Source organism: Hypanus sabinus, chromosome 12 (genome assembly GCF_030144855.1).
Source record: "Hypanus sabinus isolate sHypSab1 chromosome 12, sHypSab1.hap1, whole genome shotgun sequence".
NCBI lineage: Eukaryota > Metazoa > Chordata > Chondrichthyes > Myliobatiformes > Dasyatidae > Hypanus > Hypanus sabinus.
In genome coordinates this window covers 63,864,077-64,152,434 of record NC_082717.1, presented here as the reverse complement: position 1 = coordinate 64,152,434, position 288,358 = coordinate 63,864,077, and the positions used below count along the sequence as shown (strand labels likewise).

At 40.9% G+C, this 288,358-nt stretch overlaps 1 protein-coding gene and 1 pseudogene across 1 annotated transcript; one reads left to right on the top strand and one right to left on the bottom strand.

Annotated features, from left to right (window-relative positions):
- The first annotated feature begins 71,289 nt into the window (after positions 1-71,289).
- Positions 71,290-254,947, top strand: fndc1 (fibronectin type III domain containing 1). Its single transcript, XM_059986090.1, has 22 exons — positions 71,290-71,417; positions 104,865-105,056; positions 105,234-105,320; positions 169,234-169,422; positions 169,676-169,774; positions 171,802-171,925; positions 182,823-183,013; positions 187,945-188,052; positions 189,460-189,648; positions 192,269-194,047; positions 198,225-198,343; positions 198,483-198,594; positions 198,941-199,360; positions 202,208-202,291; positions 210,929-211,054; positions 214,056-214,286; positions 225,849-225,960; positions 228,816-228,895; positions 234,313-234,342; positions 243,632-243,793; positions 252,968-253,090; positions 253,890-254,947. The coding sequence occupies exons 1-22, from the start codon at positions 71,354-71,356 to the stop codon at positions 254,018-254,020; spliced, it is 4,752 nt and encodes a 1,583-aa protein (XP_059842073.1). The 5' UTR covers positions 71,290-71,353; the 3' UTR covers positions 254,021-254,947.
- LOC132403302 (Y-box-binding protein 1-like) lies at positions 163,282-164,832 on the bottom strand (annotated as a pseudogene).
- Positions 254,948-288,358: the final 33,411 nt, after the last annotated feature.

Genomic DNA, 288,358 nt, shown 5'->3' with positions numbered 1-288,358 from the left:
GTTGCCCAAATGTGTGTTCATATTTTACAGCAAGTGCTGATACAAGCAAAAGAAAGCAGTCTAAATACATTCCCCATCGACTATAATAGACTAACCTTGACTTCCTAGGAAACATTGATACTGCATGATCTTTGTGAGCACTCACTAGCTTATCAATAACTGCCCAGCCCCTCCTGAGGAATCTGCGTTCTGCCCCCCCTTTCTCATCCACAATATGGTCTTTCATTTAAATCATCTGCACCCCTTAGTTCTGTTCCAACCAAGTTTAGTCCATCCACCAGCTTCCATGACTTCTTTCCTGACTCTGTTATCTAGCATCCAGTATTGTTCAAGTGTCACTTCCCTCTCGTTAAGAGCTGTAAAGAATAAACTGCCAACTTTCGCAACTGTAGCCCATGCAGTATTTTTTGTTGAGATCTTGTCAACCTCTCCTTTTAGTGTCCAGATTGTACATAACCTGTGTTTTGTTGGACCTCGATGGATCTTCAAGTCCCAGCTATTCAGATGTGCTGCTGTGACTCCCATTCACACATCTGTCATATTACATCAATATTATATCATACATTCTGATGTTCCCTCTTTACAATCTCATTTCAGTTTATCCAAAATCCTTGCCTATAATCTATTTGAAAATGTCCTAGTCACTACTTGCCTTACCCCTGATATGCCAATGTGTTAAATTTGAATTTCTCGTCCTGTTTAAGCGTATTTGTAGTCACACGCTCTCCTTTCTTGGTAACATTCTCCACATCCAATACACATTCCGTCTTTTTACCCTTGTCCTCTACCTATCGCACTTCCTCCGACAATGATCTTTGATGCATGCACACTTCAATCAAGCACTGAGTTTTCAAATCCTGATCTTCATTTCCCCCATCTACTTGCAATCCACATCTTTCTCCTCTTCCAAGGCCCTTGCTGAAATTCACTCCTTTAATCCTTGCACACATCCGCCCTATTACTGTCTTGTTTGATCAGTCTGCCTTTTATCCTTCAGTTGTGCTTCTGGACCGCAGGAGCAGAATGAGGCCATTTCGCCCATTTTTGCTGCACTGTCGTTTGTTCATGGCCAACTTATCACTGAGTGGAGGTATTTGCACAACTGGGCTTTTCAATTTTTATTTACAGAGCAACCCTGATCTTATTGTGAGTTGGGAGGGAGGAGCTGCTGGGAGCAAGTCTGAGAGGTTAATCTTTGAGCTGAAACACTGATTGATTTACAGTGTAAGATTGTCCTTCATAAAGAAATGGCAAAAAAAGAACTGATGATGTGTGCCCACCCACACTTAACTAAAACTTGCATTTTTATTTTGTCAGTTTGTATTTGGTTATTGTGTGATAAAACAACCTTACCATAACATAACAACATATTTGTATTTGCAAGAAAAATCAAACTGCCTCCTTCATCCTGCAAGAAACCCAATCTTAATGCAAGTGGGATAAGTTACCCATGAACATTTTTCATCAACCTGTCACTGAACAAAGATCCATTTCATTATCAATGTACTAAGCAAATCAATTACCCTAAAGCACTAAAGCCTGCTGCTAGTCTCTGATTGATCATTTCAATCAATATTTCTCTTAGATGGAAATGATTTTCCTTATTATTTTTTATGACCAAATTGCTAATATTTAACAAGTCAATGGTATGAAATGATGTGCTTTCATATTTAGATAATTTCTCATTAACCAGTTAGATTTTATTTTTGCACATTGAGAAGTAAAAGATTTACTATGTTTTGATCCTGAGTGAGCTAATGATGTTGAATGTAATTTGGAAAATTACAGAACGAGAATACTATAGTAGCATGTAAGGACTAAAGATGAGATTAAGCTATTCAAAGGGATAATGAGCTTGCAATGCAGAAGACATTTTATTGAATCATGACTTATGAACACTTAATTTAATTGGCTTTGCAACTGGAAAAAGTCATGATTCTCTTCGATACATATATTAAAAAAGCCGTAAATGCAAGCAAAGAACACAAAAAAAGAAAAAAAGGAATTCGACCATTTTCTCTACTTGCAGTGAGGTTTTCAAATCTGCAGCCTGCAAAGGAACACAATGTATCATTGTTTATTAAGTGCCGGAGCCAGGCATGGATTGTGTAGCCAGTAGCAGTCTTGATGTCCATATGATGGGCAAAGAATAGGTAATAATATTTTTAAACAAAACATTTAATCCAGAAGCATGTGATGCACCATCAATAACTCACACTGAGACGTAGGCGAGATATCGGCTTTTATTGACTGGAAGAAGGAACAGGAGTGAGTGTCTATCATACAAGGTCCTGGAGACTGAGGCCGAGCGTCAGGCCGCAGGTCTCCTTTATACAGGGGCCTGTGGGAGGAGCCACAGGAGCAGTCAGCAGGGGCGTGTCCCGACAGGCACATAGTTCACCACATTCACCCCCCCTTCGTTTGAAAAAGTCCTCATGTAGCGAAGGTTCTTACAAGTCAAGCCGATCAGGCGGTCGAATCTGTCGCTGCGATCTACGTAGCACCGGCTGTGACCCCATAGGTGCCGGCAACATTGGCGATTGCACAGGGGACGGGGGTTGCGCGTGTTCTTGCCCACTAGGCGCCGGTGATCCCTCATGCATGTGCGAGGCGCCTGGTATAAACGCGTACGAAACGCCCGGTATACAAGTGTCGTGAGGAGTCTGTGTAGGGCCTGGTGCGTACGGTGTCACCTCTGGTGCAGGGTTCACAGTTACCGGAGAGCCTTCAGGGTAGTGGTCTGCTGCACCTGCGGGTGCCAGGTCGCGGATGGAGACCGTGTCCTCCCGCCCATCAGGTAAGACCACGTAAGCATACTGGGGGTTCGCATGGAGAAGGTGAATCCTCTCCACCAGCGGGGAGTATTTATTGCTCCTCACATGTTTCCGGAGCAGCACTGGCCCCGGGGACGTCAGCCAAACTGGTAGGGTGGTCCCAGTGACAGACTTCCTGGGAAAAGAGAATAGGCGTTCGTGAGGGGTGGCATTGGTGGACGTACATAACAGAGAGCGGATAGAGTGCAGTGCCTCAGGGAGGACCTCCTGCCATCGAGAGACCGGCAACCCTTTGGACTTAAGGGCTAAAAGTGTGGCCTTCCACACTGTGGCATTCTCCCGCTCTACCTGGCCATTACCCCGGGGATTATAACTCGTGGTCCGACTGGTAGCAATGCCCCTAGCTAGCAAGTACTGGCGCAGCTCCTCACTCATAAAGGAGGACCCTCTATCACTGTGGATATAGCAGGGATACCCGAACAGAGTGAAGAGCTGGCGCAGGGCTTTTATGACGGACGTGGCAGTGGTGTCGGGGCAGGGGATGGCAAAGGGGAACCGTGAGAACTCGTCAATAACACTGAGAAAATAGACATTGCGGTCAGTGGAGGGAAGGGGGCCCTTAAAGTCAACACTCAGGCGTTCAAAAGGGCGGGTGGCCTTGACAAGTTGTGCCGTGTCAGGACAGTAGAAGTGCGGTTTGCACTCGGCACAAATTTGGCAGTCCCTGGTCATCGTCCTGATGTCCTCCAGGGAGTACGGCAGGTTCCGAGCTTTCACAAAATGGTAAAATCGGGTGACCCCCGGATGGCAAAGTTGTGCATGAAGGGCGTACAGCTGGTCGAGCTGTGTGCTAGCACATGTTCCCCGGGATAGGGCATCAGGGGGCTCATTGAGTCTGCCAGGCCGGTACAGGATATCATAGGTGTAGGTGGAGAGTTCTATCCTCCACCGCAAAATCTTATCATTTTTGATCTTGCCCCGCTGTTGGTTGCTGAACAGGAACGCAACCGAGCGCTGGTCGGTCAGCACAGTGAATCTTTTGCCAGCAAGATAGTGCCTCCAGTGCCTAACAGCCTCCACTATGGCCTGGGCTTCTTTCTCCACCGCGGAGTGCCGAATTTCAGAGCCTTGGAGGGTGCGAGAAAAGAATGCTACTGGTCTGCCTTCCTGATTAAGGGTAGCAGCCAGAGCGAAATCGGAGGCATCACACTCCACTTGGAAGGGAGCGGTCTCGTCCACTGCATGCATCGTAGCTTTGGCAATGTCCGCTTTAATGCAGTTGAAGGCCGCGCAGGCCTCAGCAGAGAGGGGAAACGAGGTAGACTTGACCAGGGGGCGAGCCTTGTCTGCGTAATGGGGGACCCATTGGGCGTAATAGGAAAAAAACCCCAGGCACCGTCTGAGGGCCTTGAGAGTGGTGGGAAGAGGGAGCTCTAACAGGGGGCGCATACGTTCGGGATCAGGCCCAATAACCCCGTTTTCCACGACATACCCAAGTATAGCAAGGCGGGTGGTACCAAAAACACACTTGTCCCTGTTATAAGTAAGGTTCAGAGCTGCGGCCACTTGGAGAAACCGTTGGAGGTTGGCGTCGTGATCTGGCCTGTCATGACCACAGATGGTGATGTTATCCAGATAGGGAAATGTGGCCTGCAGTTGGTACTGGTCCACCATCCGGTCCATTTCCCTCTGGAAGACAGAGACACCATTCGTGACACCGAAAGGGACGCGCAGGAAGTGATAGAGCCGGCCGCCCGCCTCGAAGGCGGTGTAGGGGCGGTCCTCTGGGCAGATGGGGAGCTGGTGATAAGCGGATTTCAGATCTATTGTCGAGTACACCTTATACTGAGCAATCTGGTTGACCATATCCGCGATGCGGGGTAGGGGGTATGCGTCAAGCTGCGTAAACCTATTGATGGTTTGACTATAGTCCACCACCATCCTATTTTTCTGCCCAGTCCGAACAACCACCACCTGGGCCCTCCAAGGGCTTGTGCTCGGCTCAATGATCCCCTCCCTGAGCAGCCGCTGCACCTCCGACCGAATGAAGGCCCGGTCCCCCGCGCTGTACCTCCTGCTTTTGGTTGCCACAGGTTTACAGTCGGGGGTCAGGTTGGCGAACAGCGGTGGGGAAGGGATCTTGAGAGTGGAGAGGCTGCAAGTGTCGGTAGCGCAGCTGTTGGCCTGGTTCTGGATGGGATGTGTGTGTCCGTGTGTGTGTGTGGTCAGTAGCGGGGTATGTGAAGAAGTCCCACAAAACTGAGGATTCTTGACAGTGAGTGGTGGGAGGGGCCCGTCGTATACCATAGTCACACTTTCGAGATGGCTCTGGAAGTCCAGCCCCAATAGCACAGGTGCACACAGATTAGGCATGACCAGCAGTTCAAAGTCCCGATATACTGTGCCTTGCACCACCAAAGTCGCTACACAACCCGCCCGGATGTCTGCGGACTGCGACCCAGAGGCCAAATGGAACCTCCGACTGACCGGCCGCGTTGCAAGTCCGCAGCGTTGCACTGTGTCCGGGTGAATAAAACTCCCAGTGCTGCCCGTGTCAAACAGGCATCCAGTCCAGTGCCCCTCCACCTGGATGTCCATCATGGACCTTGCAAGCTGGTGTGGGGCGCTTTGGTCGAGAGTCACAGTGGCCAGAGTTGGATCGCCGTCGGGGTACCCGGTCAGCATCGGAGGGTCGGGGGCGGGGCATGCTGACGCCGACAAAGATGGCCGCTCACATCCGGGGTACCCGGTCAGCATCCGAGGATCGGGGGCGGGGCGTGCTGACGTCGACAAAGATGGCCGCCCACATCCCGGCATGCAAGATGGCGGCCCCCACGTTTCACCCGCAGCGCTGCACTCCGCTCGAGGTTGAGACTTACAGACCTTGGCGAAGTGGCCCCGCTTTCCGCAGCTGGAGCAGGTCGCTTCTCGCGCTGGACAGCGTTGTCGAGGATGTTTCTTTTGGCCACAGAAATAACAAAGCACGAGTTTCTTACGGGCCACAGCCGTGGTCTGGGTCGGGGAGCTCGTGGAATGGCGACTGGCGGCGGCGTTGGCGAATTCGCTCCCGGGAGCCGGCGGTGGCGGGGTCTGAGGCGTCCACGAAACCGGCGGGGAATCGCGCGACTGGACAGCGTCGGCGTTATGCCGCGCAGCTTCTAGAGCGTTGGCCTTCTCTATCGCCGAGCTTAAGGTAAGATCCGAGTTCTCCAGCAGTCGCTGGCGCATGTACACTGACCTCAGTCCCGTCACAAAGGCGTCTCGCACCAGCAGCTCCGCATGCTGTTCTGCCGTGAGCGTCTTGCAGTCACAAGCTCGGACGAGTGTCTGTAGTGCTCGGAGAAACTCAGCGCACGATTCGCCAGGCCGCTGTTGCCGGGTAGCTAAACGATGTCTTGCGTAGACGGTGTTCACCGGCCGCAGGTACTGTCGTTTGAGGGCGTCCAGTGCCCCTTCGTAGGTCGGCAGGTCCCGGATAAAGGAGTAAACTTTGGAGGAGACCCTCGAGAGTAGGATTCTGTGCATAACGGCGGGTTCAGTCGCACGAAGCTCCGCCAAGTACGATTGGAAGCATGCAAGCCAGTGTTCAAAAGCGAGAGCTGCGTCAGGGTCTTGAGGGTCCAAATCCAACCGGTCCGGACGCAAAACGGGTTCCATGTTTTAAAACTTCCAGTCAATAAAATTGATGCACCATCAATAACTCACACTGAGACGTAGGCGAGATATCGGCTTTTATTGACTGGAAGAAGGAACAGGAGTGAGTGTCTATCATACAAGGTCCTGGAGACTGAGGCCGAGCGTCAGGCCGCAGGTCTCCTTTATACAGGGGCCTGTGGGAGGAGCCACAGGAGCAGTCAGCAGGGGCGTGTCCCGACAGGCACATAGTTCACCACAGCATGTCTGCAGCAGTCAGTTAAGCTGCTTTTGTAGAAGGAAAATACATTGCAAGTTTCTTATCCTCTTTACAGGAACAGCATTGAATTAGAAGTCAAGTGCAGTGAATGATTGCTTTTAATTTATCATGCTGTGCAAAGTATGTTCACATTTACTGATGCCTCTTGATCTTCCTTTTACTTCAGAAAGGTAGAGAGTATTCTGTGTAAACCCTACCTACATCAGAAAACCTGTAAGGCTTTAGGTTTGCCTCAAAAGCAATTATCCTCAATTGTACTATTAGAGGGTAAGGAAAACAAGAGACTTATTTCTGCAATTGAGTACAAAGCATTATGTTTTAAGCTTTCCTTGAAGTTATTGTTAAATTCAAGGCAAATTGGCCCACAAGATTAAATGGAAATGTGGATTTCAAGCGAGTTCGTAACAAAAATGTCAGTGAAAAGGAAATGCAAACAGAAAGACATTAAGTGCTTCAAACATTTTCCATTATTCAGTAAGATACTGGAGCCTTTTCTCTCTCTGTTGATACCCTCACTTAACACTAACGTTTCAATCTTCAGATGTATCCCCATCATCAGCAAAAAGTTCCAGATTTTGTGTATACTTGTTGCTGAAGAAATACTGCCATCTAAGACGCTTTGAATCAATTTATGCATTTTTAACCATTATTGTGGATTTTTACCACCATAATAAATTGGTCATCTCTACATCTACCTAATCACTTTATAAATTAAATTGTCTTAAATGGATCATTTCACATCAGGTAAGCTCAAGGTAATTGAAGCTACTGTATTCATCTGTAATCACAATAGTAGGGCAAACTAGGGAGATGTGAAGGCTCAAACGCAGGAAAGCTGCAGATGCTGGAAATCCAAAGCAACACACACACACAAAATGCTGGAGAAACTCAGCAGGTCAGGCAGCATCTCTGGAAAAGAGAAAACAGTTGATGCTTCGGGCCGAGACCCTGCAGCAGGCTGTGTCCCTCCAGCATTTTGTGAGATGCAAAAGCTTCTGGCATGGGAAAGGTTGGCAGCTGGATGGGTTTCCTATTGGATAGTGACCTGACTCTTACTTTTTTCTAAATGATTGAAAGAAATACAGCCTGGATGTGGGAGCAGCATATATCTCCTGATTGAATTTGAACTATAAAGGAGGTTTGGTCTAGCTGACTTATCGGTAAACACCTTTCAATGGATATTAAAGGAAGTGAGGTTACTTGGAAGTGTTTTTTTTAAATCAACAAGTGAGATACAGATCTCACTCGAGGCAAGAGAAGAAATTACACCAAGGACATAACATACGAAGAATGCCTTTGTCTGGAGTTATTGATCCATCCAACATACTCAAGCTAGAAAGACATAGCATTATAGATGCTTGTCTGTGCCATATTGTTTACCTGAGATGAAGGTTAACACTAAGCCCTTGTCTCATTGCAGAGTGGGGTGAGGAAAAAAATACCATCCTCATTTCCTGCTAATCGCTGTATATTCCAAAGTGGTCAGTTTTCACTTGGAAATAGCAGGTACGAGGGTAATCTTACTATCAAAGGGGAGATCAAATGGAAACTTTGGAGGATTTAAAAATTCTGGAAGATTTCAGGTTTCAATGACAAGTTGTTTTCTGGTTGAGGGGTCAGAAATGAAATGTTATCAAGTGAAAATTTAGGCTGATCGATGAGGAAAATATATTTTCATGTAATTCTTGGTCATGGGAAAGGATTGCAATTGATATCATTATATCTTTAGGTAAACTTGACTAAGTAATACAGAATGATGGAGAAATGGAAGAGTACAGCAGTGGGATTTGTTTTGGTAAATAAATCAAGAATAATGAGCCAAATGACTGCCCTCTGTGATGTAAATTTATTTGTCTACTGTAAGTGCTGTGAAAATTACTGTGGCCACCATTATAAATGTTCATGTCATGTTTGAGTGACAACTGTATTAGCTTTGACTTCAAAAGACCCCAAAGAGTTATTGTTTGTAAGGCCTTTGTTCATAGATTGTAAATGTTATTTTCATGTCTTGTTAAAACACAGCATTTTCAAGGAGGGTTCCATTTTTCTTCTATACATTGTCTTTGTTTATTGGAAGGTCAATGAAGCACATACAGAAAAAAACATTATAATTCTATTTGTAAAAATATTCAAATTTTCTAAGAATATCCCATGATCTGTTGTACACATCTGAGCCTGGGACACTGTCACATCTGCTTATTGTCTTCATTATTCCAATATTAATCTGAAGATATGAAGACCTCTTCCATTCTACTTAATATTGCTGCAGGATTTTGGCATTTCTAATCAGGCTCGATTTCTCTGAGGGTACAATTGTTAATGGTACTTAGTCTAGTTACTTACAATATTTAAAAATATAGCAGTGTCCCTTTCTAGTCCTGTAGCACACTCTGCTGGCTCAGTATTTTATGCATGAAATACTTGTTTCCCTACACAGAGATTCATTCGAGATATCTTGTGGCTTGTCAAATGAAACCTGGCTATACTTAGGGTGGGGTATCCACTCAATGCAGGTGATTATCTGGGCTATTTGTGTGCATGTGGGAGGGAGGGGGTCAGTATTATAAATTGATTCATTGCCTCCCATCCAAGGCAATGAGTTTGCATGGATCATTTTTCTCAATAAATAAACAAGTATAATGTTTTTCTGTTACTTATTTAATTATGTTCTCTTTATCTAGTTTTAAGACACATGAAGATCTGATCACATTTTGGGTAACATTTATGCAGAAATAGAGAAAATGCTATAGGGTTCACAAACTTCTAGCACCATTGTACTTTTATGTATAATCCATAATGTAAACAAAGGATGCTTAATCATGATATATTTACAATATTACTCAAATGTTAAATACATATAATCAAGATGTCAGAGAAGGGTCAAATCGAGTGGGCAATATAATCAAGTATTGGTCTCTTGATAAGAATCAGTGGCAAAACAGAAGACAGCTGCAAGAGACCAAAACTGTTTTCACTGAAAAGGTCTTGCTTTTCTTTTCTGGTTTCAGATAGTATGGTCTCCTCTGAGCCATGATCTCAACATCTTTGAGGTTGTCTAGGATTTCCTGGAGACAGAAGTAAGTGAGACAGCCAACATCTGCAAAAGAACTGTGGCAAGTTCACCAAGATGCCTGGAACAACATACCAGCTGATTTTCTCATAAAACTGCCCAGTGTACCAAAGAGAATCGATGTAGTTTTAAAGGTAAAGAGCAGTCACTTTAAATATTAATTTGATTTTGTAGCCTGGGAAAAATACACTTAGGACACAAATACTTCTATGAATCTTTAATTCCTTCATCTGTTTTAGATGTTTTAACATAGAAATAGGGTATCAAAATAAAAACAAAATGAATTTTAAAAAGCACAGTTCCTTCTGTTACAATCTCAGCTTAATTTTGGTCCACACACTCTGGTATCAACCAGTTACATATGAAGTATGAAAATAGCTAACAAAATATACAAAACCAATACAGTTGTGACACTTCTAAAAAAAAAACAAACATTAGAATCCCATCAACCCTGTATCAAAAATATCAATAGATACATCTAATCTTAACTAAGATAACTTTGGCACACATGCGCTTTACTTCTGATGCACCATCAATAACTCTCGGAGATGGGAGGCAAACGATAGGCTTTTATTAGCTGAAAAAGTGACCACAACATCCTGGAGACTGAGGGAGGAGCAGTGCCTCCAATCGCCTTGATACAGGGGTCTGTGGGAGGAGCCACAGGAGCAGTCAGCAGGGGGCGTGTCCAGACAGGTATACACAAAGTTTATCACAACTTCCAAACAAAGACCCCGAAATGACTTCCCCTCGCTCATGTCACATGAACAGAGATTAACACATTCACATTACTCCATTACATTCACATTTAGTCATGCAACAATAAAACGAGACAAAAATAAACCTTTACAAAAACTTTTACAATATTTTGCCTTGTGGTTTAATTGCTAGAAAGACTAACTTACTAGGCTGATAAGAAACTATGCATAACAACGCTATCCAGCACTGATACCTTACTCGCAAAATTCTAAAGCAAACACGCAAAATATGTCAAATTACCAACATTCTAGATTTACAAACAAGTATAAATGAATTTATATTGATATTATGAAATATTATTCACTTTCCCTCACCATACCTGGGAAAAGCAGCTCTCAGCACTCAATGTTCACCTTTCTACTTTGTAACTCTTCTTCCTACTCTGCACATGCAAAATGACGTATCAACACACGTCATTCCAGCATATGCAGATTTTCTCTAGTGTGTGATTGCTTAATGACATCACTGTCTTCTCTTAAAGGCACAAGCTTCTATTTTCGCACTACCAGGGTGAATACTTAAGTGCTCTTTAACAATAAAAAATAATATTCAATGATCACCTGATTACATTGATTTAGTTGTTAACTGTTTACTGCTCTTCATAGTAATTGTTTGATACTAAGAAACTTTTCATTTCATTATATCTTTGCTCAACAGAATTTTTTTCATGTACTTAAGACTTTTGCACAGTATTGTATTTGCTTTTGTTTATTTAAAATATTTTGAGGGTTTTTTTGGAGCATTTAAATGTTTTGGTTTGAAGAAAAAATGTAACATACTTCAATGGCTTAAATTTAACCACCTCAATTTTCAAAGTCTGTTCTCTTTCTCAAGGACAGGAAAAAAAATCCCATATTCCCTATCCAGGGTATGCAAGTTTGTACATGAATGACCCGGCTCAGGCCCATGACTGACCTCTAAGAATAGAACAACTTTTGCCAATAAGGCCCCTTCTGTCTGAATATGGACATTGTACATAAGAACTCATATACATTGTACCTAAGTACATAGGAACAGAAGTTCTGGTGAACCTTCTCTGTGCTCCCTCTATGGCAAGAATGTCTTTCCTCAGATTAGGGGACCAAAACTGCGCACAATATTCTAGGTGCGGTCTCACCAAGGCCTTGTACAACTGCAATAGAACCTCCCTGCTCCTGTACTCAAATCCTTTTGCTATGAATGCCAACATACCATTTGCCTTTTTCACCACCTGCTGTATCTGCATGCCCACCTTCAATGACTGGTGTACAATGACACCCAGGTCTCATTGCATCTCCCCTTTTCCTAACTGGCCACCATTCAGATAATAATCTCTTTTCCTGTTCTTGCAACCAAAGTGGATAACCTCACATTTATCCACATTAAATTGCATCTGCCATGAATTTGCCCACTCACCTAACCTATCCAAGTCACCCTGCATCCTCTTAGCATCCTCCTCACAGCTAACACCGCCGCCCAGCTTTGTGTCATCCGCAAACTTGGAGATGCTGCATTTAATTCCCTCGTCTAAATCATTAATATATATTGTAAACAACTGGGGTCCCAGCACTGAGCCTTGCGGTACCCCACTAGTCACTGCCTGCCATTCTGAAAAGGTCCCGTTTACTCCCGCTCTTTGCTTCCTGTCTGCCAACCAATTCTCTATCCACATCAATACCATACCCCCAATACTGTGTGCTTTAAGTTTGCACACTAATCTCCTGTGTGGGACCTTGTCAAAAACCTTTTGAAAATCTAAATATACCAAATTCATTGGCTCTCCCCTATCCACTCTACTAGTTACATCTTCAAAAAATTCTATAAGATTCGTCAGACATGATTTTCCTTTCACAAATCCATGCTGACTTTGTCCGATGATTTCACCTCTTTCCAAATGTGCTGTTATCACATCTTTGACAAACGACTCTAGCATTTTCCCCACCACTGATGTCAGACTAACTGGTCTATAATTCCCCAGTTTTTCTCTCCCTCCTTTTTTTAAAAAGTGGGGTTACATTAGCCACCCTCCAATCCTCAGGAACTAACCCAGAATCTAAGGTGTTGTAGCGGTGTGCTACAAACAGCGCTAAAATTACGACACGGAGTCGGTAACTGCAGTCGAAGGAAAAACTTTATTCCAAAACTTCAGCCTCACTTTTAAGCCTCTGTCAACCGGCCCCCCATGGCGAAGAGGCTCCAAAGCTCTGTGCTCGCAAACCCCCGTAGGCTATCTAATTGTGAGTCGGTTCGCATACGCTAGGAAATGAGCCGCCACATAACCCCCCCCCAGAACCGGCGATACACCCCCCAATGTCCACAGCCTGGGCCAGAACCTGCTTGGGAGGTCGGCCTCTGCGCCGAGGCGCCGGAAACTCGGCCGGTTGCGCCAGGTCCACATGGGCCGGCTTGAGGCGGTCCACCGTGAAAACCTCCTCCTTCCCCCCAACGTCCAGCACGAACGTGGACCCGTTGTTCCGGAGCACCGTAAACGGCCCCTCGTATGGCCGCTGCAGCGGTGGCCGATGCCCGCCCCTTCGTACAAACACAAACTTACAGTTCCGTAGGTCTTTGGGTACGCAGGTCGGGTGCCGCCCATGCTGTGAAGTGGGTATGGGGGCCAGGTTACCGAGCTTCTCGCGAAGTCTGCCCAGGACTGCAGCGGGTTCTTCCTCTTGCCCCCTCGGGGCTGGTAGGAACTCCCCGGGGACGGCCAGGGGCGCGCCGTATACCAACTCGGCCGACGAGGCGTGCAGGTCGTCCTTGGGCGCTGTGCGGATGCCGAGAAGGACCCAGGGAAGCTCGTCCGCCCAGTTGGCTCCTCGCAGGCGGGCCATGAGGGCCGACTTCAGGTGACGGTGGAAACGCTCCACTAGCCCGTTCGACTGTGGGTGGTAGGCAGTGGTGTGGTGCAGCTGAGTCCCCAAAAGGCTGGCCATAGCTGACCACAGGCTGGAGGTGAACTGGGCGCCTCTGTCGGAGGTAATGTGGGCTGGTACACCAAAGCGGGATATCCAGGTGGCGATCAGGGCTCGGGCGCAAGATTCGGAGGTGGTGTCGGTGAGCGGGACCGCCTCTGGCCATCTTGTGAACCGGTCCACGATAGTCAGGAGGTAACGCGCTCCGCGCGACACTGGCAGGGGGCCCACGATATCCACATGAATGTGGTCGAAACGCCGGTGGGCGGGATGGAACTGCTGCGGTGGGGCTTTGGTGTGCCGCTGAACCTTGGCCGTCTGGCAGTGCATGCACGTCCTGGCCCATTCACTGACCTGTTTGCGGAGTCCGTGCCAAACGAACCTGCTGGAAACCATCCGGACAGTTGTCCGGATGGAGGGATGCGCCAAGTTATGAATGGAGTCGAAAACACGTCGCCGCCAGGCTGCGGGGACGACCGGACGGGGCTGGTTGGTGGCGACGTCACAGAGTAGGGTCCTCTCACCTGGGCCCACGGGGAAGTCCTGGAGCTGCAAACCAGAGACTGCAGTCCTGTAACTCGGAATCTCCTCATCTACCTGCTGTGCCTCTGCCAGTGCCTCAAAGTCTACCCCTTGGGAAAGGGCATGAACGGTAGGGCGAGAGAGCGCATCCGCCACGACATTGTCCTTACCCGAGACGTGCCGGACATCCGTTGTGTATTCAGAGATGTAGGACAGGTGGCGTTGCTGGCGGGATGACCAGGGGTCGGATGCTTTCGTAAACGCAAAGGTAAGCGGTTTGTGGTCCGTGAACGCGGTGAAGGGCCGACCTTCTAGGAAGTACCTGAAATGCCGGATTGCCAGGTAGAGCGCCAACAGTTCCCGGTCAAAAGCACTGTACTTGAGCTCGGGTGGCCGCAGGTGTTTGCTGAAAAACGCCAGGGGTTGCCAGCGACCTGCGATGAGCTGCTCCAGCACCCCACCGACTGCCGTGTTTGATGCGTCCACTGTGAGGGCGGTAGGGGTGTCCATTCTGGGATGTACTAGCATTGCGGCGTCAGCCAAAGCTTCCTTCGTTTGAACGAAAGCGGCGGCGGACTCCTCGTCCCAGGTAATGTCCTTGCTCAGACCCGACATCAGGGCGAACAGGGGGCGCATGATCCGGGCAGCTGAAGGGAGGAAGCGGCGGTAGAAATTGACCATACCTACGAATTCCTGAAGGCCTTTGACCGTGGTGGGTCGGGGGAAGTGGCGGACCGCATCTACCTTAGCGGGCAGAGGGGTTGCCCCGTCTTTAGTAATCCTGTGGCCCAGGAAGTCAATGGTATCAAGTCCGAACTGGCATTTGGCAGGGTTAATTGTAAGACCGTACTCACTCAGTCGGGCGCAGAGTTGACGGAGGTGGGACAGATGCTCCTGACGACTGCCGCTGGCTATGAGGATGTCATCCAAATAGATGAACGCGAAGTCCAGGTCCCGTCCCACCGCGTCCATTAACCGCTGGAACGTCTGTGCGGCATTCTTCAGGCCGAACGGCATGCGGAGGAACTCGAAGAGGCCAAACGGGGTGATGAGAGCCGTCTTGGGGACGTCGTCAGGATGCATCGGGATTTGATGGTACCCTCGGACAAGGTCGACCTTGGAGAAGATCCGGGCGCCGTGCAGGTTTGCCGCAAAGTCCTGAATGTGCGGCACAGGGTAGCGGTCCGGTGTGGTAGCCTCGTTCAGCCTGCGGTAGTCGCCGCACGGTCTCCAGCCCCCCGTCGCTTTGGGCACCATGTGCAGGGGGGAAGCCCAGGGGCTGTCGGACCGCCAGATGATCCCCAATTCCTCCATTCTCTGGAACTCCTCCTTCGCCAGTCGGAGCTTGTCCGGGGGAAGCCGCCGAGCACGGGCATGGAGGGGTGGTCCCTGTGTCGGGATGTGGTGCTGTACGCCATGCCTGGGCATGGCTGCTGTGAACTGCGGTGCCAGAACCGATGGGAACTCCGCCAGGACCCTGGTGAAGTCGTTGTCGGACAGCGTGATGGAGCCGAGGTGAGGGGCTGGCAACTGGGCCGCGCCCAGGGAGAACGTCTGAAAGGTCTCGGCGTGTACCAGTCTCTTCCTGGGCAGGTCAACCAGCAGGCTGTGAGCTCGCAAAAAATCCGCACCCAGAAGCGGTTGGGCTACGGCGGCCAGTGTGAAGTCCCACGTGAACTGGCTGGGGCCGAACTGTAGCTGCACCTGACGGGTGCCATAGGTCCTTACTGTGCTGCCATTCACGGCCCTCAGGGGGGGACCCGGTGCCCTGCTGCGAGTGTCGTAACTTGTCGGAGGTAAAACGCTGACCTCAGCCCCAGTATCGACCAAAAAGCGGCGTCCCGACCTGCTATCCCACACATACAGGAGGCTATCCGGATGGCCAGCCGCCGTAGCCATCAGCGGCGGCTGGCCCTGGCGTTTCCCGGGAACTTGCAGGGCGGGCGGCAACGGCGGGCTTCTGCGCCCCACCGCTGGTGGTAGAAGCACCAGTGGTCATTGGGCCGGGGGTTAGTGGGCTCTGCGGCCGGGCCTGGACTGGTTTGCTGCCGGGAGCGTGGCTGGGTGATCTGTGCGATGGACGCCCCGCTCACCCTTTTGGCGTTCCACAGCAAGTCCGCCCGGGCTGCCACCTTCCGGGGGTCACTGAAATCCGCGTCGGACAGCAGCAGGCGTATGTCCTCGGGCAGCTGCTCCAGGAATGCCTGCTCAAACATGAGGCCTGTGTGTCCCTCGGCCAGAGACAACATCTCGTTCATTAAAGCCGATGGAGGTCTGTCGCCCAAGCCATCCAGGTGCAGTAAACGGGCAGCCCGCTCGCGCCGTGAGAGTCCGAAAATCCTGAGGAGCAGGGCTTTGAATTCCGTGTACTTGCCGTCTGCCGGGGGCGACTGTACGAACTCCGCGACCTGGGCAGCTGTGTCCTGGTCGAGGGAGCCCACCACGTAGTAGTAGCGGGTGTCTTCTGAGGTGATCCGGCGAACGTGGAATTGGGCTTCGGCTTGCTGGAACCATAGGTCCGGGCGCTGTGTCCAGAAACCCGGCAGTTTCAACGAAACCGCATGAACAGAGGCGGCGTCGGTCATTTCTGGTCCAAAAATCGTTTGGACCGTCGGGGTCACCAATTGTAGCGGTGTGCTACAAATAGCGCTAAAATTACGACACGGAGTCGGTAACTGCAGTCGAAGGAAAAACTTTATTCCAAAACTTCAGCCTCACTTTTAAGCCTCTGTCAACCGGCCCCCCATGGCGAAGAGGCTCCAAAGCTCTGTGCTCGCAAACCCCCGTAGGCTATCTAATTGTGAGTCGGTTCGCATACGCTAGGAAATGAGCCGCCACAGTGTTTTGAAAAATTATCACAAATGCATCCACTATTTCTTGGGCTACTTTCTTAAACACTCTGGGATGCAGACCATCTGGCCCTGGGGATTTATGTGCCTTTAATCCCTTCAATTTACCTAACACCACTTCCCTACTAACATGTATTTCCCTCAGTTCCTCCATCTCACTAGACCCTTGGTCCCTTACTATTTCCGGAAGATTATTTATGTCCTCCTTAGTGAAGACAGAACCAAAGTAGTTATTCAATTGGTCTGCCATGTCTTTGTTCCCTATGATCAATTCACCTGTTTCTGACTATAAAGGACCTACATTTGTCTTGACCAATCTTTTTCTTTTCACGTATCTATAAACACTTTTACAGTCAGTTTTTATGTTCCCTGCCAGCTTTCTCTCATAATTTTTTTTTCCCTTTCCTAATTAAGCCCTTTGTCGTCCTCTGCTGGTCTCTGAATTTCTCCCAGTCCTCAGGTATGCAGCTTTTTTTTGCTAATTTATATGTTTCTTCTTTGGACTTGATACTATCCCTAATTTCCCTTGTCAGCTACAGGTGCACTATCTTCCCTAGTTTATTCTTTTGTCTTTTACATAACATCTCTTTTTGGCATGTTAGATGTATCTTCCACCAGGAAGACTGATAAAAAACAGTCCTTCAAAACCTCTGTCATTTCCTCACTACCCAATATCAATTCCCCCTTCTCATCCTCCAAGGGACCTGTGTTCACCTTAGACACCCTTTTCCATTTTACATAATTACAAAAGCTTTTACTACCCATTTTTATATTTTGTGCTAACTTATTTTCATAACCTAGCTTCCCTTTCTTTATTGCCCGCTTATTGGTGCTATGTTGCTTTTTGCAGTTTTCCCAATTTTCTGGTTTCCCACTACTCTTGGCGACTTTGTAAGCATGAGCTTTTAGTTTCATGCCTTCTTTATTTCCTAAGTTATCCGAGGCAGGCTCTCCCCACCCTTACTGTCCTTGCTTTTAACTGGAATATACTTTTATTGAACACCGTGAAAAATCTCTTTGAAAGTCTTCCACTGGACAAAGGACAGTGCCATACATGCATGGGGGTGTTGCTGTCCAAACATTAAAACCAACTGAAGCACAGTGTATTTCTTTCAACACCTTATTTAGGTCATAAGATATAGGGGTAGAATTAGATCATTTGGCCTAGCAAGTCAGCTCCACCATTTCGTCATGGCTGTTCCCATTTTCGTGTCAGCCTCAATCTCCTGCCTTCTCCCCAAATCCCTTCGTGCTCTGGGGTGTATGGAGTGTCAGGGAGGAGTAGCACCTCTGATGGGGGAACACATCGCGTCCTTTTCAGGCGGTTTGTCCACCTTTGGTCCCCACCTGGCACTCAGCTCTCACCTGTGGCTCCCTGTAGCTGTTTGCATGTGACAGCGGCCACACCCCAGGCAATGGCTTCGACAAGCCAGCTAAACCAGGTGCGGGTAGCCGATGGGCCTCAAACCCTCGGTGAGATAGGGTGTTGTCTATCCCAGCAAGTGAAGACAGACTCCGGCAGATTGAGCGGACAAGACCAATGGAAGGTCCAACGGTCAAGAAGGCAGTCTCTGCAAGGGTCATGGAATGCGCAGAGCACAACAAGACACAGAAGATGTCCTGGTCATTCACTGCGCCTCTCGACTTTTGTCTTGCCACTGGATCCAGATGGGACTTAGGAGGAGAGAGTGACGCTGACACCGCACACCTCTCCCTCACTTAAATCCAAATCAAGCGCTAATCTCAACACCATCATCATCATCATAATGGTGTCAAGGTCTTCATCGCCGACAATGGACGAACAACCAATCAAGAATCCATCAACCTCTGCCTTAAATGTACATAAATACTTGGCCTCCACAGCTGCCTGTGGCAAAGAATTCCACAAATTCACCACTCTCTGGCTGAAGAAATTCCTCCTCATCTACAGTCTAACAGGATGCCCCTCTATTTTGAGGCTGTGTCCTCTGGTCTTAGACTCACTCACCATAGGAAACATCCTTTCTGCATCCACTCAATCAAGGCCATTCACCATTTGATAGGATTACTGGATCATGAACCTCTGTTTCCCTCTCCTGAAGTCCACAATAAGTTCCTTGGTCTTATTGATATTGAATGAGAGGTTGTTGTTATGACACCACTCAGCCAAATTTTCATTCTCCCTCCTGTATGTTGATTCATCACCACCTTTGATACAGCTCACAACAGTGGTGTCATCAACAAACTCGAATATGGTGTTGGAGCTGTACTTAACCGCATCGTCATAGGTATAAAGCAAGTAGAGCAGGGGGCTGAGTACACAGCCCTGCGGTGCTCCTGTGCTGACGGAGATTGTGGAGGAGATGATTTTGCCAATCTGAACTGACTGGGGTCTGCAAGTGAGGAAATTGTGGATTCAGTTGCACCAGGGGGAATTAAGGGCCAGGTCTTAGAGCTTGCTGATTAGATTTGAGGGGATTTTGGTGCTAAATGCTGAGCTGCAATCGATAAGGAACATCCTGATGTATGTACCTTTGCTGTCCAGATGTTCCAATGTTGTGTGAAGAGCCAATGAGATGGCATCTGCTGTAGACCTATTGCTTCAGTAGGTGAATTGGAGTGGATCCTAGTTGCGACTCAAAAAAGGAGCTGATATGCTTCAGCACCAGCCTCTTAAAACACTTTATTACCATGGATGTAAGTGCCATGAGGCAGTAGTCATTTAGACAGGTTACCATGCTCTTCTTGGGTACAACTGAAGCCTGCTTGAACCAGGAGGGTACCACACACTGCCAGAGCAAGAGGTTACAGATATCTGTGAATGTACCAGCCAGTTGGTCTGCACAGGTCTTGCCTGTATCTTTCACAGTGAAGACTGATGCAAAATACTTAATCAGTTCATCCTCCATTTCATTGTTCCCCATTTCTACTTCTCCAGCATAATTTTCCAGCAGTTTGATATCCAATCTTGCCTCTCTTTTACACTTAAGTATCTGAGAACAACTTTTGGTATCCTCTTTAATATTATTGGCCAGCTGGCTTTCATATTCCATCTTTACCCTCTTAATGACTTTTTTAGTTACCATCTATTGGTTTTTAAAAGCTTCCCAATCCTTTAACTTCCCTCTAATTTTTGCTCTATTATATGCCCACTCTTTGTCTGTTATGTTGGCTTTGACTTCCCTTGTTAGCCCTGGCTGAGTCATCTTGCCTTTAGAATATTTCTTCCTCTTTGAGATGTAAGTTCTCTAATCAATTCTGATTAATTGCAGAACATGCTACCCAAATAGCTGATCCCCTCATGGGCTCATCCATAAGTTGTTCTAAAACACTATCTCATAGGCACTCCAGAAATTCCTCCTCCTGGAATACAATGCCAACCGGATTTTCCCAATCTTTCTGCATATTGAAATCCCTCATAACTATTGTAACATTACCCTTTTGCATGCATTTTTGATCTCCCACCGTCATTTGTATACCACGTCCTTACTGCTGTTTGGGGGTCTGTATGCAACTTCCATCAGGGTCTTTTCACCCTTGCAGTTCCTTAGCTCTATCCACAATGATTCAGCACCTTCTGCCCCTTTGTCTTTCCTTTCTCTGCTTTCTCTAACTGAATCCCCTCTTCAGTGAAGCTTCGAAAAGCTAAAGATCACCACTCTGAATCTGTCCACTCAGACGATGGCTGCTACGCTTGCCCTTTCCTTCATTTAATTTGCTCTTGCTAATCAATTCCAAATACCAGCTAGCCACTGGTCAAAGCTCTTTCTGGCTGTAGCAACCCACTGCTGCCTTTTGTGCTCGGGCAGTGGACCTGATTGACGTCTCCTCCTCTCAAAACTGCTGATGTCTGGATTGGCCATTCATCAAAGCTCTTTTTCCTCTAATTTACCTCCATTAGATCTCTCAAAAATAGATTCTGTAAAATTTACACTTAGATTTTCTACATAAACTCAAGAGATTCTGCAGATGCTGGATATCTGGAGCAACATACATAAAATGATGGAGGAACTCGGCAAGGAGGCAGCATTTATGGAGGGGAATAAACAGTGAATCTTTGGGTTGAAACCCTTCATCAAGATCTGATGAAAGATTTTGGCCCAAAATTTTTCAGCTTTCTCTGTGAACTAAGATGATTTATCCCGGGACTTAATTAATAGCCCTCATCTATATAAATTGCAAATTCCTAGTGTCACCCACCACAAGATTGAAAACAAGAGTAGACTTTGTGCTTGAAGTAAGAATTAAGTTAAATTTTGATTATTAACAAAATGAGTAATGCGAATAGAGAGAACAATAAGATAGTGAGGTAGTGTTCATGAACTCACTTTCCATTCAGAAACCTGATGGTGGAGGAGAAGAAGCTGTTCCTGAAACATCGAGTGTGTGTCTTCAGGCTCCTGTACCACCTCCACTCTATCCAGAACTTTCAATATTCAATATGTTTCAATGAGATTCCCCCTTATTCTTATGAACTCCAGCAAGTACAAGCCTAGAGCCATCAAATTCTCATCACTCTTCAAAAATTTAATTCCTGGAATCATTTTTGTGAGCCTCCTCTGGACCATTTCCAAATCTAGCACATCTTTTCTTAGCTAACAGTTCCAAAGCTGCTCACAATACGCCAAGTACAGTCTGATTAATGCCTTATTAAGCCTCAGCATACACCCTTGCTCTTCTATCCTAGTCCTTTTGAATTAGAATGCTAACATTGCATTTGCCTTCTTCATCACTGACTCAACCTGCAAATTAACCTTTGGGAATCCTGCACAAGGGCTCCCAAGTCCCCTTGCACCTCAGTTTTTTTGTATTTTCCCTCCATTTAGAAAATAGTCTCTGCCTTTATTCCTTCCATCACAGAGCATGACTACACACTGCCATACGCTGTATTACATCTGCAACTTCTTTGCCCATTCTCTCAATCTGCCCAAGTCCTTCTTCACCCTCCCTGCTTCCTCAACACTATCCAAGACTCCACTTATCTCTGTGTTGACTGCAAACCTGGCCATAAAGCCGTCAATTCCATCATCCAAATTATTGATGTATATTCATGAAAAGAAACAGGCTTAACACTGACCCCTGTGGAATACCACCAATCACTTGCAGCCAACCAGAAAAGGCTCCCTTTATTCCCACCCTTTTGTAACATCTTGTCAAAGGCCTTCTAAAAATCCAAATGAACAACATCAACCAACTCTCCTTTATTTATCCTTTCTGTTATTTCCTCAAAGAATTCCAAGAGATTTGTCAGGCAAGATTTCTCCTTGAGGAAATCATACTGACTTTGGCCTATTTTATCATTTACATTCAAATACCCTGAAACATCAATGTTAATAATGGACTCTAACATCTTGCCAACCACTGAAGTTAGACTAACTGGCTTATAATTTCCTTTCTTCTGCCTACCTCCCTTGTTAAAGAGTGGAATGACATTTGCAATTTTCTAGTTGTCAGGAACTGAATCTAGTGATTCAGAATTTAGTGATTCTTGAAAGATCATTACTAATGCTGCCACAATCTCTTCAGCTACCTCTTTCAGAACCCTGGGCTGTCGTCCATCTGCTCCAGGTTACTTATCTACCTTCAGATCTTTCAATTTCCCACGCACCACCTTCTGTTCCCTGATACTCTCAAAAATCTGGCACACTGCTAGTGTCTTCCACAGTGAAGATTGATACAAAATACATATTAAGTTTGTCCACCATTTATTTGTCCCTCATTACTACCTCTCCACCGCCATTTTCAGTGGTTCAATATCTGCTCTTGCCTCTTCATTACTCTTTACATATGTGAAAAAAAATTGTGTACTGTTTCATATTATCAGCTAGCTGACCTTTATACTTCATCTTTTCTTTCCTTATGGCATTTTTAGTTGCCTTCTGTTGATTTTTAAAAAGCTTCCCAATCTTCTAACTTCTCACTGATTTTTGCTATATTATATGCTCACACTTTTCCTTTTTGACTTCCGTTGTCAGCCGCAGTTGCCTCATCCCCATCCCCACTTTAGAATACTTCTTCATCTTTGGGATGTACTTACCCTGCACCGTCCCCAGGAACTCTAGCCATTGCTGCTCTGCAATCATCCCTGCTTGCGGCCCTTTCCAGACCACTTTGGCCAGCTCCTCTCTCAAAGTTCAAAGTACTTTTTTTTAGTCAAATAAAAAAGCACAATAGAATCCATGAAAAAAACCTCACACAACAAAGACTGTCAAGCATCCAATCAGCAAAACAAGGGGAACAAATCAATCAAACAATATAAAAGTAATGAAATGATGTACAGAACATGAGCCGCAGTGGCCCCAACAGAGTCCACAGCCACGGACCAGTTCAGTGTTGAGGTGAGTGCCAGCGGCTACAGAATAGAATTATAGAGTCAGTTCAGCACTGAGCTGAATAAAGCCTCACGGAGTATTGAGCTGAACATCGGTTCATAATGCCTCTGTAATTTTTTACTCCACTGTAATACTAATCATCTTACTTCATATTATCATCACTGCCTCCTGAGGATCTCTTTACCTTATGCTCCCTAATCAAATCCGGGTCATTACATAACACCCAATCCAGAATTGCCTTTCCCCTAGTGGACTCAGTCACAAGCTGCTCGAAAAAGCCATCTCATAGCAATTCTACAAATTCCCTCTCTTGGGATCCAGCACCAACTTGATTTTCCCAATGTACCTCCATATTGAAATCCCCCATGACTATTGTAACATTACCCTTTTCACACGCCTTTTCTATCTCCTGTTGTAACTTGCAGCCCACATCCTATATAATTCCCATTAGGGTCTTTTTACCATGCAGTTTCTTAACTGTACTACAAGGATCCTGCATCTTCCAGTCCTATGCTACCTCTTTCTAAGGATATTACTCCATTTTTTTATATAAATAGAGCCACCCACCCCTTCTGTCTACCTGCCTGTCCTTTGGATGCTAAGTGTGTTCTTGGACGTAATGCTCCTCAGTCTTTCAGCCACGACTCAGAGATGCCTACTACATCATACCTACTAATCTAACTACAGTACAAGATTGACTACCTTATTGCATACACTGCAATGTAATCAAATATAACATCCTCAGTCCCACTGATGCACCATCAATAACTCTCGGAGATGGGAGGCGAACGATAGGCTTTTATTAGCAGCAAAATGGAGCACGGCATCTCAGAGACTGAGGGGGGGAGCACTGCCTTACCAACCGCCTTTATACAGGGGTCTGTGGGAGGAGCCACAGGAGCAGTCAGCAGAGGGGCGTGTCCAGACAGATATACATAGTTTACCACACCCATTTCATCAGCATTTTTGACTTTGCCCCCATGTTACACTTCACACAATTTTCACTGACTGCAATTTTGTCCTATCATCTGTCTGTTACTTCTGACAGTCTGACTACACATTGCATTGATTTGTATACCAACTGCCCCATCCTCAGCCCTATCACTCTGGCTCCCATCCCGCTGCAAAATTAGTTTAGACCCTCACCAAAAGCTATCACAAACCTGCTCACAAGGATATTGGTTCCCCTCGGGTTCAGGAGTAACTTGCCCTTTTTGGACAGGTCATACCTTCCCCAGAAAAGATCCCAGTCATCCAGAACTTTGAATTCCTAATCCCTGCACAAATTCCTCAGGCATGCATTCATCTGGCAAATCATCCTATTTTTACCCTCAATGGTACGTGACACAGGCAGCAATCCAAAGGTTACCAAGCTGGAGATCCTGCTTTTCAGCTTTCTTTCTAATTCCCTGTATTCTCTCCTCAGGACTTTTATGTCGTTGGTGCAAATATGTAGCATGACTTCTGGCTGCTCACCTTCTCCCTTTAAAGTGCTGTGGAACAGATCTGTGGCATCCAAGACCTTGGCACCTGGGTGGGAAAATACGATCCATGTGTATCTTTCATATCCACAGAATCTTTTGTCTGCTTCTCTGACTATGGAATCCCCTGCTACTTTTCTTCCCTTCCCCTCTGAGCCATAGACCCAGACTCAGTGCCAGAGACCCAGTCGCTGTGACTTCCCACACCCCCCACCCCAATATTATCCAAAGCAGTGTACTTATTACTGACAGGGATACTCTGTCCTGGCTTTCTATTTCCTTTCCCTGCCCTGACATTCATCCAGCTACTGGCCTCCTGCAACTTAGGGGTGACAACGTCCCTGTAGCTCCTACATTCAGTTGCTCCTGATTGATCTCCAGTAAGCTCCAGTTCCTTAACCTGGTCTCTTAAGACCTGAAGCTCAACATAATTAGTGCAGATGTAGTCATCAAGGAGACTGGAAGTCTGCCAGAGTTCCTACATGTCACACAAAGAACATACCAGTAATTCTGGACCGATGCTCAGCGCTCTAGCTACTCCTAGACAAAGAGAAAAAATCTTACTAGAAGCTCACTTAGAACCTCTGCCTCTGCTTGCCAATCCCTGTTGAGCCAAAGCCTCCCATTCTAACACAGGAAATATTTGAAATATTGCAATAATAATCCAATGATATATTGTAAATTTCTAAATTGGCTGGTCGGAGTTGTCTTTTGGACACAATGAATATTCCACCCCCCACCCCCCACCTCAAATGAAATATCCAATGATACTTCATCCCACGTGATGCTCCGTGAAAACTCCTCTCATTGGCTTCAAGGAAAGCCACAGACTATGCAAATGCTCAAAGTTTCACTGACACTGTCAAATCTTGTCAGTGTTGAAGCATATGAAGGTGATAAATCCCTGGGCTCTGAAATGTCTGAATGAGTTGTTTATATCTTAATCTGCAGTCAAAAGCAAGAGAACTGAGTGCTTGGGCCCTGGCAAAGATTTGTGGATCTACATTAGCCACAGATGAGCTGCTGGATATGCCAAAAAGCTCCCTTTATGGCCCAATCTACCTGTGAAAGCACTTTCAAGAAATAATGGATCTGTGTTAGACCTGCTCTGGTTTGTTCTTCCATAATGCTACACCTCACACTTGTCTGCATTAAATTCCATCTGCCAATTTTCAGCCATCTTTTCAAACTGCTCCCGATCTTGCTACCAGCTTTGACTGGTCTTCCTTGCGGTAGGATGCAGAAATGTTTCCCCTCATCAGCTGAGCCACTGAATATAGAAGCTGGGATGTCATGTTACCACTGACCAACACATTGGGAAGGCTGTGCCTGGAGCATTTTGTCTCACCTCACTATCAGAAGGATGTGATTGAACTAAAGAGGGTGCTGAAAAATTAAAAGGAAAGTAGCTTGGACTGGAGAGTTTGAGAAGAGATTGAACAGGCTGGGGTTGTGTTCCCTAGAAGGCAGGAGTCTGAAGGGTACATAAGTTTATGGGAGACATAGATAGGATAGAGAGTGACAGACCCAGCCCCCACCACCCCCAGGAGGGCACGGACTTAAGGTGAGGAAGATACGCTTTAAAATGGGTCTGAAAGGTAAGATTGGACAAATGTGACAAGCTTAGTTAGGAATCTTAATTAGCACAGATGAGTTTGGCTGGAAAGCCTGTTCCTATGCTTCATGATTCTATGTCTCTTTCTTTCTTTTTCAATCTTTTTATTGAATTTTTCAAAGACAGGTATATAGTGGTCATAATAGTACAAAGGGAGTGAGATTACATTGTTGGCAATTAATAATGTGAGTAAAAACTATAGGTAACACCAGTAAAATTGACCTCCCAAACTCCTAATATAGACAAGATACAAGGAAATAAAAAGATGGGAAAAAAACCCAGATTAAAAAATCAGAAACAAAGTAAATTAAACAGAACTAACACTAAACTAAACAAAGCTAGGCTATTCTATTATGTCGGATAAAATCATTAATGTTGTCAACTCCGCTCCTCTACTCAAATTAATAAATAATATTAAGGAATTGGAAAAGATCAAATTACATTTTATGAAAGTATTGGATAATGACCTCCAAGTTTCTTCAAATTTAACTGAGGGATCAAAGGTACCACTTCTAACTTTTTCTAAGTTTAAACAGGATATGGTTTGGGAAAACCATAGAGATGTGGTTGGAGGATTCATCTCATTTTGCTCATTTTTACTCTCATATAAATCCAATCTGCGATAGATGTCATTCTGAGGTAGCCTCTCTGACTCATATGTCCTCTCTTGTCCTCTTTTGGAAAAATATTGGAAAGATATTTTTGATACATTCTCTACCGTTATGCACATTGATTTACAACCTCACCCTATCACTGCAATTTTTGGTTTACCAATGATTGATCTGCCCTCTTCAGCTCGGTGAATGATTGCATTTTCTACTTTAATGGTTAGAAGATCTATTTTATTGAACTGGAAAGAGATTCTATGTCTCTTTAAGCCACCATTATTGTCATCTTCTGAATCTTTCCAAATACAATTAGTTCACCTATTTAGAGCTAATGGTGGTCTGGGTTTATCAACTATAGGTCCATCCATACCCAGTTCATTTGAATTTCTTACCCCTGACATTACTATCAAAGTGCCTTTGCTATCCAGTCACCTGAAGATGGGTGTTCAACTTGGAATATAGTTTTCCTTCGCTTGGTGAAAGTATCAATTCCATTAATGATAACTTAGTCACTACTAGACAATACTCAAATATTTTTACCCTGGTTGTGTATGCTTTAATAAATCCCCCCACTGGTAATTACTGTTATACTGTGAATGTTGACTAAATTCATTGAAGGTTGTCATGGAAATCTGTACAAAACATATTCGATGACAGCTGTTAAATTTCTGGACATTCTAAAGTTCTCAATAGTTTTTCCTCAGAGAGGACGCATAATGACTTGGCAATACTGGTAGAATAGTAACAATTTTCATGATTATAAAATATTTTCATGATTAATTAAGTTGAAACAGCTGTGTTAACTGGCTCATCTGACCAACTGAGGGAGAAGAAATGCAAGTGAAAAATATTGGCAATAAATTGAAAACTCACTGAGTAAAATATTGTAGTCATTAGGCATAACGTATTGTAGAAAATGTTATGCGCAAATGTATTTGAGGCGCCAACAGAGAAATTAAATTCTCACTGGTAAGAGAAAGAAGGATGAGACTGTGGAATGTTTCCACGAAGAAATAGTTCAAGAAATAAAAATAAGAAACTGGAAGTCTGAATTCCTTCCTTCCCAGGCTCACAGATGTTTGCATCATGTCCAATCCCATTTTCAGCTCCTTACAAACATGAGGCAGTTCATGTCTGCGTGCAATAAAACTTAGAGAGTTTTCAGGAGTAGGCTGATAGCAGATAACAATTGTGTCAAACAAGAAATGACCTGCAGCAAATGAGATTATAACCACCCATCTTTGTCATTCAATGTCATCACCATAGACAAGTTGGCAATGGTCAACATCCGAGGGTTGATTAAATTGAGCAGCCACTGATACTTGTGCTGTTATCTATTGGTGGCTGACTCATCTCCCAGCTTCCCAAAGCCTTTTTACCATCTACAGGACACAAGTCAGGAGTGATATGGAATATTATCTGGATGAGTGCAGCTCTAACCACAAAGATTGTATTGTGCAACACTAGGCAGAGTCTTGACTGTTATTCTATATCAATCGTCTTTAAGCATTTATTTCTTTACTACGAATGCATCATGGCTGCCGCGTGTGCCATCACTGGAAATCTCTGGCTGGAGAGATAAACCCATGCACCTGCTCAGGAAGGAAAAAGCCCATCAATGCCTGGAAACACAAACTTTATGGGGCTCTTCTCCAGACCATATACCACCCTTACCTAGAAATACGTTGGCAGTTCTTTGCCTCTGTATCTAAAGCCCAGAAACACCTTGTGGAAGCACCCTTGCTGCAGCAGTTTAGGAAAACAGCTGATGGCCCCCTTTCATAGTACAATGATAGATGAATGATAAATGGCCGTTTCCCTCAAGAACTAACATATGTGTAGGGAAGTAACTGGAGGAGAAATTGATCAACCCATTATTTGAAGGAAAGAAAGGGATCTGAAATAGAGTTAGTGCAAAATTTAACAATTACTTTGAAGAAATTTCTAGGAAGGCAGAATAGAAAGCCTGTATATATTAAAGAAGGCAAAGTAATGCTAAACTAACTTCTGCACTTTTTGAAAGTATTTTGTAGTGAAGTCCAAAGCAGCAGCATTGTGAATATTAGAATTTTCTTTTCCACAGAAGAACTAAAATAGTTTTTAGCAATATACTTGCTTTGATTACCAGTCTTCGTGTCTTTGATTATTATCTGATCGAATAGTATCACCATATCCTTAGGTCCAGAAGCTAAATGGAACTAAGTCCTGCCAAAGGGTTTCGGACCGAAACGTTGACTGTGCTTTTTCCCATTAATGCTGCTCGGCCTGCTGAGTTTCTCCAGCATTTTGTGCGTGTTGCTCGGATTTCCAGCATCTGCAGATTTTCTCTTGTTTATGGAACTAAATTTAACACCTCAGAAAATGTCAGATTAAAACCCACCATGATAACAGCTGGGACGACATTAGTGAATGACCATGATTCTTGTAGGAAATCAAGCTGGTTCATTTACATCTTTTCAAGATGGACAACTTGAATAGTGATTACAGTATCACCAACTTTACATTAGTTACATGGAGGTACATAGAGTAACATTTACTAGATCTACAGGAGGACTATTTATATTCAACTTAACAAATAGATTTGGTCTTGTCGTACAGCACCCAAGCCTGTTCCATCACTCAAAGACTGTACATAGTTGTTGTGATATTTTGCTGATCACCGTAATTCTTGATTCAACTAAAATTTTAAAAGAATCTGTCTCAGGCTTCAGGATAATTAATGACTCAACACCCAGAGATCTTTCAGAGGGAAGAAATATTTGAAAGATCTCTAACTTTCTGAGAAAAGTAATTTCTTTTGCCTTTGTCTTTGAAGGGGAATCTATTTACCTGATACAGTGCCCCCTTGTGCTGACTTCTTCCATGAAATCCACACAGCACAGACAAGCATAAAGAAGTTACAATCCAGAAAGGCAATATCCAAGCGGTTATGGAAAAGTTCGCTAGCCCAATCCTTACATTCAGGAAGAGCTCCATTGTCCTGCAGGCTGTGATTCTTCAGTAGCTCATTCGGGTATCTTTCTTTCCCAAATGTAATGAGTGCTTTTGTCTCAGACATCTTTGCCAACTCACCCCGCCCCCCACCTCCTTTTCTATGAAGTAATACAGATCCTTTTTTGTTTACTCTGTTTGGACTCTTATAATTTATAAACACTTTCATGTGTCAACACCCCTGCTGTCAACTTTACTCCATCACTTCTGTTCCAAAGAGCACAATCAGCCTATTCACTCTTCCCACCTGGTTACAAATTTCTCACCCATTTTCAGAGATTTATGTGTCAAATTTATCATAAATCTTTGAATCCACTGGCAATCACACTTTACCAATACTATGGGTGAACAAAACTGCTTGCATAACTTATGCTGTGGGCTAACTCATGTGGTGCACAGATCAAGTTCAACCTCCCTCCTCTTAACGATAAAGGAAAGCATCTTAAATGCTTTTAAAACTGTTATTTGACATGTCTCATTATCCTTAAGAATTTGCAAACTTGCTTTGAAATTCTTGACCTCACACCTAGTTGTATTCATCTATATTACTGTGCATTTCCTTTGTTTTCTTGCTCTTCTGAATAAATTTTCCAAATGGAGCAGCATTACAGGCTAGAGCTTTCCTTGTAATTTGGATGGTGATGCCTCTATAGGATTTTATGAATAAAGCATGTGAGAGTCGTTTTATGTGCTTAACAAAAGCCGCAGTCCTTTACTTCCATTATGAACAAGTCAAAAGCTGTTGCCTTGCACTGATGTTATTACAACACATATCTTCTCTTAAAGAGAACACAACAACTCAATGACAGTGTTTGTGAATGAGTAGAACAGTTTTTATAAAGAACAAAATGTGTCATCTGTCACCCATTATGTTTCGGTACACATGCCCCCCCCATAATTCACCGAAGCAGGTATTGTGAGACTGTCTGGAGCTCACACAAGCTGCTCAGCTCGGGTGCTAAGTGCCTTGGAGTGAAAGCAGGTGCCCCTGGCTTTCGCAGAAGTGTGCCAACATGCACTGGTAATGCTATGAATCAGGGGGTACGGTACTGGAACGATCCAGGTCTTGGGGGGCCGGTTTAAGGCGATCTACAGAAATACATTCAAGTTTACACTTCCTATGCGCCATAAAAGTCTTTTTGCCTCATTCCAATGTGCATAATGGGCCATTGTAAAGGGCAAAGGGGCTCTTGATGTGCATTATGACGGACAAAAACTAACGAGGTAGAATGTAGGTGAACTAATCCAAGAGTGATGTATGGAGTGGTGAAGTGGTGTAGTGGGAGTAGGTGTTTAAGAATTGAGTTTACAGAGGAGGGTGGAATGCTGTTGAGAGGCCAACCAGGCAGTTGTGGCATCAGGAATGGAATCAGCTGGCATCCATAGCGGCTGCCTGTGCACAATCAGAACGGCGGAGGATTGCAGTTATCCTGGAGCTGTTCTGAGCCCCAGCAGGACCTGCAGCAGATGATCGGGCCAACACTTGTCCATCAGGGAGGCCCTCAGAGCAGCCTTGAAGAAATGGTGAATCTGCTTGTCAGGCCGTTGGACTCTGGGTGATGCAATTTAACACCAAGGTTCTGCTGAGTTGTCTGTTTGCACCATGTAAGTATTTGAACACATGCACACTCTCCCTATTATGTGCGTAGGCACGGGAGAAGGGAGAGAGGAATTGTGGGATGTAAAGGTGGTGGCCCTCAGGTATTAAACAGAGACATTGAAAGTAAAGTTGCTTAAACAAAAGAAAAATGTGTCCTTGTTGTTGGGCGTTAACAGTGTTAGCAGAGGATAGCTTCCAATTATAGGAACCTGCCAGCATTTGATGAGAGCAAGCCTTACAAAAGCTGGAAAAATGAAAATGGAATATGGACTCATGTTACAGAACAGAAGAGGAACAGGCCTTGGCTGTTGTGTTGTTGCTTTTGGGAATAGTGAGAGAGACTGTGTTGAGAGTTTTGGTGCAAGACTTAAACCAAGATAATGGTATTAATATGCTAATAAATGCACTTGACTATTTTTTAAAGGAAGAAAAGGGTCAGATTTATGAGGCATATCCAGACCGACAAAATTTAAAGTCAAAATTCTAAAAATATGGTTGATTATATTTTTGATTTTTAACAAAAGTAGTCACATGCAGAAATACAAAATGGAACTTCCTGATGCTGTATTAGCTTTTAAGTAGTCGGATACTCACTGTCTTTTGACTCTCTTTTGGCCAGACGCACAGTCCTACTTAGGTGGCGAGACGCTGCCCCGCCCACTCATGCTCAATGGCTCAGAGACATTATGCCCTGTTTAGACCTTGAAAAGATTCATTATTCACTTCTTAATTCCAAAGGGTGGGGAGGGGACCTTTCCTTGAATATTTTCATAATTCCCGCTTAGTTTAACGGTCTATTGCTTTTTTTTCTTCTGCATATAAATCCCTTACTTCCAGCTTCTTTCGGTTAAGATTTACAGTATCTGATGTGTAAACATATAGTAGGCAATATACCTTCTTTTTATAAATACAGCTCTGTGGAGATAAAAATTCTGATTAACTTTTCTGTCTATTGTAAGGTTGGCTTGGAGTTGGAAAATTGGAGGGTGGGGCGGTAACTATGAGAGTTTTCCTTTAACTGTTGTGAACTGTACATTCAATATGTTTGTTTTGCACTGTACAAACTTCTTTTTTACTGGTTTTTTTCATTGTAGAAACTAATAAAAAAAATTGTTGATTACTGCGTGTCTAGACATAAAACACAGACAGCTTGATGTTTAACAAGTTGTTACTGATGTTTAACAAAAGTACAGTCACATGTATAAATACAAAATGGAGCTTCCTGACTCTGTATTAGCTTTTAAATTGTTGGATACTACATGTCTGGACATAAAGCAGACAGCTAGCATTAACTGCATGCACAGAGCTATGAAATCAGCACTGAAGAGGAATTTTGGAGAAAAGGCCACTAGGACAACTATTGGAATTAGTTTGAGTTAGGAAACAGCACACTTCACTAAGCAGAGACCTGAGAATAACAAGTGTAGATCCCAGAGGGACCAGACAAGGGTACCAATGCCTGGTACAAATCCAATAAACAAGTATGGTAGGAGATTGAAATGTGCAGTATCTCAAAGAGCTTACCACTAGGCAAGAAACTGTCTGCACAGAACTGAACAAATAAGGCTAACTGAAGAAAATAATAAATCTGAAGATGTAGAAGAGTGCCATATCGCATTGTCTACAAAGTAATCACTTACTAATGCCGAGACAACTGAGGCAGCGATTTTGATGATAGAATCGCTTGTGTGTGGAGAAAAATGGCTTGAAAGCTATGTAAGTGAACTAAACCAGAATGAAGTGCAGAAACTGGTAAAGACAGATCCACTAAGTAACAAAGGATTCAAATTTGGAGATGAAAAGATAGTACATTTCATCAAAAGAGTGAAAATTCCCACAAAAAAAAGGGGGACAAAATGTTACATTGAAATGGAGGTGGTACCAGTGAACATTCCATTACTCTTGAGTAAATCTCCCCTAGAGAAAGCTGGAGCAGTACTGGAAATGGAGAATGACCAAGCTACTTTATTTCAACAGCCAGTGTCTCTTGAGTTCACCAGCTCTGGGCATTACTGTGTGAACATTCTAGATAAAGACTTTATTGAGAACCAGTGTGAGAATGAAGTACTAACTGTCACTCAAAACATTGCTCAAACTTCACAAGCAGTTTGGACACACTTCAATTGATAGACTTCTGCTCAGGAGTTCAAGAAGTAAAGGTCCATATTATTTTTTTCCAAACTAAAGATGGTAATTGACAGCTGTGAGATGTGCCAAAAGTTTGGAAAGCCCAAGCAAGCTGGTGTGCCACTAGCATCTGAATCCATTGAAACAGTAGCGGTGAACCTACGTGAACTGGAACATCAGTGAAGGGTTCACACGATTCAGAACTGGTAACATCGTACATACAAAGAGACCCTGAAGGAGAGTACAAAACTTTATCCATTCCTGAAACAGTGTGCATGGCCCAGCTCGGAAAGTATTCAGTGATAGTGGTGCTGAATTTAATAATGATGAATTCAGAGATTTGGCAGAGAATAACACTGAAACAAAGACAACAGTGGCATAGTCAAACCTGAAGTGTATGGCAGCAATGTCAGGCTGTGAGAGGCAATCAACTGCATCATTATTTTTCTCTTTGATGTGCTGTATGTCGGTCACAAATTCTAAAATATAGGCTGGGTGACGTTGCTGCCATGCAGGCCAAGGGTCTGATGCTTCAGCTATCACATGCACAAGGAGTTTGTGATCAACAAATGCTGTGAAATGCCATCCCTCTAGTAGAAAGTGAAATTGGCAGACAGCCAGATAGAGACAGAGAAGCTCCCAGACAAATGTACAGGTAGAGCAGCTGGCTGAAGAAAGCAAGCAGCTGCCACACACCTCCAACCAGCTCTTCATGCTCAGCATAATCAGAGGTGTCAGTAGTGATGGCTGTAGGTGCGTTGGGGAGCAGGTACACTAGTAGTGTTGCATTCGAAAGAGCTTGCTTGGTGTTGTCAAGTGCTCACATGCCCACTGACCACTCAAGCATTCGATGAGTTATTCTGGCTTTAATGGCACTATCCAAGTTCAGCAGCACACAGAATGACTCAGTGTTTGAAATTCACCATACCTACAAACTCTTGCAGTGCTTTGGTAACGTGGGGCAGTGGAAAATCCACAACAGACAGCAACTTTCGACTGAAGGGTGTCACACCACCTGCAGAGATGCAGTGGCCAAAAAAATCAATAGTAGGCAATCCAAAATGGGTTAATAATCAACCCGTGTTGGCTTAAGTGCTTGGAAAGTATGCAGAAATGTGATAAGTGTGTGGCTTTGGAAGTGCTGGCAACAAGTATGTCATCCAGGTAAATGAAAAAAAATCTAATTCTTTTAACAGAGTCCATTGGTTGAGTCTGTGCTGCAATTTTCAGCCCAAATAACATGCACAGAAACTCAAACAGGTGGCGGGAATGGCTGCGTGATGGTAAATCTGGCTTAGGGGTGAAGCCCAAGGCCTATTTGACTTGTGTACAATACCAAGCATTTCCATGTTATCAAGCCCAGCCTTTGTGCTGGCCAGCTTTTCAGAGTCCAGTCTATGCACGTGGGTGTGGACCAGTGAACCAGTTGTGGAAGTACGGTGCTCGACCCCATACTTGTGACTGTAGTGGAAAATGTGGGCTTGGTGAGGTTTGAGAATTCACCCAGCAGCGAGTGAATTCATGTGTGGTGGTGCATTTGGTAGACAGTGGGGAACTTACTGGGGATACAGAGTAACAACCCAAAGTCCTATGCGTCTGCAGGCCTGATCTACGAACAGTTCTTTGGCACATGGAAAATCTGTGCCAAGCAGAGGTCTAACAGCTTTCGCCAAGACAAAGACCCATGTGGATAGCATTGTCCACTGAAATGAAGTGTCATATGTCATGTCCCATAAGTTTGGACCTGCTGCTGTTGGCAGCCTCCAACGAGGTTTTGTTACTATCTGCCTTATAATCAACAGGTGATGCTGTCAGCAAACTTACCTGAGCCCCTGACTCCCACAGGAAGCATTGTCCTGAAAGGGTGTCCATAATAAACAATAATGACCCTGGCAGCTGGAATCCACAGTATTCACAGACCTCGGATGCCTTGACACGCTGGCACTGTCAAAGTGGCGTGGCAGGTGGCACTTGGCATTTGTGCCGAAGCATGCCTGTGAAAAACATAGACCCAGTGTTGTCTGGTTCAGAGCCATGGGTGTCCATGAATCTGCTGGAGGCTCTGCTGAGGGCTCATTGAGTCAGAGAAAGGAGGAGGAACGATGTACCTTTGCCTGATTTGTGTGAACACTATCAGCCATTTTAGCAAGCTCCCTATAGTCCTTGACAGGTATGCGAGCAAGGTCTCTGTGAACCTAGTCAAGCATTTGTTGCATAAAGAGTTCTTCATAACTAAAACGATGTTGGTGATTGCCCAGGAGAGGTAGCATGTGGTCTATTAGTTCTGAAGGCCCAGGGCCGACCAGGCCGGACAAGGAGAGCAACTATTTTGTGTGCTCAGACTCAGACAATCCAGAAGTCTGCACTAGGTGAGGTTTCAGAGTGACATATTTATCATGAGCAGGTGGGTCTTCTTGTAGACACACCACTCTGGCTGCAGTGGAACTAATTAGCGATGCTATGAAGTAGTAATATTTGTTAATGTCCACAGTGATTTCTCACAGCGTGAACTGGGCTTCCTCCAGTGCAACCGTGTGGTAGCATGTTGCTCCCAAATCTCTGGCAGCTACACAGCGACTGCATTGGTCTACATGTCGTTGAGTAATTCTGGAGTGTTGGGGGTCACCAATGTAGGGTTTTATGAACAATACATGTGAGAGTTGTTTTATGTGCTTAACAAAAACCGCAACTCTTTACTTCCATTACAATCAAACCAAAAGTTGTTGTCTTACACTGACATCATTACATCAGACACTGTCTCTTAAAGTGAACACAACTCAATGTTGGTGTTTGTGAATTATGTAGAACAGTTTCTATTATGAACAATATGTGTCATCTGTCACCTATTACATTACCCTCCATCCTTTACAGAATTGTAATCATTAATGTAAATTGCAAATCATTAATATATGCCACATACAGCAAAGGGCTTGGACTGCACTCTGTGTAGCCAGTGGTAACAATCCTGAGGTCAGATAAATATTGATCAACATTTAGCCATTGCTTCCTGTCACTGATGCAATTTATTCCCCTCCCATGGGTCCCATTGTTTTTTTTACTGGACCACTCTGTGACAATGAACCTTTTCAGAAACTTAGGTTAAAATCCATATCTGTGTTGCCTTCATGAACCACCCTAATTTCCTTTATAACAAAATGAATTTGTTTGCCAGAACAAACTTCCCTCAAAAAAGCAAACTCTCATTGTTCTTGATGAAGTTCTGCTTGACTAAATGAAGGTTTATCTATCCTAAAGATTTATCAGGCATTGATTTACAGTAAATTACCTAGCCTATAATTACTTGATTTGCATTTTAAACAACAATTCAATGCTATCAGTCCTCCAGTACTCTGGAAACAATCCTGTAGCCATGGAGGATTGAACTACATTGATCAAAGCCACTGCACTTCCTTACTCTCTCCTTTCAGCAAATTTGAGTATGGTAGAAATGGCCATATCATTTATAAAGCATTACCTCTCTTCCTCTCTCCACAGATGTCGTATGACCTGTTAAGCACATCCAATGCTTTCTGTTTTTATTTCACATTTACAGGACAAATAGGTTGTTTATGTTTTTGGGAATATCAATGATGACTTAAACAAGATCTAGCAGATTTAAAAAGAAAGGAAGATATGGCTGTTTGGGATTTGCAAAGAAGTTCCAATTTTTGGTTAAGAGGCAAGTTTCAGGCATCTGGGTTGAAGTTCATCAGATTCTGAAAAGGTTAAAATGAGCTGGTAGTTTATCGAATGGAAGTCAGATTAAAGATGAAGAAATTAAAAACATGAGTACACAGTAAAACTTATAAAACCATTCAGAAATTAAGTTGATGGCAGGATGATTTCGGCACCTGTGATCTCCAAGTGCCAATATTGGATGGAGATCAGTTTATTTTGTCGGATTGCCAAAGGCATTCTAGTGTACAATATCTGCAGCAACATCTGGCATTGTGAAACACGGCCAACAGCTGCAGGGCTGTCATCATGGACAATTCATGCTTTCAATGTTAAAGCTCCCTTCCATTGCCTGAGTAACATTGAACACCATGAACACAATTGTATTCCTTACAAATCCATCTTACCAATGTATCAATAAGTTCAAGTTCAAGTTTATCGTTGTTTCAACTGTGTACATGTATACCACCGAATGAAACAATGTTCCCCTGGAGCAAGGTGCATAACACAGTATGTATAACTCTCACTCAACACAGATTACCACAAATAAATTAACACATAATCAGGTGTATTGATGTCACACATCAAAAAGTAAGCAGCCTGACACTACAGGTGCCTCATATGAGGTGATACCTCGTGGTGGCAGAGAGTTCACCACCTGGGGAAATAAGCTGTTTCAAATCCCATTGGTCCTTGTCTTAATGCCATGGTACCTCCTGCCTGATGGTAGGGGTCTAAGAGATTGTTGGATGGTGGGAGGAGGGATCATTGTGTATGTAGTGCTCCTGGTGGGTATCTCTGATGGGTGGAAGAGAGACCCTGAAGATCCAGTCAGCAGTCCTCATAATCCTTCGTGCAGTCTTGAGGTCAGATGCCTTGCAGTTCCCTTACCAGATGGTGATGCAGCTTGCAGCTATCCGAGCACTCTCGATGGTGCTCCTGTAAAAAATCGGTTAGAATGGCAGGAGTGAGGGATGGAGGAGGAGCTTCACTCGCCTCAATTTCCTCAGGAAGTGGGGATGCTGCTGTGCTTTCTTGACATAAGAGGTGGTGTTGAGGGACCAGGTGCGATTGCCTGTTCTGTGCACTCCCAGAAAATTCATTATCCCCATGGAGAAGCCGTGCGTTTGCAGAGAGGAGTGGTCAGCCTAAAGTCCGCAATCGTCTCTTTAGTTCTGTCCACTTCAGGAGCTGTTGTGCTGGCATCATTCTACCAGCCGCTCTACCTCCTCTCCGTATGCTGTTTCATCATTGTTGATGACGCTAACTACTGCTGTGTCATCCGTGAACTTGATAATTTGTTTGGAACAGGATCTGGCAGTACAGTCATGCGTCAGCAGTGTGAACAGCAGCAGGCTGAACATGCAGCCCTGGGGGGACACCAGTGCTCATAGAGATGCACCTAGAGAAGTTGCTGCCAACACAGTCTGACTGTGGTCCTTCTGTCAAGAAGTCAAAGATCCAAATATAGAGAGAGATGTTGAGACCCAATGACTACAGTTTACCCACCGGCATCAAGGGATGATCATACTAAATAAAGGGCTGAAGTAAATTGGAAAGGATCCAATGTAGCAGGAAGAAGGGATTTAATGAAATCCAGAACCAGCCACTTCATTATTATTGAGATCAGTACTGCTGAATGGCAGTCATCGAGACAGGTTACTGTCACCCCCTTAGGCACTGGGATGAAGATGGCTGCCTTGAAATCTTGGGGGACCATGGGCTGTTCCATGTTGAAACATGTCTGTTGACCATGTTGAGGATGTCTGTTAGGGGCTGCACAGTTCATCAGCACACAACCAGGTATGCTATCAGGCTCCGCAGCTGGGTATCCCTCACATCAGCTTCAGTTGTTACCACATTAATAACAAGCATATTGATTTTTTTTATCCAGTTGTCTTCTTGTTACATGACGTGTAAGTCTATGCTGCCTCTTCAGCAACAATGATGGCTTGTATTTAGCTGATCTGTGACACATTTAAAGCTTATGGTTTCAAAAGAAAGTAATAGAAATATGGAAAATATTGCTTCTGGACTCATGGAATAAATTATTATTCATTAATCCATAAAAAAAGCCCTTTATTCGCACAGGGCTTCCCAGGACATTGCAGAGTGGTCTTGAAGTGTTGTCATTGTTTTGATTCAATTTTCTTCAAACAGGCACATTATGTCGATTAACAACACACACAAAATGCTGGTGGAACACAGCAGGCCAGGCAGCAGCTATAGGGAGAAGCACTGTCGACGGTTCGGGTCGAGACCCTTCGTCAAGACTAACCGAAAGGAAAGATAGTAAGAGATTTGAAAGTAGTGGAGGGAGGGGGAAATGCGAAATGCTAGGAGAAGTCTGGAGGGGGTGGGATGAAGCTAAAAGTTGGAAAGGTGATTGGCGAAGGTGATATAGAGCTGGAGAAGGGAAAGGATCATGGGGCGGGAGGCCTCAGGAGAAAGAAAGGGAGAGGGGAAACACCAGAGGGAGATGGAGAACAGGCAAACAACTAAATATATCAGGTATGGGGTAAGAAGGGGAGGAGAGGCATTAATGGAAGTTAGAGAAGTCAATGTTCATGCCATCAGGTTGGAGGCTACCCAGCCGGTATATAAGGTGTTGTTCCTCCAACCTGAGTTTGGATTCATTTTGACAATAGAGAAGGCCATGGATAGACATATCAGAATGGGAATGGGACGTGGAATTAAAATGTGTGGCCATTGGGAGATCCTGCTTTTTCTGGCGGACCGAGCGTAGGTGTTCAGCGAAACGGTCTCCCAGTCTGCGTCGGGTCTCACCAATAATTAAAAGGCCATACCGGGAGCACCGGACGCAGTATACCACACCAGCCGACTCACAGGTGAAGTGTCGCCTAACCTGGAAGGTCTGTCGGGGGCCCTGAATGATGTGAGGGAGGAAGTGTAAGGGCAGGTGTAGCACTTGTTCTGTGTACAAGGATAAGTGCCAGGAGGGAGATCAGTGGGAAGGGATGGGGGGGACGAGTAGACAAGGGAGTCACGTAGGGAGCGATCCCTGTGAAAAGCAGAAAGAGGTGGGGAGGAAAAAATATGCTTGGTAGAGGGATCCTGTTGGAGGTGGTGGAGAATTATACTTTGGACCTGGAGGCTGGTGGGGTGGTAGGTAAGGACAAGGGGAACCCTATCCCGAGTGGTGTGGCAGGTGGATGGGGTGAGGGCAGATGTGTGGGAAATGGGAGAGATGTATTTGAGAGCAGAGTTGATGGTGGACAAAGGGAAGTACCTTTGTTTAAAAAAGGAAGACATTTCCTTCATCCTGGAATGAAAAGCCTCATCCTGAGAGCAGATGCGGTGGAGACGGAGGAATTGTGAGAAGGGGATAGCATTTTTGCAAGAGACAGGGTGGGAAGAGGAATAGTCCAGGTAGCTGTGAGAGTCTGTAGGCTTATAGTAGATATCAGTAGATAAGCCGTCTCCAGAAATGGAGACAGAAAGATCAAGAAAGGGGAGTGAGGTGTCGGAAATGGACCAGGTAAATTTGAGGGCAGGTTGAAAGTTGGAGGCAAAGTTAATGAAGTCGACAAGCTCAGCATGCGTGCAGGAGGCAGTGCCAATGCAGTCATCGATGTAGCGAAGGAAAAGAGGGGGATGGATACCCGTATAGTCTTGGAACATGGACTGTTCCACAAAGGCAACAAAAAGGCAGGCATAACTGGGACCCATACGGGTGCCCCTGGCTACACCCTTGGTTTGGAGGAAGCAGGAGGAGCCAAAGGAGAAATTATTGAGAGTAAGAACTAATTCCACTAGACGGAAGAGAGTGGTGGTAGAGGGGAATTGGTTAGGTCTGGAATCCAAAAAAAAGCAAAGAGCTTTGAGACCATCTCGGTGGGGAATGGAAATATACAGGGACTGGACGTCAATGGTGAAAATAAGATGGTGGGGGCCAGGGAACTTAAAATCATTGAAAAAGTTCAAAGCATGAGAAGTGTCATGAACATAGGTGGGAAGAGATTGAACGGGGGGGGGGGGGGCTAAGACGGTGTCAAGGTATGCAGAAATGAGTTCAGTGGGGCAGGAGCAAGCTGAGACAATAGGTCTACCTGCACAGGCAGGTTTGTGGATCTTGGGTAGAAGGTAGAAATGGGAAGTGCGGGGTGTGGGAACTATGAGGTTGGTGGCAGTGGATGGGAGATCCCCAGAGCTGACAAGGTTGGTGATGATATAGGAGACAATGGCCTGGTGCTCCTTAGTGGGGTCATGATCAAGGGGTAAATAAGAGGAGATATCAGAGAGTTGTCGCTGTGCCTCGGCCAGGTAGAGGTCAGTACACCAGACAACAACAGCTCCCCCCTTAGCAGCAGGTTTTATAGTGAGGTTGGGATTGGTGCAGAGGGAGCGGAGAGCAGAGCGTTTGGAAGGAGTGAGGTTGGAATTGGAACAGGGTGTGGTGAAATCGAGATGGTTGATGTCCCGTCGGCAACTAGCAATAAAGAGATCCAGAGCAGGCAGAAGACCAGAGCGGAGTGTCCATGAAGAGGAGGAGGGTTGAATTATGTCGATTACTAGATGATCCTCTTTTGTTGTGTTAAATTATAATTAACTTTTGATCAGGACGCCAGATTTAACTTCAAAATCATGACATGGGATCTTTTGAGTTCACTTGAGACTGCAGTCTGATGAAATCTCATTGATCTGAAATGTTAATTTTGCTTCTCTCTCCTGGTGAGTATTTCCAATGCAGCATTTCCATCCATGTAACATAAGAAAGACGGGAATTAAAAACATGCAGTGTCACTTCAGTACTGGAGTGTCAAACTGGGCTTTGGGCTGAAGGGTCTGAAGTGGACTTGGATCTGAGAACTTCTGATGCAGCTGTGTCAATTATGGGCGGCAATAACACAAATGATAACAAGATAAACCATGTGTACTTTTTGTGGAACAAATGGGTTGACAGGTTTAATGAGAAGATGTGTAGATATTTTGCCCTTCACTTATTTGTAAATGATCTATTTTTAAAAGATGGCTATCATTTTTGGCTTTCAACCAGGCAGTATATTACATACACTGTCTGTCTATATAAATTCACCTCCTGCTTTCCAAATGAAGAAGCTTATTATACTTTAAATGAACGATGATGCCATTGCAATAAATGATGCATCTGAACTTGCATACACTTCCAAGTTTCCCCAGTTCCATTCATTGTCGCTTGTTGTTATTTCCACCGGGCTCATGTTTTATTAATTCTTGAGGGACAATCTGTTATACTGGCTTGCCCTTATTCGTGAAATAGAAATTACTTTAGTGCAGATTCTGAGTTATTGCAAGCCAGGCTCTCACTCTGAACATCAGTGAAACAAACGTGGAGTACGAGTACTGATCAACTTCTCTTGCACCTAAATTATACATGAGATGGGGGTCACAGTTGTTGAATGCCCTCTGCACTCAAATCATCTGATGTTGAAAGTTAAGTAAGCACCATTATGTTGTTAATATACTGTATGTCCTTCAAAATGACAAATTTATATTCCCATGTATAGTTTTGCTTTGTGCTGTTAAGCTGCACAAGCTGCCAGCTGCACTGACACAGAAAACATCAGTGCAGCCCCGGAAAACAGTAGTAATGCAGGGCTCAGTGCAAATTGGGAAATTAGCAGTGCATGTAATGGAAGTTGTACTGTAATCATGTTCGTCTTTAATGTACATAGAGAGCACGCAAACCAAATTAGTGGTAATTGTAGGAGAGAAAATTCACTGAGTGTATATGAGATAGTATTTTAGCTCATAAAAACCAGGGACCATGCAATTTTATATCTTGTATTAAACCATGAGAAATATCCTTCAGTAACTATAAGACCTTTAGTAAATTGTGATTGTAATATAGGCTTTTATATTAAGAATAAAAGCCTTAATTCAGACAAAGCAAACTGCAAGGATGTGGGCATGTGTTGGCTTTGTTAGGTTAGGAAACCATGATGTAGAGTTCATCTGTAGACAAGCCGCGCAGACAATTCAGGGACTTGTACATATTACATGACAAACAGGAATTATTATCTGTCACTAATACCAGCTGTGTCCAGCTGTGATAACAAGATAAGTTTTAAATTATATTGAATCAAAGGAAAAGGTTTGTAATGTTGCCAAAAGAGCAATAAACCCAGGAATTGGGAAAATTGAACAATTTAGCAAAGGGGAAACAAAACACTGGTAAGGAAAGGGAACATAAAACATTGAGAGCAATGTAGAGAAAAACAAAACAGTGTAGATTTTTTCATACACGAGGAAAAATAAAACTGTTAGCAAAATTTAGACAGAAGAAATAGAAATTATATAATTATTTGACTTGTTTCAATGGAATCAGAAATTGGAAACCAAGTCTAGAAAGAGTCTACAGAAAAAGTTGCACTTTAAAAGATTGGATTTTATAAATTAATGTGGAACTGCAAAATTCCCAGGAGAAAGAAGATACTGCAGTTACTGGAACCTGGAGCAAAAAAAAACCTCTGGAAGAGTTTAATGCGCCAAGGAACATCTGATGTAGTGTCTCAGCCTGAAATATGAAGTACAGAAGTGGGTCAAAACACAAACTAGCCATTTTTTTTTTTGCTCTTGATAAATTCCCAGGATTTGGTAACCTGCATTTTAACATTTTGAAAGAAGTGGTCATGAAGTTACTGTTCATACCTTTCAAAATTCTATAGATAAAATAATTCAGACAAGTTGGAAAGTAACACAATTAAATGCACAACTTAGGAAACCAGAAGGAGTGAAATATCGGTGAGCTAGCCTGATATTGGCAGTCAAGAATCTGCAGGAAATTGGTGTTAATGAAATTGTAACAGGGAATACAGGATATATGAAATAAAAGGAATGGGGTGTGGGCAGAATCAACATGAATGTAGGAAAAGGACATAATTTTGGCAAACTTGTTTTGAGTTTTTGGGGTATCAATTAGCAGAAGAAACCAGGAGATATAGTGAATTTGATAAGATTCTACACAAGAGTCTGTTACACTGAATTAGAGCATACAGGTTTAGAATACTCATTGATGGAGTGAAGCTTAGTTATCCAACAAAACAAACATGAGTTATTTTCAGGTTAATATTGAGTCTTTTTCAGGTTGAGAGGCCATAACTGGTGTTGGGCTGCATAGATCAGTACCCAGCTTTTAACATTCAATATTATTGATTTGAATAGCAGGATCAAATGAAGTCTATGCAGGTCTGCTGATGATAAAAATTCGTGGACAAGTGAGAGCAGTGAAGAAGGCAGAGAAGGTTGAAGAAGATGCAGGTAGGCTCAGCGAATGGCTGAGAACATGGTATATTAAAAGAAATAGAAAAACAGAGTATTCTTTGAGTGAGGGAAGATTGAAAGATGCTGGTGTTCAAAGGAACCTGGATGTCCTTGTGAATGTATCACAAAAGATAAGCTGCAGCTCTAGCATACAACGTCCTGGCCTAGAGTGCAACAATACAAAAATGTGAGTAAAATTTTATGCTGTCTGGATAAGGCTGCACCGAGAATGTTAAGTAAGTGTAGTTCTGGTATCAATTGAAGTATATACTGCTCAAGGAAGACTGCAGCAAAGATTCACTGGATTGATTCCTGGGAAGGAGGGACATTGCTCTATGGAGAGGAAGCACGATAGGTTCTTGCTAATTTGAGTTTGAGACGAGGAGAGGTGATCTCGTCAAAATGTAAAATATTCTTACTGGGATTGACAGGCAACATACAGTGATGGTGTTTCCCCTGGACTTGGTGTGTAGCATCAATGGACAGTTTCAATATAAAGAGCTAACCTTCTGGGACTGAGATAAGAATCATTATTCCCAGTCAGATATGGAAGATGTTTGAAATTCTCAAACCAAGAGGGGTATGAATGTTCGGTTACTGAACATTAAGAGATGTTTGGATTAACATGGAAAGAGGTTATGAGATTAATGCAGCAAAGTAGCTGAGGTATAAGATTAGCTATGACCTTATTGACTGCCTGACTGGGAGAAGCCAAGTAGGTAGGTGGCAGGAAAATTAATGGGCAGGTGAGAGAAAGCAGGTTACAGGAAAATACATGGATAAGTGGGACTGGTGAGAATATTTTGAGAGCTGGTACAGACTCGATAGACTGAATGTCAAAGAATAGCAATGTGGAAGCTGATGGGACAGGTGAGTGGGATGTTTACTCCAGTTGCTTCCACAGAACCATTAAGGATATATTGAGGTTCTCAATATTATCCTGAATCTCCTCCTCCACTTTGGATGGGTGTAGGCCAGAGATTCCCAGTGGTCTGTGGAGGTGTTGCATTTCTTCAAGGTAGTTTGAGGTACCTTGAATCCTTTGGTGATCTTCTCCCTTAATAGACCTTGGACAACCTGCATTAGCACTCCCCCGCTCCCCTACGTCTGTACACATCCTTATTTATACTAAGCATCCTGAGGATTTGACAACAATGAGGCACAGTTTTATTATTTTAGAAAGGGAACTCTTCACATCCTTAAAGTGTCTCAAAGTGCTTTACCATGAAGGAAATCTATCAAAATAATGAGCTAGGAAATAGCAGAAATATAATTGCGAGACATGTCTGTGAACAGAATTGAGTTTTGACATTACCATATATTGTGTAATTTACAGCATTATAAAACAGTTTGATCATTAGAAATAGCACACTGTCAAATAAACTGTGAAATGTACTATGGTAGATAAAAAAAGAAAATTTGGTAGTTTTGCCAATGAACCTGCTGTTAAATTGGTTATTTATAAAATAGTTCAATTAATCAAAATAGTGTCATTAAGTAGGCGCCAACTCTATGACATTTCATAAAGTAATTCAGTATTTTGTTTTGCAAATCCCCTAAAAGCCCAATATAAACTTGTACTAAGCTGCCACATATTACTTCATAGTTGGGGAAAATTCAGATAATACTTCAACTGAATTTTGAGTTCCTTTCCAGTTTATGCATGCTGAATGTTTCCATTACAGTTTATACTACAGGGGAATGCATGAGGTGCACAGCTTTGTCAGACAGAGTAAGAGTTTTCCATTGAATAATGAAAAATTCAGAGTGCATTTTGCACAGTGCCTTGGATTGAGAATGTGCCTCACTTTTTATCATTGAACTGCAAGAAGTTAAGGTTTTAATTTGAAAAGCCATTAACCATTTTGCCTTTAATTCAATCAATGCTGCAACCTTGGCTTTTTGCTTTCTTTCAGAAATTGATGAATATGATTCACGTCTATTAATTTGGAGATTGAGCATGGTAACAGGGCCTTCCAGCCAAGCTGCCCCATTGCACCAATGTGACCAATTAACCAACTAACCCATATGTCTTTGGAAAGCAGAGAACCGGGAAGAAAGCCATGCTGTACAAGCTCCTTCCAGACTGTGGCAAGTTGCTGGCACTGTAACAGTGTTACTAATGTGTTGTTTAGTGAATGTAATCTTTGAAGTTACAAATATAGACCCTAATATAGCCAATCAATTCAAAATTCAAATGTAAAATTAAAAATTAATTTACCTCTGGGCCACTGATACTTCAGTATACTGGACAAGATCAGTGAGGGATATTGAGTCAATATAAGACTTTTACCATTGTGGATGTGTCTGTTGTCATTGAGGCCCTCCATCGGTCAGGGTCAACCATGGATATTGTGTTTTAACTCTCTATGTGATATACAAGCCAGGGCAGTATGATATGGAGAGCAAGCTGTTGCCTGTGCAGCAGGCTCCCCCTTCCACACAGCTGAAGAATCCAAAGGAACGGCAGGAACTGATACAGTTTGGCATCACAGGAGTTGCCAGTCAGGATTGAACGCAACGTAAGACTGCCATAGAGACTCCAGCTCTGCATTTTTCCCTCAAAGTTTACTCCTAAAGTCTTCTGTATGAATGGGTATAAGCACAAGGCAGCGGAGGCTTGTGGTCAGAGTTTTCCTTCTCCTAGATGAGCTGCCAACCATGGCTGATGAGCTCCATCTGCCTGAAGTGACTGGTTTTAAGCCAGCAGTAGCCTTTCTTTGCCCCTTCTCCTGTCAGTAGAAACAGTTCCGCCAGGCTTCGTAGCCAAGCCACAAGTGAAGGCCAGGAGCTGGACATGGGTGTCAGAAGATATTTGAGACACAAGCCATTGGAAGCATTTAATAGATAGTGGGAGCTTAACCTCGTTATCACCCCTAGATACAATAACCTTTGTCAATCAGCCCAGCATTACTGTCACCACAGAGCTTCAGTTTTGTACTTTGAAAATGTGCACTGGGCTAGCACCACCAGCTTTCGTCTGCCTGTGAGAGAGTTACTACAGTTGTGAATATTTAATTGAATAAAAAATTCTAAACAGGTAACTATCACTAAGTTAACGTTAAATATGAATAAACTATTTTAGACATTTAGCTTAAAGACAAATACAGTTTCTTCATGTTTAAAAATAATGTGGAAAGGACCAATTTACAGTGGATGTGGTGAAATTGAAGGGAAAATGTTCTGACTGAAAGAATGAATGTGAAATATAAGAGACTTGACAAATGAGAGATTGCTTCCCTGATGAATATCCAAAGCATAAAAACAACAACAAAATGTTCGTTTGAAATGATTTTGAGCCTTTTCCACCACTGAAAAAAATTCAGACTTGGTTTTGTATTTCAACTCTGTCTTTCTGCAGTATCCAGATCCCTGTGTATTTAAGATCTATCTTGCTCTCTTAGATGAATATATTCTAAGACCTCCTTCCACAACCTATGAGATAGGAATTTCATGATTTTCACTCTCCCCTCTTCCATGCACCTATCACCTGTCACCTGCCAGTTCTTCCCCCCCCCCACTATCTCTTCAGTCAAGATGATGGGTCTTAACCCCAAAATATTGACAGTCCAGTTCCCATCGATGCTGCCTGACGTGCTGAGTTCCTCCAGCATCCTATGTGTTGCCAGAAATTCCTGTAGTTTACAGCTGTGATGAAAGCAGCCCTTGTCTGACCCTTGCTTCTTAATTCCTCAGGCAGCTGAAGCATGCTCCCAGCATCTGATCTGTCAAGCTATGAGAAATCTTATATGTTTCAATTAGGTTACTTTTCTAAACCTCTGAAAAATAGGGTTCAGAAAAAACTCTTAAGAAGTTTTGTACAAATCTAATCAATTATTCCTCATAGGACAATGCTTTCCTGACAGAATCATTTTTGTACTCCACATATGGTAGGTACGGCATATCCTAATTTGAGTAAAGAGACCAAACCTGCACAAGGTACTCAAAGTGTGGTTTCACCAAGGCCCAAAAGTAATTGAAAACATTTCCAATCTTGAAACCTTGAAGATTACATTCCTTCTATATTTTGCTCCAAGGTCAATAAATCCATAGTTCCCCACATTGTATTCCATTTGCCACATTCTTGGCCACTCAATTAATCTGTCCCTAGCCATTTACAAACTTTTACACGTTACTCTAAACTTACTTCTCCTTCTTTCTCAGAAAACCTACAGTACATACATACTATACATATACAAGTCCCTTATTTATCACTTAACCATTAACAGTCTCTATTATAAATGAAGACTGTAAATAAATTAAGGTGACGTACTGATTCTTTGTCACACCTCAGCTGTGAGGAAGAGCCTACTGAGAAAAAATAATTTAATCAGTTCTCAAGTCATGCTGATGATGAATAACAACATGTCTATTTGTGCATCAACACAGCCTTTGGTCAACTGAAGAAAAGAGTGTTTGAAAATCAACATATCACAATAATCTTGTCCTAATGGGCATCAATGATCTCTGTCTCCCAATTGTCTCTGAGACCTGGATTTACATGCAGTAGATTGCACAAGGCACTGGAAAGTTCCTACCAGTGCAAAGTCCATCAGAAAGATAAGCAAACCAACCATGGTATTCTCCCCAAGCTACCCAGCACTGAAGCTGGTTCAGTGTTCTCTTTGGGCCAGGACACAAGCTCCTGGTTTTGATGGGTACTTTTAAGAGAAAGAGTTTGAGCTTGGCTCAGACCACTTGTTGGCCTGAGGGATGGTCACAGAGTCAGGTGAACCTGCTGAGCTCCTCTAGCATTTTGTGTGTGTCGCTTGACAATTTATTTTCATTTTTGTGTATGGAATGCTGCTGTGTGATGTCCACTAACATTATCTGAGCAAGGGTGCCAATTTCTGAGAGATTACCAGACAAAATTCTCATAGATTCCTGAGAATCCTGGTCTATGACAGTGGGGAAAAACCATTCAGGATAGCACTGGAAATCTCATTTCCATGGATCAGGAACACAAAGCCCACTGTAAGTCGAAGACTCATGCCTGCCACCGGCTTGAACCATCATGCACCTCTTGTCTCATTCAAGATTGCATCTGTGGTTTCCACCTTGGCCTTGTCAGTCACCCCTGATCCCACAGAAGTCATCCTCTTTCTAATGGCAGATCCTCAGATGAAGATACCAGTTATCCTTCTGGTTGCTATTTGATGTGATGAGAGTTGAGGTCCAGCTGGAGAGCAGCTCTGTAAAGGTGAGATTGAATGTCCATGGTGGCTGGACAAATGGGAATTTGAGGCAGAGAAAGAGGTTCCTTATTTGCTAGTGGAGTACTGATCAAGAATACTTGCACAACATTTGCGGATGAGTTGTTTGTTGATCTTTCAAGATGTGACAATATCACTAAACTACCTGTTGTACTCAATGCCTACTGCTACCCCATTTACATTTTTGAAAAGTGCCATGTATTTGCACTTCTCCATCCACAAAATGGAAAGCTATGGCCAATACTTCCACAGTTTTGATCCTTACTTAGGTGCATCTTATTTACTTGACATATCTTTTTTTTAATATTTTTTTTATTGAATTTTCAAATAGGTTACAGAAGGAAAAAAGAATTATCAACCCTTCCCCCCTCCCCTTAACCACTCCCCCCTAACATATCCCTATAGAAAAAAAAGAGAAGAAAAAAGAAAGAAAGAAAGAAAAAGAACGAAAGAATGCCTGGTTATCGGAAGATCCCCACATGCTCCATGGAGTTCATAATAGCTTTAATATGTATAATTATTTCTTTCCCCAGATAATCAATAATTTTATCTTCAGAGCACCTATATACTTAATCCTGTGGCGACCCATTTCCTGGCACATCCGAATTGGCTCACAATTAGATAGCCTACGGGGGTTTGCGAGCACAGAGCTTTGGAGCCTCTGCGCCACGGGGGGCAGGTTGAGGGATGCTTAAAAGTGAGGCTGAGGATTTCGAATAAAGTTTTTTCCTTCGACTGCAGTTACCGACTCCGTGTCGTAATTTTAGCGCTGCATGTAGCACACCGCTACAATTGGTGACCCAGACGGTCCAAACGATTTTTGGACCAGAAATGACCGACGCCGCCTCTGTTCATGCGGTTTCGTTGAAACTGCCGGGTTTCTGGACACAGCGACCGAACCTATGGTTCCAGCAAGCCGAAGCCCAATTCCACGTTCGCCAGATCACCTCAGAAGACACCCGCTACTACTATGTGGTGAGCTCCCTCCATCAGGACACAGCGGCCCAGGTCGCGGAGTTCGTACAGTCACCCCCGGCAGACGGCAATTACACGGAATTCAAAGCCCTGCTCCTCAGGACTTTCGGACTCTCACGGCGCGAGCAGGCTGCCCGTTTACTGCACCTGGATGGCTTGGGAGACAGACCTCCATCGGCTTTAATGAATGAGATGTTGTCTCTGGCCGACAGACACACACCCTGTCTCATGTTTGAGCAGGCATTCCTGGAGCAGCTGCCCGAGGACATACGCCTGCTGCTGTCCACGCGGATTTCAGTGACCCCCGGAAGGTGGCAGCCCGGGCGGACTTGCTGTGGAATGCCAAAAAGGTGAGCGGGGCATCCATCGCACAGATCTCCCAGCCACGCTCCCAGCAGCAAACCAATCCAGGCCCGGCCGCAGAGCCCACTAACCTCCGGCCCAAGGAACACTGGTGCTTCTACCACCAGCGGTGGGGCGCAGAAGCCCGCCGTTGTCGCCCACCCTGCAAGTTCCCGGGAAACGCCAGGGCCAGCCGCCGCTGATGGCTACGGCAGCTGGCCATCAGGATAGCCTCCTGTATGTGTGGGATAGAAGGTCGGGACGCTGGTTTTTGGTTGACACTGGTGCCAAGATCAGCGTTTTACCTCCGACAAGTTACGACATCCGCAGCAGGGCACCGGGTCCCCCCCTGAGGGCCGTGAACGGCAGCACAGTAAGGACCTATGGCACCCGTCAGGTGCAGCTACAGTTCGGCTCCAGCCAGTTCACGTGGGACTTTACACTGGCCGCCGTAGCCCAACCGCTTCTGGGTGCGGATTTTTTGCGGGCTCACAGCCTACTGGTCGACCTGCCCAGGAAGAGACTGGTACACACTGAGACCTTTCAGACGTTCTCCCTGGGTGCAGCCCAGTTGCCAGCCCCTCACCTCGGCTCCATCACGCTGTCTGACAACGACTTCACCAGGGTCCTGGCGGATTTCCCATCGGTTCTGGCACCGCAGTTCACAGCGGCCATGCCCCGACACGGCGTACAGCACCACATCCCGACCCAGGGACCACCCCTCCATGCCCGCGCTCGGCGGCTTCCCCCGGACATGCTCTGAAGGAGGAAGGAGGAGTTCCAGAGGATGGAGGAATTGGGGATCATCCGGCGGTCCGACAGCCCATGGGCCTCTCCCCTGCACATGGTGCCCAAAGCAACAGGGGGCTGGAGACCATGCGGCGACTACCGCAGGCTGAACGAGGCTACCACACCGGACCGCTACCCTGTGCCGCACATTCAGGATTTTGCAGCAAACCTGCACGGCGCACAGATCTTCTCCAAGGTAGACCTCGTCCGAGGGTACCATCAAATCCCGATGCATCCTGACGACGTCCCCAAAACGGCTCTCATCACCCCGTTTGGCCTTTTCTAGTTCCTCCGCATGCCGTTCGGCCTGAAGAATGCCGCACAGACGTTCCAGCGGTTAATGGACGCGGTGGGACGGGACCTGGACTTCGCGTTCATCTATTTGGACGACATCCTCATAGCCAGCAGCAGTCGTCAGGAGCATCTGTCCCACCTCTGTCAACTCTGTGCCCGACTGAGTGAGTACGGTCTTACAATCAACGCCGCCAAATGACAGTTCGGACTCGATACCATTGACTTCCTGGGCCACAGGATTACTAAAGATGGGGCAACCCCTCTGCCCGCTAAGGTAGATGCGGTCCGCCTCTTTCCCCGACCCACCATGATCAAAGGCCTTCAGGAATTCGTAGGTATGGTCAATTTCTACCACCGCTTCCTCCCTTCAGCTGCCCGGATCATGCGCCCCCTGTTCGCCCTGATGTCGGGTCTGAGCAAGGACATTACCTGGGATGAGGAGTCCGCCGCCGTTTTCGTTCAAATGAAGGAAGCTTTGGCGAACACCGCAATGCTAGTACATCCCAGAATGGACGCCCCTACCGCCCTCACAGTGGACGCATCTAACACGGCAGTCGGTGGGGTGCTGGAGCAACTCATCGCAGGTCGCTGGCAACCCCTGGCGTTTTTCAGCAGACACCTGCGGCCACCCGAGCTTAAGTACAGTGCTTTTGACCGGGAACTGTTGGCGCTCTACCTGGCAATCCGGCATTTCAGGTACTTCCTAGAAGGTCGGCCCTTCACCGCGTTCACGGACCACAAACCGCTTACCTTTGCGTTTACGAAAGCGTCCGACCCCTGGTCGTCCTGCCAGCAACGCCACCCGTCCTACATCTCTGAATACACGACGGATGTCCGGCACATCTCGGGTAAGGACAATGTCGTGGCGGATGCGCTCTCTTGCCCTACCGTTCATGCCCTTTCCCAAGGGGTAGACTTTGAGGCACTGGCAGAGGCACAGCAGGCAGATGAGGAGATTCCGAGTTACAGAACCGCAGTCTCCGGTTTGCAGCTCCAGGACCTCCCCGTAGGCCCGGGTGAGAGGACCCTACTCTGTGACGTCGCCACCGGCCAGCCCCGTCCCGTCGTCCCGACAGCCTGGCGGCGCCGTGTTTTCGACCCCATTCATAACTTGGCGCATCCCTCCATCCGGACGACTGTCCGGATGGTTTCCAGCAGGTTCGTTTGGCACGGACTCCGCAAACAGGTCAGTGAATGGGCCAAAACGTGCATGCACTGCCAGACGGCCAAGGTGCAGCGGCACACCAAAGCCCCACCGCAGCAGTTCCATCCCGCCCACCGGCGTTTCGACCACATTCATGTGGATATCGTGGGCCCCCTGCCAGTGTCGCGCGGAGCGCGTTACCTCCTGACTATCGTGGACCGGTTCACAAGATGGCCAGAGGCGGTCCCGCTCATCGACACCACCTTCGAATCTTGCGCCCGAGCCCTGATCATCACCTGGATATCTCGCTTTGGTGTACCGGCCCACATTACCTCCAACAGAGGTGCCCAGTTCACCTCCAGCCTGTGGTCAGCTATGGCCAGCCTTTTGGGGACTCAGCTGCACCACACAACTGCCTACCACCCACTGTCGAACGGGCTAGTGGAGCGTTTCCACCGTCACCTGAAGTCGGCCTTCATGGCCAGCCTGCGAGGAGCCAACTGGGCGGACGAGCTTCCCTGGGTCCTACTCGGCATCCGCACAGCGCCCAAGGATGACCTGCACGCCTCGTCGGCCGAGTTGGTATATGGCGCGCCCCTGGTCGTCCCCGGGGAGTTCCTACCAGCCCCACGGGGGCAAGAGGAAGATCCCACAGCAGTCTGGGCAGACTACGCGAGAAGCTCGGTAACCTGGCCCCCATACCCACTTCACAGCACGGGCGGAACCCGACCTGCGTACCCAAAGACCTGCAGAACTGTAAGTTTGTGTTTGTACGAAGGGGCGGGCATCAGCCACCGCTGCAGCAGCCATACGAGGGGCCATTTATGGTGCTCCGGAACAACGGGTCCACGTTCGTGCTGGACGTTGGGGGGAAAGAGGAGGTTTTCACGGTGGACCGCCTCAAACCGGCCCATGTGGACCTGGCGCATCCGGCCGAGTTTCCGGCGCCTCGGCGCAGAGGCCGACCTCCCAAGCAGTTCTGGCCCAGACTGTGGACATTGGGGGGTGTATCGCCGGTTCTCGGGGGGGGGGGGTTATGTGGCGACCCATTTCCTGGCACATCCGAACCGGCTCACAATTAGATAGCCTACGGGGGTTTGCGAGCACAGAGCTTTGGAGCCTCTGCGCCATGGGGGGCAGGTTGAGGGAGGCTTAAAAGTGAGGCTGAGGATTTCAAATAAAGTTTTTTCCTTCGACTGCAGTTAGCAACTCCGTGTCGTAATTTTAGCGCTGCGTGTAGCACACCGCTACAATCCTATCTTTTGTAAATAAGGGCACCGAATTTTCAGAAATATTTCATATTTATCTCTTAAATTATAAGTAATTTTTTCAAGTGGAATGCAACTAAAAATTTCATTCTTCCAACAATCTATACTTAAATATGAATCCGATTTCCAAGTAACTGCAATAGCCTTTTTGGCTACTGCCAATGCAATTTTTATGAATTCTTTCTGATATTTATTCAATTTGGATTTCGATTTTATCCCTTCAATATCGCCCAGTAAAAATAATGTTGGATTATGTGGAAGTTGTATTCCAATAATTTGTTCCAGTAAAACTCTTAAATTTGTCCAAAAAGGTTGAATTTTAAAACAAGACCAAGTAGAGTGTAAAAAAGTACCAATTTCTTGATTACATCGAAAACATTGATCACATAAATTTGCTTTTAATCTATTTATTTTTTGTGGTGTAATATATAATTGATGTAAAAAGTTATATTGTACTAATCTTAGTCGAACATTTATTGTATTTGTCATACTGTCAAGACATAATCTTGACCAACTTGTTTCATCAATTTTAATATTCAAATCAGTTTCCCAGTTTTGTCTTGACTTATGAATTCCTTGTTTAATTGCCTGTTTTTGAATCAAATTATACATACCAGAAATAAATTTTTAAAATTTTCTTTTATGAATTAAAGTTTCTATTTCATTAGGTTTTGGCAATAACATTGTTTGACCCAGTTTATCTCTTAAATAAGCCCTTAATTGGAAATAACAAAAAAGAGTGTTATTTGATATTTTGTATTTATTCTTTAATTGGTCAAATGACATTAATAGACCTCCTTCAAAACAGTCTTCTATATATCTAATCCCTTTGTGAAACCAGTTATATAAAAGTTGATTATCCATTGTAAAAGGAATAAGTTTATTTTGAATTAAAGGTCTCTTTGCTAATAAAGATTTCTTTATCTTGTCATCAACATTTATCTTATTCCATAAATCAATCAAATGTTTTAGTATAGGAGATTCTTTCTTTCCCATATCCATTTAGATTTCCATTTATATATAAAATCTTCTGGTATATTTTCTCCTATTTTATCTAATTCTATTCTAATCCATGCCGGTTTATCTTCATCAAAAAAAGATGCAATAAATCTAAGTTGATTTGCTTTGTAATAATTCTTAAAATTTGGTAATTGTAACCCTCCTAGGTCAAAGTTCCATGTCAATTTTTCCAACGATTTTCTTGACATCTTAACTTTCCAAAGGAACTTCCTCACACATTTATTTAACTCTTGAAAAAACTTCTGTGGTAATTGTACTGGTAGTGTTTGGAATAAATATTGTAATCTCGGGAATATATTCATTTTTACAGCATTGACTCTACCTATTAATGTTATTGGTAACATCATCCATTTGTCAAGATCCTCTTGAATTTTTTTCAGTAATGGCAAATAATTTAATTTATATAAATACTTTATATCATTATCAACTCTTATACCTAAATACTTTATACCATTTATCAGCCATCTAAATTGAGTTATTAATCAACATTGACTATAATCTCCTTTGGTGAGGGGTAGAATTTCACTTTTATCCCAATTTATTTTGTACCCTGATATTTTCCCATATTCTTCCAATCTAGAAATAATTTACGCAACGAATGCAATGGGTTAGTTAGATAAATCAGAACATCATCAGCAAATAAGTTAATCTTATATTCTTCCTGATTAACTTTGAAACCCATAATATCTGAGTCAGTTCTAATTAATTCAGCTAATGGTTCTATCGCCAAAACAAATAAAGCAGGTGATAATGGACAACCTTGTCTAGTTGACCTTGTTAACTGAAATCATGTTGAGATTTGGCCATTTGTCACACTTTAGCTTTGGGGTTAGTATTTAAGGTTTTAATCCATTTTATAAAAGATACTCCTAATCCATATTTTTCTAATACCTTAAATAAAACATCCCATTCCAATCTATCAAATGCTTTGTCTGCATCCAAAGCAACTGCCACACTCATTTCTTCCCTCTTTTGTGCCAAATGAATTATGCTAAGTAACCGAGTTATATTATCTGCCGATTGTCTATTTTTAATAAATCCTGTTTGGTCCATGTGTATTAATTTTGGTAGGTATTTAGATAATCTATTAGATAAAATCTTTCCTATTATTTTATAGTCCGTGTTCAACAAAGAAATCGGTCTATATGGTGTTGGCTTTAAAAGATCTGTCTTTTTTTGGCAATACTATTAAAATAGCTATCAAAAAAGATTCTGGAAGTTTATGCGTTCTTTCCGCTTGGTGTATTAGCTCCATAAAAGGAGGAATTAATAAATCTTTAAACTTTTTGTAAAATTCAGGCGGAAAACCATCTTCTCCTGGAGATTTATTACTCTGAAATGATCCTAGAGCTTCTTCGACCTCTTTTAATGTAAAAGGCATATCCAATCCCTTCTGTTCTTCCGAATTCAATTTTGGGAGAGTTATTTGTGATAAAAACCTTTCTATCTCAACAATATCATTTTGTGATTCTGATTGATACAGCTCAGAATACATTTTTTTTAAAGTTTCATTTATTTCTAAAGGTTTATAAGTAATTTTATTTACACTTGTTCTAATTGCATTTATCGTTTTGGAAGCCAGGTCTGTTTTAACTGCCAAGCAAGAATCTTGTGTGATCTTTCACCTAGTTCATAATATCTCTGTTTAGTTCTCATAATTGCTTTTTCTGTTTGGTATGTCTGAAGTGTATTATATTGTAGCTTCTTATTAACAAGTTGTCTTTGTTTTTTCTTCTGTCATATATCTTTGAGGTTCTTTTTCTAATTTTGTAATCTCTTTTTCCAATTGAATTTTAGAAGTATAACTTATTATCTGGCCTCTCAAATATGCCTTCATCGCTTCCGATAATATAAATTTATCATCAACTGAATGTGAGTTTGTATCTAAAAAAAAATTGAATCTGTTTTTTCATAAAATCACAAAAATCTTGACGTTTTAATAATATTGAATTAATCTCCATCTGTAAATCGATTCCTCCTTATCCATCATTATCATTGTCATTGTCAAGGGGGAATGATCTGACAATATTCTTGCTTTATATTCCATATTTTTCACTCTGTCTTGAATATTCGCTGATAGTAGGAAAAAATCTATCCTTGAATAACTTTTATGTTTATTTGAATAAAATGAATAATCTCTTTCTCTTGGGTTAATTCTTCTCCATATATCAATCAAATTTAAATCTTTCATCAATGATAAAGTTAATTTTGCTACTTTTGGTTTTGTAACAACCTTTGTTGACCTTTCTAAAACTGGGTCTAAACAAAAGTTAAAGTCTCCACCTATTAATATTTTATCATGTGCGTCAACCAAATTCAAAAAAGCCTCTTGTATAAATTTTACATCATTTTAATTTGGTGCATAAATATTCATAAGAGTCCATAGTTCTGAAAAGATTTGACAATGTATAATTACATATCTTCCTGCAGAATCAATTAATACATTTTGTATTTTAATTGGTAAAGTTTTGTTAACCAAACTTGCAACTCCCCTTGCTTTTGAATTAAATGAAGCTGCAATAACATTTCCGACCCAATCTCTCTTTAATTTCTGATGTTCTATCTCTGTTAAATGTGTTTCTTGTATAAAAGCTATATCTATTTTCATTTTCTTAATGTAAGTTAAAATTCTTTTTCTTTTCACCAGTCTATTAAACCCATTAACATTAAAACTTAAAAAATTCATTAAATTAGTCATTATTTTTAATGGGGTTACTCCAATCTATAATAATACATAATATTTCAAATCTTGTAGTACCTTGGGGAATTATTTTAAAATTCTCCATGTTGCTATGTGTCTCCCCTCCGATCATCCAGGCAAAGAAAGAAAGATAAAAGAAAAATAGATTATAAAGAAAAATAAAACAACAAAAAACCCCCCTGCTAATGTTGTGAATGAAAAAAAAACACAACATTACCCCCCTCCGTTGTGCGGGTCATGTTTACACACATGAATCCCATAGCAATTGATCCGAAGTTCCCCCAGCTCCCCCATAGCATGAAAAAAGTGTATGTAAGAGAAGAAAAAATAATATCACTGCTCTCAATTAATATTTCTCAAATTTTTACCTTTCTCCCCGTATCATATAATTAAAAATATATTAAAATATTCTTCTGTCCTTAATGTCCATCAATTCACTTCACTGTCCCCGTCTTCATCTTTAATATGTTTCACTTTTAAATCTTTACTGTGTCTAGCGAATATTTGGGAGTTCTTGTGCAAACTCCTCTGCATCCCGATGATCAGTAAAAAATCTTATTTTTCTGTCATCCAAAAAAATTATCAGTGTTGTCCGTGGCGTAATATAAATTTATAACCCTTTTCCCATAAAACCTTTTTCGCTGGATTAAATTCCTTCTTTCTCTTCAAAAGGTCATAACTAATATCAGGATAGAAAAGAACTGCTTTCCCTTCTATCATCAATGGCTCATTTCTCTTTCTGGCACATTGGGCAGCCGCCTTCAGGATCTTTTCTTTATCTTGATATCTTAAGCATTTTATCAAGATTGGTCGTGGGTTTTGATCAGGTTGAGGTTTTGGTCTTAAGGCTCTGTGGGCCCTTTCGATTTCAATCAACTGGGTTCCCTCTTCCATTTCCAAATTTTCAGGGATCCATTTGTGAAAAAAATTTATTGGATCCTCTCCCTCTATCCCTTCTTTAAGACCAACAATTTTAATATTACTTTGTCTACTAAAATTTTCAAGCACGTCTATTTTTTCCAACAGTCGTTTTCTTTCTGATGTCCAGGCAAGAATATTATCTTCCATTTTATTCACTCTATCAATAGTGTCTTTCGTTATTTCTTCCAACTTTTTAACTTTCTTGTCCATTTTCTCCTGTTTTTTCACCATTTTATCAAACTTAGTCTTCATATTTTAAATATCTTCTTTTATTATTTTTAATGTTTTTAATTCTTTTAATTCATGCATTATTTGCACCAAAGCTTTTCTTATGTCTCCAGAAGATCTTTCACCTCCAACCTCTTCCTGTTGTTCTTCTTTTGCCTCCTCATCTTCATCTGTATGTTCCAGAGAATCCGAATCCACCTCGGATTCATTTTCACTTCCACTTCCAATCGTAGCTGGGATTTGTAGTTCCAATTGCTCATGTTTGCACATGCCCCTTCCTTCGCGCATGCGCAGTTCCTGTTGTTCCTTCTTGGAGACTGTTGATGTTGCCGCCAATTCCTGTTCTGTATTGCCAGAGGTAAGATGCACTTGAGTCCGAGGCTCCTTCATGGTGGCTGGCCCAGCTTGTACTGTCTTCAAAGTAGTAGTTTTCTTCCGTGTCTATTTAGGAGGCATATCTAAGGAAAATCCTGAGTAGTTTAGATGTATTTTTTAGAAAATATTTACTAGAAATATTTTTAGAATATTTACTTCACTTAAACATTAATTTATTAGTTTTTTATGGGAGAGCTGTATTTCCACGTCTCGATCCTACGTCATCACATGACATCCCCCTTACTTGACATATCTTATTTAAATTTGGTAATGTATTTTTGGGTGGCGGGGTGGAGATACGTTGCTACTGAAGGAGGTGTAGGGCTCTCCTTTCCTCTGCTAGGCTGCAGGCCACTCTTGGACAAAGTGCAACACCTGTTTACCCTCCCCCCGTGATTAGGGTCACGTGAAACGGTGGGAGCAGGTGGTGGATGGTCGTATGAGCAGCTGGTGCATATCACGAGTCCTGGTTATGTGACCACTGACACCCGCCAGACAATCTCTGAAGAGTATTGATAATGGCAGTGGTCACCCATCTTGTAAAGACACTGCCCAGAAGAAGACAATGGCAAACTAATTCTGTAGAAAGAATTGCTAAGAACAATCATGGTCATGGATAGGGAAAAGAGTAAGAACAACAGCAGCAAGAAGGTCAAAAGGCAGGTGGAAGACCATGATCACCCACATCATATGACATTGGCACATAATGATGATGATAATGTTTTTGCCTTAAATGCTTACAGTCTTCCTTGGGCTCCCATTTGTCAGATTTTACATGCTTACCTTACGCCAAGTATTTTCAACATGTTCTATTTTTTAGTGCAATTATTTATTTACCATTCAGTGGTCTTTTGCTCCAATGAGTTTGTTTTTAACTTATTGGTAAGTCCTCGAAGGAGATTTTTTGCACGTGTGCAGTGGTTCAATCTTGTCAGCAGGAAATTTCCCATTAGACTGAGATGCACATGAATTTTTGACAAAGGAAAGTGGTTTGCATTTCAAATAGTTTGGTTGATTGTGTATCTTCTGAGGGCACTCCTACTTCTGGAAGGATTCAGAGAGGAATACTCTGTATGGCTCGGTTGATAGGATTTGATTTATGTAATGAAATACTCAGCGGCCACTTTATTAGGTACACCGGCTCGTTAATGCAAATATCTAATCAGCCAATCATGTGGCAGCAACTTGATGCATAAAAGCATGCAGACACACTTAAGGGTTTCAGCTGTTGTTCAGATCCAACGTCAAAAAGGGGAGCAAATGTGATCTGAGTGACTTTGACCGTGGGGTGCCAGACAGTGTGGTTTGAGTGTCTCAGAAACAGCTGATTCCTGGGATTTTCAGGCACAACAGTCTCAGAGAGAGTGAAAAAACATCCAATGAGTGGCAGTTCTGTGGAAAATACCTTGCTAAGAGAGGTGAGAGGAGAAAGGCCAGACAGGTTGAAGCTGACAGAAAGGTGACAGTAACGCAGATAACCACGTGTTACAACAGCAGTGTGCAGAAAAGCATTTCTGAATGCTTAACACATTGAACCTTGAAATGGATGGGCTATAGCAGCCAAAGACCCCAACCATAGACTTGATAGGGGGTGGCTGATAAAGTGACCACTGAGTGTATATTTATGTTTCAATTGCTACATGATATAGAATAAGTGTTCATGATCAAGCCTTTAACTTCAATTATGAAAATAAGAGGAGAGGAAACAATTATTTGCAAGGAAGACTGGAGATCATTCTGTCTCTGTAGCATAGAGTCTTGCCAAAGGAAATCGATAAAAATTTGAATCTAATTAAGCTAGAAAAGTGTATGGTATGACTATACTTTGTAGTGAAAACAAGGATATTGAATCCTGGTTGATCTCTTAGTGTTAGTGTGAAGTCAGAATGCTGTTTCTGGATTTCATTTTGGCATTCAACACTATTGTCCCTCAGGCCTTGGTGAACAATCTCCAACTCCTCAGTCTAAATATGCTACTGTGTAACTGGGTGTTGGACTTTCTAACCAACAGACCTCAGATAGTCAGGATGAATAACTGTTCCTCCCTCCTCTTCATCCTTAGCATGTGTGCCCCCACCCCCAGGGATGTGTGCTGATCCCATTGCTAAAAGGTAAAATCATTTGCCTCAGATAATTGTCTAATGGTAGTTTAAATCGAAACGTACCATTGAAATTATGCTGGTAAGACATAATTGGAAACACTGAAAAGTTTGCATTGGAAATAAATGCCATATATTTGGACTTTCTAATTGACGTTATTCTCTTTTGTTTGAAGTAATTAGGATTTAATTGCATTGCCTCGATATCAACAGTGTAAGTGAGATCATTGTTTGATCTCCAACAAGACATTTGATATTGCATTGTGCAGAAAATCTTGCAAAATTATTCTTTCTGCATCACTCCAGATAGAAATTGACTTATCTTCTTGAACGATCAAGAAATAAAGGATTGTGAAAATATCTCTGTTTCTTTCTAAACTCCTTAGTAATTTTAAAGACAGATGGTGCATAAAGGTATTTAGAAAGTCATTGAAAGTGGACAGTTTCCTATTGGATGGCATGAATAAATATGAAATAATGCAAGGTGATGCCAAAAAATAACATTGCAAATGTTGTATAATGTGGTGTGAATGATTTACAGAGTCTGACTTGTGAATAAATCAATGTGAACTAATGTGGCAGTCTGTTCCTCAGCATGAAAACTGACGTGTTACTCTCTCTCTCTCTCTCTGATTTATCTGTCTCAGATACCACTCAATTTGCCTTAAACATCTGTTTAAAGAATGGTCATATTTGATCATCTGAACCACTTGCTTAAATGTCATATCTGTTTTCATAGGTCAGAGGTTGGCTATTTTATAAATAGCTTACCACCTCATTCCGTAATGCGCCTTCTCTAATTGCAAAGCAGAAGTCTCAGGGTTCAGTCAAAACATTGGATTCTGATGTATTATTACATGGTTCTTTTAGAAGTCAGGAAAAAGGCACAAAACTAGTTGCTTCATGATTGTTTTATTACGCGTTAACAGTCCAAACAGTGATAGCGGTTTATTAAATAAAGGGAGAGACAAAAAACTAAGATACTAAGATGGTGCTGACCTCATTTTGCAGCTCTTTTATACCAACAGATAAGGAAATTCATTCACATTTGTAGATAAGAGCTGTCTCATTGGTTGACTCTTATTCAAAGCTTCCGGAATCAGAACAGTGCAACCACTAGGGCAGGGGTCGGCAACCTTTACCACTGAAAGAGCCATATGGACCCGTTTCCCACAGAAATGAAAACACTGGGAGCCACAAAACCCGTTTGACATTTAAAATGAAATAACACTGCATACAACGTTTTTTTTGCCTTTATGCTATGTATAAAAAAACTATAATGTGTTGAATTTATGAAATCGATGAACTCCCGCAGAGAAAACGAAATTACATTTCTGCATGCAACAAAAACATTTTGAACTCTGAAAAAAAGATGTTGGGTTGAAGGTTACTTTTAAGTAAAATACTCAATGTCTATTTGAGTCCTTCTTGTATTTATGAAAAACGCCGAACTTAAATTATCCATCAGCAGCAAACCAAAAATAACGTCAGCCAGCTGTCAACCTGAAAAATAAAAGGACTATTTCACTGAACCATGAAAAATATGAATATACGTAAAATAATAGGCAATTAAAATATTTATCATACTTGGTTAATGGGATTTCTGCTCCTGGACCTCAGCGCACAGCGTCTGCACATCACGGCTGTATGACGTCACCTTCATCTTTACACAGAATCGCAAGCTGTCATCTGTGAGGCGTGCACGATGTTTGTTTTTAATAAAGTTCATGTTGGAGAACACCTGCACACATACATGTGTGGATCCAAAGATCGACAGGACTCCAAGCGCATACTTTTTAATGTTTACATAAATGTCGGGGGTAGCATTCCATGTTTCGAACACAAGTTTGTCCGTTTGGGGAGGTTTTCAATATCACTCCATCTGAGCAAGAACAGCCTTCTGACGGGCAACATCTTCAAGGTCTGCTGTCAAGCGTCTAAACCTGGACACCCATATGTCTTTGTCGGCTGTGTCGGCCAGTTCCATCTCAAGATCAGATTGACTCACACCTGCCAATGCAGTCGTATTCAGTAGGGATGGATCGATGCTTAGGGGAGTGGCGGGTGTCAGGCATTGGTAGTGGTGACATATTAATAGCGATAAAAAACACATTGTAGCGGTGTGCTACACGCAGCGCTAAAATAAAGACACGGAGTCGGTAAACTGCAGTCAAAGATAACTTTATTCAAACTAAACAGCCTTGCTTTTAAGCCTCCCTTAACCCTCCCCCCCCGTGGGCATGGATGCTCCAAAAGACACGTACTCACAAACCCCCGCAGGCTATCTCCCTTAGCCGGAACGGCGGCTAATTGTGAGCCGGTTCGGATGTGCCAGGAAATGGGTCGTCACAACGTTTTTTTTTTAGATTGTACAAGATCACCATAATCTTCAAATTTAGAATTACATTTCAAAAACTAACAAACTAATATAAAATACATTTTAATTAAATATTCATCATTTATTTTCCAAAGCCACAGGGAGCCGCAGCACAGAGATGAAAGAGCTGCATGCGGCTCCGGAGCCGCGGGTTGCCGACCCCTGCACTAGGGGAACACATTGAACTTGCATAGACATACTTCTACCACTAGGAGGCATACTAGGCAGCTACTTATGTATAAGTAACTAAATGAAATACAAACACACAACTAATTGTTAAACTGTAAAGAAAATTTCAATTGAACAGTTTAATTTAAAATTTAAATAAGTGGATCCTGCAATCTCTCCTTTGATTCTAAATCACATGTTTAGAATCACTACATCTGAAAATTCAGAGGCAGGAAAACTAGTGTTACCTACATTAAGTATAAAATAATCAAAAGCTACTTAAATTATGAAAGAGCAAAAGGCCCAATACTGCACAAAAGTCTCAGGCACATAGATATAGCTAGGGTGTTTAAGATTTTTGCATAGTACTGTATTTGTCAATATGGAGAAGAAAGTGAGTTTATAAATCTGGCAGGAGCAAAGGATGTTAGGAATGGCAAGGGTGAAGTTCCATGGGAGAGCTGTGGGACAGGAGGCAGCGGAGTGCCGGGGTAGATGGTGGTGTGTGTGCAGATACACCCAGCCCTGTGACTCAAGGTAAAGTCATTTGATTCCAATCAATTTGTTAATTGATTATTATAGAATGTCTTTCTGGTGCTTCCTGCTCCCCAGACTCCTCTTCCCTTTTTCCCAGCAATGATTCCCACTCTCAGTCCACAAAAGATTATGTCACAGTTAGGCAGATTAGTATGCTGGCCATTTGTGTGGCATCCGCACTGGATTTTGTGGCAAGTGGTCCGGGGTATGAATCCAGCCAGCTTTTTGCATGCTTTCTGTCCGTGCTGGGTTGAGCGTTGTACTCGCAATTCGGCCTCATAAAAAACAGACAAATGCTAAGGAAATGGCAAAGGTTGCTGCCCAATGCATTACAAGGCATGGAGGGGGAAAATGAGGCGGATTGGCAGGCACACTTACATGAGTTTGAACTATGGCCCTCATACAAGGAAAAATATGTAAATTATGAAAAGGAATATTGGTATGAATATTCATACTCATTGAAAGTAGGGGAAATTAGCAAAAATATAACAACAACTAATATTAGAATAAACTTCATAATGTCCACTAGTTGTCAACTTGCTTGAAGTCTTCTGGCTGGTTAGTGATTTGCTCACTGCAGCTTAGCTGTGCAGCACTGGGTCAAGAGGTTACTAGCACATTCACTACAGTGCTGGTTGTCCACTTTAACTCACTTGCAGTTACTGGTGTGCATCTACTTACTTTCATTTTCTACCTTTTCTGCTGAGTTTTTAATTACAGCACTTGAGAAGGACCTTCCCATCGAGCTCACTGTGGTTCCTTATGCAGTTTCTTAATCAGGACCCACTCACCAGGAATCAGGGTGTTGGAATCACTAACAGCTGCAGAAACCTCTCTGAAATCGAGGGATCCTGGCAGTGGCATGGGGCAACTTGTTACCACCTTGAATGGAGTTAATTTAGTTTTCTTGTTCGGTGGTGCTCTGATGGAGCATAAGTCCATAGAAAGAACAAAGGCTATGCTACATCTCCCTCAAGATACTTAGTCATTCAATGATTCCATTCAATGCTCAACTTGTCCTGATGACTCTGGGTGATGTGGACAGAGAAATGACATTTAAATGTTCATCAATCTACATAATTCCTAACAAACACTCCCTGTGAAATGTGTTCCTTGGTCAGAGTTGATAACGACATGAGAATCCCCATCTAAGAATAGAGATCTTGAACAGAGTTTTTGCTGTGTTTGCGACAGTAACTTTCCTTGATAGAGTTGTTTCCACCCATCTTGAAAACGTGCCCACTATTCCCAGTGTGTCTGAGTATCTTGTCACTTTGGTAAAGAAATGTAGATCTAAGAATGGATCAGGTAGGGCAGGAGCTTTTAGGTGTGGTAGCTTTCTGCAGCTCCATGCATCTTTCAAGTGTTTGCTGAGCTTGTGCCCTGAACTTTGGATTTCAACACCATTGGGAGAATCTGTTGATTATCTTTTGTACTCCAATGTGTCTTAGAGAGTGGATTTGCTGTGCTCAAACAACATAAGTTGTTTGAGCTACCAGTCTACGACTCTTGCCATATGTCCGTACACCATCACTGTCTAACCTCCCACCATTCTCCAACTTTTTCTGGTTAGAGCATTGAGCTCTCATCTCTTGAATATCTTCTATGTTCGTCTGATACAGAGCTCAACTTTGCTTCCATAATTCCAGTTGTTGGGTTCACTGTGTATATTCTTTTACTCCTTCCTATGCTGCTTTTTTGCAATTTCATCAGTAAATGCATTTCCCCAGCTTTCCACTGTAATCATTTTGGAATGGCTTTTACATTCTAATACAGCAACTTCTGACAGCAGTTCTATGAGATCCATAAGTTCTTGCACTAGTTCACCACTCTTGAATGGGGTTCCTACAGTCGTAAGAAATCCTCTTTGTCTCCATACGTTTCCAAAGCCATGAACAACTCTGAAAGCATATTGACGATTAGTGTAGATATTAGGTGATCTTTTTTCTGCCAACCTACAGGCTTCAATCAAAGCTTTTAGTTCTGCCTGTTGCACAGAGGTACCAGGAACCATGCTTTCTGATGGCAGAACTTCTGTTCCAGAAACAAGCATTCAAGTTCATCTCTCAATCATTGAGGAGCCATCAGTGCACAGAATCAGATCTTTGTCAGAGTAATAACTAACGGGATGTTGTTGGTCTCTATGTTCTTGAGTTAACACTACCATTATGTGCTTCTCATGGGCATACAAATGTAACTGGTTTACCTGCATCATGGATACTTAACACACAATGTTGCCTGTAAATTTTGAACCACTTTCAGTTGCTCTTCAATAACAGTCACAGGGTTGTCTGAGCACTTAGTGCCCTTCAGTAGGTCGTTGAGTGTTGATGGGTCTGGCATTAGCTTCTCTACACGTTGATTATCAATGATTTCATCTTCAGTCCTGTGTACCTTCGCTCAGGAACAAGCTGTGACATAGCTGTTAATCTTACGGTTTCATCTCTGTCATTCTCACTTGACTGTATTCACGTTCTAAGCAGTGTAGTTGACATTAAATGGCTCTTCAAGTGAAAAGTTGCTTTGAAACAAAATAGAATGTTTTCTTTTCACACTAACTCTTTGATATTAAGAATAAGTATATGAATCTGACTTGTTAATCTTACATCGCAAGAAGGAAGCCATAGGAATCAATTACCATTGTGTTTTCTAGTGAGGTGTTCTTGCTTGGTCAGAATTTGTACACCAGATGGCAGCACCACCTCAGGTCATGTATGGACCACAAGGCCAAGCCAGGGCTAATTGCCATCAATCGCTAAGGTCAAATACCAATTGTTTCCATACAGTGCAAACATCATTTGATACAGTTAATTCAGAGATTATGCTTGTGATATTTGATATGTTCCATCAAATTATCTTGACTGAATGTTGGTACCTTTTTTGAGTGGTATTAGCAATTATCACAACGGCACAGATTTGAGAAGAGAACTTAAAAAATCTGTGGAAATTTTGATTAAACCTGTTCAGAAGAATCTGAAAAGTCTTTGAATTCTCCTTTTCATTTTTTTTCAATATTCAGTTGTGACATTCTTGTTGTAGAACCAGCGATTGCAAAAGGTGGAATGTCGATAATTTGGAATTATTGACACAAGAGAGTCTGCAGTTGCTGGAACTCCAGAGTAACACACACAAAATGCTGGAGGAACTCAGTGGGCCAGCCAGCATCTATGGAAAGAAGTAAAGAGTTGATGATTTGGGCTGTGATGCACCATCAATAACTCACTCTGAGACGTAAGGCGAGATATCGGCTTTTATTGACTGGAAGAAGGAACCAGGAGTGAGTGACCATCATACTACGTCCTGGAGACTGAGAGGCCGAGCATAGGCCTCAGATCGCCTTTATACCGGGGTCTGTGGGAGGAGCCACAGGAGCAGTCAGCAGGGGGCGTGTCCAGACAGGCACACGTAGTTCACCACAGGCTGAGACCCTTCATTATGACCCATCACCTGCACATTCAAATTGTTAGAAATGTTAGCGAGTTGCTTCAGCTCCTGCAGGGACTGGTTGTGTCCTTGGAGGATGGTGAAGTAAATGATCCTACAGTTGCCTGGCAAAGTTCCACGAGAAGGGGAATGATTGGTGGAGATATAAGAATTTACTGGAGAATTGCGGAGAGAGTGAACATTCATACTATGGCCTGCAGACCATATTAGTCCCGTGGCACATCTTGGCTGAAACCACCAGAAAGGGAAATAATTATGAAGACAATCTCTGATATCCTGCTCTATATAATGTCCAGAATCTTGTATGTGGTAGAATAGGGCCTTTCGCCAATGGAGAACTGAGCAAATGCATTAGATATTAAGGTTGGACGTAAGATAATGAAAAGGATTGAGCAACTGATTACCAGGAGTTTCAAAAGAAAGAAAGATTAGCTTTATTTGTCACACGTATATTGAAACATCGAAACATACAGTGAAATGCATCGTTTGTATCTAATCAAGTCAGCGTGGATTGTGCTAGGAGCAGCCCGCAAGTGTTGCCAGGCTTCTGGTACCAACATAGAAGTATGCCCACATCTTTCTAACCAAATCCTAACCATTAATCTCTGGAATATGTGAGGAAACCGGAAGAAGTCCATATAGTCACGTGGAGAATGTACAGTCATGATATTGGGTTGACTGACCACAAAGCCCTAAACTTGAAAGGAGATTTTAAGCCCTATCTGATATTTTAAGTGCTACCCTCACTATAGAGAAGTTATTTTAGTATTAACCAACTCTTCAAAGAATAGCTTCCTTCCCAGTCTAGGCTCTGCACTGATGTCTAATCTGCCAGTACCCACTATCTAAGTTGTGGGTTCTCCCTCCTTTCCAAGGAGGAGATACTTCCACCTAATGAAGTAGTTTAAACACAGTTTACTTTATGTTTAATTATGCAAATTTAATTTTAGACAGATAGTTCTTAACACACATTTTAATCTCACAGGATTTCTGATTTATAAACGATTGCCAAATTCCAAAAGATTTATAAACTACAAAGGATTTCCCAACACAGGTACGATTCTTACGAACTAAAGAATATACCAATGAGTTGCAGACAAATGAGTTGTTTGTCACAGAAAGCAAAGGTGGAGGAATGAACTCTAGTTCTTCTCTCTGTAACCCTGTATTTAATTACTGAAAAGCCCCAATGCTTTCTAACATTTATACTGTTTTGCTACTTGTTGACATTATTTGCATTTGTTGTTTTTCAGATATTTTTGCTGGGACAAACTAATTCACACAAATGTTCTAAAAGCTTCTGTGACAGAGACCCAAGGCTCTGAAAAGTAATGCTGTGGGGGCTGACTCTCTGAGTACATGAATATTCCAACTATTGATTGATCATACCCGTAACCATATTTGTTGTGCTAAATGACAAAATAAGGCTGGCCTGGAACCTTCTTTGATCTCTAACACAATGATGCAATTAACTTAGCTGTAGTTACTTGGTTTGATGTAGGCAAATTAACAGAGCCCCATTGTCTTTTGTTTGGATGATGCAGATGAGAACATTTCATGGTCACTTCACTTTGCAAGCCCTATCTCTTGAGCGACTAGTGCTGTTTGTTTGCAAAGCTGCCCTTTTAACTTCAAACTATTCCTTGCAACTTACATGAAGAACTGAAGCAAAATACACGAAATGCTGGTGGAACGCAGCATGTCAGGCAGCATCTATAGGAAGAAACACAGTTGATGTTTCGGGCTGAAACCCTTCCTCAGGACTAACAGAAAGAAAAGATGGTAAGAGATTCGAAAGTAGGAGGGGGAGGGGGAAATCCAAAATGATAGGAGAAGACAGGAGGGGGTGGGGTGAAGCTAAGAGCTGGAAAGGTGATTGGCAAAAGGGATACACAGCTGGAGAAGGGAAAGGATCATTGGACGGGAGGCCAAGGAAGAAAGGGGGAGGGGAGCACCAGAGGGAGATTTAGAATAGGCAAAGAGTGATTGTGAGGGGGGCAGAGAGAGAGCAAGGGGAGGGAGGGAGGGAGGGAGAGAGAGAGAGAGAGAGAGAGAAAGAAAGAAATAAGGGATGGGGTAAGAAGGGGAGGAGGGGCATTAACAGAAGTTAGATAAGTCAATGTTCATGCCATCAGGTTGGACGCTACCCAGACGGAACATCAGGTGTTGTTCCTCCAACCTGAGTGTGGCTTCATCTTGACAGTAGAGGAGGCCATGGATTGACATATCAGAATGGGAATGGGACATGGAATTAAAATGTGTGGCCACGGGGAGATCCTGCTTTCTCTGGCGGACCGAGCGTAGGTGCTCAGCGAAACGGTTTCCCAGTCTGCATCGGGGTCTCACCAATAAAGAAGAACTGAAGACTGGTTCTTGTATACAACAAAAAGCTGAACAAGGAATATTGGGAAGAAGTTTAACTTTGTCACAAACAACTCTGACTCTTTGGAAGGGTCATGATGGTGTGCTAAAAAGCTGAGGTTAATAATAAGCCTCTTTGGCTCCAGAAATTGAATATCCATTACAGTAGGAACTCCTTCAGGCAAGGGTGGAAATCCAGTTATTAGAATAACTATATTACCAAATTAGCTTTATATTTTACTTGGAAAAACAAGTTATTAAAAATATGGTATAATTATAGTTTGCAAGAAGAGTTTAAAATAATGAGTATTTAGCCATAGATAGGTATGTCTGGTACTTGCCAATACAGTTCCCTCACTAGTAAACCATTTTATAATCTATCCACGCCCCCAATGTCCAAGGACATTATTTTGTGGACCTTCCTTTCGTCCACAGAGTGGTCAATGCACCGGATGCCATTTGCGCCAAAGCTCCGAGTTACGCGTCGGGGAAGGGGCGTGAGGAGAGCGGCCGGCGCTCCCACGGCCTGTCGGAGGGGGGAGACAGTGGGGTTGGGTTCGCGTGGGACATGTAGGAGCAGCTTCAGGCGGCGAGGACTGCCGTTGCGAGCGAGCCTGCTGCAGCCCGGAGCACCCAGACCCAAAGATGTCCACGGCGGCAACCTGCCTCATCCTCCTGACCATCATCTTCTCTGCAGAACCGCACAAAGGTCAGAGCGACTGCAAATTAAAGCTAAGTAGTTTGAAGGACAATTTGCGAGGAAAGTTTCAAAAACTCGTCATATTACTGAAGCATAAGGGTGGGCAATGGAAAAATCGTTTACTTTATGAATAGCTAAAGTAATTCGCGGCTTATCATCGTTCGTTTTTTTCCCAGCAATTTAAAGATAATTTATTTTCTGTTAATGACACTTTGTCTGTTGTGCTTTTGAGAGTGTGTTAGATCTGTTTTAACAGTCATAATGACACCAGACAAAAGTTTTTTTCCCCAAAAAAACAGTTGATGAGCTTATTTGCCCCATTACATTGTTTCCTGTCTTTCTTTTATATCGTCCGTGTATTCCTGGAAGTGTCAACCTTTTCAGGAGAATTATGGTTCTAGTGGTAATTTGGGATTGTTTCTGATTTTGTAAATCAGGCGGAAAAGAGAGTTGTCAAAACACTTACGTATAAACGTTCATTGTTAGACTTCACATTGTTTTAAAAAAAAAACTATGAGAAACAGTTCTGAGAATAGATTTTACAGGTCCGTAATGTTTAAAGTAACTTCAGTTCTTTTTGATGAATATTGGTTGGTTGGTGAGGTAAGTGCGGCCAAAATGGTGGGTGTCGCACGACTGCTTTTGGTCAGACTTGGGCAATTGTACAATACTGAGTTCACGGTGGTTGACCTTTGGAAAGTGTGCGTAGAAAATTTGCTGGACGCTGTACAAGTTTAATTCAGTTTCTTTTAAAGTTGAATGATCTAGTGGCTGGAGATTTGATTGTCGTGTAGTTTGATTCATAAATTATGGTGGGGTGCGACAATGCTGGAGAATCGATGTTTATATACAAAAGCAATAAAAAACGTTTCCCTAAGGATAATTATAAAAATGATGTTGGGATACATTAATGTTGTTGCATTCATCTAAACTGCTACTTATTGATTTATTTGCCAAACAGAATCTAATAATGTGTAAATTCCTTACACCTGTCTCATTGAAGGTGGCTAATTTGGAATAACAAACTTTAAATTTGATCCAATAATAAGGCTTAATTCCAATTCAAAATTCAAATAAGATGGAGGGCACTTGGGTTTTGTATTACTGCACAGGTCAGATTTTGGGTGATTCAAATTTGTCATAGATGTATAAACAATTGCATTGCTGTTTATTCAAATAATTTGTTAAAATCTGTTTTTGAAATAACTTTATTTTGTACATACTGTACATTCAAGATGCAGATGTTATGATGCTGCATATTTTTATAACTAATTCATGCAAACTTAATAGTTCAATGGGACTTTAGTTTAGAAAGTAATCAATTTGAAACAGTTTTAAAAATTGAATGATTACTGCTGAAGCCTGATCAGATTTGTTTTAAGGATAAGTTTCAAATTACTTGAAAAAGAGATTACAGTACATATTAATATTTTTGAACATGGAAACAGCAGATTGGGTTGGGTCCAGCTTTTTCTCAAAAGGGAGAAAGTGCATGGAAGTCCAGTCCTGTCACATTCAGCTTAGTTGGAGTTGATGATGGGCTAGTTTTTGGTAACATCACAGGCAGGTTGCTGGAAGAGTTGGAGTGCACTAACCCTTAACTCAATCTGACTTGGAGTGAATGTGGATCCTGGAGTAGAACATCTAGGACAACAGAAGTAACCATGTACTTGCCTGGCAGCTGAAGTTCAATTGGCTCACGAGCCACACGGGGAGGAACTCTGGTCAAACTCAGAGATTGACTTGAGTAAACAAAAATTTAGGCTGAAACTCCATTACAGCACTGAGGAATTCACACCTTTTGGGTAAGATGATAAGCAAAGAACTACATGGTCTTTAGGTGGGTGCTGTAGGCCATGTGACACTGCTTTGAGCAGGAGAGTTATCATAGAACACTGGTATTTTTACCTTCATTGCACATTTCCTGAACAAAGTATTAATTACTATCACTTATCAATACTTGATTCATTGAGGTAAATCAGTGTGTTTTTGAGATTATGGAAGGATTTGTTTGTCTTTCTTTATCTGGTGTTATAAATGCAGGAAGATGCACTGAAATACTTTACATTCTAGTTTTCTGACCAAAAAATCCACATCTACTGGATAGATTAAATGCAGATTTAAAATAGCACAGAAACCAGGTCAGTGGAACTCTGTCCTTGTAAAGATTTAAATTAAACTAAAACCAAATCAAACCCAACCAGACTGTGTTCACTCTGAAGTCAAGCCCTTACAATATTCTTTCTTGATGCAAGGATTCATTTCATTTTATTGATGGACACTGATGCAAAATGAGTCCGTATGTTGATGCATGGAAAAAACATTGAAGTCTGGATTGAATTAGCCCTCTGCATCTCCGCCATGAATGCGAGATATTGCTTCGCCGTGGCACTGAGGCAAGAGCCTCACTGTATTAAGTTAAACCTCATCTGCTTCCTGCCTGTGTGCCTGATACAGCTGCTGACACAGAGTTCAATTGACTTGGATAAAATGCAGAGCCAGGTTGTTATGGCATAGTCTAAAGCCTGAAAGTTTTGGCAAACTATCAATCTAATTCAATAGGAATCCATACATATCGTTAGGTCTCTTCTGTCCTGAATTTTGGAACCTGGCTGGAGATTATTTGGAAAGACAACGAACGAGGTTATAGAGGGATTTTAAAATGAAGCATGGGATTTCTTATAAGAAGTGCTCATCTTGAATGGGTGCCAGTTCATGTCAGTGAGCACAAACCATCTGAGTTTGGATCTAAGCAAGTGTTTTTGATGATCTGAAATGGAGAACAGTGCAGTACAATAGCCAGGATTACAGTGGAATTGTTTATTTTTGTTACTGCACTGGCAGCAAAGCCAGCATTTATTGATGATCACAATTGCTGTTGAGAAGCTGGTAATGAATTGATGCCTTGAACTGCTGCAGTACTCCAGTGAAGGTACTAATAGAAAGGCTTTGGTTATCTGCAGGTTAGACACAGCAAAGGATACCCAGTGCTGTTAACATGGCTGGTTCATTTGAGTTCAATAGTGAACCTCAAGATGAGATAGTTATGAGAGTGAATACCAAGTGCAGATGATTAGATTTACCTTGTTGGAGATGGGTTTTTTTTTACCAGCAGTTCTGCAGCATGAATATTACTTGCGACTTCCCTTGGAATGTTGTTCAGGTCTAACAGACATGGTATTTCAGTTGCTTAGTTGTGAATAGAATTATACATTGTACAATGATCAGTGAGCATTCCCTCTGATATTATGATGGAAAGGAATTGTGAATGACTCTTGTTATATTTTGTAACTTTACAACACAAAACTAATTGGAAGAAAAGCAAGGGAGTCTGGAACGCGAGTGTAACCATTTTACTTTAAGTGAGGAGCGTACTTATCACATGCTGGTGTAATGATCTATGCCATTCACATACTTTGTACATATAACGATAATGAATAATGCTTAATCAAACAATGTATTGACAATAGTACTGAAATATTAAATACATAACCAATCCCTGGAATTGAGCTTTTTGGTCTACATTTGGATAAGGCTGTGAACTTTGAAGCAGACAGGTTCTAGCGGGGCCCAAAATGGCCATCATTGAACAGGTTATTTGTGACTGCTGCTTGACAGCACCGACAAAGGCACCTCCTCACTTTGCAAATGATTGACTATAGTGTAGACTGATTGGGCAGTAATTAGCTGGGTTGAATTTGTCTTGCTTACAGGTGATAACTGTGAGCGGAGTATTGGATAGGTTTAGGAAATGGTTCGGAGCTTAAGCAGGTCAGCTATATAATGCATGGATACTTGGCTTGGAGGTAATCCTGAGGCTAAAACTAAACTGTGTGATCTGTTGCAATGTTGCAATGGAGATAGATGGATTTTATGAATGGAGATAAAAATGACAACTTTAGCTGTGCAGTATTCATTTCATTTCTGCTCATCTGGTATTGCATGTCAAGCAAAAAGCTGACAATTTGGATGCAGTAGTGACATTGTGCAAGTTTTGTGTGAAAGCCAAAACTGATGGTAAATTTTTAGATAATTTCAAGCATGAACTGATTAATTGGTTAGTGGTATGGTACAGTATCTTAGTTCATTGCCTGTTCAGGTGACATCACCTCAACAAGAAGCATCGTCCTCCTGGATTTGACATATTACAATAAAAAGGTGCTGAACTTAAAATTTATTTTGTCAGTACAACAAACTCCGCTTTGCTTAGCTCCTTTTTAGATGGACTATAAGTGTAAGTACAGATATCAGTGACCAGCTCCTTGGTGTCAACATCTCTGAAGTCCTATCCTGGACATAAGATATTGATGCAAATACAGAGAAGGCACACCAGTGCTTATCACATTCAAACTGGTTGTATTTGTGAGTAGAATTGAGCGGCCACTGCACAGGGATCAGAAAAAACTGCAGCAAGGTCTGGCTCCATCATTGGCACTAGCCTCCCCACCACCGAGGTCATCTTCTAAAGGTGCTACCTCAGAAAGGTGGCATTCATCATTAAAGACCCCATGACCCAGGATATGCCCTTTTATCATTATAACCGTCAGAGAAGAGTTACAGGAGCATGAAGACGCACACTCAACAACTTAGAAACAGCTTCTTCCACTTTGCCATCAGAATTCTGAATGGTCCATGAACAACAGGAACACTACCTCACTACTTGTTCTCTTTTTGCATTATTTAATTAATTTATGTATACTCTGGCCACCTGTACACCTTGTTAATGCAAAGTTGGGCAAATACACTCAGTGCCCACTTTGTTAGGTACAGGAGGTACCTACTAAAGTTACCACTGAGGATATTTCTGTATGCTTGTAGTAATCTGCTGCTGAAGTCCATCCACTTTGACGTTCAACAGGTTGTGCGTTCAGAAGTGCTCTTCTGCACACCACTGTTATACTGTGTGGTTGTTTGGTTTAGTGCTGCCTTCCTGTCAGTTTGAGCCAGTCTGGCCATTCTCCTCTGACCTCTCTCATCAACAAGGCATCTTTGCCCACAGAACTGCTGCTCACTGAATGTTTATTGTTTTTTTGCACCCATTCTCTCTGTAAACTCTGGAGACTGTTGTGCCTGGTAATCCCAGGAGCAGTTTCTGAGACGCTCAATCCACACCATCTGGCACCAATAATTATTCTGCAGTAAAAATCACTTGGATCACATGTCTTCCCTGTTCTGATGTTTGATCTGAACAAGAACTGAGTCTGTTGACCATGTCTGCTAGTTTTTATGCAGAGTTGTTGCTGCATGATTGGCTGATTAATTGGCTAATAAAGTTGCCACTGAGTGTACGGGCAGTCCCCAGGTTATATAGGAGTTCCATTCCTAAGTCCGTCTTTAAGTCGGATTTGTACATAAGTCGGAACAAGTACATCCGGTATTACTTAGCGTCAGTTAGTCAAACGTTTCTTAGTGTATAGTATATATTTTACCTTTCTATGCATATAAAACTTAAGAAACGTATGTACTCCAATAATTAAACCACTGCATTGCTTAGTAATAATTGTAGCTTTCATCGGGGCAGGGCCTTTCACATGCTCCGTTATTCTCATTTTATCCGTTCAAATTGTTCCAGTGGTTGACTGACTGTAGCCTAACCCTTTTCCAATGACCGATGATGTTTCAACTCTTTCCAAATGCTTTATTATTTCCACTTTATTTCCAATTGTGATTGCTTCCCATCAACGGAACAGAAACACTGTGGGCGGCAGGTCCCGACCTCCGCTGGCTCCCGAGGTCCGTTGGGTCCTAAGGACCACCACACTGAATTCCCCAGGTCTGAAAGTCCACCGCACTGAGACAGGGTAAATGGGACAAGTGGGGGCTGTGCTGAGTTTGGGTATTTGATTCTCCACAATATTCCTTGTGGGAATTTAAACTGGAGGTGGCAGTTTTTTTTGGAGGTTGAGTTGCGCGCTCGACATCAACCTGGCACGGATGGTATGGGAGTCACTGGATCGACATCAACTCAGCACGTGAGCGGTCTGTCACTGGATTGAACTCGGGCAACTCTGTTCTTGAGCCCGGTGCTGATCTCACTGCGCCACCAGCTGACTGGACTGGGTGGCGGGGGGTGCGGGGGTCAGGGTGAATCTTACTAAGAAAAATTTAAGCCAAATACAAAGTTAAACACAGTGTCAACGACAATGACTTAAAATGGCAGACAGTGTTCTCCTTCCTCAGTTCATAAGTACAAGTTGTCTGTAAGTCGGACGTTTGTAACTCGGGGACTACCTGTATTTGAAAACAAGGAAGATACATGTGATGAGGTGGGGACAAGGGTGCTGGGAGAGGACCCACATGCAGGACACAAACACGTCTTTCTTGGGTATAGTAAAATAGTGTTTATTACTCGTTACACAGAAGATCGGGAAATCAAGGACAAAGAGGAACATGAACCTCGGACTAGGGGACTAGGGACCTGGATCACCACCTGGAACTTGGAAACGGAACTGGGACGGCCGCGGGACTTGGACGGGGGGGAGCATGGAAAGCCGCGGGACTTGGACGGGGGGAGCATGGACAGCCGCGGGACTTGGACGGGGGGAGCATGGACGGCCGCGGGACTTGGACGGGGGGAGCATGGACGGCCGTGGGACTTGGACGGGGGGAGCATGGACGGCCGCGGGACTTGGATGGGGGGGGAGCATGGACGGCCGCGGGACTTGGACGGGGGGGAGCATGGACGGCCCCGGGACTTGGACGGGGGGGAGCATGGACAGCCGTGGGACTTGGACGGGGGGAGCATGGACAGCCGCGGACCTTGGACTTGGACCCTGGGGACTGGGACCGCCACGGCCCTTGGGGAGCAATGGGTAGAAAGGGGGGAACCCCCGCCGGGCAGCGGCAGTCCAGCCAGACCTCCCCGATGGAGGCAACGGGTAGGAACATCAAGTCAGGACTCCACCTTCCACTCAGGCACTGAGCTGGGACTCCTTCAAAGGGTAGATACAGACACTGGGCATGACATCGAGCTGGGACTCCGCCTTCAGCTCAGGCACCGAGCCGGGGCTCCTCTTCAGGGGTAGACACAGATGAGGGGCATAAACGTTGAGTCAGGACTCCGTCTTCCACTCACCCCTAGTAGATTGACCTTGCCCGGACCCACTCAGGCGACGGAAGGTGAATTGCTGGTACTCCGATGCGGGCTGAATCACTCTGGCTTGTCGTAGTGGCGGTGACTTGCTAAGGCTTCTTAACACTCTTAACGGCTAAAGCCAGGGGCTTGTAAGTTGCCGGTTCAGGTCGCGGGTAGATTACCTTGATTGCCAAGCTCAAGGGACGCGTGAAACAAAATTAAAAGGGAACAAGGCGTCAATGGTCCGGATCGCAACCTAACTAAATTTAAAGAGGAACCAATCCAGACCATGATAATACAGGGCTGTAGAGAGAAAATGGGGAAACGCGTTGAGTGTAAGACTAATCTGACACAACAGGCAGTAGATTTAATAAACTTGTTCTATGAATGGTATGATTCTAAAAAAAGATTTCAACAGTGAGGATTAGGAGGAATATAAATGAAAGTGAAACAGAGGCCAAAGTTCAGATTAGCTATAATAACGAATGTGAAAGCTGACTTAAAAGTACTTCATTCCACTTAGGTTTCTTATGCAGTTATAGGGCAAATTAAAGTCTATATATGGGAAGGTGGTTTAGTTTGAACTTCTGTGAGAAATTTTAATAAAACCTTGGCTGTTTTCCTTCTGGAGCAATATTATCGTAAGACACTTGAAGGGCACAGGTGTTTATTTTAGAGTTGAACATCAGTCTGTCCCATCTGATTGCTGACTATATGTATTTATCACTGTTTCAAAGCTGCATAAATATTTTTAAAGAAATGTGGATTTTGCATGTAGCTTTAGTAAAATGAGTTCACTCCATTCTGATTTAGATCACCTAAGAGCATTTTAAACTTTTAGAATTATGAAACCCTTTTGGGTTTTTAACCAGTCAAGATTTTTGAAGCTTTGCTTATTTTACTGACTTCTGCAATGTATGAAATAATGTAGCATTTTTACCTGTTTGCAATTCAGTATCATAGCATTTCATAGGATTGTAATTTTTTAATTAAAAATTCTTTTTTTTCATAATTCAGTTGCAGTGATGCTGTGAAAACACATTTCTAGCATTGCGAAGTCTATCATATCCAAGTCCATTTTAGTGCAGTGATCAAAATGATCATGGTGTTGCTAAACTATAGTAATTAGAACTTTGCCAGTTGGTTCAGTAACCAGATGGTTGAAGGGAAGTTTATTGTTCTTGAACCTGTTGGTGTGAGTTTGTTGTTGTGGCACCACACAACCTTGTGTCCTACTTCACTCTGGTAAACCGACTCATCATCGCTTGTAATTTGTCCAACATCATTATTATCGCTGACAAATTTGAAGATGGCATCAGAACTGGGGCTAGCCACAGAGTCATGTGTACAGAGAGTAGAGCAGGGGACTAGGCACACAGCTTTGAGGCAAAGCTGTGCTGATGATCATCAAGAAGGAGATTTTGTTACCAGTCTTCACTGATAGAGGTGTGCTGATGATTAAGTCAAGTATCCTGTTGCAGAGGGAGATACAGAAGCCCGGATATTGGAGGTGTCAATATCTAAATTTACATGTCAGGAAACATGGAAAATAGTCATGTCTGAAATTTAGAGCAACCATCAGTTTCCCTGTGGCTCCATTCTGTATATTTTCATTTCTATCAAGGAGAGGAAAAGTTCTTTATCTTAAAGGAAAGGTACAAAATGTGAGGCACTCCTCATGATTGGTTGTGTTTATTCCTGTTTTCTGTGGTTTTCTCTTCCAAGCAGTTCCTTTCAGATAGAAATTTTAAGAAAACAGATGTGCAAGAACCTGCACAAAGCATGTGTTTCATCCTGTGTGTGGAGGACAGTTGCTTTGTGGGGTTAAGTTTCCAAATGATTCACATAATGGCGAATCAGCTTCATACATCTGATAAACACTAGGTTTTGCAGATACTGGAAATCTTGAGCAACATGCACAAAATACTGAAGGAACTCGGCAAGTCAGGTAGCATGTACAAATGTACGCATATACAGTCGACGTTTTGGAAAGGTCTCAGCTTGAAACATTGACTCTTTTTTTGATTCGTCCCTCCATGCCATAGATGGTGCCAGATTTGCTGAGTTCCTCCAGCATTTTGTGCATCTTGTACATCTAATGTTATATTTGAACAGCCTTGGTTAAGAACATTTCTGTGATGACTAAACTTTTCCATTATTAATTCAATCTTGCTGTATTTAGTTTAGTATCTGAAATTTAGTCAGATTTCATGATAAAGGTGGTAATTCATTATGTCACCACCAGGCATGTTCAGAGCAGTACTGTATTAGAAAATTCATGTCTGTGCTCTTGCCCGATCACTTTAAGTTTGCTGCAGGACAACTGTAAATAAGTTTGTTCTTGTGCAGTGGCAGCTGAGTATCACTTCTCATCTCCGCGGCACTGCTCCAACCCCTTTGTTCTACCACAGAACACTTCTGGCTCAGCTGGTGCATTCTAAAGTTATACAGGAAATCATGAAGAAAGTAAAAGCTCCCTGGATGCAGGATATTTCTAACAAAATATGCTGGAAATACTTAAAAAGGTCATGTACCATTTGTGGAAAGAGAATGGGAATTGATGTTTCGGATCGAAGTCCCATCATCAGAATCCTTGGAAAATCATAACTTCGGCAAAGCTGATCGTTGTGGATGTGACCCTTCAGAATCATCAGGAAGTTTACTTTTGATCTTGTCCAAGTGCTCCTACATCTTGAAAAATAAGCAAATAGGAATGTTTAAAGGGACTTTAAATTGGCCACTGAGAACAAAATCAATGAACTAAGGGCAAAACTGGCCTGCCAAAGAGAAAGTGGTGGTGGGGGGGGGGGGAATGGGGGAACTGCTATGAGCTATATCTCACCAAAATGTGGAATCCACTGGATGGAACATAGTGTCCTTGTGCAAAGTTGGAAGCTGATGGCACTTGGATGTGACATTTCAGAGTACCGAATGGTGAAGTGCTGCCTATGCTACCTGTCACAGCATTCAGTTGCATGATGATAGTCTACATCCCACCGCAGGAGGACCTGAGGCCTTTTCATCATTGCTGGTGACTTTAACCAGGCCAATTGCAAAAAAAAATGTTACCAAAAATCTACCAGCCCGTCTTCTGCCCCATGGGCCCAAGTACCCTCTACCATTGCTGTATCGTCATCAAAGACGCCTACGGAGCCAATAACTCCCCTCCCCCCCATGACACTTTGGTAAATCAGGTCACTGTGGTGAATTTCTACTCACTGCATCCAAACAAAAGCTGAAGTGGGAGGATCCAGTACAGAAGGTCATACAGTGCTTTAGATTAGTGGACTGGTCCATGTTCAGAGACAGAAATGCCAGCCTCAGTGAGTCTGTCTCTACCATTACGGTGTGCAGGGTGTTGAGGACTTTGTACCAAAGAGGACAACACAGATGTTCCCAAAATTGAAACCCCAGATGCACTGGAAATCCAAACCTTACTGAAGCCCAGATCTGCAGCATCCTGATCTCTCCAAGAATTCGAGCTATGACCTCCGTAAAGCTCTCAGAGATGCAAGGAGACAGTACCAGTCCAAAATTGAGTCTGTTATATGGCAGGACTGATGCGTGATAACAGACTTCAAAATGAAGTTGTGCCAGGTTGCTGACAGCAGCACATCCCTTCCCAATGAGCTTAATGCATTCTCTGCACATTTTGAACAGAATGGAATGGATACATTGCACCCACCTTGCCAATCTCCAGTGCACCTGAACCCACAGTCACCATTGGACATAAGATCAGTGTTCTAGAAAGTGAACCCATAGACAGCAGGTGGCTTGGATAGTGTCTTTCACTGTATCCTTAGATCCTGTGCAGATCAGTTGGTGGGGTTATTTGCAGACATTTTTAATCTCTCTGTTGCAATCTATAGGTCCCACCTGGTTTTAGAAGACCATTCTCATGGTAGCCTAAGGAAAGCGAGGTAATACTACCAACCAGTGGCTCTAACATCTGCCATTATGAAGTACTTTGAGAAGCTAGACAGTAAGGATAGACCTGGCACTATTACACTGGTGCTCAACAAGATTGCAACCTCTGTCCCCTACTTGCTGTACGTCCATGACTGCATAGTCAGAGTCTGCTCTAAATCCTTCGTGCAGGTGGCACCACCATAGCTGACAGGATCTCAAATAATGATAAGTCAGAGTACGTGAAGGAGATAGACTGCAAGGTAATATGTTGTCATGACAAACTTTCCCTCAATAACTGAAAAACAAAAGAGCTGGTCATTGACTCCAGGTATGGAGGTGCTGCACATGCTCCTGTCTACATTAATAATCTTGAAGTTGAGAGTGTCAAGTTCTTTGGCATGAACATCACCAATAGCCTGTCTTGGTCCAACCATTTAGACGTTGTGGTCAAGAAAGCTCACTCGTGTCTCTACTTCCTCAGGAGGCTAAGGGAAGTTGACGTGTCTGTCGACCCTTACCAATTTTTATCAAAGCATCATAGAAAGCCTCCAATCTGGATGCATCATGTCTTGATGTGGCAAATGCTCTGCACGTGACTGAAAGAAAATGCAAAGAGTTGTGGATACAGATCAGCACATCACAGATGAACTTCCCCTCAATGAACTCTCAATAGTTTTCCCTACCTTAGTAAAGCAGCCAGCAGAATCTATCCTGAGCATTCCTGCTTCTTCCCTTTACTGTTGGACAGAGACAAAAAGCCTGGAAGCATGCACCAGCAGGCTCAAGGACAGCTTCCACCTCACTGTTATGACTGTTAAATGCTTCCTTAGATCAGATAGATATTCACCTCACAATCTGCTGCACTATGATCTTGCATCTTTTTGTTTGCCGGTACTGGATTTTCATTGCAACTGTAACACTTTGAGTTGTTATTGTTTGACCTTGTTCCACTTCACTGCACTGTGTAATGATTTGATCTTTGTGGACAGTATGCAAAGCAAGCTTTTCACTCAACCAATTCCAATTCTCAATCTAATATATGGAGAATTGGTGCAAATGGGCTTGCCTTCAATATATATCTTTTTGTGGATACTGGCCACAGGCATTCCAAAAGATAAATGTGGGTTTGTTCGACTTGGTGTACAAAAGATTTCTCCCAACCCCCTGGAAAGTGGAAGGCAAGCAAAGGAGATTGAAAGTGCTTTGTTTGAAATGCTGTTTCATAAATGGAACAGTGGCACAGCTGAGAACATTTTATTGTGAATCATATTAAAATTAGGGAGACTAAATGAAGGGGCAAAGGAGGGGGAGGCAGTCTCAAGGCTGGAGGCATGGTATACCTGTGTATACTTTGTATGCATGCATGTTCATACATGTACTTTTTGCTAAGCCTGTGCATAAGTACCCAGCCACCAATTGTCATGGACATCCTTCACAACTGATCAAGGTCTCTCTTTTAAGACTAGTAGCACTAATTGCATTCTGGCAACGATTCAGTCTCTAGGTATTTTAGAGGTTCCATTCATTGTCTCTCCCCACCTGAAAGAAAACTGAAGAAGCAGTTAAAGATTAACCACAGATGGTGGGTCTAGTATCACAAATGGGTTAAGCCATGCTGATTTCTTGATGAGTATTCGTGAACTATATGAGGCTTTCGGACACTATTAATTTCTAGTGTTACTGAAATGGACCTTTTTAAAACCGATTTATATACCAACTTGGATTTAAATTGTCCAATTGCCATTGTAGGATTAAAACTTTCTTTGGAACATTGATGCTTAACTGCAGTTGCCAGTTCAGTAAAATAACCACAGTGCTATTGCACCTGTATTTTATTTTCAGTGTTGGCAAAGGTCACCTTGGCCCCTCCCCAGCTTGTATATGCACATGCCTGCCCAGCTCCCTGTCTTGGCACTTCATGAGCAGGCAGAATCTTCTGTGCTTGATGGATCTCTACGTTTTTACTTTGAGCACATGCAGAGATTGGTGCTTACAGTTTAATGTTGAAGCCCGGAAATTTAGTGGGAGCTGTTAGCTTTGTTTTAGATATATAAGCTGCAGTTGGAGGAGAGATGTTTAGGTTAATGAAAGGCCCAGATGACATTTGTTGGGGGCTGGGGGTGTAGCCAACAGTTAAGATTAGAAAGAAAGTCAGTTCATTTCTGGATTTTTAAAATAACATTCTTACTTACTAATTGGCCAACTTCCATTGTCAGAAATCAATTTACACTGCGTGACTTCAAGGCAAGTAGACTCAAGGGCTCCCATTATATGTAAGACCAGATTTGTGGAGTTGGCAGTACGGCAAATAAATCTGGGACCAAGACTGTGACTGAGTACAACTGAATATGGTGTTTGCTAGCAATGCATATCAAAATATATCCTATTTTTGTTTTTGCTTTTAAACTAAAATGTCAAAATTGTGGGAAAATAAACCGCCTGATGCAAACAGTCATAAAATTAGTCACTGCGTATATTATTGGTGGTATTAATATAATATGCTAACTGAAATGTCCCTAGAATCTGAGACACATACACACAAGAGATGCTGCGGACGCTGGAAATTTAGTGTAACACTGTGCTGGAGGAACTCAGCATGTCAGGCACCGTCAGTGGAAGGGAATAAACAGTTGATGTTTTGTGCCAAAACCCTTTATCAGTACTGGAAAGGAAAGGAACGGGATAGAAGCCAGAATAAGAAGGTGGGTGGGTGAGAGGGGCAGAGACGGGAAAGTAGTATAAGCTGGCAGGTGATAGATAAGGCCAGATGAGTGGGAAGATGGATGGAGGGGGAAGTGCGGGGGGGCTGAAGTGAGAAGTTGGGAGTGATAGGTGGAAGAGTTAGATGGCTGAAGAAGAAGGAGTCTAATAGGAGAGGACAGTGAACCATGGAAGAAAGGAAGGAGGGGAGGAACTGAGGGGAAATGATTGGCAGGAGCGGAGAAGGAGGTGAGAGGATAATCTGAATAAGGAATAGAAAAAGAGGAAGGGGAGAGGGAGAAATGACCAGATGTTATAGAAATTGATTTAAAGGAAAAACAATCATGTATTAAGTTGAAGAGAAAAGAGTGGTGATGGTAGTGGACTAAACAATGGAATGTCTGTGAAGACCAAGAGAATCCAGATGTGTAGGTGATGTTGATGTTAGCTGAGAGTGTGGTAATGGATTATCTTCTGTAGAAGATCTTACGAGAGTTGGTGTCAACAGCGGGCAATAAATGAAAACACAGGAGAGAGAGAATAAAAACAAGCAAAACTCTGCAACTGTAGTTGTAAATTACAAGTGAAAGAATACTGAAAATGAACAGTTGGTTAGGGTGGCATATGGAGAGGCAGAAGCAGAGTTTTGGCTCTAGCATTTTATCAGTGCTGAAAATAGAAAGCCTTTGTATCTTTCAATTACAAAGAAGAGGGATAGGTGGAGAGAATAAAAGCAAGCAGACGATGGGAAAGAGATAAATGAAAATCCCTTTGGAGAAGAAATCAGAAATTCAGATTCAGGGTTAGGTTGGCTTTGGAAAACAAAGTTTTTCGGAGTGACTTACTCATTTTGGATTGGGCCAGGCCTTTTCTTCATAACTCATTGCTCTTGTGACCAAGACTTCATCAATGTTCAATAACAAAGGTATAGTTACACATCAGTGGTGTCAACTGAGGAACAGTTCAATGATTGTTTCAGTGGGCATATGCTGAGTCTGGGATGGCCAGGATCACTTTACAAAGAGTCCCAAGGTATGGGTAGGATTTAGACTGGCTATGGAAAAAAAAAGGGAATAATTGTGAAGAAACAATTTCAGATGAAGAAGTGCTGCAGAGAGTGCTATTGGAACTGACGAAGTTCGTTTTGGAAAGGTGAAGCACCTGTGAGGTTTTCCACAGCATATTATGATCACCTTGTGGACTCTCTAGTATCTTCGCTTCTTGGCTATGTATGTATCTGTTTGCTTGAGGAACCATGCTGAAAGCTATTGTCATTGCCTGGGCTTGCTTCAATGGATGATCAGTCATAGTAAAATTTCTTGGCATTAGTTCTAATATCTCTATGCCCTTTTTAAAGGTTAGGCAACTGCCACTGTGTCCAAACTCTCAAATCTGATGCAAGTACAATAAAACATAGCTGCTTCATAACTCTGTCCTGTGTTGCTATTTTGTAATTTTTTTTGTATTGTTGCACCATATTGTTCCTCTACCCAATTTATGTTTTTAATTTCTAATTACTGAGCTGAGAAAACCATTTGAGTAAAGTCTCACAAAGATAATTCTGCCAGATGAAGTTATGAGCAGTCGTCTTTCTGAAGTGAATGTAAATGACTACTGCAGCAGAGGTACAATGTCTGCTGGATTTGAACTTGGAGCAGATATCACTGCTTTCTTTTCCTTGCTTGTTCATAGTAATTCTCTCTGGGTTTTTCTTTGCCAGTTTCTTAAAGTTTGTAGCTGTTTGGAAAGCATTTAGATGTACGTCAGTCTGTATATATATATTTTAAGAGCATAACATATTCCCTCATGTTAATGGAAAGGTATGACCTTGTAAGAAGCTATTTGTTGCTGTCAATAATGATCTACTGCAGACTACAATAGGTTCCTAAAAAGACTAGAAATGAGTCAATTAATACATTAGGAAAACATATGAAATGCCTGATATGAAACTTAGTTTACAGATTTCCTAATCCTCTTACTTAATTAAAATCGACAGTAGATTTGGAATTGGAATTTGTTTTTGCAACAACTGTTTTCCTTTTACCAGTCTCCTCATTTTATCCAACTATTATCAGATATGAATTGCAGGCTTTTGCACAGAATGTTCCAGTTCCTCAAATAACCCTTCTGGGTTTAATTATTTGAGTAACATTTTGTTCTCTCACTTTGTCTGCAATTTCCTTCTCATTTTCCGCTGATCCACTCATCTTCTCAAACTGTGTGTGAAGCAACGTATATGTGTAATACATCTGAAAATCTTTAACACAGTCCTACAGCATAGATAGTAGAAAACAAAGGCATTCCATCACATTTTTGACAATTATATGAGAAGTATCATTTTTAGTCTTGTTCTTACTAAATCTGCTCATTATCTTGCCATACCACTAGAGGGCTATAGTGTAAAATTACAATACTGAATTTAACATAATTGTTGAATCATCAAATTCCATGTTGTTTTCAAGGTTTGAAATACCTTCTTGACAAAATATCATTTAACTCCCTTCTCTGTCTCCATAAAGCACTTGATTTCACTTTTTAGCTCCCAGGTCTATGCAGCTATTATAGATCCTGTGACAATTACAAATTGAGATTTGGCGATGTTGCTTTATTCATTGGAGTTGTAAAGAAAGCAAGTGGATTTTTTTTCAAAATGATGGAAGGGTATGTTCAGAGTATATTAATGATACCTTATTTCTTCTTCTCCACATCAGGGCAATAATGACTGCATCATGCCTCACTGACTACTGTTTGGTCTGGTAAAGCTTAGATCAACGATAATGAAGAGCTTCATGAGGTTGGTTAAGATATGGATCAACACCTGCCTCAGAGATGAGCTGCTGCTTTGGTTTGCCAGCTGCCACAGCAAGGCAACAGCAAAAGTGATCTCTGGCTCTTCACTCTGGTTCTTGAACAAGAACTTGTACTTCAGGCTGCTGTGTATTAACTACCATGTTCAGTGCAGTCATCCAATCCAATCAGATCCTCACTGACCATCAGCCCAGGTGCACCTCAAGGATGCATGCTTAGCCTCTACCCTGAATACACACACGACTGTATGGCTAAGCACAGCCCCAGTGCCATGTACAGATTCAGCAACAGCCACAACGTTTCTAGATCAATCTTAAGTGATATTAAGTCGGCATTATAGTGAGAAAGGACACCTTGAGAGGTGCCATAACAACAACCTCTCACTTAATGTCAGTAAAATGTAAGAGTTGACTGTTGACTTTTAGGAAGGAGAAGGGCAAATGTGTCTGCTGAGATTGGGAGATTGGAGTTGGGAAGAGTCAGCAGATTGAAATTCCTGAACGTTAGCATATCAGATGATCTGCCCTGGGTCCAGCACAAAGATAACAAGCGCAAGGAAAGTGCTCTAGCATCTTTTCTTTATTTGCAAGGTTAGGGAGTTATAGCTTATCATGGAACACTCTTATAAACTACTCAATTGTACTATTGAAAGTGTCCCTACTGGGGTAGACTTGTGGTTTGTGGTCTCTGGTCTCATATGGCAATTCAGGAAGTCGTAGAGAGTTGTGGACTCTGCCCAATAGATCGTGGTCATATTCTTCCCTGTCATTGGGTGTACGTATTGGAGCCCATGCCTCAAGGAGGCAATATCCAACATCGAAGATTGCCACTCCCTGAGCCATGTCATCTGCTTTCTGTTACCATCAGGCAGAAGATACAAAAGTTCCATATCATCAGGGTCAAGAGCAGCTACTTCCATTCGATCATTTGGTACTTGAACCAACCAGCACGACACTAATCACAAGCACTTAACAACACTGATTACTTTGCACTAAAATGGATTTTTTAAAAAATTGTGTTTTCTTGTAAAAATTGTGTATAATCTATGCTGGGGAGCGGAAAGAAGCTAGCTGGAAGGTGATGGGTGAAGCCAGGTGAGTGGGATTAGTCAAGGGCTGGAGAAGAGAGAATCTGAGGAGAGTGCTGTGAGGACATCCTCAGGGTGGAGGAGCAACACCTTGTACTCCTTCTTGGGTACCTTCAACCTGATGGCATGAATATCAATTTCTCCTTCCAGTGGACAAATTCCACCCCTACTTCCTCGAATCTCCGCTCTGACCTTTCACTTCTCACCTGCCTATTACTTCCCCTGGGTCTCCTCCTCCCCTTTCTCCTATTGTCCACTCCCCTCTCCTAACAGATTATTTCTTCTCCAGCCCTTTCCCTTTCCTACCCACCTGGCTTCACCTTCCAGCTAACTTCCTTCCCCCTCCCCCCAGCTTTTTATTCTGGCAACTTTCCCCTTCCTTCTCAGTCCTGAAGAAATGTTTTGGACCAACATGTCAACGGCTTACTCTTTTTCATATTTGCTGCCTGACCTGCTGAGTCCCTCCAGCATATTGTGTGTGGGACTAGAAGAGTCTACAGATGTGACTTACTTGATTCAATATTGGATATGTTCTAATTGTTGAAGAATGATTCAAAGTCAAGCATTTGGAAATAAAGAACTTGGGAAGAAAGTTTGAGTCTTATCTTTAACTTCTTTAACGTACATTGTCTTTAACTTTTTCCCTTCTCCTCTCTCATAAGATGCTTTCATAAAAGTATCAAAATGATATTGAGGTGCATTATATTTTGTAGTTCATTGCGAGTGGTTTAGTTTCCCCAAAATGAATGGAAATGCATTCATTTTGTTGGTCATTATTACTCAGTCATTTTAGTCTGAAGTGGTTTGGATGAAATCCATCACCTCTGGAACAATTCTGAAAAACCTCTCTACTCTAGCAAGGTCTTTGACACCCTTGGAAAATCTGTTTCTCCAAATTGAACACATTAATCTAGATGAGATTCATTTAATGGTTTGAGTTTCTTTTCCTTTTGTACTTTGTCCTCATACTTAATTGACTGTTCCATGCGCAGCCTTTTCAATTCAGTTGCCTTCAAACGATTGCATCTTTGAATGCACAATTAACTCCCAGTAAGTTCCTCCAAAGTGCAGATATTGTTGGTTTGTAGATATGTATAATCCTTAAAACATTATGAAGATAACAAATTACTGATAAGAAGCTTCAGTTTGGATTGCATTCTGAAACAGAGCCTGTAATCCTTGACTAGAAGTGAGATGTTCTCACTAGGTTAAATGATAAACAGACTGCAACTGTAGCTCATGAGATATGTGTAATTCATTTGTATTAAGTATTGTTGCATGATAAATTTTTACATTTACATCTTTTATAAGACTGTTGAATTTTGTCTGTGTCACAAGATTGTTCAAGGGTCTGAATTTTTGCTGTGCAAGTTTCTACAGGGGCACAATTGAGAGCACCCTGACTGGCTGCATCACTGCCTGGTATGGGAACTGTACTTCTCTCAATTGCACGACTCTGCAGAGAGTGGTGTGGACAGCCCAGTGTATCTGTAGATGAGAACTTCCCACTATTCAGGATACTTACAAAGACAGGTGTGTAAAAATGGCCAAAGGATCACTGAGGGACCCGAGTCAACCCAACCACAAACTGTTCCAGTTGCTACCTTACAGGAAACGGTACTGCAGCATAAAAGCCAGGACCAACAGGTTCCTGGACAGCTTCTTCCACCAGGCCATCAGACTGATTTAATTCCTGCTGATACAATTGCATTTCTATGTTATGAGGGGTGATTGATAAGTTTGTGCCCTAAGGTAGAAGGAGTTAATTTTAGAAAACCTAGCACATTTATTTTTCAACATAGTCCCCTCCTACATTTACACACTTAGTCCAGCGGTCGTGGCGCATACGGATCTTGGACCTCCAGAAAGTGTCCACAGATGGGTGATTGATAAGTTTGTGGCCTAAGGTAGAAGGAGATGAGTTATACAGCTCTTGTTACATGCACATGCAGGTTAACTCTTTGAGTGATTATGCAGAAAGTTTGAAGTTAATGACTCATCTCCTTCTAGCTCCCATGAACTTATCAATCACCCCGGATGTTGACTGTCCTGATGTGCATGCTATTTTTTTTATAAACTACTATACATTTCACATTGCACATTTAGATGGAAATGTATCATAGATTTTTACTCGTGAGTATGAAGGATGTAAGAAATACAGTCAATTCATTTCATCTATACCTTTTATTGTTGAAGTGCAATGTTAAAGGCTATACTATTGCTGCTATCATGTCTGTTTATTTAATAATACAATAAGCTTTCTCAATGCTTCCTTTGACTATCCAACAATGAAACAATTTGAGCTGTTGGAAAGTAAAAATGTAGTGTATTTGTGACTCTCCCCTTTTGCCCACAGTCAGTTCAGCTGATGTATCCTGTGTTCATTTGCAAGAGGTACCTGGCTTCTTGTATCCTCCTCTCAGCAATGATCCCACAGTGCATGGTATGAGCCTGCTTCACTGATATTGTAACACTTATCGGTCCCTATACTGTATTTTAAGATCTTTATCTTGAGTGATTATTGAGTATCATTTGATAGCAACTTCTGGTGACTGTGAATGCAAATTTAAATTCAGCAGCGCTCCAGTTACTGAAATGCATAGTTGCTCTTCCACACGGTACCTTGTAATAAATACTTACTGAATAACATGCATAAACAAAGCAAATTTATAATCAGAGTACACATACGTTGCCACAAAATACCCTGAGATTCATTTTCTTGTGGGCATTCACATGAAACGGGAAGTAACAATAAGTTTAATGAAAAACTTCACATAGCAAAAATGGACAAACAACCAATGTGCAAAAGATAACAATTGTGCAAATACAAAAAGAAGCAGAAGGCAAAAAATAATTAAAAAAAATAAATATTGAGAATTTGAGTTATTGTCTGTGAAAGTGAGTCCATAGGTTGTGGAATCAGTTCAGCAATGGGGTAAGTGAAGTTAATCCACTTTGTTTCAAGAGCCTGATGCTTGAGGGGTAATAACTGTTCCTGAAACTGGTGGTGTGGGACCTAAGGTTCTTGTACCTCCTTCCTGATGGTAAGAGTGAGAAAAGAGCATGGCCTGGATGGATGAGGTCCTTGATGATGGATGCTGCTTTCCTGCCACAATGCTCCTTGTAGATGTGCTCAATGGTGGGGAGTTTTGCCTGTGACAAATGTAGAACATTTGTATGCTAGTTCCCTATTAAGGATGGCACAAAAGATTAAGATACAAAATGCTGGTGGAACTCAGCAGGCCAGACAGCATCTATGGAAAAAAGTACAGTGGACATTTTGGGCCGAGACTCTTCAGCAGGACTGGAGGGAAAAAAAGAAAAGTAGATTTAAAAGATGGAGGGGAGAGAGAAACTCAAAGCGATTGGTGAAACTGGGATGGGGAGGGATGAAGTAAAGAGCTGGGAAGTTGATTGGTGAAAGAGATTCAAGACTGGAGAAGGGGGGAGTCCAACAGGAGAGAACAGAAGGCCATGGAAGAAAGAAAATAGGGGAGAGGAGCATCAGAGGGAGGCAATGGACAGGCAAGGCAACTAAGAAAGACAAGAAGAGGTGAATTATGAAGTTAAGTTAAATAATACAGTCGGCCCTCCTTATCTGTGGGGGATTGGTTCCGGGTCCCCCCGCGGATACCAAAAATCGTGGATGCTCAAGTTCCTTATTTAACCTGTCACAGAGCGGTGGTCTTTAGGACCCAGCGGAACCCCAGACTTTATTTAACCGGTCTCAGTGCGGTGGACATTAGAACCTGGCACAGCTCTGAATCTGCAATGTTTCTGTTCACAAAAATAATCACGATCACCATTGAAAGTAAAGTGGAAGTAATAAAGCGATCGGAAAGAGGTGAAATAACATCAGTCATTGGAAAAGCGTTAGACTACAGTCAGTCAATGATCGGAACAATTTCAATGGAGCATGTGAAAGGCCCTGCCCTTATGAAAGCTACAAGTATTACTAAGCAACGCAGTGACTTAATTATTGAAATACTTATGTTTCTTAAGTTTTATATGCATAGAAAGATAAAGTATATACTATATACTAAGACAAACCTTTTACTAACTGACGTTAAATAATACCAGATGTACCTGTTCTGACTTTAAATCCGACTTAAAGACGGACTCAAGAACGGAACTCGTTCATAACCCGGGGACTGCCTCTACTTTTAACTAATCTCTAGATTATTTATAATACCTAATACAATGTAAATTCTATGTAAATAGTTGTTATACTGTATTGTTCAGGTAATAATGGCAAGAAAAAAGTCTGTACATGCTCAAACAATGAGTGCTGGAGAGAGAACTCCCGGGTTTTCCCGATCCACAGTTGGTTGAATCCGCGCATGCGGAACCCGCGGATAAGGAGGGTCTACTGTAATATAAAAGGGAATACCACAAGTTTTTGCAGCTATGTAAAAGAGAAGTAAGTGTGGATATTGGATCACTGGAAAATGATGTTGGAGAGTTAGTATTGGGGAGCAAAGAAATGGTGGACAAAACGAAGAAATATTTTGCATTAGTCTTCACTGTGAAAGACATTGTCAGTATGTTAGAAATGTGAGAGCATTGGAGCTGAAGTGAGTGTATCAGGGTGTCAAAGGTTATGGGGAGAAGGCAGGAGGATGAGGTTGAGATGGAATGGTGGAGCAGACCCAATGGGTGAAATAGCCAAATTCTGCTCCTATTTATTACAGGTTTCTGGTCTAAGGGATCAGGCATTAGAGCTTGGTTGCTGCAAATGTACGTACACCAACTGACTGTCTGGAGAGTTCAAGGACATCTTCAACTTCTCACTGCTCAGTAAGAGGTTCCTACCTGCTTTAAAAGTGCATCAGTCATACCAGTGCACAAGAAAAGCAAGGTAAGCTGCTTCAATGACTAGCGCTCGATCAACTGTGATGAAGTATTTTGAGATGTCAGTATGGTTGGAAGTAACCCTTGCCTGAATAAGGACCTGAACCTGCTGCAATGTGCCTCTGCTACAACAGGCCTATCTGCAAATGCAATCTCACTGGCTATCTACTTTGGAGCACCTAATTAACAAACATCACAGCTGAGGCTTCTGTACTTCCCTCTGCAACTGGATCCTTGACTTCCTTACTAGTAAGCCACAGTCAATGTGGCTCAATGATAATGTCTTCTTCTCACTGATGGGCAATACCGGTGCACCTGTAGGATATGTGTTTAGGCCACTGTTCTGCGCTGTCTACTCATAACTGCATGGTTATGCACAGCTCAAACACCATCAATAAATTTGCTGATGGCACCACTGTTCTGAGCAGAATCTCAGATGGCATTGAAGGTGCATACATGAGCAATATAGATTGGCTGGTTGAGTTTGGTTGCAATGACAACCTCACACTCAACATCAGCAAGTCCAGAATTAACTGGAGGTCAGAAAGGGGAAGTCACAAGAGCACACTCCAGTCCTTGCTGAGGAGCCAGTCATGGAAAGAGTTGAGCAGTTTCAAGCTTCATGATGAATCTACTTAATTAGAAGCTTTAGGAGATTTGGAATGTAACCAAAAAACTTGCAAGTTTCGATAGATGTATATTAGAGAACATTCTGTCTGGTCCCATCACTTTCTGGTATGGAGGTTCCAATGTGTTGGATCAAAAGTGTTGACACAGCTGTCTCATTCATGGACCCAACTCTTCCACTATCAACAACATCTCCAAAAGGTGGTGCCTCAAGAAGATGGTATCAATCATTGAGGAGGAGAAGGAATAGAAGCTTGAAGACCCACACTAAATGTTTTAGTAACAACTTTCCTTCTGCTATCAGATTTTTGCACTGTCCATGAATACTTATTATTCCTATTTTGTGCTATTTATTTGTAACGGAGTAATTTTTATGTTTTGCACTGCTGCAGCAAACAACAGATTTTATGAGATAAGTCAGTGATAAATGAGATTTGGCAACTAATTCTTCACTTTCGTTGCCATGCTTTTTCTTCAAATCTTTGAAAAGGTTGTTTATTGTTGTTGGATAATCATCAGACTAACAGCAGTTTTACATTCATTTTTATCTTCAACCCAAATCACCAACAGTTTTTCTTTTTAATCTCAATTATCAAACCACTTACTCGGCTCTTGTAATAGTTTTCTGTGTCAGGAGCAATTCTTGAATGTGTTCTAGAATGCGCACTTTGTCTTCTATGATGGTACTGAATGTTGAATAACTGAAGCACAATACTTATTGGCACTTTTCCCTTTTGAAATCACTTAATTAGATCCATTCTAACTTCCTTTGTGGTTGTTTTCCTTTCCTATGTTTATTATTTGCGCTTTTGGGAGGTATGATTACTATAAAATACTATTAGAATTATACATTATGGCATTTACAAATAATCAAAAGCACTACTATTTTATATATATAATACCAGGGCACCGCTGTAGCATAGCAGTTAGCATGACACTATTATAGCTCTGTGCTTTGGAGTTTGGAGTTCAATGCCTGTGTTCTCTGTAAGGAGTCTATACATCCTCCCTGTGGAATGCGTGGGCTTTCTCCGGATGCTCTGGTTTCCTCCCATAGTCCAAAAATGTGCCGGGTAGGTTAATTGGTCATTGTAAATTTTCCCATTAGGTTAAGGTTAAATCGGGGGTTGCTGGAGTTGGTTGGGAGGTGCGACTCGAAGGGCTGAGAGAGCCAATTCCACACTGTATCACTAAATAAATAAAAATAAAATAAATATTGCTCTAAAGGTGGCTGGTGTTCACACGGGAGGCTCAGGTTGTGTTACCATTGTGTTCTCATTTGTTCTGTACACAAAGGAAACTAGTTCTGCCATTGGTAGGAATTAACCTATATGTGAGGCTTTTGAATTTGCGGGAGCTTTTTTTGGATGTGTGTGTGTCCACAAGTGTTTGTAATCTGGAGCATCCTGGAATGAGTGTGTTCTGTTTTATTTATGATGTCAAAACAATTGTGATTTCAATTTTTAAGCTTTTCATTCTTCTTAGAAAAGTCGCTGAAGTTTATCAGTTTTAAGACCATTTGAGTTATTGTCATAGACATGAACAGGAAATGCTAGAAACAGTCAACAGATCAGGCAGCATTTGTGAAATGGAAAGCAGTTGGTGCTTGAGGTCATACTGATTTTTATGTTGTACTGTAAAACTCTCATTGTTATTAACTGATGGCTTCTTGAGACTTCACAGAACAACAGTTTGCAGGTGCTGGAGGGGCAGAGGAGAAGAGGTCTATAGATGCTTCTGTAAATGCACATTGTGGAATATTCTAACTGGTTGCATCATAGACCAACATGGAAACACCAATGCCCAGGAACGGAAAAGGCTAGAGAGTGGTGGATCTAGCATAGTCCTTCACATTGAGTACATTTACATGGAGTACTGTCACTAGAATGCAACATCCATCATCAAAAACTTCACCATTCAGGCCATACTCTATTCTTGCTACCACCATCAGGCAGGCAGTACAAAAGCCTTGTATCCCCACCACCAGCATCACACTCCTGAACCAGCGTGGATAACTTCTTTCACCACTACTCTGAACTGTTTCTACAACCTACAAACTCACCTTCAAGGATCCTTTGCAACTTGTTCTCAGCATAATTTTTATTTGCATAGTTTGTTGTCTTTTGCACAGTCAGTTTTTGTTTTTCATAAAATTCTATTGTATTTCTTTTTTCTTGTAAATGCCTGAAAAATAGAAGAATATCAAGGTTGTATGTGGTAACATATAGGTATTTTAAGAACAAATTTACCATTAACATTTGAACTTTGAGTCAGGGAATAAGATAAAAAATCAGTTTCCAAAAGCATAGGCATATGTGCATGCAGATTTGCACAAATCGTGTACAATAGTGTGCCAATACCTTAGATTGAAACTGAAAACTGAGGAATGAACTGTTATTTCCTGTGGCAGAATGTCACTAGTTCATGGAAGCCTCACCATCCTGTACTTGGCAGAACATTCCTTTTCTTTTTAGAAGATTAGCTTTATTTGTCACACATACACTGAACCATGTACAGTAAAATGTGTCATTTGCTGCAATGACCAATGCAGTCTGAGGATGTGCTGGGGGCAGCCCACAAATGTTGCCACACTTCCAGTGCCAACATAGCATGCCCACAACTTAATAACCCTAACTTGTATATCTTTAGAATGTGGGAGGAAACCAGAGCACCCAGATAAATCCCACGCAGTCACAGGAAGAATGAACATACTCCTTATAGACAGCAGAGGGAATTGAACCCCTACCTTCTAATCACTGGGTTATTATGCTAAAGCATTATGCTAAACTTTTCCCTACAGTACTGCCCTTTGTGTACTTCACTTGAAAGTGATTTGGAGTGATAGTATCTGGAGGAGCAGAGTGGTTAGAGTTATGGGTGGGAGTTAATGGGAATGTGTGGAGAATAAGATGTTTAATGCAAATTTGATGGGCTAAAGGGCCTGTTTCCATACTGTATGATCGATAGAAAAATGATCCACAAATGACTGGAGCCCTATATAATTTTTGTGATGTACTGGAGACACAGAACTCTGGAGTGTGCAGCTGTGGCGCATTTATCTGATATTAGATCAGCACTTAATGAGTTATTTATTGTCAGAAAGCTCCACTGGCATTAAAGATGTTGCGAGACAGTGATGTCAAATATTTTCTTTATGGAACTGAACTTGGTAGATTACTTCCTGCTTGACCACAGAGTACAATATTGGTGATGCCTCTTCTAACTATCAATCAACTCACCAGGGAGGCTTCCTGAGTTATTTATTATAAAGTTTTAGCACTAACTCTTGGCTGATCTTTGACTTGGAAATTTGCTTTAAGTGATGAATACAACAGCATACGCTTGTAATCTAAGTCAGATGTGCTTTATAGTTGCAGAGACTACAGTTATTAATATAGGTATCTTACTAACATTGCCAGCATAAGGAACTGTTATCCTGAAATGAGTGGTGTCGTGGTGAATGAGTAGGTGCATTCCTAAAGTAGCAGCAAGTACCAGAGTGAGTAATTTTCCATTTCCATGTTGATAGCTTTGACCATTTTGTTAGGTAAATGAAATAATCAAGAATAATATGGAATTTTTCTTTGTTTAGAAGTAGAATTCAGTTTTTAACTTCCCAAAAGATGTTGGTATTAAATTTGCATTGTAGATCCCTGATCCCTTCTACATGGAGCCATTGACAGCTTTACCCATACTTCTTTTGGTGCATCAGAATCTGATTTAATATCATCGGCATGTTAGGAAATGTATTAACTTTACAGCAGCAGTACAATGAAATACATGGTAAATACAGAGGAAAAAAAAGCTGAGTTACATTAAGTATATATAGATCTATTAAATAGATCTGTTAAAAATAACAAAAAAGTAGTGAGATGGATTCAATGTCCATTTAGAAATCAGAAGGCAGAAGGGAAGAAGCTGTTCCTGAATTGCTGAGTGTGTGCCTTCAGGCTTCTGTACCTCCTACCTGATGGTAACAGTGTGAAGAGGGCGTGTCCTGCATGATGGGGATCCTGAGTGATGGGCACCGCACCCCGAAGATGTCTGGTATTCATGATAGAGCTGGCTAATTTTACAAGTTTCTGCAATTTATTTCAATCTTGTGCAGTAGCCCCCCCTCCCCCATTGACGTGCACCCAATGTCACCTCCAACCTCTCCTGGAATTGTTTTTTGATTCTTGAAATAGCCCTCTGCAAGTCATACCTGGTTTTGTTATACAGATGGGATCACCAGACTTAAATGCCACAGATTTAGCCCTCAGCAGATTACAGAGCTCCTGGTTCATCCACGGATTTTGGTTTGGTAATGTACAGTAAGTTTTCATAGTCACACACAGTGAAGTCATTAACAACTGCAGCACACTCATCTAGGCTCAAAGGTGACTTCCTGAAACAGTCCAGTCCACTGATTCATAGCAGTCTTGTGTTCCCTTGTTCCATGCCTTCTTGGTTCTCGCCACTGGTGCTGTAGTTTTCAGTCTTTGCCTGTACTCAGGGGGTAGAAATAGTGCCAGGTGATCAGACGTCTCGAAGTGAGGGCATGGAAAGCCCAGTAGGCACTCTTGAACTTAGTGTAACAGTAGTCCAGTGGGTTATCTTCTCTGGTAAGACGGATGATCTGTTGATGATAATTATTTAGTGATTATATTAAGCTAGCCTGGTTAAAATCCCCCAAAATGATGGGGAATGCATCAGGATGTGCTGTTTCATGCCTGTTGATTATATCGCTCAGTTTTTCTAGAGCCTGTTTGACATTAGCCTGAGGTGGAATGTACACTGCTACCAAAATGATCGCTGAAATCTCCTGTGGCAGGTTAATTGACAGGCACTTAATTGCGAAGGAATCTAGGTCTGAACAATATTGGGATGTCACCAACATACTAGTACACCACAAGGAGTTAATTATGAGGCATACACCTCATGAGCACTCAACTCTGGACCAATGGGTACATCTCCCACTGTTTGCCAAAATTAGTTGTGAAACAGAGGCAAGCTTCAGTAGTGCTTCACGGAGATTGCTCATTGTGAGGAAGTTGATTACAAATGAAGTTTTAATGTTTGTAAATGCTTCCTCTTTCCTTTCAAATAGTAGATATGCTAATGGTGCTTTTGGAAAAGTTGTTTGCACTGTTTGGAGATTGGATTATTTTTTTGCTGGAGCAATGAAGGCTGAGGAGAGATCTGATGCAAGTATATAAAATTATGAGAGGCATCAATAGAGTAGTCAGTCTTTTTCTCAGGGTGGAAAGATCAAATGGAAAGAGGGCATAGGTTAAAATGAGAGGAGTAAAGTTTAAAGGAGATGGACAAGACAAATTTTATTTTACACGTAGAGTAAACACAGCTAGGATTGGTGGAGAAGGTAGATAGAGGTAATTTAATAGGAATTTATACAAGTACATGAACAGGCAGTGAGTAAAAGTATATAGACCAAGTACAGGCAGGTTGGATTAGTTTAGATTGGCATCATGTTTAACACAGAAATAGTGGGTTGAAAGTCCTGTTACTATTCTGCTCTGAGGTGTTTACATAAATTTCAGGCTGGATGACTCAATAGCTATTTCTGCTTTGATTTTAGATTCGGAACACTGAGAAGATAAAGTGTGCTTTGGAGATGCTTTAGTAGGGAAACATAGTGTTTTCAAAGTTGCTGGAGGCACAATCCACATACTGGTTTGATAGACATACTGTAGCTCTGTCAGAAGAACAGGTCTTCTGAAGGCTGCTATTGTCACATCAAGTAGTCTTGGACATTTCCAGCCACGTAGAAAATGATCTGCTCCTGAGTCTACCTTGTATTTATTGCCTTTGAATTTGAGCATGTCTGTGCCATGAACGTGATCAAATATAGCTTCAGACCCTTGGGCAGGACAATCACATTGTGTCCAGCCAAAGTCAGGAAATTGTTCTACTTTGTTGCATGACAGTGTTCAGTGAGAATCATAGATGATGGGGAATTAAGCTGCTTATCACTGTGTCCTTGGGGTTCTTAAAAGTTGTGAAGAAGTTGTGAACAAGCAGGGTATTTCTTTGCTCTGGGTGCATTGCTATTCTGCTGGGTCACAGGTTAAATTGGTCAGTTCCCATAACTAAAGAACAATATTGTCAACTACTCCCACTCTCTTTACAGTAACATCCTGAAATCAGCCATTGACAGTGTTCTCTGGAGCAGGGGAATATGGAGTGAGTTGGAGATAGTTTCTTGTAGACATTCCAGAGCTGGAGATTGCTTGGTTTAATAGTAACTTAGCAAGGGCCATTAAAATATATTGAGGTCTAAGCAGAATGGTGGTTGTTGGAGTGGATAGTGTTAGAGTGGTCAGGCTTTGGCTCAATAGGCTTAGGTGAGAACAGGCACAGGCTAGAATGCAAGCTTGAGAAATCAGATGATGGTGGTTCTGGCAGTAGAATGCTTCTCCTGTGAGATGTAGGATTTCAAGGTACCTACCAGTTTCTCAGAAGAATACATCTCCAGGAAGTGCACCCAACTTCAGCTCCCGACTGACAAGATCAAGGAACTGGAGCTGGAGTTGGATGTGTTGAGGACCATCCAGGAGGGTGGAACTTTTACTGAAGTGGTAACACCCAGAGTGCAGGCTTCAGATAGTAGACGGGTGATTATCGAGAGAAGTAAGGGGGATAAGGAGTCAGTACAGGGTTCCTCTGTGGTGATTCCCTCGGCAATAAATATACTTTGGATACAGCAGTGGTGGTGGGGGGGGGGTTTGTTGTAGTTAATGGACTGTTAGGGCACAGCAGCACAAACCAGGCCAGTGGTACTGTGGCTGTCTTTGAAGCTTGGCAGGGAAAGGTAAAGTCAGGCAGAGCAATGGTGATAGGAGGCTCAATAGTTAGGGGAATGGGCAGCAGATTCTGTAACTGTGAAAGGCAAGATAAAATGGTGTGATGCCTCCCAGGTGCTAGGGTCCAGGATGTCTCAGAGTGGCTGCAGAAGATCCTCAAGAGGGAGGGTGAGCAGCCAGAGTTTTGGTGCACATTAGTACCAGTGATATAGGTAGAGAAGGGAAAGAAGTCCTGTGCAGTGAGCATAGGAGTTTGGGAAAAAGACTGAAGAACAGGACCTCCAAAACAGTGATCCCTGGATTACTCCCAGTACCATGTGCTAATCAGGGTAGCAGTCAGGTGATAGTGCAGATGAATGAGTGGCTGAGGAAGTGATGCGGGGCAGGTTTTCAGATTTCTGGATTATTGGGATCTCTGCTGGGGAAGGTATGACCAATATAAAAAAGGATGGGCAACACACACAAACCCAAGGGGTTCCAATATCCTAGTGGCCAGGTTTGCTAGAACTCGAGTGATAGGGCTGATGTACAAAGTTGGTACCGTGTAGAAAAACGGGCAGATGATAGGGCAAAATTGTAGTCAGTGGGATGGCCTGAAGTGTAAAATGGAGGTAAAATTGAAAAGGGTGATGAAGGTGTCTTGAATGCATGCAGTATGCTGAATAAGATAGATGATCTCGTAGCGCAGTGTGGGCATTACTGAGTCATGGCTGAAAGAAGATCATAGTTGGAAGCTTAACATCCCAGGATATACATTGTATTAAAAGGGCAGGCAGGTAGGCTGAGTGGGTGGGGTGGCTCTATTGGTTTAAAAAATGAAATGATATCATTAGTAAGAGGTGATGTAGGACTGGAAGATGTCGAATCCTTGTGGATTGAGTTTAGAAACAACAAGGGTGGAAAGACCATGATGTGAGTTATATATAGGTTCTCAAGCATTTGTGAGGTCGTGGGACATAAATTTCATCAGGAAATAGAAACAGGCATGTAATAAGGGCAATGTTACGATAGTCACGGGAAATTTCAATATGGAGGTAGATTGGGAAAGTCAAGTTGTTGCTGGATTCAAAGAGGGGGAATTTGTAGAAAGCTAATGAGATGTATTTTTAGAGAAGTTTAAGTTGAGCCCACTGGGATAAAGGCAATTCTGGATTGGTTGTTGTGTAATGAACCAGAATTGATTAGGGAACTAAAGGTAAAGGAATTCTTTCAGAGGCAATAATCAAATATGATGGAGTTCACCCTGCAGCTTGAGAGGGATTAGATGAAGTCAGATGAATCAGTATTACAGTGGAGTAAAGGGAATTACAGAGGCATGAGAGAGGAGCTGGCCGAAGTTAATTGGAAGGGGACACTAGCAGGGAGTATGGCAGAAGAACAATGGCTGAAGTATCTGGGATCAATGCTGAAGTCATCATGGCTTTCTAAAGAGGAAATGTTGCCCGACAAATCTGTTGGAATTCTTTGAGGAAATAACAGGAAAGATAGACAAAGGAGAGTCTGTGGATGCTGTTTACTTGGATTTTCAAAAGACCTTTGACAAGGTGTTGCACATGAGGCTGATTAACAAGATAAGAGCCCATAGTATTATGGAAAAGATACTAGCATGGACTGACTGGCAGGCGCCAAGTCGGAATAAAGGAGGCCTATTCTGGTTGGCTGCTGGTGTTCCACAGGGATCTATTTTGGGACCACTTCTTTTCATATTATATGTCAACAATTTGGATAATTGAATTGATAGCTTTATGGCTATTTGCAGATGATACAACTACAAGTGGAAGGGCAGGTAGTGTTCAGGAAGCAGGAAGTCTGTAGAAGGAATTGGGCAGATTGGGAAAGTGGGCAAAGAAGTGGCAGATGGAATATACTGAAGTGTATGGTCAATCACTTTTGTAGAAGGAATAAAGGCATGGTATATTTTCAAACTAGGGAGAAAATTCAAAAATCAGATCTGCAACAGGACTTGAGAATCCTTGTGCAGGATTCCCTAAAGGTTAATTTGCATGTTGAATTGGTGGTAAGGAAGCAGACGTCCCACCTCTCCCGGATGTTCTGGGAGTCTCCCGCATATTGATAGCAGCTCCCTGATGCCTGCAAGTGATATACAATATCCAGAAAATCGATTTTTTTTTTGCTAGAGGGAGCATCCTGATTGGTCTCTCTTCATGCTAAGTAGACCTATCAATTTTTTTTGTGGGCGGACTTTACAGTCGACCTGAAAAATAATGACAATGTTGTCCGCTGCACTGTTTGCAACAGTGACTTTTCTATTGCCCATGGTGGGTTAAAATGTGAAAGACATGTTGAGGTTAGTTTAACAGGGGTCATTCATTCATTACTATAGCTAATGATATTTAAACTAGGTGGCTAGCTGCGAAGGAGCTACTCTATTGATGTCATACGTGATAAGGCCAAACTCCCTGTAGACTAAGTCAATGCATTTCATTGTGTTCATTACCAAAGAGAGAAATGGAACTTGCTTTACAAGATAGGTCTACTAAATGGTGCATATTATGATCTTGCTATCTCTGTGACCATCTCTAGCCATGTTTGTTAGCTACATCTCCTTTGTTCTAGCTTTATCTACCCACCATACTCAGAAATAAAATGTTTAATTTCTGCCACTGCTTTCTAATTTTGCTTTGGTGAAAGTTTTGGTGGCAGTGCAGCCCTCCTTTAGTTCACCAAAAGCTGGTTCTAGTGCCATCTCATTATATGTTTAATCATTGGCCTCCCTGATGCTGATCTTCCAAATTATGTTTGTAGTTAGATTTTTAGATAGTGATGCTGGAATCAAATTATTGACATTCTAGGTTCATAACCTGTTGAAGTATATTCAAAATACCAAGAAGTAAAAGTCCATCTTTATGTTGCAAATGGACACATTGATTTGCCAAACAATAGAAAATTTGCAACACACACACAGTGCTGGAGGAACTCAGCAGGCCAGGCAGCATCAGTAGAAAAGAGTGCACAAGTCCTGATGAAGGGTCTCAGCCTGAAATGTTTACTGTTTACTCTTTTCCACAAGATGCTGACTGGCCTGCTGAGTTCTTGTTACATGGATCTGCCAGAGTGCTTTTTAATTGTTATTATTTCCCCTGCTTCACCATTGACTCCTCTCTACCAAAACCAGAATTGGATGCCAGCTCGCCATCAACTTGGCCCAGCAAATTATGTAAGAGCATTAAGTCCTGGATGCCTTAATTTCCAGGAATACTGTTAGGATTGGAAATTGTGTGAGATGATTATGGTGCAAACATTCTCCAAAGTTAGGATCTTTAGCTGCTGACCTCATTAAAAATCAGGAATCATAGATTTCTTAGACAAATTTACAACATTTCCAAGTATTTTTTCGAAGTTTTAATCTATTTTGTGCTTGAAAGCTGGTAGATAGTACAACAGTACCAGTAGCGTTATATCATTATAAATTTAAATATAGTATCTGCAGTTAATATCAATTTGTAAATCTATAGAATATTTTTTACTCTTTTAATATTATTTTGTGTTGTTTGTTATATATGTACTGTTTTGTACCATTGTCCCAGAGGAATGTTGTTTTGTTTAGCTGTATTTTGTTCTTATGTTAACTGTAGGATCTACCTTGATATTGAAGAATGTAAAGGTTCTGCCTCTTGAAAAGGGCTTGAAAATCCTCTGGGAATCACCACAGGATGTGTCCAAGAGACCTGTGGATCATTACAAAATCGGTTATGGTAAAACATTGGAAAACATCAAGTTCGTCAAAGTGGGGAAAAATGAACATTCTTATATTGTGGAGGATATTGGTAAGTATGTCACTGGCATCCTTGTTATATGAATTAATGAGACCAGCCAGATTTAATTTAGATTTCCTTAGATCTGTACGTCTTATTAGCATTGTAATTGAAATAATGTGGCTTCTAAGTCTGCCTGTTAACTTCCAGAAGTTACGATAATTCACTGATGTAAGCCATATGTTCCAGAGCCAGGGGAATTGCATTTTTTGCTGGTGACAGCAGAAGGCAGCATCAGAGGCAGATATCCAGTGAACAAACCACAGAGTGCCATCGGTAAGTTGCAAAATCTGCTGATCCATGAAATGTAGGAAAGCAAATTGTCACCTTTTTGCCAAAGAATACGCACCAGATGCTAAACTTATCAAGTACTATTTCAATAGCACGTCTCTGAATTCATCTGATGTTTGTTTTTATATGTTTGAATAGCCCCCAGTTAGTCTGTAGATGTCTAAGCTATTGAGCCATAGTTATGAAATTCCTGAGGTACTTAGATGCTCAAAAATCTTGGAACCTCGTAAACTATATTCTACATCTTAAATTTGTACATACAAAATCATATCCTTGGGAGAAACTGTGAATGGATTATAACCAATGAATCATGAACACAATGTACAAATCAATTTAGCACACAATGAGATATTACTAATTGCAGGTACACATTAATGCAATAAGATCCTTGGTGGGTAAGCATGTTGTGCTTATTCTAATAGTTTTGTGGAATGATTGATAATTAGACAGCTTCTAATGATCTGGAATATGGTTCCGCTAACGAAAGTCATTCTATTTTACCACCCCAATTAAATTCCGGACTGTGTTATGCAGACTGGAGACTCAAGACGGCACGTCGTGGCATCAGGACAAATTGCCAGAGAAACTCAAAGGATTCAGCAGCATCTTGGGGGAAAGAAATCATCAGTATTTCAGGCCAAGACCTTGGATCGGGACTGGGAGTGGAGCAGAAAGATATTGAGTATATGCGGAGAGGAGTGAGACCGTGACTAGTAGGTAGGGACTAGTAGAAGATTATGGACAAATGGAACTTAATTGAGTGGTGAAGGTAAAGTTGGTACACAGGCTGCAGGGTAGTAGGTGGAAAGAAACGAAGAAAGCAGATGGCTAGAGGGTGATAAGCAGATGAATAAAGGCTACAAGTATTGGAACCTGATAACTAAGGAAGTTGAAATGGGTACTATTATTGGGCGAGAGATGAAGATAGATGGTAAAACCTCTGAAAGAGGTAGCTGAAGATTGTGGAAGCGTTTGTAGTGATCTTTCAAGAATTACTAAATTTTTAAATGGTTCCAGAGGACTGGAAAATTGCAAATGTCACTTCACTCTTTAAGAAAGTAGAGAGGCAGAAAAAGGCAATTATATGCCAGTTTGTTTGACTTCAGTGGTTGGCAAGGTGTTGTCGTCCATTATTAAGGATGAGATTTCAGGGTACTTGGGGGCATATGATAAAATCTGCCAAAGTTAGCATGGTTTCCTTAAGAGGAACTGTTGCCTGAAAAATCAGTTTATTTTCTTTGAGGAAATAACAGTTAGGATAGACAAAGGAGAGTCAGTGGATGTTGTTTACTTGGATTTTCAGAAGGCCTTTGATAAGTTGCTACACATGAAGCTGCTTAATAAGCTAAAAGCCCATGGTATTACAGGAAAGATACTAGCATGGATAGAAGATTGGCTGACTGGCAGGAGGCAAAGTGTTGGAATAAAAATGGCCTATTATAGTTGGCTGCTTATCACTAGTGGTATTCAGCAATGGTCGGTATTAGAACTGCTTTTCACATTTTTGTCAATGATTTGGATGGCTTTGTGGCCAGGTTTGTAGATGATACAATGATAGGTGAAGGGGCAGGTATTTTTGAGACTGCAGAGGACTTGGACAGATTGAGAGAACTGGCAAAGAAGTAGCAGGTGGCATATAGTGTAGGGTGTATCTTCCTGTATTCACTTTTGGTAGAAGGAATAAGCTGTAGACTATTTTCTAAATTCAAAAATCAGAGGTGTAAAGGGACTTTAGAGGCCTTGTGCAGGATTCCAAAAGGTTAACTTACAGGGTGAGTCAGTGATAAAAAAACAAATGCAATGTTAGCATTCATTTTGAGAAGACTACAATACAAGAAAATGGATGTAATGCTGTGTCTTTATAAGGCATTGGTCAGGCTACACTTGGAGTATCATGAGCAGTTTTGGGCCCCTTGTCTAAGAAAAGATGTGCTACAGAAGAGGTTCATGAGAATGATCCAAGAACTGAAAGGATTAATGTAGGAGGAGAATTTGATTGTTTTGGGCCATGGAATTTGGAATAATGAGCAGGGAACTCATTAAAACCTATTGAATTTTAAACGGCTCAGATGGAGTAGATGTGGAGATGATGTTTCCTATTGTGGGTGAGTCTAGGACTGGATTGCACAGCCTCAGAATAGAGGGATGTCATTTTATAACAGAGTTGAAAAGGAATTTCCTTAACCAAGGAATGGTGAATCTATGAAATTCATTGCCATGGACAGCTGTGAATAAAGGGCACAGCTTCAGTGTAGAAGAATGACCCTTTAGAACAGATGGAGAATAATTTCTTTCATGAGATGGTGATGAATCTGTGGAATTTATTGTTGCAGATGTCTGTGGAGGCCAAGTCAATCAGTATATTTAAAGCCATAGTTGGTGGGTTCTTGATTAGTGAGGGTGTCAAAGATTGAGGAGAAGGCAGGCATATGGGTTTGAGAGGGAAAAATAATTCAGCCGTGAATGAGTAGCAAAACAGTCTCAATAGGCTGAATAACCTAATTCTGCTTCTATGTCTTGTGGGAAAATTTATTCTTTTAAACTAAGTTTCTTTCAGCATTTAATCTTCTCTACTTAGTGGCCCCCGAGGGCCCTTGACTGGGGGGGCGACTGTGTATTAAAATCATACCCATTTTCAAATCCTAGGCTGACTCATCCTAATGTTACCTTATAATGTCATCCAGTTCTAAATCCCTGCCATGTCTCTGCCCACCTGCTGCTTTGGCTAATGTCCTGATTTTAATCACTTCACCTTTGGTGGTTGTACCTTCGATTGCCTCTGTCCTAAGTTATGGAATTGGTTTTCAAAATACCTCTGTCTTATCCTCTTACTCTCCTCCTTTCAAATGTTCCTTGGAAACCTACCTTTTTGACCAAGCTTTTTCAACTATCCTAGTAACTTGTGTAGTTCTTTGATATTTTTGCGGACGTTGCTTATTGCTATATAAATGCAGCTGGTTGCTATTTTCATGATTTTTTTCTTGGTTATAATATTTGGAACTGGTACATCATTGGGACACAATCCAAGGATAACATATTGTTAATATTCTACAGAACTACTATAATAAGCATACTTTCCTGTCTACCATCTGATGTGTAGACTAAAAACATAATCACTCATAACCTGAAGAATCCTGTATGCTGATTGATGGGTATATTTACCTGTGTAATCAGAAATGTTTTGTTGTTTATAATCCATTTAATGTATGTCCTAAACATGTGCTTAGGTGTACATTGAGATAATAGCAATGTGATTTGTGGAGCTATATGGATATGACCATTAAGTACTTGTATCCATTGTACTTAATAGAAGTCTGCTTTTCCTTTACAACTTGTGTTATCTTTCTAGTTCATCCACTATTGGATGTCTTTTGTCCAATCCTAATGGCCAATTTCTGTTGTTAACCTGCTGAATCCTGGTTCGGTTAATCGTTCTGAGTCAATTGATCTCAATAATTTAGGTTTTCTTTGAATCCACAAACCTTCATATGAATGTTTTGCTCAAAACAAATTTCTCTCGCCTAAACACTCATTGTGGCATCCTCTGAAGAACTTGTTAATTTGGTCAAGAAATAAGTTGTCTTGCAGAATGGAGATAAAAAATCAAAAGGCTAATCAGAATCCAGTCATGCTATAAGCTTCAAAATACTAAATAAATGAGAGTAAACCCTCAGTGCTTTCAAGCACTTAAAAATCATGGAGTCAAACTTTTGAATGTCTTTCCTCATAGAGTCAGAATCAGGTTTAATATCATTGGTATATGCCGTGAAATTTGTTGTTTTGTGGCAGCAGTTCTTTGCAAAACTTTATATGGTGACTAAATGTTTAAAAAGAATAGTAGTGTAAAAAAAAGGGGAAGTGCTCATGGGTTTATTGTCCATTCAGAAATCTGATGACGGAGAGGAAGACGCTGTTTCTGAAACATTGTGTTTGTGTCTTCAGGCTACTGTCCTTCCTCCTTGATGGTAGCAATTAGAAGAGGGCATGTCCTGGTTGATTGTGGTCCTTAATGATGGATGCTGCCTTTTTGAGGCATTGTTTTTTGAAGGTGTTCTTAACACTGGAGAGGTTAATGCACATGATGGAGCTGGCAGATTTTGTAACTTTCTGTAGCCTTTTCTGATCCTGCGCAGTGGCCGCTCCATACCAGACAGTGATGCAGCTGGTTAGAATGCTCTCCCATGGTATATCTGTAGAAATTTGTGGGTGTACTTGATGACATACCAATTCTTAAGCTCCCAATGAATTATAGATGCTATTGTGCCACCTTTGCAATTGCATCATTACGTTGGGCCCAGAATAGGTCTTAAGAGATGTTGACACCCAGGAACTTGAACCTCTCACTCTTTCCACTGCTGATCTCTCGGTGAGGATTGGTTTGTTTCCCTCAACTTCCCTTTTCTGAAATTCCTTGGTCTTACTGCAATTGAGTGCAAAGTTGTTGTGACACCATTTAACCAGCTGATCTGTCATGCTCCTGTATGCCTCCTTGTCACCATCTGTGTAATTTATTTTTTATTGAAGTTCATCATCAAACAAACATTTCCATAAGATGTATTTCAGCTATTGTACATATATATCATATAATCATATATATCACAAATCTCCACAAAGTATTTATCTGAGATATACACTTATAGAAAAGAGTGGAAAGAAAAAACAAGCAAAAGGAAAAAAGCTGTGTACAAGTAGGGAGTGATTGTTTTTTTTTACAACATATTCATTGATTTGTAAGAATAAAATCAGGCCTATGAGGCATTATGTAGTTAAACCATTTTCCCAGGATGAATCAAATTGTTCCAGCTTATGATTAATTCAGATGCTGTTATTTTCTCCATTTTGTAAATGTCCATTGTAATTTCCATCCATGTATTTAAAGTTGTGATAACTATTTCCTAGTAAGAGTCTTTTTACCAGCCACCAACAGTATATTCATTAAATATTTATCTCTTTTCAACCATTCTTGAGGTATATATCCAAAATATATGGTCTTACTCTCTAAGGGTATTTCACATTTAAAGATGTCTTGTAGGGCATTGTGTATCCCCCTCCAATAGTTTTTGATAACAGGGCAGTCCCAAAGAGTATGATAATGATTTGCATTTTGTTTTCCACAATTTTTCCAGCAAACAGGGAGATTGCTATCATAATGGGATTTCTGAGAGGGTGTAATAAAATATCTTATCAAGTTTTTCCATCCAAACTCCCTCCATTTCTGTGAACTGGTACACTTCCATTGATACCTCCATATTGTTGTCCATTCTTCCTCAGATGTAATTATCCCTCCTTCCTTTTCCCATTTTGTTTTAATGTATGAACTCGAATGTGTTTTAAGATTTGACAACCCCTTATACATGCTTGAAATGATTCTACTACCATTATCTGAATTATATGCTTTTCTAAATAGCTCTATCAAGCATGTTCTTGCCTTGGTTACATTTTAAAGTGTCTTATTAACATGTTGTTGCATCTGTAAATACCGATTTTAAAAAATCTTGTTTTTCTAGTAAGTGTTTCTCTTTAAGCATTTCAAAACTGAACAATGTTCCTTCTTTCATTATGCTGCAAAGAACTGTTATTCCTTTAGCTGTCCAGTCCTTAAATCTAGCATCCAATTTATTTGGTGTAAAATCCGAGTCACATGCATACCATTTAAGAATTGCAATATCTCCCTCTAGATTATATTCTTTTATAGTAGTTTTCCATATTTTAAGAGTCTATTTCACCCATAGGTTATCAATAGTGTTTATGTACCTTTGCCGTCAAAATTGCTTGTATGGGGATGGGAAGTACTGGCTCCTGAATGTTTTTCCATTGAGCATCATATGATGGGTTGCACCAACATATCACAGCTCTCAACTGTGCTGCAAAATAATAATCTCTAAGAGAAGGTAGGCCCCATCCCCCCCCTTTTCCTTTGCTAATTGCAAAGTTTTGAGACAAACTCTAGGCCTTTTACCCTGCCAAGTATACCTCGATAACATCTTGGTCCATTCATTGAATTGATTTTGATTAATCTCTATTGGTAGGGTCTGAAAGAGATATAACAGTCTGGGCAGTATATTCATTTTAATAGACTCAATCCTTGAACTGAGACTGATAAAAAGAGCAAACACGAAGAAATCTGCAGATGCTGGAAATTCAAACAACACATACAAAATGCTGGTGGAACACAGCAGGCCAGGCAGCATCTATAAGGAGAAGCACTGTCGACGTTTTGGGCCGAGACCCTTTGTCAGGACCAACTGAAAGGAAAGATAGTAAGAGATTTGAAAGTAGTGGGGGGAGGGGGAAATGCGAAATGATAGGAGAAGACTGGAGGGGGTGGGATGAAGCTAAGAGCTGGAGAAGGGAAAGGATCATGGGACGGGAGGCCTTGGGACAAAGGGGAGGGGAAGCACCAGAAGTAGATGGAGAACAGGCAAACAACTAAATATGTCAGGGATGGGGTAAGAAGGGGAGGAGGGGCATTAACAGAAGTTAGAGAAGTCAATGTTCATGCCATCAGGTTGGAGGCTACCCAGCCGGTATATAAGGTGTTGTTCCTCCAACCTGAGTTTGGATTCATTTTGACAGTAGATGAAGCCATGGCTAGACATATCAGAATGGGAATGGGATGTGGAATTAAAATGTGTGACCACTGGGAGATCCTGCTTTCTCTGGCGGACTGAGCGTAGGTGTTCAGTGAAACGGTCTCCCAGTCTGCGTCAGGTCTCACTGAAAAAAGGAATCAGGTTCCATCTTGCTATATCTTCCTTAATTTTTTTTATATAAAGGCTGATAATTACATTCTGATAATTTTGCCAAATCTTTTGGCATAATGATGCCCAAATATTTGAAAGACTCTGTGTGCCATGCCCAGGGATATCTACTTTCACTTTTTCTTGTTGGGCTATAGTAATATGAAAGTAATTGGGTTTTATCTATGTTGATCTTGTATCCTGATAATTGATCATATTGTTCAAAGGATTGCATCAATTTAGGTGAAGAGTATGTTGGTTGCCCTAGATAGATCAAAATGTCATCTGCGTAACAAGCCAATTCATGTTCTGTCCCTTTAATAGTAATTCCCCTGATATCTTCATTTTGTCTGATGTATTATGCTAATGGTTCCAGATATAATGCGAAGAGTAGCGGTGACCATGCACAACCCTGTCTCTTGCCTCTTTCTAGGGTAAGACTATTTGATAAATATCCATCAATTTTAATCCTAGCAGTAGGGTTGTCATATTGTGTCTGTATAGTTTTAGTAATTGTGTCTTGGAAACCAAATCTATGTAAAACTCTGTAAAGAAAATTCCGATTAACTGAATCAAATGCCTTTTCAGCGTCCAAGCTTATCACTATTGCTTTGATTTTTTTTTTTGTATGTGATCTATAATGTGAAGTGCCCTTCATATATTGTCTTGTGTCTGGCGTTGTTGTATAAAACCTGTCTGATTGTTATGGATCAGTATGGGTAGAAGCTCCTCTAATCATTTGGCCATGATGGAGGTAAATAATCTATAATCTACATTAAGAATGGATATTGGTCTAAATGACCCACATCCCATTTTATCCTTGCCTTCTTTCGGTATATCTGAGATTATCGCTTCCTTCCAACTGGGTGGCATTTGTGCCTTTTTTTAGAGCCCAGTTCAGTGTGGGGAGTAAAACAGGAATTAACTCATTTTTAAATTCTTTGTACCACTCTGCCGTATACCCATCTGATCCTGGTGACTTGCTTAATTTAAGCCTACTAATTGCAGCTTTTAATTCAACTTCAGTTATGTCAACAGTCATCGTTCTATTTTGTTCTTCGCTTAAAGTGGGTAACTCTAGAGAATTCAAGAAGGTATCAGTTTGGGTTATGCTTCCGTCTGGAACTTTGGAATATAGAGTTTTGTAAAACACTTCAACAGCTTCTTGAATTTCACTTAGCTTATTTTTTTTTTAATCATTTTTGTTCTTGGGTCCATAATTCTATGAATTGTATTTTCTGCTATCTTTTTTTTTCTAGTTTCCACGCCAGTATTTTCATAGATTTTGATCCACTTTCATAATGTCTCTGTTTCAGAAACGTTAAATTTTTCTTGATTTCTTGTGTAGCCAAACTATTAATTTCATTCCTAATTTTATTAATTTCCCCTAATGTATCCTGTGCCAAATTCAATTTGTTTTTTTTTTCTAGTTCCTTCAGCCTATTTTGTAATTCCTCTGATGTTTTATTCCTTATTTTTTTCTTATATGAAGATATCGCTATAATTTTCCCTCTTAAGACAGCCTTCAGAGTATCCCATAAAATGGGAGTTGAAACTTCTCCATTATCAATAAATTCTAAGTAGAGACCAATTTCTTTTTTAATTTGTTCCTTAAAGTACGGATCAGTGAGTAGACTTGAATTTAGTTTCCAAATAGTATTCTTTGGTTGTAGGTCAAAATCAATAGATAAATATATAGGTGCATGGTCACTTACATCTATTGTCCCAATTCCACAGGTGTTTATTTTGTCTTTGTCTTTTCCAAATGTTATGAAATAGTCTATTCTTGTATATACAGAATAGGGAGTGGAATAATGAGTGGTAATCCTTTCTGTCAGGGAAAAGGTCCCTCCATATATCAATTAAACCAACATCTTCAAAAAAGTGCATTAACTTTCTTATGTAAAGATTTTGTTTCATAGGTTTTTCTATTGAAAGAGTCTAAGTTTGGTTGTAATTGTAAATTTAAGTCTCCCCACATATCAGGAGACCTTCTGTTTCCATTACCCTAATGTCAGTAATTTTCTGAAACAAACCAGTATCATTTCCCGGGGGTGCGTATATATTCAATAGAGTAACTGAATTTCTGTCTATATTCCCCCTTCCCAGAATATATCTGCCCTCTTTATCTTCCATTTCAAATACTTTTTCAAAGTTTAGCTTACTTGAGCTAAGAATAGCAGCTCCTCTCCTATGTTCTGATTTGTATGAGGAGAAAATCAGATTCGTGAAGCCTATTCTCTTTAGTTTTCTATACTAATTATCACTTAAATGAGTATCCTGCAAATATACCACATGGGCTTGTTATTTTTTCATTTTGGATAAAATTCTTTTATGTTTGATGGGATTTAATAGCCCATTGACATTAAAAGAAATGACATACATACATACACACACACACACACACACACACACACACACACACACACACACACACACACACACACACACACACACACACACACACACACACACACACACACACACACACACACACACACTATATATATATATACACATACACACACACGCGTACATACACATGCACACACAAATATATTCTCATTTTGGTGGGGAAAAAGGAGTAAGTGAGCGAATAAAGAATAACTTAATAATATAAAATCCACATTATAATAAGTATTTCTTGAGATAGATATATCACCGTCTACTTTTGCTTCCGTTTAGCTTCTCAACAATTTTAAAGTTAGCCAAACCTTATGGATCTTCTGGAGGGGGTGAGGACTGTCTTTGGAAAACTCACAGTCTCTTTCTGATATACTTCTCTCGGCCTCCTCCCATCTCCTGCCTTCTCGATTCTCACACTATTTCCCAAGCGGAGTGCAGTAATTCCTCTGCCAGGCTTTCCCTCGGTTTGATCATACTGACGGGCAACCCTCTGGCCTTTATGTCTGTAGTTGCCTCTTCCACTGTCTGGTACAACCGTGTCCCATCTTCATAAAACACTCAAAGTTTAGCAGGGTATAGAGTTTGAAATCTAATCCTTTTTTGCTTTAGTACTTGCTTTACTTTAGAGTTTCTGCAGGACCGTGGGGAGGAGTGTAATCTTGGTCGAAAATATTAATTTATCACCTAAAAACACCCTCTTCTTACCCCAGGCTCTTCATTGAATCTCTGCCTTGGTACTGTACCGAAGGAATTTAATTATTATTGAGCATGGCTTATCTCGGGTAGGTTTCGGGACTAGCGCGTGATGCGTTCTCTCGATTTCCAGCTCTGTAGTCGAGGGAAGCTGCAGTGTGTCCCACAGCAACTTTCCGACAAACTCCATCGTAGGCAAGCCCTCTGCTCCTTCGGAAACGTTGTATATTCTGATATTTTTCCGCTGTGATCTTGCCTTCAGGTCAAGCAGTTTACCTTCTTGGTGATTTAATATTTTTATCATCTTACTCAGTATTCGTTCTATGTTTTGACTGCTATCTTCCACCTTCTCAATTCGAGTCTCTGCCGCTGCTATTTTTTGATTGATGTTGGCGAGCTCTGACTTAATACCATGTAGCTGCTGCTTTATATCTTTCTGGAACTCCCTTACCTCTTTCAGAATTTCAATCATATTTGCCGCTTTGCCTGAACAAGGCCTTGCTAGCACGTGGTCAGGTAGGAGAGCCGCTCGTTGCACTCCTCTCGGCCACAGGCTCCTCAATGTCGCTTTTCAATTTCCATTCTTTTTCCCCATTTTTGCCCTGCTTTTCAGTTCAAATACTTCTCGAGAAATACTATATTTGATGGGTTAATGGGGCTTAATACGCATTTTTCCCGGAAGAGCTAGTGACTTAAGCTGCCATTCTCGATGATGATGTCAATGGAAACCTCCTTATCACCATCTGAAGTTCTGCCAATAATAGTTGTATCATTGGCAAATTTATAGATGGTGTGTAAGCCTTACCTAGCCACACAGTCGTGGGTGTAGAGAGACCAGAGCAGTGGGCTAAGCAGGCATCCTTGATGTGCGCTGGTGTTGATTGTCAGTGAGGAGGAGATGTTGAAGTCAAGGTTCCAGTTGCAGAGGAAGGTACAGAGGAGCTAGTTGATCAGAACTGAGGGTGTGATTATGTTGAACGCTGAGATGTAATCGATAAACAATAGTCTGACATGGATATTATTATTGTCCATGTGATCCAGAGCCAAGTGGAGAGCCAGTGAGGTTGCATCTGCTGGAGACTGATTCAAAGTTCAAAGTACATTTGTTCTGTTATGTATACAGGATACAACCTTGAGATTCGTCTCCTGACAGGAAACAACAAAACAAAGAAACCCCAAAAGAAACCATTAAAAAAAAGACAGTCACACACCCAATGTGGAGAGACAAAAAGGGCAAATAATAAAAGTAAGCAAATAGTATTCAGAACTAGAGTTTAACAAAAGACACAAAGCCAGACATCACTGCAAGGAGTAGGCCACAGCCTCAGGTTATCGTCGAGTCCAGTGAATGTCATGAGACGATAAATGCAATAAATGCAAAGCCAGGCATCACTGCAGCCAGAGCAGGTTACAGCCTCCATTCAGTGCAAAGCTGATTAAACATTGTGGGGCAGGGAGCAGAACAGGCCAGTCCCTCGCCTCCAGTCCTGACACTTTGATGTTTTCAATCTGTACCGGCGCTTAAATCAACCAGACACTGGGTTGTTCCTTGCTCTCAGACACTGGGTTGTTCCTTGCTCTCAGACAGCTTGGACTCTGCTGCCACGATTTGGCCCAAACCCGACCTTTTCAGTCTGGCCTGGAGTTTAAATCGATCAGACATCAGGTTGTTTGTCACTCTCGGATAGCTTGGACCCAATCCGGCCTGGCATTTAAACCTATCAGACATCAGGACTTTCCTCACTCCCACCTCCGCTTGCTTAGCCTCACTTCTGCTCACCCCTCCATTGTTAGCAGTGAACTTATTAATAAAGTGTTACCAATAAGGTGTTTAGTAGTTTTCTTTATGTTGCATTCTGCCACCGTGAGTAGATGCTGGGTATCACTAGCACCATCTTAAACCGGAAGACGTTGTGGTGACAGGAAAGTTGAAGTAGATCCAGGTTCCTGCTGTGGCAGGAGTTGGTCCTAGTCGTTACCAACCTCTCAAAGAATTTCCTCACAGTAGATGTGAGTGCAACTGGGCAATAGTTGTTGAAGCAACTCACCATTCACTTCTTGGGCTCTGGTATGATTATCACCCTTTAAAGCAGGTAGGAAGCTCAGACTGCAGCAGGGAGAAATTGAGGATACCTTTGAAAGCTCCGTCCAGTTGGTTGCCACAGGTCTTCAGAGTCCTACCAGGTACATCGTCAGGGTCTGACACTTCGCTAGGGTTCACCCACTTGAAAAAATGTACTTGCATCTGTTTCCAAGACAAAGGTCACAGGGCCACCAGATGTTGCAGGGATTCGCACAGGTGTAGTTTTATTCTTCCTTTCCAATCATGCATAAAAGATTCACTTGATGAAAACCGTTCATGGCAATTATGCCAAAGTCATCAAAGGGTATTGTAATGATAATCAGATTTTCAGTACCATCCTTGTAAATTATATTTTCATTTGATAAGGAAAGTGTATTGCCCCTTTGTTTCCCAATGACAGTCTTGATTAATTTGATAGTGAAAGAGAATCTGTACTTTTCACTCTTGATAACTGCTGGTTGGATTGCCTTCCTACAGTGTGAAATGCAACTAAGTTTGCCCTTGGCATATGAAAGAATTGTTGTAATTAATACCAGGCTTGAAGTATGGGCAGTTTCAAAGTTAGGCTGTGCACACTGGGCTTGTAAATTCAGTCTGTTTATAGCTCATAGTGAATTTAGTTGACAGAGATTTCAAGTATGGACCAAGAAATGTACCTGGTTCCGGAATCTTTCCTCCATTTGCAAAGTTGATTCAAAGGTTGCGTTTAAGCTTATACAAAGTGTTATGTTTTGTAATTCCAAAATACAAAAACTAATTGAAAGGGAAACAAGGGAGCCAGGAGTAATGTTTCAGTTTTGGTTTTCATTTTAAGCAAGGCGTGCACATATCATGTGGTAGTGTCATGGAATATGCAATTCATGTATATTTACATTTAACACATAATGAATTATTTAAATAGACAAGAATACTTAAACAATATATTCACAATATTACTGAGATATTAAATACACAACACTCCTACCTACCTTGCAATAAACTCCAACTCAATATGGAATGCATCTCAGCTATATATGTATTATATAACTACTATACAGACATCTACAGCAGAGTACATTTTAAATTGTCCAGTTCAGGCCTGAAGATTTAATTGCTGTGGATTTCTTACTCTTGTGGGATTATGTCTTTCTTGACAAGGGAGGTGAGATATAGCTGTGAAAAAAATTTCAGTTTCTGGAGCCTTCTCCATGGTGGTTGTAGGAGTTGATTCTGAGATTGCAGGAAGTGGTTCTGACAGCTCTGGACCTTTCTATTCTAGTTTGTGCATTTTGATATTGGAAAGGTATATTTACAAACCCCATTTCCAGAAACATTGGGATATTTTCCAAAAAGCAATAAAATCAAAAATCTGTGATATGTTAATACATGTGAACCTTTATTTAACTGGCAAAAGTACAAAGAAAATATTTTCAGTAGTTTTACTGACCAACTTAATTATATTTTGTAAATATACACAAATTTAGAATTTGATGGCTGCAACATACTCAACAAAAGTTGGGACAAAGTTAAAATAAGATTGAAAAGAATATTCAAGTAACACTGGTTTGGAAGACTCCACATTAAACAGGCTAATTGGTAGCAGGTGAGGTATCATGATTGGGTCCATCAATGGCTCAGTCCTTACAAGCAAGGATGGGTCATGGCTCACCGCTTTGTGCCAAAATTCATGAGAGAATTGTTAGTCAGTTCAAAAGGAACATTTCCCAGCGCAAGATTGCAGAGAATTTAGGTCTTTCAACATCTACAGTACATAATATTGTGAAAAGATTCAGAGAATTCAGAGGCATCTCAGTGCTTAAGGGGCAAGGTCGGAAACCACTGTTGAATGGGCATGATCTTCGAGGCACTGCTTAAGAAACAGTCATGCTACTGTGACAATTATAGTCACCTGGGCTCGGGAGTACTTCGGAAAACCATTGTCACTTAACACAGTCCGTCGCTGCATCCAGAAATGCAACTTGAAACTGTATTACGCAAGGAGGAAGCCATACATCAACTCTATGCAGAAACGCCAGCGAGTTCTCTGGGCCCAAGCTCATCTCAGATGGACCAAAAGACTGTGGAACCATGTGCTGTGGTCAGATGAGTCCACATTTCAGCTAGTTTTCGGAAAAAACGGGCATCGAGTTCTCTGTGCCAAAGATGAATACGACCATCCTGATTGTTATCAGCGAAAGGTGCAAAAGCCAGCATCTGTGATGGTATAGGGGTGCATCAATGTCCACAGCATGGGTGGGTTGCATGTATGTGAAGGTACCATTGACTCTGAAGCGTATATTAGGATTTTAGAGAGACATATGTTGCCATCAAGGCGACGTCTCTTCCCGGGACGTCAATGCTTATTTCAGCAGGGCAATGCCAGACCACATTCTGCACGGGCTACAACAGCGTGGCTTTGTAGACACAGAGTGTGTGTGCTTGACTGGCCTGCTGCCAGTCCAGATCTATCTCCTATTGAAAATGTATGGCGCATCATGAAGAGGAGAATCAGACAATGGAGACCACAGACTGTTGAGCAGCTGAAGTCTTATATCAAGCAAGAATGGACAAAATTTCCAATTGCAAATCCACTACAATTAGTATCCTTAGTTCCAAAATGATTAAAAAGTGTTTAAAAAGTGTTATTAAAACTTTTAGAGGTAAACATGCCTCTGTCCCAACTTTTGTTGAGTGTGTTGCAGCCATCAAATTCTAAATTTGCGTATATTTACAAAATACAATTAAGTTGGTCAGTAAAACTATTGAAGATCTTTTCTTTGTACTTTTGTCAATTAAATAAAGGTTCATGTGAATTAATATATCACAGATTTTTGTTTTTATTGCATTTTGGAAAATATCCAAATTTTTCTGGAAATGGGGTTTGTAGTTCACTGGAGAACTCCCTTGTTCATCCTTCTATTACTCCCTTTATGATCTGATCTCTCTTCGTGGTTTCCTCAGCCACAATATCATCTGATGAATCCTCTATTTACTCCTTTCTTTTTGCCCTTCCATTCATCCAGCTGGGCTTTGGTCTTTGCATCAACACGACAAGCAGCTTTTTGTCTCACATTTGAAATTCATGCAATAATAATGCAAGCAGAGTAGATTCTGGTTCTTTAAACTCACAAAAGCCAAATATTTGTAATTTTCCCAAAGCTCCTTGAACTCTCTTCCATCTTAAAACCAAGCCACATTTCGCAAGTAACTGCTTGATTAACATATTGGAAGCTTTCTTAGATATGTTGCTTACAAAACTGTTGCAGTCGGACCACTGCTTTTGTCACATTCATGCTTCATCTGAGCAGCATGGTCCTTCCTTGGTCCAGTATGCTTTCCAACTAGAGGCACAGAGGTTGGCACCAACGCCTGTTTGTCTTCTGTTGGTGATGGTTCATGGTGTACTTCATGGAGAGAGTTGTAGCATCATCTAGTACCTTTCTTAAGTTGCTTTCAGTTCTGTCTATTATAGGGTATATGGCATGGAAACAGTAGATGGATCTCCAATCATTTTGTAGTTACGTCAGCCGATCATGCCCCTGCAATGCTGACCCCCACATGCAAGCCTAATGTGGCTTGTTGTATTTCATTTTTATGAGTGTCATTCCCAGGAATTATTTTTTCTCCAGTACAAATTCTTAGCTGGATATCTGCAGGCTTCAGTTTAGTGTCTTTGAAATGTCATTCAAACTCATTTTGTGGAATGACTAAAACAGCCGAGCCAGTGTCCAATTCCATTTTAATTAGTTTTTTGTTCACTTCTGCCGTAAGCCATATTGCTTGTCTATTGTTAGTTTTCACATTGTAAATCTCAAGGCTACTCAGTCCTGTGTCACTCTCATCAGGGTAAGACTTTTTATCAGCAGTGTGCAGTTTAGTGCTCTTTTTGAAGCTGCAACTTGACTGTTGGAGCAGTTGGAGCAAACTGTATGCTTTTTAACCCAATGCACCCAGCAAAACTGTTAGTCGCTTCTCATTGACTATTTCCTTTTCCCTCCCTTATCTTATTTCTTTGCATCACCTCCCTCTGGTGCTCCACCCCCTTTTCTTTCTTCCATGGCCTTTTGTTGTCTTCTATCAGACTCCCCCTTTGCCAGCCCTCTCTCTTTCACCAATCAAATTCCCAATTCTTTACTTCATCCCTCCTGCTTTAGGTTTCACCTATCACTTTGTGTTTCTTCCTCCTCCTCTCCCCACCTTTTAAACCTACTCCTCAGCTTTTTTTCCCTCCTGTGCTGCTGAAGGGTCTTGGCCCAAAACATCGACTGTACTCTTCTCCATAGATGCTGCCTGGCCTGCTGAGCTCCTCCAGAATTTTGTGCGTGTTGCTCAGATTTCCAACAACTGCAGATTTTCTCTTGTTAGCCATGATTAAATGGCAGAACGGACTTGATGTGCTTAATGTCTAGTTCTCCTTTTATATCCCATGGCCTGCCATTGCCATTTGAGAGTAATATGAAAGAAAGGTTCCTGCACTGGAGTGATGGGATGTTGAATAACCTTGTGGAGTTTTCTTGTAGACCCTCTATTGTATCTGAGATTGAAAGCAAGAGGTAGGATGTCTTTCTCTGGCCACAGAAATTCATGAAGTTGTTGGGAACTTAATTATAGGCAGCTGACTGAAATGTATTTTTAAATGGAAAAATGCCACCGTAGATTAGAATAATAACATATGAGGCAATGTTTTGGTATGTAACGTATCACATTATTCCATGAAGATATTCATATGTCATGTTTAGTCCAGAAAGGAGCTGAGTAAGCTCTTCGTGCAGGAAGGAAGGATAATTGTTGGATAGAACCTATATCTTCTTTCTTCGCTCTACCATCCCCTGCAGAGTAAGAGGTACAATTATCCACTGAGACTATAAAACACTGATGATTTCTTCATGTGACACCTAATAACGAAGTCTTAATTACTGCACTTCTTTGGCTGGCACTGAAATAATGGAATACAAGGAATAATGTAAAAAAAATTAGGATCATTTTCATTGCCAACATAAAAGGCAAAAATGGCAAATTACAATGTTGCATGCAGCCTGGAGAAAGAAAAAAATTACTGTGTTCAAATGATGATCGGGTATGCTTGGCTCAATATGAGTAAACAAAAATCATCTAAGAGAATTGGTCCAGAACACCATGCCATTACAATTTCAGATGCAGAGTAACAGAGATATCCAGCACGGAAGAGGGCAATTCAGAGCACCACATCCATGCCAATCTTTTTCCCAGTATTTTATTCCTATTTACACCTACTATGTCTGTATCTTCAATACCCTGACTGTTCAAGCACCTGTCTAATTATGTCTTAAGCATGATTGTTGCATCTGACTCTACCGCTTCTTATACGCTGTGTCTAGGTAATGATTTGCTCTAAGTATCACGTCAAGTTTCTCATAGTTTTATCCTTATGAAAGAACACGTGAACAAACTGCTAAAGACACACTAAATAATTTTGCTTTCCAGATATTCAGTTCTGAGATTAAACTAAATTTTTGCCACATCAGCATCTAATTTGATCTAAGCTGCTGTTCCATAAATGTTCAATAAAACAATTTTATGGTTTATTTCTTTTAAAGTTACAAAAACTTTTACATCTGTAAGCTTTTAGAATGCCATCTGCAACAACTTTTCTTTCATGAAACCCTCATCTTGAGGTTTTTTTTAAACCTCCACACCCATCTATTACATGTTAAAATGGCTGGCCTTTCATCACCTTTACCTTGAGTTGATTCAAAGCTCTACTACTGAAATCCTAATCAACCGAGTCGAATTCTCACATAAATTCAATGTTTATTCAGGTTGCCAATAAAGTAGAGGCTTTTCAAAATAAAATTTCATTCTTGTTTAAAAATCCTACTACGACTTTGCTTCTCAACATATCTGTAAATCTTTGCTCTTCTCCAACTCTGACGGTTTAAACATCCTTTGATTTTCTTGTGTCTTTCAAGGAAGTTCTGTTTGATTTGCTGCAGACCCCTGCTCGTAATTTGTTCCATAAACCTCTATTTCTCTCTGTCCTTGAAATTATTTGGTAAAATTCATTCAACTTCACCCTGCCGTACTATCCTTCAGTGACTCCTCTGTGTTAAAATTTCTGTGGTGAAATTTTTTGGACATCTGCAATATTAAAAGTGCTGTGGAAGTGTGGGTTTGTTTTAGCTTTATCTGTTTCTCTGTACCCTTTGTAGATGAAATTTGCAACCATATCCAACACTATCAACACTAAGAACTCGCGTGGCAGGAAATTATGCAAGCTGAGTCCTTCAAATTGCAATGTGAATTTAGATTCATCCTTGATCCTTGTGGTCTAGAAGATGCTCTGAATCTGTGTGCTGGCAAGCAATGCCTTGGGTTATCTCATTCAAGCACTTTTATGGGGCTTCTCTTCTCTCCTCTCCATTTCTCTCATTCTCTCTTTCCTCTGCTCTCTCCCCTCCCCCCGCTTTCTCTCACACATGTCCTTTCCCCCCTCCCCCTCCTCCTGTTCATTTTCTTTCCTATTGCTCTCTATGCTCGTTCATTCACTCTTCTGCTCACTCTTTTCTATCTGTCTCCCCCTCCGTCTCTCCCTCTCTGCATTTGTCTCTCTCTCCCTCCCCACCTCTCTCCCTCTCCCTGTCTGTCTGCCTCTTTCTGTATCTTCTACCTCCCTCTCTTTTACTTTCCCTCTTCCTTCTCACCTCCTTTCCAGTATCCTCTAACCCCCCCCCCCCTTTGCCCTCCATCTCATCTTTTTAGAAACATAGAAAGCCTACAGCACAATACAGGCCCTTCGGCCCACAAAGTTGTGCCAAACGTCCCTACCTTAGAAATTACTAGGCTTACCTACAGTCTATTTTACTAAGCTCCATGTACCTATCTAAAAGCCTCTTAAAAGACCCTATTGTATCTGCCTCCACCACTGTTGCCGGCAGCCCATTCCACGCACTCACCACTCTGAGTAAAAAATCCCCTGACATCTCCTCTGTACCTACTCCCCCAGCACCTTAAACCTGTGCCCTCTTGTGGCAACGATTTCAGCCCTGGGAAAAAGCTTCTGACTATCTACACAATCAATGCCTCTCATTATCTTGTGCACCTCTATCAGGTCACCTCTCATCCTCCGTCACTCCAAGGAGGTTCCATATCCTTCCTGTAGTGAGGCGACCAGAACTGAGCACAGTACTCCAAGTGGGGTCTGACCAGGGTCCTTTTCAGCTGCAGTATTACCTCTCAGCTCCTAAATTAATTTCCACAATTGATGAAGGCCGATACACCATACACCTTTTTAACCACAGAGTCGACCTGCGCAGCAGGTTTCTCTGCCCCTTTCTCTCTCTGCCCCCTCTCCCCCCCCTCCCCTCCCTCTCTCTCTCCTCTGTCTTACCATTAGGGGGAGAAACCTGGCCTGTGTGTAAGATGGAGACAAACTGATCCTCATGGGTAGCTTCAGTGTCACAATTGGAAAGGATGCAATCCTCTGAAAAATGTGATTAACAAAGAGTAAGTGGGGAAAAGCTCCAACAGAATTGTCCTCCAGACAATTTGTTTAAATCCTGATCTTGTCATAGCCCAGCCATCGTGGTAACACTACCTTCACCATCCCTCCCCTCACCCTTGCCAACATACCCCATTGCTCTCCAACCTTTACTCAAGCTGTTAGATGATCAATGTATAAGGACGATCAATACACATCACTCATGCCATGACAGGTTTTAATGACTGTTGGAGCTGCACTGTTATCTCTATTAGATTGCCCTCAAAACAATTCTGTGAAGAAAGGTCTTCACATACAATGCCTTTTATGCACCCTGATGATTCTCAATACCCAGGAGCCGGTATAGCATATTTCTTGTCATTCCTTACATAGCTACTGTTAGAGCTACTGCAACATATAATTACTATTGGCACTGACTAGGTTTTGCTTGCATTTGTTCCAATTTTTATCCTTCAGAAAAATGCTGCAATTTAATCCATTGTACAAATACCTCAAAAAAATTGGCGTGAATTGTTTGTTGCTGAAATTTCATGGAGCATTTCTACCATAACTTTAAATCAAAGGTCTATTGAATTGAACCAAAAACCACATGTACAGAAATACTCTCTTTAGCCAATCTCTTCTATCCTATGTGGAGCCGTTGACCGGACTAGAGAGCATTAATTTTTTTGTCTATGTTTTTCACAATTTTCATTGGTGATTTGGGGAAGGTTGTTGGGTGAGGTGAGATGCTGAGAGTTGTCATCCACATTTTTTGTTGTGCTTTTTCCTTCAATGTTAAGGTTTTTGCAAGTGTTAGTTAACCTGATTGTTGTCTTTCAGATTTGGAACATCTTTTTAACTTCATAAATCTGATGTGTGGTTGTTGGACACAGTTCTCTCAGCAAAAATCCATATTTCCTGTGTCCTGAAAGCAACAACCATACTGATCAATGTTTCAGTGTGCATTTTTTCCTCAGTAAGTGTTAGCCAAGCATGTCAATTCCTCAGTTCTAATGAATTATGAGAAGGAATGTAAGCAAATCACGATGCTTAAGTGAATCATCCTTAGTTACTTAAGTCAATAAATGTTTCTCAGCCAGGTTTAAACACTCTAAACTCTACTACGATGTCTTAAAATTTCCTACATTCCTTTCCAATATCTTCATGGTGCCACCCTTCTGACTCTGAAATCTATGGTAATCCTATTTTCATTCGGTGTAGCTGCATCAATTCTGACCTTTTTATCACCCCTGAATTTAACCTTTCTTCCACTGACCATACTTTCATCTGCAGTGAGCCCCAGCTTCAGAATTTTTGCCTTGAGCTTCTTGGTCATTTTTACTTTCTTTTTCAGGGACTCTTCTTCAAAGCTGCCTCTTTGACGAGCCTTACATTATGTTCCTTAATATGTCCTTATATATCTTGATGACAGTGTTCATTTAATAGCAGTTTACTTCAGAGTCATAGAAAAGTACAACACGGAAATAGACCTTTCAGCCCAAACTAGTCCATGCCAAACCATTTAAAATAACTACTTCAATTGAACTGTACCGGGACCATAGCCATTCATACCCCTAACATCAATGTACCTATCCAAACTTCTCTTAAACATTGGAATAGAGCTTGCATGCAACACTTGCTCTGGCAGCTCGTTTTTCATATAAATAATGGTGGGTACAATAGTTCAATCTAAAACCAGTGGAGACTACGATGGGATGAGGGAGGATTTGGCTAGTGTGGACTGGGAACACGGGCTATATGGTGGGACAGTTGGGCAGCAGTGGAAGACTTTCAAAGGGATTTTTCATGGTGCTCAACAGAAGTATATTCCAGTTAAAAGCAAGGACAGTAAGGGTGGGGAGAACCAGCCTTCAATAACTAGGGTAATAACATAAGGCATCAAACTTAAAGCTCGTGCAAACTAAGTCACCAAGAGTAGTGGGAAACTGGATGATTGGGAAAACTTTAAAAAACAACAAAGTACTACTCAGTGAGCAATAAAGAAAGGGAAGCTAGATTATGAAAATAAACTAGCAGTAAGTATAAAAAAGGATAGTAAAAGTTTTTATAATTATATAAAGCGAAAAAGGTGGCGAAAGGTCCCTTGGAGGATGAGAAGGGTAATCAGGAAATGGCTGAGGTTTTGAATGAGTATTTTATTCAAGTCTTCATGGTGGAGGACACATCCAACAGGCCAAAGAGAGATGCTATGGATGCAATGGGAGGTGAGGACCTTGATACAATAGCTATCACTAAAGAGGTAGCACTGAGGAAACGTGTGGTCCTGAAGATAGGTAAGTCCCCTGGTCCTGATGGAATGCATCCCAGGGTACTGAAAGAAATGGCAGAAGTTATAGTAGAGGATTTGGTGATGATTTACCAAAATTTTCTGGACTCTGGACGGGTCCCAGCAGATTGGAAGGCGGTGAATATCATGCCACTATTCAAAAAAGGATGTAGGCACAAGGCAAGTAACTATAGGCCAGTTAGTTTAACATCTGTAGTTGAGAAAATGCTTGAAGCTATCATTAAAGAAGAAATAGTGAGGCATCTGGAGAGAAGTGTATCCATCAGGCAGACACAGCATGGATTCGGGAAAGGCAGGTCCTGTTTGACAAACTTACTGAAGTTCTTTGAGGATGTAATGAGTGCAGTGGTTAGAGGGGAACAGATGGATGTTATTTACTTAGATTTCCAGAAGGCATTCGATAAGGTGCTACATAAAAGACTTTGATAAGGATGTATAGAGATAGGGGTGATGTATTAGAATGAATAAAGGATTGGTTAACTAACAGAAAGCAGAGAATTGGGATACATGGGTGTGACTCTGGTGAGCAGTGTGCCACAGGGGTCAGTGCTGGGCGCACAATTGTTCACCATATACATTAACGATCTGGAGGAGGGGACCAAGTGTAGTTTTGCTGATGATACTGAATTGAGTGGAAAAGCAAATTGTGTAGAAGATGTAGAGAGTCTGCATAGAGATAGAGATAGGTTAAGTGAGTGGGCAAGGGTCTGGCAGATGGAGTACAATGTTGGTAAATGTGAGGTCGTCTACTTTGGAAAGAAAAATGAAAGATCAGGTTATGATTTAAATGGTTAAAAATTGCAGCATGCTGCTGTGCAGAGGAACTTGGGAGTGCTTGTGAATGAATCACAAAAAGTTGGTTTGCAGGTGCAGCAGGCTATCAAGAAAGCAAATAGAACGCTTTCATTGCTAGAGGGATTGAACTTAACAGCAGGGAGGTTATGCTGTAACTGTACAGGGTACTGGTGAGGCCACACCTGGAGTACTGTGTGCAGTTCTGCTCCCCCTACTTGAGGAAGGAGATGCAGGCTTTGGAGGCAGTGCAGAGGAGGTTCACCAAGTTGACTCCAGAGATGAGGGGGTTAGACTATGAGGGGAGATTAAGTTGTCTGGGACTGTACTCGCTGGAATTCAGAAGAATGAGAGGAGATCTTATAGAAACGTATAAAATTATGAAAGGGATAGATAAGATAGAGGCAGAAAAGTTGTTTCCACTGATGAGACTAAAACTAGGGGGTATAGCCTCAAGATTCGGGGAGTAGATTTAGGACGGAGATGAGGAGGGACTGTTTTTCCCAGAGAGTGGTGAATCTGTGGAATTCTCTGCCCAGTGAAGCAGTGGAGGCTACCTCAGTAATTGTATTTAAGACAAGGTTGGATAGATTTTTGCATTGTAGGAGAATTAAGGGTCATGGAGAAAAGGCAGGTAGATGAAGATGAGCCCATGGCCGGATCAGCCATGATCTTATTGAATGGAAGAGCAGGCTCGATGAGCCTGATTGCCTACTCCTGCTCCTATGTTTTATGTTCACACTCTCATGACCCTCTGAGTGAAGAAGTTTCCTCTCATGTTCCCCTTAAATTTTTCTGCTTTCACACTTAACCCACAACCTCTAGTTTGAGTCCCACCCAACCTCAGTGGAAAAAGCCAGCTTGCATTTACTCTAATCTATACCCCTCATAATTTTGTATACTTCTATCAAATCTCCCCTTAACCTTTCCTTATAGCTCAGGTCCACCAGTCCCGGCAACTTTTTAATAAATTTTTCTCTGCACTCTTTCAACCTTATTGACATCTTTCCTGTAGGTAGGTGACCAAAACTGCACACAATACTCCAAATTACCTCACCAATGTTTTGTACAACTTCAACATAACTTCCCATCTCCTGTACTCAATACTTAGACATATGAAAGCCAATATGCTGAATTCTTTATGACTCTATCTGTGACACCAGATTCAATAATCTATGGACCTATGTTCCCAAATCCCTTTATTCTATATCACTCCTCAGTACCCTACCGTTCACTGTGTAAGACCTACCCAGGTTGGTCGTACTGAAATGCAACACCTCGCACCTGTCTGTATTAAATTCCATCTGCCATTATTCAGCTAATTTTTCCTGCTGGTCCAGATCCTGCTGCAAGCCATGATGGTCTTCCTTGCTGTCCACTATACCCCCAAGCTTGGTGTCATCTGCAAATCTGATCCAGTTCACCACATTGTCATCCAGGTCGTTGATATAGATGACAAACAACAGTGGACCCAGCACTGATTCCTCTGGCACTCCACTAGTCACAGACCTCCAGTCAGAGAGGAAACGATCTAATACCACTCTGTCTTCTTCCACAAAGCCGATGCCTTATCCTATTTACTACCTCATTGAATGTTGAGTGGCTGAATCTTCTTGAGCAACCTTCCATGTGGGACCTTGTCAAATACCTTGCTAAGGTCTATGTAGACAACATTCACTGGCCTTCCATGTGGGACCTTGTCAAATACCTTGCTAAGGTCTATGTAGACAGCATTCACTGGCTTGCCTTCATTCACTTTTCTGCAATCCTCTGGTACCTCACCCATCGCTAAGGAAGATTTTAAACAATATCCCTGCTAGGGCCCTGGCAATTTCTGCATTTTGCCTCCCGTAGGGTATGAGGGAACATCTTGTCAGGCCCTGGGGATTTAGCCACTTGATTTGCTTCAGGACAGCAAACACCTCCTGCTCTGTAATCTGTATAGGATCCATGAAGTTGATGCTGCTTTGCCTCACTTTTATAAACTCTATGTCCATCTCCTGAGTAAGTACAGTTGCAAAAAAATTCATTTAAGATTTCCCCCATTTCTGTTGTCTCCGTACATGGGTACCATTCTGATCCAGAGGAGGTATTTTGCCCCTTGCAGTCTTTTTGTCCCTAACATATCTGTAGAATCCCTTGTCTGCTGGGTCAACCTCATGTCTTTTAGCCCTCCTGATTTCATTCTTAAGTATTCTCTTGCATTTCTTTCTTAGCACCTAATTTGTTCCGACCTACTTGCATTTCTTATTTTCTTAACCAGGGCCTTGATATCCCTTGATAACCAAGGTTCCCAACACTTGCTACCTCTTTATCCTTATTTCTAATGGGCACATAAAAGACTTGTAGTCTCAAAACTTCACTTTTGAAGGCCCCCGACTTACCAAGTACACCTTTGCCAGAAAATAGCCTGTCCCAATCCACACATGCCGGATCCTTTCTGATACCGTCAAAATCAGTCTTTTTCTAATTCAAAATCTTAACACCTTTGGGTCATTTTGTTATGTTAAAGGAGGTTAATGAATCGTTGCTTTAATTGTAGGCAGAATTTAAATTTCCCCAATCTTGCAAATGATGTTCCCCTTGGGGTAAGACTCATTTGTCTTAGTTTCCTTTCCAGCATATGCTTCTGAAGTATAATCCAAATAGTTGGAATCATAAAGCCCAGGAGATTCCAGCTGGCTATTGTGCTCATTTCTGTCCTAGAAAGAGCTAAGGAATTAGTTCCACTCTTTTGTTTTGCAGTTTGTTTTCACCACAGATCCACTACTGTTCTGAAAGTTACTACTGAATTTGCATCCACCAAACTTTCAGGCAATGTGTTCCACATCATTTGCCAAGTGAAATATTTTCTCATACAAGGAGAATAAAACTGGGCACAGTGTTGAAAGGAGACCCTTAGGAAAGAAAAAAATTAGATTTTCTTTCTCTGTATTTAAGTGTCCAAATAATAAAATTTAATATTTGAGTCAGTTTAACATTCTGGTCCTGATATAAATTGTTATGGACCTTTTATTGAATTATGTGCAACAACACTTTTTTAAGGAACAATGTTGTTCTTTAAGCATGTTTTCTCCCACACTGTTGAAGATACAATCTTACCTAGTACTTACATGCTTAGTGTTATCCCTTTCTTAGTCAACCATCCTGATATTTACTTACAGTATATTAGAAGACATCAGCCAGGCATAACCTCTCCCTCACAGCATTGTTAAAAACCTTTCTTAAATCCATTCATGTTGAAGTGAAGGATCTGTACTGTAAAAATGAGCCCGGTAGAGCAGCTGGTGCCAGAAGGTGATCAGTTCCTGTCAGTCGGTTGTTCAGCCAGTCAATTATTGCACTTCAATTGGAGTGATATTTTCTACTCTCCATGGCAGTGAAATTTATCCACAGTAGCATTGTGGTGAAAGGTAGATCCTTCACACTTTCATAAATGTATTTAAATGACACTTTGGAGATATATTATGAGGCACAAAATTGAAACTGTTCATACTGAAGGGACATTGATAAGGTTAGACAGTAATTGCCAGAAAAATCAACTAAATTTCCAAAGAAACTTAAGTACCCGAGAACTCTGAAAAGGTCATTAATAACTGCAATACAGAGTTTGGCATTTGGGAAGAGCAAAAAATCATAAACATTGTGTTGTGCCAAGGTAGAAAATCTTCAGGGTGTGGCAGTAGAATTCTAGCTTGTGGATCATGAAGTAGATAGCTTCTGGGACTTGTGAGCTCCAAACTGAGTCAGAAGAGGGTTTTACTGTATTCATTATTTTAATTCTATATTAATTGTATATCCACTACTGTTATTATATGTGATCTAAAAACTTTTTGTTCAGCATTGATTTTTTTTTTGACAATCCAATACTAATTTCACATTCCAGGTTTGTTCACGTTTCAAAATAAATGAAGTGAAAATCTTGTCCTTTTATATTCCCCAGTGGTACAGGGCACAGATAATTGCCACCTTATGTCACCTTGGAGGGATTGTTTGCTAAGAATGGAGAGGGTAGAGATTGAAGAGGTAAATAATGTAGATGTAGAAATTAAACATGGCAGTGGGATATTCAATTTGTAGGTAACAGCAGAATTAGGATACATCAGCCAGTGATGTTTTTTTGCCTGAGCACGGTGACAGTGTGAGAAAGCACAAGAAGAGAAAGACGAAAACAATGGCAAATTGAGGTGGCCGCAGGATGCTATCTCCTTTTTGGTTCAGCAACAAAGGACGGCACCATGTTTTTCTTTTAGGTATTGAAATTTTAGCAGGAGTTATTAAAGAAAATGACAAATTTTCTAATCTGGGTCTAAATGCAAAATGATGCTCCACCCGTTTTTAAATTTAGGACATCTTTTGCATAAAAACTCTTCTGGTATTGGGTGAAAGGGAGTTGAGGATCTTTCCATATTTGAAAGTGGTTCAAACTTTTAAAATAAGTATTACTTTAGAATGGTGGTTCAGACATGCAAAAGCTACTGTATTTTACATAGTTATATATTGTATCTCAAATAATGGAATGAAATGATATACACAGCTCATGTAAAAATGTTTATTTTTCAGTAGAATATTTTAACATCCATACTAGAATACTGTACATGATTTCTGTTGATCACTTTGTTCTCAGTGTCCCATGATATAATTAGGCTCATGCTGTCATTCTATGTTGCAAATTAAATCCTCGTAGCTTTTGATGAGCATTTTGAGTCTCTTCTCTTGGTTTTCTCTTTAAAACTCTGAGATGATGCATTGAAATGTATTATAAAATTTCCATTATTGTTTTAACACTAACAGAACACATCAATGCACTCTTTGTAATACATGTCAATCAGTTTTGTTAAGAATATTATGAAGTTTATCAAGTATTTTATCCTGGTGATTCATGCCATTCACCTTAAACTTGACTTTCTTCCTGTTATTATTACTCAGCCTTAAGGAATGGTGTCTTTAGCTTTTTCAAGTGTTGCCAAAGTATCATGGCCAAATCGCTTTCTTTCTGTATGTACATACTCACATTTTAATATGGCCACTGAATGGTGGTCAGGATGTGGACTGCTTGTTGATTTTTAACTTCTTTCTTCTTCAGGGATGCAAAGTCTAATATTGGCTTAGTTGTCACTGGTTAGGGTGATGGTTGGATCGGAGACTGTGTTGTTGCCTCAGACCAGACCAGATCACTTGATACCCTTATTGAAAGAATTGTTAATTTTGTTGTTTAAGTTTTCAGAGCCAGGTGGTAATTGATTTAGAATACCCCTGGTAATTTTGCTTTTAATTTGTTAGTGACAAAATAAGCAATGAGTAAGGTCAGATAGGTCAGATATTATTTGCAATCTGGATTTCTGAGAACAGAGTTTTGTGTTGTCAATTTTGGCAGGTGCGATTTTACCTTAATCTTGGAGGTTGTCACTCATCAGTTTATATTTGAGCGCTGTTTTATTTTGCTGTTTTTGTGAAATGTCCTTGGAGGAGTTAGATTCATTTTAATGTCAAAGTGGGAATTTATGACCTGAACCAGAGGAAATGGATGTACATTGCAATATTCATTAAAGAGGTGGACATTGGGGATGGTGAGATTAGAGAGGTGTATTGTTCTAGGATGTTGGTATCAAAGAGGAGATGGTGATGAGTCTTTTGAAGAACATTAAATTGGATAAGTCTCTAGGGTCTGTTGGGCTCTATCCCTGCTTAATAAGAGAGGCAAATATTGGGGCCTTGATAGAGACATTTAAACACGAGCTCCCAGTACGACAGATGACCTGACTGATCAAAGTCAAGCTTTATGCAAACTTTCCCAGAAAGTGTTGAGGTATTTTTCAAGCTAGGAAAGCATCTTTAGGGGATTACAGCATAGTAGTAGCAGATCATTAATTCAAAAGATGAACAGTCTTCACAAAATAAAGGCATTTTCAGGAACCTGATGCAGATTCGACATGAATCTTAAAACTTTGACAGGCTTCTGTAGACGTGTGGTGGACATCATGGTCTGGTATGGAAACCCCAAAGCCCTTGAAAAAAAAGCTCTCCAAAAAGTAGTGCATTTGGCTCAGTCCATCATGGGTAAAGCCCTCTCCATCATTAAGCATATAAACACAGTGCTCTGCTGCAGGAAAGCAGCATCTATCATCAAGGACCCCACCACCCAGGTCATGCTCTTGTCTTGCTGCTACATCAGGAAGAAGGTACAGGAGCCTCGGGATCCACACCACCAAGCTCAGGAACTGTTATTTCCTCCCCAGCCCTCCGGTTCTTGAATCAGTGGGAATAACTTCACTCGCCGCATCACTGAACTGCTCCTAAAACCTACGGACTTGCGTTCCAGAACTCTTTATATCTTATTTTCTCAATCTTTATTGCTTATTTGTTTATTATTTGCACAGTTTGTTGTCTTTTGCACATTGGTTGTTTGCCCATCTTTTATTGATTATATTATGTTTTCTGGATTTACTGGTATGCTCACAAGAAAACAGATCTCAGGGTTGTACATGGTGACATATAATGTAGTTTGACAATAATTTGCTTTGAACTTTGCAGTAATCAAATTGAGACTATTTATTAAAAACACAGTCTATCTGTTCAGAACAGGAGGCCACTTAAGAAATATGCTTTGGAAACAGACATGCAATCTCTTCTCATGACACTTGTAAAATTCTTTATCAAACAGTAATAACATCCATTGATACTTTCAAGCAATTTAATGTAGAATTTCTGATTATGTAGCATTGCAATTAAACAAGGAATGGTAACAAAATGGCCCTCTTTGTAAATGTTTATTTCTGCACAGTGGAAAAATCAGTTTATGGACAGTCCTTTGGAGCAGAGTCCTTGCCATAACCCAGGGACTGCCAATATCCTCATTACCCACAGGCGAAATTGTAGCAGACTGGAGAATAGCCAATGTTGTTCCTTTATTTATGAAGAGAAATAGAAATAAACCAGAAAATTATAGGCCTGTAAGCCTATAATGGTAGGTAAAAACTTGCGTTTTTTGTTGTTTTTCCTCTTTGTGCCTTGTGGTGCATCAGGCAGCAATTTTGCTGTTTCTTTAGCATTTCTCTTTTTTAACGAGGCCAAGTTTCTAGCTCGATGCACAATCCAGCACTGATGGAAAATATTCAACTAGTTGGCCAGATTCAAATCTGGGACCACTCACCTTGAAGTCTGGTGCAGATGCCACTACTCCGCTGGCTGGTTACAACTTGCATTTGAAAAAGTATAAACCTTTTAGGAGTAGTCAGCATGGTTTTGTGCTTGGAAGGTGCTGTCTCAATTTTATTTGATTTTTTTTTAAGGAGGCGATGAAGATGATTGAGTGCAGAGTACTGGATAGTGTATTGTTACATACCCCGTAACTGGCTGTCTTATCAGCAAAGATAGAAGTGTTCGTTGGAGTCTGGTGATACTATTTTCAGCAATATTTATTAGCAAAAATATACAAAATAATATCAATGCGAACATACAGAGAATATACGTTAGCAATACTAAACCTTAAAGTGCGGATAGAATAATAATCACTAATGAAACAAGCTCTATCGTTGTCTAGGGGATAATGAATTGTCAGATGGAAATATAAAGTTCAGTTCAGTTCATGCAGGCTGCAGTAGTTGTTTGTCGATGTGTTGCAATTGTTGGAGAGAGAGAGAGAGAGAGAAAACGTGAACAGTAACAGCGATTATCTTGCCAACCTTCCTTTACGATTTTGATTCGTTGATGCGTTGTTGTTGTGTCCATTCACGTATGACCCCTCTGTCCTTTAGCTAGACAGTTCTTCCGTGGCGGACTCGTCACCCAGGCAAGGGTGGACACACACACAAGCCCCCACCGGTCTCGCTATAAAACTGTGAGTTAAAATTTACCGACCGTTCATTCGGTCTCCGGTCTCCCACCCTGTCTCGTGGGGGGGGGGGGGGTACTGATGCTCACTAGCATTTCTCCTGGTGCGTCTGAGAGGTGTTACCCCAGACCTCACTTTTATCCCCACTCACGGGGTCTCAGGTGTCAATCAGGTTGGGATGATGTAACCCATCAAACCAGCCCACTCTGGTTGCCCCCTGAGGGGTTTCAATGAATAGAACAGTACCAAGTAAACAATCCTTCTCCACAAGACAATAGCAGTAAAACAGTGGCTTTTGTCAGTAGGAGACATTCCATCTTAGCTGTGCCTCTCTCTCATTCTCTTTCATGAGCTGTTATCAATAACAACTGCCCTGGTAGATTTCCTTTGTCTCTGTTACTTCCTTGATAACAGCATCGAAATAGTAGCGATTTGTGATTCTCTAAAAAAGGGGGGGGGGCATGGACGACTCTGCACCCTTCTGCCCATCAGAGTTGTTTATCCTTCGTAACACCCCCATCCTTCTAAGAATTTTCACCAAAGGGGAAAATTAACTAATACAGAGTCTTACAGAATTACAGAATCTAACACAATACAAAAGAGTTTTTAACTGCAAAGTAATACAGATACACATTCAACTTAGCATCTAGATAAGCAGTCAGCTAGTACATTGTCACTTCCTTTAACATGTTTTATCTTAATAAATTCCTGTAGCATCAGACTCCAATTTAATAGCCACCTATTTTTATTCCTTTTCTTCAGCAAAACAAAACTAAAGAGTTGTGATCTTAGCTTAAGTGTATATTACAAAATGTGAACCAATACATGTGTGATTATTCTGTAGTACATTACAAAAGTTTATGCAAATACTAATCTTTATTTTACTTTTAAACTCAACAGTCAGCCTTCCATGGTGTTGTCTTTATTATTTACATGCTTTGTTGAAATTCTTCAAAACCAGATCCTGTTACTTAAAGTGGCATTTTGTCAACCTTTGCCTCTTTTCCTTTTAACTCTCATGTGGTTAGCTTGCTCACCAGTGTGGAATAGGCTTTCAACATACTCCTTTCATAGGAGTTATTTTATCAACAATGTTTTCCAAACTTAGCCCATCTTCTGAACTTCCACACAATTTTTTATTTTTAAGCAAGTCATTATTTTTATCTTCAGGACCCTTCATTCTAATAGTTTTTAGTTTCACATCTGCAAGTTGTTTACCTTTAAATTCCAAAACAAACTGTAATTGATTCACAGTCACCTTGTTAACAAGCCATTGTTCCTTCAGCCTGGTTACTGCTTCTGAAACCAATCCAGACTTTAAATTTTCTTTATTCAATTTAGGAACGACACTTTTCCCTTCTTCTTCAATAATAATATTCACATCACCAGCTCCCATCTCCTCACTAACTTTTAACACATCTTCTAACACGAACAACTGAGAATTCTCACTTTCCACTGGTACCAAGGTTAACCCTTTCTTCACTGAACCCAGTCCATCTGACCCAAAAGGACTGCATTCCTTTTCAACTAAATCAGATACCTCAGACTTTTCCTGAGTTTCATTACTAGGTTCAGTACCATGTGCATCCACATCTTGAACACACTCAAACGGGACATCTACCTCTTCCAGGCTTTCCATACCAGTCCCTTTTTCAAATTCTAAGTTCCCCTGATCCTCCCAGTTACTCTCTGGGCAATTCCCATCCGGAGTAAACTCAACCTTGCGGGTTAAAACAATTTCATCTGCTAACCCAGCAGACTCCTTCAAGGTAACGGCATCCTTTTCATCTAGGACTGCCCTTATATCATTATCAGGAACACATTTCAATTTTTCAACTTCTTCAAACAGTTCTGTCAAGCCAGACAGATCATCCATGTCCAACCCTGGACCTTCTAACTGCCTTATCTGTTTCTCATCTTTACTCTGTGCCTCTCTACACTCCCTCTTGGCTAAGGGTAGGTCTACCTCCTCTCCTTTACTCTCTTTCACCTCCCTATTCTCCGTTTTACCACCCCCAAACCACTCTTGGTACAGGGTCGGTAAAAACGTCTCAGCCAAATCAACACTGGAATGATTTAAACTGGTATCTTTCTCAGCTGCCCTTCTCGACATGCTGCGAGTGATCATACATGTGGGATAGATCTTGGAATCTAGGGGCGGGTCCTCAACACTTACAGGCTTGCTCATCAGCTTCACAGCTGAACGCATCTCACCCCCTGCTAAATCATTACCAAGAAGGACGTCCATGCCATCTCTCGGTAATTTTGACCGCACCCCTATTTCAACTGGTCCAGATACCAGGTCACAATTTATAATGATCCCATGAAAAGGCACAGCTTCTGTCCCTTTTCCTATGCCTCTCAAAACTACCTCTCCAGTCTCAGGACCAAAATCTAGTACCTTACTGAGAATCAATGACTGCTCAGCTCCAGTATCTCTCCAGATCCGCACTGGAACTGGTGTTTCTCCCTCTTTCACAGACACGGTCCCTTCTGAAATAAATTTCTCACGCCCCTCTCATATATTATCTACCTGGGCCTTTCTCGTCGATTTGCTGATTGACACAATACACCCTGTAGGGACTGCTGCTTTCCCTTTTCCTGTCTCCTTCCTCGGAGCAAAGCATTGAGATGCAATATGACCCACCTTTCCACAATTAAAACAGGTCAAGCCAGGAACCCTCCTGTTATCTTGCCTTTCTTCCTCCTTACTTTTACCATTAGCTCCCGGCTGAATTTCTGCCTCAGCCGGCGGGCTTTCTCTACCATTCCTATGGTCTTTCTGGTAACTCTTATTCGAGGAAAACTTTGTCTTGTGGGTTAGGGCATATTCATCTGCGAACCTGGCAAATTCTGGTATAGACTTATTCGGCTTCTCGTTCAAATACATCCAGATATCATCCGAAAAACAACCTTTGAATTCCTCAATCAGAATTAACTCTCTGAAACGATGGAAATCCTCCTCCACCCTTTCTGCTGCACACCAACGATCCAAGAGCACACCCTTCTCATAGGCAAACTCTGCATACGTCTGATTCCACACTTTCTTTAAATCTCTGAACTTTTGTCTATATGCTTCAGGGATTAACTCGTAGGTCCAAAGGATAGCCCGTTTTACTTCCTCATAATTCTCGGACTTCTCCACAGACAACGCGGCATATGCCCGTTGTGCCTTCCCTTTTAACACACTTTGTAACAACGCCACCCACTGATCTCTGGGCCACTTCTGATTCACTGCCACCTTTTCAAAATGCAAGAAATAACTATCAACATCCGTCTCCTCGAACGGGGGTGCTAACCTAAACTCCCTACTAACATTAAACCTCTCCACTCGGTCTGCCCCTGGGACTCTTCTCTCTTGCTTTAACTTCTCCATTTCCAGCTCATGCTGCCTCTGTTTCTCCTTCTCCTTTTCCTCTGCTTCCAGTTGTTGTAACCTATGTCCATGCTCCCTCTGTTTTCAGCTCTTTCCTTCTCCCTTTTCGCCTCTAACTCATTTCGCTGGAGCACATACTCCTTTTTCTTCTGTTGCACGTCAATTTTTCCAACTCTACCTGAGCCGTCCCAGTAGCTGGTACCTTTTCAGGGATATGTTCCAATACCTCAGCCAAAAACACATCATTCTCAATATAATACTGAGTTATGGCCCTCCACATCTCCCACTTTTTCATTGATGACCTCACCTCTGAGAGATTTAATCCTTTCGCAATATTTACCAAGTCCGTCTTTGTGGCATCCTCTAGTGCCTTCAAAGTCGGGTTTTGTGTAAGTTCGTGTACGTCCATCTTTGCTGGTTTCCCGTCTGGTTACCCATGCAACCAGATCAAAGTCTGGACTTATAGCCCGATTCACTGGCCCTCCAATTCGGCATCAAATCTCGAGACGAGGCCCCAATTTGTTATGTACCCTGTAACTGGGTGTCTTACCAGCAAAAATAGAAGTGTCCGTTGGAGTCTGGTGATACTATTTTCAGCAATATTTATTAGCAAAAATATACAAAATAATATCAATGCGAACATACAGAGAATATACGTTAGCAATACTAAATCTAAAAGTGCGGATATAATAATAATCACTAATGAAACAAGCTCTATCGTTGTCTAGGGGATAATGAATTGTCAGATGGAAATATAAAGTTCAGTTCAGTTCATGCAGGCTGCGGTAGTTGTTTGTCGATGTGTTGCAATTGTTGGAGAGAGAGAGAGAGAGAGAGAACGTGAACAGTAACAGCGATTATCTTGCCAACCTTCCTTTACGATTTTGATCTGTCGATACATTGTTGTTGTGGCCATTCATGTATGACCCCTCCGTCCTTTAGCTAGACCTTTTTCCGTGGTGGACTCGTCACCCAGGCAAGGGTGGACACATACACAAGCCCCACTGGTCGCTACAAAACACTGTGAGTTAAAATTTACCGACCTTTCATTCGGTCTCCAATGTCCCACACTGTCTCGTGGGGGTTCTGATGCTCACTAGCGTTTCTCCTGGTGCGTTTGAGGGCTGTTACCCCAGACCTCACTTTTATCCCCACTGACGAGGTCTCAGGTGTCAATCAGGTTGGGATGATGTAACCCATCAAACCAGCCCACTCTGGTTGCCCCCTGAGGGGTTTCAATGAATAGAACAGTACCAAGTAAACAATCCTTCTCCACAAGACAATAGCAGTAAATCAGTGGCTTTTGTCAGAAGGAGACGTTCCATCTTAGCTGTGTCTCTCTCTCATTCTCTTTCATGAGCTGTTATCAATAACAACTGCCCTGGTAGATTTCCTTTGTCTCTGTTACTTCCTTGATAACAGCATCGAAATAGTAGCGATTTGTGATTCTCTAAAAAAGGGGGGGGGGCATGGGCGATTCTGTATCCTTCTGCCCATCAGAGTTGTTCCTCCTCCATAACAGTATCAATAGATTTCAGTAATATATTCATCAAAGTCCCTGATGACATATTCATCATATTCAGATGATTAAGGCACATGGGAACCCTGGATTCAAAATTGACTTCATCGTGAAAACAGAGTGTGATGATGGAAGTGTGTTTCTTCAATGAGTATCTTGATCGGTCGGTCTGAGCAGCTTGCTTCCATGCTGAATGACTCTATGATTGAAATATACTAATGTTACTGTAAAGATTTTTTTTAGTTTCCAGTGAGGTAAATAAAATGTTATCTGATTTAATTGTTCCCATTGAGAATTTAGATTTTAAATTCAAACTATTCACTGAGGCAGAAACTTTTTTTTGCAACAAGTCCTTTGACAAATTCAGATAGTGCAGGAAGTTTGAAACATGATTTAGTCTTGAACAAAACAGCACACACAAAATGCTGGAGGAACTCAGCGGGCCAGGCAGCATCTCTGGACAAGAGTACAGTCAACATTTCAGGCAAAGATGCTCCAGCAGATCATTTAGTCCACTCTTTTATGAATTAATGCTTAACATCGTTGCAGGCCGGAGAATCAACATTACACTATTATCAGCCTTCACTAATACCCTAACTTAATTTGCTTTTAAGCCTTTCAAAAGTAGGTATTCCAGAACTGAGGATTTTTAAATGCCTGTTGGTGTTATCTCCACTGCTGAAATGGACTCGTGAAGATGGTCCCTAACTGCACATTAGCTCCATGCTTTTGTATACTGGGGGCCTGCGAACTTTCCTGCTTCTTGTGTCCCTGGAGGTCAGTCTGCAGTTTTACTTTTTTTCTTTACCTATGATTGTAGCAATAAGCCAATGAAAATTGGCTGGAAATTCAATGAGTTCTGAGTCAAATCTACATCAGGATCTGAAGAAAGGACTCTCAGTGCAGTTTCCATTCAAAACATTGATCTGCCTCTTCAAATACTTACTGAGCCACTGCATGCATTCCACCATTTGTTATTTTAACTGTGAACAATTCAGTTCCAGCTAGTTTAATTTTTGTGATAGAATTTGAAATTCAAGGACCTACATTACCAGGGGAAGAATGGGGCAAATAATTCCAATTAGCGTGGCTAGACAGTATAGTAAGGGGAGCTTAGGGAAGGAAAATGTTAGCAACATGGGAATTGTTTGCTGGTTTTACAACTGAAATATAGAAAAGCTTATTCAGTTTAGGTGTGAACCTATTATTTGGCATTTGATGATGATGTATGTGAACACAGAGATGAATTTAAAACTGCAGGTATCAGTTCCGGTCTGGGTATATCTTGTGCATTAAAATTCAATATTACATGTTTTTGATTTATTAGTCATGTAAAATTGGTGTATTTGCTTTGGCGTTGCAAGTTAAATTTCTCATTTTTAATCTATGCCTTCAGAAAGAAATCTATTTTGTTTGTTAGTTATTATCTGTTTTAAATTATTGGATTGTAAGTATAACTCTAGGACTGATTTGACCTGTGAGTAAAATCTTGCCTGTTATGTTATTCTGTGGAAAGCACAATGTACTTTTCTGGTACCCAGTTGAAAATTTGTCTCATCTGACATGTCCTTTTAGCACCTTAGGTCAATGCCATGGTAGTTGTGAGCTTCCTTAGTTTCTCTGCTTGCATTTTGACCCTGAGGAAACCATTCTTCCTCCATTTATTTCAAAATATGAAGTTACTATTTCATTATTAGGTCAGGCGCTGTCTATAATATTGTTACTTAATAAAGACTATCATGGTGTGAGTAAATGCTAAAATATTTTATTAACTGTTTTCAACACTAAGTGCATGCAGGTGAACCACCTGCATTGCCCACTGGGAATTGAAGTTCTTTATTATATACACATATAATAACACATCTTTTTCCCTTGAAAGAAGAACAAATAGTATATTAAGTCCTCATAAGTCTGTGAGGAACAATAATCCTTTCCAACAAAGTTATTTATATTCTGTAACCAATCCATTTTCACCCAAAAACTTTCAGTCAGTCTCTGTAGTGGTTCAATGATTCTTTTTGGTCTGATATGTTTCCACAAGTGTATCCGTTGCATTTGGTGTGTTAATATTTGTATCTTTTTAAGAACTCTGATCAACACGTTACTTTATTTCAACTGCTTCGGCCAAGATCCTGTCTGTTCATGTTCTTGCTGTGTGATGGTAATTCACTCTATGTGTCCCATAATGGAGCCCTGAACTGCATCCATGTGATCAGTGAGTCTTTGCACAAGTTCTGACTGGTTCTGTCTCAATTGGTAGGAACTCCTATCATTGATAGGAACTCCTTGTGTTGGTTTGTGTTGAACTGGTGCTATTGTTCCTGACCTTGAAGACTGTGTAGTCTCTCCACTTTCCTTTTTATTTTCCCTCTTCAACTTCAGAGAGGATTATAGAGATATTTTTGATTTTGTGAAGAGACAGATTTTGAACCACAGCTGCATGATGTGGAAACAAGACTGGTGACTTCTTCATCATGGTCACTCTATTTAGCACTGGCATCCTGACTGTCATGTTGGTGTAGCTGGTATGGATGTCTATGGAAAGTGGAATTCTTGGGCTTCTCCAGAGAGGAGTCCTCATGGATGCTGTTATGAGTTTCTCAAGTTACATCAAGTAAACATCTGAGCCCCTCAAAGACATCTGTGTACTCTTCCATGAATGTTGGGTGGTCATCTTTGGTCTGTGAAGCTACTACAAAAACTCCTTTCACCAGGTTGAGCTTTTCACATGCACTCAGACCTAGTATTTGCTGAACTCTCTTTTTTATAATCAGTAACTGTGCCTTTAGGTGCTGCCCCTTGTGCTTGAAAGTCATTATACGGCTTGCTTTTACTGGAACGTTCCCTCCAGTAGAGCTTGTCACTTTTAACTTCACTGGGTAAATCTTGTTTTTTACTTTGAGAGTCTTAAAATCATCCATGGATAACTAGGCTCCGGTGTCAAACTTGAATGGAATTACTGCCTCATTCACAGTCACTGGCACAATCCATCCTGTTTTCCCAGAAGAGAATTGTTATGAGTGATGAACAGACCTGATGGAAAATGGGGTGCAGAGTTAACCATTCCCCCCCCCCCGAGAACAATGAAGGATTGATGTTGCTATGCTGCTAATGAGAGAGAGAGAGAGAGAGATGAAGCACAGAGGCAGGAACATCTGCTACAGATAAGAGAGGGAGAGAGACTGTTGATTTATTGTATTTTGACTCTTCCTGGATTATTTACCTTTCACTACAAGGACTTTACTTTGCTCGTTAACATTCCTCAGGAGACAGCAGGAGTGGCCTGATTGATGGACACAGTCATTCAGAATTGATGGATAGCTGAGACCCCATGAGTGGGGATAAAAGACAGGTCTGGAGAGACACCCTTCAGACACACGAGTGGACACTGACTGAGTGTTGGGAACCCACAGAAAGGTGGGGGTTTCGGAGACCGAATCAGGAGATCGGTCAATAAAGCTCACAGTGTGATGGCAGGGCCGGTGGGGACTTGTGTGTGTGTCCACTCATGCCAGAGTGACGAGTCCACCACAGAAGAATGGTGTAGCTGAAGAACAGAGGGGTCATAGCTGAATGACCACACCATATGATGGAATAAGAAAGCAACAGAAGGTTTCCTGCTGAAGCTGCCTAATCTCTTGCTCGCTCTCTCTCTCCAACAATTACAACACAACAACCATAACTACCTCAGCGTGTATGAACTGAACTTTATACTATTCCATGACAATTCGTTTTCCCCTAGACATTGATAGAGCTTGTTTATTATTGCTTATTATTATTTCTACACTTTTAGGTTTATTGCTAACTTGTGTTATATGTATATTTGAATTATTGGTATTGTTCTGCTTGTTTTACTAATAAACACCTTTGGTTATAGTACCACCAGACTCCAATGGATTCTTCTTTCTCTGCTGGTCTGACCCCCAGTTATGGGGTACATAACAGAATCCACAAAGAATTCTTCCATTTCTTCATCAACTATATGCATCTTTCTCTTGGTAGCCCAAGTATTGCAGCATTTTGCAAACTGATTCTTCTTCCCACAATTATTACAGGACTTTCATAAGCAGGACGTATCTATGGCATGTGACTACTGCACCTCCACATTTGCTGCATTTACTGTTTGAGCCTTTCTTTGAGCTGTTGCTTTGGGAAACACCTTGCATGTTGTTCCTTTGTTTTCACAACATTCACTGTTTTATCTGTCCTGTGCAGCTCCTTGGCTTGTACTTGTGTTGTCTCTGCTGCTCTATACATATCCTTTTCCAGCATCAAATCTTTTTCATGGAGCAGGCTTTCTCTAAGTCCATCATCTGAAATTCCACAAGCTGTTCTGTCTCTAACTAGTGAGTCTCTCAAATATCCAAACTCACAGGACTTAGTGTGTGAAGCTCAGTTAAGCAGCAGTCAAAGCTAGCACCTTGTTTCTGAACACAGGAGAAAAAACTCCAAGTTTGATCATCAGAGTGTCCAATATAAAACCTGTCTCATCAATTTGAAAGCTATCATAGGTGTCCAAAGCATCTTCGCCAAATACGTGCAGGAAACCACACGCTTTCAATTTTTCATCAGCCCCTCTTGCTCCGCTAGCCTCTAAGTATATATTGAATTGCTGTTAGAAGCATTTCCAATTATTCGTCAGATTATTGAAAAACTGAATAGGTTCGGGAGTACTTAGCTTATCCATGGCAGAAGCACTCAGCCTGTCACCTGAATTTCTTGGTGAATCCAGTGAATTTCTGGAACACTCACTTCTCTTTGAAGCTAGTGTTTCTCTCAGTCATACATGGTACACACTGTCTTCTGACACCATGTTACGTTTGTTCCTCATAAAGACAATTTGGCATGGGTAAATGCTGAAACATTTTAGTACTCAACCGTGTTCAACACTGAGCATGTGCGACCAGCTCACCAGTGTAGCTTTTGGTTCTGGGTGAATCTCCTGCATTGCCCTCTGGGAGCTGAAGTTCTTTATTATATACACACATAATAACACTCCATCTATAGAAAGAATTAATATTTCAGGTTAAGGGCTCTCTTCAGAATTGTTTTGTCATTACAAAGCCTTCAGTATTCATATACGTAAGATGGACTCTGCCATTGTGAGGTTGGAAATGTGCTCAGGTCTCACCATTTTTATTTCCTTTTTAACTTTTGGGTCATTGATGTTGGTTGAATATGAATCATTAGCCAGTCAGATTTGATCAGTAACAGAGCTTATGTGGAGTTTAATAGAGATAATAAATATGGGATTTCAGAATGGCATTGATACCCTTTCATAAACTTGAGCAATGTACATATGAAGTCAGGACAAGTAGGAGCAAGCTGTCCCCAAATCAATAGGACTTGATGCCTATCAAGGAAGAAGAAGTTGTAGAAGCTCAGTGGGTCAGGGAGGGTAATGGACAGTCAACATTTTGGGTTAGCAACTTTAAATTTGTGTGTGTTACTATTTCTGAGGACCTGTCCTGGGCCCAGCATGTAAGCGCAATTGTGAAGAATGTATGGAAGTGCCTCTACTTCCTTAGGGGTCTGTGAAGATTCAGCATGACATCTAAAACTTTGACAAGCTTCTATAGATGTGTAGTAGAGAGTGTATTGTTACACCTGTGCCCGCCCCCCTTTTTGAGAATCGTAAGATCGCTATTAAGTCAGGTCAGGAGACTCAGGAAATGAGAGAGAGACGTTTGGAATGTCCTGGCCCCAGCGATACAAAGCCACAGAACAGGTCATTGTCTCTTGGAGATGGAATTGTGTATTAAATACTATGCTTCGTGGAAGCCCTCAGGCAACGTGGGCTGGTTGGGGGATGATATCATTCCACCCTGAGTGACATCTGAGACCCCATGAGTGGAGATAAAAGAGGGTCTGGGGGACAGCCCCTTTAGACGCACCAGAAGAAACGCTAGAAATCCTGTAACAGCGTAATAGCGAAAGCCGGTGGAAAGCCACGTGCGTCCTTTTCCATTTGCCTCGGAATTGGTGGGCCTTGCCACAGAAGAACGGCCTTAGCTAACAACAAAGGAGAAATCAGCCCCAACGACTCTCAAAGGATCGACATCATAAAAGGAATGGGCAAGTTTCAATCCGTCTCTCTCTCCAACCAAAAGCTGCAGCTTGAATGAACTAAAGTGATTTTTATATTTCCATCGGACAATACATTATCCCCTAGACAACGATAGAGCTATTTCTTATTGATTATTATTATACCCACGCTTTTAGATTTAGTATTGATGACGTATATTATCTGTATGTTTGCATTGATATTATTTTTGTGTATTTTTATCAATAAATACTGTTAAAAATAGTACCATCAGACTTCAATGGACCTCTCTATCTTTGCTGGTAAGTGATCCAGTTATGGGGTATGTAACAGTATTGACTGGCTGCATTATGGTCTGGTATGAAAACAGCAATGCCTTTGAATAGAGAATCCTACAAAACGTCTTGGATTGGCCCCAGTACATCACAAGTAAAGCGCCATCGACCATTGAGCACGTCTACATGAAACACTCATAGGAAAGCAGCATCCATCATCAAAGATTCCCACCACCCAGATCATGCTATCTTCTCATTGCTGCCATCTGGTAGAAAGTACAAGAGCCTCAGGATTCACACCACCAGGTTCAGGAACAGTTACTACCCCTCAACTATTAGGCTCTTGAACAAAAGGGGATAATCACACTCAATTGCCCCATCATTGAAATGTTCCTACAACTGATGATCTCACTTTAAGGACTTTTTGTCTGATTATTTCATGTTCCTGTTGTCTTTTGCTATTTATTTATATTTGCATTTGCACAATTTGTTGTCTTCTGCACTCTGTTTGATCTTTCATTGATCCTGTTATAGTTGCTATTCTATAGATTTGCTGAGTATGAGAAAGGGTGGTATATGGTGACATATATGAACTTTGATAATGAAATTTTACTTTGAACTTTGAACATTTTCCTCTACAGATGCTGCCTGACCCATTGAGTTCCATCAGCTTCTTTGTTGGTCTAGATTCCAGTATCTACAGTGTCTTGTGTTACCATGTTACCTATCAAGTTGGACTAGGGGAAGATGGCAAGTGGTGTTCTCAGACAAAAAGCGAGGACCACGGTTCAATATTTATTTAAGTAACCTGAATATGCATATTAGAAGAAAACGTTTAAAATTGGCCCACTGTTGGTTTAGGGAACAAAGGAAATATAAATTGGGTACCTTAATGGTGTGAAAATAACAAATTAATTTCATTAGAGATAAAATATGGGATGCTGCATTTTTACAGGAATTATATGGAAAATTGAATTCTAAATGAATTCAGAGGAGCAAGGAAGATTGTTAGATATCATTACCAAATCATTAACAGAAGCAAAGCAAATTAGCAAAGCCATAAAGTTGCTGACAGCATCACTTTTAGAAGAGTAGCATGAAAATTGCAACTGTCAGGAAAAATGGTTTGAAACTTGCTTCTGTAGAGAAGAGACAACTGACAAATGGCCTGGCATCTTAACAATTTTGAAACTATTTGAAAGGGTAACTATGTGCAAATGTCCCCCCCCCCCCCCCCCCCCCCCCCCCCCGCTGCTGACTTCTGAAAGTACTTTGAAAGTGAGTTTAGCAGTTCAACTGACGTGTTTTATGTTTGTTGCTCCTTTCATGAAAGGCTTGAGTTACAAAGTAATATCTAGATTGCTTTCCTGTGGTTTCTTTGTTTATGGTTTGAAGACAGAGGTTTTTCTTGATGAAAATCTGATATTTGGATGAAGTGAAAATTTGAGCCAGTATTCCAAGTGTGATTGATTGAGTGACTGGTTGGATAGGCTGTAGAGACTCGAGCTATGACAAGGATGTTAGATTTTTGCATGCCAGATCTAACCATTTTGTCTAGCTGAGGAGTTAGTCTTCTACTAAAAGTGCCTAAATAATTATTTTCCTTTAGTGCAAAATTCATCCAGCTCATTTCTTTCAATAATTCTGTGGCAGCTTTCCTCTTTCATTTCAAGCATTGCAATTCCTTTGAAAGTTAATTTAATAATGATTAGTAAGATGGAAGATAAGTTTTGCGTGAGAAATGGAGGCCAGAGTGCTTCTCTGCAAGCTTGTGGATTTCCTATTAAACTTTGCATAGGCTGGACAATTCACTAACACCCCAGACCTTACTGCCTTAATGTTCAAAGTATATTTTTTATCGAAGTACATATATGTCACCATATGCAACCACGAGAATCTTTTTCTTGTGGGCATTCACAGTTAATACAAAGATACACAATAGAATTCAATGATGGACAAACAACCAATGTGCAAAAGACAGCCAATTGTGCAAAAAAGAACAAAATAATAAATAAATTACCAATAAATATCAGGAACATGAGATGAAGAATCCTTGAGAGTGAGTGCATAGGTTGTGCGAGTAGTTCAGTGTTGGCATGAGTGAGGTTGAGTGAAGTTGTCACCTCCTGGTTCAAGAGCCTGATGGATGAGGGGTAATAACTGTTCGTGAGCCTGGTGGTATGTCCTGAGGCACCTGTACCATGTTCCTGATAGTCCATGAGCCAGGACCCCAAACTTGGGCCACTGGTACCATCTGGGGGAAATAATTCTTATGGTGCTAGCACCCCTAGTGCTAGAAAATATGTGATAGCGTTGCAGTAGTGGTAGATTTCTGTGTGCTATCACTCGATTTATAACCCCATATGTGCCTGTACAGGATGTGACACTGTTAGTGCTTTTGCAGGTAAAGGGAAGACAAGTGCCCTAAAACTTCTGAGCAGCAACAGGGAAACTCTGGACACATTCTTAGAGTTGGGTCAGGAATGGGACCTCTCCCCAGAACTGATGGACTAATTGGAGGCATTTACATGTCTCCTCTATGCCCCAAAAGCATCAACCACCATGGTCAATGAGCTCAGGTATCACCTTTTCTGTGTCAAAAAAGGTGAAATCAAAAGTAATCAACTCCCACCATGCAAGAATTGCTTAACAAAACATGCACAGCGAGCCAACTACCAGGCTGGTATATGGAGAAGATGTCTGGAGAAGGACACACAAGTGCCAAGCCTTGTTGGCAGAGGATGGAAGATGGAGAGAGAAGAGGAAGCTGAACAGTTGGTGGTGCACTGGATGGAAGGCCAGCCAGCACCCGATGCCATCCTGGATCTACTGGCCTATAACTGTCCAAAGAATGTTCACTCCCAAGATGAATGTGTGTTGCAAATGGCCTCAGGGGTACTGACATGTGTGACTGCCAGACTGTGAGAACCAGGCATCCACCTCAGAGAGTGTGGGAAGCTCAGATGAAGATATGGAAGACTTGGAAAATTTTTATGATTATTAGTAGGTTATGAAAGTATGGAAAGCAGTCTTTGATTAAATGTATTCATTTTGCAACCAAATAGGGCCCAGGATATGGCTGTGTGGAACCCCACATTTGAATTATTGTACTGTAATTCTATATGCTATGACAAAAACTAAAAATTGTTTTAATTTGATACAACAATATGGAAAATATCATGACATTGATAAAACTCCAGAATTCTGTCCATGAAGTTTTTTACCTTTTGTGGGGTGGGGTAACATTTTCTGCTGTACTGCTGTAAGTATGGAATACCTGTATATACAAAAAGTGATTACTTATTTGAATTCCTGAATAAATTCTCTACAAATCCATGTGATTATATGTGTCCGAGAGTTTTTTATTGACTTTTCCAAAATAAACAACAGACAAATATTTTTCTAAAAATGAAATGATTCACTCTACTGAAATTGGGCACTGTACTGTGAGTGCCACCAATAACATAGTTTTCAGTGTAGAATTTTATAACAACATTTGATGAAAAGTGCTTGAACTCTGCTATCATTGTGACAAATTTCAATGTTGGAGGATCACTGGTGACAAAATACCACTAGGTTGAATATATATGTTGTATTTTATATTAGCCACTTTTCAGAAATGTTTATTTTAGTGTAGTGTTATAAAATGCATGACAACACATAAAGCTACCACTGGTGTAATGCTATCACATATTTTCTAACTCTAGAGACGTATACCTTGCCAAAAATCACTAAGAGCATTATTCCCCGCAGGTGGTACCAACCAAGCCTATGATGACACAGACTATGATGGCAGCAGTGAAAAGAGAGATGGTGAGGGTCCCTGATGATGGATGCTGCTTTCCTGTGACATTGCTCCTTGTAGATGTGCTCAATGGTGGGAGGGTTTTACCTGTGATGTATCCACTAGTCTTTGTAGGCTTTTCTGTCCAAGGGCATTGGTGTTTCCATACCAGGCCATGATGCAACCAGTCAATATACTCTCCGCCACACTTGTATAGAAGTTTATCAAAGTTTTAGGTGACATGCTGAATCTATGCAAACTTCTAAGGAAGTAGAGATGTTGCCGTGCTTTCTCTGTAATGGACACAGGACTGATCCTCTGAGATCTTAATGCTGATGAATTTAAAGTTGTTGACCCTCTCTACCTTTGATCCCCTGGTGAGGACTGGCTCATAGACCTTCAGTTTTCTCCTCCAGTAGTTAATAATCAGCTTCTTGGTCTTGCTGACATTGAGTGAGAAGTTGCTGTTGTGGCACCACTCAGATTTTCAAACTCCCTCCTATATGCTGATACGTCATCACCTTTGATTTGGTCAATGACTGCAGTGTTGTCAGCAAGTTTAGACATGGTATTAGAGCTGTGCTTAGCCTCACAGTCACAAGCATAAAGCGAGTAGAATAAATGGTTAAGTACAGAGCCTTCTGGTACACGTGCTGATTGTGATTATTGAGGAGATGTTGTTGCCAGACATAAGACCATAAAACCATAAGAAATAGGAGCAGAGGTAGGCCATTCAGCCCATCGAGTCTGTCCGCTGTTCAATCATGGGCTGATCCACTTCATTCAGTCATCCCCTTTCCCCTGCTTTCACCCCATACCCTTTGCTGCCCTGGCTAATCAAGAACCTATCTATCTCTGCCTTAAGTGCACCCAATGACTTGACCTCCACAGCCGCTCGTGGCAACAAATTCCACAGATTTACCACCCTCTGACTAAAGTAATTTCTCCGCATCTCAGTTCTAAAAGGATGTCCTTCAATCCTGAAGTCATGCCCTCTTGTCCTGGAATTCCCTACCATGGGAAATAACTTTACTATATCAAATTTGTTCAGGACTTTTAACATTTGAAATGTTTCTATGAGAATCCCCCTCATTCTCCTGAACTACAGGGAATACAGCCCAAGAGCTGTCAGACCTTCCTCATATGGTAACCCTCTTTTTCCTGGAATCATTCTCAAGAATCTTCTCTGAACCCTCTCCAATGTCAGTATATCCTTTCTGAAATAAGGAGCCCAAAACTGCACACAGCACTCCCAAGTGTGGTCTCATGAGTGTCCAACAGAACGGAGTGGGGTCTGCAAGTGAGGAAATAGAGGATCCAGTTGCAAAGGAGTTATTGAGGCTGAGGACTTGGAGCTTATTGATTAGTTTGGAGGGGCGAAGAGTTGTAGTCAATGAAGACCATCCTGATGCATGCACCTTCACTGTCCAGATATTCTAGGGCTGAGTACTGAGCCAATGAAATATCATCTGGTGGTGACCTGTTGTGATGGTAGGCAAACTGGAGTGGATGCAAGTGGCTTCTCAGGCAGGAGTCGATGTGCTTCATCAACAATCTCTCAAAACACTTCACCACAGTGGATGTAAGTTCTACTGGGTGATAGTCATTGAGGCAGGCTACTATGTTCTTCTTGGGCACTGGTATAACTGAAGCCTGCTTGAAGCAGGTGGGTATCTCAGACTGCCAAAGTGAGAGGTTAAGTTAGCGCTCTGGCCCGATGATCAGCACAGGTCTTTAGGATTCGGCCAGGTACCCCATCTGGGCCATGTGTTCTCTGTGGGTTCACCCTTCTGAAGGATGCTGTCAAGTTGGCCTCTGAGACCAACATGACCTGTGGGAGTTTGTGAAGGTGTCTCGATATTTTGACAATCAAAGTGAGCATGAGAGGCATTGAGCTCATCTGGGTGCGAAACCTTGTTGTCAGCTGTGTCGCGTAGTTTTATTTTGTAGGAGGTGATAGTATTCAAGCCCTGCTGCAGCTGTCAAGCATCCTCCAGTGATTCAAGTTTGGTCCCAAATTACCACTTGGTGTAGTTACTGATTTACATTCTGCATTTATTGGAGGTACATCAACTTCATTATTGTAGCAGCCTATCCTGATTCAAATTTTAACTCGTCTGTGTACCTTTATTTGCAATTTAATATTGTGTCTGGGTTGTGCATAAATGTGGCATTTTTTGTTTAGAGGATGGGGAAAAAGGCAACAAGTTAAAGTCTGACTATGGAGAAACACTCTATAAGTGATCCATAGGCTTGCTTTATTAGCTGTCCTAGTTAATTTCCTTTCCAGTAGAGAAGATCCTTATTGGTAGTATTTCAGTACATTTCCACATGTTCTGCTCTGGCCCTCTGGAATTATGCTGGAATGGATACTTCTCCCTCTTGGCTCACAACTTCATCCTAAAGTTCTTAACAGGAGCATTTTGAAATGAGGTCTGATGTTCTATATCAGTAGACATTAGAGTAGATAATGGTGAACTGCGTCTGACAAATAAGTTTTTGTGGAGCATCTTAAAAAGAAAAGGAGAGCAGAGCCTCCAGGTGGTATGGCTTTACCTAACTTCCGTTTATACTATTGGGCAGCTAATATTCGCTGTCTTACTTTTTGGTCCTTTTTTCATAAGTAGTCTGTTTGTCCTAAATGGGTGGCAATGGAGTTAAACTCCACTAAGGATCTCTCTATTTCTGCACTTCTTGGCTCTGGAGTCCCTTGTTGCTTGCCTAGACTAATTGTTAATCCTCTTATTAGACATACTCTGAGAATATGGGCCCAGTTTAGAAAATTTAATGGTCTTCTTGGTTTCACTCTTTCTAGTCCTATCTTGCATAATCATCTTTTCTTGTCTTCTATGCAAGATTCAACATTTCATGATTGGTATGGAATGGGCATTAGGCATTTTGAAGATCTTTTCATTGATAATCGTTTTGCAGCTTTCCAACAACTTTCTGCAAAGTTCAATCTACCTAATGCCCACTTCTTTAGATACCTTCAAATTAGACATTTCATTAATCCTTTATTATCCAATTTTCCTGTGCTGCCTGAGAAAAGCATTGTGGACTTGTTTCTTTCTATTAATCCATTGGGCAAAGGCTTAATATCTTTTATTTGTGATAAGTTAGTGACCCTAAGGCATGCCCCCTTTGATTAAATTAGAATGGCTTGGGAGCATGATTTAAATATTTCTTTATCTGATGCTGTTTGGGATTCAATTCTCAAGTCAGTTAATTCAACCTCTCTTTGTGCTTGCCACTGTCTTTTACAGTTTAAGGTTGTACATAGGGCTCACATGTCCAAATCTAAGTTGTCCCAATTTTACCCTGACTTTAGCCCTGTTTGTGACAAGTGTAAAGGTGGCGAGGCTTCTTTTATCCATATGTACTGGGTCTGTCCTAGTCTAGAGAAATTTCGGAGAGAAGTTTACTGAACTTTATCCCATATTCTTAATTGCCACTTAGAACCTACTCTTCTGATTGCTCTTTTTGGTACCTTGGGTGAGGCAGATATACATTTGAGTCCGACTAAATGTTGAACATTATCTTTTGCCTCTCTTTTGGCTAGATGCTTAATTCTTAGGTGGAGAGATGTTGCCCCACCCACCCATGCTCAATGGCTTAATGATATTATGTCCTGTTTAGACCTGGAAAAAAATTCACTACTCACTTCTCAACTCGGACATAAAGTTTCACAAGGTGTGGGGACCTTTTGAATATTTTCATAACTCCTCTTTAGATTGTCTATTTTTTTAATCCCTTACTTTCAGCTCTTTTTTTCTTTCTCTGGTAGTAGGCATTAATATTCTTTCTTTATATTTTCATTTACAGTTTTGGGGGTTTGATTGCTCCGATTAATATTTTTTACATCTTGTAATGGTTGGCCTGGAGTTTTTTTTTCTTTGTGGGGGAGGATACTAACTTTATATGATTTTATTTTTGGTGCTCTTTCATCACTGTTTTGAACTATATAATTGTTATGTTTATTTTGCACTGTATTAATCTTCATTTTGCTATAGTAATTGTAGAAGTGCATAAAAAATTAATTAAAACAAAGAAAGAAAAGGGATCTTGAGTGTAAGTCCGTAACTCCCTGAAAGTGGCTGCACAAGTTCATAGTGTTGTAAAGAAGGCTTATGGTATGTTTGCTTTTGCTAGTTGAGACACTGAGTTCAAAAATTAGGAAGTTATGTTGCACCTTTATAAAACTTTAGCAGCATTAGGAGAGTTGACCCATTACAGGAAGGACATGGAATAAACTAAAGGGTGCAGAAGAGGTTTACAAAGTCTGGATAATAGGGTTTGTGTTATACAGAGAGGTTGGGCAAACTAGGGTTGTTTTCTTTGGGAGGGAGACTTGATAAGCATTTATAAAATTGTGGGGGCAGAGATATAGGCAGCTGGTATCCTTATCCCAGTGTCAAAATGTCTAATACTAGAGGGCATGCATTCAAGGTGAAGGGTGGGGGGAGAAGTTCAAAAGATATGTGCAGTGTGAGCTTTTATCTACACAGAGCATGGAGGTGCCTGGAATGTACTGCCAGAAGTGTTGATGGAAATAGGTATAAAAGAGGATTTTAAGGAGCTGTTAGGCATGTGCATATGCAGAGAGTGTGGGCTATGTGGAGGCAGAAAGAATAGAGGTAATTAGGCATCATTCACTTAATTTGGTCAGCAATTCATTGTGGCTGAAGGGCCTGTCCTATGCGGTAGTGTTCTATGAAAATAGAGAAGCAGAAAGATCTGGGGATAACGTGCTGGAGCTTTGGGCCTTGGCAGCAGATGTCACAGTTGCCAACAGGGCAACATTGTAATGAGAGGAATGTGAAATTGTAAGTTGGAGCCTGTATTTGAGAAAGGATGAATTGCTGTTTTGGATGCTAAACCATCAGAGATGAGAGAAGCATCAAGTTTTTATAAAAATACACAAGTAAACCAAATACTGCTTTTTAGTCAAATTGAATATTTTTCTGTGAATTTCATTAGTGTAATTTTGTTTAATTATGCATGATTGGTCATTTTGCTCACCTTGTGTAGAAAGCAGTTGAAAAACAGTATGTAATATGCACATATTACATAGAAAAGTGATTTAATATTCAAAATAATACACCATTCTTTGGGATGTTTTATGTTGTACACTGCCAGTCAAAGCTGTACAAAAATCACCATCCTTGTACATTTTAGATTTGTACAAGGATCGAGCCAGAAGTTTCTCATCTGTTTTCAGTTTTTGTATTTTAAGGGAAACGTTTACTCTTCATTGTGTAATTTAATCGTGAACACATTTGTCAAAAATGTGTTCATGATTTTGCTCCACATAGTTCTTATTTACTCCCTGCCCCTCCCAGCCATTGCTGATAATGTGGGACTGAAAGATTTCCAACCTAAATATTTGGGTTATCCAAAACTCTTTTCGCACATACAAAGAATTTTTGGAAAGCTTAGTATTGAAATGTTTTACCAGTTATGCCACATTATTTAATACCATTATATTCTAAATGCCAATATAGAAATTGTATATAACCATTTCAAATGAATAATTGGCTAAAGTGGGAAGAGATAATGAAAGGTCAAATTAATATCAAATGAATCTGTTCATAATTTTGCTAATGCCACTTGCACCTTGCTATATGTTTGAATTGAATCATACAAAAAGCTTAAAAAATTGGAGTAGGTGCAGGCCATCTGGTCTGTCGAGCCTGCTCAGCCATTCACTGAGATCTTGACTCAGTTCCGTCAACCTGCCTTTCTCCCATAACTCTTATTTCTTTTGTTGTCTAATTGGGTCTTAAATATATTTAATGAGATAGCCTCTATTGCTTCCCTGGGCAGTGAATTCCACAGCTTTGCTGCCGTCTGGGAAAAGCAGTTTCTCCTCATCTTCATCCTGATTCTATTCCTCCGAATCTACAAACTATGGCTCCCTTACCAGTGGAAACAACTTTCCTACTTTATCCTATCTATACCCCTCACCGTTTTATTTGTTTTTATAAGACTCCCTCTCATTCATCTGACTTCCAGTGAGTATAGTCTTAGACGACTTGATGTCTCCTCATAGACTAACCTCCTCATCTCTGGAGCCTCTTCTGCACCACCTCCAAAGCCAAAATGTCTTTACTCAAGTATGTAGATCAGAACTGCACGCTCTGTATTCCAGATACGGCCTCATCAGTACCTTGTGCAGTTCCAGCATAACCTCCCTGCTCTAAAGTTTCATCCCTCATTCTTTGAAGGCACAGATTTGGTTATTAAGTTAGTGCAATCTCGTGTCATTCAGGTTATACTTGACTGACTAGGTGTTTTATTTATTCACAGATTGTGGTTATTGCAGCCAGGGCTCGTGCTAATGCCCTTTACAACCATCCTTGTAGTGAGCAGTAGTTTTGGAGTCATTGTGATGAATGTACTTGCACAATGCTGGAAGGCAACTCCAGGATTCTCATTCAGTGATGAGAAAAGCTTGATATATTTCCAAACCAAAATGAGCTGTGACTTGGCCCAGCAGAAATGGGATAGCAGTGGTGCCATGTCACAGATTTGTGAGGTGTTTGAGAAAAGCCTTGGTTCATTGCTACAGTGTTTTTTCCAGGTAGTAGGGAGTCCAGCCTCAGTGAACTGGTAATGGATAGGCCAATTCATTGATGTGCGTGAGGCACTATGGCTAACTGAATGCTGAGCTTTGAACATCGCATGCTATTTCTCACCATGGCATAATTCCTCTCGATTCCCCTGAGCAATTTGTTTTCCATTCATTCCCCCTGGATCCTCAGAGTTTTGAGCAAAAATCTATTTTTAATTTTTTTTTTACCATTTGTGTTTTCTCCCCCATATCAATTTCCACTTATCACCAGCCTCTCCCTCCCCACCTGGTTCCATTTGCCCTTCATCTTCCACCTCGCCTGGTTTCACTTCTCATCTACCAGCCCATCTCGTTGCTTCCTCTCACTCTTTATGACGGCTAATGGCTCGCCACAGTCTCCGTCCTGACGCAGGGTCTCAGCCTGAATCGTCGACCAACCCTTTGCCTTCGTAGGTGGTGCCTGTACTGCAGTGCACCTCCTGAGGTTTGTGTCTTGCTCCAGATTCCACCACCTGTAGTTCTTATGTCTCCTTCCTTAGTTTTGATTCTGACCAATGCCGTTTTTTTGTGATAGATAAGGGAATTAAGAAAATCATGGTTTTTTACTGGGAAAATGCATCAAAAATTCACCTAGTTATTTTACTATAACAAATAAAAACACTAATTCTGACGATACCCTAATGGAACATAATGAGTATTTTCATTGTAATTGAGGAAATGCTTTGATTTCTTGAATACATCTGCCCACTGTCAGCAATTTATATAGAGACTGATGCAAATATGTTTGACTTTGTACCTTCTCTCTCTTATACACATTGTTTATGCATACACACATACACATAGCTACATTAAAAGCTGTACTTCAGCTTTGTCTCCAATAACTGGTTACCACCAATTGCAGAAGCTGAACTTAATATGTCTGGGAGATGTTCTGTAGGACGTCCATTTGCAAAAAATACCTTTGTTAAATGCAATCTCCAGTCAGTCAGCTTTGCAATTTGCCTATGTGATATTGCTAAGGACATAGAAACCGAAGCAGGAATAAAACAGTCAGACCCTTGAGCCTGCTCTGTCATTCAGTCAATCACTCCAGGCCTCAGTTATCACCCTCCCTAAACCTGCTTACTCTTCTGCCTTGAATATATCCAGTGATTTCTTGATGAAGGGAATCCTAAAACTTTATGGCCCTTGGAGAAGAAATCCTTCCTGATCTCCATCTTAAATGGACAACCCTTAATCTGAAACAAAACACTCAATTGTCAGATACCGCCACACGGGCAAATAGCCTCTCTGGAACCACTCCTGTTGTCAGCTCTGCCAGTCCCTCTCAGCAGTCTTTCCTTCAGTCCCTCAGGGAATCCTCAATATGTTAATAAGATCATCTCCGATTATTCTTAACTCCTGTGAGTTTTGCCTCAACTTGTTCAATCTTTCTTCATACATCTGCCCCTTCATTCCAGAAAACAAGTAAGTGAACTTTCGCTGCACTGTTTACACTGCAAGAACATCTGTTGTTAAATGTGGAGATCTGTTGTGTATGTGGCCGTTTACACAACAATATCATTAATAAAAACGCCAGAGACTGGAGCTACGTTAACAGGGTTCTTTACTAACTAAAACCAAATCGAACACATTTATACAGATCAATACATGCCCAATAGCGCATGCTCAATAACGTGTTACTGTGGCAATAAATAGTCCCATATTATACAGTAGGCTATATGGTACACTCCTCCCCTTTTACTTAAAAAGTGTATCAACTTTTTTTATGCTAAACAAATACTGTATGTGTACCCTTAATATACAAATGCCCACCCACTGTTTAATTAGTAACAATAATATGAAATTATAACAAAGTAATGTAATAATAATAATTATAACTCAAGTCTTTGTAGCGGGGCTCTTCTCTGCCCCCTGAGCAATGTCTATCAATAATTTGTTTGTTTTAATACAGATTTCCATATAAAAGTCACGAAAAGTTGACCTCTGAGTGCAGGGAGTTTCCATGGTTTGCTTCAAAGATGATTTGCCACCAACAAAAGAACACTGTCTCTACTAGTTATTCAAAAGTTGGGGCAATGCAGTGTCTCACAGAAAGATCAGTACTTTACCAGTAATCTTTCACCATTTGGTGCAGCAGTTTATCGAAATCCTGTTGTACGTTTCATTGTTCTTAAGCAGCTGATATTAAAGGTTACCTGCAGTGCTAACTGTCTGGCTCAAGAGAGAGAATTCCTTCAGATGCACATTCAGCACAAGTGTGAAAATACAACAATAGAAACCTTACAGTTTGTTGCCAGAATTCGCCTCCGTTTTGATGCTGTTTCCCAACTTCTCTGTGAAAAACAAGACACATTGGCTGAAGATTCAAGATATGTATGTGCAAAAGAAACTTTCCCGCAAAGGATTAAGTGTATGATTCTCAATGGAGGAAAAAATTGGTTCAAGATTTACCTTGCATGAAAGCTGTTCTGTTTGAATGGAATTGATTTTAGACCATAAGACAAAGGAGCAGAAGTCGGCCATTCGGTCCATCGAGTCTGCTCCACTATTTCATCATGAGCTGATCCAATCTCCCCCTTTAGTCGCATTCCCCCGCCTTCTCACCATAACCTTTGATGCCCTGACTACTCATGTACCTATCGATCTCTGCCTTAAATACACCCAATGACTTGGCCTCCACTGCCGCCCGTGGCAACAAATTCCATAGATTCATCACCCTCTGGCCTTTATAAATCAGAGCATTGAGTACATGAGTTGGGATGTTAAAATTGTACAAGGCATTGGTAAGACCGAATTTGGAGTATTGTGTACAGTTCTGGTCACCGAATTATAGAAAAGATGTCAACAAAATAGAGAGAGTACAGAGAAGATTTACTAGAATGTTACCTGGGTTTCAGCACCTAAGTTACAGAGAAAGATTGAACAAGTTAGGTCTTTATTCTTTGGAGCGTAGAAGGTTGTGGGGGGCCTTGATAGAGGTATTTAAAATTATGAGGGGGATAGATAGACTTGACGTGGATAGGCTTTTTCCATTGAGAATAGGGGAGATTCAAACAAGAGGACATAAGTTGAGAGTTAGGGGGCAAAAGTTTAAGGGTAACACGAGGGGGAATTTCTTTACTCAGAGAGTGGTAGCTGTGTGGAACAAGCTTCCAGTAGAAGTGGTTGAGGCAGGTTCGGTATTGTCATTTAAAGTAAAATTGGTTAGGTATATGGACAGGAAAGGAATGGAGGGTTATGGGCTGAGCGCGGGTCAGTGGGACTAGGTGAGAGTAAGCGTTTGGCATGGACTAGAAGGACTGAGATGGCCTGTTTCCGTGCTGTAATTGTTATATGGTTATATAAAAAATTTTTTCGCATCTCTGTTCTGAATGGGCGCCCTGCAATCCTCAAGTCATGTCCTCTCACACTAGACTCCCCCACCATGGGAAACAACTTTGCCACATCCACTCTGTCCATGCCTTTCAACATTCAAAATGTTTCTATGAGGTCCCCCCTCATTCTTCTAAACTCCAAGGAGTACAGTCCAAGAGCGGTCAAACGCTCCTCATATGTTAACCCTCTCATTCCCGGAATCATTCTAGTGAATCTTCTCTGAACCCTCTCCAATGTCAGCACATCCTTTCTTAAATAAGGAGCCCAAAACTGCACACAGTATTCTAAGTGAGGTCTTACCAGTGCCTTATAAAGCCTCAACATCACATCCCTGCTCCTGTACTCTATTCCTCTAGAAATGAATGCCAACATTGCATTCGCCTTCTTCACCACTGACTCAACCTGGAGGTTAACCTTAAGGGAATCCTGCACAAGAACTCCCAAGTCCCGTTGCATCTCAGAACTTTGAATTCTCTCCCTATTTAAATAATAGTCTGCCCGTTTATTTCTTCTACCAAAGTGCATGACCGTATACTTTCCGACATTGTAATTCATTTGCCACTTCTTTGCCCATTCCCCCAATCTATCCAAATCTCTCTGTAGACTCTCTGTTTCCTCAGCACTACCAGCCCCTCCACCTATCTTTGTATCATCAGCAAACTTAGCCACAAAGCCATCTATTGCATAATCCAAATCGTTGATATACAACGTAAAAAGAAGTGGCCCCAACATGGACCCCTGTGGAACACCACTGGTAACCGGCAGCCAACCAGAATGGGATCCCTTTTTTACCCCATTCTCTGTTTCCTGACAATCAACCAACGCTCTATCCACGTATGTAACTTTCCTGTAATTCCATGGGCTCTTATCTTGTTAAGCAGCCTCATGTGCAGCGCCTTGTCAAAGGCCTTCTGAAAATCCAAATACACAACATCCACTGCATTTTTGCTAGCTTCCTTTCATAGTTAATCTTTTCCCTCTTAATGACCTTCTTAGTTTCCTTTTGAAAGCTTTTAAAAACTTCCCAATCCTCTGTTTTCCCACTAATTTTTGCTTCCTTGTATGCCCTCTGCTTTGCTTTTACTTTGGCTTTGACTTCTCATGTTGCCACGGTTGCATCCTTTCTCCATTTGAAAATTTCTTCTTATTTGGAATATATGTCTTGCACCTTCCTCACTTCTCGCATAAACTCCAGCCACTGCTGCTCTGCTGTCCTTCCCGCTAGTGTCCCTTTCCAGTCAACCTTGGTCAGTTCCTCTCTCATGCCACTGTAATTTTCTTTACTCCACTGAAATACTGATACATCGGTTTTCGGCTTCTCTTTCTCAAATTTCACAGTGAACTCAATCATGTTGTGATCACTGTCTCCTAAGGGTTCCCACACCTCAATCTCTCTAATCACCTCTGGTTCATTACACAATACCCAATCCAGTACAGCCAATCCCCTAGTAGGCTCAACAACAAGCTGTTCTAAAAAGCCATCTCATAGACATTCTACAAATTCTCTCTCTTGAGATCCAGTGCCGACCTGATTTTCCCAATCCACTCACATGTCAAAATCCCCTACAATTATCATAACACTGCCCTTCTGGCAAGCCTTTTCTATTTCCTGTTGTAATTTGTAGTCCACATCACTGCAGCTTTTTGGAGGTCTATAGATAACTGCCATCAGGGTCCTTTTACCTCTGCGATTTCTTAGCTCAACCCATAAAGATTCTGAACCTTTTGATCCTATCTCAACCCTTTCTAATGATTTAATATCATTTCTTACCATTAAAACCACGCCACCCCCTCTACCTACCTGCCCATCCTTCTGATACACCGTGTATCCTTGGACGTTCAGCTCCCAGAGACATGCATCCTTTAGCCACGTCTCAGTGATGGCCACAATATCATACCTGCCAATCTGTAACTGTACAACAAGATCATCCACCTTATTCCTTATGCTACGTGCATTAACACCTATAAGTCCAGTATTTGGTATGTTCTGCATTGATTGCATTGCAACTTTATTGCACTGCAACTCATCCCAATGGCTGCAGATTTGCTCCATCACCTGCCTGCCCTTCCTGACATCCTTACTGCTCACTACTTTAGATCTATTTCTGTTTTTCCTCTCCTCCGCTCCATCATTCTGGTTCCCATCCCCCTGCCAAATTAGTTTAAACCCTCCCTAACAGCTCTATTAAACCTCCCTGCCAGCATGTTGGTCCCCTTAGGATTCAAGTGCAACCCGTCCTTTTTGTACAGGCCACACCTGCCCCAAAAGAGATCCCAATGATCCAGAAACTTGAATCCCTGCCCCCTGCTCCAATCCCTCAGCCACACATTTATCCTCCACATTCTATTTCTACTCTCACTGTCGCATGACACAGGCAGTAATGCTGAGATTACTACCTTTGTGGTCCTTCTTCTCAACTGCCTTCCTAACTCCCTATATATTCTCCTTTCAGGGCCTCTTTCCTTTTCCTACCTATGTCATTGGTACCTATATGTACCATGACCTCTGGCTCCTCACCCTCCCACTTCAGGATATCTTGGACGCGATCAGAAACATCCTGGACTCTGGCACCAGGGAGGCAAACTACCATCCGGGTCTCCTGATTATGTCCACAGAATTGCCTGTCTGACCCCCTAACTATTGAGTCCCCTATTACTACCGCCTTCCTCTTCCTTTCCCTACCCTTCTGAGCTACAGGGCCTCTGTTAGGTTTTTGTCCTTTGTTTTTGTCCTCTGTTAGGTTTACCTTCTTTCCCAGCAACCTGGTTTTTATTTATTTCACCACTCTCAGTAATTTCTCTCTGAGGCTGGTTGCTATATTGTGGGCGGCAACCATAGTGATGATGAACAAAGTAAGGTGTGTAACGGTGTCTTCTGTAAGGAGGGCGGTGTTGCTGATTTTGATCATCTTGGTTTTCTCCATCTGTTGCTGTCTCTGCTCCACCTCCTTTCTCTCCACCTTCAATGTTCTGTTGGTACATATGTGGTGGACCTCGGTGGTGAGGGTTACAGAGACGATAATGATTTCTGTCTGCGACAAATCGGCTTCTTTGGACTGGAACTCCTCTGGGACCAGTTAAGTTTGCTGCTTCTGCCCCCTTTTCACCTTCTCCTATGTCGAACTCCACAGTTTCACTGTCCCCAACACTGCGGAGGTATTTCTGTGGGTTATTCTTTTTTTATAGCAGTCTGATGTACAAACACATCTTCCTTTGTATCATTCCTGTTGATGAATCCATATCCATTTCATACAGACAGACATACTTTATTGATCCTGAGGGAAATTGGGTTTCATTACAGTCGCACCAACCAAGAATAGTGTAGAAATATAGCAATATAAAACCATAAATAATTAAATAATAATAAGTTAACCATGCCAAGTGGAATTAAGTCCAGGACCAGCCTATTGGCTCAGGGTGTCTGACACTCCGAGGGAGGAGTTGTAAAGTTTGATGGCCACGGGCAGGAATGACTTCCTATGATGCTCAGTGTTGCATCTCGGTGGAATGAGTCTCTGGCTGAACGTGCTCCTGTGCCTAACCAGTACGTTATGGAGTGGATGGGAGACATTGTCCAAGATGGCATGCAACTTGGACAGCATCCTCTTTTCAGACACCACCGTCAGAGAGTCCAGTTCTGCCCCCACAACATCACAGGCCTTACAGATGAATGTGCATTGAGCCACTGTACTGTTCCAAGAGCCTTTGTTGCGATGACTTTCTTCCCCCCCCCCCCCCCCCAGGGGATTTGGGTTTGTCTGGCTGTGGCTGCTACTGCTGTTCGGATTGCTGCTCTGTCTCGGCCTTGCTCATGGTGTTGACAGGCTGCGTGAGGTGGCTGCCGCTTGGGCCGGTCTGAGGTGGGGGCTCCTGCACTCTCTGCGCTTCTTTCTTCTCTCTAATATAATTCCCTTCCACATTTTCTGTCTCCCTGTCGATATTGTCTAGCTCCTCCTTGTCGTTGTGATATTCGACAGTGGGTGAGAGGAGAGCTTTAGACATCTTCCCTGCCGAACTGCCCTCCTTTGCTGACACATCTGGTGCCTTGATGGTGTGCCAATCCACCTGGATTTTCCTGAGCCATTCACGTCCCAACAATGGTGGTCCTCCATTTTTCAGTACATAGAGGTTCAGCTGCTGTGTTTTGTCCCCGTGGGTCACTGTCACTTTAATTTTACCTTTGGGATGCACTTTCTGTCCTGTGTCAGTCTTTAGCAGTAGTTTAGTTCGTTTCAGAGGTATGTGAGAAACAGTCATTTGTGGTCATGTACAGAGATAACTGTTGAAGCTGAGCCTGTATCCAACTCCATTTTCAGTCTTGCATCTGCCACTTGTGGTGTGATCCATATTACTCTTCGATCATCTGTCTCTTTCACGCTGTGAAGTTGCAGACAAGCCAGTTTACTTCCGTCTGAGTCGTTTTCATCAGAACTGCTTTCTTCAGAACTGCCTTCTTTCATTTTGTGTACCTTGTATTTTCCTTCCTGGGGTTTCTTGTTTCTCTGTATTTTGCCCTTTTCCTGCTGTTTACTAGCTTTGCATACTCTGCCAGTGTGGCCCTGTTTGCCACAGATCCTGCATTCCTTGTCTTTAAACCAACAACCATCAGAGTCATGTGACATGTTCCCATAATGGTAACATTTCTTTCCTTCATTTCTGCTCAGTGACATTTTATTTGTAGCATATTCCAGGGATTTTTGTTGTATTTCTGAAACACAGCATGTGCCTGTTTCTCATGATACTGAGATGTTTAGTGCTTTCTCGAATGTAAGGTCTTTATCACACAGGAGCTTCTTCTGTGTGGTTTCATAGTACATGTCACACACTAACCTGTCCCTCAATGTGTCTGATAGACCAGCACCAAATTGACAATGTTCTGATAATTTGCACAGTTCAGCACAATATTCAGAAATGCTTTCATTTTTGCTCTGATTTCATTTGTAAAATTTAAATCTTTCAGCAGTGACCAGCAGTTTGGAGTTTAAATGCTGTTGGAGAGTGTCTATTTACTTGAACATTTTGTCAGCTGGCTTGTCAGGGGTTAACAAGCTCTATAGCAGGCTGTATATTTTCGCGCCCATCCACACTAGACTGGATAATTTTGAAAACGCCGGTTTCGCATAAAAACGATAGGCATTCACACCAGGCGTTTTTGAAAATACCTCCGTCCACATTAAAACGGGTATTTGGGTGAATCTCCTCCTACTGGGCATGCACAGGACACGTCTACAGAAAACAAGCGACATGTTTGGTGTCGAATCTCGCCATGAAAGACTTGGAGCGTGTCTGTCCAGTTACAGACTTGAAAAACTAAAAAGGAGATTGCCAAATGACAGACAGCTAGCTGTTGGCTCTCGCACAGGAGTACTTAAAACTAAAATAACAAATACTGGAGCTTATGGAGGCAACTGACAGGGACTTCATGTTAAGTACTGGAAACATTTCCTACAGCCATAGTCTCTTCACCGATGAAAGGGATGACAGCTACAACTAAATCCAATAAGGCTTGTTACTGGGCGAAAGTAAAATTTGCTGTTACCTCGTTTGTTTGTCTTTACTTTTGCTTTATTATTTTGTATTAATTCTATTTTTATTTTTATTCTTTCTGTATTATTTTGCTGTATTTAATGTGCAATAAAATGAGTTACTGGGCAAAAGTGGTTTTATTTTTACCTGAGTAAAAGTGAAACTTACAATTTTCCCTTTTTGGCCTTAACATTTTCACATCTATGCCAAATATAAGCTACTACTTAAAAATGACATTTTGGAAGTAGTGACAATTGCATCTATTGAATGTTTGCACAAGCAATACATCAATAAAGCACCTTGATAAATGTATAAAACATGTCTGCATCAGTGTTATCTTGTATTTCCATACAATGTTACATTAGGCTGTTACACATCTGTTGTCAGAGAAGTACTTGAATAAATAGGTAAACCACCTTCATATGAGCAAGGACAGAAAACAGGGCAAAGTGAATACAATATACTTATTTATTCAGTAACTTATGGGTCGAGGTATTTAGTGGGTACATTTCTAACTCTTATGGCTTCAGTCTCGTTGCCATCTGTTCTGAAATTTTTAGGTTGTGTGCGGCGTGGAAATTCTCTGTCATACTTCAAAGCTGCAGTAACATTATGCTCAGGGACAGTCTCCTGAAACTGTCCGCCATTGTTGTTGTGGTGTTAGAGGTTGTGTTCAAGAAAACTATGAAATGCCGTGCTGCCACCACCATCTGTTCCGGCATGTCATGACAGCGTTTTTAAAAAGCTTCAGTTACCCCGTACACACTACACCGGCCAATCAGCGTTTTCAGATTTAAATACTCTGGAGAGCGTTTTAGAAAAGCTCTGTTTACGGGGGAGGAAAATGCGGTTTCAGTGTGGACAGGGGGTCAAAACTAAGAGAAAAACTTTGGTTACGGATTTATCTGGTCTAGTGTGGATGTAGCCCAAGTAAGATGCTGACTTTCTTTCCTTCATTAACACTGTTAGCATCACAAAATAACTCTATTCTTTTGATATAAGTTGCCCAGTCTTCAATGCCATTATCAAATGCTGTAATGGTTCCGATTATTGCCTGCCTTGTTATGTTAATTTAACCCTGGTCCCTTGTTTTCTTTTTGACTCATGTGACATTTTTTTGCTAGCGTCGCATGCGTACTCTGGCTAGATGCCTGTGTTGCTCCATTTTTTTAAATCTCCCTTCTGAGGCAGGCAGACCCTCAGCCCTGGGGTTCAGCACCGGCTGTGATCTTGTCTGGATGCGCTGTGGCTCCGACTGTGTCTCTTAGTCTCCCGATGTTCCCAACTCCGGCTGAGTTCCTGTTCCTTTCAGATTCATGGCCTCACTCTGCCTCCTTTTTCCCGCACCTTGGCTCGTTCCTTGCATTCTTTCTTCCTTGTGCCGTTATCAATTAAAACATGGCATTCGGATACGGTGTAGGTTCATTAACCTCGTCGCCAGTTTGTTGTGCTCAGTAATGTGTTGCTACGACATAAAAAGTCCCATATTATACAGTAGGCTATATGGTACAAGATGAAAACTGCACATTGTACTCAAGTCTTGTCCTTGAAACTCACCTACTTTTATACCCAAGACCCCTGCAACATTAGTCAACATTGCTTCACCTTTCAAATTGTTTTCTACTCCTGAAAGCTAACTTGGTTTGATATATTCGGACTCGCAGATCCTTTTACCACTAATTTTTTGTTCTCTGTTTAACTTGCTTTCTTGTCCTTGAAGCAGATAAACTCTTTTCCCACCTTGTACTCTATCTGCCATCTTTTTGGCCATTCACTTAACTGATGAACAATCTTTGAAACAGATGAGGTTTTTTTTGTATAGTATATTCCCTTTCTTGCTGAAGACATTGACATTATTCAAAGAAAGATGTTGGATTTCAGTAGGCACTGAACTTTTACAACCTCAGCCTTTATTTTTCCTGTTCTGGTTCTACTGACAGTCATGAATTCCATTCTTAAGTCTTCATAGTCAAGGTTTTATACTCTGTTCATTTGCCAATCATGACAAGATCTGACTAGATCACATAAAGCACTACTGATTTCTCTCCGCTGTTGAAACCATCTACAACAGAATTATCTCCACTCCCAATGATCTTAAATACACTTTTTTTCTGTCCATCTATCTGCTTTGAGGAACTTGGTCTGAATAACAAATGCTAACACGTTTCTGCTGGGCCAAGCTAATTTTGAATCCTATCTACTTTTTCCATAGATCCAATGTGTCTTAGAACATAGAAATCTACAGCACATTCCAGGCCCTTCGGCCCATAATGTTGTGCTGACCATGTAACCTTGTCTAGAAACTAGATTTTATTTGTTTTGATTTCATGGATTACTCTACCATGTACATTTATTTCATCATCTTAGTTATCTTCATAAAACACTCAATTAAGTTTGTGAGATGTGACCTCCCTCCAACCCCCAATAAAGCACTGACTATCCCTAATAATCTTATACTTTTCCAGATGTGGATAGGTCCTATCTCTCAGAATCCTATCTATTATTGTCCCTAAGTCTCATGACTTATAATTTCCTGCTTTGTCACTCTTGCCCTTCTCTTGTCTTCTGGGTCCTTTACTCGTTTAGGACGTCTCTTGTCATGGCCCGGCAATCTACAATCTTAATTCTTGCGATTGCCTTGGATAGTTTCTATCAGGCTCTGAGGATATATCCACCTTAATTTGCTTCAAGAAGCCCAACACCTACTTAATGTCAATGCACCCTAAAATATCAGTGTACTCTTTTCCTGATCTTGCTATCCTCAATGTCTTTCTCTTTGGCGAATATCAATGTGAAGTACTCATTTTGTATGTGGCCCATTTCATATGACTCTCGGCATAAATTTTCTCTTTTGTCTTTAAGTGGTCCTATTCTCTCCTTAATTACCCTCTTATTTTTTAATATATACATAAAGCGCCTTGGGATTCTTTTTAATCCTATTTGCCAAAGAAATTTCATGGCCAACTTGCTTCCACTTTAAGTTCTTTCTTGCTTCCTTAAAGACTTGTCCAATTTCAGCTTGTTTAGCCTTACAGAATGCAATTAAAACTGATGATTATAAGTTAACTCAAAACAAACAGTATTCATCAGGAAGTAATTCATCTGAACAATGTCAAACATCTCTTTTTGAAGGGAGGAGAGTACCAATAAGACCAAAGAATCCGCTCATGGGATCTTCTGAAGATAAGCTTTCACGTCAGTTGAGATCACCCCGTAACCCTCAAGTGAGAAGCTATTTGCCTGGTTATAGGAGCAGACGCAGGAGAATCAAATTTGCCCCACATCCACAAGAACAAAGACAGCATGCAATTCAGCGATTTGGTAGGTCTTTGTTTTCATAATGTGGCTCCTGACGATTTAACACGATACCTTGGACATTGTAATTTTGCATTTTGCAGTAGAAATTCAGCCTTGATGCTGCCAGAGCTGCTGAGGTATGTACTTGTAATAATGATATTCAGTTTTGAAAGTTTTTTATATATGTGAAGCCATTGTAGTTAAAAAAAAAATCAAATGAAGTTTCTCCTTTCCCATGGAATTTTTTTTATGTCCTCTCATGTTTTTATTTCAACAGTTCCTGATCCAGAGTCTAGAACACCTTCACGTGCAAGGGTTACCCTGGGACAGCGGGAATCTATTTACAGAGCAGCCCCAGCAAAACGCAAAGTACCAGGTAGCTTTGATTATTCATAGTAATAATCAAATTGGTTTTGGTAAACCAATTGGTTTTGGTGGGAAGAGAGAGCTGGAAGAAAGACAGATCTATTTGAAATGTTAATATGTTGCGCTAAAATTGTGGTCTTGCAAAACTGATTATATATTGCCGATGCAGAAAGTAGTATTGCCTTTTCTGACATTCTTTTGAGGTTTCCACATGGAGACAGATTACAAAATGTGTTTCTTTCCTTCAAGCATTTTTTCACGCAGTGAAGTTAGCCTGGTATTTTTCTATTTGTGTATTGTTCTCACTTGAATTTGTGGCACACTGCTGAGGCTGGTTACTTACTCTGTAAGCAACATTTATTAAGCTGGCAGTGTTGAGAAATTTTCAGTGAGAAGGTGAATTATCACTTCTTGTCACTGATCTGTAGTCAGAATTGTGAAGTTAGCAGTTTAACAGTTTTAAACAAGGAAGACCCTGGGCAAACTGGACTGTGAAGATTTGTGATGATGTCAATAAGGAAGGGAAGGGCAGGAGTGATTACAAATGGATGTATTTGTGGTTTAAAATTGTTTAATGTCATTTCCTGCACTTAAGTGTAAGAAGTACAAAATAATTGTTACTCTGGATTCAATACAGCACAAAAATGCAAAAGATAATTAACACAATAATAATATAATAATAATAAAAAACATAGATTGATTGTATGTCCATAAAGTGATGCTGAGTGACTCGACAGGAAATAAAAAAAAAACTAGTGAAGGAGTTTCTGGGTGGAGGTGTTGATCAGTCTTAGTGCTTGGGGAAAATAACTGTTCTTGGGTCCGGTGGTCCTGGCATGGATACTGTGTAACCTCCTCCCTGATGAGCGTGGAACAAACAGTCCATGAGCAGGATAACTGGAATCCTTCATGATGTTATTCCTGTGATGGTTCCCTTAACTGGTTTCTTGACTTTCAGCAGCGGTCAGTATGCTTGGATTAACGTTATGGAGATGTGGTCAGAAAGACAAGATGAGATGAAGATTTTAAAAAAGATGAATTATAAGTGGCAACTTCAGAACCATTGTCAACACATGTTGGGGAAAAAAGGAGGGTTAGTTATGATGCAGAACTTACATCGAAGTTGAAACCCCAAGTGAATCCCTGGTGACCACACCTTGCTCATTCCTCTAACCCACTCAAATCCTTCACTCAGTTTTGTGAGGAGCAAAGCAGCCCCACCCTCTGGCCATCTGTGCTGAGTAGTCACATACAATTCCCTGTCCTCACTGAAGAACTGATAGCTGAGGAAGGAACTCAGCCCTTCCTGTACGTGAGCAACAAGGTAAGGATTCTACAGTAAAGCAATAATAGAATTGCTTCCCACAACTCCAGTGATTCAGATTTAATCCCAGTCTTGAATATTCTACATATGGAGCTTGTTCTCTATGTGACTGTATGAGTCACCTCCAGGTGTTCCAATTGTCACCTACATACCAAAGCCATGCAGTATGGTACATTAATTATTGTACATTTCTTCTCGTGTCAGTGTGAGTGGTAGAGCCTGGAGCGATTTGATGGGAATGGGGGGAAAATAAAATGGGATTAATGTAGAGGATAATTGTGAATGTTCCTCATGGACTGGAAGATTTGATTCCATGTTGTGTGAGCCTATGACTGATGTATACATTAAATGTGGGTGCATAATATTTTTTACAACTACTTGTTTAATTTTTAAGTTAATCTGCTTTTTCCAAAGCCTTACCTCCTGCAGAAATCAATGTACCTGCTGAACTTCACATCATATTTAATAATAAAATGATCAATATTACTCCAACACAGTTTTGCTATTCATTTCCACAACTTGGTAGCTCTGTTTAGAGGTTCATTATATAGTTTAGATGGGGTCATAATTCCCAAATAATTGCAGTGGTACAATTTTTTTGTTACTTGCCATATTTTTTTTCAGAGAACTGAATTTGACTGCATCCTCTCAAAAGTTTGAAACATTGAGAAGTCACAGTATTGACTGGGTGATTCTTACTGTTCCTGTTTTAGAAACAAGTGATTTGTCCGAGCCCAAAGACATAACAGTTCGAGTTATGAGTCCACAGTCTGTGCTTGTTATGTGGGTTGATCCTGACCTTGAAAGAGAAAACAATCCTGGCATAGCCACAGACAGGTATGTCTTTGCATAATAAATTGCAATATTTGGTATGATTGCATTATGTGGGTTTATTGTTGGCTTCTCTGTCTCTGCTAGATGAAAGAAGTCACCTCCTATTTAACTCACAGTTGGTTATTAAAATAAAGCTATTCAAATGAACACCCATAATATTTCTTTGTTATGTGTGAGTTTTTGATGATCAAGGGGACTAAAAACAGTGCCTTTAAGCCCAAGTCTGGAAGCCCCACAGAGAGTTCTTTTGTTGCAACGTGGATAACTTGTGCAATGCTGTACTGATCTTCTGGGGCTGCTTTATAAGAACTTCTACTGCCACCTTTGTAATTTATTTTGTTTAGAGATACAGTTTGAAACAGGCCCTTACAGCCAATTGAGCATCGCTGCCCAGTAACCCATCCACTTAACTCTAGTTTTGTCACAGGGCAATTTACAATAACCAATTAGCCTACTAACCAGTACATCTTTGGAGGAAACCGGAACACCTGGAGGAAACCCACGCACTCCTGTGGAGAGCATAAAACTCCTTTACAGATGGCGCTAGAATTGAACTCTGAACTTCAGAATGTCCCAAGCTGTAATTGCGTCACGCTAACCACTGCTTCCCTTTCCTTTCTTCCCTGCTTTTCACTGAGGCCTACTAATGTCAGAACTTTCAACTGTGCTGTTGTCACTCCTAGACTCAGCCGCTATGCTACTTTGTCACTTTTTCCACATTCTCATTGTAAGGTGGCTAACTACCCTGTCATGTCATATCAATGTGATGTATCTGTGGTCTGCAGGGCCATGTTAGATAAATACCATGCATGATGTATACTATACATGCAGACTGAATGAAAATGGATTTCCTTCCTTTAATGATATTAATGAACTAGTCATTTTTCTACTCTTTTAGTTTAAGCAGTTTACTTTCCTATACAGTGGACTCTGATTAATTGGAACACATTGGGATCAGTACATTTTGGCCCAATTAAGTGCCTGCCCTAATTAGTCAAAAATTCATGGAAATTGTTAAAAAGGTATTAAAAAAAGACAAACTGCTGTTTAACTGAGTAACAAATAACGTATTTAAGTAAAATACAAAACAAATTAGAACATCACCAATACTACTATAGTACTATAAAACTGTGTATTAGTTCCTAATAGTTATCATTGCTGGAATTCATCCCAGTGTACACTGTCATGTTCTTTTGATTGACTGTAAATTAACAAAATCAGCACAGACACCTGAATAATGTTAGACCTTCATAAAATACTTTTGATAATTGCATCTTCTAAATCTTTATTTTCATTGTAACATTCAAGATGATAGCTAATACCTTCAAATTCTTCATAGTTCCTAACTTATTGAAGTTGCGAAATCATTTCATTTTCACTCGCAGCCATTTCTGTCATCTCCAATCCTGAATGCTTGAAATTGCAGTGAGAAAAACAGTTTTGAATTGTCTTATGGCTTACTTCTCACTATCTATCAATGACAAAAATCTCTGATTTTTGAAGACAAACACATGCAACTGAAACTGTTTTAAAAACTGGTTATTCTAACCATGGCATATGATGTCATAACACCCACACAAGTGCATGCAGCTGATGCTAGTTAGAAACTGGCAACAGTCTCCTGTACTAATTAAGTAGCATATAAATGAAGGTCATCCTGGCTATTTTGTCAATTAGTATTTGTTCTTTAAGAGTTGTTCCAAAATAGCAGTTGTCCCAATTAATTGGAATCCGCTGTACTGTATTATTCAACTTAAAAATTTAAAAACATCAAATGCAGTACATATAAAAAGTATTCATCCACTTGAAAGAATGTTTTCATGTTTTATTGTTTTACAACATTGAATCACAGTAGATTTAATGTATTGATTAACTTGACTGTACTCCAAGGGATATTCAATGACTTGGAAATTTTCTTGTATCCATCTCCTGACTTGTTCCTTTGAAGAACCTTTTTGCTGAGTTGCTTGGAGTGTTCTTTTATCTTTCTGCTGTAGTTTATTCCAGGATACTGACTTACCAGCTATTGGACCTTCCAGATACAGGTATATATTTTACTATAATCAACTGAAACATCTTGACTGCACACACAAATCTTCATTTAACTAATTATGTAACTTCTAAAACCAATTGGTTGCACCAGTGATGATTTAGTGTGTCATATTAAAGGGGGTTAATGTCATCAATTATTTTCTGTTTTATATTTGTAATTACTTTGTCGGGATTTGTTTTCACTTTGATCAGTGTCAAAAGAAGCCAAGTTAAATCCACTGTGATTCAATGTTGTAAAACAAAAAATACGTGCAAACTTCCGGGGGGAGGGGCGGGGGGGTTAATACTTTTTATAGGCACTGTATCTAAAATAGAACTTGAACACAAATTTTCTGTTGTTTTGTTTGCTAATCTTTGACATTTCAATCACAGTAAATTCACCCATATAAAACTTTGATTAAAGGTCAAGAGACTAGAGACATGATCTCTGTTTCTCTCGATAGCTATCCGACTAAATTGATATTTTTAGAACATTCTGTTTTTAATTTCAGTTTTTCAGCATCTATTGTATTTATTCTGTGTTCAAATCTGTCATGAGTGTTCTAACTCAGCATGTTACATTTCATCAACCACCCTGTCTTTCCAGATGCATGTTTGCTCCTCAGCACCAGAAAGCTCAAGGTCCAGTCTAATTTTGCCACCTTGAGCTCATGTACTCCAGTTCCTGTGAAAAAAGTGCCAGGACAAAGTACAGTAAACCTAATGCCTGGCAAGTTTGGAATCTGGGTAATTAGCTTCTGTACCTCAGGAAGACTTCAGGAAAGATAGAACTGACCTTTGCACTGATAATGAAAGTTAAAGTGCCACAACCAAGTATAGTAAACGAACGTTCAGAAAAGGCTGGTTTTTGAATCTTGAGGACTGGAATAAAGGATGGGTAAAATTTATATTGCAATGTTGAGACCCTTGTTGGACTAAACTTGAAATTATGTTTGTTTTCCGATAACACACTTTTGAAAAGATCTATTAATCTTGAAAAGCGTGCAGTGAACATTTACCAAAATATTACCTTGCTTTCAAACATGAGATTCGCAAAAGGTTAAATTTCTAGTACAATAGGGTTGAGTGATGATTTGATCGAGATTGCCAAAGTTCTGTGAAAATCCATGATGAGGTTCATGGAGAGAAACTTCTTTCAATGGTAATGAAATCAAGGATAAAGGGATATGGTCTGAAAAATGAGAGCTAGCTTTTCCAAGGGTGAAGTTGCATGATTCTACATTGATATGGTGATGAAAATTTGGAACTCTGTACCACAGCAAAGGATGTTAGTTTAACACATGAGACTCATATTCCTGTTGATTTATCATTGCTGCATGAATCATGTAACAGTGAAAATCTTTGTTTTGTGTGACATTTAGACTTATACCATACATAATTTCATTGTGGTAATAAAAAGAAAACAATGTAGAATATAGATTCACAGTTATAGAGAGAGTAAATCACAGGCATCGTTGAACTGGCAATAGACCAACAATAGGTTTACGCCAGAGGTGAACATCAAATTAATTAAAATGGATTTGGACACTCGCTCAGCTGTGTCAGTCATTCCACAAAATGAGTTTGAGAGAGACTTATCAAGGATACTAAACTGAAGCCTGTAGATATCCAACTAAGAACATGTACTGAAGAAAATATAATGCTTGTGGGAATGGCATTCGTAATAGTGAAACAGAACAACCAACAAGCCACATTGGGCTTGTATGTGTTAAAACAGGGAGATCAGCATTGTTGGACAGTGATCAGCTGAAACAACTACAACTTGATTGGAGATCCATGCTCAATTTGCATACAGCATCCCCTCCAATGAAGTTGACAGAAAGTGAATTAAGAAAGTTGATGCCACAACTGTTACTGAACACCATGAACCTTTGCTCAACAGAGAACAAATGGGTGTAGTGCCAACCTCTGTGCCTCTGGTTGGAAAGCATATTGGACCAAAGAATGACAATGCTGCTCAGAGAAAGCAAGAAAGCAACAAAAGCAGTGGTTTGACTGCCACAATTTTTGTAGGTGACATATCTGAAAAAGCTTCTGATATGTTAATGTGGTGAACTACGTATACCTGCCTGGACACGCCCCCTGATGACTGCTCCTGTGGCTCCTCCCACTGACCCCCGTATAAAGGCGATTGAGGCCTGAGCCCGGCCTCTCAGTCTCCAGGATGTAGTATGGTGGTCAACCACTGCTTGTTCTTTCTTTCAGTCAATAAAAGCCGATATCTCGCCGTTACATCTCAGAGAGAGTTATTGATGGTGCATCAGTTAATCAGGCAGTTACTTGTGAAATGTGGCTTGTTTGCAAGAGAGTTCAAGGAGCTTCAGGAAAATTGCAAGCTTTTGGCGTTTGTATATATAAAGAACCAGAATCTACTCTGTGTGCATTAAGGTTATTACATGAACTTCAGGTGGGAGACAAAAAGCTGCTTGTAAAAGTGATACAAAGACCAAAGTCCAGCTGGATGAATGGGCCAAAAAGAAAAGGAATCAGTGGAGATTAGAAAACAGATGATTTCTCAGATGAGGATGTGGATGAGGAAACAGAGGAGAGATCAGGCCATAAATGGTGTAAAAGAAGGATTAATGAGAGAATACTCCAGTAAACTGAATGGACCTTCCCAAGATCAAGATGTACATCCTCAAAACAAGAAAAAGAAAGACAAGAAGTTGTAAAGGAGAAAGGATCTAGACCTATCACACTTTCAGCCATCTCAGAGTCAACTCCTAAATCCCTACAGAGGAGACCCCCGAACCTGAGATTGTTTCACAGCCACCAGTCTCCCCTGCCAAGCTGAGTGATCCCCTTTGTCAGGGAAAATATCTTCCCACAAGAGTAAGAAATCCTCTAGAGCAATCAAGTATTTTGGCCAAATGAAACAATTTAAAATTTACTATGTGTGGATTTCTGGATACACAGCATTATATTGTATACTATGTACTGTATATAGTTGAGAAGCATTCTCTATTGAGTTGAAATTTGTTGTTAAACTGGAAGGTGAGTTGTGTATTTAATATTTCAGTAATATTTAAGTGATCTTGTGCCTAAGACTATGTGGCTAGGCACAGTTCAAATGACATCTATAAATTTTGCTGATGACACAACAATTGTTGGCAGAATTTCAGATGGTGATGAGAGGCCATATACACTTTTGTACAGGAACCTGAAAGCAAACACTTGACAATTCAAGAATAGCTTCTTCCCCTCTGCCATCTGATTTCTGAATGGACATTAAACCCATAAATACTACCTCAATACTTTTTTTTGCATGACTTTAACTATATATATTTACTATAATTCACAGTTTATTTTTCTCTATTGTATATTGCATTGTACTGCTGTCGCAAGGACATTTGCTGGTGATATTGATTGTGATTCTGATATATTGTCTTATTAAGCATTTTGTTTGTATCATTCATTATGGTTATATGTAAAAATGATTGCATATGTCATGTGATTGTGCACACCTTGCTTAAGGTAAGCACAAAATTAGACTCGCATTTCGGATTCCCGTGTTATTCTTTGAATTAGCTTAATGTTTTGAAGTTACAACACCAATGAGTTATGATGTTATTGAAAGTTGAAATGGATCTAAAGGGTGCAATAATTTGTCACTATTTCTCTGCTTTTGCACACAGCTGTGATGTTGAATGTTTACTTAGGATTCTGGTGAGAGTGCATTTTGGCATTTTTGCAGAATGATAATTTCATATATCATGAGATTCTGGGGGCTGCACTGGTGTCTTTGGGCTTGAAATTACAATGCTTCTCTTGATAGTCATCTCATTGCAGCAAATTAATAGAAACATAGAAAACATACAGCACAATAAAGGCCCTTCAGCCCACAAAGCTGTGCTGAACATGCTCCTACCTTAGGACTACCTGGGCTTTGTCCATAGTCCTCTATTCTTCTAAGCTCCACGTAGCCATCCAGGAGTCTCTTAAAAGACCCTATCATTTCCGCCTCCACCGCTGCCACCGGCAGCCCATTCCATGCACTCACCACTCTCTGCATTTAAAAAAAACTTACCCCTCACAACTCCTATGTACCTACTTCCAAGAGAAGGACATCCCTTCAGAACAGATGAGGAAGAATTTCTTTAACCAGAGGGTGGTGAAGCTCTGGCATTCATTCCCAGACATGGCAGCGGAGGCCAAGTCATTGGGTATACTTGAAACGGAAGATGATAAATTCTTCATTAGTGAGGGTATCAAACGTTACAGGGAGAAGGGGGGAGAATGGGGTTTAGAGGGAAAATACATCAGCTACAATGGAATAGCAGAGTGGTCTCAATGAGCCAAGTGGCCTGTTCTGCTCCTGTGTCTTATAGTAACTATGATCCTCTGCCAACATAGAATATTGAACATTACAGCATAGTACAGCCCTTTCAACCCATCATGTTGTGTTGACCTATTAAACTTCTCTACAATCAATCTAACTCTCCCTTCGTACATATCCATCCTTTTTTTAATCATTCATGAGCCTAAGGGTTTTTTAAAATGTTGCTAATATATCTGCTTCCTTCTCCACCCATGACAGGGCATTTCATGCATCCACTATTGTGTTTAAAAAAAAATCTTAACACAATACTTTCCTCCAGCCACCTTATAATTATGCTTTCTCTTATTTGTTGAGGTTGCAGTTTTGGGTACACGTTGGAAAACACTCGCAGATTATGGCATTTCACCCTGTAATAATGCATTTGTGCAGTCAGTATGACTTGATAATGTGTAATACAATAAATGAAGTTATTTTGTCCCTTTGTTAGATTGATTGGGACATTGTTTCTTCTGTCCTGATTCTGCAGAATGAACCATTGTTGAAAAGTTTCCACCTGCTGTCTCTGTTCTGCATTTCTAATACATAGACTGCAGTGTGGTGCTGTCACACATCCATGGTCTCAATGAATGGTAAAGCAGGCATGGAAGGATCAAGTGATATTCTATTATTTGTATTGATATGTAGCAAACCCACTTGGCTTTGGATACTGAACTCTTCTGCCAATGATATTTCCATCCCTTATTGCTGCTTCCAAAGTATTGTTCAGTGTGGAAGCATAACAGTTCTTCTGATGCAGAGTGTGAAATGGGTAGAGAATTTTTTTTCAACAACTTGTTAAACTTTCCTGGTCAGTTCTCCAGCTATAATTGACTGGGTTTACTCTTTGGTGCTAAACCCCTTTGTCCAAATCTTTTCTCACCACCACCAACATAAACTGGGTAGTAGTATGATTTATTATGGACAGTCATCAGATTTGTTTTGAGATAAAAACAACATACTGGACACATTCAAAAAGGAATCATGTGAAACAGTGAAATAATATGTGGGAATGCTGTTCTTGGACTAATGTTCAGCATTCAACACCATGGTTCCCTCCAGGCTCGACAAGAAGCTCAGAGACTTCAACCTTCACCCTGCCTTGTGTAGCTGGACCCTGGACTTCCTGTCAGATTGCCAGTAGGTGGTAAGAGTGGGCTCCCTCACCTCTGTTTCTCTGACCCTCAATACACATGCTCCTCAGGGCTGTGTACTGAGCCCCCTCCTTTACTAACTGTATACCCATGACTATGTCGTCACCCACAGCTCCAATCTGCTAATTAAATTTGCTGATGACACTACACTATTGGCCTAATCTCAAATAATAACGAGGTGGCCTACAGAGAAGAAGTCTTCACCCTGACACAGTCGTGTCAAGAAAACAACCTCTCCCTCAATGTCGCAAAAATAAATGAGCTGGTTGGACTACAGGAGCAATGGAGACAGGCTAGCCCCTATTGACATCAATGGATCTGGGATTTAGAGGATGAACAGCTTTAAGTCCTTCTGCATAAGTATCACCGATGACTTCATGTGGTCTGTACATACTGGCTTTGTGGTGAAAAAGTTACAACAACGCCTCTTTTACCTCAGATGGTTGATGGATTTTGGTGTGAGCTCCTAAATCCTAATGGTATGGGAACTGTATTTCCTTCAATCGCAGGACTCTGCAGAGAGTGGTGCGGACAGCCCAGCACATCTGTAGATGTGAACTTCCTGCTATTCAGGACATTTACAAAGACAGGTGTGTAAAAAGGGCCTGAAGGATCATTGGAGACTCGAGTCACCCCAACCACAAACTGTTCCAACTACTTACCATCCGGGAAACGGTACTGCAGCATAAAAACCAGGACCAACAGGCTTTGGAACAGCTTCTTCCACCAGGCCATCAGATTGATTAACTCATGCTGACGCAACTATTTCTATGGTAGATTGACTATCCTGCTGTACATACTATTATAAATTGCACATTGCACATTTAGAACATAGAGCACAATACAGGCCCTACAGCCCACAAAGCTATGCCAAACATGTCCTTACCTCAGAAATTGCCTAGGGTTACCCATAGCCTTCTATTTTTCTAAGCTTCATGTACTTATTCAGGAGTCCCTTGAAAGACCCTATTGTATCCGCCTCCACCACCGTCACTAGCAGCCCATTCCACACGCTCACCACTCTCTGTGGGGAAAAAAAATAAAAAATAAAAAATAAATTACCCCTGACATCTCCTCTGTACCTACTTCCAGGCACCTTAAAACTGTGCCCTCTCATGCTAGCCACCTCAGCCCTGGGGAAAGGCCTCTGACTATCCACATGATCAATGCCTCTCATCATCTTGTACACCTCTAAGAAGAAGAGGTATACACCATCTTTAGACGAAGATGTAACGTAAAGATTTTTATTCCTCATGTATATGAAGGATGTAAGCAATAAAGTCAATTCAATTCATTTGACCTTATTGTAATGCATCTTAATTGAATATGTTCTGCAATTCTAGTCTTAAAGTCTTTTTTGATGCCTTTCAATTTCATTTTTGTCAGTGTTATTAGCTATCATGTCACTTATCTATTTATCCTGTCCAAACTTTTTTACAGAAATTGGAAAAATAATTGATATGCTGGAACCCTTTTAAGAGAAAATTAAATTGCTTGGAAAACTCAGCAGGACATGCAGCATTCATGGAAAGAGAAGCAGAGCTAACATTTCAGGTCCTACGTCATGCTTTGATCAAAGTATGAAGGTAGATTGAAATGTTAAGCTCTCTTTGCACAGACACTGCTAGACCTGATGAGTGCTTCCAGCATTTCCTGCTTACATATACAATTTCTGTGCTGCTATCTTCATTATTTAGAGCCACGTTATTGCAGTATATTCCTTACCAATGGATTGCAGATCCTTCGTATTGACCAATAGGTTTCTAATGTTGGGCCCTCACAATTGCCTTGTATACTGAATATCTGAAAACCTGCTATATACTGGCATTATTTGATCCCATTCATTGTACTTCCTGAAGACTATCACTGAATTTTCAAGGTTGCAAATGTGAAGATGGTGTGGGCACTTTAGTTCAAGTGGTGATGTGTCGAGCCTAAGTTATCAAGTCATTTTTCAGGTACTGATAAAGTAATGTAATTTGAAAGATGAGGATACAGTTCATAATATAGACAGTGAATTCATTATTATATACAGGAAGCAAAGAGTGGGAGTAAACGGGACCTTTTCAGAATGGCAGGCAGAGACTAGTTGGGGTACTGCAAGGCTCAGTGCTGGGACCTCAGTTATTCACAATATATATTAATTATTTAGACAAGGGAATTAAATGCAGCATCTCCAAGTTTGCGGATGACACGAAGCTGGGCGGTGGTGTTAGCTGTGAGGAGGATGCTAAAAGGATGCAGGGTGACTTGGATAGGTTAGGTGAGTGGGCAAATTCATGGCAGATGCAATTTAATGTGGATAAATGTGAGGTTATTTGAACTTTGGTTGCAAGAACAGGAAAATAGATTATTATCTGAACGGTGGCCGATTAGGAAAAGGGGAGATGCAACGAGACCTGGGTGTCATTGTACACCAGTCATTGAAGGTGGGCATGCAGGTACAGCAGGTGGTGAAAAAGGCAAATGGTATGTTGGCATTCATAGCAAAAGGATTTGAGTACAGGAGCAGGGAGGTTCTACTGCAGTTGTACAAGGCCTTGGTGAGACTGCACCTAGAATATTGTGTGCAGTTTTGGTCCCCTAATCTGAGGAAAGACATTCTTGCCATAGAGGGAGTACAGAGAAGGTTCACCAGATTGATTCCTGGGATGGCAGGACTTTCATATGAAGAAAGACTGGATCCACTAGGCTTATACTCACTGGAATTTAGAAGATTGAGGGGGGATCTTATTGAAACATATAAAATTCTAAAGGGATTGGACAGGCTAAATGCAGGAAGATTGTTTCTGATGTTGGGGAAGTCCAGAACGAGGAGTCACAGTTTAAGGATAAAGTGGAAGCCTTTTAGGACCGAGATGAGGAAAAACTTCTTCACACAGAGAGTGGTGAATCTGTGGAATTCTCTGCCACAGAAAACAATTGAGGCCGGTTCATTGGCTATATTTAAGAGGAAGTTAGATATGGCCCTTGTGGCTAAAGGGATCAGTGGGTATGGAGAGAAAGCAGGTACAGGATTCTGAGTTGGATGATCAGCCATGAATGGCGGTGCAGGCTCGAGGGGCCGAATGGCCTACTCCTGCACCTCTTTTCTATGTTTCTATGTTTCCATTTTCTTGATCTCAGCTATGCAATCTGGCAAGTACAAACTTGATCTGTTGCTTTCTTTGTATCAGTTCAAAGAGTTGCACTGAGAGGGATCACATTTATGACTGAGAATTTCTATGTATATGTGGTATTGAGGTAAAATAATAAAGGTGACGGAAGAGAATCCAGAAAGATTGCAATTAATTTTCTACTTGCATCTACAGTGGATTATCTGTAGGTGTACTTGGTTAAAAAAAATTATTAACGTGGTTTGCTTCATCTGATCTTTCAGATATTACACCGTTAGGTACAGAGAAAGAGGAGAGTCTGCTAAATGGGAATACAAGATATCCAAGATATACAGGCGAGTTCTGATTGACAAGCTGACATCAGATTCCATACATGAATTCTCTGTTCGCACTTCTCAAGGAGACAGAGATGGCAAATGGAGTGTTTCAGTTTTCCAAAGAACCCCTGAGTCTGGTATGCTTTTCCTGCTCTACTGCAAGAGCACTCTGAATTCAGCAGTAAACTGTGACTAACTGTGCTAATTGTTGAATATTGTTTTCTTAATTAAAGTCTAAATCAAACAACAATTGAAACTGCCCAAATGAGATTTCAGAAAGAGACCATGATTCCAAAGTTGTAACGCTACGGAATTCAAATATATTTCTAGTTTAGAAAAAGATAATTTTATTCTTTGGTTAACCTGGCATCTGATATCTGTGTACTTGGCTTCTTGATTCTTCCTCAGGAGATCAGTTATTATCATTTTTGATTAAAAATTTAATTACCAACTTTGGAATGTCAATTGGTTACATGAAAAACTTGTGAATGGCAAAACATTCTGCACATCTGTACAAGTTGTATCAATGTGACTATTGTGTGTTTTTTAATAGGGCAAGTGTGTAGACAATCGTCAGCTTACAAGCTTTTTGCAAAATGAGTCTAGGTTGAAATTTTAATACATTTGTGTAATCCAAGTAATTTGAAACCTTATGAACTGTCACCAGCTGCATTGTTAAAATTCTTCGTGGAGCCAGGCAACTAATTGCATAGCTCTGAGGTTACTAGCTGCACAATAAACCTATCTATTTCCAGGTGTTTGGAAGGTATAGGTTGTCCAGTGATTCGGATAATGAATATCTTGAATATGGTTATTATAGTAGGTGATTTTAACTTTCCACATATTGACTGGGAATCCCATACTGTAAAAGGGCTAAATGGGATAAAGTTTGTCAAATATGTTAAGGGAAGTTTCCTTCATCAGTGCGTAGAAGTCCTAATGAGAGAGAGTGCGATATTGGATATGCTTTTAGAGAATGAGACAGGGCAAGTGACAGAATTTTATGTAAGGTAGTATTTCCCAACCTTTTTTTTAGCCCCATGTAAGCACCCCAGTTGGGAATCACGTGTAGGGGAACACTTCGCATCCAATGCCCACAAGGCCATTAGTTTCAAAGTAAGTATGCAAGGAGATAGATCTGTTCTGCGGATTGAGATTATAAATCGGCAAAAGGCTAATTTTGATGGTATCAGAAATGATCTGGCAAGTGTGGATTGGGACAGGCTGTTTTCTGGCAAAGGTGACCTTGGAAGGTAGGAGGATTTCAAAAATGAAATTTTAAGAGTACAGAGCTTGTATGTGCCCGTCAGAATCTTTGTAAAGAGATTGCAAACTGTTGCAAGATATTTAAGATTGTCATAATAGGTGATTTTTACTTTCCATGTATTGACTGGGAATCCCATACTGCAAAAGGACTAGATGGGAATGAGTTTGTCAACTGTGTTCAGGAAAATTTCCTTCATCAGTTTGTAGAAGTCCCAATGAGAGAGCATGCGATACTGGATATGCTGTTAGGAAATGTGACAGGGCACACGACAGAAGTTTGTGTAGGGGAACACTTTGCATTAGGTGACCACATTGCTATTAGATTCAAAGTAAATATGCAAAGAGATAGGTCTGGTGTGCAGGTTGAAATTCTAAATTGGAAGAAACCCATTTTGATGGTATCAGAAATGATCTGGCATGTGTGGATTGGGACAGACTCTATTCCGCCAAAGGTGGAAGATAGAAGGCCTTCAAAAACGAAATTTTGAGGGTACAAAGCTTGTAAGTGCCTGTCAGAATAAAAGGTAAAGATAATAAGTGTGGAATCTTGGTTTTCAAGTGATATTGAGGCCTTGGTTAAGAGAACGAAGGTGGTGCCTAGCAGGAATTGACAAGTAGGGACAAATGAGGTGCTTATGGAAGTACAAAAAAATGCATGCAAACATAGAATAGTACAGCACATTACAGGCCCTTCGGCCCACAATGTTTGTCCTTCCAAAGTGTACCACCTCACACTTCTCCAGGTTGAACTCCATCTGACACTTCTCAGCCCATTTCTGCATCCTGTCAATGTTTCGACAAACTTCGACAATCCTCTACACTATCCACAACCCCACCAACCTTTGTGTTGTCTGCAAACTTGCCAACCCACCCTTCCAGGTTGTTAATAAAAATCACAAAAAGTAGAGGTCCCAGATACTTAAGAAAGCAATCAGGAAGGCTAAAAGGAAGCGTGAAATTGCTTGATCAGACAAGGTGAAGGAGTACACTGAGGCACCCAGCAGGTATGTTGAGAGCAAAAGGATTGAAGGGACAAAATTGGTCCTCTGGAAGACCAGAATGGTAATCCATGCACAGAGCCAAAACAGATGGGGGAGATTTTCAATGCATTTTTTGCATCTGTATTTACTTGGGAGACGGATACAGAGTCTGTAGAAGTGAAGCAGAGAGGCAGAAATTTCATGGACCCTGTACAGATTACAGAGGAGGAGATGCTTTCTACCCTGAGGTGAATCAAGGTTGATAACTCCCCAGGGCCTGATAAGGTTTCCCTTGGACCCAGTAGGAGGCAAGTGCAGAAATTGCCAGGGTCCTAGCAGAGATACTTAAAACATCCTTGGCAACAGGGGAGGTATCAGAGGATTGGAGGGTAGCCAACGTTATTCTACTGTTTATTAGATGTGGGAAAATTAATGCAAGGTGTTCAAAGGAACCAGATATGTAAGTATTGGATAAACATGGACTGATTACGGATGGTCAGAATGACTTCATTTTTAACCAATCCTATAGAGATTTTGGAGGTATTTACCAGGAAAGTGTATGAAGGCAAGGCAATGGATGTTATCTGCATGGACTTTAGTAAGGCCTTTGACAAGGTCCGACATGGGAGGTTGGTCAAGAAGATCCAGTTGCTTGGCACTCAGGATGAGGTAGAAAATTGGATTAGTCATGGGCTTTGTGGGAGAAGTCAGGGAGTGGTAGTAGAGGGTTGACTTTCTGACTGGAGGCTGTGACTAGCCGTGTGCCACAGGGATCGGTGCTGGGTCCTTTGTTATTTGTTTGTATCAATGATCTGTATGATGTGGTTAACTGGATCAGTAAATTTGCTGATGACACAAAGATTGGGGCTGTAGTGGACAGTGGGGAAGGCTATCATGGCTTGGAGAGGGATCTGTATCAGCTGGAAAAATGGGCTAAAAATGGCAGATGGACTTTAATGCAATCAAGTGGGAGATGTTGCACTTTGGTAGGACCAACCAAAGTAGGTCTTACACTGTGTGTGCACTGAGGAGTGCGGAAGAACGTGGATCTGGGAATACAGGTACACAGTTTGTTGAAAGTGTCATCACAGGTAGGTAAGGGTCATAAAGCTTTTGGTACATTGAAGCTGGTACGTTGAAGTTGTATAAGACATTGGCAATGGGCAATGTCTTGTGTACAGTCTTGGTCACCTACCTACAGGAAAGATGCAAGCAGGTTGAAAGAGTGCAGAGAAAATTTACAAGGATGTTGCCGGGTCTGGAGTACCAGAGTTGTAAGGAAAGATTGGACAGGTTAAGACTGTATTCTTTAGAACTTACAAGGCTGAGAGGAGATCTGATAAAAGTATACAAAATTATGAGGGGTATAGATAAGGTAAATGTAAGCAGACTTTTCCACCGAGGTTGGGTGGGACTACAACCAGCGATCATGGTTTAAGGGTGAAACTTGAGAAGTTTAAGGGGAACCTGAGGGGAAACTTCTTCACTCAGAGGGTTGTGAGGGTGTAGAATGAGCTGCCAGCACAAGTGTCGATGTGAGCTTGATTTCAAAGTTTAAGAGAAGTTTGGATAGGTACATGGATAGTAGAGATATGGAGGGCTATGGTCCCAGTGCAGATTGTTAGGAGTAAGCAGCTTAAATGGTTTCGGGATGGACTAGATGGAGACATCTCTATAACTCTATGAAGCAGAATTCTAGACATAGAACAGTGTGTAAGGTAAAAAGTATAGTATTCTGGAGACTAGATTTTCCTTCTCCACCACTCAATATGATCATGGCCCATCCCCTGTCTTGTTTCTGTGCTGTCCCCACACCACTGATAGTCTTTTATGTTCAGAAATGTATCTATTTCCTCCCTAAATATATTAACCCATGGAATGTAGTGGAGGCCAAGTTGCTGAATATATTGAGGGAGGTTGATGGATTTCTGTACACAAAGGATTTGAAGGCATATGAAGAGAATGATCTTGAGGTAGAGGATCAGCTATGATCATTAAATGGTGAAGCTAGCTTGAAGGACTGAATAGCATTCTACTATTTTCTGTATTTCTATGTTAATTTAGTTGATTATCTTTAAAGTCTCCAGTGTGGCTTTTTGTGATTTATACCTAGAATCCTACTATATTACAGCAATTATTTAAATAATTTAACTTCATTATCTGAATCATTGATCAATTTTCACCTCCCTACTGGATGCAAGTACATACTTTGCTTGTAGCTATTAATCTGTCAGTATGTCACAGAACAGTTAAAACATTAAATAAATGTAGACATAACATGAATAATACAAACATAGAAGTAAAAGTTAGAAGAACATTGAGGTTGAAGCCATTGTGTGTCTATAGATCCAATGTTTTCAGCTGATTCTATCCTCAATATAATATCAGGATTCCAAATCTATAATTGCATTCATTGTTAAATTTGGCTAATGTATTCTTAGAAATGGGAGATGAGATTATCAGGTTTCCCAATGTGAAGAAGTAGTAAACTGTTTGATAGTGAATGGTGGACCTCGTAAATAAACAGCACACGAAAACCCCTCACAACATTGAATGCAATTAATTGATGAATGCAAGTAGGGAGGGTCAAATAGTCAGAAAGGGTCTGTATATTCCTTCTAGTGTAGTTAATCCAAAAGAAACTGTAGAAATGAAAAATGCCTTAAATCAAAAGAAAATTGAGGAAAATCTCTGTATATAGATTGTATTAAGTTATAAATGGGATATTAGTTTGTGAGCCTTATTCTTGTGATAAGCCTGAACTGAAGTTTTCTCCATTACCCTTTATGGAAACTATGAATCCTATTGACTTCCAAATACAGCTCCTTCTTCCAATCCTGAGAACTTTGAGGTGAAACCACTGGGTGAAACAGGAAAAGCCGTTATTGCATCCTGGGACCCTCCAAGTGATCACAAGGGAAAGGTCACAGGTAGGAGATTATCATTACTGGTGTTAAATTCTGTGAACAGCATTTTATGCTTGTTTCCCTTTACAAGATAAGATTTAAATTATGCTAAGTTCGCTGCACACCAAGCAGAATGCTCTCAGTGGAGTCAAGCTGTCCACCCAGTTCATTAGTTTCATGACTGATATTAATGTTTCAGGAAAACACATGAAAGTTTAGTGTGTCATCCAAAAAGAATGTTGAACAATTTTTTTTAAATCAAGTTAAGTGAAATATGAAAATATACCTGAGTGCTACAATATTCCACAAACTTCACCTGAACAGTCTAATTTCAAGTAGTATCAGAGAGTATCAAAGCTAAAATAGTTTTGTTTGCATTGATATCCCAGATGTCATTTTATCAAAGCTCTTGACCATCTCAGTGTATTTTTTGATTTTGGCAAGCAAAATTGACTGATTGGGTAGCTGACCTTTTACTGCATGTCTGTAATCAACACATCAAATTATTGCTTAAAATCCATCCAAACATACCAGTTGAAGCAAGGGCTATGAGCCAAGAAGTGATATCAATCAGTGATGCAAAGGGTAAAGATATCTGATTCATGATCTGTCATGATTATGTTGATCCCAGCTGGTTACTTCATCTCATTCTGAAACAATTTAAACCATTAGTCAATATTCGTATGTTCTGCTTGTATGTATCAGTGAGATAATAGTAGGTCTGAGCCCATGATGAGGTCTTTTTCTTGCCTCTGTTAATTATTCGTCTGTCAACTATCCCAATATGTGTGTTTACGTCAATAATAGCCGCATGGGAAGCATGATTTTTGTTGATCTGATGACTGAAGGACATACCACTAAAACTTTAACAAAATAAAGCAAGGGGAGAACATTTTAGAAAAGAATTTGCAGGATAAAGATTAAACAGAAAATATAGCCATCATTTATTATTTGGATAGAATTTGAATTTAGTTGCATTTGATCTGTACTCTATAATTTGGTAGAACTGTAAGTCATTAAATATGAATGTTTTTTGTAACTTCCTAATTAAATCCATTTGCTTCAATGCCAACACATAAGGCTGACAGGCTTGCATAGCTAAGGCCAGAATCCGGGTCATAACAAATTTTATCACAAGTTTGAGCGATAGTTTTAATTCATTGGCTTATGACATTAATTAAGCTTTCATGTTTTATTAGCTTTTTAAATATAATTTATGTGTGTTGCCTGTCTAGATGGCTGTGGATTATGAAAAAAATTAGGGAACTTGTTTATCATCTCATTTTGTAAGAGGCATTTTGTTATTCAGAGCTGTGCTAATCAGTACATGTTTGCAAGGCACTTTGTTGTCATCTTTCTTGCAGTCACTCCAATGGAAAAGCAGAATTGTTTTCAGTTTCCTCCTTCCAACTATTTGTCAAATTATTTCAGAGTACATTGTTTCATACGCCCCGGCTCTCAAACCATTTGGAGCAAAGACGATTTCTTTTACTGGGGATGTTACAACTGCAATAATTGACAATCTCCAGCCTGGGGAGCGCTACGTTTTCAAAATCCGAGCAGCAAACCGGAAAGGGCCAGGTCCTCAGTCCAAGGCCCTCAGTGTTGTTCTGCCAAAATGTAAGTATTACGCTTATTTGCAATGAAGGTTTTTATTTTTCTTATGTTTGTTACTGGACATGTTAGGACTTTTTCATAAATTCTGAACGTGCACAATCACAGCTAATATTGCATGCAAGATTATAGGGCCCATTCACAATTAGAATTTACTTGGACTATTAATTTATTCCATGGATCACACTTTATGAATGATAAATGTATTTGCTACTAGGTTTGTGCCTCCACTGAAGACAAAGGCATTCCTGAAGTAGTGCTGGGTGAACACTCTAGAATTACTTATTTCTGGATCCTGAATAAGACTTTGATGCAAGATGGAATTTACGTGACAAAAAATTAGGTTGGCAGCTAGTGTTACAAGTATAGTAAATACTTGATCTGTTATTTGAAATATTCAATGAGGCACAACTGAAAACAGGTAACAGTTTACCCAAGAAAGCAAATTCATATACATGGTGAGAAACTGTAAAGTCCTTTTGTAGACTTCCCAAGACTTGCAGTAGATTTGATATACATTGCAGTGAATAATGCTTGAGAAACCAGAGGCCAGATTTTGTGAATTCTAGTTTCATTCATAACTGAAAATGCGCCACACTAGAACATTCCTGGTGAATATCCATTTCACCCTCTCCAGTGTAGTTACATCCTTTCTTGTGTGTGCTGCACAGAACTCCACATATCACTCTAATCAATGTGCTCAGTACACTCTTCTGTTCCATGCCCCAACTAATGAAGGCATCTCTTTGAAAATTAGATTTCTGACTTTAAAAAAAAATTAAAGAACTGTTGCAGTAAAATAGGTAATCTGACTGTTCTATATATACTCTAAGTACACTTATATCCCTTATTGAAGCAAACCTACTGTGAAAATAGGGAAAGGTGTTAAGAGTCCATAAGTGTTTGCGGCGAGAGCAGTCTAGAAATGCTTGACTGCAAACAGTATTTTTCCTTTGGGAAGTATATGATGGTTTTCTGCCCTAACTCAATATTTTTCCCTGTTTTCTTAAGCTAGACAGATGGGTAACTCCATTCCCAGTGTGGCTGTAGTTGAAGGCAATTTTGCTATTCACCAATGGGTTATGATATGCAGAGAGCAAGTGTAAAAAGACAGTGCTTCTTGGCATTCTAAGGAAAGGCAGATTCAAATTTTGATTGAAATTCCTTCAGCTTGTAGTAAGTGCTTCTAACTACTAAATGAAATGTACAGAGATAAAAAATGGGTGATCTGATGACAAAAACTAATTGCTTAACAGCACAATAAAGAGCAATTAACAACAGCTGTCAACCCAGAAGGAAGCAAGTGAGATCTAGTAATTAGAAATAAAACAACAATCCAAATCAGGAAAGACAATAACAGATGAAAAGTGTGAAATTATTGATCATCTTAATAGGTCTTTGAGGTAAAGCAATATTTGAAAGGTATTACAGATGCAGGTTGGAGGAGCAACACCTCATAGTCCTTCCAACCTGATGGCATCGCCATTCAATTCCTCTAACTTACGGTAACCATTTACCTCTCAGGATAAAAATTAATCTCAGGGTGACATATACTACATACTTGGATAAGAAATTTACTTTGAACTGCTTCTTCCCCACCCCCAGCCATTTGTTTTCACTGATCCGTGTGGTCCCTTTTTCCTTTCTCTTTCCCCTTCTCCACTCTCGCAACCTGCCTATCATCTACATCATCCTCCCCCGGTCTCCTTTATTTTTGCGGTCTGTTGTCCTCTCCAATCAAATTAATTTTCATCAAGTCCACTGGTGCTTCCATCTATCATCTCTCAGCATCTTGTATCATTCCCTTTACCTCCATCTCCCATCTTCCTAGCTCCTTCACCTGCATTCACCTATCACCTGCCAGTCTGTGCTCCTCTTCCAACTCCTCCCATCATTTATTTTAGCTTCTGTCCTCTCTTTCCAGGCCTGATGAAGATGCTCATTTGGAATGTTCACTGTTTGTTTCTTGCATAGACACTGCCTGACCTGCTGAGTTCCTTCAGTGTTTCCTGTTGCATTGGAAAGATGCTGAATTTTAGCTAGAAATTATAGAAATCATTTTGCTCTGATACCTAATACTATTTATAGCCAAGTAATGTGAAATATTATAAAACATCAACATTTTTTCCTTGCATTTTAAATTTGGACTGACAAATCAAAGTAATAGTACTAAATAAGCCAGGTTGATACTCAAATGCAGAAGGCTCAGTTATTATCCAGAAAACATAATTTATACCATATGGTTGGAGCTGAATTTTGCTTTGATTCTATTACAATGTTGGCCAAACCTACAAACCTTTGGAACTTCATGAAATGGCAAAGAATATATTTGGTTGCAGGCACACAGGTCTTCGATACATGCATTTTTATTGCTAACATTCCACCTAATGAAATGTGCATAAAAGCACTAATCCACCAGTTGCTGTATGACTACTAAATGTTGGATCTTAGGGACCTCGGGGCTCCATCTTGGCCATTTGTCTTTGTTGTCAAAGTGATGTGGAAGAGTACAATCAGATGTCTGATTTTTAATTTAAACAGTATTTTAATTGTATAAACTTATTAATTTCATTCTTATGGAAATATTATATCTCAACTAAACAGTTTGTTCTGGTTTTCTTTATAGCTGACAACGTTGCTGCAACTTCACCTCACAGGACTCAAAGCAAGTTTCATGTTTCCCTTGTTTCTGAATCGTCTTCAGCTTCCAAATCCTCATCTAAGATGCCTTCATCATATGTGCCAGCTTCTAAACACATACCTGTTTTCAGATCAAACTTGAAAAAATCTTCTGATCCTCTTCCTGACTCAAAATCATCATCTTCTCATTTGTCTGGTTTTGATAGTAAACCAGTTCAAACCATGCATTCAGCTTCCTCATTAATCTCTCAGTCTTCCCCTTCAACTCCGTTAAAATATTCAGCAACAAACCTGAGAAGCCATGGTCAAATGTTAAGCAGAACAAAGTCTATCGCTTCTGAATCTGCATCCGATAGAAGTCAAATTCAGCAAAGAACATTAAATTCCAAAACAAGTTCCAAATCAGAAATTAGTTTGGGCTCTTCAGCTGCTCTGATACAAAATGAAGCAAAAGAGCCAAGTCATGATGAGTCCAAACTTTGGACTTTGTCCACTCTTCCCTCATCCAGATCTTCTGTGTATTCAGAAGAAGAGGAAGAAGAGTTCAGTGTTGAAGAGGAAGAACAATCTGAAGAGGAAAATGAAAAAGAGAGTCCAATTTTAATCAAATTTCAGCAATCCTCCCATAAATCCATGCTGAACAGACAAGCTTTAAATTTACAGTCACCAAAGTCATTCTCTGCAACTGATGCTACTCTGAAACGGCCAAAATCAGGAACAAGTTCAAATTCACGTTCATCTCGCACAAAGGGACCTACAATCTCCTTGACATGGCCTACTCTCCCGTTGAGAAAATTTGGTCCTGATCCAAATAAAAAGCCCTCTTCTACAGCAACTTCACGTTCATCCACACAGAGAAATCTTGTGTCTGGATTTGATTTTCTTAATACCAGACATACTTCTGGGGCTAATAAGAGCTCATTTGTTCCTTCTGTATCTCCTGCCTTATCCTCTTCTACATCCTCAGGAAGTAATCACAGATCTTTGTGGACAGATCCTGTGGTCCATTCCAGTTATAGCAAGGTATTGTCTAGAGATGATAGAAAACAAATTTCCAATTCTGCTTCTGAATTCAAATCAACCTCATCCAGCAGTTCCTCTCAGCATTTTCCATCTGCATCAACTAAGTTATCTTTGGGAAATTCAGGTCAAGTTTCACTGTTGGATTCTCATTCGCCTACTACCGAACTGTCATCTGAGACCGAGAGAAAACCATTTTCCTCTGGGGCTTCCTCTCAGTCCCAAGGTTCTTCCTCAGCCCAATCTTCCATTTTAGAAGGCTCACACTCAGTTTTGCCAATAAATCGCCTTTCTGCTTCCCCATTAACTAATGCTAGAATGCCTGATGGTAAACGTAGGGCACTTTCCTCTTCAGTACACTTGCGATCTCCTGCTTCATCATCACTGTCGTCTTCCACTCGTTCTCATTCAGTTGATTCCTCAATTCCCAATGAGAAAGTTGTAGCAATTCCTACAACAGAATCAGTTGCACCCTTAATATCTCAGTTTATCTCTTCTTCGTCATCTTCAAGAAACTCCAGACAACGGCTGTCTTCACTTCTATCAGGGTCCAAAAGAACAGGAGGGAGACAGCCCGTACCTCCATCCTCACCACACCTTTCGGTATCACATTCCCATTTCCCATCTTCTACATCTTCAAATCGACAGCTTTTCCCAGGGTCACGAACGCGGCTTCCTTCAAGAGCAAATAACATTGGAGAACTTGCACGTACAGGAAGGTTTCGGAAGACCAACCCTGATCAATGTAAGTGTTCGTAAGATAAAGCAAGGCAACATTGCAAGTACCTAATAGTTCAGACAACATCAAGAGAGGAAGAAGCTGTTGCTACTTCTAGTCCATGATCTATTGTCAAAATTGGAAAGTCTTAACAGGTTATTTCGTTGTATGGAAAGGTTGAAAGTGATTGAGGAGGAAAGATCTCAGTGGTAGACTAAAGAACAACAGGGTTATAGACGAGGACAGGCTGAAATAATGTGAAAATAAAGTATTCCTGACATTTATAGGACTGAAAAGCAGTAAGTCCCTGGTACCTGATGCTCCAGAATCTTGGGTTTTGAAAGAGGTTGCTTTGGAGGTAATTGATACACTGCTTTTTATCTTCCAAAATCTAGCAGGTTCCAAATGTTTTCTAAAGTTTAGAAATAAAGAAGGTTAGTGGAACAGGAAATTAAAGACTTAAATGAATATTAGAGAAAATGCTGGAAAAAGTAAAGGAAGTAATAACAGGGCACTTGGAAAATACAACAGCATTTTTAAGCCCAGTCAATATAGATCTTTGAAAGAGAAATTATGTTTCAGAATCAGGTTTAATATGTTATAAAGTTCATTATTTTGAAGCAACAGTACAATGTATTACATAAAAGCCATAAATTATGCCAAGAAATGTATATTAAAACCCTAAATTAAATAAGTAATGCAAATAGAAAGCAAAATAGAGAGTTGGTGTACATGGGTTTGTTCATTGCCTGTTCAGAAATCTGATGGCAGAGGAAAGGAGGCTGTCTCTAAATCATTAAGTGTGTGTCTGCGGGCTCCTGTATCCTCCTCCCCAATGATAGCAATGAGAAGAGGGCACGTCCAGCGTGATGGGGGTCTTTAATGATGGATGCCACCTTTTTGAGGCATTGCCTTGTAAATTTGTGAGGTTATACCTTGCAGAATGGATAGAGGAAAGCAAGTGGGTGTGCTGTAGCTGGATATTTGGAAAGCCAAAGGTGAAGTGAAAAGGCAGAGTAGAAAAATGTGAGGTCACCAATTTAGGCAAAAAAAAAATCATTGAACTATCTTGTAAATGGTGAGAAGTTGAAAGCTGCTGGTGTGCAGAGTGATCTGGGTGCACTTGTGCACAAAGCACAAAGTTTACAAGTATAGAAAGCAGTTAACAAAGCCAGTTGAATGTTGGGCTTTATCACAAGAAGATATGAATATAATAATAGAGAAGTCTTGATCCATATCATGTATGGCCCTGTGCAGATAAGATTTGAAATATTGTACACGGGTTTGTTTCTGTTCACAACAAATTGAGGTAGTGCAGTGAAGGTTTAGTCCTCAAATTGCACATTTGTTGCTTGAGGAGATATTAACCAGACTGGGCCATTGGGTTCTTGAGTTAGAAGTAGGCAAGTGATCCCATTTAAATATACAAAATTCTGAAGGGGCTTGACATTGATATTTTTGTTGCTGGGATGTCCTGAACCAGGGGTCACAGTCTCAGAAATAATGGGTTCAACTATTCAGGAAACAAATGAGAAGAAACAACACGAGGAAATCTGCAGACGCTGGAAATTCAAACAACAACACACACAAAATGCTGGTGGAACACAGCAGGCCAGGCAGCATCTATAGGGAGAAGCGCTGTCGATGTTTCGGGCTGAGACCCTTCGTCAGGACTAACCAAAAGGAAAGGTAGTAAGAGATTTGAAAGTAGTGGGGGGAGGGGGAAATGCGAAATGATAGGAGAAGACCGGAGGGGGTGGGTTGAAGCTGAGAGCTGGAAAGGTGAAAGTGATACAGAGCTGGAGAAGGGAAAGGATCATGGGACGGGAGGCCTCGGGAGAAAGAAAGGAGGGGGGGGAGCACCAGAGGGAGATGGAGAACAGGCAGACAACTAAATATGTCAGGGATGTGGTAAGAAGGGGAGGAGGGGCATTAACGGAAGTTAGAGAAGTCAATGTTCATGCCATCAGGTTGGAGGCTACCCAGCCGGTATATAAGGTGTTGTTCTCCAACCTGAGTTTGGATTCATTTTGACAATAGAGGAGGCCATGGATAGACATATCAGAATGGGAATGGGACGTGGAATTAAAATTTGTGGCCACTGGGAGATCCTGCTTTTTCTGGCGGACTGAGCGTAGGTGTTCAGTGAAACGGTCTCCCAGTCTGCGTTGGGTCTCACCAATATATAAAAGGCCACACTGGGAGCACCAGACACAGTATACCACACCAGCCGACTCACAGGTGAAGTATTGCCTCACCTGGGAGGACTGTCTGGGGCCCTGAATAGTGGTGAGGGAGGAAGTGTAAGGGCAGGTGTAGCACTTGTTCCGTTTACAAGGATAAGTGCCAGGAGGGAGATTGGTGGGAAGGGATGGGGGGATGAGCGGACAAGGGAGTCGCGTAGGGAGCGATTCCTGCGAAAAGCAGAAAGGTGGGAGGAGGGAAAAATATGTTTGGTAGTGGGATCCCGTTGGAGGTGGCGGAAATTACGGAGAATTATACGTTGGACCTGGAGGCTGGTGGGGTGGTAGGTAAGGACAAGGGGAACCCTATCCCGAGTGGGGTGGCGGGTGGATGGGGTGAGGACATATGTGTAGGAAATGGGCAAGATGCGTTTGAGAGCAGAGTTGATAGTGGACGAAGGGAAGCCCCTTCGTTTAAAAAAGGAAGACATCTCCTTCATCCTGGGAAGACAAGAAGAAAATTCTTTTGCCAGGCATTGGTATGACATTTGAGAATCTCTGCCCTGGCTGGGAAAACTCAGTCACTGAATATCTTCAGAAAAAGTGATTCACACATTTTTAGATATTAAGGGAATTAATATTTGCAGCGTCATTGAAGATAAGTTACACTGAGATAAGGATCAGCATTGGGACTCAATGGTAGAGTCGGCACAAAGGACCAACTCGCCTGTCCTGCTATTTTCCATGTAGTTATTTCTTTTGAAATTGTTAAACTCCATGTTTGAGTCTCAAAACTACGAAGAACCTAATATAAACTTGCTGGACTTCACACATAGGCAAATTTTCATTGGCCTCCACCTCCTTCACTGCTCCAATGAGTTTGGAGTGCATGGAGAATTAAAGTGGTGAAATAGCCTGGATTAAACTAAAACATTCAGTAAAAGTAATGGCTGAATTGCTCTTTAGCTATTTTGATGTAGAGGAGATGTTATCATGGAATATTAACCATTTCTCTCCAAAGAAGCTGCCTGATTTGATTTTGCCTTGCTTTTAAAATTGGGATTTCCACTCGTCATTGTTTAGTTACTTGTAAATATTTTATTGGCATCTCTGGTTCAATTTTAATGCAGTCCCTTTTATTGTTGGGGAAGGCATTGTAACTGAAGCATTTGCAAGAACTCATCTGAACATGAAGATGATGAAAGGAGAGTGGATGTGAAGTGGTGTTCTTCAATTATGAAACTTTACAGCAGTTTGAAGTGCTGCTTGTTATGTTTTATGATTAAAATGCACAGTGTTGTCATTTTGGGGAGGTATACTGGTGCCAACTGGAATAGCTATGCTTAGCCGATTGACTGCAGCTCCACGACCTGATAAAATTGCCATGCAGTTCTCATTGTGGGCACTTTAAACAAAAGATGCATTAAACATAAATAACAAGTAGCCATTATCCCAAGTGTTGACAATTCTCAGTGAGATAATTGGATTAATTTAGTCTTCTTGCATGGAAAAATAGAAATGTCTTTTTGGACAGTCCGATAGAAAGCACAGCTAATAGGTAGAGCAAAACAGTTGAAATATGATGTGGAGGTGAGGAACAGCTTCATGTAAAGTACTGGAAATCTGGAGTTCAATTCCAAAATAGGCAATTGAAATTGTTCAGAGCAAGTTTGATGGATATTTCAGAGGCAAGATTATGAAAGATTGCTGACTCAAGGTTGGTAAATGGAGTTAATATACAGATCAGCCATGAACTAATTGGATGACTTGAGAAGGTGAAAGACTCACTTCTGTTCCTGTGTCATCATAGCTTCAGCTGGTGATTTCACTGCAGATAGTCTTGGGAACAGTCCCCATTTTTGATGATATTTTGATGCTTTTCCAGACTAAGCACGCAGTGAGGGTCTGAGTTTTTTTTAATGCTCTCTTTGATAAATCAAGTAGAATTTTAAATGACTGGTTAATAAACATTGAATTGCTGATACGTGAAATTAAATAAAATCATTTTTGATTTTACACAGGGAAAAATAGGAGGCCAAACTTGACTGCTGAAAGAGGGAGTAAAGTTTCATCGAGCAAAGCCAGTAATGAAAAGACAGCTGGGCGACGGGTCATCACAGGCCCTCAAGATACTAAATGGGTTGAGTATTTCATGCACAATTGATTTTGCAAATATCAAGTCACCAATGATGTGAGTCAAATAAAGGGCTGATCAATTTATAAAGCATGCTCTCATCAGGCTCGTTACTGTGACTAACTGGTTAATAACTTCAAAACAGATTGTGGACCTTGATCGTGGAATTTTGATGAATCCTGAAGGAAAAATCCTCCAAGATACAGAGGGAAATCCACTTCAAGTACAATTGGGATCAGATGGGCGTACAGTATTAGGTTTGTGCAGTTTCAATCCAGGTCTTTGGATAAATCCTACCTTGCAAAATGCAAAACAGATCTTAACCTCTATTTGATAATTAATATGTCAATACTGAATGCAAGCAGCAAGCATTGCTGATGGACTTTTTTTTTGCAGAATTACAAGATTTGATGTTTTATGCTGCTTGGTTTTGTGGTAAATTCAGGTCATTTTTATTGAAAAATATATCCTTATATCAGAAGATGGATCATCAGGTGTGTTAAAAATTGGGATGTTGTATGGGCTACATGCAAATATTATAGTTTGTAGCTAATCAAGATCTTGCATTATAATGAGCAGCACATTTTTTGTCTTCTATTACAGATGAGGAAGGAACCCCAATCTTGAGTCCAGATGGATTAGCTCTGTTTGGACATGGGCGAAATAGTAAGCCTTTAGATGGCCCAAAAGATAAGCCAATTTTGTCCGTTGGAGGCAAACCTGTTGTTGGACTTGTTTGGAATTCAAAAACAACAGTTGCTCCAACTACAACCACCACAGCAATGACGACAACCACCACAGCAATGACTACAACCACCGCAGCAACAACTACAACCACTGCAGCAACAACTACAACCACCACAGCGATGACTACAACCACCACACCAGAACCAACTACAGCTGAGTTAACAACTGAACCCACAACTGTAGTTCCAACATGCCCACCAGGCAGTATTTTGAGACTGGATGAAAATGGTTATCCTGTTCTGGGTCCTGCCGGAAAAATTGAATGTGATACTGAAGGTGAGAATTTGTGGAAGTCAAAAATATAATCAATCTTGTAATTTATTCCCGTTTCCTGAGTCTGATACAAGAACTCCATCATTCTTATAACGGTTGCAAGTAACTTCATTTTCAAAACTGTGTTTATCTGTCCTTCCAGCATCTAGCTGTCCCAAGTTAATCTCAAGCCAACTGGAATTTTTATGTCATTTCTCCCACCTCAGAACCTCATTGAATCAAGTTCAGTAAGTCAGTGAAGCAGATTAGAATTCAGTGAGGCATTCCCCAAAGCTAGTAACTGCAAAATCCCTCCGTGGTGCCGTTGCTGCAACTGGTACCCAATAAGAAGAGCCTCATAATTTGAAATTATTGTTTCAATCAGTATAATTTAAAAAGATATTCAAGAAACTGATATCAAGCAACATAGATGCCTCAGACATTAAATGATTTTTTAAAATGCAGGTATAGGCAGTCTGAGATAGAAACTTTTCTGGCATTTCTAATGAACGGTCATAGGCCTGAAATGTTCACTTCTCTTTTCACAAATGCTGGTCCAAGCCGTTGTGTATTTTGTGCATTTATGTTTTTTTCATTACCTGAGACTAATGTTGTTTGAACTGGGCACTTTTTTTGGTATGACCTCATTTAATTTTAAGTGATTTAATTCATGTATTACAGAAGACTGGGAATAGACGATACTTTTGTAAATGTAACAAAATAATGAGGGATTTCCAGTGTAATGGCACACCACTCCTTTCTCAAATAAAAGTCCAACTATCATCTGACTGGTCCAGATACTGAAAATATATTACTTCAACACTCTGTGTGTCTTCACATAAAGAGCTTGTAGAATTGCTAAACATTTATTGCTTCCTGTGTTCAACTCTGAAACACAGTGATGCCAGAAGACACTTGTTACTTAAAGCCTGTAAATGGTAATATTTAAAAATACAAGCAATTTTAATATTCTGTAATTGTAGTCACAAGATCTGGCATCCCAGCAGTACAATGGCAAATTATCTCCAGGCTGTTTCTATTTTAAAGCATTCTGATAAACTTTGTGCTTGGTGAGGTCATGCCAACAGTATCGTTATGAAGTATTTCACTTTTCGGATAGTGTTAGATAGGATGCCATGTAACTGACAAAGAACTCTAAAAGTTGGCATGAATATGGAATTGGCTAATGGAAAACAGAATCAGGATAGTGCTGTGTAGCAGAGATCAAGGCTGGCAACTCAATAATTTCCAGCCTATTTTAATGACTTACTTGACAAGTGTACTTTTGCTCTCTTTGCTGATGATGCAAAATTAAATGGATTGGCAAAGCATAAGGAGGACACTAAAAATCTAAAAAGTGATATAGAAAGGTTAAGTGAATGGGCACGAAGGTGATGGAAGGCATGTCTTGCAGGGAGAATAGGAAGCTATGCAGTTCAAATACAATATTTAAGACTCAGTTTCTTAAATTAAAATTCATACGGGGTTGACGATTATTCCTCAGTGAGTACATTGCCAACAGGGAATTAACATTCCGTTCAGGAGATAAATAAACATTAATTAAGTTTCCAAATATAGTTTGACAGCAGCATGATATTTTTGCTCTTTAGATTTTCCAAAGAGGAAAATTTATTAATATCACACTATGTAATTGTTTCTTATTGGTTTTAGTTAGTGGAAATAGAGAATTTGTTAGGTTGACCAACCATAGTACATTCATTAATCAGCTCAAAGGAGCTCCATTGAAACAATCAACGTAGTTCAGTATAATATATAAACTAGTTTTCTTCAGAATTGAATTCATAAATCCTAATTACAAGAAAATAAATCAGTAATTTTGAATCAAAGCAGGATGTATTGGATATAATGGAGTAGGTCAATCAGCATTAGTAAAGAGTTAAGTCATCAATTGTTCTGATGAAATATTCACCTGGAAAGAATATTCCAGCTGTTCTTACAAGAACTGAGAAGCTGGGTATGTATTTGTAGCTCTTGAGAGTAAAATCTGAATAAAATTGTTCTCTGTTACTGAAGATTATCAGAAGAGTATTTTGCAGGATTTCTGGTGATGAACTATTTCTAGTTAAATGAGCTGTCCACTGAAACTATTTTCTCTGTAAAATCGAAAATGTGCTGCAAAAATAGGAAATATATATTTCTCCTATGAAAATCATAACTGGCTTGTTCAAAATAGTTACATTTCTGTTAAAAATATGGTACTGTGCAAACGTCTTAGGCACATATAAATAGCTAGGGTGCCCAAGACTTTGGAACAATACTGTATTTGTCAACGTGGGGTGGAGAGTGAGTTTTTAAACCTGGCAGGTGCAAAGAATGCTGGGAATGGCGAGGTTGGAGTGCTGTAGGAGGGGTGTTGGATAAGTGACAGAGAAGGAGTGCCAGGGGTAACTTATACTGTGGGTGCAAACACCCCAGGCAAGGTCATCTGATTCAAAACGATTGGTTTATTGATTATTACAGGATATCTTTCTGGTGCTTCCTTTTCCCATCCCTCTCCCTTCCACTTTTCCCAACTATGATTCCCTTCTCCCTGCCCTCTTCCCATTCCCAATCTATGATAGAGACCCATGTCTGAATCAGATTTATCATCACTCATGTATGTCACAAAATTTTTTTTTTTTTTTGCAATAGTGGTATAGTGCAATACATGAAATTACTGTTGTACTGTGCAAAAGTTTTAGGCTCGCTACCTCTATCCACACACACACACACACACTTTTGCACAGTACTGTATATAGAATAGTTTAATTAGAACATGTAACTGTGATACCATACAGAAAATTACAACTGGCCTACAGCAATACGAATTGTCACTTCATTTTTTTTTGTGTATTTGCACAATTTCAATAGAAGAATCTTCAGGGATGGGACCTGATGTGATGACAACAGTTTCCATGGAAGATGAATTTCTGGATTCTTTAGACATTTTTGAAGGTACTGCCTGGGTGTGGGTATTTCTCTTTTTGTGCTGCACTTACAGTACTGAAATTCCTGTGTGTTTTCCTCAACATTGCTACCAAGAATATGTACTTAAATCAGGAGTCCAAGTGCAGTATTTCTTTATTTTAAGAGTACCTTTCTTTTAGTTTCAGTGCTTCAAATGCATTCATCAGGACAGGCTTGTACTTGAGAGACTATTGCAGAACATGATTGAAATGATCCACTAGGAAAAGATCACAAATTTGAGATCCCTGCTGGCTTTATGATCAACGGAGGATTGGTTCATGCTTAGGACTTTAACTACTCAATTTTCTTTGCTGAGTTTGATCTTCCTTGGCTTCTGGAATTGCTTTTCTTCTGGAGATGCAAGTTGTATGTTAATCAGAAGAAATCAATGTCCTTCTGACATAGTGTAGGTAGCTGAAGGAATTATCTGCTAATTTAGTGCACCTGATAAGAAATTGCCTTTGTAGTAGATTGGAATAAAATAGAGAGAATTAGATTAAGATCATTTTGTCAATAATATGCATTAAAACAAATAAATAACTTGTATATATAATAAAACTCCTACCAAATTTTAAGTTTTTAAATGACGATTTTGTTGGATTTACACCTTCGTAAGTTTTACTTTACTTGCTGAAATAGTTCTCATCAGTTCTTAATTTTGTTTCAAGTTTCATGTTGCACTGCAGAAACAACTTGGATATGTTCAAGCTTGCTTCCATGTTTCTGCTGAAATCTTGAATTATTCTCTTACTTACAAATGAAATCTGTGATAAGATTAGGTGGAAATGAGTTCCAATTAAATGCCTTCAAAGACCGAGTATAAAGGCTTTGTTGGCTGTTTTGTTCCTTGTTCAGATTTCTAATCTGCTGGCAAATTGACATGTGGCTTAGTGGTTGAGAAAACCATGCTGTTTCACAATTCATTCCGCAATTAGTTGTCAGAAGCAACAGTTATTTTAGCAAAGAGGAGACATTGAGTTCTAGTTCACCACAAACTCGTATACTTTAATCATTGCTATCTTCAACAGAGCTGAGAAAAATGGAGTCTTGCCATGTCAGGGAATCACTGCATTTGCACAAATGATGAGTTTCTGATTCCAACCGTCCACTGAGTGAAAATGTTCTTCCTCAGAACATTCCACTTCACTCTAAACCTCTTACTACTTTCCAAAAGCAATGATGTTACTATCTACACGATCAGTGCTCTTTATAATTTTGTACACCACCTATCAGATTTCCCCCTCTTTGCATTCCTGTAATCTAAGGAAAACAAACTCGGTCGATCCAGACCTTGTATGTAATTTGCTCCTCGCAGTCAACATTCTCTCAATCTCCTCTGCACCTTCTCCAGGACAATCCTTCCTGTAATCCAGAACTGTAAACACTAGTCCAGTTGTGGATTAAGCAATGTATCTTAAAGTTGTGAAAAAACTTCCTACTCCTATGGTCTGTGCCTTGGCTAATGAAGGCAAGCATTTATTATGCTGTCTTCACCATCTTATCTCCCTCTGCTGCCACCTTCAGGAGTCCTAGTGCTTGTGTCATAGATCCATGAATGTTGCCATATTTGAATGTTTTAATTATTGATGATTGTTTAACACTTGGTCTCTTTGAAGTATGTTTAATGCAAACAGAAATAGAACATCGGATTCTTGAACAAAGAGGCTTTTATTAGAAAGCAGAATGAGCTATTTTTATTACCAGACTCACAGTTTCTCAGTAGGTCAACATGAAGCAAGAGGAATGAGAGCTTATCACTCAAAGTTACAGGGGAATATTTAGGATTTTGGAGGATTATGAAATTGGAAAGAAATATTAATAAGAAAAATGTGGCCAAATTTTTAAAGTAGTAAGTCCATGTATTTTATGTTCCACTGCAGTGGAAGGTTATTTCTGTTTATTATTTTAATGGTTAATAATTTAGATTCATTGAATAGTACAGCATAGAAACTGACTCATTAGCCACCTATGTCCATCTATGTCTATCAGAAAGATCCCATCTCATTTACCTGCATTAGGGCTATGAGCTTATTAAATTGGCCAATCCTCACCAAGGGTGCTTGAAAAGAGCTACTTTTTAATCAGGGCAAGATTTTGAAGGCTGAGTTTCGTGGCACTTTTTCTGATTTGAGGAGTGACAAATCAGCAAGTGGCAATGCATAAAAAGAGTTATCTTTCCATCAGGTCCACGTTCATGATTTAAAAAGCAGAGCTTTGAACCAGTTTTCTCTGAGTTGGACAGACAATCCACACCAGGGGTGTGAGAAAGGAGCTGCTTTTTAATCAGGGCAGTGATTGAGATTTTGAAGGCAGAATTTTGTGGCAGTTTTTCTGATTTGAGGTGCGACCAATCAGACCAATTCGTTGGAGAGGGCCAATAAGAGTGGTTTGGGTGTGGTTGGAGTGGTGGCTATTCTTTCGAAGTGTGCCTGTCTTTGGAGTGGCTTTGGCTCTTCAGGCTTAGGCAAGATCAGGTTTAGGTGACGTGTATTGTCTTGTAAGTCTCTCTCTCCCTCCCCCTCCCCCTCCATTCCTCATTTATTAGGGCATAGTAAATGAGTGAGAATGGCTCCAGGGACAGTGCTCTATACTGTATGTGAGATTTCAGAAGTCTGGGAATAAATACATCTGCATCAGGTACACAGAGTTGCAGCTCCTGAGAGAATATATTAAGGAAATGGAGCTGCTGCTTGACACACTTTAACTCATTCAAAATGCAGAGATGCTAAGGAACTTGTGAGTCCTTGTCCAGGACACCCTAAAGGTTAACCTCCAGGTTGTGTCAGTTGTGAAGAAGGCAAAGGCAATGTTAGCATTTATTTCTAGAGGAATAGAATACAAGAGCAGGAATGTGATGTCGAGGCTCTTTAAGGCACTCATGAGACCACACGGAGTATTGTGTGCAGTTTCTTATTTTATAAAGGATATACTGACAATGGAGAGGGTTCAGAGAAGGTTCACGCAAATGATTCCAGGAATGAAAGGGTTACCATATGAGGAACGTCTGACAGCTCTTGGGCTGTATTCCCTGAAGTTCAGGAGAATGAGGGAGGATCTCATAGAAATGTTCTGAATATTAAAAGGCCTGAACAGATTAGATATGGCAAAGTTATTTCCCATAGTAGGGGAGTCCAGGACAAGAGGGCAGGGCTTTAGGATTGAAGGATGTCCATTTAGAACAGAGATGTGGAGAAATTACTTTAGTCAGAGGGTGGTAAATCTGTGGAATTTGTTGCCGTGAGCAGCTGTGGAGGCCAAGGCATTGGGTGCATTTAAGCCAGAGATGATAGGTTCTTGATTAGCCAGGGCATCAATGGGTATGGGGTGAAAGATGGGTAGGGATGACTGGAAGATCAGCCCATGATTGAATGGCAGAACAGACTTGATGGCCTACGTCTGCTCCAAAATCTTATGGTCTTTTTCAGAGAATGAGAGAGTAATAGCAGGAGCTACAGAGAGGTAGTCACCCCTAGATATCAGGAGAAAGGTAACTGGGTGATTGTCAGAAGGAGATGGGGAAATGCACAGCCAGTGAATACACCTGTGGCTGTTCCCCTCAGTAATATATATACGTACCATTAAGGGGGACAACCCAACGGGGCGAGTCACAGTGACTGGGTCTCTGACACTGAGTCTGTTGGTGAGGCTCAGAAGAGCATAGAAGTGAAGAGGACTGCCGTGTTGATAGGAGATTCCCTAGTCAGAGGAACAGAGACAAGGTTCTGTGGGCATGATAGAGACACCCAGATGGTATCTTGCCTCCCTGGTGCCTATTGTGGATGGAGCTAAGGAACTGCAAGGGTTAAAAAGTCCCTGATAGTAGACCCCAAAACAGTAGTAAGGATGTGGCCTACAAATTACAATGGGAGATAGAAAATGCATGCCAGAAGGGCAATGTTACAATAGTCATGGGGGATTTCAATATGCAGGTAGATTGGGAAAATCAGGATGGTGCTGGAATCCAAAAGGGAATTTCTAGAATGCCTACAAGATGGCTTTTTAGAGCAGCTTGTGGTTGCGCCCACTAGGGGACTGGCTATACTGGATAGGTTGTTGCGCAATGATCTGAAATTGATTATAGGACTTAAGGTAAAGAAACCCTTAGGGGAAAGTAATCATAACATGATCAAATTCACCTTGAGTTTTCAGAAGGAGAAGCTAAAGTCAGATGTATGAATATTACAGTGGAGTAAAAGGAATTACAAAGGCATGAGAGAGGAATTGACCAGATTGATTGGAAAAGGCACTGGCAGGTATGATGGTAGAGTGGCAATGGCTGGAATTTCTTGAAGCAATTTGGAAGGCACATTATATATACATCTCAATGAGGCAGAAGTATTGTAAAGGCAAGATGACACAGCTGTGACTAACGAGAGGTCAGGGCCAACATAAAGGCCAAGGAAAGGGCATGTAATAGAATGAAAATTAGTGGGAAGTTAGAGGATTGGGAAGCTTTAAAACACCAACAGAAGGCAACTTAAAAAGTCATTAAGAAGGTAAAGCTGGAACACGAAAGTAAGCTAGCCATAACATTAAGGAGGATACCACAAGTTTCTTCAAATACATAAAGTGTAAAAGAGAGGTGAGAGTGGATATTGGACCACAGGAAAACAATGCCGGAGAGGTGGTAATAGGGGGAGGGGGGGGGGATAAGGAAATGGCAGATGAATTGAATAAGTATTTTGCATCAATCTTCACTGTAGAAGACATAGTAATGTGGTGGAGTCAGGTGTCATGAAGTCTATGAAATTACCATTACTAGGGAGTAGGTTCTTGATGCATTAGTAATGATCTTTCAAAAATCACTAGATTCTAGAATGGTTCTGGAAGACTAGAAAATGTCACTCTTCAAAAAGGTAGAGAGGTAGAAGAAAGGAAACTATAGGCCAGTTAGTCTGACCTCAGTGGTTGGGAAGATCTTTATTAAGTTTATTAAGGGGGAGGTCTCTGAGTACTTGGAGGCTAATGATAAAATAGGCCATATTCAGCATGATTTCCTCAAGGGAAATCTTGCCTGACAAACCTGCTGGAATTTTTTGAGGAAATAACAAACAGGAGAATCAGTCGAGAATCACTTGATAGAGTGGATGTGGAGAGGATATTTCCTATGGTGGGAGAGGCTTAAGACCAGAGGACAGTCTCAGAATAGAGGGGCGTCCTTTTAGAATGGAGATAAGGAGTAATTTCTATAGCTAGAGAGTGTTGAATCTGTGAAATTTTTTGATACAGGCAGCTGTGGATGTCAAGTCTGTGTGCACATTTAAGGCAGAGGTTGATAGATTCTTGATTGGTCAGGACACGAATGGATATGAGGAGAAGACAGGATATTGGGGCTGAGAGTGAAATTGGATCAGCCTTGATGAAATGGCAGAGAAGACTCGATTTCTGCTCCTATATCTTATGGTCTAAATGCAGTGATAGTATCTGATTCCACCACCTCTGGAAGCAAATTCCTGATACCAACTGTTCTCTGTGTAAAATAAAAATTTTCCCCCCAAGTGCCCTTCAAAGCTTCTCCTTCTCACTTCAAATCTATTCCTTCGTATTTTTCATATCTCTACTATGAAAAAAATTGACAATTTACCTTATTGGCAGCATTCATAAGCTTGTATACAGCTCATCCCTCAGCCTCCTTTATTTCAGTAAAAGCAAACACATCATATACTATCCATATGACCAAAATTGCTGAGTGAAAGAAACATTCTCGTGAACCTTCTCTGCATGCTCTCCAGCGCAACTCATCCTTTATGTAGTGTGGGAGACAGAAATATCTAGTGTTTCATAAGGTTGGAACATAATGCCCCAACCTTTATTTTCTGTACCCAAACTTATGAGTGCAAGCACGCCATTGTTCTCCTTCCTCTTAGCTATCTGGTTCCATTGGCTGTGCAAGTCCAGGGAAGACAATTTCTGACTCCGCCAGGGGTGTGAGATGGTGCGAGCCTATCCCGAAACTCCCTGTTTGTGTGGATGCTGAATGATTCGTATTCTGTTACAAATAAGTACCACGAAATAACAGATGGTACACCGCATACAATTAAAACATTTAGCTTTATAATAAATTTGACTAAAGGATTGGTAAAGAGAAAACAAAAAAAGAAAAGGGCCCATTTTAATGAAGCAGTCTAATGTGCACCAGTTGGAGCGCACAGTTTCCCCTTCACCGATCCTCCTTTGATCTCACCCGGGCTTCGTCGAATCGTGGACCCGTTCCGGGTCGAATCCTAAGACCTCTTCTGTCCGGCGACTTCTCTCTTCCTCCTCTCGAACTGAAGCCCCAAGCACAAACTTAGTGTCCCTCATCAGGGATGAAACTTCCCATAAAACTTCCCATTAATTTGGCCATCCTAACTCGTATCTTTACACAATTCTTTACACAAATCTGGCCACAATTCTCATATCTTTATCTTCAACAGTAACCCAAACAAGCAGCTTGCACAGAACAGATATGAACCAGGGCATCACATTTTTATGTTGCCACTTTCAGGGAAATCTGGACTTGAACCCCAAGCTCCTTCTTTTCATCAACCTGCCTTTTCATTAGCTGCCTGACATTAACTGGAGACAGTGGTGCTAGAAAGTTAGTGAATTTTGCAGAATTATCTCTATTTTTACATAAATATAACCCAAAATGTGATCAGATCTTCACATGTCCTAAAATCAGATAAAGAAAACCTGATTAAATAAGTAACACAAAAAGATAAACACGAGAAAATCTGCAGATGCTGGAAATTCAAGCAACACACACAAAATGCTGGTGGAACACAGCAGGCCAGGCAGCATCTATAGGGAGAAGCATCAGAGGGAGATGAAGAACAGGCAAAGAGTGATTGTGAGAGGGGCAGAGAGAGAAGATAAAGGGGGGGGGAGTAAATAAATAAAGGATGAGGTAAGATAGGGAGGAGGGGCATTAATGGAAGTTAGAGAAATCAATGTTCGTGCCATCAGGTTGGAGGCTACCCAGACGGAATATAAGGTGTTGTTCCTCCAACCTGAGTGTGGCTTCATCTTGACAGTAGAGGAGGCCACAGATAGACATATCAGAATGGGAATGGGATGTGGAATTAATATGTGTGGCCACTGGGAGATTCTCTGCCTCTCTCACAATCACTCCTTGCCTGTTCTCCATCTCCCTCTGGTGCTCCCCTCCCCTTTCTTTCTCCCTAGGCCTCCTGTCCTATGATACTCCCCCTTCTCCAGCCCTGTATCCGTTTTGCCAATCAACTTCCCAGCTCTTAGCTTCACTCCTCCTCCTCCTGTCTTTTCTATCATTTCAGATTTCCCCCTCCCCTTCCTACTTTGAAATCTCTTACTATCTTTTCTTTCAGGTCGTCCTGACGAAGGGTCTCGGCCTGAAACGTCAACAGTGCTTCTTCCTGTAGATGCTGCCTGGCCTGCTGCGTTCCACCAGCATTTTGTGGGTGTAACACAAAAACATTATACTTGTTCATTTCTTTATTGAGAAAAGAGATCCAATATTACATGTATTTTTTGGGAAATGTATGGGAACCTCTGGGGTAATGCCTTCTATAAAACACTATTTGGAGTCTGGTGTTTCAATCATTGAGATAAGCTTGGAGGTGTGGGTTGCCCTATTAAAAATAAGACACACAAAGTCAGGTACTGACAAAGCCTGCTCTTCTCAAGAAAGGTCTCTTTATGAGCACCATGTCTCAATTAAAACATCTTTCAGAGGCCCTCAGCACAAGAATTGTAGAGATGCATGAAGCTGGAAAAGGCTGCAAAAACATTTCTGAAGACCTGAGTGTTCATCAGTCCATAGTAAGAGAAATTGTCTTACCAATGGAGGCAACTCAGTACTGCAGTTACTCTCACTAGGAGTGGGCATCCTGCAAAGATCACACCAAGAGCACAACATGCAATACTGAAGGAGGTGAAAAAGGGCACAGCAAAAGACCTGCATAAATCTCTGGAAATTTCTTAATAGAAATGTTGTGGAAAGACTAGAAACAAGCAATTTATGCAAGGAAGCCCACCAGCATCCCAGAGTTGAAGCTATTTTGTAAGGAGGAATGGACTAAAATTGCTCCAAGCTGATGTGCAGGACTGATCAACAGTTAGCTTAAATGTTTGGTTGAGTTTATACTGTAGAAGGGGGTCACACAAGTTACTGAAAGCAAAGGTTTACATACTTTTTCCAACAAATACATGTAATATGGGATCATTTTTCTCAGTAAGTGAACATGTATAATGTTTTTGTTTATTTATTTAACTGGGTTCTCTCCATCTAGTTTTAGGACGTGTGAGGATTTGATCACAATTTTGGCCATATTTATGCAGAAACAGAAAATTCTACAGGGTTCACAAACTTTCTATCACTATTGTATGTATGTAACCTAATTTGACTTTACAAAATACATCACCTCACACTGGTTGGGATTGTATTCCATCTGCCAATGTTCTGCCTAATTTTGTATCTGATCTGTATACTGCTGTAGCTTGAGACAACCTTCTGAGTTATCCTTAAAGCCATCAACTTTTGGGTTATTTGCAAACTTTCAAATTATACAGCCTACAACATGGTCTAATATTCTTGGTAAATTTATCAGGTGTTAAATGATCTGATGTCATAAACATTTTAACATTTTTATTACATTTTCCTAGGATTTCAGCTGTTTACAGCGGCAACACCTACAACAGCTGAGTCTCCAACAGAAATAGAGTTTGCTAGGCCATTCAATGCGATTCCACAATCAGAGTTTGATGCAGCTGGAAAAAGACGATTCACAGGTGTGTAGTATAATTTTTATAGGTTTTTTTTTAATGTGCATGAATGTTTTTCACATTTACTCACCTGTATTAAATTGTGTTCACCTGTGAACCATCTGTGCTTATTGATGACTTAACTTGTGCTGTTTGGGAATTTCTTCGAACCACTTGGGTGATTTCTGGAAGTGAAATCTTGATTGTCAGCAGAACCATTCTCACCAGTGTTGTAGTTGTGAGTGACCTGTCTTCAAAATCAGTCAAAACGAAATAGGGAAAAAACCCTTACCAGCTCTTCACACCGCATTCTGCATTAATCAAAATTGCCAATGTTACATAATTCTCTATTATTGTAATGTTTTGAAACATACATTAAACTTTTAATCAAAGCAGAGCAACCATCAAAGCTTAAGCAATTAATCCTCTCACTCTCTTCCTCCTCTTCCTTAACACTCCTCTCCCAGCTCTTCCCCCTGCTTCTTTCTACATTCCACACTATTTTGTGCCTTTTATCCATCTCTCCCATTCCCCTCCCCTCTGCCCCCATTCTTGCCTGCTCTTAATGAATGTGATAAAATTGTATTAATATACCTGTGACAAGACAAAAGTGCATCAGTTCATAAAGTTTGAGTAAACCAGAACTTAAAGGGCTGACAGTAAGGCTGCTATGATAAAAACATGATTTTTTCATCCATAAACATATGTAATCAATTTTAACCATCCCGCAGAAACTTTCCATTTGACTATAACACATTGTCGTCATTAAATTCAGTCTTCTGGAATGTACTGTAGGAGGTGATGAGCAACTGATTATTCAAGGGCTTCTAACTGATATACACTTGGGAAGTGAAAGACTGCTTTTATATGTTTTGGATCTGGTCCATTCGCAGTATATATTTGTATGTATCAGAACAATGATAACACTTGAACAATGCTAATTTGCATCCATGAGCTTTGGAATATTCTAAAGGTGTGAAAAATACGATGATAAAATAAGTAATTTAGCCTAAAAATAAATTATCTGTGATCTCAGTTTTAATCATGTAATGGCAACTGTGAGAAAAGGAGTATTTAATATGTATTGCACTCTGTCTGCTTCCACTCTCACAAAACTTGCATTTATTTTGCGTTTTTAGTTTTTGAGAGGAACATTCTCCAATAGGTGAATACTCATAAGATGTCAGGCCCCAATGGTGTACCTGGCTAAGCATTGGAAACATGTGCCGACCAATTGGCTGGAATGTTCAAAGACATCCTGAACCTCATTGCTGTGGCCTGAGGTTCCAACCTGCATCAAAATGGAAGCAATCGTACCAGTGCCCCAGAAGAGTAGGCTGATCTGCCTTAATGACTATTACCCAGTAGCATTCTCATCTTCTGTGATGAAGTGCTTTGAGAGGCTGGTCATGGCTAGAATTGGCTCCTGCCTGAGCAGGGACCTGGTTTTGCTGCAGTTTGCCTTCTGCCACCACAGGTCGGAGAGCAGTCAGTGCAGATTTGTAATGACCTCTCTTCCTCACTAACAGTTAATGCAGGTGCACCTCAAGGATGTGTGCTTAGCCCACTGTTCTCCACTCCCTACATTGATGTCTGTGTGGCTAAACACAGCTTAAGCTCTATCTATAAATTTGACAGCGACATCTCTCATTGTTAGAATTACAGGTAGTGAAGAGGAAGCATACAGGGGTGAGATAAATCAGCTGGCTGAGTGGGTTTGCAACAAGAAGTTTGCATTCAATGCCAGCAAACCAAGGAATTGATTGTGGACTTTAGGAAGGGGAAGTCCTCACTGAGGGGTCAGCAGTGGAAAGGTGCCAAGTTCCCAGGCATCGACATCTTGGAGGGTCTGTTCTGGGCAAAACATATTGATGTAGTCACCAAGAAGGCACACTAATGGCTCCAATTTGTTAGGATTTTGAGGAGATTTTTGAAGAGTGTCACCAAACACTCCTGCAAATTTCTATACATGTATGTTGGAAAGCATTCTGACTAATTGCATTACTGCCTGGTTTGGAGGCTTTAGTACATAAGATCACAAGACACTGAGGTGTATTATAAACACAAAGTACATTGCAGATGCTGTGGTCAGATCAACACGTACAAACAAGCTGGATGAACTCAGCAGGTCGGGCATCCATTTTAATGGATGCTGCCCGAGCTGCTGAGTTCATCCAGCTTGTTTGTATGCATTGAGGAGAATTATCGACTCAACCAGATTCATCATGGGCACAACTCTTCCCACTGTTGAGGAGAGCTTCAGAAGAAAATGGGATATATTATTGAGTACCAGAACATGCCCTTTTCTCATTACTGTCTTGAGAAGGTGGTATTGGAGCCTTGAGACCCACATTCAACAATTTAGGAACAGCTTCTTCCCCTCCACCATCAGACTTTTGAACAGTTGCTTGGGTTCTTCAAATTGTGTTTGAGTATGAAGTCTAGTGAAGGAATACAGGTCAGCTGAATATCCTAATTTTTAAGTAAAGGTAAATTATAGGGCAAGTACAAAGTAAATTTTATCTTTTCAGTTAATTATGCAAGCTGAATAATTTTAATTAGTTGTGTTTTAAGTGTTAAGTGCTTATTTGGTTTCAAAATTCTTGTGTAATTCAGAACAAAAAAAATGGATAGTTCTGCTTGCTGAGTCACAAAGTCTTTATACAAGGATTGTTCTGGTTATTCATGTAGAGGCAGCTTTATGTAAGCCCTGTTGTCACAATGAGCCTTGCTTTGAATCCAGAGTTTTGCCTTTTAATGACTTCTCATCCAAGATCCATCAAAAGCCTTTAATTGTTGTGGTGAATTTGACATTAAGTCAATTTAATAAGTTCCAGCATATCATGTTTTCTTCAAAAGTTGAAGTCCAACAGAAAATGACATTTGGAAGTTGTTATAAGAGGGTTTAACCATAAATACTGTTCGTGAAATTATAAATAATAGGTACCTTCTGGTGTATATATGATATTATTGAGAGGACGAGCTTTCTTTTGAGTGATCATTATTCATTTATTTAACTTGTTTGCAGCTGCTCATGTGAATTATATCAGCAAAGATCCAGAAGCTCCCTGCTCATTGACAGATGCACTGGAACACTTCCAAGTAGATTCATTGGTGGATATTATTCCAGATGACCTGAAGGGAAAGAACTTGCCACCTGAAAAACCTCCGCGGAACATTACTATTGTGGCTGTAGAAAGCTGCCATTCCTTTGTAATCCTTGACTGGGCAAAACCACAGAGGAATGAATATGTGACAGGTAGAGATTAACTATTCCTAAATTTATTTTTGTACTTTGAGAAAATAGAAGCTTTTATTTCCCAAACAAATATCCCAGTTGGGATAATAGAGTGAGACATAAAATATGGAACTGGAGTCATTGGGTAGGTAGAGTAATAGTTTTTTTTTCCTTGAGAGACATTATCAAAACAACTTTCATTCTTATTTCATCTGGTTCTGAGGAACTGAGTGGGTTTAACAGGAAAAAATTTGACTGAATCATCTGTCACGTTACAAAAGATAGCAATCGACTTGGCAAAATACGTTTTCATGAATATTGAAAGGGGAAGAGAAAGGCAGAAAGGTTTAAGAGAGAAAATTCCATTGATTCATGTGCCTTGAGTCGGGCAACTTGAGGCACAACTGCCATTGTTGAACAGTTTGAATTGAAGACTGGAGCATTCTTCAGAAATGAGAAGAAAAACTTGGTTATGGAAAAGATGGATTTAAGATCTGGGGTGTAACTTAAGAATGAAGAAGAAGATGGAAAGTTGATCAGGAAAGCATGGAGACACATACTGTAACTCTAGAGGAAACAGGGCAAAGGTGAATGATTGAGCAACAAAGAAACTTGATAAATTCAGAGGATATTGTTGAGCTGCAAGTCTTAATGTGAAATGTGTCATAATAAAAACTTACTGTTCCATTCTCTTTTTTTCCATTCCTCATTCTGGCTCCCCTTCTTACCCCTTCCCTTCTTACCTGCCTATCACTTACCTTTGGTGCCCCTCGTCCTCCCTTTTCTCCATGGTACACTCTCTTCTCCTATCAGATTCTTCCTTCTTCACCTTTTCCACCTATCATGTCTCAGCTTCTTATTTCATCTTATCTTCCCCCAGCACATCATGAATACAGCAAATTGAAATGGAAGAAATACAAGTAAACAGGTGTATTACCTGGAAGACAGGAGGACAGGAAAGGAAAGAGTAGATACTGCATCTCTTGAAATTGAATGAGAAGGAGCCATAAGATGGAAAACCTTCAAACTCAATTCAAATTCTCCAACTCTTGGTAGCTCATGATTTTTGTCAATATCAAGATTATGGTTGGGAGTAACGGAATATCAAAGTTTCAGGTGAGGAATCTACATCAGGACTAATGGGGACTCTTGACCTGAAATGCTGATAATTCCTACCAACCCTCCCCTCCATCATCTCAAACAGACGCTTCTCAGTTTTTGCTCCAGGTTCCAACATCTACAGTCTCTTGTTTCTCTGTCTTAATGTGCTGCTAATCGTCAACTTGGGGGATTCTGCAAACGCTGGAAATCTGCATCTATAGAGAGGAATGAATAGTTGATCAGTTGATGTTTTGGGCTGAAACCCTTCTTCAAGACTGGAAAGGAAAGTGGGGGATGCCAGAACAAGGAGGTGGAGGAGGGAGAGCTGGCAGGTGAGACAAGGTTGGGATGGGGGGGGAGGTAGCTGGGTGGTGGGGGAGGAGAGTGAAGTAAGTAGCTGGGAGGGGATATGTGAAAGAGATTAAAGGATGAAGAAGGAAAAATCAAATGGGGTGGACAGTAGACCAAGGAAGAAAGGGAAGGAGGAGGGGAATGCAGGAGAAGGTGATGGGCAGGTGAGGAGAAGAGAAAGGATGATGGGGGAGCCAGAAAGGGGAATGAAAAGTGAGAAGGTGAACAGGGAGAAATTACTGGGTTAGAGAAATCAGTGTTCATGACATTGGGTTGGAGGCTGCTCAGATGTAATATGCGGTGTTGCTCCTCCAATCTCAGAGAGGTCTCATTGTGACAGTAGAGGAGACAATGACCACTATGACATAATGAGAATGGGAGGCACTAGGAGCACTAGTTACAGTAGATAACCCCGAGAGACTTGCAGATGAAGTGTCACCTCACATATAGTAAAAGGACTGACTGAGGCCCTGAATGATGGTAAGGGACAAAGTGTGGGAGCTGCAGATGAACATGTCTGATGCAGAAAGAAGGCTCTGGGAAGAGATCTTTCTTGGGTCAGGTCTGAGCAGTGGACTCTGTCATAATCTCTGTATCTCTCCTCACCCTCACTGCTTGCTAATAGTTATATCATTTGCTTTTGTCAGTTGTCTAGTGATAACCATCTTCATGTGATGTTTTCACAACCACATTGATTAGGTTAAAGGACAGGAACCTTGAGTTACAGAACAACGATTTGTTTTTTTATTGATTAGGTTAACAAGTGGTTTCCTAAGAGTCTGGGTGCTGGTATTCCTTTAGAAGATGGCTAAATTATACTCGTTAAAAATTAACAAAGAACATTTTGAACCATAAATGTTTTCTTCTACTGTGCTAAAAATATGAGTTCAGTAAAAAACCTCCTGACCCTGGAAAGTGAATATCCAAACGGATAGCCTCCAACCTGATGGCATAAGTGGGTAGCCTCCAACCTGATTGTATGAACATATTCTGTCTGGGTAGCCTCCAAACTGATGGCACGAACATTGATTTCTCTAACTTCCATTAATGCCCCTCCTCCCCTTCTTTCCCCATCCCTGATTTATTTATTTCCCCCCCTCCTTTTTTTTTCTCTTTCTGCCCATCACTCTTTGCCTGTTCTCCATCTCTCTGATGCTCCCCTCCCCCTTTCTTTCTCCCTAGGCCTCCTGTCCCATGATCTTTTCCCTTCTCTAGCTCTGTATCCCTTTTGCCAATTAACTTTCCAGCTCTTAGCTTCACCCCTCCCCCTCCTACTTTCAAATCTCTTACTATCTTTTCTTTCATTTAGTCCTGACGAAGGGTCTTGGCCTGAAACATTGACAGTGCTTCTCCCTACAGATGCTGCTTGACCTGCTGTGTTCCACCAGCATTTTGTGTGTGTTGCATCCATCACAATTATGAGGAAAAAATAAAAATGTTAATTTTAAGAGAAGCTCCCAAAAACTGGAAAATTCCAAACAATAAAATCAGTTTAAAACTTATTCGTGGATGAGAAGTGTTTTGTTCTCACACGGATCCCATGAACAATTTTGAAAATGGCCACTAACCTTGGTTTTCACTCAATTGCAAACGTGCAAGTTGTTCCCTCAAGCCCTTCCTCTCTCTGAAAATACATTTGTCTTTTTACTTTTCCGGTTCTGATGAGGGGTCATTGACTTGAAACAGTGACTCTGTTTCTCCCTTCATTGATCCTGACCAACCCTGCTGAGTATCTCCAGCATTTTCCGTTTCTGTTTCAGTTTTCCAGAATTGGCAATTTCCTAGTTGTTTTGAAGTTCATGGAAGAAACATTGCCACATGTTTCTATAATAAAATGGAGACCCCATACGGAAATGAGACCATTGGAGAAAGGGGGAAATCTAAACAAGGTTAAATCATAAAATCAGATCACAGGGCTGTCAGTAATATATATCGCTGTTCAGAGGTGCCAAAAGTTCAGCCAACAACCCTAAGAAGTCTGTTGACCTTGGCAAGTTGAAAAAGTTAACAAATTTGTGAAAAAATATTTATGCTTTAGAAGTTAATAAGAACTCCATTAATTTTCTGTAAGTTTTTCCAGAACAGACTTGGTTAAATCTTTTAAGTTTTTCCAGATGGCTAACATTTCTTATGTCATTACAGCTTAAGCAATCATTCACTTTTGGATATGACAATAAGGGAAGTAATTAAAATAGGCAAAAGTTTTGTCTTCTGAATTAGTCGGTTCTTGTGTAAGTCCTTGCTTTATCATTCTTTTTCTTTCTCAAACTACCACAATCCAGGGATTATTCATTCATTTGATACATTCTTGCCTCTCGATAAAAAGGGATTCAGCAAACATGAAACTTAGATCAAGTCAAATTGACAGTAATAAGTACTACTTCTGCTTAATCTTAGATATTACCTAATGTTGCTGATATTTTTCTTCAGTTAACTTGCAATTCTGCACTGACTAATGTTGCTTATTCCAAACAAACGTCTGTAAAAGATCTTTAACTTTCAAAATAGTACACAAAATTCACATCATCAGTTGAAAAATAGAATTTAGCCTTCAAGGAACAAAGCCATGCTTCCTTTTGCAGTGGAACCTAATATGAGAAATTTGCAGCAATGGACGATCGACGTCAGTGATTGGAAACAGGCCGGCTGCTCTTAACAAATGGCTATGTCGGATTATTTTCTGATAGTACTTGGTGCATTGATGAAAACAGGAAAGGATTATTACAGACTAATAATATATCCCCATAATTTTTACAGCCACTTAAAATGATTGGCAGTTTGAACCTACTGTGTATGAAATGCTGGAGGAACTCAGCAGGTCAGTCGGCTATGAAAATGAATAAACAGTTGATTTGTCTGGCCGAGACCATTCATCATAACTGGAAAGGAAAGAAGAATCCAGAAGGAGAATGTTGGGGGAGAGGAAGGAGTACAAGCTCGAAGGTGATAGGAGAAACCACATGGGGGGGGGGGAATGAAGTAAGAAGCTGGGAAATGATAGGTGGTAAAGGTAAAGGGCTGAAGAAGGAATTTGATAGGAGAGAAGAGTGAACCATGGGAGAAAGGGAAGGAGGAGGGGCAAATGGGGAAGGTGATAGGGAAGTGAGGAAAAGAATTAACAGAGGAGCTGGAGTGGGGAATGGAAAAAAGAGGGCAGGGGAAGGGAGAGCAATTACTGGAAGTTAGAGAAATCAATGTTGATTCCATCAAGTTGGAGGCTCTCTGGATGATATATAAGGTGTTGCTCCTCCACTGTGAGTGTGGTCTCATCATTGCAGTAGAGGTGGCCGTAGACTGACATGTTGGAATGGGAATGGGGATTGGAATTAAAATTGCTGATCACCAAGTCTTCCATAGTCCTCTAATTCATGTCAGGTCTCACCGGAGCACCGGATATAGTAGATGACCTCAAAGGATTTGCAGGTGAAGTGTTGTCTCACCATGGAAGGACAGTTTGGGGCCCTGAATGTAAACAATAGTTTAGTTCTATTATTTGTTTTCTTTGATCTTCAATTAAGGTCTTTCCCCAAAACTTTTTGGAAAATAGTGTTGCATGTATTCATCCTCACAAATGCAAGGTAATAAGTCTTTTCATGTGAATTAAGAAATCAACAGAGCCTTTGAAATTAAAAAAATAATAATTTTAGTGTTGATATGGTAAATGGTAGGGCATTGAGGAATGCAGTAGAACAGAGTGATCTAGGAATAATGATGCATAGTTCCCTGAAGGTGGAATCTCATGTGGATAGGGTGGTGAAGAAAGCTTTTGGAATGCTGGACTTTATAAATCAGAGCATTGAGTATAGGAGTTAGGATGTAATGTTAAAATTGTACAAGGCATTGGTAAGGCCAAATTTGGAGTATTGTGTACAGTTCTGGTCACCGAATTATAGGAAAGATATCAACAAAATAGAGAGTGTACAGAGGAGATTTACTAGAATGTTACCTGGGTTTCAGCACCTAAGTTACAGAGAAAGGTTGAACAAGTTAGGTCTTTATTCTTTGGAGCGTAGAAGGTTGAGGGGGACTTGATAGAGGTATTTAAAATTATGAGGGGGATAGATAGAGTTGACGTGGATAGGCTTTTTCCATTGAGAGTAGGAGAGATTCAAACAAGAGGACATGAGTTGAGAGTTAAGGAGCAAAAGTTTAGGGGTAACACGAGGGGGAACTTCTTTACTCAGAGAGTGGTAGCTGTTGGAATGAGCTTCCAGTAGAAGTGGTAGAGGCAGGTTCGATTTTGTCATTTAAAAAAAAATTGGATAAGTATATGGACAGGAAAGGAATAGAGGGTTATGGGCTGAGTGCAGGTAGGTAGGACTAGGTGAGAGTAAGTGTTCAGCACGGACTAGAATGGCCAAGATGGCCTGTTTCTGTGCTGTAATTGTTATATAGTTATATATTTTAAAGCTTATTAAACAAATGTTACCTATAATCAACAACATTGTTTTATCAAGAGAATGGTAAGAATTACATAGATCAATCCACTGAGCAGTTTTAATGTCTAATGTCAACCCAACTTGATTGCACAGCTGATTGTGCTTTATTGAAATCTCTTCCCATGTTTCCCCATCTACGTTGATCAGTTTTCCTCCATTACTGTCTTAATTACTATCGCCCAGTGGCACTCACATCTACAGTGCTGAAATGCTTTAAGAGGTTGGTCATGAATAGACTGAACTCCTGCCTTAGCATGGACCTGGACCCATTGCAATTTGCCTGTTGCCACAAAAGGTCAATGACACTTGCAATCTCAATGGCTCGCCACGCGGCTTTAGACTACCTGGACAACACAAATACCTACGTCAGGATGCTGTTCATCAACTATAGCTCAGCATTCAACACCATCATTCTCACAATCATGATTGAGAAGTTACAGAACCTGGGCCTGTATACTTCTATCTGCACTTGGATCCTTGACTTCCTAACCGGACGACCACAATCTGTGCGGATGGGTGATAACATCTCCTCCTCGCTGACGATCAACACTGGCGCACCTCGAGTGTATGCTTAGCCCACTGCTCTACTCTCCATATACACGATTGTGTGGCTAGGCATAGCTCAAATACCATCTACAAATTTGCTGATGATACAACCACTGTTGGTAAAATCTCAGGTGGAGATGAGAGGGCGTACAGGAGTGAGATATGCCAACTAGTCGAGTGGTGCTGCAGCAGCAACCTGGCACTCAACATCAGTAAGATGAAAGAGATGATTGTGGACTTCAGGAAGGGTAAGATGAAGGAACATGTACTAATTCTCATCGTAGTGGAGGGAGTGAGCAATTTTAAGTTCCTGGGTGTCAAGATCTCTGAGGATCTAACCTGGTCCCAACATATCGATGTAGTTATAAAGAAGGCAAGTCAGCGACTATACTTCATTTGGAGTTTGAAGAGATTTGGTATGTCAACAAATACACTCAAAAACTTCCATAGTTGTACCGTGGAAAGCATTCTGACAGGCTGCATCACTGTCAGGTATAGAGGTGCTACGGCACAGGACCAAAAGAAGCTGCAGAAGGTCGTAAATTTAGTCGGCTCCAATTTGGGTACTCATCTACAAAGTAACCAGGACATCTTCAAAGAACGGCTTCTCAGAAACTCAGCATCCATTATTCAGGACCCCCAGCACCCAGGGCATGCCCTGAAGGCACATGCTCAGCGATTCAGGAACAGCTTCTTCCCCTTTGCCATCTGATTTCTAAATGGACATTGAACCCATGAACACTACCTCAATTTTTTAATATATATTCTGTTATTGCACAATTTTCAATCTATTCAATTTACATATACTGTAATTGATTTACTTATTTATGTATTTATTTTTCTTCTATAGTATGTATTGCATTGAACTGCTGCTGTTAAGTTAACAAATTTATTGACAGATGTTGGTGATAATAAACCTGATTCTGATTCCAAACCCAAACCGTTCATCAACATAAAAAGTTTTATTTGAAGTGTAGCAATTTTTAAACTGGCATTGATCATTCTACCTGAGCACATCTTCCTGCAGTACATCTTGTTTTCTTAAAATTTCTTATGTGTTTTATTGACAAATGCTGTTACACCCTGAGTTTTCTTTGCAAGTTTGGAAATAGTACAAAGAAAAAAGGGAAGTTCCAAGTTTATCTGTCACAGGTTGGATTCAGGTGAAGGAAATCTCATAATAATGCTGTATATTGATTTTGCATTTAACTTTTCAGCCAGAGGTGAAAGAAAATCAATGGCTGTCAAAGGTTATTGGGAGAAAGTAGGACAATCAGGTAGATAGGGATAATAAATCAGGCATGATAGAATGGTGGAGTAGACTTGATGGGCCAAATGGCCTTATTCTGTTATCATGACTTATGATCTTATAGAAATGTCAGAGTATCAATATTCTCAAAGTGAATAAATTGTCAATAAATTGGAGAATTAGTTTAGAATGAAAATGAATGTTTGACCAGGTTTCTAGTGCTATAAATTGTCAAGGGAATAAACTATTGAATTACAAGTTTTGTAGTTTTGTGGTCTCGAGCCAGAATATTGCTTGGGAATAGCAACTAAAAGATCTGAATGTAGAGAATTAAGCACTGACTTTGCAAGTTCCTTGAGTTTCTTGATTTCTACCTTATAATTAACTGGACAAGAAATAGGAGCAGCTTCATCTTTGCCCTGTACTGGTGTCTACTTTCTAGCAGAATATGGTATGCTTCGAGAGCAATGAGAGGGAATTCGGAAGGGCTAAAAGAAGGCATGAGGTTACTGTGGCAGACAAGGTGAAGGAGGATCCCAAGGGCTTCTACAAAAATACTAGGGGCAAAGCAATAGCAAGGGATATATCTGGCCCTCTTGATGATCAGCATGGCCATCTATGCATTTTTGCCTCCGTACACAGATACAGTGTCTATATACACTATGTATATAGTGAGGCAAAGTGATTGTGAGGTCATGGACTGTATCTGGATTACAGAAGAGGAGGTGCATGCTGTCCTAAGGAAAAAATTTGTTCATCATTCCCCAGGGCCTGACAAAGTGTCCCCTTGGACCCTGTGAGAGGTCAGTGCAGATATTACAGAGGCCTTGGCAGAGGTATTTAAAACATCCTTCGCCACAGGTGAGGTACTGGAGGACAAATAATGTTGTTCAAGGAAAGATCTATATCAATGATCTGGATGCTAATGTGGTAAACTGAATCAACAAATTTGTGGATGATACCAGGATTGTGGATAGCGAGGAAGGCTATTAAAGCTTGCAGTAGGATCAACACCAGCTGGAAAATGTGTTGAAAAGTACCAGATAAAATTTTATATGAACAAGTGTGAGGTGTTGCACTTTGGAAAGGCAAAAGAGGGTAGGCTTGCACAGTGAATGATAGGGTACTGAGGAGTGTGATTGAACAGAGGGATCTGGGAATATGGATCCAGAATTCCTTGAAAGTGATGTCATAGGTAGACAGGGACATAAATAGAGCCTTTTGCATATTGGCTTTTATAGATCAAAGTATTGAACACGTGAGTTTGGATGTTATGCTGGTTGTAAAAAGACATTGGTGAGGCCTAATCTGGATTATTGTGTGTGCTTCTCATTACCTACCTACAGGAAAAATGTCAATGAGATTGAAGGAGTAAAACGAAAATTTCTAAGGATTTTGCTGGGACTTGAGGACCTGAGATATTGTGAAAGAGTGAATCAGTGAGGGCTTCATTCTCTGAAGCATGGAAATGAGATATAATTAAGATATACAAAATTGAGGGGTATAGATAGGTTAAATGCAAGGTTTTTTTCCATCAAGGTTGTATGAGACTGGAACTAGAGGTCATAGGTTAAGGGTGAAAGGTGAAATATTTAAGGGGAACCTGAGGGAATCTTTTTCACTCAGAAGGTGGTGCAAGTGCAGAAAGAGCTGCTGCTGGAAGTGGTGGATGCAGGTTCACTTGCAACATTTAAGAGAAATTTGCATAAGTTCATTGATGGGATGTATATGGAGTGGCTTGGTCCAGATGTGGGTCGATGGGACTAGACAGAATAACAGATTGGTGCAGGCCAGATGGGGCAAAGAGCCTGTTTTTTTACTGTAGTGATCTGTAACTGTAATATAAGAATTTAAATCAAACATTTTCATTTTGGTGTTGGAGGCTTGTACGTGTGACTTCTGGCTTTTCCCTGGTTGTGAAAGGAGCAAGGTCAGGCATAGGGCTAACAATCTCATAAAAACCCAGAACTACAAAAATGTCAACAGAAGCTCCAGAGACCCCAACCCAGGGAGAGAAAGAATCTTTGCCTATAAGATGCATGCAGTTGTGTGGGGAAAGTGGTAGACGCAGGGCCAATCAGTGTTCTACTGGCCTAGGACATAGGCATCTGCTGAGCTGCTGTTGGTGGCTGTGCCCCAGTAGGGGTGATGGGCTGAAGAAGAAGATTTCTTAATATAACTGGTGGATTTGGAGTGTGGTGTTGGCCCCACTGGCATCATAACACATCTGGGAATTTTGAGTGTTCTGTTTGAGATTCCCAAGTTTACCAAGGCTGACTGAAGTTAGTTGATTACTCCTAAGAATTGATGAATCAGCTTGGAACACAACTGTAATGTGCTCTGAAGTTGTTTTTTGAAATGTTGCCCAACTTAAATTTCATTCTTATTCAAAGTCAAAAGTTAACAAATTTTATTGTGAACGTTTTGCAAGGTTCATACCTTCAAATTGAGTTTTGCAATGGGAGAATGTGCCTTAATGGTAGCATTATGTTAAAGGCTAAACTCTGACCATTCTCACCTCTGACATTGCTTGGGTATGTCCTGCCCACAAAAGACAGGGCTATCCAGTGATGGCAATTAATATTTTGTTATTGTATCCCAATCATGTGCAAACAGAGGGAAGTTCTCATTCACCAGTAACCTGCTCAATGTTACTCTTTGTGGGCTTGCCAATATTATAGCTCCAGACATTGCAGACATGGATAAAAGGCACCAGAGGTGAGGTGAAAACATCTTTAAAAATAGTATTTGACAGCAGTCTAATGATAATGTGGTTTACTGCAGCTAGAGTAACTGGGAGTTATTGGATGAAATTTCTTCTTTTAATTAGTAAGTGACTGCATTTCAGAGTGAATCAATTCATCACGCTCTGGTCAGAAGTAGTTTGAGGATGTCATAAAATAAACTTTTGTTTCACTCTTTATTTTCCATTTTTTAATCACATTTTCTCTGGTCTGTCATTCATTTTCAGGGTTAGCATTATTTCCTTTAAAATACTTAGCCGGTTGCAATGCAAATATAATTTAAAGATTTTTGTTTTAAAAGCCAATTTCTAAGTCTATTTGACCAATAGGCAACGAGAACAACAGGCAATGCTTGCAAAGAAAGTCAGATTGTCAAAGTATGTAATTTCCATGATAGCTGCTAGATAAGTGCATAAACAATGTTGCAAATCTCAGAAGGACCACGGTAACATAGTGATTTGCATGACACTATAACAACTTAGGACATTTCAGAGTTCATTTCAGGCGCTATTCTGTAAGGAGTCTCTGTACATCCTCAACATGGACTGTGTGAGTTTTCTGCAGGTCCTCCAGTTTCCTCTGTTGTCCAAAGACGTACTGGGTAGATTAATTGGTCTTTGTAAATTGTCCTGGGATTAGATTAGGGTTAATTGTGTTTGGCAGTGGTTGCTGGGCTGGCGTTGCTTGCAGGGCCGGAAAGGCCTACTCTGTGCTGTATAGCTAAATAAATAAACAAAATTAAAACTTGTTGATTTTTCTGATTGGAAAGAACATTGTATAAATTAGGTAGGCATCTTTTTTTTTGGAAGATTATCATGCTAACAGATGGAGATTTTCTCTGCTTTCACGAAAGTAAATACATTGGACTTATCCACCGTGGACACAATAGATGTCTAATGTGGTGTCTGCTTTATTAACAACAGGATGAATTCTTGACTGAATTAGCTAAGCTGTCATAGTTTATGTTTTATTTTTGGTAGCATATTTTAAAATGACAATAATTCACACCGTTATTGCTAATCTAACCCAGAAAAAGTTAACTTGGACCTTGAGTCCGGAGTTGGATGGAAAATATCTTCAATTAAATGGAAATGTTTGGCTACAATAGAGAAAATTCTGTTGCATTTACTTCTGCCTATATTTTCAATTGCAGGTTACCTTGTTTATAGTGCCTCTTATGATGACATCTTGCAGGACAAGTGGTCAACAAAGCCTACAGTAGGAGGCACACATTTAGCTATTGAAAACCTGAAGCCAAACACAAGGTAAGGTTAAAGAGGGCATGCGATCAATAAGAAAACATTACTTTATAATTTTGATAATTCTCCTGTGTTCTTTTGAATATTTGTCATATGAGTCATGTGGCTTGTTTCCTCCCACCATGCTTAGTGGTGCTCTAACTGCTCCATATGGACCAAGATTTACCAAAGCCAGTCCCTTTGCCCACGTTCCTATCCACATACCTGTCCAACAGTCTTTTAAATGTCCTCAACTATTGCTGTCAGCTCATTCCATATACTGATCATCTCTGGGTGAAATCGCTGTCTCTCAGGTTCCGAGTAAATCTTTCCTCCCTCATCCTAAACCTATGTTGTCTAGTTTGTGATACACTAACCATGGGGCTAAGGATAGTTTGTGTTCACATTCTGTATGTCCCTCATGTTTCAATACAGCTCCATAAGATCACCCAATGAGGATTGATCTTGTACAGGTGTATGTTATGCATCAATGAATAAAATGCCACCCTGTTTACTCTCTCTCTCTACCTCAGGTCCTTGAGTTCCAGCAACATCCTTGTAAATCACTTCTACAATCTTTTCAGCTTATCAGCTTCATTCCTTTCATAGAGTGACCAGAACTGAACACAATATTCCAAATGTAGCCTCTCTAATAGCAAGGTCCTATTGCATCTGAATTTCTGTACTTCGTGCATTGACTGGGTGATGACCAGCATGGCAAAAGTCGCCTTCAGCACCCCAGTTGCTTACAAGACCATTTTCAGGCCCTGCTGTTTACGGTGAAAGGATCTGCTATCACTTGCTTTCCCGAAACACAGCACCTCGCAGTATCCAAATTAAGCTCCATTTGCCATTCCTTCACCCACTTACGTAGCTAATCAAGATCTCTCTAAATCCTAACAACAATCTTCATTGTCTATGACACCACCTATTTTACTGTCCTCTGGAAACTTACTAACCACATTCTCACCTAAATTATTGATACAAATGACAAATAGCATTGGTCTGGTGCCAAACCCTGAGGAACACCAGCAGTCATGAGTCTCCAGTATGAAAACAACAATCATCCACCATCTTCCACTTTCACCCTCTGACTCTGACCATCAAATCATGTGTATATCCAGTAATTAGTTTGTTTTCCCTGGATTCCATGCAATCTGACTTCACATGGAATCTAATGCATGAAGCATTATCAAAGACCTTTGGCCATTTACTCTTGGAGTACAATGCACAAAAAAACCAGGAATTAAAAAAAAAACATTTTACTTTACGAAGGTGCAACACTGGCAAAGATTTTTTTTTGATTTACCATCCATAGTTAAATGCTGACTTGGTTTACCATGATCTTTATGATGAAAGTTCCTGTATATTATGGTCCACAATGATCATAGCAATGAACCTCAGATTTTAAATTATATGTTAATTTAATATGGATTTGTGTGAATTGCAGTTATATTTTACAATTGATTCACTACAAAATTTTCATAGTCTTGAGCTCAGTATGAATGTTTTATTCATCGTGGAAGGATTTCGAGGTTAATGAAACAGGTGAAGATCAAATAATGTCTCTCTGCTGCAAGATCTCACTTTTGTCTAAATGTCCATTCATGTTGTGATTATATCTAATTCCATCATTTCCTCTGGCATTGAGTTTAACTATCATAATCACCGTTCAAAACATTTAAAAAAATTACTCTTGTATCCCTTTAAAATTTCTTCCTATCACCATAAACCAATAGCCTCCTTTTTTATATATACCTTTGCAATGGGATAGAGTTCGTCTATCTACCCTTTTTACCTCATAATTTTATATACATCTATTAGGTCACCTCTGAGCCCCCAAACTCAGGGAAAATAAACCCACTCTCAAATTCATCCCCATATCTGAAGTCCTCCAATTCAGTCAACATCCTGGTGCAGCTGTTCTTAACCTAACTCTGTCCATTGTAATCCCATCATTCCTATAATGCAGGAGTTCCCAATGTTTTTATGCCATGGGCCAATGCCATTAAGCAAAGGGTCCATGGACCCCACGTTGGGAACCCCTGCTATAGAGCGCTGACCAGATCTGCAAGCGTGATCTTACCAGTGCTTTGCAAAGTTATAATGAAGCATCTCAACTTTACATTCTGTGCCCCAAATTAAGAAAGTAAGTATGCCAAATGCTTTCTTCACTAGCCATCTACCTGTGTTGTCAGGGAAATGTAGATTTCAAATGATTTGATGGATTGGGTAACAGCTTGACCAATGGGGGACATGAGTATAGGTCTGCAGTCAGCATTGCAAAGAATATTTCTGCAAGTCAACAACTGCATTGGGGTTGAAAACTTCCTAAATAAGGTTGGACCCCTTTACTAACACTGAAGCAGGCCTCAACTTTAGTCCATGAGGGTAGCTTCATTTTCAGTTTTTGATACAGATTGAGCTGAAATTCCGAAATGTAGCATGCAACAGTATTACTTTAAATGAGGAACTATCTCATACTAAGTTAGGAGGTAGGGCTGTGATTGGAGGGCGGAAAGAATGGGAAGGATGGAGTGAGCGATTCAAATAGGCTAAGGGTTTTAAGAACAACATTATGTTGGAGGTGAAGGAAAGAAGAAATGCTTTGAATTCTGTGCTGAAAGAATTTAGTATTTGAAGTTAAATACCTACATTTTCTAAATGTTTACTTATGTCAGTGAGCTTTGCCTCCTACTGACACATTCTGGAAAATAAAGTGCATTGTGTGCTTCGGGTGAAATTTTTTAACTTGCAGCATTTCTGCCAAATTAAAATTAAGAGTTTGGAATGATGCTATACAATGTACTATCAGTTTGAGCTGGTGTAAAATGTAGCCTGGCTTTGTAAGCAAAATAAATGCTGATATTTGCTATTTTCAGGTATTACTTTAAAATTCAAGCAAAAAATCCACATGGTTATGGTCCCATTAGTGAAGCCTTGTCTTTTGTTACTGAATCAGGTAATGTATGGCTCTTCTTGTTTTGTTAATGTGGTAGATATTTGACACCAAAATTTCATTCAAATCAAATTGGGCAAGCTGTGAAATCAAACTAATGCTTGAATTTATTGATTAACATTAATGAAGCAAATTATGAAAACTCTAGAACCTACTGATTAAATTGTGTGATGCACTTGATCCAGTTATCCTCTCCATTTTGGTCTATGCAAAACCCAGCTTGTGAATTTAACTCTTCGCTTGAATTTTCTTCCTGGAACTGGTCATTAAGGATGACAGCTACAGGGATGTCTGCAAGAAAGTTCTTGTTTAGCCACATTTCCCCCTCCCCCCCCCCCCCCACTGAAATCTGGTGTATCATGAATGTACCTGCAGTAGCATCAAATTAGCAATGCTGGCCTTCCTCTGCAGAGTATATTTTCCATTGCAAAGTGTCTCACCAGTCAGATCTTCTTTACATAATCGAATATGACACCAGGAAAGCAACTCTGACCCTTTGGGTAGGAGTAGAAAAATCTAGGCTTAAGTGCAAGCTGTATAATCACAAGATTAAGCAACAAGGAGGCAGCCTTTCTGTTAAGTCAATCGGAAATAAGCAATAACCATGGCCAACGTGCTATTCCCTGAGTTGAGGAAAGACAGAATTTAAAAACATGAATTTTTAGGTTTTTTAAAGACGTGAAGCACGGTTTACAGGCCCTTCTGGCCCGATTCTGTGCTGCCCAGTTATACCCATGTGACTAACTAACTTACTAACCTGTATGCCTCTGGAATGTGGGAAGAAACCCAAGCACCCAGAGGAAACCCACATGGTCATAGGGATAATGTACAAACTCTTTAGAGTCCATGGCAGAATTGAACCTGAGTGGATGGTGCTGTAATAATGTTATACTAAGTGCTATATAACAGTTCAAGTTACTTTATCAATTGGATAAATGAAACAATTCCAAGATCCTTGCACAGTATTTACTTCTTGCACTCTGCTTGTTCTGTCCTTGTAGCATTGGCAGGATTGATGAAATCACCCTGTCAGATTCTAAAAATGCTACAACTTATCTAGCCATCTTTAGACTTGGTGGATTTGCTAAATGTATGCACCTGCTGCAAGGTATGGGCTCTGAAAACATTGATCACAAAATTTGACATCTGGATAATTTTCAACATCGTTAAGCATCAGCACAAAAGTTCAACAGACTTGAGACCTGAGATGAAAACAAAGGATAATCTTGTTGAACTTTATACTTATAGAAGTTTGGGTATGATGGCTGTTGGGATGCTGGAGAGTCAAGAAGTGAATGTTAAGACCGTAAGACATAGGAGCAGAATTAGGCCATTCAGCCCATCGAGTCGGCACCACCATGCCATCATAGCTGATCCCAGATCCCACTCAACCATGGTATACACCTGCCTTCTCAACATAACCTTTGATGCCCTGACCAATACGGAAACTACCAGTTTTTGCTTTAAATGCACCCTTAGTCTTGGTCTCCACAGCTGCCTGTGGCAGAACATTCCACAAACTTGCCACTCTTGGGCTAAAAAAATTCCTCCTCACCTCTGTTCTAAAGCGTCGCCCCTCAATTTTCAGGTTGTGCCCTTTAGTTCTGATTACCCCCACCATTGGAAACATCCTCACCACATGCACCTTAACTATTCCTTTCAACATTTGGTAGGCTTCAATGAGACTCCCCTGCATTCTTCTAAATTCCAGTGTGTACAGGCCCAAAGCTGCCAAACGCTCCTCATATGTTAAATCCTTTGTTCTCTGCATCATCCTCATGAACCTCCTCTGACCTCTCTCCAATGATGACACATCCTTTCTGAGATATGTGGCCCAACATTTTTGACAATACTTCCAAGTGTAACCTGACTAGTGTCTCATAAAGCCTCAGCATTATCTCCTTGATTTTATATTTTATTCCCCTTGAAATAAATGCCAATATTGGATTTGCCTTCTTTACCACAGACTCAACTTGTGAATTAACTTTCTGGTAGTCTTGCACAAGTCCCTTTGCACCTCTGATGTTTGAATTTTCTCCCTATTTAGACAATTGACTGCACTTTGGTTCCTTTTACCAAAATGCATTATCATACATTTTCTAACACTGTATTCCATCTGCCACTTCTTTGCTCCCTCTTCCAATTTGTCTAAGTCCTGCTGCAATCAACACTACATTCCCCTATACCTATCTTTGTATTATCTGCAAAATTGCACAAAGCCATCATTTCCATTATCTAAGTCATTGACAAACAAAGCGAAAAGTAGAAATCCCAATTCTGACCCCTGAAGAACACCACAAGTCACTGGCAGCCAACCAGAAAAGGCCCCTCCCCCCTTTATTCCCACTTGCTGCCTTATGCCTGCCAACCATTCCTCTATCCATGCCAGTATCTTTCCTGTAACACCTTAGGATTTTGTCTTGTGAAGCAGTCTCATGTGTGGCACCTTATCAAGTGCCTTGTGTAAATCCAAGTAAATGACATTCACTGCCTCTCCTTTGTCCACTTTGCTTGTTACTTCCTCAAAGAACTCTAACAGATTTGTCAAATGAGATTTCCCTTTATAGAAACTATGCTGAGTTTCACATTTCAGATTCAGTTTATTGTCATTTATAAACCACAAATACAATGCAGTTAAAAAATGAGACAACGTTCTCCGGAATGATATCACGAAAAAGCACAAGACAGACCACACAAGAAAAACCACATAACATTTGGTAATCCCCAATCCAGAGTCCGGAGAGGCTGCTGCGTATCGATATCACGCTACCGTCTTAGCACGTTCCTCGGAAAGGAACTACAAACCCATCAGACAAAACTAAAGCTACAAGACCTAGACAAAACCACATAGTTACATATAGTTATAGTTAACATATAGTTTCAACAGTGCAGACAATACCATAATTGATAAAAGACTAACTGACGAAGACCACATAATTATAACACATAGTTTCAACACTGCAAAGCAATAGCGTAATCTGATAAAGAGCAGTCCATGCACGGTTTAAAAGAAAGCCTCAAAGTCCCGACAGCCCATCATCTCACGCAGACAGTAGAAGGAAGAAAAACTCTTCCTACCATGAACCTCCAGCGCTGCAGCTTGCCGATATAGCACTTTGGGAGCCCTGACCACAGCCAACTCCAAGTCCGTCCGAAAACTTTGAGCCTCCAACCAGCCCTCTGACACCAAGCACCATCTCTGCTGAGCACATCGACCCCAGCATCAGCTGCCAAGCAACAGGCAAAGCCGAGGATTTGGGGCCTTCCTCCCGGAGATTTTTCCGATTGCACAGTAGCAGCAGCAACGAAACAGGCATTTCAAAAGTTTCACCGGATGTTCCTCCATGCTTCTCACGTCTGTCTGCATCAAATCAGGATTGTACGCTGCATCCTACATGACAGATTACAGATATTCATTCCAAAGTGGCCGCTGTGCGCTGCATTGTGTTGCACCGCCATCTTGCTTGAATCTGAACCATTAGTCTCCAAGTACCTCAAAATCTCAACTTTAATAATAGTCTCCAACACTTTACCAACCACTAAGGTTAGGCTGACTGGCTTAAAATGTCCTTTCTTTTGCCTTCCTCCCTTCTTAAAGAGTGGAGTGAAATGTGCAATTTTCCAGTCCTCCAGAACCATGCCAGACTCAAGTGATTCTTGAAAGATCATATCCAATGCATCTGTTATCTCTTCAGCAACCTCTTTCAGAACTCTGGGATGTAGTCTATCTGGTCCATGTGACTTATCCACCTTAAGATCTTTCAGTTTGCCTGGCACTTATCCTTTATAATAGCAATGGCACTCACTCCTGTTCCTTGACACTCACAGACCACTGGCACACTGCTAGTATCTGATACAAAGTACTTATTAAGTTCATCCACCACTTATTTGTCCCCCATTACTACCTCATCAGCATAATTTTCCAGAGGTCCAATATCAACTCTCACTTCCCTTTTACTCTCTATATAACTGAAAAAACTTTCAGTATCCCACTTTTTATTATTGGCTAGTTTGCCCTCATATTTCATCTTTTCCCTTCTTATGAGTTTTTTAGTTGCCTTTTGTTGGATTTTTAAAAACTTCTCAATTGTCCAACTTTCCACTCACTTTTGCTACCTAATAAGTCCTTTCCTTAGTTTTTATGCAGTCATTCACTTCCCTTGTCAGTCATGGTTGCCTTCTCCTGCCAGAAGTCCTTGAGGATAAGGTGAAAATAAACTATTTACGTCACTCTGTGAGGTATCAGTGTTATTCTCCAGTATACCGGAATGGAAAGTATGTAAGTGGCTGGCCAGATTTGAACCTGAGACCACTTGCCTCAACGTTCAGTGCTGGAATGAACAACTGGATCCAGCAATCTCCCTTTTGATTCCGAATGACATAATAGAATTATTACATCTCAAAATTCAGAGGCAGAAAATCTTGTGTTATTTACATTAAATATAGAATGATCAAAAACTACTTAAAGCATAATTATCAATGGGTACAGTACTGTGCAAAAGTCTTTGGCACATAGATATAGCTAGAGTGTGTTAAGACCTTTGTACAGTACTGTATTTAAGAATGTGGAGTGGAGAGTGAGTTTATAAACCTGGCAGGAGCAAAGGATATTGGGAATGGCAAGGGTGGAGCGCCATGGGAGGGGTGTGGGACATATGGCAGAGAAGGAGTGCTGGGGGGGGGGGGGTGTCGGTGGTGGTGCAGGTACTGATATACCTAGCCCTGTGACACTAGGTAAGATCATTTGATGTCAAGCAATTGGTTTAATGATAACAGAATGTGTCTCTGATACTTCCTGCTCCCTCCGTCTCTCTTCCCCTCTTCCCAACAATGATTCCCTTCTCCCTCCCCCATTCCAACTCACAGAGACCCATGTCAAAATCAGGTCTTTCATTGCATACACACATCATGAAATTTTTATTTTGTTGCAGCAATACATTGAAATACATAAAATTAGTACAGTACTTTGCAAAAATCTTAGGCCCTCTAGCCTAAGACCTTTACATAGTACTGTACATATTTTTCAAAGTATTTATAAGATTATGTCATGTTTAGGTAGCTTAGTATGCTGTCTGGTGGTGTAGTTGGTGGTTTAGAGCAACCTGGCCTCTTAAAAACCGGATAAATGCTAAGGAAACAGCAAAAACGTTTCATCTAATATGCCACAAGGTGTGAAAAGGAACAACAGCAATATATGCTAATGGAATTTAACTGATGTGAAAGAAAGAGGTCAAAATATTCTTCTGTATTTGGGAATCAGGGTATAGAGATAGGACAAGAAAGTGTCTGATATAAATTTCATGGTTTTTATTTATCAACTCCCATATTTTCATGCATGATTTGTTTCTTTGCAGTTATTTCATTAATGAAACTGAATTGCTGCTTTTTTTGACTAAATGTGTTTCTTCTATTTCTAACAGATGACCCACTGATCATCGTCAGACCACCTGGTGAGTGCCCTGAAGCATGAAACTTCCAAACCAGTGAATTAGTTGTTTTGTGCATTGTGTCACAGCAATTTCTGTTTTAATCACTCATAGTAAATGGGCATCACTTGCCTTTAAGCATGAATGTTAAACATCTTGAACCGCTTCAGCCCTTGTAATTGTCCTAGCACAGGCATGGGCAAACTACGGCCCGCGGGCCATATGCAGCCCGTTAAGCTTTTTAATCCGGCCCGCAGAACTTGATGAAATTATATTAATAAACCTTGTTAACGTTTTCTCCCCGCAATTCTGGCGTTTTCCCAATAGATGACGCACTCTATATACATTGACCTTTGTTGAGGTGCAGCGTATTACTCCACATTTGCGCTTTACTTTGTGACCTTGTGGCAACCCATTTCCTGGCACATCCGAACAGGCTCACAATTAGCCAGCGTTCCGGCTAAGAGAGATAGCCTGCGGGGATTTGCGAGCACAGAGCTCCGCATACCGGCGCGCTCTCCCTGCTTTGTCATTGTGCGGGTCGTTGTTGAGTTTTGGCACAGGGGACAATTGAATAAGAAGGAGCAGGACAAGTAGACCTGCATCTCCTACCGTTTTTGAAATAAAGACAGTCAGGAGGAGAGTGATGATGATAATATCTTGAAGGATAACAGAATTTTCAGTGCTTTAAAATAATAACTGTTACTATTAAAAAAAGCTGTATTTTATTCATTTAATTTTCAGTGTTTTAAAAGTCATTTCAATAAATAGCTAAATACCATGGGACTTCAAAGACAGATATTTTGTTGTAATGCATTTGTTCATTTTCAATTGAAATGAAAGCACATGTTTTCTACATATCCCATGATATTTTATTTTCTCTTATGAGGTGTATCACCAAAACACTCTGTCCATCTGCTCCTGGTCCGGCCCCCCTGTCAAATTTTAGAACCCTTTGTGGCCCACAAGTCAAAAAGTTTGCCCACCCCTGTCCTAGCACAAGAGAGTTGAATGAATTTGATCAGTGACTCTGAAGGACCTGCAAAATATTTCCAGGTCATATCGGTCTGTGCACAGGTAGTTGGCAATGTTCTTTCTGTACTTGTCCTTCCAGGTGGTAGAATTCAAAGGCTTCAGGAGAAGTTTGACATACTAGATCTTGCAGACTGGGCACACTTCCCAGTTGTGAGGGGGCAGATGCTTAATGTTCCAGGTGGTGTGTGAAGGATTGTGGATGGATGCTTATAAAAGGGGTTAAGCATGTTAAATGTTGTGCTTGCACTTGTGCAGACAGTGGAAGAGTTCTCACCATGTTGCTGAATTGTGTTTAAGGTGATGAAAAGGTCTTTCAGGATCTGACTGCAGAATACCCAGACATTGCCATTGTGCTTATACAGTACATTTGTTCTGAAATGCCCAGTGAGCAGTCATCAAGGATGTTAATGGTGACAATGCTGCCTTTGCTTCTCAGGGAGAAATAATTAACTTATATTGAAGATGTTGGTCATTTACCAGCGTTTTTGGTGTGTTTGTTAGTTACCTCTTGTTATTTTCAACATAAATTTTTGAGTTATTGCTTCTGCTTCATTCCAAATGGAAATTTCCAATAGAAGTAAACACCCTGCAGCAAACATTAATCATTGATTTACTGATCATAGGGTGGAAGGAGGTACAATACTGCAGGCGAAGATGGTTAAGTACAGGACAATGCCCCAAGGACTCCTTTAGTAATACTTGATGCTGAAATTAATAGTCACAGAATTGACAGCCATCCAAGTTATGGGTTCAACCAGGGCAGGATTTTAACTGCTGATTTCCTTTACTTCCAGTCTTTATCGGCATGTGTAATGTCACATCTGATCTTCTAATTGAGGACAGACGTACTCACTCTCATCTCTGGCATGCAGCTGCTTTGTTCACTCATGGCCTGTGTTTTGAGTTGAAGGCAACTAACGGCTAAGACTCCTGATGAAACCAATTATTCTGCCAATGATTGAGTGCAATCTGATGGGTGTTAATTGGTGTATTGAATTTGGTCTTTTTTAGATGTTTCCAAATCTTCCAGTTTAGTATTCAACAATCTTGTGCTGAGCTCCATCATCATAATGCAGAATTAGTGTTCATGTGTGGATGTGGGCAGGAGAAAGAGGTAGAGAAATACTGTTCAAGATGATAAGAGTCGTAGATCAAAGAGACTTTCCCATGGCAGAAGTGACATAATTTTTAGGTAATTGGTGGAAAGTATAGGAGGGATGTCAGAGGTAATTTTTTTTTACACAAGAGTAGTGGCTGTGTGGAATGCACTGCCAGGGGTGGTGGTAGGGGCAGATTCATTAGGCATGTTTCAGAGACACTCAGATGGATATATGGATGATAGAAAAATGGATGGCTCTGTGTAGGGAAAGATTAAATTGATTTCAAAGCCGGTTAAAAGGTTGGCAAAACATTATTGGCCAAATGGCATTTGCTGTGCTGTTCTATGCTCAGTATTTCGTGCTGCCAAGTGGCTGTTACAGCCTGGCTTGAAACTCTGTTGGTTCTGGAGCACAAACATTAATGCTGCAGCCTCGAGATTATTGTGGCCCCTAGCCTTGTCTGTGTCCTGTGTACTCAGCTGTTTCTTGATAGTGCATGAAGTGAATTTACTTGGCCAAGGACTGAATCTGTCATGCTGGGTTTCTCAACAGAAAGTCAAAATGATTCATCTTAGCACTTTAGGTTGAAGATGTTTCCAAATATTCCAGCCTAGTCTTTGCACTCACGTGCCGAGCTCCATCATCACAGTGCAGAATTAGTGTTTTCCCTGCAATTTTCTGTCCATTGATTTTAACATCATGCGTGGCGTGCTGACCTCTGTATAAACCCAGCATATCACTCTCCACTTACATTTAGTTTCTTGGATAACTACCTTTGTCAATACCAGCTTGCTAAATTATAACAGGAATCTGATTTTGGACCTGAAACAGATTGGTGGAAGATCTGCTCCAAATTAAAATCATAAAAACAGAAATCACAGCCTGAAGGAATTACATGTAAGTGGCCAAAGAAGTGGGAAGTGTAGACAGTGGGTTTTGTGATGGGTTGCTTTCATAATAATCTGTAGTTTCTTGTGGTCCTGGCCAGAGCACTTGCCATACTGTGAACCATCCAGGTAGCATGCTTCCTATTGGGCACCTGTAGAAATTGATGTTAGTCTTTAGAGACACCGCTGAATTTCCTTAGCCTCTGAGTAAGGAAAAAAGCTGGTATAATTTCTTGGCCATTAGCATCATCGTGGTTGGACTAGGACAACTGTATAAAGTTAAATAAAGAAAGCGATTCCTACTTGTAACAAATGGTGATATTTCTGCTCCAGGAAATATTCAGATGAGTCACTGTTGATACAGCCAACCTGCTAACAGTAGCAGGTTTCCAGAAAAAATGTTAACACACTCATAAAACGAGATTCTGCAGATGCTGGAAATCTAGAGCATCAGACACAAAATGCTGGAGGCACTCAACAGGTGCAACAGCATCTATGGAGGGAAATAAACAGGTAATGTTTTGGGCTGAGTCCCTTCATCAGGGCTTTCCCAATGCTGCCTAACCAATGTTTTTTACCACTTAGCATGACATCCCCTCCCTTCTACTAGAGCACACCATATGCCTTCTTTACACTGTCATCTATCTGTGTTATGATACTGATTTGTCTCCATTAAGATCATAAGCCACTCAGCCCATCGAGTCTGCTGCACCACGCTATCATGGCTAATCCCAGATCCCACTCAACCCCATACACCTGCTTTCTCGCCATAACCTTTGATACCCTGACCGATCAGGAAACTATCAACTTCCGTCTTAAATATACCCACAGACTTGGCCTCCACCTCAGTGTGTGACAGAGCATTCCACAGATTCACTACTCTCTGGCTAAAAGAAATTCTTCCTTACCTCTCTTCTAAAAGGTCTTCCCTCAATTTTGAGGCTGTGGCCTTTAGTTCTGGATACCCCCACCATAAGAAACCTCCTCTCCACATCCACCCTATCTAGTCCTTTCAATATTTGGTGGGTTTCAGTTGTTAGACCCCCCCCCCCCAGTGTATTAATTTAAGTTCCAGTGAGACAGGCCCAGTGCTGACAAATGCTCCTCCTATGTTAACCTCTTCATTTGTAGAATCATCTTCATGAACCTCTTCTGGACTCTCTCCAATGACAGCACATCCTTTATGAGATATGGGACCCAAAACTGTTGACAATACTCCAAGTGCAACCTGACTAGTGTCTTATAAAGCCTTAGCATTATCTCCTTGATTTTATATTCTATTTCCCTTGAAATAAATGCCAATATTGTATTTGCTTTCTTTACCACAGACTCAATGTGTAAATTAGCCTTTTGGGTGTCTTGCATGAGGACTCTTGAGTACCTCTAATGTTTGATCTTTCTTCCCAGTTAGATAATAGTTCACACTATTGTTCCTTTTACTAAAATGCATTATCATACATTTCCCAACATTGTATTCCATCTGCCATTTCTTTGCCCATTCTTCCAATTTGTCTTAAGTCTTGCTGCATCGCATTGCTTCCTCAGCACTATCTACCCCTCCACCTATCTTCATATCATCTGAAAATTTGACCACAAAGCCATCAATTCCATTATCCAAATCATTGACAAACAATGTGAGAAGCAGCAGTCCCAATACTGACTCCGAGGAACACCACTGGTCACTGGCAGCCAACCAGAAAAGAATCCTTTTATTCCCACTCGTGGCCTCCTACCTCTCAGCCATTCCTCTATCCAAGCCAGTATCTTTCCTGTAACACCGTAGGATTTTATCTTGTTATGCAACCTCATGTGTGGCACCTTATCAAATGCCTTCAGAAAATTCAAGTAAATGACATCCAGTACCTCTCCTTTGTCTCAATGTAAGGAATTCAGAGCAATCTCCTGAAACCTATATTTGCATGCTTCCTATCACTGCTTCGCTAACTGAAAAGCTGTGACCTGAACTAAGTACAATAACACCACCGGGTAATATTTCACATCTGGCTTCAAGATAAAGGAAATGATGTTGATGAGCCAGCTGAAGGTGAGTGGCCTGCAATATTGCATTGGGGATTTCCTCCAATGAAAGCCTAATCCTGAGATGAACATCCAGAATCGTCATCCCCTGAACTTGATGTGAATCTTGTCACATCCTTCACCCCACCTCACCTCCACCCTAATATTGTTGATTTCTTCATTCCCATTGACATTTGCTGAGATTGCTTAATGCTCTATTTGGCTGAGTGATGTCCCGATGATGTAGGCACTGACTTCTGCCACGTGTCAGGAATTTAACACATTTGTTTATGTTTGCGCTGAGGGCTGGAATTGGTTAGTCACAGTAGAACATAAATGGAGCAAGTTTGTTCGAATGTGTTTGAGATTAGCATGAAGGACTATTAGTAAAATGGCTTAGATTTGTCTTTGCTTAATCAAACAAGTTTGGCCCCAACAGGAGTTCTGTGACGATTTCTGGGAGTTACATTTAAGAGAAGCTGTGAGTGTCCTGACGAAGGTCTCAGCCTGAAACATTGACTACTTCTTCCGATAGATGCTGCCTGGTCTGCTGCGTTCCACCAGCATTTTGTGTGTGTTAAATGGAGAATGAAGCAGAAATTTACCAAAGTGGTTCGAGTGGTGAGGATCAAACTACGTAGGGAGAGTAGCAAAGCTGGGGTTTGTCTCCTTGGAACGGAGAAAGTCATGAGGAGTGTAGAAAGAGGAAAGCTGTTTCCACTGGTGAGGGTCATGAACAAGAGAACATAAAATGAAAGGGGTTGGTAAAAAGTTAGCGTTTGGAATACACTACAGGAGGGTACTGTTGGGGACATATTCAAATGCAGCATTCAAAAAGAAAGCAAACAGGCTTCTGACAGGGAACATTTTGCTAGGATATTGAACATGGAATAGTACAACACAGGAATGGGTTCTTTGGCCCACAGTCTCCGCATTGAACCCAATGCCAAAGTGAACTAAATTCTCTCACGTAGGGCTTGACGGGCAAATAGTTTTTATGTTTGGTAATAATCTGAGCACTCTGATTTCCACTTTCTTTATTGGATAGTAATATTACTGTAAGATTGCCAGACACATGGCTGGTTCTGAGTGCAAGTTTTTTTTACACTACAGCCAGAAATTGGTTGAAGCACATAGTTTTTAATATAACCAGTTCACTGAAAACTACTACTTGTTGTTACCTCTTGGAGGGAATCTTTGATTCCATATTTGGCATGTTTGCAAGTTGGGATTTCACTTTTAAATTAACAAAAAGTGCTTAAAATTAAACAAAATTCATAATTTTTGATGTCAGATCTTAACCTATTTACATTATTCCCATACAGAAATCTGTCCTGGAATAAATACTCTTGGAACTTCAGAGCATTTGTACAGCATAAAAGTAATGCAGCTTTGTCCACAATATTGCACCAATCTTGATTCAGTGGTACAATTGCTCCAACCCTTGAATAATGCTTCACCATCACTTGGTCCCCTATGTCCTATTCTTGAGATTTATGTGTTTTCAAATTTGTTTTATTGGCTTGATGTTTTTGTTAATATTCCTTGCTGTCTGTCGACAGAATTCTTTCACTTATCCTTTCAGTGACCTTACGGATTTATTCCAAGTAGCCGTCTCCCCCTACCTTTTGTGCCCAAGAGAGACTGTTTTTCTCATAGGGCCTGTCATTACCTTATGAAACGAGGTGCTTCCCCTGATAATCATTAGCACCAGGAGTAACATGCAGTCCAATTCTTCCTTCTGTTCATTCAGACCCTTTCCAACTCTCTCAATATTTTATTCATATGCTCAACAATTTGTGAAGATACTGGATCATGTTAATGAATGTACACTCGGTGGCCACGTTATTAGGTTTGCCTGTACACCTGCTTGTTAATGCAAATATCCTATCAACCAGTCATTTGGTACAACTCAATGCAACAAAATATGTGGACACAGTTAAGAGTTTCATTTGGTGTTCAGACCAAACATCAGAATAGGGAGGAAATGTAATTGAAGGGTCTTTGATGGTAAAATGAATGCTGATGCCAGATGGAATATCTTTAAAACTGCTGATCTCCTGGGATTTTCATGCACAACAGTCTAGAGTTTACAGCGAATCGTGCGAGAAACAATAAACATCGAGTGAGCGGCAGTTCTGTGGGCAAAAATGCCTTGTTAATGAGAGCGGTCAGGAGAATGGCCAGACTGGTTCCAACTGACAGGAAAGCAACAGTAACTCAAATAACTATGTGTTACAACGGTGGTGTGCAGAAGAGCATCTCTGAATGCCCAACATGTCAGTCCTTGAAGTAGATGGGCTACATAGCAGCAGACTACACTGACTCCACTACTGTACCGAATAAAGTGGTCACTGAGTGTACATAGTTTGCGAAGTGTACTGGGTTGTGATTGAGTGTATTTCCCTTCAATGCCCAATTGTTTCAAGTCCTTGCACTACCTGTCCAATAAAGTGGCTTCCCTCATCAAATTCTGTTGCAAAATATCTTCACAACCTCAAGATTTTTGCAGGAGTTAGAGCAGGAACTGCTTTGCATTGAAAAGCCTTAACTCGGTTTGCGAAGTTAACCACAAGAACCAAGTGATATTTATTTACCCTGCTGGAAGTTGGAAGAGATCCTATAAATTTTCTCCAAGTGTATTGCCAAGGCCTTTCTGATCTTCAAACACACTGTTGAGGATCTTTTCTCTTTATGAGCTGCAGAAAAATCCTCCTCATTCTCTGATAGGGCCATTGTCCCACAGGATTTTTTTGTTGCCTTGCATTAGAATATCCTCCAAGCAACAGTCAAAGGAAGTCTTTTCTCTGGTATACTAACAAATTAATGGCCTCAAACAGCATCCCTTCTGATGTTGTCTTTCCTCTTTCAGTTTGTTTATTCCTAAATGGACAGATTTGTCTTTTGTCATAACCTCTCCTAAAGTTTCCATGGGACCTCAAGATGGCCCTTGTCCAACAACTTCCTTTGCCAACCTGTCCAGCTGTTCTCTTCCCTTGTTACTCTATTTCAGAATGAGATTTTACTTGGAATTGTATTAGTTCCTTGCATTGCTGCTGATCACTGACAGGTCTTACTTTATCAATGGCTACCTGAATGCAATTTTCCACTCACTGATCTAAATCCATGCTTTTCTTAAATAGAAGAAGTCTGTCAGTGAATTGCAAATAAACTCAGAAGCCCAGCAGAGAGAGAATGCAGGTGGGAACTCGTTTGGGTGACTCACTGCAAATGAGACACAAGCCTGTTCTGTCTGCTACACAACGGATGCCTTGGTGATTTCAGTATTCGTTTCCTGAAGAATTTCATTGTACCATGGACCAAGCATTTTTGTTATTATATTTTTGATGTAGGCATTATATTTCTTCCTTGCATATTGAACAATCAGCTTCATATTGTGACTCTTGCTATCACTTCACTGTGAAGGGATGAGAGAGGAGGGCTGAAGAAAGCTGTGGTTTCAGTTCCATTTATTTTAGACCTCTTGCTCTCGGATCAAAGTTTTACTCTACCAAGACCAGTTTGTGTGAAATGGCTTCCCCATATTATAAGAAGTCATTCATGTGTATTCATCACTTTTTACTACAAACGTTTGTACAATGGGTTCATGGATGAGGATTGAGGTAAGTGAAAGCATATCTCAACCTGCGGGATCCACAGAAGGGGATGCAAAATAAAGCTGCAGTAATTTCTTGAGCATATTCGTAGCCTGTTCAGGAAAGTTAGTTTGCTGCAAAGCAAGCTGGTCAGTCTGCATTATGGCAGAACCCAGCTGGTTCTTCATCCAGTTTGTAAACGTACGTGAAAGAGGCCATCGATGGACATTTAACAGAAGCATGTTGGTTTAACAAAATGAACCATGAAAACATACAAAGAGAAACAACTTACTATGCAAATATGTTTGTATGTCCAAGTAATTTGTGCTGATTTTGGTCACTATCAGTTGGTAGAAAATTAAATCAAGCTTGCCATTTTATTCCAGTTCAGCATGCCAGCTGTTGTGGTTACGAGGACAAGCTTGCATATGTTTAGTTTGTATAATTTTGAGTTGGCTGTGTCCCAGAAATTGTTTTGGTCCATCCATCAAAGTACAAGGAACCAATCTGTATCTAATTTCCAAGATAACACATTTAATGGTGAATTCTTTTCATTATTGTAGTTGGTTCATAAAAGGAATGGATAGTGAAAGCTAGTCCCTTCATTAAGATAAGGCAGTGACTTGTGCTAGGTTCCAGTGATATGAGAAACATTGCACCATGTGTTTCTTCTTTACAGGAGGTGAACCAATCTGGATTCCTTATACGTTCAAGTATGAACCATCATCCAGCGAATGCATGGGAAAACAGTATGTGAAGCGCACATGGTATCGCAAATTTGTTGGTGTGGTACTTTGCAACTCTCTGCGATACAAGATCTTCCTGTCTGAAGGACTGAGAGGTAACCAAACGATGGAGCATTTTCAAAGCCTGTTGTCTCTCTGAGTATATTTTACTAATTCTCCAGAAAAACATAAGCATACTAAGAAATCCAGGTGTGTGTGTGTGTGTATATATATATATAAAATATGGTGTATGCATATAATGTTTCATATGTAAACAGCTGACTTTGTGTGATCACATTGATGCTTGCATATCAAAGATGTTGATTATGTAAAGTATATCCCTATTTATCAGAAATATAGATATAGCTTCACGCACGCACGCACGCACCCCCCCCCCCACCTGGGCCCGGATGTTCATATAGATTGGTCTACATTGGACGCTTGGTTAAGTCTCTTTGAGTATAGTGGTTGTTTGGATAAAGCAATTAACATCAGAATTCTGCAAGTCTGGCAAGCAGTGGAAGAGGGAAACAGATTTCTTGTCTTTGCAGAGAATAGAGCATGGAGCATAGAGAAGTGCGGCACAGAAACAGGACCTTCAGCCCACAATGTCTGTGTAGACCATAATGACTAATTAAACTAATCCCTTCTGCATGCACATGATCTTTATCATTCCATTCCCTGCCAGCAAGATATGCAGGAATGAAGCAGAAAAGTAATAGCATTAGGATAATAGTAAAGATAAAAAGTAAAAGTTGTTCTTCCTCCTTTGATTATTAAGTTTCGAGGATAACGTCATGGGAAAAGTCTTTGAAAGGTAGTTATCGTGATTAATGCATTGCCAAGTCTGAAAGACATAGCAATTCATTGCTGTCAATTTATTTGGTGAACGCTGCATTGATTAACCAATTTACAGAACAAATATAAAAGCATTAGAATGAATACAAAGTAGTTTCAAGAAAAACTGAGATAAAACATAGAATAGTACACAGAGGAACTGGCCATTCAGCCCACAAGGTCTGTGCCAAACACAAAACAAACTCTTCACCAGGAATGGAAAAGAAGGGGAAGAGGCCAGGGTAAGAGGTGGGGAGTACAAGGTGGCAGGTAGTAGGTGAGACCAGTTGAAGGGGAAGATGGCTGGGTAGGGAGGGGATACCATAGGTAGAAGAGATAAAAGGCTGAAGAATAAGCAATCTAATATGAGTGGGCAGTGGACCATGGAAGAAAGGGAAGGAAGAAGGGGACCTGAGGAAAGTGATAAGCAAGTGAGGATAAGAGAAGAGAATGAGAGTGATAACCAGAATGAAGACTAGAAAAAAGATATGTGGGAAGTGGGGGTGGGGGAGAAATTAGAAGTTTGAGAAGTCAATGTTCATGCCATCAGGTTGGAGGCTTTACCTCTCTAACCTGAGTCTGGCCTCCTCACAGCAGTAGAAAAATCAAATTCATATTTCTTCTCAAGCCAAAAGATGGTAAGAGTCATAGAAACATCAGGAAAATGAAGAGGCAGTTAGGCCTAATGTGCCTTCAGATTCTGAAAAACTGAGTTCAGGGGATTCCGCACAATAAAAACTTTTCTTTCTCATGGTGACTACCCAAAATCTCCAATACCCTTTCAGCTTGCAGGGGGCACAGCTCTCCAACACTTACGCATGATATTTTTTTCTTGAACTCCCCATTAATCCCTCCTCTAATTAAAATTTGCACCACCAAATGACTAAACTTCCAACTGTGGAAATAAATTCATCATTTTCATCCAAGTTGTCATAGAATTTTGTTCAACTCAGCTGTCAGCCCCCTGCTGCTTCAAGGAAATTCTTTTCTGCATAGCTGAAAATTCTTCAGCTCTGGGAAATACGCTGTAATCTCATTTGTTCTCATTGTAATGTTAGAATTGTGCATTGTAATGTTTCATAAGGTTCTAGTCCATGGCTTGAATAATTTTTAACCCCATATTGAGCATAATGTTTTGCAACTCCATCCTGTGCTTCCAGCTGCACTAAGAACAGCATGTGGCCACAATGTTTTCGTGTCCACATCAGCAGTGATCTTGGATTCTCATCTGTCAGATATTCATCCACATTGGCATGAGGGACTGTGGTGTGATTGAGGACTATTTGAACTGTGTGTCTATAGAATAATGTCTTCTATCCCTGATTGGTGTGAGCGAAGCTGGGAATAGTGTTTAACGGTGGACTGCTGTGCAGTGCAGGATTTGTCAAAGTGAATACGCAGTGCATATTGAGGCATAATATCCAAACTATCCAGTTCCCTGCTGATAGCTGCTGTTTTTGATGACCTCTCTGATTCATAAAGGTTTGCATTGAAGATGCACATCTTCTCTCCAGCCCACATGCCTGCTACTTTCAGGCATCTGTGCATATGTACTCCAAGTTCTCACTGTTCCTTTACACTTCTCAAAATGCTCAGAATGTGGAACCGGCTACCAAAAAAGAGAAGATGAGCAAAATTACTGAAAGCCAGTTAAAAGAACATAAGGCAATTGCAGATGGAAAGGAGTTTTCAAAGATAGGTTGATGTGATTAGATGAATACAAGTGGGAAAGGACACTATTGAACCTGAAAGCTTTCCCAGATGGTTTGTTTCCATGCTACTGATTCTCTAACACATTTTTTTTTTAAAGATGACATGTGGGGTGGTGCATTATAAACTTAAGAAAAATTATGTCCTTAAATAGATGAAGCAACCAGAAATATGCAGACAATGTTGCGCAGTGGTGGAGCCAAGTTCAGGTTTCCTTCAGAGCAGAAAGATTAATAATTCTTAAGTACTTTGTCATGAAGTAGGAGCAAGTGTGATGTAATGAGGAGAAAGCTTGTCCTTCTGCCTTTTTCTGCTGGAATCTTGTATGTATTTGTATGTTACATGATTCTTCTGATGACTCCCCCAACCCCCACCCTCCGCCCCCCACACCCATTTTCTTGTTGCAGTTTGTATAGTTATCCACTGCCAGATGATACAGACCTTAATCCAGAGTTCACAGCTGTAGTGGAAATGTGAAATTAAATGATTTGTACAAAACTAAAGAGCTATGTGAGTCTTAGAAAATGGTTTTAACACTCTTTTGAATGCTGAGATCTATGTCTGACTTCAGCAATATGTTACAATAATTGGCAGGTTCTCAGTAATTCTGTATTTCCTGCAAATGGAATTTATGATTGGAGTTGACAGTTGACAAAAGTTTGAGATATGAAATTAGCAAAGAGGCAAAGGTATGATAGACTCAGCAAACGATTCAGCCTTCATCCCCTCCCATATATTGGAGAGATAATAAACCAGAGGCAGATAGCAATGGGGAAAAAGTGAAATTTCAATTTACCTAAATGTGTCTGGAAAATCAAATGTCATCTCTCATGTCACACACCTATATAATGTGATTTCTAAACTTGAAACCATCGAGTTGGAATCTTCAGTGTATTCTAAGCAGTCATCACTGTGTGAGGGGAAAGAATTTATTATGCTATTTTGCCCTTTTTAAATTTCTATTGATATCTCTTGGTTTGTACAGTTTTAAGGTAAACTAAAAGGCCTGTATAAATAACCAATAATTTTTAAATGAAGAATTTTCTTCTAACTCTCCCTGGACCTTCTTCAAAGACGCAATATGGCCCTTCATTAGCATGAGTTCACAATAGTTTAGCCGATTGATGAATACCATTTGAAGGTCAAATTAATTTCTTTCGTTAGTTTTACCCAGAATTTCTCTATGAAAGTTGTGCATCTTCAGTGATTCGGATCCAGATATTGCTGTGGCTACCCAGAAGATTGAGGGAAAATCTATGCAGAGTAAGCAAAGTTAACATCTTAGATCAATGACCTTTTCATCTGAATAATTCCACTATTTTCTGCAAATATTATGTTAATTCTGCTTTGGTCCTACCCATATACTGACATTATATTTATTTAAAATAAAGATCATTTGGCTTGATCTTCAGAATTATCTGTATTTATCACATGTATATTGAAATCTACAGTGAAATGTGCTGCTTACTTTAACAACCGGCACACCCAAGGCTGCAAATATCGCCACACATCTGGCTCCAACAAAGCATGCCCACAATGTTCAGCAGAACAACACAAGCGGCAGCAACAATAAAGCAAAACAAGACACTATCATCAAAATAATTCCCTTTTCCCAGCTAGCTACTCATATGGCCAACCACCATTGAGTAAACATCTGAATTTGTCAGGGATTAATTGCAGTCCTTTCCAACTTTAAAGTTCAAAATACATTTATTATCAAAATACGGTGCCTGAAAAAGTACTCACCCCCCCCTCCAGAAATGTTCATGTTTTATTTTATAAAACATTAAATCCACTGTGATTCAATTTGGCATTTTTTGACATTTATCAACAGAAAAGGACTCTTACCTGTGAAAGTGAATTCAGATCATGACAGTGATCTAAATTAATTACAAATATAGAAACATAGAAAACCTGCAGCACAATACAGGTCCTTCAGCCCACAATGCTGTTCCATGTGTGTACTTTAGAAATGACCTCTGTTCCTCATTTCCTCTGTACCTACTTCCAAGCACCTTAAAAACTCTGTTCTCTCGTGTTAGCCAGATGTATGTAAAGTACAAAATAATTGACTGCTTAAGTATTCATCCCCTTCAAGTCAGTATTTAGTAGAGGCACCTTTGGCAGCAATTACAACCTTGAGTCTGTGTGGATAGGCCTGTATCAGCTTTGCACATCTGGACACTGCAATTTTCCCCATTTTTCTTTATAAAAGCGCTCAAGCACAGTCAAATTGCACGTGGTCCACAAGTGAACAGACCTTTTGAAGTCCCCGGCTACAAATTCTTAATTGGATTAAGGTCTGGACTCTGGCTTGGCCAGTCCAGGACATGAACTTTGTGTTTATTAGCCTTTCCTGTGTAGCTTCGGCTTTCTGCTTGGAGTCATTGTCTTGCTGCAAAACAAATCTTCTCCCAAGCTGCAGACTGCATCAGGTTTTTCTCCAGGAATTCCCAGTATTTTACCCTCCACCTTCACAGGCCTTCCAGGGCTGCTTCAGTGAAGCATTCCCACAGTGTGATGCAGCCACCACCATGCTTCATGGTAGGGATGGTGTATTTTTTCACTTACGTCAAACGTAGTGTTTCGTCTGATGGCCCAAAAGCTCAATTTTGGTTTAATCAGACCACAGGCCCTTCTTCCATCTGACCTCAGATTCTTCCTCCCAATTGCCTTCTGGCAAACTCTAGCTGAGATTTCATGTGAGCTGTTTTCAACAGTGGCTTTCTCTTTGCCACCCTCCCATAAAGCTGCAACTGACTGGTGAAGCACCCGGGCAACAATTGTTGTATGCGCAGTCTCTCCCATCTCGGCCACTGAAGCTTGTAACTCCATTAGAGTTGTCATAGGTCTGTGATGACTTCCCTCACTAGTTCCCTTCTTGCACAGTCACTCAGTTTTTGAGGACGGCCTGCTCTAGGCAGATTTACAGCTGTGTCATATGTTTTCCATTTCCTGATGATTGACTGAACTGTACTCCAAGGGATATTCAGTGAGTTGGAAATTTTCTTGAATCCATCTCTTGACTTGTGCTTTTCAATTACTTTTTGGTGGAGTTGCTTAGAATGTTCATTTGCCTTCATGGTGTAGTTTTTGCCAGGATACTGACTCACCAGCAGTTGGATCTTCCAAATAACTGGTGTTTTTCTAGTATAACTGATTGAAACACCTTGACTGCACACAGATGAACCCCCATGTATCCAGTTATGTGACTTCTGAAACTAGTTGGCTGCACCAGTGATGATTTGGTGTGTCATTTTAAAGGAGGTGAATACTTATGCAATGAACTATTTTGTGTTTTATATTTGTAATTAATTTGGATCACTTTGTAGAGATCTGTTCTCACTTTAACATGCTGTTGATTGGTGTCTAAAATAAAAGCCAAATTAAATCCACTGTGATTCAATATTATAAAACATGAAAACTTCCAAGGGGGATGATTACTTTTTATAGGTACTGTATGTATTCTATATGCAACTTTGAGATTAGTCTCCTTACAGACAGGCACAAAAAAAGAAACACAATAGAACCCGTTAAAAAGGAAGAGACAAAAGGGGAACAAATCATGCAAACAATAAAAAGTAAACAAATGACATTCAGAACTGAAGATCACAGAAGTGGGTTCACAGCCACTAAGCCAGTCACAGCTCATCCAAGAGCCCATTGGCTGCAGGCCCCAGTCTCAGTACAGTGCAGAGATGAGTAAACCTCGCCAGTCAATAGCCTGTGAATTCCCTTTTGGAGTTGAGCTTTTGAACCCCCACCCCCACCCCTGTATGACTTGGGATTTCTGTGGTGTGAACTGAAGTCCCAAAAGTGCAGAATCGTTGCTGCGTGCCCTGTAAGGGTGAAATCAAGGGGGTGGGGACTGCGAGTGCGGAATGAGCCAATATATAGCCATTGTTGCAGTGGTGATGATTTGAGATGAGGCAAGGCAGAGTTGAGGCGGTGGAAGAGAGTGAGAATTGAGCTGATGTTCAACCAATTTAAATGCCGGGCCAGATTGGAAAGGTTGGGTATGGGCTGAATCGAGGTGGCAGGGCTCAGGCCTATTGAAGCTGCACAGCCTGGGTCCAAGAGTGAGGAACAAGCCAAGGTTAAGCTGATTTAAGCACTGGTCTGGATGAGAAAGGTCAGGGTATTAGGGCCAGAGCCAAGGATCGGACGGGTGTTAAGAGTGGTCCTTGAGTTTGCATTGATATGTTGGAGCCTATTTATAGAATTGTAAAAATGGGCTCTTTCAGCTCACCTCATCCATGCCTGCCATAATGCTTCTCTACACAAATGTTCTTCACGCACAATAACCTCAATGCCTCAATCCCTTTCCTATCTAGGTACCTGTCAAATTGCCTTTTAAATGTTATAATTGTACTTGTCTCTGCCATTGTCTTGGGAGCTCATTCCAAGTATTCACCATCCTCTTTGTGGAAAAACTTAACCTTTAAATTTCCTTCAAATTTTTTCCCTCTCATTATGCCCTCTAGTTCTAGACTTTCATACCCCCAACATTAAAGCATGCTTATAATATTACTAGAGAGTTTTCAGAAGTGATTTTGGAGGATGCAGCCAGGACTTGACAATATAGGATAACATTGCAGTGAGATCACTTGAAGAATGGATGAATGCACACATTTTGTCATCCTTTTGTTATCATTATCCATGTAGATGAATGCATGCATAAAAATGGCTCCTGTGACTATCAAGACATGTTCTTAATTAATGGTCTTGATTTACTGGTACTTGTACTTACACTAAAACGTTGTTGGCTCTCCAAACATTGATTTACAGAATAGTCTTTCACTATTGCAAATAGCACACAAAGCTGTTGCTGAGGGTTATAGTGTAGCCAAATTCCCACAATGTATTTTGGCAACCCCTTTCCCTTTGAAATTTCATTTTATGAATTCTTTCCCATGAAAGCACCTTATTCTTAAAGCAATGTTGCCTGTAGCAAATGATTTTCCTTAATGTTTTAATTTTTAGCATGGTGCTATAACAGTTATTTGATGTAACAGTGATTGAAAGTGAACCAGGATTTTTTGAGAACTGGTGTTTGCCTTTCATATTAGTCCATTGACAACCTTCTATAGATGTGTTGTGGAGAATATAATGACTGTTTGTATCACAGCCTGATATGGAAACACCAATGCCCTTGAACGGAAAATCCTCTAAAAAGTAGTGGATATGACCCAGTCCATCATAGGTAAAACCCTCCAGACCATTGAGTGTATCTACATGGAGCACTGTCTCAAGAAAGCATCATCCATCATCAAAGATCCCTATCACCCAAGCCATGTTCTCTTCTGACCACTGCCATCAGGAAGAATGTACAGGAGCTTCAGGACCCATACCTCCAGGTTCAAGAGCCTCAACCATCAGGCTCTTGAACCAGAGGGGATAACTCCACTTGCCCCTTCACTAAACTGTTCCAACAACCTGTGGATTCACTTTCAAGGACTCTTCATCTTGTGTTCTTGATATTTATTGCTATTTATTTATATTTCTTTCTTTCTTTTGTGTTTGCACAGTTTGTTATCTTTTGCACATTAGTTGTTCATCTATCCTGTTTGGGTGTGGTCTTTCATTGATTCTGTTATGTTTCTTTTGTGTTATTACTGTGTATGGCTGCAAGCAAATGAATTTCAGGGTTGTAAATGGTGATATGTATGTACTTTAATAATACATTGAACTTTGATTTTTGATCTTACTTTGGACATGTGGAGCATTATTTAAGTTAGCATTCTTAAGTTTAGTCTTTTGTGCTTGCATTGACTATGGTGTAGTTGAGGTAACCACAAATTTTGCTTCACAATCTTTTAATAGTAGAATTGAGCTGGGAATTGAATACATGGAAAGACAGGAACTTCTTAACAAATCATATTGTAGAAGGGGAGAAAACTTAATAACTGTAGAGGTAAGAAGTCATAAAAGTTGATAATAATGTTGCTGACTACAGTCAAATCAAGACTCAGGTGTTGAAGAGTTGTACTTTGAACAGCATTCATGCCGCTTTCCCAGTTCTGTACTTAAATGAAGTTTTGCATTCCAGAAAGAAAAACTGTTCTAGGCTATTACTGAACTAGGGTGAAATGCTAGCATAGTCTTGATATTTTGAATAGATTATTTTTGTTCTATAAATGTTCAAGATTTTATAATTTCAGGAATGCATCATTTTAAGAAAAAGGAAATATAGCAGTCTCATTTCACTCAAAGATTAAATATATTGCTGGCACACACAACGGAACAAGAAATCTTTATGCATATCAAAAAGGAACTGGATAGTTCATGTCAGCAAATAGTATTTCACTTTATGAAAAATATACCAAATTAATTCAAAAAATAAATGGATTGGTTGGATAAAAATAATCTCCTGCTTGAGACTTGTAAAGATACTGTTAGAAAAAAATTGATGATATAAGTTAGCCAATATTTAAAGGTATTATGCTGCTTTATAGGCAATTGAATGAAAAACCACACTCCATTGATTTGTGCTGATGTCTGAGAGCAAGAACAGTTCACCATAACATGGGAGTTTTCTACTTGTTATTCCATCCATCAACTAATAACATAAAATGTCCAGCAGCTCTGAGAGTGAAGAGGACTGCATTAGGACGATTTTGTTCACATGGTTTGACAATGCCAAACTAACAAAGCATTGATAATTGTCTCACTGTGCTGTAATAGTGGGTGGAAACTTTGTAATGCCAAATTAACTGTCAGAATTATTTGCAATTCTTTCTCAGATACATTTTACAGCGTTGGTGATGCTTGGGGAAAAGGGGAGGACCACTGCCAGTTTGTTGATTCTTTCCTGGAGGGAAGGACAGGGACACATGAATATCCTGCATCTTTGCCTATCATCCCAGGTAATCAGTCAAATTCTACTTCACGAATTGTCTGTGTTTAAGATCTGGTCTGGGAAATGTGTATCCTATGATAATGCATTGGTTTCAAATGAGGCAGAGGATCTGTCTGTTAATCAACCAAGGTCAGCCTTGGAGTATAAATACTCAAGGCTTTGTTCAAATGAGGGAAAATCAGTATCGGTGTCCAGATGCAACATTAAGTGAACTGGAACAGAAGTGGCAAGAATATTTTTAACAAGACTGTCTAAATCCATTGTTGTTATCTATTAATTGAAATATTCTTGGTAGGTGCTGATTTAGGTAACAACTGAAAAACTGAATGAAGCATTTTAAAGAATTTTATGTTCTGGTGATGATTTCTGAAATTTACACATAGTGTGTTAGTGTCAGTGCAGTATATTTCTCATTTTTGCTTGCATTAGAATGTACTGATTGACTTTTGTTTATTTGTACATTTTTTTTCTTGTAACCAGCTAGAACAGTTTGATGTGTATTGTCAGAACATCTCACTAGGTTGGGCAGCAAATGTGAAGAAAGAAACAGTGAATATTTCACATCAGTGACCCTTGACAAAGCATCATTGACCTGCGCCATTCTGTTTCTCTCCACACAGATGCTGGTTGACCTCCTAAGTATCCCCTTAACATTTAAAGTGGAAATTCATTAAGTCCACCCAAACTGATTTCAGTTTTATCTCAGCTCTTAAGCTGACTTCAATGAACAAAGAAGAAATAACACTTATGTTTCCATTGATACTGTTCTTCTCATTCAGTGACCAATTCTTGATGTGGATTTTTAGGTTATTATCGGAGTTATCGACAACAGCCGGTGTCATTTGGCCTCATTGGTGGAGTCGGGAATTATGGCGGGACATCCAATTACTATGTAGGCTGGTATGAATGTGGAGTACCGATCCCAGGGAAGTGGTAATGAGCTAACTTCATGGAAACTGCTTATGGAGGAGTGGGCAACTCGTGCGTAAGGTGAATTAACTAAGAGCTGGGAAAACTCCTTCCAAAGAAACTGGAGCAATCATCGAATACTCAAGATCTCTTCACACAATTTCAAACACTGTTTCTTCCATAATGTACTGAAATATATAAGATATCCCTCTTTTATATTTGTATATAAATTGAGCATCCAGGCTTTTAAGTAAAATGTGTCCAACACTATTTCACTCAATTTTGGTGCTTCCATTCTCTACCATTAGGTAAGCAACTGCTGATCATGCCAACAAATCTAAATCCAGTCATTGTGAAACAAAACAATGTTCCAGCTGGGCATTTGAGCAGCCTAGCTGAACTGCACTTAGAAGACAAATAGTGTTCAATACGTTATTCTATATAAATCTGTCAGTGCATTACAGAATCTTACTCGGCTATTAAAGAAAAATGGTGCTTTATAGAATTCCATTTTTTGACAGTCACAATTGTTGATCTTTTGATTTTATTCATTGTCACAGACTGCTGTGCTTTGAAATTATAACAGATTTTGTCATTGCTTTATATAATTACTCAGCATTGTTATGTGATCTATGCTTTTAATACCATTTTTAGTGGGTAAGTCTGCAAATTAGAATTGCCAAATCCCAAAGGTAAATTTTGCATTGCTTTGTTTCCTGCATGATTTTTTCATGCAATTTTTCCATATATGATAGGCAGTGCATTTTATTGAAGGCCTATGGTAGACTTGTCATAATATACAACTAAATTAAGCATGCACACAGCAGGCAAGGTCCATCTCCACAAAAGTCATGAGCTTATTACAGAAGCACTTGAATTTGACATTTCATCACTTCCTTTCTTTAGTGATTTGAGAACAAAGTCAGAAATGAAAATAAATTTCTACATCACTGTACCAATCTGCTCAATGCTCATTTTCATTTGCACCTTACAGTAAACTAGCTGTTCACTAAAACGCTTTTAACATCTGTAGAACAAATTACCATTCTTGTCTGAAATAAATGCGCTGGATCGACAGGACTTGAATTGCAGGATGTGGCACCAGTGTAAAGGGAGCTTTGCATATTTTATTCCTGCAGTTTCCCTGGTGCATATTTTCATAGTTGCACATTAGTTTAAGAAGCTGTTTTTTGCGCAGGCGCAATGAATTTATGCTGTTTTGAAATGGCACAAAATGGAGCTACATAGTGAAATAACATCAGCTGTGGCTCCTTGTGTGGCAAACCATTGCGCTGGCGCAAAAAATAATTGCTGTGTGTAAAATTTAATTCACTGTCCCATCAAGCAGCCTTATTCAATTAGAGTGTAGTCAACACTGAAGAATGAATTCAACCATTTACAAGCTTTTCCAGCATATCTTCCTACTTGGGAACCATTAGATCAGGGAATTTAGCTTCTTGAATCCTGATGTGCCTCTTGTATGTCTTTCATTCTATGAAGATTTAATTTGCAAAGTAAACACCTTTAATAATGAGGTCTTTTTTAAAATATGTATATTTTATAGCTAAAAATCCATTTAGAAAACATTTATAAAATAGGATTCAGAAAATCTACACGCAGGCTTTTCTGCTTTTCTAATTTGTCCATCTCAGGCAGTAATGAAGAAAAGCATTCATTTGGCCAGGGTATGTGCCAAATATGTTGGTATGTTTTGCACTTGAAACAAAAACATACTTTGAAAATGAGCAAATCTGCTTAAAATAGCAGTTTGGATGTTAGGTTCAATGCTTCAATTATAAACTGCATCAAGACAATGAACCTTTGAAAGCAGTCTATGATGTGTTTAATAAGCAGCCCATGTATTCTTTCAGAAATATATATTGTCCTTTTGACTGTGATGGTTGAATGGATTTCTTGCAATTTAAACTTCATTTTGCATCACACTTTGTGTGTCAAGCTTGTCTTTCATTTAATCCAAAACACTGGGAATCATCTTTAATGTTGTATCCCATGAAGTTGATGTTAAGATCCTAGAAATTAAACCCAGCTTATGACACTGACAGAATCAATTTAAAGAGATTGGTTGCATTTGTTCCCAAGAAGTTATCTTTCTGGTTATTCTGCTCAGGAATCATGCAGAATACCTTGGTATTAAAGCAATGGAGAATTGGTTCAATTTAATCATCTTGGTCTCAGCTGTAAAGCTGCAATTGAACTTACACTTCAAGTCATGAAATACAACTCAGAAATAAAGCTTACAATGTATTTTGTGTGATTTGAGAATTGCCACTGAAACAAGATTTAATTTCCCCATTAAATCTCTAATTCTATCTGTTTGCAGAATGTGACCTACAGTAGGTCACTTTGCCAGTAATTACTTTTGAAAAGTTGATGGAAGCCACCTTCTTGAGCCATTGGGATCTGTCTGCCAAACCTTACATTCTAACATTGGCAAGGGAATTCTTGGATTATCCAATGTGATGTGCAGTTTTCCTGAATTGACAAGGTTAGCACTTTGCCATTCATACAAATGCTGAATTGACAAGGTTAGCACTTTGCCATTCATACAAATGCTGAATTGACAAGGTTAGCACTTTGCCATTCATACAAATGCTGAATTGGCAAGTTTAGCACTTTGCCATTCATACAAATGCTGAGCTGACAAGGTTAGCACTTTGCCATTCATACAAATGCTGAAGCCCCAAATTCCATCAGCTCTCTTTTTCAAACTTGGCTGTGACCCTGAGGACTTAGTCCACCAAAAAAGTGTCAAGTTCAATCTGTGACAGGTCATATGTTGTCATAGAGAGGAGTGTCTGCAGGAAATATGAGCAAATTATAGCTCATACAATTTTTAAACAAGTTGATTTAAAATGAACATATTTGTTATTGTAATTTTATTTATGTTTCTTCATTGCTTACTAAATGTTAATTTCAAAACATTTAGATAGTGTTTACATTTCTATCAAAAAATTTTCATTAGCAATCATTGGGAACTGACAGCTTTAACCACTCGTAAACCCTGAGGTATGGCATAAGCATCCATCAAAATATTTCTGGGTACATAACAGGTCATTACAGGGAGGAGTTCTCTATACTGGGTGCTAAGGAGAGTTGTTTTTACCAAATGGGCATGATGTATCGAGGGATGGTAGTAATAACGTGTAGGACTCTGGTGTGAAAATGTCTGAGATTTGCTTGATTAGTACAAAGATTCAAAGGTTCATTTATTATCAAATTGTACAACTCTGAAATTCTTCTTCTCTGCGCAGCCAAGAAAGAAAAGAATGGCAGCTTGATCATCAACCCCAAATCCCCCTCCCCGCACACAAAAAAGAGGAAGATTGGAGGAAAAAAAACACAATATAAAAAGCTATAAAACTGAAAAAAAGTCTATATGATTGGAAAAAAAACTCAAGTCCAAGTCCAAGTCCATATCCAAAATGCCGAAAACTTGGGTGACATTCTCTGGGCCCAGTGGCAGGCAGGCCTTTCTCTCTCTGTACCAGAGTGATCCCACCAGTGTTCAAAAGGTGCTTTGGTTTTTATGGCCTGATTTTGGTATGACTCTTTGATGGATATAAGAATGTTTTTGGCAGGGTTGACTGGCTGTGCCTAGATTGTATTCAATTCTTTGGCCATGGTTTGCAGTTTTTGTTAATTGTGTAAGTTTGAGAGCACTTCAGAGCATTTTCTCATGACTGATGTTTCTGAACATCCAACAACTGAAGAGTTAGGAGAGTCTTGAGGTGAGAGAGAGAGAGAACCCAAGGACACAAAGAAAGAAAGGAATTAAGAAAGGGCAGAAAGCTAAGAGGGGGAAAGGCTACCCAGCACTGCTCTGTCTGGCCCACTCTTCCTCAAATTGTCCAGAACAATACCCACCTTGGCCCTGTCAAAGGACCCTGACAGAGAGCTAAGGCTGCCTTCAGATCACCTGCACCCAGAGTGACGCCATTGCTAAGTGCATCATTTAATGAATGTATAAGGGGCATTTCTTACTGCTGCACTATGAGGAAAAGCATGGGGAGAATCTAGGAGGTGTCTATTTCTATTGACACTTCGGAAACGTCTCTATTTCCTGAGGAGACTGAGGTCCTTTAACATCAGCCGCACAATGCTGAAGATGTTCTACGAGGCTGTGGTGGCCAGTGCTATCGTGTTTGCTGTTGTGTGCTGGCGCAGCAGGCTGAGGGTAGCAGACACCAACAGAATCAATAAACGCATTCGTAAGGCCAGTGATGTTGTGGGGGTGGAACTGGACTCTCTGACGGTGGTGTCTGAAAAGAGGATGCTGTCCAAGTTGCATACCATCTTGGACAATGACTCACATCCACTCCAAAATGTACTGGTTAGGCACAGGAGTACATTCGGCCAGAGACTCATTCCACCGAGATGTAACACTGAGCGTCATAGGAAGTCATTCCTGCCTGTGGCCATCAAACTTTACAACTCCTCCTTCGGAGTGTCAGACACCCTGAGCCAATAGGCTGGTCCTGGACTTATTTCCACTTGGCATGATTAGCTTATTATTATTTAATTATTTATGGTTTTATATTGCTATATTTCTACACTATTCTTGGTTGGTGCGGCTGTTTCCCTCGGGATCTATGAAGTATATCTGTGTGAGAGTGGATTGAGATAAATGTGCAGGTGATAGAGAACAGATCACCAGAGGCAGGGGAGTGCCTTCTTCAGAGAAAAAAAGAGGGGGGTCATGACTGCCTGCAAAAGGAAAAAGGGAAAGTAAAGACTTGATGGAGCATGGAAGAGGATAAGGTGGGGATGACGGTGAAGTTGAAATTCGGTGTGGGATTAAGAGTGAGGGGGATCAAGAGGAGGGTGGTTGGTGAGGGAACACCAGTAAACAAGGGTAGGTAAGCATGGGCTCCTGCCTGGGCAAGCTGAGTTCATGAAAATCAAAACAAAACTGCAGAAAAGAGAAACATAACAGTGTCTATAAAATGTATTCACCCCCCCCCCCCCCCCGGAAGTTTTCGTGTTTTATTGTTTTACAATGTAGAATCAAGCGTTCTAGAATTAATAAAGTTTATCTCCAAAAATCCAAAAAAGAGAGTGGCATGGCTTTACCTAACTTTTGCTTATATTATTGGGCAGCCAATATATGTTGTGCTACCTTTTGGTCTTTCTTCCATGGCCAATCCGAGTGCCCTAACTGGGTGGCAATGGAGTTGAGTTCCACTAAAGATTTATCTATTTCTGCACTTCTTGGCTCTGTACTCCCTAATAGTTTGTCTAGACTGGATTCAACAGTGGCTAGATGGGAGATGCCAGAGAGTAGTGGTGGATAATTGTTTATCGGGATGGAGGCCGGTGACTAGCGGGGTGCCTCAGGGATCTGTTTTGGGCCCAATGTTGTTTGTAATATACATAAATGATCTGGATGATGGGGTGGTAAATTGGATTAGTAAGTATGCCGATGATACTAAGGTAGGAGGTGTTGTGGATAATGAGGTGGATTTTCAAAGCTTGCAGGGAGATTTATGCCGGTTAGAAGAATGGGCTGAACGTTGGCAGATGGAGTTTAATGCTGAGAAGTGTGAGGTTCTACATTTTGGCAGGAATAATCCAAATAGAACATACAGAGTAAATGGTAGGGCATTGAGGAATGCAGAGGAACAGAGAGATCTAGGAATAACTGTGCATAGTTCCCTGAAAGTGGAGTCTCATGTAGATAGGGTGGTGAAGAGGGCTTTTGGAACGCTGGCCTTTATAAATCAAAGCATTGAGTACAGAAGTTGGGATGTAATGCTAAACTTGTACAAGGCATTGGTAAGGCCAAATTTGGAATATTGTGTGCAGTTCTGGTCACCGAATTATAGGAAAGATATCAATAAATTAGAGAGAGTGCAGAGACGATTTACTAGGATGTTACCTGGGTTTCAGCAATTAAGTTACAGAGAAAGGTTGAACAAGTTAGGTCTCTATTCATTGGAGCGTAGAAGGTTGAGGGGGGATTTGATCGAGGTATTTAAAATTTTGAGAGGGATAGATAGAGTTGACGTGAACAGGCTGTTTCCATTGAGAGTAGGGGAGATTCAAACTAGAGGACATGATTTGAGAGTTAGGGGGCAGAAGTTTAAGGGAAACACGAGGGGGTATTTCTTTACTCAGAGAGTGATAGCTGTGTGGAATGAGCTTCCTGTAGAAGTAGTAGAGGCCAGTTCAGTTGTGTCATTTAAGGTAAAATTGGATAGGTATATGGACAGGAAAGGAGTGGAGGGTTATGGGCTGAGTGTGGGTAGGTGTGACTAGGTGAGATTAAGGGTTCGGCACGGACTAGGAGGGCCAAGATGGCCTGTTTCCGTGCTGTGATTGTTATATGGTTATATGTTATATGGTTAATTGTTAATCCCCTTGTTAGACACACTTTGCGTATATGGGCTCAGTTTAGGAAATTTTATAGTTTCTATGGTTTTTCCTTTTCTAGCCCTATCTTACATAATCACCTTTTTTTTTACCTACTATGTATGATTCAACATTCCATTGGTATAGGAAGGGCATTAGACATTTTGAAGATCTTTTTATTGATAATCGCTTTGCATCTTTTCAACAGCTCTGCTAAGTTCAATCTGCCTAATGCCCATTTTTTTTAGAGATCTCCAAATTAGACACTTTAATCCTTTAATTCCTAACTTCCCTGAAATGCCTGAGAAAAATGTTATGGATTTATTTCTTTCTATTAATCCACTAGGTAAGGGTTTAATATCATTTATTCATGATAAATTAGCATTCTTACAGCGTGCCCCTGCAGATAAAATTAGAATGGCTTGGGAGCATGATTTAAATATCTCCTTATCTGATGAGACTTGGGACTCGATTCTCAAATTGGTTAATTCAACCTCTCTTTGTGCTCGCCATTGCCTTTTACAGTTTAAGATTGTTCATAGAGCCCATATGTCTAAATCTAAACTATCTCGATTTTACCCTGATATTAGACCTCTTTGTGATAAATGCAAAAGGGGCGAGGCCTCTCTCATTCATATGTACTGGTCCTGTCCTAGCTTGGAGAAATTTTGGAAAGATGTCTTCATAACTTTATCTTATATTCTGAATCACCACCTAGAGCCTAACCCTTTAGTTGCTTTGTTTGGTTTTTTGGGTGAGACAGATTTACATCTGAGTTTGACTAACTGTCGAATATTATCTTTTGCTTCTCTCCTGGCTAGACGTTTAATCCTCCTTAGATGGAGAGATGTTGCCCCGCCCACGCATGCTCAATGGCTTAATGATATTATGGCCTGCTTAGACCTTGAAAAAATTCATTATTCAGTTCTTAATTCGGATATAAAGTTGCAAAAGGTCTGGGGACCTTTTATTGAGTATTTTCATAACCTTCCTCTTAACTAAGGTTTTTTTTTCAGTCCCTTGCTTTCAGCTCCTTTTTTTTTTGGTAGTAGGCATTAATATCTTCTGTTTTTAAGTGTATTTACAGTTTTGGGGGTTTGATTGACCTGATTTATACTCTCTATATTGTGTTGTGGTTGGTCTGGAGTTTTTTTTTTGTTGCGGGGCTTGGGGAGGATACTAATTTTACATGTCTTCAATTTGGGTGCTTTCTTAATTATTTTTTTTGTATTATATTATTATTGTATGTTTATTTTTGCACTGTATTAATGTTCTTCATTTTGATTTGGGTTTTTTTTATATCTGTAGTGAGGTAGAAAATGCATAAAAATACTAATTTAAAAAAAAACAATGTTGAATCAAAATGGATTTAGTTTGTCTTTTTTGAACACTAATTAACAGAAAAAACTCTTTCATGTCAAAGTGAAAACAGATCTCTGCAAAGTGATCTAAATTAAATACAAATATAAAACACACAATAGTTGATTGCATAAGTATTCACCCTCTTCAAGTCAGTATTTAGTAGAAGCACCCTTGGCAGCATTTACAGCCTTGAGTCTGTGTGGATAGATCTCTATCAGCTTTGAATCAGGACATTACAATTTTTCCCCAATTTTCGTTACAAAACTGCTCAAGTTCTATCAGATTGCATTGAGATTGTGAGTGAACAGCCCTTTTCAAGTTGAGCCACAAATTCTCAATTGGATTGACGTCTAGTCTCTGACTTGGCCACTCCAGAACATTAACTTTGTTGTTTTTAAGCCATTCCTGTGTAGCTTTGGCTTTATTCTTGTGGTCATTGTCCTGCTGGAAAACAAATCTTCTCCCAAGTTGCAGTTCTCTTGCAGTCTGCACCGGGTTTTCTTCTAGGAGTTCCCTGTGCAGCCACCACCATGCTTCACGGTAGGGATGGTGTGTTTTTGATGATGTGCAGTGATTGGCTTATGCCAAACATAGTGTTTAGTCTGATGGCCAAAAATCTCAATTTTGGATTCATTAGACCATAGAACTTTCTTTCAGCTGATTTCAGTCTCCCACATGCCTTCTGGCAAACTCTAGCCAAGATTTCCACTTGGCATGATTAGCTTATTATTATTTAGGCAAGGGAGATCCAGTCGATGTAGTATACCTCGATTTTCAGAAGGCATTTGATAAGGTCCCATATAGGAGATTGGTGGGTAAAATCAGAGCTCATGGCATTGGGGGGAAGATATTGACATGGATAGAAAACTGGTTGGCAGGTAGAAAGCAAAGAGAAACAGTGAATGGGTGTTTCTCGGAATGGCAGGTGGTGACTAGTGGGGTGCCACAGGGCTCAGTATTGGGACCACAGCTGTTTACGATTTACATCAACGATTTAGATAAAGGCATTGAGAATAACATCAGCAAGTTTGCTGATGATACTAAGCTGGGTGGCAGTGTGACATGTGATGAGGATGTTAAGAGAATTCAGGGTGACTTGGATAGGCTGAGTGAGTGGGCAGATACTTGGCAGATGATGTTTAATGTGAATAAATGTGAGGTTATCCACTTTGGGAGTAAGAACAGGAAGACAGATTATTATCTGAACAGTGTAGAGTTAGGTAAGGGAGAAATACAAAGAGATCTCAGAGTCCTTGTTCATCAGTCACTGAGGGTGAATGAGCAAGTGCAGCAGGCAGTGAAGAAGGCTAATGGAATGTTGGCCTTTATTACAAAGGGAATTGAGTACAAGAGCAAGGAAATCCTTTTGCATTTGTACAGGGCCCTGGTGAGACCACACCTGGAGTATTATGTACAGTTTTGGTCTCCAGGGTTAAGGAAGGACATCCTGGCTATAGAGGAAGTGCAGCGTAGATTCACGAGGTTAATTCCTGGGATGTCAGGACTGTCTTACGCAGAGAGGTTAGAGAGACTGGGCTTGTACATGCTGGAATTAAGGAGATTGAGAGGGGATCTGATTGCCACATATAAGATTATTAAGGGATTGGACAAGATAGAGGCAGGAAATATGTTCCAGTTGCTGGGAGAGTCCAGTACCAGAGGGCATGGTTTGAGAATAAGGGGGTAGGTCATTTAGGACAGAGTTAAGGAAAAACATCTTCTCCCAAAGAGTTGTGAGGGTCTGGAATGCACTGCCTCGGAAGGCAGTGGAGGCCAATTCTCTGAATGCTTTCAAGAAGGAGCTAGATAGGTATCTTATGGATAGGGGAATCAAGGGATATGGGGACAAGGCAGGAACCAAGTATTGATAGTAGATGATCAGCCATGATCTCAGAATGGCGGTGTAGGCTCGAAGGGCCGAATGGTCTACTTCTGCACCTATTGTCTATTTCATGAGAGTTTTGTTTCCAACAGTGGCTTTCTCTTTGCCACTCTCCAATAAAGCTATGACTGGTGAAGCACCTGGACAGCAGCTGTTGTATGCGTAGTCTCTCCCATCTCAGCCACTGAAGCTTGTAACTCCTGCAGAGCTGTCACAGGTCTCTTGGTGGTCTCCCTCACTAGTCTCCTTCTTACATAGTCACTCAGCTTTTGAGGACCGTCTACTCTAGACAGATTTGCAGCTGTACTGTACCATATTCTTTCCAATTCTTGATGATTGACCTAACTGTACTCCAAGTGATATTCAGTGACATATAAATTACCTTGTATCCATCCAGATACAGGCGTATTTTTTCTGCAATTAATTGAAGCACCTTGACTGCACACAGGTCTCCAAAAACAGATCTCTACTTAACTAATTATGTGACTTCTGAAGCCATTTGGCTGCACCAGTGATGATTTGGTGTGTCATATTGAATGGGGCTGAATACTTATGCAATCAATTATTTTGTGTTTTATATTTGTAATTAATTTAAATCACTTTGTAGAGATCAGTTTTCACTTTGGCACAAAAGAGTCTTTTTCTGTTGATCAGTGTCAAAAAAAGCAAATTAAATCCACTGTGATTCAATTTTGTAAAACAATAAAACATGAAAACATCTGGGGGGGGGGAGGGTGAACACTTTTTATAGGCACTGTAGTTAACACTTCAGATCTTTGCTCATTTCCATGCTGCCCATGGTACACCTATAGAAATTCGTTAAGAGTCTGGTGACATACTAAATATTCTCTAACACCTAATAAAATATAGTTGCTGTTGTGCTTTCTTTGTAATTGCATCAATATGTTGGATCCAGCATAGATCTTCAGAGATGTTGATGTGTTCAGTGATGTTGACCATGGTCCATAAAGAAAGTAAAATATATGGGAATATTTCAGGAGTTCCAGTAACTCAGTGATAATCATGGTATGATTGAGTCTTTCATAATCTTCAAAACCACTTGTGGCCAAATTAATCAAAAGCTAGCCTTGGTGAGAGATAGAAAAACAAATGCAAATCAATCAAAGCCAGAGAAGGGGAACCTGCTGAAAGGCTTGCTTTGAAGAACTGATCAATAATGGCTCACAAGACATGAGCACCCTCATTGCATTATACAATAGGCTTTTCAGTCCATCATTGACACCATCCCAGCTATCAAGTCTTTTTCTTAGAATACAGGAACAATCAACATTTTTATTGTAGATAGTGTTTAAACTCATCCAAGTACATAGATTTCCTTCCTGCTAAGTCATAGTCCAGCTCTGACTCTTCCCTTTTTGGATCTCTTCATCTCTCCAACTTGTGTAGTAAGTTAACAACCAATATCTACAACAAATTTGTGGCCTCGCACAACTATCTCAACTATGCTTCTTTCCATCTCCTGCAAGATCACCATTCCATCCCAGTGCCTGTCTCTATTGTATTTGGTCAAATGAAGAGTTTTTCTCTATAGTTGGTGCTGAGGTTTTTTTCTCCTTGAAGACTCCTTGACCACATATCATCTATTTTCCATACCTTTGATTTTAACACCTCTGCTCTTGGACAGAAGTCCCCCTATCCTCTCCTTTCATTCTACCAATCTTCAGATTCAATGGATCATCCCTTTCAATTTTGAAATTCTTCATTTGCTATCAGAGTTATTTTCTCTTCCCATCCCTTTTCAACATTTGGACGAGACTGTTTGCTTTACATCTTTCTGGTCACTCTTCTATCCCCACCAATTACTCCCTTTTATTGGGCATCTGGGTCACCATTTCAGTAATATAATCTATGATAATAAGCTATCCTTTATTGAAAATGAAGTATGATAATAAAATATCATGCACCTTGGTTCACCATGTGTCACGAGATCACTGAATTTTGTTTCCATATACATACATTTAATGCTGCTTTTATTTCAGCTACATTTATACTGTTTTGTCAGTCAGCTCTAGGAGCAGAATTGGGCCATTCATTCCCTCAATTTTGCTCCACCATTCTATCATGGCTGATTCATAATCTCTCTCAATTCTATTCTCTTCCCTTCTCCCCATAACCTTTGATGCCAATACTAATCAAGAAACTAGCATCCTCCACTTTAAGTATACCCAATGACTTGGCCTCCACCTATGGCAATGAATTCCACGATTCCTCACCCTTTGGTTAAAGAAATTCCTCGTCATCTCTGTTCTAAGGGGCATCCTTCTGTTCTGAGGCTGTGCATTTTGATCCTAAACTCTCTTACTATAGGAAACATCCTCTCCACAGCCACTCTATCTTGGCCTTTCAATATTCAATAGTTTTCAATGAGATCCCTCCTCATTCTTCTAAACTCCAGTGAGTTTAGGCCCAGCCATCAAACACTTCTCTTAAATTAACCCTTTCATTCATGGGATTCTTGTGATCTTCCTCTGGCCCTTCAGTGCTAGCCCATCCCTTCTTAGATAAGGGGCTCAAAACTGACCATAATTCTCTGAATGTAGTCTAGCCAATGCCTTATAAAGCTTCAGCATACCATTCACAAAAATAATCATTGTAAAAATCTAATATTAAAGATTCCACAAAATATCTTGTTTTGTGTGGTAATGTTTTATGAACAAACCAGACCATCCTTTTGTTTCCATCTGTGAATTCCAAATGGTTTTATATCTTCAATTATTCTTAGAGGTACTGTAATGCATCTTGTTTTTATTTCTGATGTTTCATGTTTTTAAATGTTCAATTATTCTCAGATATTTTATAAATGTGAAAGACATATTTCTGTTTCATCTGAAATTTGGGCGAGAAAGTGAAAAAAATGACCTCAATTTTCTGATGCTCAAGATCATATTCAGAAGTGAGAAATAGAATAAGAAACTTGGAATAAGATTATTGAATGTTGTAAATCAGTTAAGAAGCTTTGGTTGGCCCAGCTGTGTAAAATTTTCACTGTTTTACTGTTGCAGAGAATTTCCTTTACTAAGACCATAAGATATAGGAGCAGAATTAGGCTATTGGGCCCATCAAGTCTTTTCCGGCATCTCCTCATGGCTGATCCAATTTTCCTCTCAGCCCCAATCTCCTACTTTCTCCCCGTATTCCTTCATGCCCTGACCAATCAAGAATCTGAGACACTCCCCCACTGCATGATGCAGCACAGTGACACTGTTAGAAGATAGCATACAGCAGTCAAGTGCTTTATTGACAAGGGCATTTCCTAATGCATGCAATGATACTTATTATCCTTTTTTGTCCTTTGTCTTCCATTGCTATCTTTCAACAGTGGACCAGGTGAGACAGTTTTTTTAAATTAAAGTGGTAAATTTAATTCACCTTTAAGATTTTTAAATGAATTAAGATACTTTGCAGGTTAGTGCTCTTGTGAATGGGCTGCATAAGATTAATTTTATTTATGGAGATCGGCTCAATATGTTACACCCTCTCATAGTTTTAATCAGAGAATTGTTAAGGACTGTGCATTAGTACTCAAGTAAAGTAATAGTCTGCACCTGGAAAATGCTCCTTCATATTTCATTAAAATGGAATACTAATTAGTTCACTCATGGGCTATCAGATTCACTGGTGAGATTGGCATTAATGCTGAAACAGAACTGTGCTTGGAGGTGAGCCACTTTTTTAACAGCGGTCCTTGTGTTGTTTGCTCAGAAGTGTTAACATTTGCCAGCAGCAGCAAGAGAAGGGTGATATTGTATGCTTTCTGGAAGGGGACCTGCAAGTTATGGTGTTCCCACACACTGCAGCTTTTTCTTCCAATTGGTAGTGTTTGTGGTACTGTGAGCCTCTGCTGAAAAAAAACGTGGTAAGTTGCTAGATTCATCTTGTAGGTAGTTCATGCTGTGCTTGTGGTGTGCTAATGGTGGAAGGGGTGAATATTCAAGGCGATTTAGTGGAATGACAGACTATTTTGTCCTAGGTGCTATCTCCCTGACTATCATTCCATCTTTATTCATCCATGTAGATGTGTGGCACTTCATTGGTCTTGTTTTCTATCTTGTGTATGGTGAATCAGAAAATGAGTCTCATTTATATTGCCCAAACCGTAGTGCTTAAGTGCTGGTCAAGTCGGTTTGTGGTCATGAACCCAGATGAAGAAGGCTGTAGCAATAACAGTTACATTGAATAATACATGAAAGGAATTAGAATCATCTTGGAGGTGACATGTGTAGCAAGTGGACACCCTCATTTACTGATATTTTGCAAATAGTACTCTACGCTATGCAAACAACAAAATGCATGGCTACTTGTGAATTTAGGATGGTAATGTAAGCCTAGCTGCAGCTGTTGTGGATAAGTTGGTCTCCAATTATAACAAGCTTTTTTCTCCGGTCTATAGAGAGTTTTCCTTGTACTTGGATCTTTTTACTACCTTGGAAAGGATGCAACATTTTGAATGCGATAAATTAACATTCTTGTTCACTGTCCTGTGCCATTATATATTTGCATCTGGAAGATGACTCTCATGTCCTAACATCTGTTCTTCACTCTGGAATGTTGAATCTGTGGCATGTAATCAATATTCAAACACAAAGATAATCCAGATGTACTAGGCCCATTGTCCAGCAAAAGAACCCACAATGTGGATCAGTGGAATAGCCACATAAACGGCAAAGCTTTAACTTGAATTGCAAATGAAAATTTAGGAAACCAGAATTTTAAATCTTAAGTCAGAACTTTAAATTTCAGTGAGTTTATTTTTATTTAATCACCTTTTAGTATCTGGGCATCTGTGGCAGGACCAGCATTTATTGTGCAATCCTTTCAGCACTTCAAATGAATGGCCTACAAGACGAGTTCACAAGGTATTTAAGAATCTTTGCAATCATATGTGGCCCTGGTGTTGTAGTATGCCACGTCAGGTAAGGCTGAAGATTTCCCTTCCCTTGAAGACCTTTGGTGCTGCTTTTTCAGCAATCCGTTTATCATCAATACGAATAGCTGTTGTTAAATTCCAGACTAGTGACTGAATTCAAATTCCACAGCTGTATTTATATCTGTGGATTGTTGGGTCTGCCCTTGAGATGGCTAATCTGATAATTTAATTGTTGTAATGTTATCACACCCATCAGGTTGTACAGGTTGAAGGCTTGTGCTAACAATTTGGGTAAAATATCTATGGTGAAGGAAGATGGTGCACAGTATATTCACACAGTAAAAACAGCATCTAGCTGACTGAATACAGTATTGCCAATGAGACTGTAATACCAGCATTAATTTTTTGAGCTCTGGTTTATTTTACTTGCTGCATTATTGAGAACATTCAATTCTGAACAGTATTACTTCAGACATGGAGTCTATGGTTGGTTTGTAATAATCTCCATTACTTCCACTATTTCCAATTAGAATTTGATCCCAGATGATGACCTATCTTTGGAGGGTGGGGAAGGTGTTGAAATATGCTTCTTCTGTAACCAACTACCTAGTTTTGTCCAGAACTTTGTCCCACTTAATCCTTCTGATCCAAACACATATCTTTGATTTTAATGGAGACTACAGTCAGGGGACAATGATTTCATACAGAGGCATTTCTCTCCCCAGTCATTTCCAGGCATAGTTAAAGAGCTGCTGCCTGGGTCTTTGGAGTCTGTAATGAGATGATTTCATCCCATAATTCATAAAATATAAAACATATAGTTACCTATCTGTGAAATAAATCTAATGCAAGTAGGACAGTTAAAGAAATGGTTCTCCCACGTTAGTCTGAAATATATTTTGATGATAAAAGAGTTAAAAGAACACGTAACTCCTCAGTCAAACAAATACTACTAAAGTCAAAGCCAGGAGTGAAAACTGAAGAACAAAGCACATTGACTTAACTATGTTAACTATGGTTGACAACCTGAGTTCTGTTTGGAAGAAATGGACTGGGTTATGAAGATAAGGCATTAACTGTTAATCTATTGATCAGTAACAATGTTGACCTTATGCAAAGTATGCAGTGGTAACTGAAATGGAGGCATGAAAACAAAACTTTTTCTCACAGAAACAGATTTTGTGGGGGAACTCCATAAAGATTTCCAAAATTATGAGTATATTCCATAAAAAGTGAATTTCCCTTTATTTGTGAAAAAGAAGTCAAGATTGTCACAGCAAAACACACAAAATGCTGGTGGAACACAGCAGGCCAGGCAGCACCTATAGGAAGAAGCACTGTCAACGTTTCGGGTCAGGACGAAGGGTCTCGGCCTGAAACGTCAACAGCGCTTCTTCCTATAGATGCTGCCTGATCTGCTGCGTTCCACCAGCATTTTGTGTGTGTTGCTTGAATTTCCAGCATCTGCAGATTTCTTTGTGCAAGATTGTCACAGGGTGGCTATTAGAAAACAATTGAAGACTTCTATAAATACGGAAGTCTTAAACTTCCTGAGGGGCATTCATCACGATCTTACCAGCTGCACTCTAACAATGTTTTCCTGAGACTGAGAGGTAAGTTTCAGGAAATGATTTTTGAGTTAATTGAGTTAATTTTATTGTATTAAGTTTTTAAACCAATATGTTTGAATGCCCTTAATTGTTCCTGTTTCCCTGTGTTCAATTATTTTTAATAATTATATAGATTTTAGTAATTATCATCGTGCTGATTTGTAACCCTTATTATTTTAAAATGTTCAGTTCTTTCAAGTCTTGTGACATTATTAAGAGCCTGGAGGCATGGCTTGGGTTAACATTGCTTGTGCTGCTTCGGTTATTACTTTGAGAGAAACTTGGTGGAGAATTGAAGCTGGAGGTATTCCATTTAAGTTAGTAATTGAAATCTTCATTTACTTTGGCAAGGGCAAACACCAGGGGTTCATGGGTGAATTTTGACTGGCTATTGGGAAACAGGCAGTCGGTCTGCCAGTGATGCACATTGCCTTGCTGATCAGGGGCTGGCTTTAGGGGACTAATTGCCATTGTTAATTGAAATTTCCTGTAATGACTGACTGGAGTTTAGATCTGTAGCAGAATACAACTTGTCTGCATTTTGCCCAAAGCTATATGAATGAAATAGAGAGCAAGAAGTTTGCCACACCCCAAAGCAAACCAGATGGAAACATCACAGAGCTATATCCAAGAGGTTGTCAATCAGAGGAACATAGTGTAATTTGGAAGAATTGTTTGAATATTTGAAGGAGCAGAATGTGAAAGGGGTCTTTAAGATCAAAGCAGTTATTTTAATTGTACTCTTGAGATTTGAGCAAGGTTTTGTTTAGTGTTTCCTTACTTAATTCTTCGACAAATATGAAGTAACTCAAATTTTGAGCGTTTTGAAACTGGATATGTTCTGCTTAAATCAAAATAATTTAACTTCAGTTTATGTTGGCATGGGCATGATACCAGAACTGCAAAAGGTGAATTTTTACAAACAATTGCAATGCACGAAGTAGGTCCATTATGCATTTATTTTGAAACTTCCAATAATAAAAATACTCAGCAGGTCAGTCAGAATCTTTTGTGAAAGAACGGGGTATGAGCTTTCATCAAAACTTCTCTAGAGTCATTTGGTTTTGATACAGAAAAGTATTTTGAGACAGAAAAGTTCATATCTGCAGAAAATCCTCATCTTGACACGAGAAATGCATTAATGGGATTAAGGAGATTTTCAGATCATACAGGCAAAATTTAATAAGAAAATTATGTATATCAAGAGCTTTGTAAGATGTTCAAGCCAACTCACAAAGTCTTTTTGCAGAATTTTATTAGATGTTCATGACCCAAATAAAAGCTGCAGACTGCTATGCTGCTTTATTGCTTTATCTTTATTAAAAAGGAAAATGTCCAAGTGAAATATGAGTTGCGTTTAGTGAAACAATGCGTGGAATTTTTTCTACATAAAACTCTGAACATTTATGAGCTATTTGACCAGTATCTGCCTCTGTGAGTCATACCGATGCATGCTTTGTGGCCAAGGCCTCTTACTGGGGGAAATTTTCCTTTTTGCTGCCCATGGAGAATACTCAGCTCTAAGTAAAGCAAAAAACAGTTGGGGTGGAGAGCAATTACATCAGTGTTTCCAACCTTACAGCACTATGCATTTTATTTTTACTCAATGCAGCACAGAACCAGCAACTGTATGTGGAAAAATACCCTTCCCCTTCAAGAACCTGGCATCCTTTGTCTGGCCCTGGTGTGCCTTGATAAAAGTGTGCCCAAGGCTCAGCTCTGAGCTGAAAGGATACCAAAGGACCTTGGAGTAAAGTGAAGTAACCCTCCCAACCTTTCAGACCAGAAAACATGTTGTTTGTTGCTGCAGAGTATGGAGAAGATAGAAAGTAAAGATGAGGAGAGCGGTGAGGAAAATCAGTAAATCATACTTGACAGCAGTAATGGGATGGAATGTTTGTCAACCATTGAAACAACTTTGCTAAAGGAAACCAAGTCTAAACTTCTAACAAAGAAGCTTCAAACAGAACTCAGCAACAAGCCAACAAAATGAGCCACAGAAATTGTGTCAAGGGACTTTGCAGTGGCCCTGGAACAATACGTAACTGGACAATTCCCATGTGCACTGTGATAAAAACTTAACTTTAAAGTCAGAGAAGAACTGGAATCCCTAATGGCTACACCATTAATCTGTTCCTCAGTGGAAATTGACTGCTGTTTCAATTTACAATGAAGGTCTTTGACACTTCAGTCTTTTGTCATTTATTAACTTGGACCCAAACAAACATTTTTTGTGGTTTAAAAGAAGTTATAGAATGAAATTCTCTATTTATTGTAAAAGATACTCAATTACATTTCATGACTTGCAGTATGCTGTCTGATGAATGGTTTACACATTGTCTCACAGTTTGTGTGCAACTGATTAAGAAAGAAGTGCACCCATAAGTATTGGAGATTAAATCATTTTATTGCAAAGGAGAAAGTGTGTTGCAGTGATAGGGACCACGACTGTAATACTGTGTACAGGTTTGGTCTCAATTGCCTCAGAGACATTTGAAAGAAAGTTACAAGTTTGATGCTTTATGTTGAAAAGTTGAACAGGTTAACTCTTTATTCATTGGGCCTTGGAAGAATGAGAGCTAATGTTATTGAAAACAAATAGTTGCAAGGTATTTGTTGAGTTCAATGCTGAGAGGATGCTTCCCCTCCTGGGGTGAAGCTAGAACTAGGTGGTAAAGATTAAAATAAGGAATTGTACATTCAGAAAGGTGGTGAGACATTTCTTTATGAGAATTATGAATCTTAGAATTCTTAACCCACAGTGTATTGGAGATTAAATCATTTGATATTCATTGTCTAGACACAGATCTTAGATGCAGAGACAGCTCAATTGCCTTGGAGATCAGACAAGAAAGTAGAACTGAAGCCAAGACTCAGAATTGCTGCAATGTTATCATATGACAGGGCAGTCTAGGAGGCTTTTCCGGCCTTCTATTTCTTTCTCCTGTTTTCTTTTGTTTCATTCTTCCTTCATCGCTTTTATGAGGCAGCTGAGTCAATCTGCTGTGAAATTTTATAATGTCTACTTCATTGGACCTCCATCAGCTATTGCAAATGACTGATGCCAAAAAAAAAATTATATCATCAGGCCATGAATTGTGAGAATTTTCAATATGAAATTCAGGTCATTTAATAAAAAGCCTTTTCTCCGATGACAAATTATTCACAACTAATCAATTGTTGCCTCAGTTATTGCATTTGGTAACTCATTTGTTTAATGTCATTTGAATTGATTGGCTTTCAGAGAGGCGATGGTTTGGAGGACAGGGGTGTCAACCAGTGCAAGAGCTGCAATGATGACAGATGATGTAAGAGGTAAATTCGTAGTGTTTATTATGTCAATGGAAGCTAGTTTTCTGTCCAATGAACAACAGCACGGAAATAAGAAAATGAATCTTCTTGTAAGAAAGCAATCTCTAGTAAATGCTTTGTTAACAAAGAATAAAGAGCATTACATGATTTGGGGAATAATGTGCTGGAAGATTTTACTGCTCATTCAGTTAATTTTAACAATATGCTCCATTCCTGTTCAAAGTTTGAAAAGTGTTTCAGCAGTTTTCCTGCTCTATTTGCCCCAGAAATAATCTTCGGAGATTTCTTAAAGTTGTCTGGAGGAGTCTGCAAAACTGTTGCAGAAATGACTGTATTCACCCCATGAAAATATTTGATACAAGTTAATTTGACTGTTAGACCAAAATGGATAACAGGTGAATTAGGAACCCAGTTTTGTTATGGAAGATGTGTACAATGCATTTGATCACTTGTGTTTGTTGTGATAGTCAATATCCAACTGGTTATTTTATCCAGTTGCCTTCCTCTGTATTCATTTACATCTACACTCTTATGATACTCATCCATTTTCCTTTTAAAACATGGTGTTTTAATCTCCTCCCCAGTGGGCATTTGTGGCTAAAATCATTCTGTGTGAAACTATTCCTTCTTACTTCCCACTATTTAGAGACCTGGCACATTTATCTATTTTCCTGAAGATCATACAGCAACAATTGGCCTTGAGGAAATATGATTGCAGGATCATACTGAGTATAGCACGGATGATTCCTTAGCACTTAAAGTATATTTGGGTACGTATGCAAAGCATGGTCAGGCCAACTGCAAAATATGTAAAAACTATGCTCAAATACAAAAGCATCAGCCATTCTCTTCTGCCTCCTTAAATTTATAATTCTTGGCTGGCAGCATCCAGTTCGCGATTTTTTTTTTGCACCGCTTCCAAATTCCACCTCAGCTGAAATACAACCAGCCACACTATACATGTCTTTTGGCTGAATTTTAGGAGATACTGTTGAAACAATGATTTGATTGATTGGATGCTTTCTTTTATCATGATGCATTCATTCTGTAAAACATGACAATCCAGAAAGACACACATTTAGCTTTAAAGAAAGAGCTTGGCATCTCAATAATGGTTTGCAACTGCGGCCAAATAGAGCAGAGTTCAGTTCTTTGGCCTTGAGAAAAGTTGAAATGTCTGTGAATAATGCCGCAGTTAGATCCTTTGATGTTGTTGATATGACCAATGATATCTATTTGTCGAAGCAGAGGGAGTAACAGAGTTATGAAGTGAATAGTTTCCACCAGAAAGCAATATCCCAGTAAAATAGGTGGTAATAGAGATACTAACATATATAACATACATAAGAAGGGAAAATTAAAAGGTTGATCTTCAGCTCATATGGGAAACTGAGGAGGTGATAGGTAGGAACTCCATGGAGAGGTAATACTCTCTAAGTTGCAGGAGACAGTTATCTGAGTGACTGGCAGGAGAAAGAAAAGGAATGGGTAGCCAATGTGGAGTACCCAAATGGCTATTCCCCTCAGTAATGAGTATACTGTTTTGGATACTGATAGGGGGTGTGGAAATGACATACTGGGGGGAGCTACTGCAATCAGATCTCTGGTGCTGTGGCTCAGAAGGGAAGAAGGAGAAGTGGACTACAATAGTGATGAGGGATTCCGTAGTTAGAGGAGTAGACACAAGACCCAAGATTTTGGCACCTGTAACATAGACAGGAAAAGGGAAGAGGTCCTGAAGAGAGAATATGAGGAGTTAAGTAGAAAGCTGAAAAAGTTTCAGGGTAGTAATCACTGGATTGCTGCCTGTGCCACATGTCAATGAGGGAAAGAATAGGATGATTTGGCAGGTGTGTGGTTGAGGAACAAGTGGGTGCAGGGGGCACAGCAGGGGTTCAGATTTCTGGATCACTGATCTGTTCTGGGGAAGATACAACCTGTATGAAAGGGACGGGTTATACTAGAACCCAAGGAGGACCAATATCCTTGTGGGCAGGTTTGCTGCAGCTGTTGGGAAGTGTTTAAACTAACTTGGCTGCAGAATGGGAACTGGAGTGATAGGGATGAGAGTGGTAAACACAATACAAACAAGCTGGATGAACTCAGCAGGTCAGGCAGCATCTGTTGAAATGAGCAGTCAACATTTTGGGCTGAGACCCTTCGTCAGGACTGAAGAAGGAGGGGGCAGGGGCCCTTTAAAGAAGGTGGGGGGAGGGTGGTAGGTGCCAGGTGAAAAACCAATCAGAGGAAAGATGAAGGGGTGGGGGAGGGTTGAAGATGAAGAGAGATGAAGAAGGAATGTAAGGGGGAAGCACTATGGGTGGTAGAAGAAGACAGAATCATGAGAGAGGTGATAGGCAGCTAGAAGAGGAGGCAGAGTGAAAGTGGGATAGAAGAAGGGAATTACCAGAAGTTGAAGAATTCGATGTTCATACCAAGGGGCTAGAGATTACCCAGATGTTATATGAGGTGTTGCTTCTCCAACCTGGCCTCATCATGGCAGTAGAGGAGGCCATGTGTGGACATATCCGAATGGGAATGTGAAGGAGAGTTGAAGTGAGTGGCAACTGGGAGATCCTGTCTGTTGTGGTGGACGGAGTGGAGGTGCTAGACGAAGCGGTCCCCCAATCTGTGTCTTGTCTTGCCGATGTAAAGGAGGCCGCACCAGATGCAATAGATTACCCCAACAGACTCACAAGTGAAGTGTTGCCTCACCTGGAAGGACTGTTTGGGGCCCTGAATGGTGGTAAGAGAGGAGGTGTAGGGACAGGTGTAGCACTTACACTTGCAGGGATAAGTACCAGGTGGGAGATCTGTGGGGACCAGGCAGTTGCGGAGGGAACGATCCCAGCGAAAAGCAGAGAGGGGTAGAGAGGGAAAGATGTGCTTAGTGGTGGGGTCCTGTTGAAGGTGGCAGAAATTGCAGAGGATAATATGCTGGATCCAGAGGCTGGTGGGGTGGTAGATGAGGACAAGGGGAACACAGTCCCTGTTGATGAGAGGGATGAGACTGGGGAAGTTAGTATACAAGTGTGCAGTGAGACTGTCAGGAAGGACAGGCAAATGACAGCAAAATTGCAGTCAGAGGGATGAGTTGCAGTATAACTTATGAACCATCAATAACTCTTGGAGACGTGAGGCAAGAGATAGGCTTTTATTAGCAGGAAGAGAGAGCACTATCAGCAGCAAGAGACCATCACACAACATTCTGGAGAATGAGGGAGGAGCAGTGCCTCCAATCACCTTTATACAGGGGTCTGTGGGAGGAGCCACAGGAGCAGTCAGCAGGGTGGCATGTCCAGACAAGTATATGTAGTTCACCACATTCACCCCCCCCCCTTTGTTTTAAAAGAGAGTCCCCATGGGGTGAAGTTTCTTACAAGTATATTTACAGGTTAAATCTATCAGGTGGTCGAATCTGTCGCTGCGATCTACGTAGCACTGGCGGTGATGGCACAGGTGCCGGTGGTGATTGCACCAGAGACGGTGGTTGTGCTGGTTCCGGCCTGACTTGAGGTGTCAGCACATTAGGCATCAGTGATCCCTCGTGCGTGTGTGAGGCGCCCAGTATGGGAGTGTCATGAGGAGTCTGTGTCGGGCTTGGTGTGCGCGGTGTCTCGTGGGTATACACCTTGGTGGGTACGGGGTTTATAGTCAATGTGGAGTGTTCGGGGTAGGGGTCTGGTGCTCCTGCAGGTGCCAGGTCGCGGACGGAGACCATGTCCTCCTGCCCATCAGGTAAAACCATGTAGGCATACTGGGGTTTCGCATGTAGTAGGTAAACCCTCTCAACCAGCAGGGAGTATTTATTGCTCCTCACATGTTTCCGGAGCAGCACTGGCCCTGAGGACGTCAGCCAGGCTGGTAGGGTGGTCCCAGTGGCAGACTTCCTGAGAAAAGAGAATAGGCGCTCGTGAGGGGTAACATTGGTGGACGTGCATAACAGGGAGTGGAGGGAGTAGAGTGCCTCGAGGAGGACCTCCTGCCAGTGAGAGACCGGCAACCCCTTTGACTTAAGGGCTAAAAGTGTGGCCTTGCACAAGGTGGCATTCTCCCTCTCCACCTGTCCATTTCCCCGGGGATTATAGCTCGTGGTCCTACTAGTAGCAATGCCCCTAGCCAGCAGGTACTGGCGCAGCTCGTCACTCATAAAGGAGGACCCTCTGTCACTGTGGATATAGCAGGGATATCCAAACAGAGTGAAGAGCTGGCGCAGGGCTTTTATGATGGACGTGGCAGTGGTATCGGAGCAGGGGATGGCAAAGGGGAACTGCGAGTACTTGTCGATTATGTTGAGAAAGTAGACATTGCGGTCGGTGGAGGGAAGGGGGCCCTTAAAGTCAACACTCAGCCGCTCAAAGGGGTGGGTGGCCTTGATAAGTTGCGCCTTTTTAGGACGGTAGAAGTGCGGTTTGCACTCAGCGCAAACTTGGCAGTCCCTGGTCATCGTCCTGATTTCCTCAAGGGAGTACGGCAAGTTCCCGGCTTTCATGAAATGGTAAAATCAGGTGACCCCCAGGTGGCAAAGATCTGCATGAAGGGCATATAGCCGGTCGAGCTGCGCGCTGGCACACGCTCCCCGGGATAGGGCATCAGGGGGCTCATTGGGCCTTCCAGGCCAGTACAGGATATCATAGTTGCAGGTGGAGAGTTCCATTCTCCACCACAAAATTTTATCATTTTTGATTTTGCTCCGCTGTTGGTTGCTGAACATGAACGCAACTGAGCGCTGGCCGGTCAGCAAGGGTGAACTTTTTGCCGGCAAGATAGTGCCTACAGTGCCTAATAGCTTCCACTATGGCCTGGGCTTCTTTCTCCACTGCAAAGTGCTGAATTTCAGGGCCTTGAAGGGTACAAGAGAAGAATGCTACTGGTCTGCCTGCCTGATTGAGGGTAGCAGCCAGTGCGAAATCGGAGGCGTCACTCTCTACTTGGAAGGGAATGGTCTCATCCACCACATGCATCGTTGCTTTGGCAATGTCCCCTTTAATGCGGCTGAAGGCCTCGCAGGCCTCGGCTGAGAGGGGAAATGTGGTGGACATGACCGGGGGTGGGCCTTGTCTACGTAATGAGGGACCCATTGGGCGTAATAGGAGAAGAAGCCCAGGCACCGTCTGAGGGCTCTGAGGGTGGTGGGAAGAGGGAGTTCTAACGGGGGGTGCATACGGTCGGGATCAGGGCCAATGACCCCGTTCTCCATGACACACACAAGGATAGGTGAGTCGCTGGTTCCAAACACACACTTGTCCCTGTTATAAGTAAGGTTCAGAGCTTTGGCCACTTGGAAAAATCGTTGGAGGTTGTTGTTGTGATCCTGCCAGTCATGACTGCAGATGGTGATGTTATCCAGATATGGAATTGTGGCCTTCAGTTGGCACTAATCCACCATCCGGTCCATTTCTCTCTGGAAGACAGAGACACCATTCGTGGCACTGAAGGAGACGCGCAGAAAGTGATAGAGTCTGCCGCCCGCCTCGAAGGTGGTGTAGGGGCGGTCCTCCGGGCGGATGGGGAGCTGGTGGTAAGTGGATTTCAGATCTATGGTCAAGTACACCTTGTACTGAGCTATCTGATTGACCATATCCGCGATGCGGGGTAGGGGGTACGCGTCAAGCTGCGTGAACCTATTGATGGTCTGGCTATAGTCCACAACCATCCTATTTTTTTGCCCGGTCTGAACAACAACCACCTGGGCCCTCCAAGGACTTGTGCTTGCCTCAAGGATCCCCTCCCTGAGCAGCCGCTGCACCTCCGACTGAATGAAGGCCCTGTCCCCCGCGCTGTACCTCCTGCTTTTCGTTGCCACAGGTTTACAGTCGGGGGTCAGGTTGGCAAACAGTGGTGGGGGAGGGATCTTGAGGGTGGAGAGGCTGCAAGTGGTGTCAGTAGCGCAGCTGTCGGCATGGTATTGGGTGGGACGTGCAGGTCGGTGTGTGTGCGTGGTCAGTAGCGGGGTATGTGACGAAGTCCCACAGAACTGAGGATTCCTGACAGTGAGTGGTGGGAGGGGCCCGTCATACACCATTGTCACACTTTTCAGGTGGCTCTGGAAGTCCAGCCCCAATAGCACAGGCGCACACAGTTGAGGCATGACCAGTAACGCAAAGTCCCGATCTTCCATGCCCTGCACCACCATTGTCACTACACAACCCCCCCCGGATGTCTGTGGAATGCGACCCAGAAGCTATGGTGACCCTCTGGCTTACCAGCTGTGTCATGAGTCCGCAGCGTTGCATCGTGTCAAGTTTACACATGATAGGAAGACAGGTGAAGGGGCAGGTAGGTTGGCTGCAGAAGAACCTAGACAGAATAGGAGAATGGCCAAAGAAGTGGCAAATGGTAGGCAGGAGAATAAGGTAAAAGGAGAATGGGGTTCAGATGGAAAATGGATTAGCCATGATGAAAGGGTAGAGTAGACTCAATAAGCTCAATGGCCTAATTCTGCTCCTATCTCTTAAGGTCTTTCAAAAGGTTCATGTAGTCTTAATAAGAAGAACCCTAAACTGGCCCTGTCCCCAATTCTTAACTTCTTCATGGAAGTTGTGCCAGATTAAGACTGGGAATGTTACAGTTTTGCTCAAACAAATAAGGAAAAGACTGAACTTAGCAGCTATAGCCCAGCCAGTTTTATACTGAGAAGGGAGATAACATTTCGAAATGATAGCTGAAGCAAAATAAACAAGTGCTTCAGATTAATGAAAGCCTGCTTGAATTTGCCAAAGGGAATTCATCTTTGATTAAATTGATGGAATTCTTGATTCATCAATAATGTGGGCATGCATGTGATGTACATACATGGAGTTTCAAATTTTAAAAAAATGCTGTCCAAGGGATTAAACAGTAATGCTTGTATTGGTACATAATTGGCCATGGGATGGAAGATGCAATATGTTGGCAAACAATGCTTGTTTAAGAGACTGGACTGAGATGTTATTTCCTGGATTAGTGTTTGGAACAAAGTTTCATAACTGGGATATTTATAATTCAAAAGTTGCAAATGAGTCAAACTTGGAAATGAACTAAAAAGCAAGAAAGTAAAGAACAGATTCCAGTAGGATGTCGGCCAGTAGATTTGGCTGGCACGCGGCAAATTAACTTTAATTCATTGAAGTGTTCACTTTGGTAGACGGTAGGAGGAGAGGCGATACATAATAATGTCTGCAAGAAGGAGCACTTGTGCAATCCTTAAACTTTGTGTTCCATAAAGATTTTTTGTGTCCTCTACCCCTCCCCTCTTTCCTCTGTCCACCTCTGATAGGTGATGACAAGGGCTGTTCCCTCATAATGTTGCGGTTATGCAGCAATCTTGACAACTTACTTAGCTGAGTTGTTGCCAGAATCTCCTTGATGCAGAAGAATTACTCAGCACTGGGCAATGTATTCTATGATGTGTTCTTGAAGTAGAACTGCTGTCTCTCCACACCAACTGTATAAGTGGGGTTTCCAAATCCAAGTCATGAGAGGTAAATTATCGGTCAGTCAAGTCTTAACATGTGGGTTGACACAAAGAACAGATACAGAATGAAGGCATATGGTACTCTCTGCAACATATTCATTTATTTGCATCATACTGTATATTTCCTGAGGTCACAAGACAAATACAAAGCCTGAACTGTGGAGAAACTACATGGGCAGGCAATTCTTTATTGCCCCTAGGGAAAGGAGTAAGGAGAAGCCACCCCTCTCAGAAAGCAGCGATGGTGTTATCCTTGATGCAGCAGTGTATTACAAACTACAAGATGTTGCTTATTTCTCTGACCTTAACTCTATAAACAGCCAATGCATAAAGGTTAACCTTCCTTTGGTAGAGTCCTTTCTGCTCCTTTATATCAGTGGATGCCAAGTTATCGATAATATGGATATTTGGTTTGCTTGAAGGGTCTTGATTCTATAAGAAACTTAGAAAATAGGTGCAGGTGTAGGCCATTCGGCCCTTCGAGCCTGCACCACCATTCAGTATGATCATGGCTGATCATCCAACTCAGAACCCTGTACCTGCTTTCTCTCCATACCCCCTGATCCCTTTAGCCACAAGGGCCATATCTAACTTCCTCTAAAAAGCTAAAACCATTCCGTTTTCCAGGATTATATCAGAGTGCAGGGTATTAGATTTGGAGATGATGATGTGAAGAAGGTTGTTTGGAAATCAAGAATGAGGTGAAAATCTAATGGTTACTGCTGTTCTATTAGATATTCATCATAGTACAAGTTAAACAGGGCCAGGCTGTACCAGCTCACAAGGTAAGTAAAGAAATAACAAAGGAACTTGAGCATATGCTTCTCTTCTGTACTGTAAAACAGTCTGGAACTTGTGACTGAGTCACATTTCAGCTTTGCAGGCAAAGCAATTTACACAAATATAGAACTGGTAACCGATGAAGAGTGCTAAAGCTACAAGAGAAAACACAATTTAAAAACAACAATCTAGACCCTAATCTAACAAGGGTTAACACCCAAATTCTTTTCAACACTATCACTAAACCTCAGAACTTCACTGTCAGTCCCAATTTGAAGTCCAATATTCCTTTACCCTCCTTGCCCACAAAATAAACTTAATATTCCTCCAACCTGGTTGTAAGTAGACATCTTTCAAGATGTTCTGTCCTCATCTTCTTCAAACTTATCCTTGAAATCCATTTTCCCTTTTCCTTCGCCCTATTCTCACTGCCTAGCTTCCTTTCCCTTCCTGGTTCACATTTGCAATGCTGTGCTTGGGTATGGTCAACCTTCCCTATAAATAAATATCATTGCCTACTCATTTAAAACAAAAATTGTTAACCCTTTCTCCTCACATCTCAGCTGCCTACATGATTCAATATTATTCAAGTTCAGATTCATTTATTTATCACATGTTCATCAAGACATACAGTGAAATGTGTCATTTGTGTTAACAACCAACACAGCCGAAGAATGCTCTGGGGGCTGCACTCAAATATTGCCATAATTCTGGCGCCAACATAGCATGCTCACGTGGTTCAGCAGAACAACAGCAGCAAAACAACAACAGAGAATCAAGCCCCTTTCCTCCCTCCCAACTACCCACCCGCTCACACACAGTCAGTCCTCCAACCCCAGTACAGGCCGCCTCCAGCCTCCATAGGACTCGCAGGCACATTGAATGGCTTATGGACTCTTTGTTGTTTTATTGGTGGTTCCCTGATTGACCACCACAATAGCATTCAGCCCTTCCACAGCATTGAAACAGTCTTCTAACAGGCATGAAGGTAGAACAGCAATGGCTGGAGTTTCTGGGAGTTTAATCAATGCTTTAAATCAGTATCCCCTGTGGAAGACACCAACAGAATGCTAGAAATGTGGCAGTTCCAGGGCAGAAGTGAGTGTCGTTGCCATTACTAAGGAGAAGGTGCTTGGGAAGCTGAAAAGTCCGAAGGTAGATAAGTCACCTGGACCAGATGGACTACACCCCAGGGTTCTGAAAAGGGTAGCTGCAGAGATTGTGGAGGCTGTAGTAATGATCTTGCAAGAATCACTAGATTCTGGGATGGTTCTGGAGGACTGGAACATTGCAGATGTCTTTCCTGTCTTTAAGAAAGGAGATGTAGTCCACCACATTAATTGATGCACCATCAATAACTCTCGGAGATGCAAGGCAAACGATAGGCTTTTATTAACTGCAAGAGACCACCACACAACATCCTGGAGACTGAGGGAGGAGCAGTGTCTCCAATTGCCTTTATACAGGGGTCTGTGGGAGGAGCCACAGGAGCAGTCAGCAGAGGGGCATGTCCAGACAGGTATATGTAGTTCACCACAGGAGGGAATAGAAGAAAGGAAATAATAGGACAGTTAGCCTAACCTCAGTGGTTGGGAAGATATTAGAGTCTATTATTAAAGATGAATTTCTGGAGTACTTGAAGGCTAATGACAAAATAGAACAAAGGCAGTGTGGTTTCCTGTGGAGGAAATCTTGCCTGACAAATCTGTCAGAATTTGTTGAGGAAATACAAGCAGGCTAGACATAGAAGAGTCAGTGGATGTTGTTTCCTTGGATTTTCAGAAGGTGTTAGTCAAGGTGCCGCACATGAGCCTGATCCACAAGATAAGAGCCCACTGTATTACAGGAAAGGTATTAGCATGGATGGAAGATTAGCTGACTGGCAGGAGGCAAAGAATGGGAATGAATGGAACCTTTGCTGGTTGTGTCACATGGATCAATATTGGGACTACTTCTTTTCACATTATATGTCAATGATTTGAATGAAGGAATTGATGGCTTTATGGCCAGGTTTGTGGATAATACGAAGATATGTGGAGGGGCGTATAGTGATGAGGAGGCAATGTTTTTGCAGAAGGATTAGAAAGATTGCGAGAATAGTCAAGATGTGGCAGATGGAATACAGTGTAAGGAAGTGCATGATTGTGCACTTTGGTAGAAGGAATAAAAGCATGGACTATTTTTGAAATGGAGAGAAAATTTAAAAATCTGAGGTGCAAAGGGAGTTGGGAGTACTCGTGCAGGATCGTCTAGAGGTTAACTTACAGGTTAAGTCAGTGGTAAGGAAGGCAAATGTGATGTTAGCATTCATTATGAGAGGGCTATAATATAAAAGCAAGGATATAATGTTAAGACTTTATAAGGCATTGGACAGACTGCATCTGTAGTATTGTGAGCATTTTGAGGTCCTTATCTATATAAAAAAAGATGTCCTTGCATTGGAGATAGGCCAGAAGAGGTTCACGGGACTGATGCCAGGAATGAGTGTTTGATGGCAATGGGCCTGTACTTGCTGGAGTTTTGGAGAATGGTGGGGGGAGGGGGGAATGGCATTGAAGTCTATCAAATATTGAAAGACTCGGAGAGAGTGGATGTGGGGAGAATGTTTCCTATTGTGGGGAAATTTAGGACCAGAAGGCACAGCCTCAGAAATGAGAGAAGTCCATTGAGATCAGAGATGAGGAAAATTTTCTTTAGCCAGGGGGTGGTGAATCTGTGGAATTCATTGCCACAGATAGCTGTGTAGGCCAAGTCATTAGGTATACTTAAGGTGGAGGTTGTTGGTCTCTTGATCAATCAGGGCATCAGAGGTTTCAGGGAGAAGGTAGGAGAATGGGATTGATACAAGTAATGAATCAGTCATGATGGACTGGCAGAGCAGACTTGATGGGCTGAATGGCCTAATTCTGCTCCTATGTCTTAGGTTGTTATATTTGTTTTAACATCACATGATGGTTTATCTGATTTTTTTAAAGGGTAATTGTTTCCTGCTCTCCTTCAACCTGTTTAAAACTCTTGACAGCACACTTTTCCTGCCTCTAACCTGAAGGTGCCTTACTCCCGTGCTATTTATAATTGTCACTGAAGAATCACCTCCAATACCTTCCCTTCCCACCTCCACATTACTGGCATCTGTCGTTGACCTCATTCCTTTTTTTTTATCTCTCAAATCGCTGGAAGTTTTTTGCCTGTGCCCTGACTCTCATCATTCTGATCATAGCTGAGCTTACTGTCCTATCTAGACTGCTCTCAATTTGGCAATGCCTTAACTTTGCTGTATTAATAGAAATTTCAAATCTGCCTCACCGAAACCCCATCCGCCGATCTAACTTTTTGCTGTCGAGCAGTAGTAAATCAAAGCAACTGGACTAGCTGTGTTGTGTAGGAGACATTTCACCACTCATCCAATTGGCTTCAGTTCTGATCCATGGTGGGTAGTTTTCCGGCTTATAGTCTCTGTGAGTTGTTTAAAGGTATAGCAATCACAGGAGGACTGTTCGGAGTCATAGTGGTAATGAGACAGTCATTATTCTTATCTTTGCATGAATGGAGGTGTGAACTGTTGTATTGTAAGTAGCTGATAGGCACTAAGTCTAAAGGACAATGGACACTCCTTTGATAATAATGTGCACATTTTGGACAGGTGGTTTGAAAGAGTGGTTAAAGAAGCCATCTTTGTCAAAATGGAAAACCCATCCCTGAACAGAGGGAGTGGGGTACGACACCACCTATCAGCTGCTTACAATGCAGTCCTAACATCTCTACCCCAGTGTCTCCACAGCAGTTCACTTCTCCATTCATGCGAAGCTAAGACAAATGACCCCCTCATTACCTCTGCGACTTTTAATGCCCCTCATGTGATTGGCTTATAAATAGAGTTTATAAGCTGGAAAACTACCCACCATGGATCAGAATTGAAGAAGCCAATCGGATGGGTGATGAAACGTCTTCTAGACAACACAGCAAGTCCAGTTGCCTTGATTTACGACTGCTTGATATACAATGACCTAAATAACTGAGAACCTTCATAGACATAACTTTTTGCTGTATCAACCATCACTCCACAGGTCTACACCCGTAATATATCTGCACTGCCCTAATTTTGGTGTCCTATCATTCACAAATTTAAAAACTCCTCTTATGTTAGCTGTGCAATGAACATTAGAGATTTCCATTTCTGGAGTTTGTTCCCTCTGGTAGTCTACATATCCTGTCTTTAAGTTGCTTCTTAAAGCCTTCTCCATGATTGTCCTCTTACCTTGTCATATAGTTGTTTTAAAAGGATCCTGTGAACTGTGTTTGGTTATTTAAGTCATGTCAGTCATTTGACATGGTTGAAATTAAAGTGAAGAGAATTGTTTCCTGAAACTCACAGCTCTCCATGGTTTCCCACTGAAAATGATTTTCCATTCCATTGCTTCCCTCTTCTTGCAGTCTGTACATGTGGGCTCTGTCCATTTCCATACATGTAAATTCAAAGGGAAGATGTACTTTGTTTCTGGGAAAGCTTTTACAAGACTCCCTGGGTCTTGTTGAATTTTAGTCGACCACAGGAGGCTCCAGAAACTTATATAATTGATATAGCAATGAGCCCAAGAGCTTTACCTGATCTTTTTAAATCGCATTGGCAGCGGAGAGGGTGTGAGGTAAATGGGTAGTTGTTGGAGATGTGAAGTGTCCTTTATCCTGATCAAGATGAGAATGTATTCAGTTCTGCAATGTTTCAAAAGGTGATGAAAGCTGGGGTTTGGCATAAAAAGTTGCTGGTACTAATGTCAAATCAACATTGCACATACGTTTTACAATCCACAGACTCTGAAAGCTGCCAGTGAACAGTATGTGGCATGCTCTCTAGTACTTTTCTAGCCAATGAAGTGCATCTATCAAAAAGGACCCTCATCATCTAGGACATGCCTCTTTCTGTTATTACCATCGAGGAGGAGGTACAGGAGCCTGAAGATGCACGCAAGTGTTTTAGGGACAGCTTCATGCTCTCTACCATCAGTTTTCTAAATGGTCCATGAGCCCACTTCATCATTCCTCTTTTGCACTATTTTTGTAACTGATGATGCTACAAACCAACAATTCTCACAACAAGTGCCAGTGGTAATAGACCTGATTCTGACTCTAGCAAGGTGGCATTTACCACACTTTCCACAAGACAAATTGCTTGTGTGCACCTCCAACACAGAAGTTTAAAATGTTTATTTTTTATTAATATTAACCACAATACCACTTCAAGTAGATGGAAGTGGTGTAGCTCTTGGTGGTTTGTTGAGGTGATTCATGTCTGCATTGAATTACTAACAGAATAATTCCCACTAAAAATAGTTCTATATTTTGTAGTTCTAATCCAAAATTACAATGATTTGATTACTCTGCTGCTGATTTCTCTACTGCCAGATATTGCATAATTATTTTTAATGGATATATAACCATATAACAATTACAGCTTGGAAACAGGCCATCTCGGCCCTTCTAGTCCGTGCTGACGCTTAAACTCACCTAGTCCCACTGGCCCACACTCAGCCCATAACCCTCCATTCCTTCCCTGTCCATATACCTATCCAATTTCACTTTAAATGACAATACTGAACCTGCCTCAACTACTTCTACTGGAAGCTCATTCCACACAGCTACCACTCTCTGAGTAAAGAAATTCCCCCTCGTGTTGCCCTTAAACTTTTGCCCCCTAACTCTCAACTTATGTCCTCTTGTTTGAATCTCCCCTACTCTTAATGGAAAAAGCCTATCCACGTCAACTCGATCTATCCCCCCTCATTATTTTAAATACCTCTATCAAGTCCCCCCTCAACCTTCTACGCTCCAAAGAATAAAGACCTAACTTGTTCAAACTTTCCCTGTAACTTAGGTGCTGAAACCCAGGTAACATTCTAGTAAATCTTCTCTGTACTCTCTCTATTTTGTTGATATCTTTCCTATAATTCGGTGACCAGAACTGTACACAATACTCCAAATTCTGCCTTACCAATGCCTTGTACAATTTTAACATTACATCCCAACTCCTATACTCAATGCTTTGATTTATAAAGGCCAGCATACCAAAAGCTTTCTTCACCACCCTATCCACATGAGATTCCACCTTCAGGGAACTATGCACCATTATTCACATTATTCACCATTATTCCTATATCACTCTGTTCTACTGCATTCCTCAATTTATTCCTCAATTCCTCATTCTACTCATTCCTCATTTACCATGTATGTCCTATTTGGATTATTCCTACCAAAATGTAGCACCTCACACTTATCAGCATTAAACTCCATCTGCCATCGTTCAGCCCACTCTTCTAACTGGCCTAAATCTCACTGCAAGCTTTGAAAACCTACTTCATTATCCACAACGCCTCCTACCTTAGTATCATCTGCAAACTTACTAATCCAATTTACCACCCCATCATCCAGATCATTAAAGTATATGACAAACAACATTGGACCCAATACTGATCCCTGAGGCACACCACTAGTCATCGGCCTCCAACCTGACAAACAGTTATTTACCACTACTCTCTGGCATCTCCTATCTAGCCACTGTTGAATCCATTTTACTACTTCAATATTAATACCTAACGATTGAACCTTCCTAACTAACCTTCTGTGTGGAACCCTGTCAACATCTATATAAACAACATCCACTGCTTTACCCTCATCAATTTTCCTCGTAACCTCTTCAAAAAATTCAATAA

Excerpts from the sequence above, each read along its gene's own strand:
- fndc1 (XM_059986090.1), top strand. The coding sequence starts at position 71,354 with ATGTCCACGGCGGCAACCTGCCTCATCCTCCTGACCATCATCTTCTCT. Across the intron at positions 183,014-187,944 it reads CCAAAGAACCCCTGAGTCTG|CTCCTTCTTCCAATCCTGAG; the intron begins GTATGCTTTTCC and ends TTCCAAATACAG. Across the intron at positions 214,287-225,848 it reads GAGGAATGAATATGTGACAG|GTTACCTTGTTTATAGTGCC; the intron begins GTAGAGATTAAC and ends TTTCAATTGCAG.